Raw genomic sequence first — 288,358 nt, forward strand, 5'->3', positions numbered from 1 at the left:
AGGATTTCATTAGATGTTTATACTGTAAGCAAGCGGGAGCTCCGCCTCTCCATGATTTCATTGGATGTTTACACTAAGCGAGCGGGAGCTCCACCTCTCCCTGATTTCATTGGATGGTTACACTGTAAGCGAGCGGGAGCTCCGCCTCTCCCTGATTTCATTGGATGGTTACACTGTAAGCGAGCGGGAGCTCCGCCTCTCTATGATTTCATTGGATGTTTACACTAAGCAAACGGGAGCTCCGCCTCTTCCTGATTTCATTGGATGGTTACACTGTAAGCGAGCGGGAGCTCCGCCTCTCCATGATTTCATTGGATGTTTACACTAAGCGAGCAGGAGCTCCGCCTCTCTCCGATTTCATTAGATGTTTACACTGTAAGCGAGCAGGAGCTCCGTCTCTCTCCGATTTCATTAGATGTTTACACTGTAAGCGAGCGGGAGCTCCGCCTCTCCATGATTTCATTGGATGGTTACACTGTAGGTGAGCGGGAGCTCCGCCTCTCCATGATTTCATTGGATGTTTACACTAAGCGAACAGGAGCTCCGCCTCTCCCTGATTTCATTGGATGGTTACACTGTAAGCGAGCAGGAGCTCCGCTTCTCCATGATTTCATTGGATGTTTACACTAAGGGAACGGGAGCTCCACCTCTCCCTGATTTCATTGGATAGTTACACTGTAAGCGAGCGGGAGCTCCATCTCTCTCCGATTTCATTGGATGGTTACACTAAACCAGCAGGAGCTCTGCCTCTCTCCGATTTCATTGGATGGTTACACTGTAAGCGAGCGGGAGCTCCGCCTCTCCCTGATTTCATTGGATGTTTACACTAAGCGAGCGGGAGCTCCACCTCTCCGTGATTTCATTGGATGCTTACACTGTAAGCGAGCGGGAGCTCCGCCTCTCCCTGATTTCATTGGATGGTTACACTGTAAGCAAGCGGGAGCTCCGCCTCTCCCTGATTTCATTGGATGTTTACACTAAGCGAGCGGGAGCTCCGCCTCTCCCTGATTTCATTGGATGGTTACACTGTAAGCAAGCGGGAGCTCCACCTCTCCCTGATTTCATTGGATGGTTACACTGTAAGCAAGCGGGAGCTCCACCTCTCCCTGATTTCATTGGATGGTTACACTGTAAGGCGAGCGGGAGCTCCACCTCTCTCTGATTTCATTGGATGGTTACACAGTGCGAATGGGAGGTTCCCTGCCAGATGTTCCACAGAGCTTCAAGGATTTGGTAATGGGACTGGGTCTTGGTCTTGGTCTTGCCATGCCCGGCTCCCCACGTTTACCGTAATGCAGATATTCATTAGCGGTTCTTCCATCCTGTGCTCTGCGCTTGGTTTCTGAGCTGCCATTTTATCTAACTAAGGGGGGTAATTTCCAAAAAGCCCTCCTGCATTAGGTGGCAAAAATGCTCGCAGGTTACCCCAATTTTCAAAACAGGCTTCCGTGCATACATCCTCCCCACCAAAGTTACCTGTCCTCAGGTCCCCCTTGCTGTTACATGCGTGGAAGATTTTCAGGAAAATTTAGGCGCCTACTTTTAGATATCCAACCCCCTCCCCCTCTCCGCTCAGCCCAGGTAAAGTTACGTGCAGTCAGGACATGCGTGCATAACGTTTACAGCACAGCAGGATAGCAATTTCCTAAAAAGCCTTTGAAAATGGCCCTCTAAGTCGGGAAAAGATCTCATCCAGAAGAAAAACGTAGGCCAGCCTCCCAGCTCCCATTTCTGCTGGCCCCTGCTTTTAGGTTCGCTCCTTCCCTTCTCAGACTACCTCGAGCACAAGGGGCTCTCTGTCTTGGCAAGAACTTGCTAGAACTCGTATGGACTTTCCCAGCTTGAAGAACCCGGAGCATCCCTAATGTTTCCCTTCCCAGCCTCTGGTCGTTCCCAGGGCCGCTCCCCAGCTGTGCCTTCCTGCCGCCCTCCTCTGGGACCCGGGGAACACGTCCGTGACCCTTCAGCAGCGCCCGCCTGATTTTGGACCCCTGGCGCTGCACCATGAAATAGGGGGGGACTCGGTTCTGTGCTGGTCCAGTGCTTTCTGTGCTCCATTGCCCAAAGCTGCTAGGAACCCGGCAAGGCTTGTAATTAGATGCGTGGTCTGCAGTGCGATGGGGCTGGTAGATAACGTTGCTCTCAATTGTTTGGTGTTAAACAGACCTTGTGGATTTGGCTTCATTTCTTTGAAAAAGCAAACCCTCCAGCTCTTTGCTTTTCTTCTGAGGGCAATTGCACGTGCATGGGGGGGGGGTTCCCCCCCCCCCCCCCGGGCTGAAAGATTAAATTTCATAACTCTGATATTTATAGAGTGACCGCAGTGTACATAGCGCTATCCAAGACAGCTTGCGTGGTTGCTCTGTCCCTGCTTTGAAGAGCTGACAGCCTTGAGCCTGCTGGAGCGTCCGTGAGAGAAGCCAGCGGGGCTGCTAAGGAATCCAGCTTCCCTGGACGGTTTATTGGGCTTCAGTTGCAAGATGGCTTTATCCCCATCTCCTCAGCTGGGAGCCCCCTGTGTCTGCTCAGCTCCAGGGGGACAGCAAGGCCGGAGCCTAGTCCTGCACACAGATAACGGGAAAAGGCCTAAAAATGCAAGAGGAAAGGTAGGAGAAGGGAGTGCCAGTTTATGGGGCCTTTCTGCAAAATTGGTGACGAGCCATCTGCTTCTGCTAATTGACTCGACCTATAGTTTAATGAGATTTTGAGGGGTTTTTTTTTAATGTTTTGGATGAAATGAATGTAAAGCGGCGACATTGGTTCTCTTTTTTTTAAAAGAAGTGCCGCACAAGGACCGAGCTTGTCCATTTTTCTTGAGCTGCCCCTTTGCAGTCTGCACAACAGACTTTTTGGGGGAAACCCATAGACCGTCAGAGGGAACCAAAAGTCACATTTATTGCGGGAATGCCGTCCAGCCCCCTCCGGGAGCGGATCCCGCGCAGAGATGGGGGACGGGGACTTCCTTGAAACGAGGAGCGAGGAGGCTGGTGGATGAGCAGTAGGGGGGGGAGAGGGTACTGCCGAGTCGCCGGCAAGCTTGGTGGCTTCAGGCAGAGAAATCGTGAGGCTGTCACCCTCCTTGGAAGTAAATCGTTGTGAGGCGAGGAGAGCGTCACCCTCCCTGGTGAGGGCAGGCTAAGAGAGAGAGAGAGAGAGAGCAGGCCGGTTGTTGGCCTGGTAAATAAAACACCTGGACCTCCAGAAATCAGGGGCGAAGGGAGCTTTTTATCAGCGTGACTCCTTCCCTGGCTGCGAGAAGCTGCAGCCCAGCTCACGCTGCAGCCTCCCTTAAAATAATACAAGGAACCAAAAAAATAAATAATCTCGCTGCGAGCGATAGAAGTGTGGAAAAGCACCGAGCTGACCCCGGTGGTGCTATTTGAGCTGCCAAATATCCCGAGGTTGCCTTTGATGGGTCTGCAAGGAAAATATTTTCCATTCTCTGGCACGGGCACTCGGAGCAGCAGAGAGCGCACTAGATCGCTCCAATTATCAATTTTTCTCACTTTCTGGCTCTGAACTTTCTCCCCTGGGTCTTCTTTGCTCTCCTTTTGTATTATTGTGATACTCCCCCATCTTTTTAAAGGTCCTCCTGTCCTGAGCCCGCTCTTGAGCTGCTTTTCCTGTCTCATGGGCTTCCTGTGCGGGCTTCACCGAGCTTGCAAAACTCCAGCAAGGCGCAGGACGGAGGAGCTGAACGTGAGAGACGCGCCAGAGCCGTGCAGAATACCAGGGCCTGGACGTCCTGGAGGCTCTGGGAAATTTTGGGGGGGTGAGGAGAGGTGGGACCTGGAGGGGGGTTTCATTGCAGGCGCTGGGTCATTTCTGAAATACATGGAACGGCTCTGCTCATGCTGGTCAAGCAGAACGGCAGGGTTGTGCTACCTGAGCACAGCAGGCAGGGCCTGCCCAGAGCAGCGGAAACAGGAGCCCTGTTAAACATCCACTTAATCTGTCCTGAAAACCGGGGCCTTTGAGAATGCTACAAGGCTGGCGCACAGCTGGACTGGTGCAGGTTGTAGCAAAGACCGAGCTCCTGGATTTAATGAGCGTGGGATGGCTTTAAGGAGTGTGTGTACAGGAGTGTGTAGAGAGGGGCTGAACTACCTCCAGGTCGCTAGGGACAGTCTGGGGAGAGGCACTGTACTTAGAATAACATAAAGGCCACAGTTAGAAGAAAGGCAATTTCACATTTCTTAAAATAGATTTTATGTACACATCATAAAATACATTAATGGGTCTAAGTGAATGTGCCTAGACAGGACTCCTTGAACAGACTTATAGCATCTCAACCACAGGACTAACAGCAGCCGCAACACGAACTAACCGCACCCCAACCAGAGGGAGTAACAGCACCCTCAACAAAAGAACTAACCACACCCCAACCAGAGGGAGTAACAGCGCCCTCAACAAAAGAACTAACCGCACCCCAACCAGAGGGAGTAACAGCACCCTCAACAAAAGAACTAACCGCACCCCAATCAGAGGGAGTAACAGCACCCTCAACAAAAGAACTAACCGCACCCCAACCAGAAGGAGTAACAGCACCCTCAACAAAAGAACTAACCGCACCCCAACCAGAGGGAGTAACAGCGCCCTCAACAAAAGAACTAACCGCACCCCAACCAGAGGGAGTAACAGCGCCCTCAACAAAAGAACTAACCGCACCCCAATCAGAGGGAGTAACAGCGCCCTCAACAAAAGAACTAACCGCACCCCAACCAGAAGGAGTAACAGCACCCTCAACAAAAGAACTAACCGCACCCCAACCAGAAGGAGTAACAGCACCCTCAACAAAAGAACTAACCGCACCCCAACCAGAGGGAGTAACAGCACCCTCAACAAAAGAACTAACCGCACCCCAACCAGAAGGAGTAACAGCACCCTCAACAAAAGAACTAACCGCACCCCAACCAGAAGGAGTAACAGCACCCTCAACAAAAGAACTAACCGCACCCCAACCAGAAGGAGTAACAGCACCCTCAACAAAAGAACTAACCGCACCCCAACCAGAAGGAGTAACAGCACCCTCAACAAAAGAACTAACCGCACCCCAACCAGAGGGAGTAACAGCACCCTCAACAAAAGAACTAACCGCACCCCAACCAGAGGGAGTAACAGCACCCTCAACAAAAGAACTAACCGCACCCCAACCAGAAGGAGTAACAGCACCCTCAACAAAAGAACTAACCGCACCCCAACCAGAAGGAGTAACAGCACCCTCAACAAAAGAACTAACCACACCCCAACCAGAGGGAGTAACAGCACCCTCAACAATAGAACTAACCACACCCCAACCAAAAGGAGTAACAATGCTCCAACTAAAGGGACTCACTGAACCCCAACAAAAGAACTAACTGCACCCCAACCAGAAGGAGTAACAGCGCCCCAACACAAGAACTAACCACACCCCAACCAGAAGGAGTAACAATGCCCCAACTAAAGGGACTCACTGAACCCCAACAAAAGAACTAACTGCACCCCAAACAGACGGAGTAGCAGCGCCCCAACAAAAGGGACTCATTGAACCCCAACAAAAGAACTAACTGCACCCCAACCAGAAGGAGTAACAGTGACCCAACTAAAGGGACTCATTGAACCCCAACAAAAGAACTAACTGCACCCCAACCACAGGGAGTAACAGCACCCTAACAAAAGAACTAACCACACCCCAACCACAGGGAGTAACAGCACCCTAAAAAAAGAACTAACCACACCCCAACCAGAAGGAGTAACAGTGCCCCAACTAAAGGGACTCATTGAACCCCAACAAAAGAACTAACTGCACCCCAACCAGAAGGAGTAACAGTGCCCCAACTAAAGGGACTCACTGAACCCTAACAAAAGAACTAACTGCACCCCAACCACAGGGAGTAACAGCGCCCTCAACAAAAGAACTAACTTCACCCCAACCAGAGGGAGTAACAGCACCCTCAACACAAGAACTAACCACACCCCAACCAGAAGGAGTAACAGTGCCCCAACTAAAGGGACTCATTGAACCCCAACAAAACAACTAACTGCACCCCAACCAGAAGGAGTAACAGCGCCCCAACTAAAGGGACTCATTGAACCCCAACAAAACAACTAACCGCACCCCAACCAGAAGGAGTAACAGTGCCCCAACTAAAGGGACTTATTGAACCCCAACAAAACAACTAACTGCACCCCAACCAGAAGGAGTAACAGTGCCCCAACTAAAAGGACTCATTGAACCCCAACAAAAGAACTAACTGTACCCCAACCACAGGGAGTAACGGCACCCTAACACAAGAACCAACCACACCCCAAGGAAGAAAAAGAAGCGGGTTCTCTGTTGGAGAATGTGGAGGTGATTGGGAAATGGGGTGGGATTGATGGGGGAAGAGGAGAGGCGCCTGCCCTGATGGGGAAGGGGAAAGGAGTGAGTCCTAATGGTGGAAGGGGGAGAAGAGGGTCCCCTGTCGGGGAAGGGAGATGAGAGGCCTGATGGGATCAGCAGGAGATTATGTTCGTTGGATGGGGAGTGGGTGGAGGGAAAGAAAGAAGAGTAGTTGCAGAGAAATAAAGAAAAGCATCGGACATGGAGGTAACAGGAAAGGTCTGGAGAGGGTGTGAGTGAATGGGCTGAAGATCAGAGGGCAGCATGTGCAGGAAGAGGTTGTGCAAGATGTTAAGATCGGACATTGAACTTAATATTTTACACGTATTGAATCTCCTAGTGTGAATGTCGCTATACGCAAGTAACCCCAACCCAGGAAATATCAGCACCCCAACCTCAGAACTAACCACAGCAACTAACTGCATCCCAACCTAAGAACTAACCACACCCCAATACAGCAACTAACTGCACCCCAATACAGTGACTAAGTGCACCCGAACACAACGAATAACCACCCCAACCCAGAGATTAATATCACCCCATTCTAGGGACTATTAGCCTTCCAACACAAGAACTAGCCACACTAACCACCCACGGACCAGCAAGCTGTATGAGGCTAAAAATTGACACACACACACCCCTTCCCCCCCAATAATCTTTAATTGCAAAGAAGTGAAGGGAAAGCCAGAGATCAACCAGGGTCTGTGGTACTGCAAGAGGAAGCAAGACTGGACAGAGCCGAGATGGGTTTTTATGTTCAATTCAAGCCCTGTCTGCTCAGTGTTAGCTGGGGTATGATCAGGTCGGGGGAGTAAAACACCCTACAGGCACGAGATTTCCAAGAGTATGTGCCCCCAGCGCTACCCCCTCCCATTGCCCACACATATAACAGTGGCACTGGGCTCTAGCGTTTTAACTCGCATTCTGTGGAACTAAGGATTTTCAAAGGTTTCCTTCTGAAGATGAGCAGCAGGTATGCACAATCAAAGTGCCCGTGCACCCACTGTCAGTACCGTGGGCTGTTTGGAATTGCCCCCTCCCACTAGGAAACCTCCTTTAGTCTGTGAGGCTCTAAGAGAATGGCTGCCTGGTGAGCCAACGAGCAATCTGCTTTCGGTTGGTGCTGGTGTCCGAATCTGCCAGTCTAGGAACTGAAGTGCTGTGGCCCTTATTCCCGGGGGGACTTTGTGAGACTGATGCACCGCTGAAGAGAGAGGTGGGAGCATGGAGGGATTCCCCCGGGATCTCCTGCGGGGCATCCCAGCCCTCTCCCGCTCGGTGTGAGAAGCGGGGAGTGACAAGCGGCAATGAACGGAAGAAAGGGAGATTTTCCGTCATTTTAGGGGAAAAAAAAAAAGGCTTTGGTCAGATAAAGCCCCCGCGTCTGCATTCAATTAAATTGGACTTGAATGTTCAAACAGATCAACAAAACCGCAGTCAAGAAAAAAATGTCTTATTTTAGGCAGGCTTACTGCCTTCCAAGCCAGTGATGTGATACGTAATTAGCACCTACGGGAAGGCCTAGTTCAGCTTTAATTTCCTCGTTGTAATTATAATGACCTTTAAACAGCTCTGGACTTGCATGTTTGGGTTTCATGTGAAAAGAAAAATATCCCCCCTGTAGTAACTGAGGACTGAGTGTGAACATGTGGCCTGATGTAAAAATCTATTCTGCACCAGTATATAGAAAGGGAGGTGGAGATTCAAAAGCCATTTAGACGGAGAACTGAAAAGTTAACTTATGCGGCTAACTCTGGGTGCACCATAGGACCAGCCTAAAGTTAGCCTGATATGTTTATCCAGCTAAATGGCCGAGCTGCTTAGCATCTGAATATTGGCTTGTAGGTGTTTCCAAGCATAAAGTCACTCCCCTTCCAGGAATGCCCCTTTTACCTGGAGTTTCCCTCTGAAAACGAATTTGCAGTACCCACGAGGAGACCCTCTATCATCCTATATCTGCGGAATGCCAACTGCGTGTGAGGTTTGACGGGGGCCTTTGGAGTTACCGGCTGCTCTGTCCCTTAACCCATATCTTCCCATCAAAGGCTATTAATGGTGGGGACCAGCTGACCAGTGGTTTGGTGTTAGGGTATTACTCTTTGCACAGCAAAGCTAATTTCAGCCAACCACAGCCAACAGCGAGTGCAATTGTATGAACTGGGGCCAGCTCAATGGCTAATGCTGTGCCACTGCCACGCAGAGGATCTGGGTTTGATTCACAGGCCAGGGCTCTGCTCTGCTCCCCCCGGGTTAGTAGGGACTGGGGATGCAGAGACGGCAGTCTTCACAGCCTCTGGGCAGGATGGGAGTCCGAGTCATTGTGCCACGGGAGACCTCAGTTGGCCAGACTTAACAGCCCATGATCGTGGGGTTAAGAAGACCTGATGCGTGAAGGGACGGTTTGTAGTTGAAAACATTTATTTTCCTCGTCTGGCCTTAGTGTAAGTGCACATTAACATGATTTAATGTGCGCTAAAATAGTTTAGTTTGCTAAAACATTTAACGCACGCTGGAAGATTGACCGTGCACAAAACGAAAACACATGTACTGGGTGGCCCCCGCCCGCGTAGGGCCACTGCGGTGACTGGACTGCGTGAGCTGGGGAGGAGATCTAAAGCAGAGAGAGTCCCATCGTGAGTGCAAACGAAGGCCTGTGGTGCTGCTGCTGCCCAGCAGGGACCAATAACGACAGAGCGGGAGAAATATCCTGGGCCAAGAAAGAGAAGAAATAATGGGAGACGATTGGAGGGCCTCAGCCCAACTCAAAGTGAACAGATGAAAATGTGCAGGAACACGCTCGGAGAAGAAAACCCCTGCTGGACACTCGAGAACCTTATGTCTGGCTCAGCCAGGCCGCTGGCATGTCGTTACTTCATGTTTGTTGTTTGTCCTTAGTGTGCCCTGGTGGCTCTGGACATGTATTGTTTAACATGGCTTTACGACATGGTCGCTTACATGTGAAGATTGTTTTCTTGTTATTGTTCTTCATTTGAACTATTCCCCCTTTTGGGGCAGCACCTCACGCCCAGCTCCCGTCTGTCCGTCTGTCTTTGACCTCCTCCCGTCTGCGCATGCGCAAGGCCCGCTCGCTGCATGCAGCATTCGTGGTAGACGTTGCGCACGCCTGACCGGGCCTGGCAGGTGGTGGACCGTTGCTTTCACGAGAGCGGCAGCTTGCTTGTAGCAGGCAGGGAGTGAGAGGGACAGCAGGCTGCTGGGAGGTGGGGAGGGCTTAGGGGTAAGTTGGCAGGGAGGGATGCAGTGATCATAGGTATGGGGGGGGGGGGGCTGCCACAGTGTCCCGCTCATTTCCTCTCTGTACAGTCCCTCCGGAACTGGAACCCTTCTAACTTGTTTTCTTCGAAAGGACCTGAGAGAACATTTTCCGTGTGTGTGTGTGTGTTTGTGTGTGTGTGTGTGTTTATTTTTCTTTCCTGCATTGAACTATCGACATAGGAGATTATTCACCTTATAAAACACAACATTTGGGTCAACCCCCATAGTTCGGTGTAGATTGGGTCTTTCACACCCACGGTTGGCTGGGTGTGCTGCGGAGCTGGCGTTTACAGCCCCTGGGGGGAGGGAGGAGTCTTGGTGAGATTGAGAGCCCATGATACAGGGTCCCGGAAGGAGCCCTGGTGCATGCTCACAGCCTCAGGACTGTGGCTGCAATGGCCAGATTAGGAAAAGGGGGAGGGCGGATCCATTAAAACAGGAGAAAAACAATCTCTGGAAGCATTGCAGCACCAGAATCCCAACCCTGGAAGGAAAGAGGGAAGCATTAGTGGGCCAAAATAAAGGACAACATTTGAAAGAGTCAATGGTTTGAATGAAAGAAGACAAGTTTGGGTGAAATATCCATTGCCCTTTGCTACTGAGGATATTGAACTCCTCAAAGTCCCCTGAAAGCCCGTGTCGGAACTACCTGGGCCTGTGTTCACTTCAGCACCATCTCCGTGGCACAAGATCGAGCTCTGTAACTTCCTCTGGAGAGAGAAGACGTCGCCCTGTGGAAGATCCCGAGGGAGCCGAGGGAGGGACGCCCCACTGCCCGCTGATATTTTCCATCGCCTTGCTGCCAGTCTGCTGTGGCCCTGACCTCTTCCTGCCCTTTTAGGTATCCCTGCTGTAAGGGCTGGTCGCTCCCGACAAGGTGAACTTAAGGGGGTAGCCATTTGGGACCTGCTTCAGAAGCAACTAGGGGGCTTTTGTATAATCATTTGTGGATGGTAGGTGTGCTAGGTTTATGTGAGTTTTTGTTTAGTTGAATTATGTAAACTTGTCTGAGCAGATGGATATTTTTATCGATGTTTTATTGCACTGCATGTATATGCATTTACTGCTGTTGTGATATGTTTGTTGGAGGAAGGTGGTATAGAAATGCACCATACATAACATTCTTCTCCATGCTCTTTGCCAGGTGGCAGACTAGTCCTGCTGATTTCCTCCTGTTTCTCTGCTGGAGTACAATGGACGCCAGCGTCTCCCATTTCAGCAGTAGAGTCCCTGTTCAGGTTACTTATCTTCCACCTCTCTTTGGGTCTCCGTCTTCCCTAAATACTGTTCGGTGCCTGAGATGAATCCATTCCTTGCTTGATTGATGGTACGGCCATTAGCTCTCTGTTGCTTCAGTATGTGGCGAGGCTGCACCGGAGACTTGACGCAAGAAGCTCACCACTGCTAGGCTCCTTTTGTGGAGATACTTTGCAAATTGGAAAGTAATAGGAAGAGATTCTAGATGGCACCATGATAGACATTGTCCCATGTACTGTAAGGGAGAGAGAGAGTGAGGCCATTGTCCATCACCCACTCAAAGCCATGGTGAGGGATGTTCAACCTGAGCTTAAGCAGATGGAACACCGAATAACATTTACTGAAACTCCCATCACAGCCTATGAACAACCTCCAAACCTTTCCCACCTGCTCAGCGGAAACGAGCTATTGTCTGGTCCAGCAACACGACCAAGAAATGCAGAACCTGCAAACAGAAATGCAAGCTTCCATTCCAACAACATACTGCATGGAACATTCACCTGTCAAGAAGGATGCTGGAGCCCCCAGCAAAAGTCAAGGATGGGACCTCGCAAGCCCCCTTTATTTCCAGCCAGAGCACTCTGAACAGGACTAAAGGGACCATTTTTCACAACGTGCGCCCTTTCAATAATGCAGCGTGGTTTGCTCTATGAGTCGCCAACACAACCCCTCCCACCCCCACAAAATCACCGTCCTCATTAGTACTGGGTGGGGACAGAGAGCCACAAAAACAACAGGCTCATGGCCCCAACAAAACATCCCCAACTACACACCCCCCCAACACACTAATGGTGGTGTTTTCCATGGAGGCCGTAAGCCAACACTTCCAGCAGCACAAAAACTGTCTGTGGCTGTCTCCCAGTATCTCCCTCAGGCAGTGGAGGCTCCAACGCACGTGGTTGGAGAAGTGGCGAGAGCGCTGGTGGTGTGGACGCTCCCAGGCAGGCTGGCCCTGGCTTCAGTGGCACAGTGGGTGGTGGTGGTGGGACAGGTTAGGCAGCAGGCCTAGACTCCAGCAGTCATGGGGGAGGGTCCTAAGCAGGCTGGCCCTGGCTTCAGTGGCACAGTGGGTGGTGGTGGTGGGACAGGTTAGGCAGCAGGCCTAGACTCCAGCAGTCATGGGGGAGGGTCCTAAGCAGGCTGGCCATGGTGGTGGTGGAAGCTCCTGATTCCCAGGTAAGCAGGCTGCGTTGTGGAGTGCTCCCAGCTTCAAGCCTTCCTTCAGCCTTTCTGTCACACCTGAATAAGGGACTAATGTGTTCTCAGTAACTCATGTACTAAATCTTTTTTGTTGACAAATAAAAAGTGTAATAACCTACCAAGATTTCAGTTTTGTCATGTCTACTAAAAGATTGCACTCTAGTATTCACCTCCCAAAGCTCAGATGATTCCAGTCCCTTTCTGTTCCTTAACCAGCTTTCTATAGCTCTGCTTAATTTTTAAGCGGAAGGAGGATCGTAATGGTGAGAGAGTGAAAGGCTGGAAACCAGGGTTCAAATCCCACTTCTGCCACTAACACTCCTGGTATCATTGGGCAAGTCACTTTCGCTCCCATTGCCTCAGGAATCTGTTTGGATTGTAAGCTCTTTGGGGCAGGCATTTCTTGTAACTGAACAATGCTGTAAACCACCTTAAGTTAAAAATGGAAAAGGCAGTCCAGAAAAAAAAATATTATTTTCCTTTCAGGAACTGGACTATCAGAAACGGCGGGTGCGAGAAACCAATGACCGCTTTGTCCCTGTGATGAGTGATTTCATCACTGTGGCCAGCTTCAGTTTCTCCGAGCTGGAAGACCTGTTGAACGAGGCAAGAGATAAGGTAAGAAGAAGTCTTGGTGATGCCTGGGGCCTGTATAAGAATAGATTTTTATTTATTTATTGTTTTATTTATTTTAAGCGTTTTTTTATACCGAGGTATAGCTAGTAGCCTTCACCCCGGTTTACAAGTACAACAACCTATTACATTTCACAGTGAACTGAGAGAAACTGGGGAAAAACCTGGAATTAACTTATTACAAGCAACTTCAAACGTTTATAATAGGGTATATCTGTGCTCAAACCATTTAATTTCTATCTTAAAAAGTTTTGTGTTGATAGTCTTAGTAGTAGGATATATCTGTGCTCAGACCGTTTAATTTTTATCTTAAAAAGTTTTGTGTCAATAGTCTTAGTAGTGCCATTGCATATCCGATCTCGGTTATGCATGGGATGTTGTGTGATATTAACCAATACCGTCTTTGAATGCTTGACGGGATTATGGATGCCAATAGATCTTTGGCATCCATCCAACGTGACTGAAGGGTGCAGGATTAAGATCACGGAAAATGACTGGGAACTTTTTTTCTTGCTTCTTTTGTAATCTTAATAATCCAGTGTAGAAATCTGTTCCCTGTACGTACCAGGATCAGTCCAGGACACCTGGGTTGTGACTCCGCACCAGTAGATGGAGACAGACTAAAACTTGTGGGCGGAGCCATATATAAGCCCCTGTGCCAGTCACAGCCCCTCAGTCTTACTCTGTCTCCAGTAGATGGTGCAGGTCTAGTCACAGCCCTGCCTGACCTGATTCTGGTGTTGGTGTTAGTCAGGTTTGAATTTTTGGGCTAGGTTTTTTGTTAGGCATAGTTGTTTTATATACCAAATTGGGGTTTTCTTTTAATCCCTTAGTCTCGGGTGCCCTGCCTCCCAGGGGGGTTGAGAGGTCCTGAGGGGACTACCCTCCCCCGGTTGAGGCCGCTGCCAGGGTCGAGGACCCGGCTGGTCTAGTGGCAGCGTCAGGGGTGACACCGGGGAGCCCGGTTCACTCACCCCTGCAGGACTAGGGCTCCAGGACCCGGGACAGCGGCGTCAGCGTTTAAAAAAAAAAAAAAAAAGTTTTCTGTTTTTATTTTGTTGCGGCCGGCTCGCCGTTGCTTCGGCGTCGCTGCTCCGTCGTTTTCGCGCAGGGGGGCACCGCAGGCGAGAGGGGAGGTCGCCGAATTAGTTTTTTCTTTAATTTTGACGCGCCTCAGTTTTTTACTTCCCGCGGTCGCCGGCTTGCCGCGCGGTTCTTCAGGCAAGGCCTGTGGGTCGGCGCGCGCACGCGCGTGTTTTTTCCAGGAGGGCCTCTGCTCGGCCTGCATCCAGGACGGTGAACCAACGTCCAGGGCATCGCGGGGGGCTCGGGCCCGGATCGCGCGTTCGCCGCCGCGAGGGGTAGGCTCAATAAATAGGCCTCAGGACATTTTCCCGCTCAGCGCGGGAGCGGCGGCCATTTTGGCCACTGGCAAGGAATTCTCGCGGACCGCGGCAGGCGATTCGGCTCTCCCTCCCGCGTTATCCCCGCAGCGGGGCGCGGCAGGAGGGGGCGCCGAGGAGGGGCTTCAGCCCCGGGGGGATTCCGGCGCCGATTCTTCCAAATCCGGGTCGTTTCTCTGAGGATTTCGCGGGCTTGCTGCGCAAGGTACTTATGTACAAGCGCAGCAAGCGCTCCCGAGGGGGGGGGGCTCTGGGGAGGGCTCCAACCAGGCCCCACCGAGTAAGCGCAAGGCGAAAAAGACCGCGATGCTCGCCCAGGAGCCAGCGCGAGGGAAACGGCTTCCCCGGAGCGTACCTCAGGAGTCAGATCCAGAAGATTCCTCCACGGCGGATACTGGTGGTCTCGAGGAACCCCCGAGGGGGGCTGAGGAGACGGGGGCGGATGGCTCCGCCCAGCCCGTCGCGGTAGCAGGTACCCAGGCAGCGGACGGGGATGACCCCAAGGTAGTCCGTCTGTTCCTCAGAGAGGAACTGTCGCCATTCATCCCGGCCATTCTCCAGGACCTGGGGATAGAGGCTTCCCCAGTGGTGGTCCGCCAGGAGGTCAATATGGATCCAGTGCGACTGGGATACCCCGGAATTAGGGTTGATAGTCAGCAAGGCCATGGATAAGCTCTACCCGCTCCCGGAGGAGGCGCTGGAGCTTCTGCAACTTCCAAAGGTGGATTCAGCGGTCTCCACGGTGACGAAGAGGCCCACTATCCCGGTCACGGGGGCGACGGCCCTTCGGGATATACAAGACAGGAAGCTTGTAGTGCAGCTTAAGAAGATATTTGAGGTATCCGCCCTAGGGGTGCGGGCAGCAATCTGCACTAACTTCACCATGCGCGCTAGTTTACGCTGGGCCCAGGTCCTTCAGGCGAATGCAGGCCTGTTGGCGGAGGTGGCGTCTCAGGCTGATAGATTGGAGGCGGCAATAGCTTATGGAGCTGACGCCCTCCACAACCTGCTGCGCACCTCTGCTAGGTCCATAGTAGCCGCAGTTTCGGCGCGCCGTCTCCTGTGGCTACGCAACTGGGCAGCGGATGGCTCTTCCAAAGCCCACCTGGGTTCGTTACCTTTCAAGGAGTTGGATGATTTGATGGTTTCTCTGGGAGAGAACAGGGCATTCTAGCTGCCCGAGGATAGGGCCAGGGCGCGGCCCTCCTTTCCGGCCAGTGCCCGGTTCCGGGGGCCCAGGAAATCGCGCCCTCAAAGATCCGCCGGCTCTTCGTATAGACCATCTTCTTCCCGGAACACTCAATGGCAGCAGTCCTTTCGTGGGAAAAGTTACGGGGAGCAAGGCGGGGCCCTGTCGGGTGCGGGGTCCAAGCCCTCGCATTGAACTCCGGCCGGTCCACCTCTCGTCGCGCCTGCGGCACGCCGTTCCAAATGTAGGGGCACGGTTAACTTTATATTTCGAGGAGTGGACCAGGGTGACGTCGGGCCAGTGGGTCCTCGACGTGATAAGACACGGCTACGAGTTAGATTTTGCTCGCATCCCAGCGGACGAGTTCCTGGTCTCGCCCTGCAAGGCCCCAGGAAGAGGGCAGCGATGTTGGACACCTTCCGTCGGCTGGAAAGCTTGGGGGCCATATCCCCCGTCCCTGCCGATCGGCGCGGCTCGGGCCGTTACTCCATTTACTTCGTAGTTCCCAAGAAGGACGGCACTTCAAGGCCAATTCTGGACCTCAAAGGGGTAAACAGATGTCTTCGCGTTCCCCACTTCGAAATGGAAACGATTCGGTCAGTTATTGCTTCGGTGCGTCCGGGCGAATTTCTGACTCCTCTGGATCTCACAGGAGGCGTACCTTCACGTGGGCATTCAGCCATCGTGCCAGCAGTTTCTGAGGTTCTGCGTTCTGGGGAGGCACTACCAATTTCGGGTGCTCCTTTTTGGTCTTGCAACGGCGCCTCGGACATTCATGAAAGTGATGGTGGTAGTGGCGGCGCAGCTGCGACGGGAAGGTCTTCTAGTTCTTCCTTACCTAGACGATTGGCTGATTCGGGCGAAGTCAGAGAGTCAGTGTCGATGGGCGGTGGACAGGGTCCTCCAGTTCTTGCAGTCCCTAGGCTGGGTGGTCCATTACAACAAAAGTTATTTGGCTCCCACTCAGTCCTTGGAATATCTGGGGGCCTTATTCGACACGAAACGGGGCAGGGTAATCCTCTCTCAAGATCGGATATGCAAACTGCAATCTCAGGTGCGGTGTCTGTTGTCTCTTCGCCGTCCACGAGTCTGCGATTACCTGACGGTGCTGGGGTCTATGGCTTCAACGCTCGCGTTGGTACCCTGGGCGTTCGCTCACCTGCAGCCATTGCAGTCTTCTTTGCTGTCCCGTTGGACACCAGTTTCAGAGGATTTCTACCTACTGCTCCCGCTTGTGGGTCCGGCGAGATCCAGTCTTCTTTGGTGGCTGGATCCAAGTCATCTGTCCTGTGGCATATCCCTTCTCGTTCCCGACTGGACGGTGGTGGCCACGGATGCCAGTCTCTCCGGCTGGGGAGCAGTTTGCCTAGGGAAGTCGGTGCAAGGTCGTTGGTCAGCGTCGCAAGCTCAATGGTCCATCAACCACCTCGAGACCAGAGCGGTCTGTCTGGCTCTCCAAGCCTTCATACCCTTGGTGCGGGGACAGGCGGTCCGAGTACTGTCAGACAACGCAACCACCGTGGCCTACATCAGTCGTCAAGGAGGGACAAGAAGTCCACTGGTGGCGGAAGAGGTGAGAATTTTGATGGCCTGGTCGGAACAACATCTCAGCAGCATAGCAGCGTCTCACATTGCCGGGGTCGACAACGTGCAGGCGGATTTCTCAGCAGGCATCGTCTAGATCCTGGAGAGTGGGAACTGGCGGACGAGGCGTTTCTTCTCCTCTGCAGGACGTGGGGAGTTCCCCACTTGGATCCGATGGCCACGTGGCACAACGCGAAGGCTCCGCGTTTTTTACAGTCGGCGTCGAGAGCGGGGAGCAGAGGGCGTCGATGCGCTGGTGCTCCCTTGGCCGACGGATGTGCTGCTGTACGTGTTTCCCCCGTGGCCACTGATCGGCAAGATCCTGCGGCGTGTAGAATTGCACCCATCCAACGTGATCATGGTGGCACCGGAGTGGCCACGCCGTCCATGGTTCGCAGACCTCATTCAGTTGTCAGCGGAGGCTCCCCTTCGTCTCCACGGCTTCGCGGGGCTGCTTCATCAGGGCCCCGTCTGTTTGGAGGATGTGGATCACTTTTGTCTCGCGGCATGCTTTTTGAGAGGAATCGGTTAAAGAGCAAAGTTTACTCGGACGCGGTTATTGCTACGCTGCTGAGGTCCCGGAAGCAGTCTCCTTCCCTGGCTTATGTCAGGGTTTGGGTAGTTTTTGAGGATTGGTGTATGAAGCGAGGTTTGGATCCCACCGCCGCTGCGGTCTCTGATATTCTGGCTTTCCTCCAGGTGGGACTGGCCAGAGGCTTGGCGTGCAGTTCCCTACGGGTCCAAGTGGTGGCACTTGGTTGTTTGCGGGGGAAGGTCGGGGGGATCCCCTCTGGCTCTTCACCCGGATATAGCCCGTTTTCCTGAAGGGGGCTAAGCATCTCCGTCCTCCCTTGCGTCCTTCCTGTCCGGCTTGGAATCTTAATTGGGTTCTTTCTGCCTTATGTTCGGCACCGTTTGAGCCTTTTTGCAGCGCTCTACTGTCTAGGATCTCACGTTGAAGACCGTGTTTCTGGTGGCGATTTCTTCGGCACGCTGTATCTCGGAATTGCAGGCGTGGTCATGTAGGGAGCCGTCCTTGCGACTCTCCGCCACAGGCGTTTCCTTGCGCACGGTCCCTTCTTTCTTCCGAAGGTCGTCTCGGCTTTTCATTTGAATCAATCCGTTGAACTTCCCGCTTTCGCGGTCGGGGAGTCATCGGATCCGAAGACGAGAGACTTACGAAAGCTGGATGTGAGGAGGTCCCTCCTTCGCTATCTGGAGGTCACTAATCCTTTTCGGATAACGGATCATCTGTTTGTCCTCCTTTCTGGTCCCAAGAAAGGGGCTGCAGCGTCTCGCACGACGATCGCCTGTTGGCTCTAAGAGGCCATAGGCTCAGCGTACTTTGTACGGGGAAAGACTCCGCCGGTGGGTCTTCGGGCTCATTCGACAAGGTCTCACGCTGCGTCCTGGGCGGAGTCTTCTCAGGTGTCGCCCCAAGAGATTGTAGGGCGGCTACCTGGCAGTCGTTGCATACCTTCGTCAGACATTACCGTCTGGATGTTCAGGCCGCTGAGGTCGGAGGGTTTGGAGAGAGGGTACTCCGAGCAGGACTCTCTGCTTCCCACCCTCGGTAAGTTGGCTCTGGTACATCCCAGGTGTCCTGGACTGATCCTGGTACGTACAGGGAAAGGAAAATTAGTTTCTTACCTGATAATTTTCGTTCCTGTAGTACCAAGGATCAGTCCAGGATCCCGCCCGCTGACGGAGAGTCTGCTCATCGTTGTTTCCTTGCGCTCACCGCTTGTTCGCTCTCCCGGTTGGGGAGTCCGGTTCCCGCAGGGGTTGGAATTGTTTCCGATTAAATGGCAAGTTTTGTTAGTTAGCTATGGTTGCCCTTTGGGTTTCTACTTTGACATTACGTATGACTGAGGGGCTGTGACTGGCACAGGGGCTTATATGGCTCCGCCCACAAGTTTTAGTCTGTCTCCATCTACTGGTGCGGAGTCACAACCCAGGTGTCCTGGACTGATCCTTGGTACTACAGGAACGAAAATTATCAGGTAAGAAACTAATTTTCCTATCCAGCAAATCCCATCTGTCTGGGTGGTACCCAAATTCTAGGTGGCATTTAGATGACGAGCATGAACAGGGATCCCATCTGGATAACTCTGCTGTGTCTTGCAGGGGCTTCTGAGAGTCCATTCTTTCCGAGCTTCTGTTAGAAGTTTGCTTCTCGCAAGTTATTGCTTCGTACCAGGAGATTCCTGGAAAGCTAGTGCTGGAGGAGCAGGGAATATTTCTGTCAGTGATATATCATCCAGGAATGTAGATCCTTCCCTCTACGTACCCAGATCAGTCCAGCCTGCCAGCAGATAGAGACCGAGAAACCTTTACTAATGCTGCTACATAATCACGTGTGCCACCTGCAGTCCCTCAGGATTTCTCTGTCTCCAGCAGATGGTGGATGGTGCAAAACCTGCAGTTCTGCAGTCAGGAGACTTTTGGAGCTATGAGCCTTCCTCCCAGGAGGTTTTTAGGTCCTGGTGGGTCCTTCCCTGTCTGGTTGAGGTGGATGAGCTGGGGGTTGGCGACCCTTTTGTATGCGTGCTCCTTTCTTCCATGGTGTGTAAATCTGGTGGTCCAGATCCCTCCCCTTCACAAGGCTGCTGAGGTGGCTATAGGCTCAGTGCGGCCCTTTTTAATTTGACTGATCTGCCTGTGGTGCTGGACAGCTCTGTGTTCCACTCTAAGGGACGTTTGGTAAGGTTTTTGAGTCCTGGTATATCGCTTTACAATCTTCGGGATCTCAGGTCTTGTCCCTTCTTCTGGAGCGTTTGGTCAAGGGGTTGGCTTTGAACTCTCTTAGGGTCTAGGTGGCTGCTCTTGCTTGCCTACGAGGAAAAGTAGAGGGTTGCTCTCTGTCTTCTCATCCTGAGGTGGTTAGGTTTCTTCGGGGATGGGGGGGGAGTGGGGGCTAAGAAATTGCGCCCGCCGGTTAGGAGAGTTTGCCCATCCTGGAATCTTAATCTCGTCCTCAGAGGTTTGCATGTGGCACCTTTTGAATTTCTTTGTTGAGCGGCGCTTAAAGATTTGACCCTTAAACTGATTTTTCTAGTGGCCATTTGTTCAGCTAGGAGAATCTCTTGAGTTACCGGCTTTGTGTTGCCGTGATCCGTTTCTGTAGATTTCGGACTCAGGGGTATCATTGCGGACAGTACCCTTGTTTTCACCGAAGGTGGAATCATCGTTTCATGTGAGTCAGACGGTGGAGCTTCCGGCTTTTCCTGAGATGGACTCTTTTACTCCTCATGCGCGGGAGCTTAAACTTTTGGACGGTCACAGAGATTTGTTGTGGTATCTCAAGGTAACAAATGATTTCAGGAGGCCGGATCATCTCTTTGTTTTGTGGAGCAGTTCAAAGAGAGGTTCTCAGGTTTCCAATGCTACTATTGTGCAGTGGATCAAGGAGGCCATTGGATTGGCATACGTAATTAAGGGGCGTCTGGTTCCTGAGGGTTTGAGAGCCCACTCTATGTGTCCTCAGGCAGCCTTGTGAGCAAAGGCTCAGATGGTTTCATCGTAGGAAATTTGCAAAGCAGCAATTTGGAAGTCGCTGCATACGTTCGCAAGGCACTGTTGCCTGGATGTGAGGGATCCGGAGCCCTGGTCTTTTGGTGAGAGTGTTTTGCGAGCAGGACTCTCCGGGTCCTACCCTAAGTAGGGAGCTTGGGTACATCCCAGGAGTCTGGACTGATCCTGGTATGTACAGGGAAAGGAAAATTGGTTCTTATCTGCTAATTTTCGTTCCTGTAGTACTATGGATCAGTCTAGATCCCACCCCGATCGGTGGAGGAGGAGACTCGTCTGCTTGTCTGTCTTTTTTGGTATGGTATACAGATTTTCATGGTATGGAATATAGACTTGTTATAAAAAGCTTTTTCTACATTTATTGGTGTTTTTACAGTTTTTATGCTTGAGTACAAGTCAGTACTGAGGAACTGCAGGTGGCACACTTGATTATATAGCAGGGTCAGCAAAATTTTCTCTGTCTCCATCTGCTGGCAGGGAGGCAAAACCCAGGAGTCTGGACTGATCTGTGGTACTACAGGAATGAAAATTAGCAGGTAAGAGCCAATTTTCCTTTAGTGATTTTTCTGTTTTTCTAGCTCCGGGACTATTTTAAGTGCAAGCCTGAAGCCTTTGGTTTTTTTTTTTTAAGGTTTCATTCAGGACTTTGAGGTGTCTATCCCTTCCTTTTGTGACAGAGCATATATGGTGCTACCATGAGGCTTGGCTGTATGTAATGGAGCTTTCTGCATGTGAAGGGTGGACATGGAACCTGGAATATGACATTCGGTTTTCTCTATGCAGAGGGCTATAGATGGCCATTATTGACCGAGACTGTGGAACGCAATAGGCTATTGCTTTTTGTGGAAGAGAGTCCGTTTTGCATTGGGTTGATGGATGGAATGCATTAAAGAGCTGTAAAATCTTTTGTAAGCTTCTTCTCCATCAGATCCAAATCATGAAAGTGTCTTCGTCGTTCCAGCAATATTGGTTTCCTTGTGCTCCTTTTTATCCTCTTGTAGGCAGGGACTTGTGGTCAAGTCCACGCATGCAGTAGGGTAAAAAAAACCAGGCCTGGATTAGTCTGTTCCTTATGGCAAGTAAAGAAACGAAAAACAGGAAGGAGGACCCGCGACCTCGTTAGACCAAGTGCACTCGAAAGAGAAGGAGAGTCACGGCGGAAGGAGGCACCAGCCTCAAACAGAGTGAAACACAGGGGGTGCAAGCGTGTGCTGCTAGCGCTGCTGGGATCCTGTCACTCACGGATAGCATTCAGTCTTTGGCAAGTGCTGTAAACATCAAACGCTTTGACTTTGATTCTCGGCCGCACTCCGAAAGCTGCGGTAAGATAAGCCGTGTACCCACCTGGGGATTTTAGGTGTATAGAATTGCACATGCTGTAAGGAGGATAGACTTGGACCCTATTAGCCAGAAGTCTGAGCTCCTCAGGCCATTTGCCCAGGCCTGATAATCGCCCTTCCTTTTCCCAGGTAAGAAGTGCGTAGCTGGGCTCGGAGGCGGGGTTAGCTCGCATCTCGGGGGAGGGGAGGGGCGATCCCCTAGGTCGTTTGCAAAGGGAAATTGCACATAAGCTTTTCCTTTTGAGAAGAGGTCCACTGGCTTTGCGACTACGCACAGAAATGTCAAAATCGCCCCCTGTACCCTTTAAAAAAAAAGTGTCATTAATTCAGACCCATAACTTCAGTATTCATGAATTCGGCATGTCATCGGTGTGCCATTTACACGTACGTCTTTGCATCCTGTTTTACAAGTAATAAAGTGATATTCCATCTCAATTTATGTAACGTTGTGAATGGCAACAGATAGAGACCAGCGCGGTACGTTCAGTTGGCCTAGTCCTCTCTTTGGGCAGCTGAGCAGATAAATTCTCAGACTTAAATCAAAACCAGCTCCCCTCGCCTTAGAGTCACCAGCTAGCTCCAGATTTTCAGGACAGGTTGATCCAGTCCTGGTTTTACCCCATTGCATGCTGGGACTTATTCTGAATTCCCTACTGCATTCCCTATGAAAAACAAGACTATAAGTACTTGCATGGGGGAAGGGGGGAATAACCAGGACTGGATCAACCTGTCCTGAAAATCTGGAGCCAGTTAGCAACCCTACTGCCCCTCCACGTCTTTACCCAGCCTCTCAGCCTACCACTGCCCTCCATACAGTGCATGTCTCGAGCACGTCCAAATAGTGCTACAGTGCTGGCCTCCATTACCTCTGCAACAACACCAAAATGTCACACAGCACCCAGACCCCCCCTTCCATGTCTCACCACCAAGCTTTGTGATAATCCACACAGCCTCCAACATCAGCGAGGCTCTTCCAAAGGTATCCGGCCTCCCCGTGCTGATTCAGTTTTTAACCATGGCCGCTCCATGCCTTGGAAGCTCGATGCGGTTGTAGCACTGCTGTTTAGGCGGACGACCTGCACAGGGGGGCAGTTATCTCAGAAGAGCTGGCCTATCTATGGTGGGAAATGGGGGTAAAGCAGGGCGGTTGCCCCAGGCTCCGCAACCGCCCTGGTAGCCCCGCCCCCTTTTGAGCCGTTTGATGTCACTTCCCCTTCCTGTGGCCTATACGGTGGCATACAGAACTCCTAAGGGGGTAAATGGAGACAGGCGCCCACTCCTCAACCATCACCCTGGGCCCCCCCCCCCCAGGGTCAGCCTTGGCTGTTAGGGTGGTAAACAGTCACGATGTGCAGATTACTCAAGTCCTCTCAGTAGCCTGGTGCAGTTCTACCACTGCTGTTTGCCCATTGGCTTATATTTTTCTCTCTTTGGCTCTCTAATGTTTCTTTTGGCTGAGCAAATACTGAAACCCCCTCCTTCATTTTATTTTTTAAATTATGTTATAGTTATACGATTTTACATAACCTCCAGTTTATACCTGCTTGCGGCCTTCCTCTAGTTTATTCTAGATTGTAAGAGGCACATTTTCAAAAGCTATTTCCTGTAAAATAACGTTAGACACGGGGAGGTTCCATATTCAGATAACTTGGAAGTTATCCAGCTATCCTGCTATTAATCAAGTTTACTTAGGGAATAGTCACTGCTATTAATTGCATCAGTAGCATGGGATCTTCTAGGTGTTTGGGTAATTGCCAGGTTCTTGTGGCCTGGTTTGGCCTCTGTTGGAAACAGGATGCTGGGCTTGATGGACCCTTGGTCTGACCCAGCATGGCAATTTCTTATGTTCTTATGTTCTTAAATGAATATTTGGGCACATAATCTGGGTAAAATGTAGCCAAATGAGTTGGGATGTTTTGGAGGGTGTTTGAAGAAAGAGTTGCATTAGCCAGATAAGTTATCCAGCTAACTCCCATGTTCAGAGTTGGCCGGATAACGTATCTGACTAACTCTGGTCGCATCAAAGAACTGGCCTCAAGATAGCTGGATAAAGTTATCCGGCTTACTTTTAGGTAGCCAGCTATATTTATTTATATTTATTCCCAAACTCATTAACGTTGTTATGCCGTTAAGCTAATGTTCTTAAGGTTTAATGATTAATGCTCTAAAGTTTTAATGTTCTAATGTTTATTGCCCTAATGTTTAATGCTCTAATGTTCAATGGTTCTCCCAATCGCTTCCATTGAATGTTCTTATGTTCGTATTCTCTCAGACTTAATGTTTTAATGTAACGCTCACCCGCGACTGTTCTGTTGTACTATAAACCGGTGTGATTATACAGGAATGTCGGTATATAAGAATTCAAAATAAATAAATAAATATTTAACAGTGCGGCAAGGACGCTTACAAAAATGTTGAGAAGGACTGGTCCAAGGAGCAATCCCTGAGGCACAGTGCTAGCATCACCCCCTCTTCTCAGCGTGAGCACCATTTACCAGTGCCCTATGTCACCACCCAGTCAGTCACTTTTGGGCCCATATCCAGGGCGCTCAATTTATTTATAAGTCTTCTGTGCGGAACCAGGTCAAAGGCCTCGCTGAGATCCAAGTTACACTACGTCTAGCGCTCTCTCTCAGTCCAACTCTCTGGTCACCCAAGCAAAGAAATCGATCAGATTTGTCTGACAGGATGCTACCTCAATCTTGCAATCCACTGAATTTGAGGAAGTGCACTCTCCTCTGTTTTAGCAGCGATTCCATTAATTTTCTCACCACGGAGGTCAGGCTAATTGCTTTGTAGTTCCCAGCCTCCTCCTTACTTCCAGTTTTATGGATAGGAAACACATCTGCCCTTTTCCAGTCCTCTGGAACTACTCCAGACTGTAAGGAAGCATTGAAAAGGCCACCAGCGGAGCTGCCAGGACATCTCTAAGTTCCCTTACCACCCTCGGACGTATCCCATCCGGCCCCATAGCCTTGTCTCCTTTAAGTTGAGTTAGCTCCTCATGAACCCAATGTTCTGAAAAATCAATCGAGGTTTACCTCTCTGCCAATCTTATTTGTGTTTGTTTCATGTGGTCCTGCTCCAGACTCTTCCACAGTGAACACTGAACCAGAAATATCTGTTAAGCAATTTTGATTTTTCCTCATCAGCCTCTGCATATTCCTCCCTTTCACCTCAGAATCTCACAATGCCACTTTTCCACTTCCTTCTATCACTGACATGTCTAAAAAAAACAGTCTTGTGTCCCCGTTTTCTTGTGTTCGCTATTTTTTCTTCTGTTTGAATTTTTGTATTCCTGACTCCTTTCCCAGCTTTTCCAGATCTTGTCGCTTGTCGCCCTCTTTCTGTCATCTCTTTTAGATTCTGAATGCTCCCTTACTTTTTTCCTCTCTTTCTTTAGAAAACCACAGTGGCTTATTTTGTCCTCTCTCCAGTATTTACTTTCCTAAGAAAAAGGTGAGCTGCCCTTCTGATATCTCCTTTTAGTTCTGCCCTGGTGCTTTCTGACTCAGCCCTCGCCGAAACAGCCCGAGGCATTAAGCAGACTCTCAAGGTTTCCAAAATAAATAGAGACGTACGGTTCTTGTTTTGAGAAGCACTGTACATAAGCGGATTTAACATGGAAACATAGAAATGACGGCAGAAGAAGCCCAATAGGCCCATCCAGTCTGCCCAGCAAGCTTTCACACCTATTTGTTTTCATAATCTGTTACTCCGACCGCTGAGTTCAGGGCTCTTATTGGTAACTTTTTTATTCTAATTTCCTTCCACCCCCGCCATTGATGCAGAGAGCAGTGCTGGAGCTGCATCAAAGTGAAGTATAAGGCTTAATGTTTGAGGGTAGTATCCGTCATATCGAGCAAGTTACCCCCATGTTTGTATACTCATACTGTTCAGATCAATACCTTGTTACATGTTGTCTGGATGTATATCCTATTTCTTCATTCTCCCCTGCCATTGAAGCAGTGAATTGCGCTGGATATGCATTCAAAGTGAAGTATCAGGCTTAATTTGTTAGGAGTAGTAACCGCCGCAATAAGGAAGCTACTCCCACGTTTATTTGTTTACCCAGACTGTGCAAGTCAGTCCTTGTTGGTTGTTATCTGAATGTAAATCCTCTTATCTTCATTCCCCCAGCTGTTGAAGCAGTGAGCTGTGCTAGATATGCATTGAAAGTGAAGTATCAGGCTTAATTGGTTTGGGGTAGTAAGCGCCACAACAAGCAAACTACTCCCTCGCTTATTTGTTTACCCAGACTGTGCAATTCAGTCCTTGTTGGTTGTTGTCTGAATGTAAATCCTCTTATCTTCATTCCCCCAGCTGTTGAAGCAGTGAGCTGTGCTAGATATGCATTGAAAGTGAAGTATCAGACTTAATTGGTTTGGGGTAGTAACTGCCACAACAAGCAAGCTACTCCCACGCTTATTTGTTTACCCAGACTGTGCTACCTTGTTGGTTGTTGCCTGAATGAAATCCTATTTTCAACATTTCCTCTTGCCGTTGAAGCATAGAGCAATGTTGGAGTCACATTAATCGTGTGAACGTTTATTGAATAAGGGTATTAATCACCAGGTAGTAGCCGTCATTCCCACAAGCCACCCCCATACCTCTTCTGTTCATTCACATCCTCTAGACTTTATGGATCCACAGTGTTTATCCCACGCTCCTTTGAAGTCCTTCACAGTTTTGGTCTTCATCACTTCCTCCGGAAGGGCGTTCCAGGCATCCACCACCCTCACCGTGAAGAAATACTTCCTGACATTGGTTCTGAGTCTTCCTCCCTGGAGTTTTAAATCGTGACCCCTGGTTCTGCTGATTTGTTTCTGACGGAAAGGGTTTGTCGTTGTCTTTGGATCATTAAAACCTTTCAAGTATCTGAAGGTCTGCTCCTCCTTTCCTCCAGGATGTACATATTTAGGTTCTTCAATCTCTCCTCATAAGTCATTCGATGAAGACCATCCACCTATTTGAATGTTGCCTGGAGCTGTCTTGATGGTAGGCAAGGTTTGGGTTATGGCCTGTTTATGATGGTGAGCATCAGGCAGCCCTGGTCATTATCTGCTTCTCAGCTCTTTTTCCATGCGCGCTCGGATGTGCAAAATTTGTCCACTCCACGTGCGGCTCCTCTGCACGTTTCCCCGCTTGCTGTTCCAGTGGAGACGTCTTCTCAGCCAAAACCATTTATCAAGGGCACGAGGGGGCTGTGCTGGTGGCTCATTTTGGGTCCCCCTTATTAGAGAAAAAAAACCAAAGCGTAAAAATAACAGTTATCTTTATTTATTAAATTTTCCGCTTCAGCAAAAGAGTCGCTGGGAAGCTGGAACAGGAGTGGGGAGGAAAGATTAGCTCTGATGGGCAGGGAACGATGTACAATGTCAAGCTGAGAGAGGGGCAGGTGGAAGAAGTGAATTTTTTCCATGGGTGAAAAAGGATTTGCTTTCTGTGTGAATCTGAAGGAAAACAGTACTAGCGCGACCACAGTGTCACCATCTAATCTTACACTATAAGCCCCAGCAGGCCTCCCCCCTCCCCGGGAATCACTGCCTGGCATGAAATCGGGGGTCCTTGCTGCGATGCTGCTGCTGTTACAATTCAACTACCCTCACCCTCCTCCCCTAACAAGAAATGTGCCCATGGGCGCCAGGGTGCGGGACCTCCAGTCTGCCCTGACGGGGCGCGATGCCACAGAGATATGCAAACGACTCTTGTCTGGGGAGTCCGGCACTGGGGGAGAGCAGCTGATGGGGGCCGGACTGGAACTGCGCTGGCGCTTTGCGAAACCAGCAGCGGCGTCGGGCTGCAGCTGTGAAGCGGTGGCGGCGGCAGGGGCTCCTCCCAGTGAACTGTGTTTTTGTACGTTTCGGTTTGTGTTTTATGAGATGTTTGCTTCGTGATGCTATGTCCGTAAATCACTTCCGTTGCTTCAGAGAAGCACTCGTACATGCAAATAAATAAATTAGCCGTTTCCTTTCTGCCGCACGCACAGCGGGGTGAACAGGGAGGTGGAGGTCAGAATGTGTATCACGAGTGTCCATTACCTGCGGGCAGCTGAGGGCTCCATACACACAGCATCCCTCCCTCACTTACACACACATTCTCTCTCTCTCTTATACACACACACACACACACACACTTTAATAATCTTGGAACCCCCTCACACAAATGCACACACAGTCTCTGTCTCTTACACACACAAACACACAGCTTTCTTCTTTCACTCACACACACAGACACAACCTCTCTCTCTTACTCACACACACACACTAACAACCCTGAAACCCCCTCACATATATGCACACACAGCCTCTCATACACACAAACACACAACTTTCTTCTTTCACTCACACACACATCCTCTCTCGCTCTTATACATACACACCCAGACACAACCTCTCTCTTACCCACACACACACACTAACAACCCTGAAACCCCCTCACATATATGCACACACACACACACTTTAATAATCTTGGAACCTCTTCACACAAATGCACACACATTCTCTGTCTCTTACACACACAAACACACAGCTTTCTTCTTTCACTCACACACACAGACACAACCTCTCTCTCTTACCCACACACACACACTAACAACCCTGAAACCCCCTCACATATATGCACACACACACACACACACTTTAATAATCTTGGAACCTCTTCACACAAATGCACACACATTCTCTGTCTCTTACACACACAAACACACAGCTTTCTTCTTTCACTCACACACACAGACACAACCTCTCTCTCTTACTCACACACACACACTAACAACCCTGAAACCCCCTCACATATATGCACACACAAACACACAACTTTCTTCTTTCACTCACACACACAGACACACATCCTCTCTCGCTCTTATACACACACACAGACACAACCTCTCTTACTCACACGCACACACGCGCACACACACACACACACTAACAACCCTGAAACCCCTCACAAATATACACACACAGCCTCTTTCTCATACACATACACACACACACACAGCCTCCCTCTCCTACACATACACACACACAGAGAATACATATACATACAAGGATTCCAGGGAAATCAAAAAACTCTGAAGGTTAAAAATCAACCAATTAAAGAACCCCAATTAAAATATTTCTCCTGACCTGAAGTAGGCGCTGCATCAGTCCCTTGCTGGACATCTGTCAAATAAAACATTACCAGGCTGGTGTGATGGCTCAGTTGGTAAGGGCTGTACACTGCTATGTGAAAGGTGTGTGGTTCAATCCCCCGGTTATCTGGCACTGGATATGCTGTGGAGGCAGTGTTCACAGCCCCTGAGGGGAGGGAGTCGTGGTCATTGCTTGAAGGCGACACCTGGAGGCTGGATTCAGGGCCCAGGACTGCAGGGCTCTGAAAGGAGCCTCATGCATGACCTTCAGTCCAGGACTGTCACTGTAGTGGTCAGACGAAGGCTGATTTACTAAACTGTGCTATTTTACGGCAGGGAAAAATACTATGGGATTTACTACCCTGTGATACTGAGTAGTGCAGGTTGGTAACTCCCATGGTAAGCTTCAAAGCATTGCCGTGGCCGGGAACCTTGCACGTTCCTGGGTGTGGCAATGTGCGATGGTGACCACATCATTTTCCAAAATGGGGCCATTTGACCCCTGATGCTCCTTGGACCACCTGAAGCAAAGAAACACCAGGGGTGAACTGGCGCCATTTTGGGAAGCGGCGTCAGCAAGGCAGGAGCAAATCAATGTCACTCCTGCCCCCGCTTAATCCCGGGGTCTGGGAGTAAGCTTTGGGCAGAAGTTCTGGTGGGGGTTGAGCTGGGGTAGGGAGGGGACATCCGCAGGGGAATTCTGAGTAAAGGGGCAGGGCTTCTATTGTAGGGGGCAGGGTGGGCTATACGGGGCCCGGAATCCTTCTGTTTTTTGTGGCCACAAGGGCCGAAGTGAGGGTGACTGAGGTCCCACTAGACTGGGGGTTTCAGGAGCCGTGTTATCTGATACACCTTTAACGAGCTGAGGTACGTGGAAATCAGCTCATTAACATATCCACATTGCGCGAGGCTTGCTGCACGTTATCTGTGTGTTAACCCTTGTAATGCACGGTAAACACCGTTAGTGAACAAGCCCCTAAGTACGTTGGACAAGGATATAAAAAGGGAAGAAAGTCCCTGAGTGGTTGATAAAGAGGTTTCCTGGCACCAGATCCCAGCCCTGTTTCTGACCCAACTGGAAAAAGTGACCTTACCCAGTCCTATCTATCTGTTCATTCAAATAAACTTGTATCCTGCCAGTCCACAGTTGTAGGTGAGTAACAAAACTGCAAAATGCTAAAACAATAAATAGCAAAAAAAAACTGTAAAAACCAAAATAGGCCTAAATCGTTCATGGCTAGGAGCTCATTTGACTTCATTTTATGATGGATTGATCGGCTGCATGTCCTGTAGCTCAGCCGCTCTTGGCACCTCGTCGTCCTCAGTTTAATGAATGTCGAGAGGAATCGGCCTCCGACAGAGGATCTGGTGGCCCCGTTCCCGTCCTCAAGGGCCGCAGACCAGTCTGGTTTCCAGGATAACCCTACCGAGTGTGCAGGAGGCAGCGCTGCATGCGGATGAGAACCTGATTGCTGTGCAGCCTTTGAGGGCAGGCCTTTTTTTTCCGGGTTTCTCATGGGCTTCTTGCATTTGGAATGCATTCTTGCATTCCTGCAATTTTATAGACCTTAAGATTAAACTATTGTCTAAGCTTCCGCCCCTTCCTCCTCCTTCTTTCGTACCTGTAATTTTATATACCTAAAGATTAAGCTATGATCTAAGCTTGCTACATTCGTTCCTATGTTAAACTGTGTTATGTTACACTTAACTATGTTACAATTTATTATGTTAATCGTATGCTTTTGCTCTCTACTCTCCCACCCTGTAAATCCCCTGTTCATTGTAACTTTATCTTCCTAGTTAATTGGTTACCCCTTGTTTCAGTGTAAACCCGTACGATAAGACACTAGTCTTGAGTATCGGTATATCAAAAGTATTTAAATAAATAAATAAAATTTGCTTGCCGACCTTTATGCATTTGGTTAGGTGCTGCGTGGGACACGTAGCTCGCTCTATGCCGATAGCGTAGGCCCCGCTCCCTGAATGCACACAAGCGCGTGTCCGGCCGTAACTGCAATAAGTGTCCCGCAAGCCTTGGAGAATCTGGAGACTCCTGACCTCCCTTTTTCTCTTTCTCTGCAGTTCTTCTTCCTTTTCTTCTCAAGCTCCTCTCTTCCCCCTTCCCATCACTCTCTTCTCTCCTCTCTCTCTGCTGCATTGCATCTCCTCCTCTTCCATTTTCTCTTCCTTAAATTCCCACTCCTCTTTTTGCCCTCTTCCCCCCCCCCCTTTTATTTTGCCCTGGTGCTTCTCCTTTTGCATCCGTCTTCTTGTGATCTCAGTCTTCTTCCTCTCTTTCCTCCACCCTGACCTCCCCCTCCGACTGTCCTCTCCCTACTTCCTCCTTTAACCTCTATGTCTCCTTCCATCCCTCCCTTTCACAGTAGGGGTTGCCAGCTGCCTCCAGATATTCAGGGCAGGCTGGCGCCCGGTCCTGGTTTTACCCCAGCGCCACGCGGGGACTTGTCGTCTTACTGTTCTCGGGGAATGCAATAGGAAAAACCAGAACTACAAGTCCCTGCATGCAAGGGAGTAAAACCCGGACTGGATCCGCCCGTCCTGAAAACCTGGAGCCAGCCGGCCACCCTGTCTCACATCCTTCTCTGTCTGATCAAGCTCCTCTCCCTCTCTGTCCGCTGTTCCTTCATCCTCTCTCAGCCTCAGTACAGTGTCAAGTATTAAACAAATATGAAGAGCAGAAGGATCTGGAGACCTGGGAAACCCCTGTAAAGAGCTCGGCATTCTTGCAGGACGGGGCCTGTGTAGTAAGGGCTTCCTTCTCGTTTTGTCTATATGGGAATAATGCTTAGCATACGGGGCCGTTAGTCACCATAAAAATCATTAAGACAAGCTTCCATTTCTTGCCAAGATAAAGACTCGTTACGTCTCTGAAATTCCCTTGTGCTTTGGTGCTATTTCTTCTACCGTTTCGGTGATTATTTAGAGTTTGGGTTTCATGAATCTCTTTGACTGTCAGTAATGGGCCTTCCTCTCCCCCTCCTCCTCTTGACAGTACGCCAAGGCGCTGAAGCATTTCGGGGAGAACCAGGGGAAGATGCAGCCCGAGGAGTTTTTTGGCATCTTTGACACCTTCCTGCAGTCGTTTGCGGAGGCCAGGCAGGACCTGGAGAACATGAGGAGGAAGAAGGAGGAGGAGGAGCGCAGGGCACGTCTGGAGACCATGGTGAGTGGGGGGTGGGGAAGGGCTCCCGCTGGTGGACGGGGAAGCCTCCAGAGGCACCGGGAGCGGGCAGACCTTTCCCCGTAGGCTGGCACTAAGGAGCACCGCGCGGGGGCCACTTTTACTTATTGCTTAGTTTCTGTTCTGCCTTTCAGGCCCTTCCAAACAGATTACATTCGGGATCCTGCGAGGGGGGTTCCCTGTCCTCAGCAGGTCGGCCGCTAAGCTGCGTTAGGCGTTTGACACGCATTAAATGCCCAGCGCAGTATTAACGCACGCCGGTATGGTAATGGGCTGCTTTGCATGCATGTGCTTTCCAAATGCATGCAAAGCAGCTCATTACTGGTGCATTTAATGCTAATAAAATAATGTGGCATTTAATGCTAATAAAATAATGTGGCCTGCTCATTACTGGTGCATTTAATGCTAATAAAATAATGTGGCCTGCCTCAAAAAAAAATGCAGGCTGTGTTATTTTTCTGAAAGTTAGCTACAACTCAGGAAAATGACAAAAGAAAGAAAGATATTAAAAAAAATATTATTTTCCAAGAAGTAAGCATATTAAAAAAAACAGAAAGAAAGAAAAGGTTTTTCTAAAATAAAAACTTGGAAAAGTCCATAGAAGCCTCCCACAAACGGCACCTGCTGAACTCTCACAGTTTGCCCTGAGAAATCCAAGCCTGGCCACGTTGCAATATTGATGTTGCAGGCTTTAGGCAGCTGCAGGATAGTTCTGCCTGCTGGGCCTGGGGTGATTGCTTTGGGCACCTTTGCCCCGACCTCTGACATCACCTGGGAGCTCTGCTGGACCAGGAACTGTAGTTGCCCACGCGACAGAGTTTTGCAGCAGGTCAGGAGGTACAGTGCTCGTAAGTCTTCTTGGAGAGGGGGAGGGATCATTCCGACGCGCCCCCTACCGCACCGGTGTCGGCCCCGATTTTCCCTTTCAGTCTGAAAATAAATCGGAGTCAGAGCCACAGCTAGGATGGGAGAGGGAAAAAAAAAGGTTTCGCTTGATTCTTGCTTTCTTTTTCTCCAGCTCAGCTGGACTTGTGTTTTTGCTATAAGGGGGCAGGTCACCTCGCTCAGCTCAATAAACACATCGCGGGCCTGATTTATTCTGGGCAAAGTCCGTTTTGCTTGCGCAGTTTGGAAACAGCACATGTTTGTGCTCAAGGTTTCAATTTCCTGCAGCTTCTGAAAGTTGGGGAAATGCCACGGAAGAGCCTTGTGCAAAATATGCTGTGACGCTGAGCCCTTTCTGGCCAAGCTTCGTGCACAAGGTGTTTGCATTGAGACTTTTCTGTTTGGGTCTGTGGAAAGTTTTCCCTTCTGGAGAAAATCAAAAAGTACATCACATAAGCAAACTCATTTGCAGGCTTTTTTGCCCTTATTTTGTTGACCAACATTTGCCTGATTCTTAAGTCTGATCCCAAATACCATGATTTCCCAAACCCCCCCCCCATCTGAAAAGCTCTTCATTTTGCAGATAAATTGGACAGCTGGAGGTCAGTGTTCAGACATAGCCAGCTAAGTAAGTCAGCTGGATAAGGCTGTGCTGCTGAATAGCCCTGCATTTGCCGCTATTTAGCTGGATAAGACTTATCTATGCTATGGAGCAGGTCTAACTTAACAGGATTAGCAGCCAATGTCCAAAAAAAAAGGAATTTCTTTATTGCAAGATAACACGAGTGTGTAGAAAGTGCCCAACTCTGGCCGAGTTTCGCCCTCTCACAGTGGGGCTACATCAGGGGCTCAACTCAATTCGTGTATTGGATAATGGAAAACAAGTCTTAAAAAAGACTATGCATTGGGTAGTTATTGGATTGGCTTGAAAAAACCTATTGGCAGCAATATCACTGTTTTTTTCATGTATTCATCAATACAAGGTAGTGAATGTACCGGTATGCTTTAAGCTTGTGACAGCACACATAGACGGCAGCATAGCTTTACCTTGTTCACTCGAAATAAACAAGGTAAATTCCCTAAGTCAGCTTGATTAATAGCAGGTAATGGACTTCTCCAAGAATTTATCCAAACCTTTTTTGAACCCAGCTACACTAACTGCACTAACCACATCCTCTGGCAACAAATTCCAGAGCTTTATTGTGCGTTGAGTGAAAATGAATTTTCTCCGATTAGTTTTAAATGTGCCCCATGCTAACTTCATGGAGTGTTTCCTAGTCCTTCTATTATCCCAAAGAGTAAATAACTGATTCACATCTACTCGTTCAAGACCTCTCATGATTTTAAACACCTTTATCATATCCCCCCTCAGCCGTCTCTTCTCCAAGCTGAAAAGTCCTAACCTCTTCAGCCTTTCCTCATGGGGGAGCTATTCCATCCCCTTTATCATTTTGGTAGCCTTTCTTGTACCTTCTCCAGTGCAACTCTATCTTTTTTGAGATGCGGTGACCAGAATTGTACACAGTTCTCAAGGTGCAGTCTCATCATGGAGTGATACAGAGGCATTATGACGTTTTATTCCTTCCTCCTTAATTGCTCTCAGACTATTATGATTTATTTTATTTTTATTTTTTTTTAAATTTTTATGATGACCATCATATCTCCACTTTCCCTCCTTTGGAGTAGCACCCACCCTATTCAATATCTTCATGTCCCCCCTAGGTATTAGAGGACGTCAGATTACATTCTATATTTATGCCAATGATATTCAACTCCTGGTCTCTCTTGGCTTGGACGTCACCAGAGCGATAGCAAAGATTTTCAGCTAGCTATGCCACAATAAACAAAAGCTGAACCAAAAAAAGAGAATTATTATGGGTAGAGTAGAGTAGAGTGAGGCTCACAGGTCTTCAATCCCTTCACAGGAGTCCCAAAAGATGATCCAGAAAAAATCTCTCTCATTGCAAAACATTTCCTGATGAGGCAAGGAGGCTTCACCAGGGGCATGGAAAACAGCATCCTCTGAATTTAACTGAAACTGTCCACACTGACTACTAAACTAGCTGCAGTAAATAGGCTGAGGCAACCAATCCCTGTCCTCCAGGTTGGGAGGGCCTGAAGAGCATGGAAGGCTCTCAGGGATGGAGTGTCTAAGCAGGGACCTAGCGCCATCTAGTGGCTGACCCCAGTCGGCGCCACACACACAAATACTTTTTCCCATCCCAGTTCCTCCCCCTGGAACACCTACCATGCATGCAGGGAAAAGCACACGTAGAATCCAGTTAAGTGCCTATTTTTCCCTGTCTAACTCCCACATTTAATTTTCAAAAGCTGACTTAGACGCATAAGCCGGAGATGATGTGCATAAATCCTTTTGATAATTACCCTCTCAAGGACCAGCACCTTGCCTGTCTGAGGTGCAGAACTGGTGGAACTCACTGCCTCTCATCATCAGACTAGCAACTGACTCGCTAGCCTTCAGAAAACCTCTGAAAATGCGGCTTCAGATTGGCCTCTCTGACAGATCTGACCCCGACTGGCTATGCACCTCCAACCTCTGTTAACAACCTTGAGTGTTACCCGCCCCAGCTGCACTACAGTGTCCCCAGGTGTCTATTAAAAGTGCCTCACTTCATGTAAACCCTATTGATGCTATCACCCTATGCTGGGTTCTGTATTTTTTTCATACGTCGTAACTCCCCTTGAGCTCACATGTTGGAAAAGTGTGAAGTAAATGATTGTGATGATTCTGGGGCTCCTAAGAAGCAGCTTCCCTCACTCACTTCCTACTTTCCTTGAGACAGACATGCCAACTACAGCACACAGGTATTAAACATGAATAATAATTTATATATCTCACCCTGGAATCCCACTGTTGCAATTAAGCTTTGGGAAGCAAGAGGCTGTTGCAAAAATACCACAGAAAGCCTGCATCTTGCATGAAAGCGATGGCAGCACTGGCATTTTGTAATTGTTGTTTCTCTTTCCAACAGCTCAAAGAACAGCGTGAGAAAGAGAGGCGACTGAAGAAAGCCAAAGCCGGCAGTGTCTCAGACGAAGGCGGTGAGTTTGATGACCTGGTGTCAGCCCTGCGGTCCGGGGAGGTCTTCGACAAGGACTTATCCAAACTGAAGAGGAACCGCAAGCGATCAGGCAACCAAGTCTTGGACACAAGCAGGGAGAGGGCTGTGACTAAACTAAATTATTGAAAGAAAGAAGGGAAAGTGAAGCCAATGATCAGAGGACTGCTGCTGGTGGAGACTGGTGGAAGGAAAGGATGTGTATAGATGTGCAACTACAAGGCTTGAACCTTTCCGTGAACGAGCTCCACCCTCTGATGTAGAAGGGAGTAGACGGGCCTTGGGTGCTGGGACAAGATTTCTGACCAGTTTGTGCCCTGCCAGTAGATACGCATCTGGTTATCTGCATCAATGAACGCTGAATGTGTGGTGCCAAGAGAGACCAGGTCCTGAAAGTGCTGAACATCGGAGGATAGCTTGCCGAAGTCGTGGCTACCATGTGCCAAAGTACAAAATGAACATTCTTTACTGAGAATAATTCAAACGTTGGGATTCAGCTGGATGTGATCAAATCCTCTGCAGGTCTAGGTTGGCCTCCAGGATCACATAACGTCCTTCTGACACTGAATTGAAAAAGTGTTTAGAAGGGACCGTGGATTTGAAAAACCAGTCATGGGTAGATATCTCTAAATCAACATGGTGGGGTCAAAAATTAAAGATCAAAGCTCTCTATCCACATGAAAGGTTCTGAGTCAATGCAAGATGGTTACAGAACTACCAATTGAACTTTCTAAAAGCCATCAAAATATATATTTTTTGCAAGGGATGCATCAAGGTGTCCTAGAACTTGAATAAGGTCTTGAAGAAAGTGGAATATATGCGCACACACACACACACACATTCTAGAACACAAACACTGCCTCTGAATCTAGAACAACCAAGAACCTCTGTCTGATATGTAAGCACGTTTGTTTCACCTTCACTAGCTGCCATTTTTAAGTTTCAGATTGAGACATGCTCATATTCGGGGCTATCTTTGGAATGCTTTATCCTTTTTTTATTTCTGGAGGGCAAGGGGGTAGGGAGAGGAGGGTGCGACAATGTCTAAATGAGGAACAAGTATCATTGGAATTTGTGTGGTGAGGAATGCAAGAGGAACTGAGTGCTGTCATACCAATCAAACTAGGCTGGTATCAGCTACAGCTTCGTTTTTGGTTTTTTTTTTACTGGAATGAACTGGAGCTCCTTTCTAACCAATTGGCCTCTGCTGGAGCTTCTAGAGAGTTCTATAACATACCTTAATAATATATATAGGAAAAGGGTAATGCACTTGTTCATGTTCGTTTTTTTCCCTCTATGGAGCCACATTTTGAATGTGGACGATAATAAAAAAAAATACTAATATTAAACTGGAGAGGGAGACATTGGACACAGTCCAGTCAAATAATATCTCTAATTTAATGAAGAAATTAGAACAAACGCATAGCCAAAATAAGGTCTAATGTGTTTTATCTTTCTCTGCGCCTTCACGGACACATTCTACAAAGACGTTGGGTGGGTCTCATTCTGTTTCAGGAAGACGTTACAAACTGAAGAGCCCCGGAAAAGCAAATCAGACACCGTGTGTTACAAAACAGAAAAGGTTTTCTTAGCCTTACTTATATTTCTGAAGCTCGCCACTGAGCCTGGGAGAAGAGAAGAATACCTCAACGGGACCACCTAGCAGGCATGAAATTGTGCTACGTCGTGCGATCTCTTGAGCGTATGCGTACATAAAAAGCAGAATCAAATCTCGTGCTGTCACCAGAAAAAGTCCACGTCGCCAATTCAGCGTTTTCTGGCAAGTGAGGGCAAATGAGGGCTCGGTATGCAAGAGTTAAATTGGCTCCTTTAGATCTTCGGTAACAATGTAACGCACGAGTTCCCAAAGAATGATAAAGTACATACGGAGACGGGCAAAACCGCAAGTCAGCTTTTTTCTAATAACGTGTGCTGCACTTTCAGGATCCCCCATTAGGCTTCCGTGTCTGGCCGTGAATAGGATATTCCATGCTGTTTATTTTCTGCAGGCTTCTTGGGGGGGGGTCCTAGTCTCTTCACCCACTTCCTTATCCCCTTGGAGAAACGGGCACAACATCGGGCCTTAGGCGCCGTTTAAGACTGCTTGATCTGCTGACCACTCTGGCCCTGCGGTTCTGCCGAGACAAGTCTCGTCCTGCAGAGAATGGCAGCAGACTGTGCATGGGGGGGTCATCGTATCACCCGGGTCAGCCCAAAGAGGCTGAGCCGGACCTGGTTTTGCCCGACGGCGTGCAGTTGTAGTTTGGATTCTCCTAAAGAAAGGTAGCAGAACGTCTCCAAGCATGGAACGAGGCAAAAGCAGGACTGGCTCTTCCTCTTTTCGGTGGCTCTGGGGGAGGCGACATTCCTGTCTGTGCATTTGCTGTCGGGTGGGGAGAAATATTAAAATAACAAAAAAAACCCCAAAAAAACAACCCACTCTGTGGGGAATCTCACCTGCCCAGCTGTCTTAAAAGAACAAAGTGTTATTTTGTAGCTTAGAATTAAAGACTGTATTTCGACCAAACTAGATACGAAGCATGTTACTATTTTGGAAGAAATTGGTAGAAAGTCCTTACAGTAAAAAAAAATAAATAAATAAAGCCAAGATTAGGTTTAAAATATGGGTAAATTCTTATTCTGTGCCATCGAAGGCTGGCTGACCCAGTTGTGATTCTTTCATTACTGTCCCAGTGTATCCTGGGATTTATCGTCCCAGTTTCTCATAAGAAAAATACAGCTAGATTTCCCTGTATGCAATAGGAGGGTTCGGTCTCTCTCTGATTTTTGTCTTTCAGGTATATGGTCTTTAACTAGTGCTGATTCAGATTGCTTTTGTTCTCGTTTATTGTATGGTGGAAGGGTTGCTGCTTCACCCCAGGTCAACTGAACAGCCGATGCAGGCCTGATTGTGTCCCGTGGCATGCAGGAAGGTGTTCTTTTGATTATCTTAGGGAAATTAGTGCAGAGCTGCCAAGTTACCCTTGTACCAGGAGGGGAAATGTTAGGCCAGTCCTGACAACCCTATCCAGATGCATTATGGGACTGACAGCACTGATTTCAGTGGAGAGAATCGGGGACTACAGCCACCACACTGCTTTGGGATGTAAGATCAGACCCAGGACTGCCCAATTGGTCTCCCTCCTGGACCTGGGTAACTTGGCAGACACATCAAACTGCAATTCCCTGCATGTCATAGGGCAAAACCAGGCCTGAACAGCCTGTTCGCTTCATCTGGCTTGAGGGGGCAGTCATATACAGTTTGAATACCTTATGGTATGTTTTTCTTGCTCGCTCATTGGTCACTGTGTTACGATGTCATGAATAGGAAAAAAACCATCAACAGCCATTGAGAGCACACACATGGAAGTCAATAATGAAAATAGAAAGTTTATATAAGTTAGCCCGATAAGCTAGATAAGTTATATCCGGCTAAGTTAGACTTGCTGTATGGAAGGTTTAACTTATCTGATCAATCTGATAAACATTGTTATGCCCATTGCCCGTCCCTGACTTATCCAGCCATCTACTTAGGAAGATAAGGGGCTTATCTAGCTAAATGGCAACCCCTGAACATAGCCAGATATTAGCAGCTGCCACTTAGCCAGATAAGTCTCTACTTATCCGCGAAGTAGCAATGAATATTGGCCCGATGGTGATTTTGCATATATTAATAAAAGATGTAATTCTACACCATATGTATACACAACCATACAATCTCATTTTTATAGTGTATCTTTCATAAAAAGCAGATCTGCCTCTGTAGAATTTCCCTATAGCTGCCTGGTAATATCGGCTTCATTTCTCATGGAATGCTGGAAAACAAGATTCCAGATGTGGACTTTCCTGAACTGATGACTCCATAGTTTGTGGCTATCATCTGGACATGATCAGATTTTGGATGACAGTTCTGACCTTAGAAAGAGAAAATCTAAAGCCTCCAATCTCCAAGCATCCATTTTCTCTCTTCAGTAAATGAATGTGGTGAAAAAATAAAAGAAGGATTTTGTTGATAGATGTATATGACTTAGATCCTGTGGCTCTTGAGCATGCCCAGTGGCTTCTCCCAAGGGTTGTGCATCTGTGGATGTTTTTCCCAATGTGCATTGGGTAAAATGAGGTTGAAGAGGCCAAGTGAGAGGCAAGTGTTTGTACAGCAGTAGCAATTGAGGCAGAAAGCGTTGGAGAGATGAGGGAGAGCACTCTGGAAGAGAAGTGCTCCAGTTACGGTGTTGAGGTACAGGTGGGTCCAGATCCACATGTATTCTCAGAACGTGTGGCTTGTAAGTGAGGAAAGACCTTATAGTTAGTTACTTACAGTTTGCACTGCATCCATGTAGGTGACAAGCAAGCTTTCAGTGCATCCTACAACCATCACCGTGTGATGGTTGTAGGGTGGTTGACCTGACTGAAGACGACGTTATCCGTGCAGATGGTAGCAGAGACACATGTATGAGCTGTAGAAAGTCTTGGCTAAGGGGTAGATGGAAACGTGGCCCATTCTGATACAGGCTTTGCAGTACAGCACCCGTGGATATGTATTTCACTTCTCATCGCTCCGAAAGGCAATGGTTTCAATGTTTTCAGTGTCTGTCTGCTGTGAAACTGCACAAGGTTACACTGCTTTTTTCTACAGCTGTCAAGAGCTTTTTTTTTTAATCTTAAATAATTATTTTCCCTCTTGTAAGTCGATATAAATTGCAACTCCCCTCCCTGCTCCTGCCTTCCCAAGAATCAGCGACATTAGAACGTTGTTTCTACTCTACAAGTATTTCTTTGGCATTGTTATTCTACAGCAACTAAGCTATTTAAAACGTGTAACACTGGGCAGGTCTTTAATCCATTAGTTTGATGTGCACATTCCCCACTCTCTGTCTTTTATCATCCCTTTTCTAGGGGTCTCTGTAGACGAGAGCCCTTGTCACAGTTCTTGTACCCATCCCACCCCATGAGGAATGACTCTGTATATAAATGTATTATAACAACACACATGTTTTCTTCTTTGCCGTGCCATGTGCTAAGTGCATGCTGGCCATCCAGACTGTAAAAGGCGCTTAGATCCTCTCCAGCCTATGCAAAAACATCCCGGAAAAGTGTTATTGGATGAGTTCAGTTCACTACGTGTTGGGAGGAACAAGAACTGGTGGTGGGAGATTCTGGACCCTCTTCGCTGCCAGGGATTACATTGCCATTTGGATTTAAAAAAAAAAAAATGTATGTTATGGGATCAGAAGTTTCTCTTGTGTGCTGATGAGGATGAAACAAGGAAGGCAAGGTCATTAAAGCTTGTCCGGAGTTCTGTTGCCTTCACCCGCTCCACGGTAGAGTCAAGTTGATTGCGTTTGACTTCAGAGAGGCTCGTGACTTGCTACCAAAGACTGCCTCCTGTCATCTTGCCATCACCTGCCAAACTGAAAGTGGGCACGTTCTCTCTGCCTGTGATCTGTGGAGCACCACCGTTTGTATTGTGAAGGTCCCGATTACAGACCCATGCTCTAGGCTGCTAGAGCCAAAGTCCTAACTTTTGTTGCCTTTTTAACCCTAAAGTGCCTAGTCTCTCACCAGTACTCATTGCTTTTCACTATTGTACCTGTGATGTCCACTTTGTCGAATATATTTAAGGGGTGCAACTGATCGCCATTTTTGTTTTGGATTTGATCTCTGCATAGGCTCCTGTTTCTTGACATGTGACACTATGGTCTCAACTTTCCATCAGAAGAAAGGAATGGGGCAAACCAGAATTGCAGATTTTTGAAGAAAGCGACAGCTTACTAAGATTTTCAGGGATCAAAGCCAAATTCGGGTTCCTCGTCCCATTGCAAAATTTCTTTTTTTGTTTACCAGGTGGAGTCACAAAATATGCAGTACTAACCATCTTCATTGCAAGCAGCACAGGAGCACAGCATGCACGCCACTTGGCCATAGGGCAAGTCATAATGGTCAGCAGGAATGCCGTCTTCAATGACGAAACGAAGGAAGGGGGCTGGATTGCTTCAGGTAGAGATTGGGCAAGGATGAGTCCCCTCTCTAGCATGGAAGTGGCAGTCCAGCAGCTGGCATTCGAATGCTATGAACAGAAAGCAGCCTGGCCTCTGAGTGGCGGGTGTAAGAAGTCTCAGGAAGTAAAACAATTCAGGAATGAAGTAACCTGCCTGTTTGTCCTGCAGAGGCCCAGCAGATAGTGCTGAAGAGTTGTCAGGAAGGTTTTGCCTCATCAGAATTCTGCCTATCCTGTTGCACACAAGAAGGAAGATCGCCATCATGGTGAGGCTCCCTGTTGTGCCTGTGAGCAAACGTCCTTAGACAGCATTCAGAAATAAGATTTCTTGCACTACGCTAAAGTATCCATGACTCTAATTTCAATGTACCGCATGCTCTACCAATCTACCCTAGGGAGATAAGAAACTAAGTGATAACAAGGAAAATACAGTAGGCCATTTGTAGAGTTTGCCAACTCCTTTTTTTTTCAGCTGCACCCCTTAAAGAGACGTTCCACTGTATGGCACCTAAAACATGTTTTCATGCCGAACAGTTTCCCTGACGAAAATGAGCTTTTGTGGACGTTGTATAGTTGTGTACATGTTGTACGCAGTTTTAGTTTTGAAATGTTTTAAAAAGAATAATAATAATAATGAAGTTCTAGGAATGTCTAAGCAATGTGTAAATGCTATTTCTATTTATTTTGCCATACGTTAGTTTTGCTATATTTTGTTATGTATGCACTGCATTACCAAGCCATGACTATTGAGACGCCTACCAGCGCATTGCACCAGTTCTGCCCCGTGTGATAAGGAAGGGAGGACTCTGTGCCCAGCAAACAAAAAAAAATGGGGCATCTCTATAACATTCGATGGTTGCTCTGTATCTGTGAGAAACACAGGAGCTTTATTCTGCACCATTTTGGAGGTGTGCATACAGTTATGCCCAGGATATCTCCCCGAGTTCAGTCCTGCTGCTTAGCTACTCCAAACGTTGTGAATCTGAGCAATTTCGAGGCGATTCTGTGCTGACTCTCGGAAGCCCATGCGGGCATCCCGCTGACATATGTGAAGACAGCAGAAACAACAAAAGTGGCCTCAGGAAAGGAGGGTTTTTAAAACTGGATGTAGGCTATGATAAATGCCTTCGGTTGCGCAGGAGAGTGTGACACCATGGGAGCTAATGTGAGGTGCAAAGCAGAGGTGGCATAGGAGAGGAGGCAAGACAAAGTCATGTCGATATTGTAAGGGGTTTAGCTGCTCTCCTGCACTAAATAAATAAAGCAATGGAATACTAGCTATGTCCAAGTCTGAATGTAAGTGAGGTTGGTTTTCCCATTCGGCAAAATCGGCACCTGCCAAGTGCACCTCGTGCCCTTAAGGAAGAAGGTAAGAGGGGCTCACCTAGAGGGAGGTGGAGGAGGCGGTGCTCATTGTGGAAGGGAGTCCCCTCTCGCAGGTCAGAGGGGATCCTCGGGGTCCTATGCCTAGGGGTGCACCAGAAGTAAATCCAGCTCTGAGTATATGGACATTTTTCCAAGGTTTAAGAAGAAGAATATACGATGGCCTATTGTGTCATTCTGTTTTGTATCACAGTTAGTTTTTGCAGATTAAGTTGTAGGATTCATCCCCTGGGGTTCAGCCTTCTTTGGTCAAGGAAAGGAATTAGAAATGATGTGAGGTTCTGTCTTATTGCTCCAGGGAGTGAAAAGCATCAGGTTGGAAAAGTAAGTGAAGCCAAGCCAATGGGCTACCCATCTGCCGCTGGTTCACCGGCCAACATCGGGGGTTTTCTAACCCAATTACTTCACAGTGAAAATGGCATGCAGTGTTCAGCCTGTGGCCTTTCCTGAGTGCGTGCCAGTGCCTGAGTTTTATATCCCACCGGTTAGGAGCAGTCATCTCACTCTGGTATCCTGGCGTCTGCTGTGTTTCGGCTTAGTCCAGACTTTTGTCTTTTCTCTCATACTTGCGTTGCCTTCCCTCTCTTTTTTTCACATTGTGTTACTGGGATGGGATTTTAACCTACCAAGTCTCCCTCATCTGGAGGGGGCTCTCCTGCACAAGGCATTGGATACTCCAAATGTCATCTTCTTAAGTCCCAGAATCTGTTGGGTCTAACTACATCAGTACTCACTCAAGACATAACAGGGGCAAAGGATGCCTACGGCCGGCCAGTGCCATTTAGAAAATGGCTCGCATGTACTGCAAGACCATCAGGGATTGGAAATAAAGGGGGGGGGGGCATTTTTTGGTAAAAAGTAGGCAGGGCTTGGAACGGGGGGGGGGGGGGGGGGGGAGCTGGGCCAGTGCCAAACAAAATTTATTTTTTAATTTACACATTTATCCCCTGTTCCTTGTAAACCAGCAGGTTGTGATTGTATCATGAATGCCGGTATAGAAAAGCTCCAAATAAATAAATGCTGCTTCTGAGTGTGGGAGTGGGGATCTCACCCCCCCCCTGTGGTTTTTACACTATGGTGTGTGGGGGGGGGGGGGGAGGGAATGATGGAATCTTTGGGCTTCTTGACCCCTTTAAAAGATGGCAGCCTTGGGATGTGGAGCCCCCATCCTGTGTTGCCACCGTATTTATAGCGCAGGGAAAAATGCTGCAGGATTTATAAATCTACAGGTTATTTTTCTGTTCAGGGAAAATGCCGCGACTTAGTAAGTCTTCCTCTTAGTGTGGCTTTCCCACCCTGCTCCCCTTAAAATCTTCAGGGGCATCCTCCCGTTTGACCGACAATCATAAAAGCTTCAATATTTTGCTTCTTGGGCCCCGGTTCTTATTGGTTCTCTTTCATTTGCGTCTGTCGTGTGCCCCAGTGCCTCTGTGAATCAAAGGACATTTTTGCTCTACAGGAGCCAAATGTTACAGAATTTCTTTTGGGGGGGATTGGAATTATAATTTCTGCTGCAAAGTATTTTGTGGCTGAATCAACTTGTTTGTGTGATTTATAGGCAGCTATGCCACTAGAAATAGCTTGATCACTCCATTGGATTTCCTGAAAATACAGTTATAATGTCTGATCATGACCCACACATACAGTGTGAATCAGCCCCTTTGTGATTTGTAGTCGTAGTCTTGGTATTCCTCCATTCCCACCTTCATGTTTTCTTGGAGGAGTGAAATAAATAGCCTTTAGTATTGATGAACTAGAATGGCCATTCCATCATAACCATGGTCAATCAACTTGCCAAGACATAGCCAGAGACCATCAGAGGCCAGAATACCCTCAGTGACCAGAAGAAACATAAGGGCCATTAAGACATAGGGCAAACTGTGACCTTCTATTAACTGTAGTCCTGCAGAGGCCCACAATAACCACCCATTACTGTATCGTCCTTGCTTTTTCTAGACTCACATTTCCCTAGAGTTCCTTGGCGTCAGTTAACCAAAGACACGATGAGTTAGCTTCTTTTATCTTTGCATTCCACTTCACAAAACCAGGAATATCAATCTTACACTGTAGATGGGAAGAAGATGAAAAAAAGTAACAAGAAGTCAGTCACTCAGTCTTTGACCTGGTAACCATCTGGATAGTTTATGCTTAGACAAGAACTTTTCTGGGTCCGATCAACCAGACTCCTCCCTGCACCACCAGTGGACGCCCCTTGATGCAGAACCAGTGTAATGCTTTGGTATTATCCTCATTTGTTGGTCAATGTAAAATTATAAATGAATTCAATGTACAAAACCTATAGTGCCCTTTTTATTCGCACCTTTTTTATAAGAATATACTGTAATAATAAAAAAAGTAAACAAAGCAAACAAAAATATATATATATTGCCCTACTTTGGAGTGTCATGTATTTATTCTTTGGCTGTTACGGTGTTTTTGTCACGAAGGACATGGCACCATTCTAATTCTGAAACGTGGGGTGGTTTGGTGTGTCGCAGGAATGCAGACCAGCACTGAATGGATTAGTCCCACATTTGAGGTTCTGGTTCTCTTCCATGATTTGTGGGTCCCAGTCTAGAAGATTTGGTGGAGGAAAAAGTAGAGGGTTGGCAGACAGTAGAAAGGGAGCAGAAAGCCTCTGCTGCAGAATGTGCAGGCCGAAGGATCCCTGGCATTGGGTGTGCCGAACGGACCAGTTGTTCAACAAGGATCAGGTTAGTTGGTGCTCACGCAGCTCCTGAAGTTAAGAGCATCATTATTTTAAAATAAAGGTCCTGTCTTGGAAATCTGCCAGATGCACAGAAATCCACCTTTCTTGGACAAAACTGATAATCTTACTACCGGTGTTGGAGAATTGAAAAAAAGTCTACAAACCCTTCTAATTTTTCTTTTTTAAAATTTTTATTAAGATATGCACAAAGAAGTACAATGTTAATAATACAATTGAAATGATAAAAGTGTGAAAGCATCAGGCCTTTACAATGAGTACATTAACAAATATGTTTACAATATTCAAAAACAAGTAGCACACAATCGGAGGTCCAACCACTAGACTAACAAACCATATCAGAGAGCAACATAAAGCCACTCATGCCAATTACAGAATTCTTAGGGATACGGATAATAACCCGAAAAAGAAATAGGTCCTTAGGAAAAGTTAGCATGCAGATCAGACATGGAGAGGCGAGGAGGAGGATGCATGCTGTAGGAAAGGGTCCCAACTTTGTGCTGCATTTTGATATTTATCTCTGGCTTAAAAAGTGCAGATCTCTACTGAGAAGACTTTCCAAACAGTCTGAATCCTGAGACTGTAAGTTTGGACTTCTGTAGACTTCTGTTTTTGGGCAATATTTTGCCTTGCAGCCTCCACCAGATTGATCACTCACACGCTGTTTATCTTCCATTCAAAATTGGCTCAACCAAAATAAATTAGCACTAAATTTAAATAAAGCCAAAATTATGATACTATCTTGATTTCTAGTTGCCGATATTCCCAAAGAAATTACACTAAAAAATCAAAATATCACGGGACACACGTAACCTTGGGGGGTCCTCATTGATCCTGCACCTTCTGTGACCAGTCATCTAGCTGCTGTAACACAAACTTCATTTTCCAAACTCAGATTATTACGGCATCTGAAGCCGTACTATCCTGCAATCTATTCTTTTTTCGGTATCGATTATTATAACTCTTTTCTGATAGATCTCCCTGCATATGCCATACGCCCCCTTCAAATTATCCAAAACGCTGCTGGAAGCCTCCTAACGGGAACCCCCCTTTCACGACCATATTACTCCAATTTTGCAAACCCTGCATTGGCTTCCAATCTCTTTCCTCATTCAATATATACATTAATAAGCATTATTCATTCAGTAATTAACAATGAAGTCTCTCCATGGTTTGTAGCAAATATGAAAATTCATACCCTCTCCAGAGCTCTTCAGGCCAATCTTTACTAGACATCACATCTCCTAAAGCAGCACATCTTGACGAAACCAGGGAGCATGCCTTTTATGTTAGCAGGCTCCGCCCCCTGGAGCTCTCTGCCAAAGGAAATTAGAAGTAGGAAATAACCCAAATTCTTCAAGAAATCCTTAAAGACCAATGTGTTCAAAAAAGCCTATGAACACTGAAATAGTTTGTCTTACTTCTAGGGACATGTCCTACCCTAGTGGTCCCCAACCCTGTCTTGGGACCCCCCCCCCCCCCCCAGCCAGTCAGGTTTTCAGGATATCCACCATGAATATGCAGGAGAGAAAATTTGCATGCAGTGCCTCCATAACATGCAGATTTCCTCTCATGCATATTCATGGTGGATATCCTGAAAACCCGACTGGCTGGTGGGCCCCCAGGATAGGGTTGGGGACCACTGTCCTAACCCCTGAGACATGATAAGAATTATTTATTTTTATTGTTTTATATTATTGTTGTGTTTTATTACACTGACTATGAATGTACAATTGTACCCCACCCTGAACATAGGAAGGGTGGATAATAAATGTTTTAAAATAAATAAATAAATCGCTAGAGGGCTAGCCCCTAGAGTGGGAAGAGGTGAGACCCAGAACAGGAAACCCCATTAAAATTATGGTGGGTCAAATTGAAGGGAGACCTTAGTGATATTATATATCCATGATACGACCTCGTTCCAGTAAATTGTTCTCCAAAGACATGTCTAACACATGTGAAATAAGGACCTAGCCTCACCACAACCTCTCCAGCATCTATCCGAAAGTTTCATTTTATGTAATTTTTTTTTTTTTTTGTCAAAATCATTTTTATTAGTGAGTTCAAGCAGTGTAACAACCATAACCATGTGGAGGAGCTCAATACAATTCAACAGATCTACATATTTGCAATGTCAAGAACACACTCCCCGAAGTGCTTTAACCAAGCAGAGCTGGCATCCTGCATGCCCTCCTTTAAAGGTCCAGTGGGTCAGGGCCACCAGACAAAATCACAACAGGCTTTCTCACAAACCAGTCATCACACACAACCGCACGCTTCCTCTTCCTCCCCTCCCCCCATCCCTAGGAGATATCGCCTCTAGTAAACTGGCGTTGCAAATTCCTACAAAAGATCAAATGTTAACGAGCAACAAAGTTTTTCCGTTACCCCCTCTGCACAGGTTGCAGCATACAAATCGTCCTAGTTTCTTGCAGCTGATCAGGCAGCCGGGACCTATTCATTTCCAAGATGGATGGTATCCAGTAGCAGAAGCGTGAAACAAATAGACCAGCAATTTCTGTAATTCTGGTCCTGCGCTCGTAGGCTGCCTAAAGAGACCAAGCGCTCCATTTGCATTGAAGATGCAAGCCAATAATACCAGGCCCGCAGGGTGGGGGACGTGCCCGACACTATCCAGTCAGCTAGGATCGTACAACATGCCAATAACACTATGGTATGGCCAAACTTGTCTAGTGATGACTGATAAACAGGCAGAGCTCCTCGTAGTCCGGACAAAAGAAGTTTGCCAGTCCGGCTAATGGTAGAGCCTGTGCATTGAGCAACAACTTCCAGCACTCCATTCCAAAACCTCGCTAGGCTAGTGCAGGTAAACAGCCAATGAGCCAAGGTACCCCTCTCCTGGTTGCATTTAATACATAGTGGTGATGCCAACCTCCCCATGTGGTAGCGACAAACATCATCACAAAGAATGTGGTGTAGGATCTTAAATTGTAGTTCTTGGAGGGATAAATCCGGTAGACTCTTGGGCATATACTTAAAACAGGAAAGCAGGTAGGTATTAGAGATGTCTGTTGCCCAAGCCTCCGTCCAATACTGTGCCAGGTAAGCGATGTTTAGAGGTGAGCGATATGTCTTACCCAGCTCCCACCATCCCTTGATGGAGTTCTGTTTTAAAGCAACATAAAAAAAACACTGGGCAAAGATGGATTCCAGGCGATAGACCTCCGCAGTCCATCTGAAAGATTGGAGGTAATGACGTGTCTGCAAGTATGCAAAAAACATGTTTAGGCGGTAGATCATAGTCCGTCGCCAAGGATGCAAAGTCTCTCACTGTCTGCGATTCTTGAGAATAAAAGTGAAAGATGAACGGTAGTCCTTTTTGTAGCCAGGCATGAAAGATGGAATAACTTTCACGTCCTGGAAGAAAATCTTGGTTACCCAACAATGGCATGAAAAGGGAGATGATACCATCTAAGCCCCCCTGTGCCCTAATCCAACGCCAAGCCTGCCAGCAGGGCTGAACTAAGCTACAAGAGATTGTTAAATTGCAGAAGGCTGTATTACTGATCTGTAAAAGTTATAATGGAGACCACAGGGAGACCATACTGATGACTAGCCCATCCTCACAGTAAGAGTATTGATCAAGGAGCCACTCCCCAACATAATGAAGTTGGTAAGCCGCATTATAAAGCCGAATATCCGGCAGGCCCAGCCCTTCTCCCCCTCTAGGGGGTGTCAGTACCGTATATCGCAGCCTAGCTTTCTTCCCGGTCCAAAGACATTTTTGAAATGAAGACTTCAGCCATTGTATGTCTCTGCCAGTCAGCCAGCAAAGTAACATGTGCAGCTTGTATAGCAGCTTTGGCATAAGCACCATCTTGAGAAGGGCACTCCTGCCAAAGAGAGAGAGAGGCAGAGACCGCCACGTTTTGAGTTGGGCATCCAATGCCACCAGCGCACTCTTAATGTTCAGATCATAAAGATCTGCTGGATCACGCGGGATCCAGACCCCCAGATATTTCATTTTGTTCTGGGCCCACGTAAAAGGAAATCCTCCCGGCCAATTTAGCTGTACTCTAGGATCTAGCGCCAGCGCCTCTGACTTAGAAAAGTTGATGGCCAAACCAGCTATTGTTTTGAAAAGATTAAAATTACCGATACTTACAGGAATACTATCTTTGGGTTGCCCCACAAACAACAGGATATCGTCAGCAAACACTGCTATTTTCATCTGATGTCGCCCAATGCGGAGGCCTTTAAACTCTTCATCCAACCTCAATTTGATAGCCAGAGGCTCCAGCGCCAGAACAAACAGGAGGGGTGAAAGGGGGCATCCCTGACATACTCCACATTGAATGGGAAAGGGTTCTGATAGGGCACCATTAATAAGTAGCCGCGCACTAGGGTTGTTATACAGCTCCTGCAACCAGGTTAAAAAAGTGCCTGTGACACCGTAAATTTGTAAAGCCCAAAATAAATAATCCCACGAGAGGGAGTCGAAGGCCTTCTCTGCATCCAGGCTCAGGACCAGAGCTTCGGTCCTCGGGGGAAAATTTAGGAGACCAATCAAGCGTCTCACATTTTTTACACCTTGCTGCCCCTTTATAAATCCTGTTTGATCCGCATGAATTATGGAGGGCAATATGGAATTTAATCTGGCTGATAGGCCAGCTGATAGGATCTTTAGATCTCCATTAATATGGGAGATGGGCCTATACGAGCCCACTTCCTGGGGGTCTTTTCTAAGTTTTGGGAGTAGAACCATAGTAGATTGGTTTTCCGTGGGATTAACTGTAGCACCATGAACTAAGCTATTACAATACTGCTTCAACACCGGTAACACAGGAAACTTTAAAATCTTGTAAAATTCAGGGCCCAGCCCATCAGGGCTGGCCGCCTTCCCCATTTTCAGGCCGTGTATGACCGCATGAATTTCTGTGTCTATAATCGGTTTATTTAACAAGACCAGCTGCTCCTCAGTTAGCCTAGGCCATGGAAGAGTTTGAAAGAAGTCCTCCCTTGCAGCTGAACTACTGGATTTCCCCCCATAAAGTCCACTGTAGTACTCATGGAATCGTGCCGCAATAGCTTTAGTAGTTACTTTACAAGTCCCTGTCTTATCTTTTATACTGGTGATGAAAGATTTAGGGTCATGAGCCCTAACTAAGCTGGCGGGTAATTTACTGGGCCGATTGTCATACCGGTACAGCTGATATTTGATATTTGGATTGGCCGTGCACTTTGTCCACTCGCTGGTGGAGGAGCACTTGTAGCGTTTCACGGATACCCTCCACCTCCCGTTTGCTAGTCTCCGACATCGCCTGTATATGCCGTAGTTGGGCATTTTTTAATTCTACCATTAGTTTAAGGATCACGGCATTTCGCTTCTTATTTTGGGTAGCAACATATGTTATAATGTGTCCTCTCATTACTGCTTTTCCCGCTTCCCACAGAACCCCTGGTGCTATGTCAGGACCTAGAGTTTGAAAGCAGATATTCCTCCCAACGCTCTGTGATAAAGTGAGAAAACTCTTTGTCTAGGATTAAGCCCGAGGGCATGCGTCATGAGAAGGGAGGCTTAGGGGTCCGTCCAAGAGTGACATTGACTGACACCGGGGCATGGTCTAACAAAGCAATCGTACCTATGGTGGCTGTGGACGTTTTAGGAAACAGGAGGTCTGAGATCAAGAAGTAGTCTAGTCGGGAATAGGACCTGTGAGGATGGGAGAAAAAAGTGTAGTCTTGTTCCCCAGGATGCAAAGCCCTCCATATATCTAGCAAGCGCAATTCTTGACACAAAAAGTTAAGTCCCATACGGGCATCGCTGGGCTCCACAGGTTTAGGTTTACAATCCTCCCGTTTATTTGCTACTATGTTAAAGTCTCCCCCCACTAACAATGCACAATCAGAGAGCTCACCCAAAAGCCCCAATAAGTGTGTGAAAAACATGTACATAAACATTGGGAACATATACGTTGCACAATGCCACTTTTTGCTGGTTACACAGTCCCTGGACAATGACGTAACGGCACTCTAGGTCATGCCACACTTTTTCCAGTTGGAAAGATAATTGTTTATGAATTAATTTGGCTATCCCACGTGTTCTTGAGGAATATGAAGAGAAGAAGCACTGCCCCACCCACTCTCTCTGCAATTTGGCATGCTCACCTGCCGATAGGTGAGTTTCCTGGAGGAACACCCCCTGTGAGCCCGTACATTTAAAGGCCATTAATAAATTCTTCCATTTGATAGGGGAGTAGATTCCATCTACATTAAGAGATGTGAATTTTACCGTAGCCATGGTATTAAGAACCTAAGAATCTGCCTCAAAGAGGCATTTCATAGTAGGTGGTATTGTCAGAAATCCCTCGTCTCCCCAGCCTGAGCTTCTGGGATCATATGGTAGCAACATCAGTATGAGCCTGTCATTTTCCAGCAGTAACTGCCTCCCATCCAGTGAAATATACGCATCTCCTAATGCTCCCATCTTTCCCAACCCTATCCCCAACATCCACACCCATACTCACCATTTACACCATGCGCACCAAAGGTTCATCCTCTCAAACTTACGCTCTCCATCACGTAGCCCTAGGAGGCCCGAGATATCAGCGCACCCCACCAATCCGGGGTGTGCTGACATCCCCCTCCCACCCCTCTAGTGATAATTGGAACTGTATTTAACATAATAACAATCGGGCGGATTTTAAAAGCCCTGCTCGCGTAAATCTGCCCGGATTTACGTGAGCAGGGCCTTGCGCGCCGGCACGCCTATTTTCCATAGGCCGCCGGCGTGCGCAGAACCCCGGGATGCACGTAGGTCCCGGGGTTTTTGGAAGGGGGCATGTTGGGGGCGGGACCCGATGATGCGGTGTTTCGGGGGCGGGTCGCAGTGTTTTGGGGCGGGACCGGGGGCGTGGTTTTGGCCCAGGGGCGTGGTCCAGGCCTTCGGACCAGCCCCCGAGTTGGAGCACGGCGCGCCAGCAGTCTGCTGGCGCGCGTAGATTTACGTCTGCTTCTCTCAGGCGTAAATCTACGGACAAAGGTAAGGGGGGGGGTTTAGATAGGGCCGGGGGGGTGGGTTAGGTAGAGGAAGGGAGGGGAAGGTGAGGGGAGGGCGAAAGAGAGTTCCCTCCGAGGCCGCTCCGATTTCGGAGCGGCCTCGGAGGGAACGGAGACAGGCTGCGCGGCTCGGCGCGCGCCGGCTGCCCAAAATCGGCAGCCTTGCGCGCGCCGATCCAGGATTTTATAAGATACGCGCGTATCTTATAAAATCCAGCGTACTTTTGTTTGCGCCTGGTGCGCAAACAAAAGAATGCGAACGCGCTTTTTTTAAAAATCTACCCCAATATGCGCAACACAGAAGTTCAAACCAGTAGAATACTGAAAACAGTTAAGGGACTTGACACTCTAATGCCCAGTTTCCAAGGGCCGCCTCGGGAGCGCAACCTGCGTGGGCAGGAAGCGACAATCTCCAGAATGAAAAGGTGGCCTGTTAGCAGGTCTAGTAATATATATCTCCAGGCTCAGTACTACACAGGCACTTAAACATTTGGGAAAACAGAAAGCAGCGACCTTAGCTCAATTGCCATGAGGCAGATAAAGATTCCTTAATTACACAGTACCGGCTGCACGCTGTGGGTAGATGAGTAGACTCAGTTTAATCCCATACTCTGTGAATCCACTTCACTCTAAGGGTCTGCTCCCGGAGCAAGGGCAGCCTGAAAGTTAGAAGCGTCTTCATGCTTATTGAAAAATAAAGTTTTGTTGTCATGGTGAACGCGTAATTTAGCCAGGTAAAGCAGCTCGAACGAAATGCCTCTTTTATGCAATTCAGTGCACGTGGGAGCCATAGCTCGTCGCTGTGAGGCTACCGCCACCGAGAAATCATTGAAAATTAGGCTGCCCTCGTATTCCAGCTCAGGGTGTTTCCTGCACTCCCGCATCAGTTGTACTTTGTGCAGCCAATTTATGATGCGCGCCATGACGGGCCATGGCCTATTGACCCCTTCCCGGACTAGGCCCATCCAATGAGCATGTTTGCAGCGGAGCTGGCCTGCCAGGGATCAGAGGCCCAGATGATTAGGGAGCCATTCTTCTACAAATTTGTACAAATCGCTTTCTTTTACAGTTTCTGGCAGCCCTACCAGTTTTACATTGTTTTGGCAATTTCTGTTCTCCTGATCTTCTATATGATTCATGAGCCCAGCCTGTTGCTCCGTTAAGAACTGCACCTGTTGCTCTGCACTCACAAGTTTGTCGTCCTGTTCGCCCACACACTGCTCGACTCCGTCCAAGCGTTTGGCCTGCCCTTCCAGTGCGCCCGTAATGTCGTCCATCACTGTCTGTAGCTTGATAAGTCACTCGTCTAGTGCACCGGAGACCCGGGATGAAATTTGCAGGAGTACATCTTCTGACACGGAGGTGAGTTGTTTCGCACCCTCTGTGCTGGCCGCCATTTTGGTAGCGGGGGTCCCCTTGCTCAGTGCAGGCTCGGGAGCTCATCCTGCGCTTCCCAGGCGCTAAACAATGTCGGATTATGGCGATTTTGTTGAGCTGGAGTTCCCCTTCACACCCTCAGCAATCTGGTTCGTAATGGAGCGATTCCCCGGCTGATGGTAAGGGATTTTGGGAGAGGGGAGCACGGAGCTCTTGGGTTAAGCTTCCGCGCGGGGTGACGTCATCCCCGGAAGTCCATTTTATGTAATCTTACGGGATATGATACCGATGGTACAATAATTTATCTCCATTTTCTCCAGTGGTCATACACAATGCATTTCCTTTATAGAGTTGCCAAATTATGTGGTCCCATTGCTCTTCAGTAATGTCCTTACCCAAGTCCCCACTGCAGCAGGTTTTGTAAGTACTAATAGGATCCTGTTCTTCCTCGAGTATCACCCAATAGATTTGTGAAATTAACCCCTTATTGTTGACCTTCCTAGGAATTAAATCCTCAAAAGGTTTTAAACTCCTGCTAAGGGCAGGCATGTCCTTATCAGACTGAAGAGTGCTTTGTAACTGCAGATACGTAAAAAACTTCTAATTTTTCTTTTTTACAATCAAAAATCCCTTTGCCTATAATGGTGTTGATATGCCTAGCCTGCTGCAGTACTGTGAATGCCGAGAAACCGACATGCCACAGCCAGAGTCTCGAGCATTACCTGAGTGTATTCAACGTATGAAATAATATGCGAATGCAAGTTACTACCTGAACACCGTGTTAGCACGAGCTACTTAATTCACCTACCAATGCATTGCAATCGAAAAAGTCCACCTCTTACCCCTTTTCAAAAGGAGGTAGTCCTAGAAGGTTGGGGAGGAGGGAGCTGTCGGATATCGTAAGCTGTTTACTTGGGTGGAGGAGCTTTTTGATAATTGCTCCTCCTCCAGGTCGCCGAAAGAGCCTGCACTGTCCCATGACGCGGGTGCTTTTGCCCGCATTGTGTGGAGGCATTCCCAAAGGGTGGGGTTTGGTCACGGGAGCTAACAACTTGCGTTTTCAAAAACTACATGCGGCGAGTTCCACTGAAAAAGCAGGGTGGAAACCTCTGCAGGGTACATTTCCCCAGGAAATTTTTCAAAGGAAAAATATACTTCTGCTTTTGCTTTGAGAATTAGTGTAGATGCACAGGTATATGTGGCTATGCGCTTTCTTCCAAAATGCACAGTTATGAAAATTGCCCCAGCAATGTCTAAGCTGTCAAACTGAACCTTCAGTTTCTGGCGTGGCTCCTCTCTTGCTGCTCATGCTGGGGCCATTTCCTTCGCACGCCATGGCAGCCGAGGTCCAGTGCTAGCCACCCTTTCAACATGCCTGTTTGCTCAGGGCAGGATTGGTGATAGCCACAGTACACTGGCACTGTAAGGTCCATTCCCCATTTTGTCTTTCAGGTTTGATCCTAGCAACTGAGATGCCATGCATAGATGCCGTTTACTTGGGTGAATACTGATTTACTTGGGTAGAGGATCTTACCAAATGTTCTGCTCTTTTGTGTTGAAAATCTCAAAAAAGATAAAGTTGCGATGGAGAAGTTACAGAGAAGGGCAACCAAAATGATAAAGGGGATGGAACAGCTCCCCTATGAGGAAAGGCTGAAGAGGTTAGGACTGTTCAGCTTGGAGAAGAGACGGCTCAGGGGGGATATGATAGAGGTGTTTAAGATCATGAGAGGTCTTGAACAAGTAGACCTGAATTGCTTATTTACACTTTAGAATAATAGAAGGACCAGGGGGTATTCCATGAAGTTAGCAAGTAGCACATTTAAGACTAATCAGAGAAAGCTCTTTTTCAGTCAACGCACAATTAAGCTCTGGAATTTGTTGCCAGAGGATGTGGTTAGTGCAATTAGTGTAGCTGGGTTCAAAAAAGGTTTGGATAAGTTCTTGGAGGAGAAGTTCATTAACTGCTATTAATCAAGTTTACTTAGGGAATAGCCACTGCTATTAATTGCATCAGTAGCATGGGATCTTCTTAGTGTTTGGGTAATTGCCAGGTTCTTGTGGCCTGGCTTGGCCACTGTTGGAAACAGGATGCTGGGCTTGATGGATCTTTGGTCTGACCCAGCATGGCAATTTCTTATGTTCTTATGTTCTTATGATGGTAACTTTTGATCTGAATTTGTACCCTGGATCATCTTGTAGGGGTCTGGCAGTCACTAGACAGGTACTGGAACTTAAAAAGGGAAGCAGGATTAATTAGCTGGCCCAGTGGCCAGTTTCTGGACTACGATGCTGGAGATTTAACTCCAAAGGCAGGTACCTGCTCTGATGTCAGAAGGGACCAGCTTTGCTGTCGAGGTCATGGACACCCAGGAAGGTAGCAGTGAGCATGAAAGCTAGCAATATCCGCTGGCTGGCTGAAAATGGCATGGCCAGCAATAGAGTGACCAACTGTCCTGCAGCTGAAAACAGCTGTTTCTCATTTTGATTAAAAGAAAGTCAATTTTTTTTCTTTGCTTGCCTTTCTGTAGTGGGATTCTGTGATATGCTGTTTCTCAATACATTTCCCAAAATGTGCCTTAAAACTGTATTTGAAAGTTTGCCATCTTGGAGTTGACCTCTCGGGCAGCGAGGGAAGACGGTAGTCAATAGGAAAAATATATCAAAAGAAGCCATGCCAGTAGCCTTTCTCTGTCTCTGCTAGGCTCTCACCTTTTATTCCATACTTTTTCTGCCATTTTAAGGTTTTGCTTTTACTTTATAGTTTCACAGCTGCAAAAAATATTAAAACAATAGTACACATCCTGGGATTCATCACATATATATTAATATTGATCTAAAATTTAAGATTTTTGTAGATTTGCGTCTTAGCCCCAGAAAATGCCCTTACCTTCCCTGTCATTCACTCACCCCATTGCCTTAGATTTCTCTAAGCCACAGGACAAAGTGCACGGCCAGTCCAAGCATGGAGAAAACAATTACTGCCACAAGCATACCTTGGTGATAAAAGTGCTCCAGGGACAGAGAAACCCACCCAAGCTGGGTTGACTCTGACGCAGGAAGTACTAACACAGATCCGAGACAACTTTTAACTCATAATTGCAGCATCAGCCAGTCATTTTTAGGCCATTCTGCAGTGTTTATTTTTAAAGAACTAATAAAACTCTTTCCAACCACTCTCAACACTCCTGCAGGGCTCCATGTTGTCCTAGAGCCTCCTAGGCAGCCATTTTGGAACACCCTTCTGTTGAAAGTCTAAACACAATGGTTCCTAGGACAATGACTTTTGAAGGTCAACATTCCATTGGCTGTTTTAGACTTAAAAGCTCATTTGAGGTCCATCTACCACTGGGAACTGACTCTGGTCTGCTTTCTTTGTAGTGCAGTATTACTTGTTCCACTAGGATGAGAGTGAGATTTCCTGCATTCGGACCTCTATTTCATTAGGAGCGAACCATATGCTAGAGCATGAAAGGGTGTCGTGTCAAGTCAGCATGGCTGTGGCTGATTAAAACCAGGCTAGGGAGGTTGGCCATCTTCTCAGCTCATGCTAAGAAAAGTATCCCAGTACGCTGGGACAATGAGGTCTCTATTGCTTACTCACAAGGATGATAATTGGCCTTGTACAGAATACGTCCCATATCATTCTCAGCCTGGTGTCTCTGTTTCCACAGGGGGAATGATTAACCCTATTCTAGGCCTTTAATTTCTCCCAAAAACAATGACTTGGGAATTTATTTAAAATAATAAAGTAAATGTATTTTATGCATTTACTAAGCAAATTATATTTTGGTCTCCTAAATCAGATTTTCATGAGTAACTAAATACTACTGTAACTATTCCTGTACATCTTAGTCTGTGTAGGAATCTCATTTTATGTACAACACGCTCGTTCAAAATAGTCAATTTCATTTCCAATTTATAATTAAGTATCACAAATTGTTAAATAGCAACTATTTCTAAAGTTCACTGTACCGCCTTGCCATTTTTTATGTTAATAGATTCAGCCTCACTGCACAGCACTCCGACCAAGCCCATATTATACAACACGAGACCATTCTGGCACAAGATATTAACTGATCTTGAAATTACGGGAGCTCCACACATTTGGTTGAATGTCTTCGCTGTTGACGTCATTTAAAGACCCCTGAATAGCCAGCGAGGGTTCTCTCCATGATGTGGAAATCTCTGTGTGCTTTAGAGTTCAGACGGGCGTGTAAAGGCGGCTGGATCCGCATGTGGTTTGTTATGAAGGTAACCGATCCCTCCGAGTGATTGACAGGATCCCTAATTGCAAAGGAAGTGTGTGGGGGGGAGGGAAAACCAGAAATCCGCTGGGGGTCTACGGCATTGCCAAAGAATCAAAACTCCTCCCCGCAACATTACAAAATATCTCAATTAAGTTTCGTAGGGACCGCATCAAAAAGGTTCAGTGTAAAAATAAGCCACTACCCTCAACATAGCTTTTTAATCATTAAGCCATATTTCAACAATTTATTTTTTTTTAATTTCGCAACTGTTGCATTTCAAATTCAGCTCAATTCCAGTGAACAAAACGTGAAAACTATCCCCAATTCACGAAATATGCCAATGGTCAGAAACATCGTAAGAGTCGAAGTCTGACCAGGGCCTCATTTCACCCAAAACTGCATCAGCAAGAATAACCTTTTTTTTTTTTTTTCTGTTTATGCATTTTTTACAATCTTTGATAGCAATACATGCATATCTTTAAATTGAACCGTAAGCAATATTTATCTCCATACTACAATGGTAATAATCCATGAGGAAAGAAAACAGAACATTTATAAGAAATCCACATAAGGTTATTCAAACATTTCGGTTCGTTATAAAGAAATTGGGAGAATCAATTTACTAGGAGCTTGATCAGAAAAAAAGAAAAATTTCCAAATTCAAGGGAGGGACAGCTCTAACATAACTAGCTTAGGTAGAGCCTTGATTAACAAAGTTATGTGCATCAAGAGAAGATCTTAACTGCAGCGGATCAAAGAATACATATCTCAAGTTATTAAATTTCAAACACATTTACTGGGGTAACGTATGGTTATCTGGGCTCCCATATCCCTTGCTTCCTACACATAGAAATCTTTTCCTCCTTTGTTGGGTTATCTTAGTCGGATCTGGGTACATCCGTATCTTATATCCTAGATACAATTTTTCTCTATTCTGGAGAAATAATCTTAGGATTAAATCTTTATCTGCCACAGATGAAAAAGTGACCAACAACATCCCACAATAATCTACTTGCTCTTCAGACGGTTGCTCCAGGAAATATGTAAGGTTTCCAGTATCCAAATTTTGAATTAAATTTTCCTGTCCATCTCTTTTCTCAGTTCTTATGAAATATATCTTGGAAATAGATGGAATGGATTCCCTGGTCATCTGTAGAATTTCCACTAGATATTTTTTAAATTGCTCACTTGGAGCAATTAGGTTTATATGTGGAAAATTCAAAATTCTTAAATTTCTTGATCTTATTTCGTTTTTCAAGTTCTCTATTTTTCTAGAATTTATCAATTCTCCTTGTACCTATGTGGTCTGTATAGTTTGAATCGCCGATACATGATTCTCCAAATCTTGTAGTTTCTCAGTATGTATAGCCAACAAAGGATCTATCTTACGGATATGATGTTGCGTATCTGTCATAATTTTTGACATTGTCACTATGGAGGATTCTAAAGAAAGTAGGGCCTTCCATATGGTTTGTAAAGTAACATCTTGCAAATTTATGGCAGTTAAGGTAGAAATAGCGCTTACTGCACCCTCCAGGCGGCCATTTTTCCCAAAACTGGGAATGCCGTCAGGCCTTCATTCCTCGGTGCTCCCCTCTCCGAAGGAATAGGTTCCAGTTCTCTATCTGCACTCCGCTCCAACAACTGCGAGGTGTGCACCAAGGTTCCAATTTCTCCAGAGCTGCTTGCACCTGTGGTCAACTCCATTGGAATCCTCCCAAAGGTAACCGGTTGTTACGGCTATGGCTGCTGTGCAACCGCCTCACCACCAGGGATCCCTCTAGAGCTGTGTTACAGCTATGGCTGCTGTGCAACCGCCTTACCACCAGGGGTCCCTCTAGAGCTGGCTCTCCTGACAGACCCAGTCCATCTCCCTTGTTCACTCTATCTTCTAGTCTTGCCTTTATAACCCTGCCTGACAGTTCCCTCGGTGCTTCGGCATCGAGCTCGCCTGGGCTCCCTGCTCTAGCCTTCCTTGCTTGCTGTGCGTTTGGTCCTTGGACCTTGCTTTGCCTAGCCTTGCGCGGCCTTCGGGCCTTCTTCCTTGCTTTCCTTACCTGGCCTACGGGCCTTCTGACCTGCCTTGCCCTGCTTGCTATGTGTGGCCTACGGGCCTTCTGACCTGTCGTGCCCTGCTTGCTGTGTGTGGCCTACGGGCCTTCTGACCTGCCTTGCCCTGCTTGCTATGTGTGGCCTACGGGCCTTCTCACCTGTCGTGCCCTGCTTGCTGTGTGTGGCCTACGGGCCTTCTGACCTGCCTTGCCCTGCTTGCTATGTGTGGCCTACGGGCCTTCTGACCTGTCGTGCCCTGCTTGCTGTGTGTGGCCTACGGGCCTTCTGACCTGCCTTGCCCTGCTTGCTATGTGTGGCCTACGGGCCTTCTGACCTGTCGTGCCCTGCTTGCTGTGTGTGGCCTACGGGCCTTCTGACCTGTCTTGTCCTGCTTGCTGTGTGTGGCCTACGGGCCTTCTGTGTGTGTGCGGCCTACGGGCCTTCTGTGTGTGTGTGGCCTACGGGCCTTCTGACCTGCCTTGCCCTGCTTGCTATGTGTGGCCTACGGGCCTTCTGGCCTGTCTTGCCCTGCTTGCTGTGTGTGGCCTACGGGCCTTCTGTGTATGTGTGGCCTACGGGCCTTCTGACCTGTCTTGCCCTGCTTGCTGTGTGTGGCCTACGGGCCTTCTGTGTGTGTGTGGCCTACGGGCCTTCTGACCTGCCTTGCTCTGCCGCCTGCCCTGACTCAGTCTGGACGTTGACACTGCTACTTGCCGTCTGCCCTGACCCAGCCTGGACCCAGACACTGCTACTTGCCACCTGCCCTGACTCAGCCTGGACCCAGACACTGCTACTTGCCACCTGCCCTGACCCAGCCTGGACCCAGACACTGCTACTTGCCGCCTGCCCTGACCCAGCCCGGACCCAGACACTGTTTCTAGCTATCCCTGTCTCTCTCCACCTGGAACCACCCTTCTGGGTGGTGCTCACTACTCCAGAACTCAGCCCAAGCGTAACACCGGTCCTCTCGGCAACTTTGGTCGAGTTATTGGTCCCGAATCCGTAGGCTGTCTCAAGCGCGGAGGTGAAGGAGTTAAGGGAGCCCCGGGGCTCAATGATGTTAATAAGTCCAGTGATGTCGGCGTTTGCTCCTTGCCAGACATCACACTAGATGCTCCACCCAGGGTACAAATCACCGTCGGCAGGAAGAAGGTCTCAATATTCGCTTGTGTAAGGGCAGGTAACGGCATGGTCAGGGTTTCCACCCGTATTTTTCCCTTTCTTTTCGTATGGGGCATATTGGTAAAAGGAATACAGATTAGCGGTATCGGGAGCTCCTTACAGCATGACCTCCCTTGTCGCAGCCATCTTGATTCCACCAAGAATAACCTTCTTAAACTTGTGCTTATCAACCTTAGAGGCAATCCCTCTTCTGAGCAGAGCCTTGGATTCCACTGCTTGTACATGCTCAGCAAATGTCATTCAGCCAGAATCAGTCTGCTGGCTCAAACAGTGCTCAACAGGTCCTCTTTCATAATTAAGCCCTGGAATAATGAATGATGTCACAGGGATTCTCTAAGGTAAGAACTCTCAATGGTAACTCAGATCACACGGTCAGTCCAATCAGTGACTGCGATGTCATCCAGATGAAGCCTATTGCATAAGTCCTTCTCTCATTAATGAGGTCACGTAGACTCCCCATCACGCAAGAACTCTTTCCGTGATCTCAGGTCACATGGTACGCTTAAGCAATCACTACGTTCCACTGCAATACTCCTGGTCAAAGTGGGATCCCCATCCTGCCATAACTTGTTTTAAGTTCAGATCTTAATGAACAAGTCTTCCTATAGATAATGATCTCCCAGAAACTTCCAACCAAATAAGAGCTATCATAAGCAGTTCAAATCACATATACAGCCCAAGCACTTCCTATGCTCCATTGTAATACCATATCCTGGAGAGGGATTCTCCACGTGTTACAACTGATCCTTAAGAAGCAAAAGAGCAAATATTGCCTTAAAGAAACATTCCATTCAGTCTCTTGATTGAAACTCCAGGGTATAACTGAAATGAAGGTATGAATGCACAATCATTCTGCTTGGGCCATTCAGCAAATCAAACATGAGATCACAAACAAGTCAAGTCACTGAAAGAATGTTTTTTGTTGCAAACAGTGGTAAACCAGTGGAGAATCTAATTTTTCTTTCTTCAGATGCCTCCAATGTTCAATTAATCTGCTTCATAGTTGTCTAGAGTAGTGATATTAACTTCCAGTCCTCAAGGGCTTCTAACGGCTCATCTTTTCAGGACACGCCTAATGAACATGCATGAGAGATCTGCATGCACACTGCCTCAATTGTATGCAAATCCAACTCATGCAAGTTCATTAGAGATATCCTGGAAACCAACCTGGTTATGGCCCTTTGAGGACTGGAAGTGAATGCCACTGGTTTAAGGGTTTTCCCCTTGTATATAAGTAAATAATAGAAACAAAACATGTGCAAGCATATGAGGTATGAAATGTTTCAAAGAGTTAGTGAATTCCTTCATTTCTATCATGTTTTCACATACCGAGCAACCCCCACATATCCCCATAGGTCAGGGGTGACCAGCACTGGTCCTCAAAAGCCACAAGCAGGTCTGGTTTTCAGAATATCCACCATGAATATGCATGCAGCACTTCCATTGTATGCAAATCTATCTCATGCATATTCACTATGGATATCCTGAAAACCAAACCTATAGTTTGTGTGACTCTTGAGGACTGGAGTTGGCCGCCCTTGCATAGGTAGCGAGAGCCTGAACTTGGTTCAATGGTAAAGCGTGTCTACACTATTTAGTGGGCACCTGCTAAAGCCTAATTTTACACAGATTTTAGGACATACGTGCTAATGTATGTGTATACATGTGAATGTGTATACTTGCTTCCATGCTTGTATCATTGTAACCCACCCCGAACTTTGGAGGGTGCGGGCTAAAAATAATTTTAAATAAATAAAAGGCAGATAAATAAATAAATAAATAAATGAAGGTCTGCTGGGCCTGGATAGGCACACACACTAGGACCTTAGTGGATAGCACTCTAGTCTATTCCGCATGCATGCTAAATGCCTTAGCACACAGGCTAACTTTTAGTGCATATTTATCGAAATTTGGAATGACTTTAAATCAGTGTAAATCCATCATGTGAGAGAAGTCGAACCATCAGATGCAAATGCCCAGTCTCACTGAGACAAACCACTCGTTTCTTATGCTGTGAGAAACCATAGAAAACCCTCAAACTTCAGATGCAAGAACAGATTCGCTTGAAGAGCAACCTTCCTCCTGTAGGAAACAAGACGTCTCATCAGGTTCCTACAAAAACATTTTTGGGACTTTACATTTGCATAAATATTATACCGAAAACTCCACTCCACCTTTTAAATACATCATGCTTCAACCTGAAAACCTTTTCCCATCTTGTTTGTGTTTGCCTAGAGACGTCTGGATGCATCCTAAACCCCCAAATAATTTTATATAACTTATTTGGGGGGGGGGAGAACAATCCAGTCTTTATCAGGTACTCAAGCTCTTATGCAGAATCAGGGACTCTGTGCCCACCGGATCACGATGGGAGTGAAAAAGAAACAGGTTTGGATCAAATTCCTCCTTCGGCTCGGGGCCATATTTTGGTGCACTGAATCCATCAGAGGCCAACATGGGACCCCCAGGTACGTGGCAGTGCCTTGCACCCACCATCAGACTGCACACCGGGTGGTGACCCATTCCTGGTGGTTAAGCAGCTTGTCAGAGCACAATTAAAGCAGAGCTTGGTCTTCATCTGTTTCTTGGCTTTGCTTTCTCAATTTTGCTTAGAAATGCTTTTAGAGAGTCCTGTAAGAGAAGGCTGCGAGCACAGTCTACGTATAGGACATTCAGCCACTTGAGGTCTATGAGGCTGACTGAGCTGAGCGCCAGGAACATGAAACCCAGCAAGATGGCAAAGCAAAGCACTGCCAGTGCCACCGGATGCATTCACGGAGAAGTGCTGTTCCTTGGGATCTGGGAGACCCCACTGCTGCTTATCAAGCTGACAGGGCCATGGAGCCCCTGGGGCAGGGAAGGAGATTCCAACCTATTGTATGACAGCGACACCTACGGCTGAGACTCAAGGAAAAAGCACACTAATTTGCAAATGGAGCTGCGATCGGAGGCTAGGGGTTTGCACCTGACCAGGTCAACCTTGACAGGCTAAGTCATACTTCTGGTTTTGCCTCACTGCAGCTATGGACATTTAGGCCTACTTTCTCTAAGAAACTGGGAACTACAGGTCCTAGAGATTAAATCAGCCTATCAGAGCTGCCCTGGATAAGGCGGCAACCGTATCTCTCTTATTGCTGCAATGGATGAGTTAAGAGAGGCAGGGTGGGAAATGGCAACTCTCCCCAGTTAGCTGTGAGCAAAGGCTTCTGATTGCTGTAGTCCTAGATGAGCTGCAAGTCCAAAAGGGTCCATGGTTCCAGGTCCCAAAAAATGGATTTAAAAAAAAACGGATGCACGGGCACACGCTCAGGATTTCAAATCATTTCCTGTGTATTGTATGCATGGCTTCAAAATTTACGAGCTGTTAACATTTCCTAGCCCTGCTTGGCCTGCTCACCGCACTATGACATCAGAACATTCTTTCAGCGGGATCCTAGAAAGTCGACCAGCTTTGCTTTGCCAAATTAATCTGCAGACAGGAAATTGTTTGGAGGTTTTTTGTTTTTTTTTTTCACTCTTCAGTACTGGGTGCCAGGATTGAAATCTCATCATTCAGATGTCACAGTACCTTCGTGTTTGGTAATAGGCAACCATTTTGCCCCAGATGGGACCCAGTGGGCCATCTACAAGAATGAGTTTGAAGTGAGCTGAAGCTGGAGAGAAGCCACGGGAGGTGGACCTGGTCTACGGCTTTCCATGAAGCTCAGAAGATCACTGCCTGCATGGACGTGCCACTCATGGGTTCAAACAAACGTTTGTAGCCCAGTTCTCAGGATCTACCCGGCCAGTCTGGTTTGCAGCTATCCACAATGAATATGTATGAGATAAATTAGCATTGCCGGTCTCCTTTGTGTGCAGATTCATATCATGCCCTGTATGATAACACACTGCATAGGCAATGCACTTGAGTCTGGGGGCAGGGGTGGGGCTAAGGACAGAGTCGGAGGAGGAGGGAAGATGAAATATTGCCATTGCTGGGTACGTCTATGAGATGGCTCTTCAGCTCTCTTGGCTGACGAAGGCACATGTGTCATCCAAGCATGCTGTGTGAGTTAGGGTGCCGGCCTGTCACGATACTAATTTTATGTTATATTGCTGTTCTGTATTAGTAGTGTCATGCTGGCTGGGATCTGGAGCTACCTCTCAGGAGCATGGCAGGACCGCAGGGCCTAGTCAGCCCCCTCCCCTGCAGGTTGAACCCTTGTGTTCTGGGGGCCAGCAGGACTTGGCTATGATGGCTGGAAGCTGAGCTGGTCTTCTGCCTAGCCAGTCCCCTCTCCTGCAGGTTGAACCCTTGTGTTCTGGGGGCCAGCAGGACTTGGCTATGATGGCTGAACATCATGGCTGGAAGCTGAGCTGGTCTTCTGCCTAGCCAGCCCCCTCCCTTGCAGGTTGAACCCTTGTGTTCGGGGGGCCAGCAGGACTTGGCTATGATGGCTGGAAGCTGAGCTGGTCTTCTGCCTAGCCAGTCCCCTCTCCTGCAGGTTGAACCCTTGTGTTCTGGGGGCCAGCAGGACTTGGCTATGATGGCTGAACATCATGGCTGGAAGCTGAGCTGGTCTTCTGCCTAGCCAGCCCCCTCCCTTGCAGGTTGAACCCTTGTGTTCGGGGGGCCAGCAGGACTTGACTATGATGGCTGAACATCATGGCTGGAAGCTGAGCTGGTCTTCTGCCTAGCCAGCCCCCTCCCCTGCAGGTTGAGCCCTTGTGTTCGGGGGGCCAGCAAGACTTGGCTATGATGGCTGAACATCATGGCTGGAAGCTGAGCTGGTCTTCTGCCTAGCCAGCCCCCTCCCTTGCAGGTTGAACCCTTGTGTTCGGGGGGCCAGCAGGACTTGGCTATGATGGCAGAACATCATGGCTGGAAGCTGAGCTGGTCTTCTGCCTAGCCAGCCCCCTCCCCTGCAGGTTGAGCCCTTGTGTTTGGGGGGCCAGCAAGACTTGGCTATGATGGCAGAACATCATGGCTGGAAGCTGAGCTGGTCTTCTGCCTAGCCAGCCCCCTTCCCTGCAGGTTGAGTCCCTGGGTTCTGGGGGCCAGCAAGACTTGGCTATGATGGCAGAACATCATGGCTGGAAGCTGAGCTGGTCTTTTGCCTAGCCAGTCCCCTCCCCTGCAGGTTGAGCCCTTGGGTTCCGGAAGCCAGTAGAGCTTAACTGGACAGGATGGGCAGGCTGGATAAGGTAGGACAGAGCTGGGAAAGCGGGGTGGGGGGGTGCAAGGCTGTAAAGTTCACCTAGGGCACCTAATTCCCTTGTATCATCCTGGAGAGAGTGCGCCACACACAGACCCCCACCTTTCACCTATCTCCCACTTCTCCAGGGGGGCAGATGCTGGGGAAGGATGGAAGGCAGGAGAAAGGCTTCCTGGGAGTGTGGCAGGGCTGCCAGCTTCCTAGAAATATTATCACAGAGACTCCTCTGGGACCTCTGACCCCTGCGTTCCCCCTTCTGCAGCATTTCAAATCATTGGAAGGGCCAGGCTCCAAGGGTCCTTCCTGGGCCCTCTTAATGATTTGACCTGTGCTGTTCCTTGTGGGGTGAGGAGGGGGAAGAGCACCATCTCATCCCTCACCTCAGGCAGCAGATTGCCTTGAGCTGACCCTATCCATACCTGGAGACTTTTGTTTTCCAGATGTTCTAAGATTGTTGCAGATTAGCAGGGGTGGGGAGGGAGATTATTGCACACACAATTTCTCCTCTCTCTTTTGCACACTCACACATGCTCTCTCTTACACACAGGCTCATGCACACACACTTCCTCTCTTACACATGCTCACTCATACACATGCTCACTCATACACATGCTCACACGCACACTTCCTCTCTTACACATGCTCCCACTCACACACATGCTCACTCATACACATGCTCTCACACACATGCTCTCACGCTTCTCACACTTACAGTACATATGCTGTTTCACTAATACATGCACAAACCTCTCCCCCTGGAAGCACACGCAAGGGGCAACAGAAGCCTCCTCCTTAAGCTCCTATAGCCCAAGGCCTCCTCTATTTTTTGGACCATGGATTAATGCTGCTCTCTCTCTTGCTTCTCCTTCTCCCTTCAGTATGCAGGCCAATGCTTCTGCTTCCTGCTCCTTCCGGCAGGACAGCCTCGACGACTCCTCCTTCTGGCTGCCGTGGATCCATGTGACATCACTTCCTCTTCGGAGCAGGGCAGGCGGAAAGGAGGAGGAGACGTCATTTGCCACGCTGTGGTGCTGTAGGCAGCCAACTAGCCCGCCTAGTGCTTCCACTGGCCCTGTGTGGCACTGGATCTAAAGAGCAGGTATTTTTGGAAGGCTTTGCCACCAATTCAGTGTAACTATTTTTATGACAGTGACGCCCTGACTTTGGTAATATACTGGAGCGTTGTGAGAAACCGCACATCACATTGCCTGTGAAGATTGGCCTCTGCTAGCTTCGGTGGGTGTGGGAAGGTGGGGTCACTGTCCACATAGGCAGAGCAGAAAGATGAATGTGTAGGTGCCTTCTGTGTACAGGGTTACTGGAAACCGTTGGTCAACTTGCATAAGAACAGCTCGGGTCCTAGATGGAAAACAATTCTCACACACCTGATACTTTACAAGAGGAATTTCTTCAATAGGACGAATCATGTTGGGAGGCTGAAAAACTACTGTGCTACTTTTAAGGATATTACTTTGTCAAAATAGCTGGAGAATAAGAGCAGCCATCAACATCTCTCGGAAATATGATCAAATGGTAATCTCCTTAGGCGTGGTAGCATGGAGATAAAGGCCCAGAATCGCAGATGAGGCCCAGGCTGGTCCCTGACAACCTGACTTACAAGATCAGGTTATTCTCTTTACTGGATCAGTTCCTCATCCAGGGGGAACCTTCCCCGAGGAGTAAGAGAGGGGTTACTGAAGGGGATTTAGGGCAAATGTTAACAATATGTGATTAGGAAGCCAGGAAAGCATAAGCTTGAGGAAATATGGTACAACTATCTTCCAACACTCAGAGAGATGCCAATAAAAATGAGAAGGAAGTAGCCAGAAATTATCCAGAAGGGGGTTTGACCCGGTCATGCCAAATTCTAGACAAATTCACCAAATGATTAATGCATGTAAGGTATCTGTGCAAGGGTGTTTATCTGTTTCCATGGCTACCCAGGACAGTGAGCAAGATGATGTTATTGGAAATGAAAGAGCCCATGTGAGCCGAGATAAGACAGATGGCGAGCACTGGTGCGGCCAGGAACAGCTGGATGCACGGTAAGTCCAAGGAGACCCAGCTGTGCAATAACACGAGGCAGTAAATGCATCACAGAGCCCAAGACGTTAGTGGCAGCAGCAGAAACCACCAAACTGCTCAGCCATGGTCGCCAACATTACCTCATACATCCCATGGAAAACAGATCAAGTCCTCTGTGTGTGTGTGTGTGTGTGTATATATATATATCTCCATAAAATGTTCCCTTCATAAGGAGTCTGCACTGCCGGTGTGAATGTAACCGCAGCAGTGTTTGAATTTTCTGCACAAGAAAGAAACACGGAGCCAGCACCGAGACTCATTACGGGTCTCCTCTCTACTGCAAACACGTTCCCTTGTAATGCAGCCTCGCTTCTCCTCAACGTCACTGGTCTCATATCCTGCAAGGCCCCATTCCCACAGCACCGTCCCGGCTCCTCCTTGCTGAAGGGCCGCCGGGAAGGAACTGCAGTGGCGTGGTGGAGTCCCAGATTGATCTGTGTTGGGCAGGGGCAGCACAAGCCTTGCAGTCCGACCATCGGCGGAAGCCGATCTCCGTCTGCTGCACCGCCCAAGCCCCAGCAGGGAGACAGAGAAAGGTTCCACGTTACCCACCGGGTCCTGTAACCCCCGTTTCCTGGACAGGTGCCATGGGGGCCTGCGGCGGTGACACAGTGGGGGCCAGGCAAAGCTCTGCTGTGAGCAAGTTAATGCATGCCAGCTGGAGGGGGGGAGGGGGCCTGGCACGCCACTTTAAGCACTTTTATGCCAAGGGTTCACCATCTCTGACATCTGCATCTCTCCCCACGTTGCTAATCACAGCTGGCCACCACGTTTGCCATTCCCCACAGGGCACAGAGAGAAAACCGTCAATTATTCAGCTTTTTCACAAAAGGTCTGTAATTTAAGGCCAAATATAAAAAAAATATATGCAAAGAAATAAACATGCAAACCCCTGTCCAAGAACCACAGCTGGATCTGGGCCTAGCTCGAGCAGTCATTCTTTCGTTTCAGATCCCTGCACTGCTTGCTGTCCCCCCCCCCCCCCCGGCACAGGACTGAACCCTTCCTGAGGGACACATTGGAAGGCACCCTCGGCTTTTCCAGGCTTCAAGGCCTTGCACAATGAGAATGGCCACAGAAGATGTCACTGAATTTACCAGGTCTCAGCTTCTTTAAGTAGGGTGCAACTGCGCCTGCCTGGATCCTCTTATTTATTTTCTTTGACAGTTTTTCCTGCTCTTTTGGGCTTCCGGTTAAACTGGGCCTGGCTTGTGTTGGCCGCAGTACTGTGAGTCTTCATGCACGAGTGCCTGGGAAAAGGGAGGGGAGTTTCCCCTGTTTTATATTAGGAACATGCATTTGCGTGAAACAACATGTGAAATGTCAACGACGTATCCTGCTTCATTTCATTTCGTTTTCAAAACGGAACAAAAAAAAAAAAAGTAACGAAATCCTGTTGATTTTCCTCTCATTTTGTTTTGAATACACAGACTGCGAAAATGAAAAAAAAACCCAAACCCTTCGTTGCCAGTCTGGGGGCTCCCAAGGCCTCCCTAGGATCCCTGCCAATAAGCCAGGACCCACGCCTACCCCGGCCCGGCTGAGGCAACACCAAGCAGGGGCTGCCTGGGCCCCCTGCAACCCCCCCTGAAAAAGATGCCGGGGGCCAGGGACTTCCCTGGCCCAAATTACCCCCTCCGCAGGGGTCCTGGATAGTGAAAGGGGAAAGGGATGCCCAGTCACCCTCTGCCCTTTCAAAATGGCGCCGACCCGCCCTGAAAGCGGTGCCATGGTGGAATCAGAATGGCAGCGGGCTCAGGGCCGGTTGGGCGCCATTTTGTGGCAAGGCCGATCGCGAGAGGGAGGCCTCCTGAAGGACAGAATGGGAAGGGCCTGAGGAAACGAATATCTCGAGAAGGAAGGCCAAGGTTTAGGGTTATCGGCGTGCCTGACAGTTAACACGCAGCACGACACGTCAAATGGGTCCCATGGCTAGATCTCATGAGATACCCTGGAATAAAGTAGTGTGTGGCGGACACGTAGAAATAGAAGTTAACAAACTAAATGCTGGTGCAAACATTTTCTTTCACTATTTACCGCATTTGTGATTAGCTTCTGCAGTGATTTATAGGGAACCTCTGTGTTTGGACTGCTGATGTCTGACAAGTAGGCCTGCTAGCTTGTTCCAGGCCACAGTCCTGGTTCTCAGTCTCCAATCCCATTGTAGGCACGGATTTGAAAACTGGGAACTACAACCCCCCCCCCCCCTGCAGTCCTTTGGGTGCTCCCCAATAACTCCGTGTCTGTAAGGTGAGCCTGAGCCAGTCCTGGGTGTTAGACTCATTGTATGCAGACCCGTTTTTCCTTTCCTCAGACCTATTCTGCAGCATTTTTGGATTTGTAATTCTGCACTTTAATGGGGCAAATTCTAAACTGAAGCTCACTGAGACTTTAAGAAAGCCAGGACTGACCTGTCAAGGTTAACCTGGACCATTTCACAATATAACTAGAAAGATCATAGAATAAGGTTGTGCCAATATCTGCCACAGCGCTGCACCCACTGCTGGGTACCTCCGAGCGACAGAACTGGTGGTTTATCCGCATCTTTTCCATCGCCTCTTCCTCTCTAGGAGTGCCAGGGGTGATTTACGTCTCTTGGTGGGATGAAAGCTGGAAGGGAAGCTTCGGAGACTCAGCCTGCTACTGCTTTTCTGCCAACAAAAGTTGAGCCCATAGTCGTCGTAACCCCACCCTGCCTGGCTTTTGGATGGATCTAGGCTGATCAGCTTTCAACTACTGCTTTGAGGAACAGTTTGGAGTGTGTGCAGGGGGTATGAGGGATGTGTCCGGGAGCTCCGTTTATTTGAATAAAGGTTTTGTAAAGCAGAGCAAATTGTTTGGCAAGGCTTAAGATGCAGGACTACCCCCTCCATGTGCAGGAGGTTGCTCACGCCTGAGCCACTGATGTCTCGTGTTACCAGCTGGCTCCGTTTGTTTTCACCTATAGCCTGGTCCAGGCCTGGTTTTACCCCCAGTACAGGACTGGGCTGGTAATTCAGTTTCTCTTAGAGAAAGCAATAATAAGTTTTATCAATCCTGGGTGCACAGAGCACTGTACAATAATAACTATTCAGATGCAAGTCCATGCCCCAAAGAGCTTACAGTTTTAGATGGCTTACCTGACACAAAGAGAGAGAAAGTGACTTGCTCAAGGCCATAGCAACAGTGCTACTTCTGAACCCAAACCTCTGCTGTTTTATTTTAATGAAACCGGGTGGCTAACACAGGTCCTCGCCGTGGGAGTAGTGGACGGTCAGTGCAGTCGTTTGCTGACCCAGTAGTTGCGTGGCGTGGAAAGGCTTTTGCCAGGTTTCTGAAAGCTCAGAGGGCACCTCTCTCGTTTCAGGAGTGCACTAAGCACAGGACCTTTTCTTTCCAGCGGAATGCAAGTCGCCGAGTAAATAAATAACAGCTTGGCAGAGGTGCAGCGGCTGCCTGAAACCACAGAGCAAAACAAGCACGAGCCAGGCTGCTTTCCCTCACATGTGCAACTACTTTATAAAGATGCTGCAGCTACTTTCACCAGAGAAGGAACTTTATTTTTTTTTTTAACTGACAGAACAAAGTAGAAGTGGCATTTTCAAGTGAGCAGGTTTACTAAGCTTGGGTCATAAGATTTTTTTTTTTTAATTTAATTCTTGCTTTTATTTAATTGGATTTCTCAAAGAAAGCATACCCTCAAAGGTCTTGGATTACCCAAGATCAAGATGAACACCAATTTCTAGTTATGTGCATTCATTTGAAATGAAGGGGTAAAATACAACGAATAAAACCATATTCATTCTATTTGTGGACCTCTGAAATGAATGGAAGGTGCTTATGAATTTAATAAAAAAAATGTTCATTTAATTCGTTTATGTTTCCCATTCAAGCCTATAGTCTATTATAAAGTGCTGCAATGACTCTAGTAACTAGAGCAACCAACCAATGCCTGTGTGAGGTAGCAGTCAGGCTGGACTTGAGGCGGGAGAAGAAGATAATTAGACAGGATGGAGAACCAATCAAGGTGATACTTTTTTTTTTTTTAAGTAGTCTACAGCTAGCATCTGGATCAAGTGATGCTTATGTCCTCCCACTGAAAGCTTTAAGTATGGGAAAAGAAACTCAATTTTCTCTGTTGGATTTCAGAGGGAAAGTTTGTCTTTTCAGAAGCTCTCAGAGTCAAAGGAAAGCTTTAAAAAATAAAGAGAAGAATTTTGGAATTGGCATTATCTTCACTGCAGTTACAGTGCTCTCACTATGAGAGAGAAAGACAGAGGCACTGCTTTTTGTCCATTCATTGCGGCAGGGTAATGAACTGGAGCTGCAGATACTGGGGCAGGGTAGTGCAGGGGTGCTCAAACCAGTCCTCAGGGCCCCCCATCAGCCAGTCGTGTTTTCAGCCTATCCCTAATGAATAGGCATGAGAAATATTTGTATACATAGGAGGTAGTGCATTCAAATAAATTTCATGCCTATTCATTAAAGATAGCCTGAAAATCTCACTGGCTAGGGGGAGCCCCCAAGGACCGATTTGAGCACCTCTGACGCAGTGGACTGGAGATACAGAAGTGAACATTGATTTTTTTTTTTTTTTTGTATCTGTTTTACTCTGCACAGTGCACTGCTCCTCTTATCTGAAGACAGATGGCAGTGAAGAAAAGCATAGCCTTGCCATCTTTCTCCGTTTAATCTCTTTTTGTCAGTTTTGGTTTTTTTCTGTGTGTGTGTGCGAAATGAGTGAGACTCTTTTGCACACACTGTAATGGATAGCCCTAGAAAGAAAGAGATTGAGGTTGTGCCATTAGTAAGCTGCTAACTCTGCATGGCGAGTTGGCGACTGTGCTAGCTGAGCACTGACGTGAGCTCAGTCTGTCAACGTGATTGAGTGTGTGTGACAGACAGACAGACAGACAGAATTAGAGTGGTACTGGGCACTGGTACAGCATCAAAACCCCCAGTAACCACTTCCAATTCCATCATCCTACTGCGAGGAAAGAGGAATGGAGGGAATGGCAGAGGTAGAGGATTGGGTGTCCCTACAGAGTCAGCCCAGTCTGTCAGAAGAACAAGCAGTAGTAGAATGAGAAAAAATGGAGTCCTGTCCCTAAACTTAACAGAGATTTTTTTAGCTTCAGTAGAAGTCGAAGCCAGCTCAAACCAGATGAAATGAAAATTGGAAGAGCAATACCACCACCATCTGTTCCTCTCCCTCTTGCTTTTGAGCAGGGCAAAAGGCGGGAGAGTCATCAGAGGCCAGTATTAGCAGGGCAGGGGCAGCAGCAGTGCAATGCCCAAAACCAGCTGCACTCTCCTCTGGGATTACTGCTGTTAAGATAGTGGAGGCAGTTTTCTCAAAAATTGATTGCCTGAATCAGAAGATATTGAAGAGCTAGTAGCAAAAGAGAAGTTGGGAGCTTCAGTTGGTAGCATCTTAGCATCCAGTGTGAGGAGGTAGGAAAGGTAGATGATTCTGATGGTGTTGAGAGCAAGCCCCAGAAAGAGCAAGCAGAGTTGATGGAAAAGTTGGTCTTCTTGAAAATCAATCTGCCTCTGCTGGCTTTCCCAGAATTTCCCTGCAATGGCCAGGATGACTGAAAGCATCTTGGGGGATCTTGCTGCCATACCAGAGACTCTGCTGGCCTTGCTGCTACACTCCTTGTGCTACCCCTTGAGGGTCTTGCCTACACTCTGTCTGGCTGCCATGCACCAGACTCTACACCTTGGGGGGGTCATTGCCACTGTGGGTGCTGCTTTGCACCTCTCATGGTGCTTTGGGGCACTGATGCCACTCTTGGTACTTCATTCCCCCCTCATGATGCCTTAGGATGTTCAATTCCACTCTTGGTGCCACCTTGGCAGCTGCCATACAACCAGTGAGACTTGTAGAAGAGAAGCAGGCTCATTCTCACATAACCCCTGATGAAGACTGGGTTGAAATGCGGCCAGTGTTGGGGTTTGGATTACTTCAGTTCATCAAATGACAAGCTGCACCCCTATAAGATGAGTATTTTATTTGCAACACTGGAAGAAAAAGCTTCAAAAATTGACATTTATTATATTGGGTGAGGGTGGAGAGAGATTATTATAATTGGTCACCATCATTCTACAGTCAGAATGCAACGGTAGCCATATAAGATAATCTCCATTTACACTTTCATTCATTTTGGTTGATGTAGGTAAGGATATTCGTTAACTGGTTGCACTACGTCAATGTGATTTATTGTGTTTCATTTCCAAAATGGCACCAGTTGCCCTGTCATGTGAATAGCCCCTTCAAAAGATGGCAGCCCCGGTATATGAGACTGCTTTCATGCGGTGCACACTTGGGGCAGCTAACCTGCAGTACTCTGGGGAAAATAATGGGGCTAAGTAACTGAACCCCAAAGGATGGGATGACATACCAGCGTCATCGGTCACCTCTGTAGGTACCATGGCCATTTACCATGTCAGAAGACGAGGGGACCCTCTATGACACCAAGAGGGAGCAGATTTAAAACAGATCAGAGAAAGTATTTTTTCATTCACATACAATCAAGCTGTGAAATTTGTTGCCAGAACACATGGGCCAAGGCATCGAGCATAACTGGGTTTAAAAGAGGTTTGGACAAGTTCCTGCAGGAAAAACCCATAAACCAATATTATCCAGCTAGAACTGGGAAAGGCATCACTGATCCCTGGAAGTCAGCACCAAAAATTGGATCTAATCCTTGGAAGGGTCTCCCAAATGTGGCCTGGGGACTGCGCAGGCAGTGGGTTTTCAGGCTGTCCATAATGAATAGGCACAAGATAAATGTGTATATCCTGAGTCTCCACTGTATGCAAATTTACTTCATGCATATTCATTGTAGGGAGCCTGAAAACCCAATTGGGTGTGGGGGCTCCCAGGACAGGTGTGAGAAGCCCTGTGCTTTTTGGGATTTGTGACCCGGACTGGTCTGTGGTGCAGACGGGATGCTGAGCTCAAGGGTCTTTGGTGGGAGGCAGCTTGGCACATCTTATCTTCTTATCGTAGGGCATCCAGTGTGTCTGTGCTCTGCAGGAAAGAGATTTCTGGATAGGGGGCAGGGGGGATGGGGAGATGGAACGGGGGGGTAGAAACTATTTCTCCTCGGGAAGAACAGCAACAGAATGCAAGGAAGCCCGAGCTGAGCCCCAGAGGATCCTACAGTATTGTACCCGAGAGGAAGCTGAGCAGAGCAGCCCAGCCTGAGGGAGCTCTTCTGCTCTCACTCTCAGGAGCACTTTTACCCCTCCCATTAGCCCCCTTCTTTGCAATGGACAGAGTTGCTGGGAGCTGCTGTTTGGGAAGGGAAGACTCTGATAAGCTGCAAAGTGGAGTGTACAACGGGCTTTGGACCCTCTTTCACTCGGTTCTGATTTTTACATATGACATTTAATTCCTGTATTCAACTTTTTTTTTTCTTTTTGCAACAGGAACTATACGTTTCTATTTTGCTTTTACATTTCCTTCCTGCAAATTGCTTTGTATGGTGTAGGGCCACCCCAGTGCTTAGGGAGCACATGTAAGGGAGGCGGCCTGCTGACCGAAGTGTGGGCAAGCAATTCTGGCTCCTCCCCCGCGTGGTCCTCGTGACAGGAGCACGCTCGGAGTATTTTCTCTGCCCGCTGCCAGATGCCGGTGGCGTGCGCGGGCCAGGATTTCAGATTTTGGTTTGACATTCCCCGTCCAATTCTAACCAAACCACAAACCCCTGCGGGGGAGGGCGGCTGAATTATATTTGAGAGCTGCTCATCCCAGCCGAGATAGGACGGGCGTTTTCTTCCTCATCTCCTCATAAATAAAGACAAGAAGATTGGAAGGCAGCTTTATAAAGTGATGCGTGGGAGGGGTGGAAGCGTTGGAGACTTGGGTGCCAGACAGGCAGTACAAGAGCCACCGGCTTTCCCAGCTGGGAGATTCATTTCTGCTCGCTGCAGGCTGTACAGGAAGTAATATAACCTCCTCCCCAGCATGGCCGATGTGCTGATCCAGGATCCTTGACAATCTGTTTATTGTGATATGAATGGGGAAGTGCTTCCAGGAGGAACAAGAGACATTTGGATGTTGACTTCATGATTTAGTTTGTTAATAAAAAAAATTTTGTGTTGCACTCCATCTGGAGCTCTGGGTGCGTAACATTAAAACACACACGGTGCAAGAAAAATAAGACAACAGCTTATACAGTGGGGCAAACTCAATGTCCAGTATATCTGAGTGAAATAGGATGGACGAGATCAGTGTTTCTCCACCTTTTGTATGCCAGGGACTGGCTCGCTCCCTTCCTTCCTTAAATTATGTGGACCGGATGAGGAGTGCAGGAGTGGGTCCTCCAGAAAATTAAAGAGCAGGGGGAAGGTTGGCCCTGCCTCTGGTTTGTGTTACTGAAAGAGGGAGAACTGAGAGGAGAGGAGCACCTCGCTGGTGGCTGAAGAGAAGCGATAAGTACTGCTTGGGGAAATTTTTAAAACTTAAAAGTTTTGGGGAGAAGTAAGCTACATCGTTTAGTATAGTGTGTTTGTGTGTCTGTATTAAATAGCTAGGCAGAAGGCAGGCAAAAAGCAGGAATTTGTGTGTTCACATTTCTCTCCCACCCACCCCTAGCTCATCCTTTAATTGATAGGCAGGTGACACTTTCACACCAAAAAAACAAAAAAATTAATTAGCCTTTTAACTTACATTTAGAAATTTCCCACACCTTATCAAGAATTTAATAATTCCCTTGTGAAAGTGAATATACAAATACATTTAAAGGACCCTAATTGTACACAATCCTACTCCCATAGCAACCTAAAACTTAACTAGGAACTAAACAAATTTAAGATGAAGGCAGCAGTCCAGCAGCAAGAGAGAGGCCTCCCAGTCTTCTGCATCAAGTGTCACATGTATGATTTATTTATTTATTTATTTATTTATTTTATAGATGAGACCTTCAGGGACAGAGTAGCCAAGTCCCAACTCAAGGCTGGCAGCCCTGGTGCTGCCTTGGAGGAGAAAGGTCTCATGATTAGACAGCAGGAAATGATCCTGTAGCAAGGATCTGATCTCGGTGGTGCATTGTCCTCTTGCACTAAGGATGTGTCCTCCAAGCCCTACTGCCCAGGAGGGAAGGCTTAGATCAGCCATCATAGCTGGTGATATGATTATTAGGATGCTGGACTTGATGGACTCAGTATTGCATGTTCTTAGGAATGTAGACAGCTGGATGGCTGGTGAGCATGAGGATCGCCTGGTAACATGACTACCTGGTGCGAAGGTGGCGGACCTCACGCGTCACCTAGATAGGATTTTAGACAGTGTTGGGGAGGAGCCGGCTGTCATGGTCCATGTGGGCACCAACGACATAGGAAAATGTGGGAGGGAGGTTCTGGAAGCCAAATTTAGGCTCTTAGGTAGAAAGATTAAATCCAGAACCTCCAGGGTAGCATTCTCTGAAATGCTCCCTGTTCCACGCGCAGGTCACCAGAGGCAGGCAGAGCTCCGGAGTCTCAATGCGTGGATGAGACGATGGTGCAAGGAAGAGGGATTCAGTTTTGTAAGGAACTGGGGAATCTTTTGGAGAAGAGGGGGGCTTTTCTGAAGGGATGGGCTCCAACTTAACCAGAGTGGAACCAGACTGCTGGCACTAACCTTTAAAAAGGAGATAGAGCAGCTTTTAAACTAGAACAAAGGGGAAAGCTGACAGTCGCTCAGCAGCGCATGGTTCGGAGAGAGGTATCTTTAAAGGATACTAATAATGCATTAGAATTAGGGCACCCCAACAGTGAGGTTCCAATTATAAGAAAAGTAGGCCAAGTGCCTGTAACTAAAAACTCACCTGAGCTAAAAGATTCCAATTTATCCCTATCAATTAAAAAGCAGAATTGAAATACAAACAAATAACACACTTTGAAATGTTTGTATGCTAATGCCAGAAGTCTAAGAAGTAAGATGGGAGAGTTAGAGTGTATAGCAGTGAATGATGACATAGACTTAATTGGCATCTAAAAGACATGGTGGAAAGAGGATAACCAATGGGACAGTGCTATACCACGGTACAAATTATATCTCAATGACAGAAAGCAGCATCTTGGTGGCAGGGTGGTGCTTTATGTCCAGGATGCCATAGAGTCCAACAGCATAAAGATCTTGCATGAGACTAAATGCACAAATGAATCTTTATGGGTAGAAATCCCTTGTGTGTCGGGGAAGACTATAGTGATAGGGGTATACTACCGTCCACCTGGTCAAGATGGCGAGACGGACAGTGAAATGCTAAGAGAAATTAGGGAAGCTAACCAAATTGGTAGTGCAGTAATAATGGGAGACTTCAATTACCGCAAAGTACACACAGTGCAGAGAAATGTTCAATCCTGACGGAATACTCTGAAGGTAATGTAAAACATAAAGTGTTTTATTGTTTCAATATGGCAACTCCACAAGTTTATACAAGCACCGGTTTAATGGCGTCCCCCATTCAATTACCCCAATAAAGACTAGGTAAGTGAAACATCAGGACATGCTAGAGAGATAAAGCTTCTGGATGGAATAAATTAGTTTTATGGAGCAATTGGTTCAGGAACCAATGAGGGAGGGAGCAGTTTAGATCTAATTCTTAGTGGAACACATGATTTGGTGAGAGAATGATCACATTTGAATTAATGACTGGAAGGGCTACAGTAAGTAAAGCAATGGCCAAAAGGGAACTTTGATAAAATGAGAAAAATAGTTAAAACCACAAACAAACAAAAAAAAAAAAATCTGAAAGGTGCAGCTGCAAAGGTAAAGTGTGTGCAACAGGCAAGGACATTGTTAAAAATTCCATTTTAGAAGCACAGTCCAGATGTATTCCACACATTAAGAAAGGTCAAACAATTGCCAGCATGGCTAAAATGTGAGGTGAAAGAGGCTATTGACAAGTTAAATGTAAGACATTGATGACAGGCTAAGAGAGAAGTTGGCTGTAGAAGCAAAAACTCATAATAAAAACTTTTAAAAATATATACGAAGCAGAAAGCCTGTGAGAGAGTCAGTTGAACCGTTAGATGTTCGACAGTTTAAAGGGCACTTAAGGAAGATAAGGCCATTGCGGAAAGATTATAAATTAATTCTTTGCTTCTGTGTTTACTGAAGAGGATGTTGGGGAGATACTCGTTCTGGAGACAGTTTTCAAGGATGATGATTCAGATGAAGTGAACCAAATCAAGGTGAATCTGTAAGATGTGGTAGGCTAGGACTGACAAACTGAAGAGTAGTAAATCACCTGGACCAGATGGTATACACCCCAGGGTTCTGAAAACTAAAAAAATGAAATTTCAGACCTGTTTCAATTAATTTGTAACCTATCATTAAAATTGTCCATTGAACCTGAAGACTTGAAAGTGGCCAATGTAAACCCCAATATTTAAAAAGGGCTTCAGGGGAGATCCAGGAAACTACAGACCGGTGAGCCTGACTTCAGTGCCAGGAAAAATCATAGAAACTGTTATAAAGAATAAAATCACAGAACATTTAGATAGACATGGTTTAATGGGACACACAGCATGAATTTACCCAAGGGAAGTCTTGCCTCACAAATCTCCTACATTTTTTGAAGGGCTTAATAAACATGTGGACAAAGGTGAACTGGTAGATGTAGTGTATTTGGATTTTCAGAAGGCTTTTGACAAAGTCTTGCATGAGAGGCTTCTAAGAAAACTAAAAAGCCATGGGATAGGAAGCGATGTCCTTTTGTGGATTGCAAGTTGGTTAAAAGACAGGAAACAGAGAGTAGGATTAAATGGTCAGTTTTCACAGTGGAAAAAGGTAAACAGTGGAGCGCCTCAGGAATCTGTACTTGGATCAATGCTTTTTAAAATATTTGTAAATGATTTGGAAAGGGGTATGACGAGTGATGTGATCAAATTTGCAGATGACACAAAATTATACAGAGTAGTTAAATTAAGAGCAGACTGTGATAAATTGCAGGAGGCCCTTGCAAAACTGGAAGATTGGGCTTCCAAATGCAGATGAAATTTAACATGGACAAGTGCAAAGTGATGCATATAGGGAAACATAACCCTTGCTGTAGTTACACAATGTTAGGTTCTGCCTTAAGAGTAACCATCCAGGAAAAAGATCTAGGTGTTATAGTGGATAATACATTAAAATCGTCAGCTCAGTGTGCTGCAGCAGTCAAAAAAGCAAACAGAATGCTAGGAATTATTAGGAAGGGAATGGTGAATAAAATGATGGATGTCATAATGCCTCTGTATCGCTCCATGGTGAGACCGCACTTTGAATACTGTGTGCAGTTCTGGCCACCACATCTCAAAAAGATATAGTTGCACTGGAGAAAGTGCAGAGAAGGACAACCAAAAAAAGGGGCATGGAACGGCTGCCCTATGAGGAAAGGCTAAGGAAGTTAGGGCTGTTCAGTTTGGAGAAGAGACAACTGAGGAGGGATACGATACATGAAAGGACTTGAACAAGTTAATGTAAATCAGTTATTTACTCTTGCAGATAATAGAAGGACTAGGTTGCACTCCATGAAGTTAGCAAGCAGCTCATTTAAAACAAATCAGGAAATTCTTTTTCACTCAGCGCATAGTTAAGCTCTAGAATTCATTGCCAGAGGATGTGGTTATGGCAGTTAGTGTAACTGGGTTTAAAAAAGGCTTGGATAATTTCCTAGAGGAAAAATCCTTAAACTGCTATTAATTAATAAGGAATAGTAGCTTGTGATTTATTTAATGTTTGGGCACTTGCCAGGTACTTGTGACTTGGATTGGCCACGGTTGGAAACAGGATGCTGGGCTTGATGGACCTTGGTCTGACCCAGTATGGAATATCTTATGTACTTTTTTCTAGCTAGCCAACTCAATCTGCAAGGCTGGCTCGGTGCGGCAGAGGAAGCAGATGCGCTATTAAATGCCACTCCAGCTAGCCAGAGCTGGCCCAAAGAGGAGCTGGGGAGAGATCACAAGTATCAGGAATAGGGGGCATGGAGCAGGAGACCTACGTTATATGAGGTAATGGGGTGGTGGGGCAGACAGATAGACCTACATGGAATGGTGGAAGGTGACAGGGGAAGGGAAAATGTACCTGGGGTACTGGGGGCAGGAAGAAAGGTCTTGGGATGGGGACATGGAGTGGGAGAGAGGGTCCAGGATCGAGGAATAGGACCCAGCATGGAGAGGAAGAAAAGGGGGGGGGGGATAGGACCACAGATATAGGGAGAGAGGACCATGTTTGGATGAAAGGAAGCCAATGTACAGGAGAGGGGAGGAGGGGGGAGCGAGAACAGGGGGATGGAGGGGATTAGGGATGGGAATAGTACCTGAGCATAATCCACTTTGAAGCACCAAAAGGTAGAAATATGAGGGTCCGGGATGGAGTGTAAGGTTCCCTAGCTGTAGCCTCTTGCAGGCCCACATTCAAAAAAAGGAGAGGAGAGAGGCAGACACGGGTCCAAAAGGCTGCGAGAGCAACAACACTCGCCCAAGAGCGATGCACGGTCTAGGACTCCCTTGATGTCAGTTGCACGAGAGAGCGAGAGAGGATGGGCAAGAAGGGAAGGGGGGGAGAGTCGTTTACTGATGACATCAACTGGGATTTTAATCCCAGCATGGGCAGGCAAGCTCCCTCTTTTCACCGTCCCAGCTTCCCACTCCAAATATTACAAAAAGAAAATAGGGCAGAGGGGAAATGGTAAACAGCATTGCAGTGAACGAGGATTGGGGCGATGGTCAATATCTGAGTTTGCATTGTGTGATGCCTGGGTACACGCAGATCGCTGTGCTGTGTTGGTTATGGATTGCCATATTGTGTTCTACAAGTTATTTAATGTCGCAGCAATGTATGTCAGGGGCAGTAGTTATGAGGATGTGGTGGGGGTTATCGTGGAACAGGATTGGTCCAGCAGCCAACTGGTGGGCCAACAAGTAGGCATTGTTGGGTTTGGTTCCAGAGAGGCGAGTACGTGAGAATGATCAGGCACGGCTGTACATGCTCGCAGGGACCCCGGCCCGATGACGGCTGTATTGCTTGGAAATAAGGCGGACAGCGGGTGTGGGAGGCCCATGGACAATTTGCTTGGCTCGTGTACTGGGGGGGGGGGGGGGGGGGGGGGCGATTTTTACATGCGCCTGATGTTAACAAAAGCTGCAGCCTTATTTCATCCAAATAAGTGTCTGGTGTCTATTTCTGGTGGGAGGCTGGGAGAGCAGACAGGAAGGTGCACAGCTACCGTTATACAAAATAAATAAATAAATAACCCAAGATGGCAGAAGAAAGGAACTGGAGCCAGGGAAGGAACTTGAGCCGGTGAGGGGATGAGACAGGAGGAGATGACGGTTGAGGATGGGGGTGAGAGAGAAGGGGAAAGGGAGAAAAATAGGGAGGAGGTGAAAGGGGAAGAGTTAGGAAGGGGTGAGATTGTGATAGGAAGCTGGTAGGTAGGTGAAAGATGAAAAGAGGGAGATTGTGAGAACTGGGATGGACAGGGAGGGTGAGACATACAGACATAGGATAGGGAGGGTGCAAAAGAAAATGAAGAAATATCAAGGAGAGATAGGTCTAGGAGAGCTTGAAGGGGGGTGATTGGGGATGTGGTGGATGAGGAAGTCAGAAGGGAGGCAGCAGTTGTGGGATAAAGACAAGAGAAGCGGATATCTGCTGATGGGGAGAAGGAGGGCTGAAAGGGGGCAATGAAGGTGAAATCTAATGAGATGAAAGGAAAGATCAATGCTAGAGACAGACACAGGGGAGGAAGTGAAGCAGAAAAAAAGAGTGTGTCAGTGTCAGAGCGAGAGGTTATGGTGGGTATAAGAGCATGAATGTGTATGTATGTGACAGTATATGTGTGAGAGAGAATGGACATGTGAGTATTTGTGTGAGAGAGAGAGGATAACCTCCTAATCCTGGGCAATATTAGGGTGACTGGAAATCAAGAGCTTCCATGTATGGACAGCAGGGACTTTTTAAAATCCTTATTAGTTTTAATTATTGGGTGTTATTTGATATATGTGCTGTTTTTAAATATTTTATTGGTGTTTGGGAAATTGTAAAAAATGTATATGATTCTAATTAATAGAAATTCTATTTATCAGTAGTTTTAAAATATCCTTTTATTAGTATGGTTTTACTATTATAACTGATGCTTTATGTTTCTTGATTTTATTTGTTTTATGAGGAATGGTGGTTCTGTTTTTCCATTGTTAATACACAGAGTCTGGCTTCTTGGGGTTTCCATTTCAGTTTTTTGTCTAATTTGTGCTCCTTTATTTTGTAGTCTGTATTTGGTGAGGGTCTGTCACTGCTCTGTGTGTGTGACCATGATGAGAGATTCTGCTAGCATAGGGATCTATAGCAATCGGGTTTGTTTTGTTTCCTCAGTAGATGGTGTAGTGGTATTCTAGGACCCAGTGTAATATTTACCCTAGCTTATTCACAGGTAGGGTTATTGTTGTTTGAGTCCTTGGTGTTATTACTGTTATGTTATGATGGGACTGCAGTATAGATTTTGAGTGTCTTTTTTGCGGGGTTTTGTGTTAGTTCACAATGTGCCTGGCAGTGGAAGGTGTTTGTGCTGCTGTTACTGTGAGGTGACACAAGCATTTGAAAACATCTTTTAGTATGATGAGTTGTAAGGGAAACATCCAAGCTCCATTGTTTGGGAGAATTTCAGTGGATGCACAGAGTTGCAGAACTGGAGGTCAGGATTTATATTGACATTCTGTCCCTTCCTATAAATTCCAGACTTCATTCTCATAATCATATAGAATTAGTTGAATGAGGCTATCAAATAGTTTTATAGTGTGAAACTGGCCAGCTTTTTAAAATTACGCAGAAGACCCTTTGGACTTCTTTTTTTTTATTAACATCTTTTTTTTTTGTAACCAATTTTAAAGCAGGATCCATGCTATAGAGGTGGGGGTGATGAAGAAATGTCATTTTGGCTCCCCCCCCCCAATTCTTCTGTCTAGAGGTGTCACTGATTTTCTGTGACCTTAAGCATTAGTACAAGAAGGATTAAGGGGGGGATGCTGGAAAGGCCCCTGGGCGCCGGAGACCCTTGGTGCACCACTGGGTGCGAGCCATATGGGGCCGCAAGCGGTGGCAAAGAGGAGGGGAGATTTGGCGGGACCTGCTCGCGACCCAGAAAACCACACAGTCAGCGGGCGTGATCGAGAATGAGGTAGGAATCGGGGACAAGACCGGGGGGTGACGGCGCAACGGGGGGGGGGGGGGGGGAAGGCACAAGGGCGAAGGCTCGCCTAGGGCGCTTAATCCCCTTGCACCGGCCCTGGGTGGAGCCCATCCTTTCAGAAAAGGCCCCCCTTCTTAACAAACCTAAAACCCTCTTCCCTGCACCATCGTCTCATCCACGCACTGAGACTCTGGAGCTCTGCCTGCCTCTGGGGACCTGCACATGGAACCGGGAGCACTTCTGAGAATGGAGAGTCTGGATTTCAACTTTCTACCTAAAATCCTAAACTTGGCTTCCAGAACCTCCCTCCCACATTTTCCTATGTCGTTGGTGCCCACATGTACCACGACAGCCGGCTCCTCCCCAGCACTGCCTAAAATCCTATCTAGGTGACGCGTGAGGCCCACCACCTTCGCACCAGGCAGGCAAGTTACCAGGCGATCCTCACGCCCATCAGCCATCAACCTTTCTAATAATCAAATCACCAGCTATAACAGCCATCCTACCCCTTCCCTCCTGGGCACGTGCCCCTGGAGACCTATCCTTAATGCTAAATCACCTTGAGCACAGGTCCTAGCTACAGGATTGCTTCCTGCCTCATCAAGGTGATGCTCTCCTTCCAGGTGGCCTCTCTCATCCAAGGCAGCATAGGGGTTGCCACATTGAGGTGGGACTTCTCTACTATGTCCCTGAAGGTCTCCTCTATATGCCTCTCTGTCTGCCTCAGCTCCTCCAGGTCTGCCACTCTAGCCTCCAGAGATCGGACTCGTGCACCTCGTGCACACATACAACCTCCCACCAGCTGGGAGAAATTCTTACACGTGGCACTCAGTGCATAAGACTGGAAAGCCCCTCCTCTCGCTACTGGACTATCTCCATCTTAATTTTGTTGATTTGCTACCAAGTTAAAATTTCTAAGGCAGAAGGGGTGTAAAGCTAATTTAAAGTACTTTTAGTCTATTGCTTTTATATTTGTCAGTGACCTAAAAAACCCTACAATCTACTTATAACTGGCATTGACTCTTGTTTTGAATTAAATTCCTTCCATATAAAGTCTGTAGTAAATTTATAGTAAGGAGCTCGGAGGTGTGGCCCGTGCTTCCAGTCCCCTTCTGCTGTAAGGGGTGCGGGGCCTCTGAAAGCTGGGGCTGTGGATCCTGAAGTCTGGATCGCTTGCGGTGACTTCTGGACTCCTTTCTCGGAGGCTGGTGAGCAAAGTATGCGGATGAGCCTTCCGGTCCTCGTCTGCTGCCACTCCTCGTGGCCTTGGGCAAGCTACGTTATCTGCTGTTGCCTCAGGTACCTACTTGGATTGTAAGCTCTTTGGGGCAGGGACTCAGTGTAAGCTGGTGGAGTGTTAAATCATTTTATGAATGCATATAGTCTCTCACCCAGGGGAGTGGTGCTGCTGAGAGCCCCATGATGGGAACTGGGCGACTCAGCACTGATTGCACGTGGGAGAAAACACAGAACTGCTTTAATCTTGTAAGTACATCCTACAGGCACAATTAGTTTGGTTTTTTTTTTTTGGGGGGGGGGGGGAAGAGGGGATGGAGGGAAGGGTCTATTTACTGTACCTTCCCCAGTCCCCACAATTCTTCCTGAAGTCACCTTTGCAAACTTGTGCTGGCAGCTCACCTGGGAACTGGGATAACAAAGCAATTATAAGATTCTCCCCAGCTCTGCTCAGGATGGCAGCCTTCGATTTAAAAAAAAAAAAAAGAAATTAAAAAATTAGTCTTCCAAGACTTCACTTCAGCACATCAGTACTAAAGATTGTGCTCGACACCAATAAATATATGCTGACAAATGGTTGTTCTTAGTATACAGCACAGCATCCATTAGTGAAGATTTGCAGCTATCCCATGCAGAGTTCAAAGGCTGGAAGCTGGTGAAACATGTACGGCCGTGACCTGCGTCCAAGTGCATGGATTTGTTTATTTATATTCTACCTTCCAGCCACTTCAGAGTGGATTACATTCAGCTACTGGATGTATATCCCTGTTGCCAGAAGCAAAATTCTACAATTTTTCAAAATATTTTTCAAATCATCTGCAAAACATTGAGCTTGGAAATCTGCTCTTCAAATTATTTTATTTGCCAAAGGCTGGATTTGGCAATAGAAAAAAAAAATTGAAAGACAAACACAACATCAATTCAACGGTTTAATGTGTTTGAGGCAGTCCCACTAAAATCCAAATGATTTCAGTTAAACAGAAGGGATGAGAGGTGAAGGGTGAGATAGCAAACGCAAAGCTTGCTGTAAAAGCTCACCATTCATCTCTTGAACCCTCACTAGGACTAGGGCTCACTATTTCTGGTCCAACGCAATATGGCTGAAGCTCATACCTCCTCTGGCCCAACCTCAAAATGACTACTACACACAGACTGGCACTCAACCCATCTCTGAATCAACTGTAACAAGACTGGCACTCAACCTATCTCTGAATCAACTGTAACAAGACTGGCACTCAACCCGCCTCTGAATCAACTGAAACAAGACTGGCACTCAACCCATCTCTGAATCAACTGTAACAAGACTGGCACTCAACCCGCCTCTGAATCAACTGAAACAAGACTGGCACTCAACCCGCCTCTGAATCAACTGAAACAAGACTGGCACTCATCCAGTCTCTGAATCAACTGAAACAAGACTGGCACTCAACCCGTCTCTGAATCAACTGAAACAAGACTGGCACTCAACCCGTCTCTGAATCAACTGTAACAAGACTGGCACTCAACCCGTCTCTGAATCAACTGAAACAAGACTGGCACTCAACCCATCTCTGAATCAACTGTAACAAGACTGGCACTCAACCCGTCTTTGAATCAACTGAAACAAGACTGGCACTCAACCCATCTCTGAATCAACTGAAACAAGACTGGCACTCAACCCGTCTCTGAATCAACTGAAACAAGACTGGCACTCATCCAGTCTCTGAATCAACTGAAACAAGACTGGCACTCAACCCGTCTCTGAATCAACTGTAACAAGACTGGCACTCAACCCGTCTCTGAATCAACTGAAACAAGACTGGCACTCAACCCATCTCTGAATCAACTGTAACAAGACTGGCACTCAACCCGTCTTTGAATCAACTGAAACAAGACTGGCACTCAACCCATCTCTGAATCAACTGAAACAAGACTGGCACTCAACCCGTCTCTGAATCAACTGTAACAAGACTGGTGCCCGCACATCATAGCTGATGAAATATTGCTATGGCTGAAGCTCACACTCTGTCTTCACTATCACCAGAGCATGCCCACTATGCTGAAAGCTAAAAACTCATCCCTGGTCTGTTCTCAGAAAGACTAAGCTCATACTTGGTATGAAGGGGCTTCACATGCCCATCTCCAATACTTCACATATCTAGTACCCTTAGAACTCAAAACTCATGTCTGGTCTATTCTCATCAAGATTGGAGCTCACACAATCTCCAACATGTTGGGAACGCAAACTGTATCAGTAATGCATCCTTGGTTTGAGATGAACTCACAATTCATTTATGGTCTACTTCATATTTATTAAAAAATACTTACAAACTGCATTGTACTGAGCAAATTTTAACAAATATACATAATCATCATAAAACACAAAACAAAACAAATTTAAAACAAAATACCATAAACTAAAATACTTTTTTAATGAAGTAACCTATGAGCAAAAAAACCATTTATAAATACTTCACAAAATAGATAGGATTTCAATTGCTGACAAGTTTTAACATCTTATTTCTAGTTGATCCTTACTTTGACTGTAGCTCGTATCTCTAGTCCAGCCGTAAGAAGACTGGAGCTCATACCCCCCAATTTTTTTTTTTTTATTTATAAAGATTTGATATTCTGCCTTTTCCTAAGATAGTCTTAAAACAGATTACATTCAAAGTTAATGAGAAATTACTACTTACCTGATAATTTCATTTTCCTTAATGTAGGCAGATAGATTCAGCACCAGTGGGATGTACCCAAGCTACTCCCGAATAGGGTGGGAGGCTGCCCACGGTCCAGTCCAAACCGCAGGTGGAACGGCTGCATCCTCCCGGGCCTGCACATTTCAGTGGGCACTCCTGAAATGCCCAAATACGACAAGCCATGCAAAGAGAGGGGCGCTGAGGCTTCTTAAACACAGGCACAATTATGGCCAACAATACCGAGTGGTGGCCGGAGGCATGCATCAAGCTGCACAATCGTCATGCTTCTAGGACTTAAGCGTGCACTCAGGCACTCTCCCAGGCGGCCAAAAGGGAAGTGCACAAAAAGCAAGCGCACAGTGCCACTTATGTGCTGATGTAAGTGTGCGGCCAATAGGCGGTGCTGAACATGGGTGCTCGGAATTCAAAGCTTTACTGTCCACCCAATTGGAGCGAGATGCACATGCTGGACCAACCTCAGAAAGCACGCAAAAGCCTTTGGGGGCCTACCACATTGCGCACGGCAAAAAGCCTTGGAGCAGGGCCTAGCCAACTGAGGCTGCCCACGACCCTCGACCTTCTACAGTCAGAATGGCGCACCGAGCTCAGAGACCAGATAGGAGGAAGCCCTGCACAGTAAAACCTCATAAGTCTCATATATATATATATATATATATATATATTTTTTTTTTTTTTTTAATCTTACCAGAGCTCATCCTTACCTGGCTGAGCACAGAGATAGTCTCTGGCTGTGGGGAGAGAGGGCATGTGCCGTCACTGCCCCGCTCGGCTTCCTGCACCCGCTGCCTTTCAGCTACTCAAGCAGCTAAGTCCACACTAGCAAAACCAGCTACCGGACCAAGGCACATGTCTGAGGGACCACAGAAATCACCTCAGGAATTCTCATCTGGGGGAGGGACTATTTTGGTATCACCACAGGAGAGTGGGAGCATTAATTTTCTCTTCAAAATTCTCCTTCTTACAATTGAAGCAATCTCTGGAGGGAAAATGCATGTCCACCATCTGCTGGAGACGGAGAATACTGGCGGGCTGAGGTCACTGCAGGGATATATGTACTGTGACATTAGCTTGCTTTGTCTCCATCTGCTGGTAGGAATGCATAATCCACTTGTTCTGGATTCATCTGACTGGACGCTAAGAAGCTTACATTGCAACTGGAATCTCATCTCCAGTACTATATACATTTACGATGACTGGAGGTTACGTTTAATTTCTGGCCTATCTTTGGTGCACAGAGCTCACACTTTCTTCTTTGACATTTTTGCTACATCTGGAGCGCACATCTCTGGCGCATCCTTACTAAGCCAAGAATTTGTGCTGATTATTTGCGGTTCATGTTTCCTGTGACTGAAGCTCAAACTTTTCCTATTATATCCTAAGCAAAAAGGGGTTGAATTAGCAGAAGTTTGAAGCTTGTGAGCAGTAGTGCCAATAGTATATCCTAGCTATGACTGGACTTCAAACTGCAAATGTGTCCATCTGTGCTGTGACTGGGGGGCTTGTACAGAGCTCCAGCGGGCACCATGATTTCTACTTCCTGGCTGAAGGCTATCATTGCACTATCTGGGAGAAGGGGACAAAACTGTGGAGAAAACACCAGATTGTTACTGATGAAAGCTCATGGTGTCATAGTCCCAGTTTGGGTTGATGCAAATCGAGCAGGATGTCCATAGCACCAGGAAGTAAATTGGGCAGACTTGATGGTCTTCATCTGCCGTCACGTTCTCTATGTATCTCTGGTTCATTCTTGTTATGACTGCAGCTCCCATGCCATCCTTGGCGCATCATCATGAGTGACCCTCAAGCTCCCTCTCTTTGGCGCATTCTTGCAATGACTTCAATTTGCAAATTATTTTTGATGTCTGCACAACCGCTGGTGCTCACGCTCTCTCTGGTCTATTCTTTCTGGAAATCATAAGATGTGAGCTGGCCAAAAGAAAAAATAAAAAAGTACTGGATGTGACCGGAGATGCTATACGATGGCCCTGTGTATAGGCATTTGCAGAGATGATTGGCCTGGTCTAGGCTGCTGGGAGAAGAATAGTAAAATGTTAAGACCATTGTTCTAAGAACCAATCTAATGAGGTATGTAGAAAATCAGCCTTCAAGGGCCGGTATCGTACACCTGTTGTTTTGCAGGCTATGCCCAATTTTAAGTTACCCAAAATGTTGTGCGTAAGCTAGAGATGTCCCTTCCCCAGATAGTAACAAATACCTCTCCTGTGACATCTGGTGATCTTTTAAACTCCCATACATCATCTTTGGATAATTATGTTGCTCCAATAAGGTATCAGAACATCCCAGGAACCTAATGATTAGAACACAACTAAGTATTTACTTAATGTATGGTCTCTACATACACATTTTATCTGCAGTGGGTTGGAGGAGTGCTAAATAATTTTATGAACACAGATCGTATCCCATCAAGTAGGCAGAAGCTAGCGAGAGCCCTGTGCTAAGAAACCTTCGGCATATCGGTGGTTATTTACAGACGACCGCATCACTGGTCTATTCTTACCAGCTCTTCATCACTGCATTACATGCAGCAAAGGCTATTTTGTGTGGTTGGGGGGGGGGGGGGGGGAAGCTATTTGCTGATGCAGCCCCTCCCCCCTTCCTGAAGTCACTTTTCTAACTTATGCACTGTCTGCCAGCAGCCCCATGTAGGAGCTGGAGATCACCCTCCAAGGCTGAGGAAGGTGCAGCTGTGAAGCACACAGACTGGATTGCAGGCAGAGAGGGTCCTCACTGCTCTCTTCAGCTTCCACCTACTGCTGTTGCTAATTTGGTGGCCAGTGGCAGAGCTGGAAAGAATAGTTAATGAAAAGAAATAGCACAAAGTGATACTTTTTTGTTTCATTGGATTAACTTAGTATCTCTCTCCTGATTTCTAGCTTTCAGGGGCTGACCCTGCCTTCCTGGGATCATCGTTAGAAGTAAATCTTAAACCCTTTGCCTGCATGCAATGCTACGTTAAGACTAGCGCCGCAACGGCCAGGGCCTTTAGAAAGTGACGCAGTGCTAACAGAGCTGGTAAATAAGGACATTTATTGCTATGCAACTGTGCATCTGAATTGTAATAAACACTGAGGGTTTGGAAGGGGGTGAAAGAGCTTGTACTCAGCCACGCACCCTCCCACTCTGTAGGACTATCTGCCCCGTGCTAGAGCTGAGAGGTCCTGTCTTCCTGCGACGCGTGTACTAAGCTCTGTCTCACATGCACAAAATGGGACACATCCTGCGGCACATCCGGCCCCCACGTCACCCAGTCCTAGAGGGGGAAGGCTCTGTATCCCACGCAGTGGGAGTGCTGAGCACCGCCGCACGTAGGGGCCTAGTTCAGATCTTCCATCCCCCAGCCAGCCTGGGAGGCACAGGGACCTCGGGGAGGGTGTGCGTCTGCCATCGCCCAACCAGGACAGCGACTGGCTGAACTCAGGGTGCACGCACAGTGGCTTCTGGAGGGAGCTGCCGTCTGCAGCCCCTGGCCTCGGCCTGTCACTATGATGTTTGGGGGCTCGGAGAGAGAGGAGGCGATGGTAATAGAAGGGAAATAAAACAAACAAACTTTCCTGGATCATTGCCCCGTAGCCCACCTGAGGCCAGTTGCAATGGCAAGGAAGTGCAGGAGGAAGTTTCTAGGCCAAAAAAACCCCAAAACTATAAGGTTACAATGGATTTGTCCACTTACACAAAGCACACAAACACAATATTACAATATATCTTTATTAAAACTGCAGAACAAAATAAATCTTAAATGATTCCAGAGTATGCGATACCATCTGACACAGAGAAAAATTAGGCTGTGTGTCCAGTTCCACCTTTAAAAATGCACACACACTTCTGACATTGCTTAATCCCCGATACCTGCCTATCAGGCCGATACAGTAAAGTGTTTGATGTGCATCCACCACCCCTTATTACTGTAAGGGGTTTAGCGTGTTGAAAACGCGTGTCCAACCCCCCCCCCCCCCCGAAACCAACAGTGCTCATCACATGCAAATACATGTTGATGAGGCTATTAGTTATGCACCCGGGATAACAAAAAAAAAAAGCGCAGCCAAGCCACACATTTTACTCTCAGAAATTAGGGCTGGCATTAAATTCTAAGCAACCCGAAAAAGTGTACAGAAAAGCAGAAAATACTGGAGGAGGAGCTAAAAATACTGGAGGAGCAGCTAAAAATGTGTAAAAAAAAAAAAGTGCCAGCCGGTCAGGTTGGGAAAATGACGCTCAATTTCACCGGCGTGCGTTTTCTAACCGATGGCTGTCAGCGGGTTCGGAAAACCGATGCTCGTAAAATTGAGCATCAGTTTCCTGAACCCGCTGACAGAGCCACCTCTCCTGGGTTTCCGCTGAGGAGGAGATGCTAGGGATTCGCTATTGTCCCTAGCGCCTCCTTTTTTAGCGCGACCCCCTCGTTTAAATACAGGATCGCGTGCCCGGGAGAGGTGTCTGGGCACGCGTTGGGAGAGTGGGTGCTCACCGCGGAGCCCCCGTTCTCCCACACGTCTTATTGTATCGGCCTGTATGTTTGTGCAGTGCATCGTTAACAAACCCTCCTCCTACCAATTCTTCCCCAAATACACTTAGTATCTCTCTCACGTACGATCTGTGTACTTATAAACGCACACAGACATGTTTTACATGGAGAGCTCTGTATTAAAACATTCTGAAGGGCCGGCGATTGCATTCATATATAAAAACATATAATCTTTATATGGAGGAAACGATGTAGGGAACAGAAATCAAGGCTAAATTTGAAGGTGGCTCATAATCTTTCAAGATGACCTGTGTAGTGAAATGAGACCTCTCCACGCAGCGCTTCCACCAGCGATGTGCAAAGTGGTGGTGAGGCGGTGGCCTGTAACGTCGCACTACATGCAGGAAGGAAAGGAGGAGAGGTGCTGCTAACGGGGCCGTCGCTCAGGAGAATGGATTAGGATGAGACATGAGACACTGCCTGGGGTCAGTGGATATCATGAGGAACTGCTGCACAAATCTAACCTGCAGAAGCTCCAGTTTGTGTCTGTGCCAGGTCCCACAAGTCCACCATTAATTCTGAGCTCCGGTGGAATAAAGGGACGGGGGAGGGCGCTAAGGATACAGAAGCCACTGCAGGGCTGGCAAAGAATTGCCAAGCGAACCTCCGAACACATTATTGCAGAACAATGTTGATCCCTGTAAGTCGTGATCTCAGCAAGGGAGACTGGGTGTGCAGGCACAGCTACAACACAGATTTAAAAGAAGGTCATTCTCAAATAGCCCGCACAGGCTAAACCCCGGGGGAGGGGATTTCTAGCCGCACACTATAGGCTTAGATCTGCTTTGAGATTTTGCAGGGGTGTGCAGAGCCCTGCATGGCATTTACACCCAGTTACAGCTGACCTTTGTGCATGTGCATTTTTTAAATCTAAAGCAGTGGGGTCCCCAACCCTGTCCTGGGGACCCCCCCCCCAGCCAGTCGGGTTTTCAGGATATCCACCATGAATATGCATGAGACACAATTTGCATGCACTGCCTTCATAAGATGCACATTTCCTCTCATGCATATTCATTGTGGATATCCTGAAAACCCGACTGCCAGGACAGGGTTGGGAACCACTGATCTAAAGTGTGCATGAAATTGTGTCCTGTGCATGCCTCCCGGGGGCTATTTACAGCCATTTTACTGCCTCTGAAACTTACTCCCAAGTCATCATATCAGAAAAGCTAAATTAGTTAGTTCGATCAATCGCCTTTTTGCAGTGAAATCAAGGGGGATGTTCAATAAAAAACATATTATACATAATCAGCAATTAGAAAAAAAAGAAATACTCCGGCAGGGTACTAATTTGTTAACTTGCGCTAGAAAAAAAAATCACAGCTCTCAGCAGCACACAGCAGGGATGGGTGTTCATTTTCATGTGTTTCAGCAGGTTGAGTGTTTAAATCTTTTATGCACATAAAACCAAATTTTATGCTAGCAAAACACATTTGGGCACAAAACTACTGAAACTGAACACAAAAAAAAAAAAGAGGAAATGGACAAACTGAATATAACATTTTGTGTGCGCATATTTAGGCGTTAAGTATGCAGATCTTAACTAGTGGTTAATAGGGTTTTATGCACAGCCACCAACATGGCACAAAATAGCTTAAGTAAAGCATTTGGATGGCCATACGTTAGGCGTTTTGCCTAAAAAGAAAAGCATACACTACCAGTATTGTCAGTATTGTGGAATTTGGTCCACTTTCAAAGAGTTAGGCACATCTGATCACAGCAAGGAAATCCTGTCCAATGACGATGTGTTAATTAGGAGGGGAGGAGCAATCCCTGGTGAAAAAGTAAATATTATGGCTGGAATGAGTGGATCCCGGCACAGTGCCCCTGAATCCTCCCCTCTACCTGATGTCTGCGACCCCTACTGAATGTAACCAAGAAACAGCACTGCAGAAATAATTCTGCAGGGAGGAGACAGGACTCCGAGATCCAGGATTATTTACCAGGAAATGTAGAGATACACAAACAGGGAAGAATGTGCCAGTTTCCCCATGGTACAGATTGCAGCACTGGGATAAACTGGTTGAACCAGGCACTTGGGATACTGATGTGCTCTCCAGATGATGTGATAAAGACAACTCTGACCAGGGAAAAGCTGGAGTGGCTCAAACCCCACAGGTCTTCTCACCACTCAATACTGTGCAGAACCACGTCATCATCTGAAATTTGTGCTACACAAATCATCAGTGCGTTAAAGCTGTCTCAAGAGCTATCTGCGTCGTCAAAGGAGGTAGGGACAAACATTATGCATCCGTAACTGAATGCAGGGGTGTAATGGCAATCATTAGATGTAGCTAATTTGTGAGGCAAGACTTCCCTTGCCATGCTGGGTCAGACTAAAGGTCCAGCAAGCCCAGTATCCTGTTTCCAGCAGCAGCCAAGCACCCAGTGGGGGAGTGCTGCCGCTGGGAACAGGAAGAGACTGTATGAATAACGCTGATGAGCAAAACATGGACACACACTGCCTATGTAATCTTGCCTTTTACCAGGAGAGCGGGCTGACATGGATTGACCCCCCCCGAAGGGCACTAAGAGCGACTGAAGTCCCCCCTTTGCCCTCCTGTCTTGCTCAGCAGCTTCACCTCCTCGATCACAATATCGTGCGTCACAGCTTTGCACATGTCGTACACGGTCAGGGCTGCCACGCCGGCGGCCACCAGCGCTTCCATCTCCACGCCCGTCTTCCCCCGGGCGCGGCACAGCGCCTCCACCACCACGGCGCAGCGGCCGGCGTCGAGCCTCAGGGAGACGTCCACCTTGCTTAAGGGGATGTTGTGGCACAGCGGGATCAGGCGGCTGGTCTCTTTGGCTCCCTGGATTCCTGCCACCTGCGCCACGGCCAGCGCGTCCCCCTTCTTCAGCTGGTTCTGCTGCACCATCCTGAAGGCCTGAGGGCCAAGGCGGACCACCGCCGAGGCGATGGCTGTCCGCAGGGAATCCGGCTTCCCACCAACGTCAACCATAGTGGCTTTGCCTTCTGCATCAATGTGCGTCAGGTGACCTGATGGTCTGCCCAGGGCGGAGGGGCGTTCCAGGCCAGAAGCACCAGTATCACAATCCTGCTCTTCTGACGACGTTTCCTCAGCTTTCCTCTGGTAAATAGTTGTAGCAATCCCTCTGGTATGTTGACAGGAAGCAGTTGTTGTCTTAAGGCACTTGGACTCCAAGCTGGAGCTCAGGTTCCTGTAGTAATTACAGTAATTTCTCAGCGGAGGAGACAGGGTCACAGCTGAGAGTTCCTGCTTGGGAGATGATGCTGGCAGGGTATCCTGCCTTGTAAACACGCTCTTCTTAAATGTTTTTATCATCTGCTTGCAGAATTCTGTGCTCTGCCGGGTTGGCCAGTGTCCCCAACTCACTTGTAGATGATCCTGCAGCGAGGCAAGGGATAGCAACGGCAGCCACAGCTCTGCTCCTGGAGAGGGAGGAGAATGGAAAATTATAAGCGATTAAAAAGGTATGAATTAACGTACAACTAATGGATGAAAATGGTGTATGCTACCTAACCCAATCCTCATGACACACTCAACCAGACGGGCTTTCAGGCTACCCACAATGAATATGCATGAGACAGATTTGCATGTAGCGTCTCCACTGCATGTGAACCTGTCTCATGCATATTCATTCTGGACACACTCATCCGATTGGCTGGGTGTGTCCTGAGGACTGGGTTGAGAACCGCTGGTCTAGATTAGACCAGTGGCTCTCAAACGTGCCCTCAGGGACACGACTAATCATCCCCAGTCAGGCTTTTCAGGAGATCCACAATGAGTGCACGAGACATATTTGCATGCACTTGGCATGCCTGGGATATATTTTCCTATTCAACATGGATCTCCTGAGAATAAGACTTGATGGGTGGCCCTTGAGGAGAGGTTTGAAATCTGCTCTTTCAGAAGCTAGCACTGCTGCGAGGAATGGGAGAAAAGGGACTGTGGCAATTGCTATGCAAGGATCGTCTTCCACTACCTCAGTTCTCCTCCTCTTAGCACATATACTGAAGGGAAGCAACGAGGCAAACAATCAAAATCACATATACACTGTCCAAAACCTCAGGTAACAGCACTCTGTACAGATCCGAGTGAGCGGCAGAGAAGCTCTCCTGCCCACCCTGTCTACATAAACCAACCAATAATTCTTATTTCCTTGTTTCTAGAATTAGCCCCAAAACGCTCCGGTTTAAATGTGACCTGCACCACACTTCTCACAGGCTTCTAGTTGGTAACAGTTTTCCTTCTGCACCTTGGAATTGCTATTTGCCAAACAGCAAGAGTGAGGCGAGAAGGACAGAGCAGATGCCGCGAACCGTCTTGTAACGTGCAGGTTATAAATACAGAGAGACATGGGGGAGGCAGGCACATAGCAATACTATTACTGGAGCAAATACTGCACTCAACAGTATCAGTGTGCACACAACAAGTGCAGCGAACCGCAGATATATTTATTGTATTATTCCAAATTGGCAACTCCACGTGTATATCTACAAGATTTTAGAAGGAAAGTCCCCCGGCACGGACCCCGTGTTTCGCCAGTTTGGAATAATACAATAAATAAACCTGAGGGACCAATAAGAAGTTCGCTGCACTTGTCCGAAGGCCCACAGCAAAGCAGGCCAGGTAAGAATGCGCCCACTTCAAAAGCAAAAGAAATTCAGAACGGTTTTATGGGCGGGGAAGAGAGTTTAATGTCTCAGCGGGACAGGTTTCTAAGAGGGCCCTGTTGCTTTGAAGGCTCTTCCCATTTTCTGATGTTAATTTGTAAAGCAAAATTCACATCTCCCTGAACGGTGAAATCTTTTTAAATAAATAGATCTTTAATAAAAGAATGGCCTCGCTAAACTGGATCCCTTAACCCACTGCTACTCTTTGAACAAGGAATGCCTCGCTCACCTTCTGTATTAACCATTCCCCTGCTGAGACCCATCGATGCATACGCACCATCCAGAGAAACATAACAAGTACTCTATACGGCAAATCCTTGTTCAGCCCGAGACCCTGAGCACAGACATAGTGCTTTACATGAGTTCCTTGATGGCCCCAGAGTGTAAGGCCTAGAGAATGGGACAAAACATGTGGAGCTCTCTATACTACTAGATGTCGATGGAGTTTAAACACTCTACTAAGTAATTTAATAAGAGTTACACGAAGGCTTTTAAATAAAAAGGCATTCCCAAGTGCCTTCTTCCCTCCGTGGAAATGAACTGCAGAAGAGGAAACCTTCTTGGATAAGAGAGCAACAAAATGGCCATCTCACTTCCCACCCAAAATGAGGACCTGTCCTTCCTAAGCACAGCTGGTAGATATGCCACACAATTACACACTGCCCTGTCCAGCAATGGGAACGCACCGTGCTCTTAGTTTAATGTGAACAGGATGGTGCTTATTATCCACAACAACACTACTTCCCTATATTTATTTATTTATTTATTTATTTATTTATTTGAGTTTTTTCTATACCGGCATTCACAGAGTTCGTATCATGTCGGTTTACATAAAACAAGGGGTGATCAATAAATTATAAACGTACATAACTATAACATGAGTATACATTTACAAAATATAACAAATTATAACAAGTGCGCAGAAAAAGCAGTTACAATAAAACAAGGATGGTTCTAACTGGGAGTAGAAGAAGAGGATGATAGAAGTTTAACAAGAAGTTTAACAAGAAGTAGAACGTGCAGTGGTTGGTAAGTCTGTATCAGTTTATTGGGTGATACTATAGTGGGAAGCTCCACGGTTTGGAGTTCAGCAATGACACTAGGATGAACACGAACTTTCACAGCGTGGACAGGACACAACATGAGGCAGCCATGACAGCTCACAGCACTCGTTCCCCTATTCCATGGTATCTTACCCAGATTTCTCAACGTAAGCTACAGAAATCAAACTTCATGCTTATCACTGATGACGTTTGACAGTTATGGGTCACAAGCTCTGTTTAGGACTCTCAAGTTTAACTTTTGTTTTGCATCTATATGCTAACTTGTTGATGGAGCACTACCACTAACCTGGCAATACATGGCAGAAAACTCCTATAGCACATTATTTATTTATTCTTTTAAATAAACATTTGTGCTGGATAAGCCTTCCAACTCATCTAAGACTTGCCACAAGGCCTGGTCACACTCCTTTAGCATTCACATTAACAGGTTCCTCTGCAAATAACTGCTGCTAGGAGTGGGCAGGCGATAAGGAGGAAACGAGGGGGAGATAAGGAGGCACCACCTAGCTTCACAGCAGGCCATGGGGTAGCTGGGTCGGTACCAGCAGGATACAACTGCCCAGAAACCAATCGGGTCAGCGCTGATAGGCTGGTGGAAGTCTGGTGCCCTCCACCCAGGTCATGAGGTGCATGTTTCGACACCAGCCTCACTAGTTTTGGTAGCTGTTTAGCGAGGCTGGGTGTTGGATTAAGGATGGGATCTTGTAAGCGCACCTTCTCAGGACAGTACAGAACCAACAAGGAGGAAACAAAAACCGGCTTGGATAAGGATTGACATCCTACAAGTGGTCAAGCTTCTATGACTGGCAGCTGAGATATATTCTTAGTGACGTGGACAGGAATAACCGGGAAGGATGAAGGGGTCAAGTGGTCTTTTGGTGCCATCGTCCACTATATTACTAGCAGACAAGTTTAACCTCTCATCCAAAAGATGGCATCTTCAGTAGCAGTGTCCACCAACACCGGAGTAAGGCGTTTTGTCAGAGAGACGTGCACTCTCCAGCAGCACCCGGCACTATCTGTGGTCTTCTTAAGAAAAGGCCGGTTCAGCCCGGCCTGGAAGAGCGTCTACAGTACACGAAGAGAGTTCAAGCTGGGCCTGTCGTTTGACCATGGCCTCTGCATTCCTGTGGCAGAAGCAGATTTAGCGGCAAGGGATGGAAAGTCTGGTTTTACGGCTGTGTTTGGTCTATTCGCATTACTTTACATGGAGCTGTGATGAAAACCCAAGGTCTCAATATTTGCTTGAACATAAATGGCTTCACTGTTTGTGCAGATGTATAAATGACTTCCTTTCAATGTTTCCTACTTCATTTCAGAACATTTTCCTTTTTCTCTCTCATTTCATGTCTTCTGTCCCCTCCTCCTCACCCATCTGTCTTTTCCCTTCCCAAAAGGTGCCCCCTTTTGTCCTCCAGTCTCTTCTTCTCCTGCTTCATCTCTGCCCTTCAGTCTACTATCCCTTCCTCCCCCCTCCCCACCAAAAGAGGCTACTGTTATCTTACAGTCTCCAGCCTCTCCCCACCCCCCGCCCAATCCCAGACTACTGCTCCCACCTCTCACCTGCCTCCCTCATCCCTAGGCTGCTGCTGTCTTCTTCTCTTCCTTCATCACGTTGCTACCTCTCCTGCCCCCCCCCCCCCTCTGTGTTTTTGTCTCCTCATTCCTGCCCCTATCAGCCTCGACTGAAAAGCAGCTCCTGCCACCTCCTCTTCCCTGCCGATACTCCGGTGGCTCTACCTGCGTGGAATCAGGTGGTTCTGGTAATGAAACAAGCTGCTGACGGCACCATGCGACTCGCAGAGCGCCAACCAGCGAGACAGGAGCGTTATGAGGGAGGCGAGAGAGGGGCACGCGGGCTACGGAGAAGGGGGCAGCTATGACCTCTGGTGGGGTGAGGAATTTGCAGGAGCAAAGATGAGGAGGGAGGGAGGGGGAGCAGGATAGTGGTGGCCTGTGGCGCACGGTGGTTGGGGAGGGGAGAGGTTGGCAGCAGCCCGAGGATGGGAGTTGAGCAGATATTTCCACATTATCGCCGAAGACTTAGGAGACCCTCAAAGTACAGATGACGACTAACGCTTAAGTCCTCTACCCAACTGGCCGGGTTCGTGGGTCCTGGGTGGAGAGCAGGAGGAGGAGAAGTGGGCTCAGCAGACTTCCTCCCCAGGTCTTGGCCGCCTTTGGTTTCTGCATTAGTGGGACAGCTGTCAGAAAGAGGTGATTGGTAGTGGGATAAGGGGGGTGGGGGGACGGGGACAGAGCAAAGGAAGCGAGGAAGAGGAGGGGAAAACAATCTGAAGCAATTACCTCGCCTTACGTTTCCCCAACTGCCGATCCTGAACAATAATCTTTACATTTCCAAGCAAGCATCAAGATTGCAGGGTCAAACGTTTTCCCAGATGGACGATGACTGTTTCATTCTTCCCTTTCTTGGACTTCCTGACCTTTGGATGACGTGCGTTTCAAACTGGGAGAGCCACAGGAGCCAATTTGGCAGGGAGCACTGCTACTGTAGCACAGATCGACCTTCCTGCAGGATGCCCGTCTCTCTATGGCTCTCCCGAGCCCCCTCCCCCGCACGGCCTGACCCCCAGGGCTAGGACTTGGCTACGAGCAGGAAGAGCAGCACGGAAGCGTGGAACTCATCCATGACCGGCTGAAAAAGGGCCGCACCAACAGCCTCCCATTTGCACTGGCAAACCTTTTGATATTTAGAAAAACACCACACACCGTCTTGTCCTGAAGAACAGAAGAGCGCTACAAAAGCTCGGCTTTCCTAAGGCGCGTTTCACCTGGCACGGCATCAGAGAACACGAAAGCAAGGGCCGTGGTTCCTTCACCTCTGACAAACACATTCTTTGAAAGTAATATAATTTGGTTATTACGAGAAGCTGCACTTCTGAGACCTTGCTCTGGCTGTCACAGCAGTCGCTTGTTTTCAACAGGGCTCTAGGAGCGCTGGGAGATAAAAGCGATTTGTCAAAAGTTAAAAAAAATAATAAATCAGGTGCGAAGCCTTGGGAACACGAATTGAAGAATCTTCTCCGCCACCGACTCTGAGTCCAGGCTCCTGGGTCACTACTGGGCCAGCCCCGCGCCTCAAAGGGCTTAGAAAGACTTCTGCTGGTGAACGAACCGGGCAGTCCTGATTTTGCGCTGCTCTCTGGTCCCGGGGCTCGCTGCACGGCGAGCAGTCAGTCTGACCGCAGCTTCTCTGCGCCTCAGCGTCATGGAAAAGAAACCCCAGCAGCAGCAGCAGCGCCAAAGAAAGCGGGCAAGCTGGTAGAAAAGTAGTGACGGGCTTCGCACCTTCACTTCGCACCATGTTTCGCACTTCGCTTCGCACCATGTTTTCCAAGTTCTATAACCTTGTTATATGTACCGCCTCTTGGCATTATTTTTATGTTTCAATGTAAACCGATGTGATCTGTATTTTAATACAGGAACACCGGTATATAAAAATCTAAAAATAAATAAATAAACCTTCTCTCCCACGGGTAACACGGTGCAAGAGAAGGATTTCAAAATAAAATACCCGCGTGTACCTTCCCTTCTCCGCCTCTCTCGGAGATGGAAAAAACACACACACACTAAAATTATCAGCGATGCGGCTACAGGCCTTCGATCATTGTCCTCGCGACAATATAAAAAGGAAACTGAGGAACCACTGAGCGGGAAGACACAAAATGAGAGCCGGTGCAGAACCAAGAGTAACTCCACAAGGCTAGGAGTCAGGATCCCACCTCCATCAGTATCTATCGCTACCCCCTAGCCCAGGGAGGGCGAACTCCAGTCCTCCAGTGCCACAAACAGGCCAGGCTTTCGGGATACCCACAGTGGAGGCAGAGAGCATGTAAATCTCTCTCATGCATATTCACTGTGGATATCCTGAAAACCTGGCCTGTTTGTGGCCCTCGAGGACCGGAGTTCGCCATCACTGCCCTAGTCTGACCCCAACCAGTCTCTCTCAATCCTCCCACCCTGGCTCCATCAGTCTCTGTCCTCCTCTCAGTCCCCTCACCAAACTCTCTCTCTCTCTCTCTCAATCTCCCCAGCGTCCTTCACCCAGCTCTCCACCAGTCTCTCTCAATCCCCCCCCCCACCTGTACCACTCAATGTCTCTCCCAAGCCTCCCACCACTCTCTCTTGCTCTCAGTTCCCTCACCCTGTGCTCAGCAGTCTCTTTCTGTTCCCCATCTCTCAATCCCTCCCCCCACTTTTTCTCACATCCCTCAACCTGTCTGTGTCTTTCAATCCTTCCACCATCTCCACCAGTTTGTTTTCCAACTCCCAACCCTCTCCCCACAAGTCCCCCTTTACCCAATCTCTTCATCCTCCATCCTGTCCCCAGTCTGCATTGGTCCTCCCCACTCACTTGCCATCAATCTCTCTCAATCCCTCCACCTCCTGCCCTAGCACATCCTCCACCCCCCACACAAGAACAATGACGGAGGCTCAGTGGCCCTAACAGAACCCCTTCCACCCCACCCCTTCTGCTACTTAAACCCCCATCTCCCCACCCGCTGTCCAGCAACCCTATCCCCCTGCTCCACACGCTCCGCCTCTTCCCTGCCCTCCCATACACTTTCCTCCCCCACCCTCTACCCAGCACCTCCCCGCCTGTCCTGGGCAGTGCAGTTGCTATGGGGACAGTAGGGCAAGAGCTACGTTTTGCACATGAAAGAGCCACAGGTTGCCCATCCCTTCTCCAACATGTCCTGACTCGCGTTTCACATCTGTCCCAGGACTGTCAGGAGTTCTTTGCCTTGCATTCGCTGGAGTTATTTTCTGAATCCTCACTGCAACTACCTTGCCAAGCTCCGATAATGCTTTACTATGCGAGTGGATTTAACACAACATGCGTATGCTTTCTGTGACTAAAGAAGAACAATCTGTTTCCTGAACAGCTCTGCCAAATTGATTTTGTAAATATGTTTGCAAGGTATTTCCTGCAAAATGCAGAATTGCAGACACTGTTCCAGAAAGGAATTTGCAGTTAATGCGCACAGCATACACACAACCTACTCTGCAAGTATAAAGAGCAAGTAGGTCATACATTATTGCATTAAAAAAGATACAGTGGAACTAGAAAAGCTACTGGGAAGTGTGACCAACATGCTAAAGGGGATGGAACGGCTCGGGTCCCCATGAGGAAAGGCCAAGCTCTTCAGACCGAGAGAAGATTTAGAGGTGTTATGGATAAAGGACAAGACACACGTCCAGTGCCCTGAAAACAAGAGGTCTATAAAATCATAAGCGGGGTGGAACGAATAAATAAGGAATGTTTATTTACCCTTTCCAATAGGATTATGACTAGGGAATAATCCATGAAGAACATAAGAAACTGACATATTGGGTCAGACCAAAAGGTCCATCAAACCCATCATCCTTTTTCCAACAGTGGCCAATCCAGAATAGAGGTACCCAAACAATAAATACATTTCATGCTACTAATGCCGGAAATAAATAGTGGCTACTCCATAAGCCTACTTGGTTAATAGTTTATTTATTTATTTATTTATTTATTTTTAATTTTTATATACCGAAGTTCTTGTAGGGACTACAAATCAATCCGGTTTACATAAAACGAAGAACTGCTCAACAGAGAGCGGAGCTTTACATGGAACCGAGGAACATATGGAACAGTATAACTGATTGACAATTTAACATAGTGCTAAATAAAGTAATAATAGTTTAACTGGAAATAAATAAAGCAATATAATATTTTATAAAGACAGTTTAACTGTTCCAGAAACGTATCCAAACCTTTTTTTAAACACAGCTACACTAACCACCTTAACCACATCCTCCGGCAATGAATTCCAGAGCCTAACTGTGCCTTGTGTGAAAAATAATTTTCTACGGTTTTAAATGTGCTACTTTAGAAGGACAGGGGGCACTGCATGAAGTTAACAAGTAGCTCATTTAAAACAAATCAAATAAAATTCTTTTTCACTCAGTGCATAATTAAGCTCACGAATTCATTGCCAGAGGATGTGGTTACAGCAGTTAGTGTAAATGAGTTTAAAAAAGATTTGGATAGGTTCCAAGAGGATAAATCCATAAACTGCTATTATGGTAATTAATAAGCAATAGTAGCTTGTGATCTGTCTAATGTTTGGGTACTTGCCAGGTACTTGTGACTTGGATTGGCCACTGTTGGAAACAGGAAGCTGGGCTTGATGGACCCTTGGTCTGACCTAGTATGGCAAATCTTATGATATGTTCTTATACTGAACACATAAAACGATTAACAAAATAAGATTGCCAGACACTCTTCACAGTCCTCCAGAGAATGACAGACACCGTTCATTGCTGGCTCAGAAAATAGCAGCTTTCATCGTCACAGCTCCTAGCACATTCAGGCTCTGTAAATAAATGGAGGTCAAGATAGACTCAAACAACATCTGAGAAATGCCTTTGTATTGCTCCATGGTGAGGGCGCACCTTCAGTACTGATTGCAGTTCTATTTACTGCATCTCAAAAAAGATAGAGTTGCATTGGAAAAGGTTCAGAGAAGGGCAACCAAAATGATAAAGGGGAATGGAACAGCTCCCCTATGAGGAAAGGCTGAAGAGGTTAGGGCTATTCAGCTTGGGGAAGAGATGGCTGAGGGGGGATACGATAGAGGTCTATAAAATCGAGTGGAATAGAATGGGTACATGTAAATTGGTTAATTATCCATATTAAAAAAAATACAAAGACTAGTGGGCATTCCATGAAGTTAGTAAGTGGCACATTGAAAACAAATCAGAGAAAATTATTTTTCATTTAACACACAATTAAGCTCTAGAACTCATTGCCAGTGAATGGGATTAAGGCAGTTAGCACAATTGGGTTTAAAAAAAGGTTTGGACAAGTTCCTGGAGGAGATGTCCATAAACTGTTATTAACCAAGTAGATTTAGAGAAGAGCCACTACTTATCAACTGTCCAACAGTAGCATGGGATCTATCTAATGCTTGGGATCCTGCCAGGCTCTTATGGCCTGGATTGGCCACTGTTGGAAGCAGGATGCTGGGCTTGATGGACCCTCGGTCTGACCCAGTATGGAAACTTCTTATCTTCATATGAGGTTAAAATGACCTCTATGAAGCAAGAGCTTTTTGGAATGGTCTGCCTTTAGATCTGCAACAGGAATCACTTTTTTTTTTTTTTATTACTTTCTTTAAGATGAAGTCACGGCTGTTCGTGCAAACCTTTGGAGCTTAGTTCAGTTGGGTGTATACAATTACACAGCTGGTTAGTCTGGATTTAGTGTAGTTTATTATCATCATCACTGGTTTAGCATTTGGAGTTATGCTGGAGATTAGGGTTGTTTAGTTGGGGAGAGTGGGTAAGGATTGATGGAGATGTTTAATTTGAGATTAAGTTGTATTGTATACGGGGGCGTTTTCTTTTTTTTTTTAAACTATATCATTTATTTTGCTTATTGTAATTCACTCCAGGCTTTTTTTGAAGGAACAGGAAGATATGAAATTGAAATAACCTTTAGCTTGCCACCCTTCACCCACGCTTAAGCTCACTTACTAAAAGTAACAAGCTGCCAGTCTGTTTGGCAAGGCCAGCGTAAACTCTGCCAGCACTTGAAAGGGCACGGAGACAGCTCAAACTACGTCTTGGCTAAGAACACAGTACAGGGTCTGGGCCATGAGCCAAGCACTGTCTCAGAATCTGCACAATATGGAGAAAGTCTCTCTTACCTGATCATTTCCTTTCCTTGATTCCTGCTATACCAGCCCAGATGCAAGGTCCCTCCCCCCCTCCCCCGTGAGCAGATGGAGACAGGAGACCCAGATTTTCCTGTGACACGCCATCATCCTATACATACAGCGATGCAGCCCAGCCAAAGCCAGTAATAACTAGAAAGTATCCATCAGAACCTTTTTTTTTCAATATAAGAATCCTCTCAGCAAAACCTCTTCCCAGCACAGATAGAACAGTATAAAAGATAAGAATAGGAATACTCTAAAAGGAGTGCTTACATAATAATAACTCAGGAACTTTCTGGGATGAAACAAGAAGAATAAAGAAATATATATTACAGACCTCTAACGTCTAGGACTGCTGTAGCAGGAATCAAGGAAAGGAAATCATCAGGTAAGAACAGATTTCTCTTTCCCTGTCATCCTGCTATACCAGTCCAGATGTATGGGAAGTACTCAAGCCTAATTAAGGAAGACATCAGGGCCACTTTGAGAACTGCAGCAGCTTCTTTGGAATATAGATCCAATCTGTAATGCTTCATAAAGGTGTGTAAGGATGACCAAGTGGCCGCCTTACAAATGTCACAAACTCTGCCTATGATGATGCTTGAGTTCTCTTAGAGCGAGAATGAAGACCTTCAGGAACGTTTCGACCCTTCAGGATATCGCCTGATAAAACTGTTTCTTTAATCCACCTAGCCAAAGTCACTTTAGAGGCTGCTTCTTCCTTGCACGGACCCCCATACAGCACAAACAGCTTATCTAATCTCTGAAAAGAATTAGTAACTTCCAAGTATCGCAAGAAGGCTTGATGAATATCTAGAAATAAAGATCTCTCTTTACTTTGACTTTCATTTCTAGAGAAGGCCGGCAGAGATACACAGCTTGATTAAAAAAAAAAGGGACAGGTCAGAGACTGAATGTGGTGAAAAACACAAAAATGGACTCTGCATGACAAACCCTGCAACTCCAAAATATGGCTGGCTGAACAAATAGCTACCAAAAGACCATTTTCAGAGAAATACCGTTCAGCGATGCCTGCTTAAGAGGCTCAAATGGAGAAATCTACCAAGGCCTGAAAAACAAGATTCAAATTCCACTGGGGGGCTGAATGTGCCTTTCCCTTCAAAGAAAAACATGAAATATCTGGGTGGGAGGCAACAGAGAAACCTTGCCCCTAAAACAGGAGACAGCTGCTAGTTGAACCTTGAGAAACTTGAGGGCTAAACCCTTATCCAAACCTCTCTGTAAAGCTAAAAAAATGATGGAAACCTCTGCTTGCCATGGAGAGATTAACCACTCTCTATAAACCTCAAAGGCGCGCCACTCACTAACATAAGCCACTGAAGTACAATTCTTCTGTGCCTTCAGAGGAAGAGTACCCTTTATGTAACCGCAACCTATGAAGAGCAAAGCCATTAAGACAAAAAGGAGCCAGATCTTCCATGATAATCGGTCCCTGTACTAATGGATCCTGTGACTCGCAAAATTTCAAAGGAGAATCGACTGGAAGATTCATGAGATCTGCCTACCAAGGTCATCAATCTTTTTCTTAAAAAACAAAAAAAAAACTTTACTCAGAAGGTGGGGAGGGAGGAGAGAGCCTTTTGGGAGGATCCGTCGAATTAAACATACCCCCAACTCAAGTGAACCCCCAAGAGAGGCCAGGAGTATCTCAAATTGAGTTTTCTAAACCAGTGACCCAGCCGCCTGGCCCCAGGAGTACTGGCACAGCGAGCTGCTCCACAACAAAGAACTCCACCAGGATGAACAAGTCAAACACGTAGGAGCAAGAGTCCTGCTGCATCACACCAGATGTCCTAGCGTCTACTGGAGGCAGAGAATACTGGCTTTTCCCGGGCTGCATCACTGTATATACAGGATGATGTCACTGGAAAAGCTGTGTCCTCTGTCTCTATCTGCTGGGGAACAAACCCTTGAATCTGGACTGGTATAGCAAGGTGACAAGGAAAGGGAGATTAATGCCCTGCCACCCAACCCCTACTGGGAACACGAAGACATGACGACCAGTGCCAAAGAAGGAGAACCAACTTCCTCCTAAAACACCAAACCACAGTGAAATCTATCAGCCAACATTACCTCAGGTAATGTCTAGCTTTTTTTTTTTTTTTTTTAAAGCAAATGTCTAAAAATTGCAAGTAGAAACAATCTCAGCCAACAGATGTCACTGAAATCTTGGGCTATTTTATATAATCATAACACACCTGAAAAACATTGATTTTAAAGTGCTTCTCAAAAAATATGAAAAAATGAGTACATTAACTTGGCTTAAGCTGCTGCAGCATTGCAAATTACAGTGAAACTCGACATTTGAGATCCGCACGTTAGTGAGAGTTTTTGATGCTTAATAAGCTAAGTTCATTTACCCTATCATCATATTTCTTTTTAACATATCACTTTCCGAGAATCACTTTAAAATCAGGGTTTAGGCACGCAAGTGTTTTTTTTCAAGTGTGCTATGATTATATAAAATAGCCCAACATTTCAGTGACATCTGTTGGCCGATATATGAACGAACATTGTTTCTACTTGCAATTTTTGCTAAAAAAAAAAAAAAAAAAGCTAAAACTAGTGAAACATTTTGTTTATAAAATGCTTCTCTGGACTTTGTGGTACTCTGACATTCTTCAATGGAACAAGAGATTCATTTTTTCCCCTACTATATAGTTTCCGTATAGATCTAGAGCACAGGGCTGATTTTACACATAGCCTGGACATGCAACATTTGTTACATGATTGGGGAGCCTCAGCAACCACATTTTCTAATGAATTAACAGGATGGGAATTTCTAGTGGAACGTATATGATACATTCAAGCCGAATTTCACTATCTTTAACATCTTTGGCTGAGGCTCATATGTCAAATGAAGGAACAAGGTGTTGAGGAAGTTGTAAAGGACAGGGCAGAAACACCACAAATACAAATGCTTAGTAAAAATATGTTTTGTCAATCATGTCAATCTTGAAAAAGTTGAAATATACTAATCCTGCAAAACGGAGAATTTTTAAAATATATTTTTTACAAATTATTTGTTAGCAAAAAGCCTGCGAGGGAGTCAGTTGGGCTGCTAGATGACCGAGAAGCAAAAAAGGTGGTCAGGAAGGACAAGGAAATAGCAGAAAAACTGAATGAATTCTTTGCCTTGGTCTTTATGGAGGAGGATGTTGGGAATACACCTGAAATATTATTTAATAGTAGAGACTCTCAGCAACTAAAACAAATATTTGTGACAATGGAGGATGTAATAGATCACATCAACAAACTAAAGAGAAACAAATCACCAGGACCAGATGGCATCTACCCCAGAGCTCTAAAAGAACTAAAAACATGAAATTGCTAACCTGTTGCTAGTAATCTGTAACCTTTCATTTAAAGCAGCCACAATTCCTGAAGAATGGAAGGTAGCCAATGTGATGCCGATTTTTATTAAGGAATGATTTGGGAAACTACAGACGGGTGAGGCCGACATTAGTTACAGGTAAAATGGTAGCAGCCATTCTTCAAAACAAAACCACTGGCCAAAAAGGCAGTTAATAAATTGAAATAAATAAATATAGACAAACATGGCTTGATAGGGAAGAGACAACATGGTTTTAGCAAGGGGAAATCTTGTCTTACCAATCTTTTAGAATTTTTGGAAAGTGTAAAACAGATAACGGCAAACCAGATGATTTGGATTTTCAGAAGGCATTTGACAATGTCCTCCTTGACAGACTCCTCAGGAAATTACAAAGTCATGGGATAAGAAGCAAATTTCTATTGTGGTTTGGTGATTGGTTAAAAGACAAACACAGAGGGCAGGACTAAGTGCTCAGTTTTCCAAATGGCTTGGTTATTAGTGGAGTGGCACAGGGATCGGTACCAGGACCTGTGCTGTTTAACAATATTCATAAATAATCTGGAAAAGGTGATTACAAGTGCGGTGATCAAATGTTCAGGCCACACAAAATCATTCAAATTTGTTAAAACAGAAGCGGATTGTAAGGAACTGCAGAAGGACCTTGTGAGATCAGGAGCCTGGGCACCTGAATGGCAGATAAAATGTAATCTGGATGCACATAGGATAAAATAATCCCAACTGCAGGTACACGATGCTGAGTTTTGTACCAGAAGTCATTACCCCGGAAAGGGATCTTGGAGTCCTTGTGGACAGAACATTGAAATCCCTGGCTCCGTGCGTGGCAGCGGTCAATAAAGCCAAAAAGAATATCCAGAATGATCTGAAAAGGGAGGGAGAATAAAACGGGAAATATCACATTGCCTCTGTGTCGAGCCATGACGCGACCTCACCTTGGAGTATTGCCTGCACTTCTGGTTGCCCCATCTGAAGGAAGACACAGCAGAACTGGAAAAGGTGCAGATGAAGGAGCAGCCAAAATGATAAAGGGAATGGAACAGCTCCCCTGTGATGAGTGGATACTCAGGTTAGGGCTCTTCAGCCTGGAACAGAGACGGCCGAGAGGGGACAGGACAGAGGTTTATATAATCATGAGTGGGGTGGAACGGGTAAATAAAGGAGGGTTATTCACCCTTTCAAATAAAACCAGGGGACGCTCCATGACACTAACAACCAGCAGATTCAAAACCAATGTAGAAATTGTTTTTTCACTCAGCGCACTAAAAACTCACATAGAGGGATTTAAAAAAGGTTTGGACAAGCTCGTGGAGGAAAAGTCCATCACACCTTATTAGCCAGGTAGTCTTGGGAAAGCCATTGCTCTCCCTGGGAGTGAGTAACAGGAATCAGATGTAGCGGCAGGCAAGAGCTTGGGATAAACACAGAGGATCCGTAGAAATGAAGGTAAGGGGATCACCTGCACTGGGATAACCTTCCCGGAGTGGCAGTTTCTGCCCCTGACAGAAAGCACGGGGGTGGGGGTGGGGGGGGCGGGGGGTAACCCGCACAGCGGTAATTATTTATTTCTTTTATTCTGTTAATGTTGTAATTAAAAGAATAAACAAGTGAAGCTTGCTGGGCAGACTGGATGGACCACTTGGGTCATCTACTTTATGGGATCCGTCAGGTACTCGTTACCTGGATTGACCACTGTCGGAGACAGGATGCTGGGACTCAGTGGACCTCGGTCTGACCCAGCATAGCAACTCTTATGTTCTCATCTCTCTCAATTGCAGCCTCATCTACTGACCTGAAATCGGAGGTGAAAGGAGCTACATCCCTGACTGACTGCATCAGACGCTCTCTGAAGAAAGGGGGACTCTGCTGCAGAGCTAAACTGTCTGATTGACTTACAGGGAAGAAGAACTCAGAAGCTAATCACATTCAAGCTTTTTTCTGGCTTTTCCATTCAGAATGATCGGGGGGGGAATGTGCACAAACCATAAACAAATTCGACAGAAAAGATTTGGAAACAACCAGATCTTCTCACACACACATGCATTGGAAACTCCAGCTGAAACGAAATTCAAACTCTGTTTGATGGAAAATTACACGATGCCTGCAAACAAAAAAAGCATTAAAGAGATTTTGGCATAATCACCTGGCAGATGAAATCCAACTCAAACGTTCATGAGCCAATATGTAAAGCCTGCTCTTCTGGTGACACCTAGTGGACAGCCCTGCATCCTGCGCCCATTAGGAACAGGATTGGGTGCAATGGCTTCCCGATGAGAGAAGAATGAAACGATAAGGAGAACAAACTCCTGAGGCAGCTCAGAAGGCAGGGGAAGGAACGAGAGGAACTGCTCGCACTGAGTGAACTGGAAAGGAGCCAGGAGGGCAACGGTTCTTTTAAAAAATAAAGACCGATCAAGAGCAGAGAGCTGTGCACGGCGACGACATCCTGCGAGAACATGACAACATGTGTAGCAGGACAAGAGAGCTCAGCTGCTCCTCCACCACACCAAGCACAGAGGAGAAATGGAAGCAAACGCGACCCCCGGCAGCTGGGACGGCAGGAAGCGATACGTCTACCGCCTCCGCGTTTCTCACTGCAAGATGAGATCAGAGGAGGAAAACGGAGCGGGGTAGCAAACGTACCAGCAGTGCAGGGATGCCAGACTACCCTCTGACTGCTGCTGAAAACCTGGGCACCAGAACTCAAAGAGCGAGAACAGCCCTGCCCGTGCAATTGCTCTAGTAATGAACAGGGCACTGCTAGTTATATGCTCTGCAGTGGGGGCAGGTATCCCATTACCACTGCATCTCCCGCAGCACCACAGACTAGCCTGGCGCTACGCTACCTGGGCATCGCTTCTTGATCTGCACATAAAACTTTTAAGCCTGGTCTCTCTGCTCCCAATACGTGTTGTGGGGCGAGGGCCCCGCTGCTTATGATCGCCAGAGGTGCACAGAAGGAGTTTTAAAAGGGGGCTGAGCAGGCCTTCCTCCGAGGATGGGTGCTCACCGCGCTCTGCAGCTGCTTGTGCGACTTACTGCGGGGCAACCGGCAGCAGGGCCGCCCGGACCGACATCCGAAAGAGGGGCAGAGCTTTCACTTGCTGCATCTTCAGGCTGAAGAGTTTTTTCTTTTTTGCATTCTGACGTGCTTCATCCCCGTCACTCCTGCCAACGTTACAGCGATTCTCAAGGCATTGCTTGGAAGTCCCTTCCCCCCAGCCGGCCTGGTTCCCAGGCTATCCATAGTGACCATGCATGAGATATATTTGCATGCACTGGGCCTGAAAACCAACGGGCACCAACACCAGGGCCTGGGCTGACATTTTCTGCGCGCGCGCCAGCGGCTGGCAGGCTCCTTTCTTCAGTCCCGCTGTCCATTACAACTAGAAAAAAAAGCTGACATGGGCAGTGTGGCCGTATTTCAGCTGGACGCTCAAGAGCTACTGCTCAATGTTATACGAATTTCTGAGCAACACATGAAGGAAGGACCGGCTACATCGCTTACAGGGGCCGATGATAGTTAGGCGCCTTTCTTCACTTAGAAAGAAGCTAGGGGGGGGGGGGGGGGGGGGGGGGAAAAAGGAGGCACTGCAGCTTTAAGCAGAAATTTCGGGAGGCGGGGAAGACAGATTTCATGAACCAGTCTGCAGCTTTTATGGCAAATGCCTCCCTTTTTTTTTTTTTTTTTTTAAGAGGAAATTGAAAGGATCACTACTTGATTGGTAAGAAAATGGCCTTGAGGTAACTAGCGCTCTAGTGGCACTCTCCCGGCGCTCAAGCACTCCGACAGCGCGCAGCAGCGAAGTCCCACAACCTGCGGTCATGCACCAGATTGAGAGGCCTCAGGTGTAAACAGGGAGAACGTATTCCGGAAGGATCTGCTTCTAACAGGGCCACTCCCCTTTCCCAGCTGCCGCTTTCACACGACGGCTGCGTGAAATGCTTCTCCGCAGCCGGTAAGGGCGCTCTGCACCCACAGGAAATCCGCGTGCTCGCGATGCCATCCCTGACCTCACTTCCCGCTGCTGAGAGATGGAACTGCGACTCTTTAACAGGGGAGCCGGGAAGTACGAAAGCGAGAGAATGTAAAACAGAAGGGTACAATTTATAGAAATTAGTATTCACTAAACACAGAATGGGGGATTTCTCCTTTTAGCCCTGCATATGGCCCATGTTTGCTTTTAGAAGACAAGAGAAATCCCAATGAGACAACACAGCATTTCAGCAACATACAATTCACCATCAGACACCGTGGAGCCTTGCGTAAGGTTACGTTGAAGCTGCTATGCAAGCACAGGGGAGCAGCCATGTCTGAAGTGTCAAAAACTATCATCACACACACACACACACAGACACAAACACACAGACACAAACACACACACACAAAGACAGACACACAAAGACAGACACACAAAGACAGACACACAAAGACAGACACTTTGAATGATACCGTGTGTGATGTCAATGTAAACTGATTAGATAGGATGTGCATGAAATCACTGGTGCGTCATGGCTATTCCTAGGGTTCAGAGGAGCTCCTGGACAGAATAGGGTTGCCAACTATATGGATTTTCTCCGGACAGGACAGAAAAACTCAAAGAAGTGTCTGGAAGCCCAATGGAGGGTTAAAATTGTCTGGAAAGTGTCTGGATTTTAACCCTCCAGCCCAGCGCTTCACCCATCTTTCCGTCCATCAGCAGCCTGCTTCTCCAATCCCAGCCAGGAGGCATTGTGTGGTTTAGGCTCCACAGCTAATGGTGGCGCTACTACAACCGGGGGTCCCCTCTGCTGCTCACGCAAAACAACAACAGGTCAAGGGGCGCCAGTCGGCAGCTTCGTTATGCAAAGGAGAAAGCTTAGAGGGGGCCACTGGACCCTCCCCCCTTCCCTCCCCCCCGCGGCACACAAGGGCCCAGCGTGACCTCATGAATCTCCCCCCCAGCTGCGGCACATAAGAAAAGCCATTTGCCCGACAGGGCTGCAGGAATGTTCCTCCCACCCGTGGCACGCTGGCAATAGGTATTAGCCCAGCGGAGCGGCACATAAGAATAATACCAGTGGGGCTGTCTACACTCGGTATGTTGACCTATTTAAGATGGTGGGTGTCGGGGTCCCTTGGCAGGCTGAAACAGAGGCCTGCAGTGTCAGTTTGTGAGAAAGAAAGTGCCTGTATATGTATATAAGGAATAGAGAGCTGGTAATGTGAGAGCCTGTGTATGTATGTGAGGGAGACAAAGCCTGTGAGAGTTAGAGGCAGGGAGGAAGAGAGTGCGTGTGTGTGTGAGGGAGAGAGAGAGAAAGAAGAGAGCGCGTGTGAGGGAGAGAGAGAGAAAGGAAGAGAGCGCGTGTGAGAGAGAGAGAAAGGAAGAGAGCACGTGAGAGAGCGCGTGTGAGAGAGAGCGCGTGTGAGAGAGAGAGCGCGTGTGAGAGAGAGAGAGAAAGGAAGAGAGAGCGTGTGAGAGAGAGAGAGAAAGAGAAGCCTGTGCTTGAAGGAGGGAGAGTGTGCTAGTGAGCGACAGCCTGTTTGCATGTGAGAGGAAGAGTTTCAGAGGGTCAGAGAACCCGTGTGCAAGTGAGAAACAGCATCAGGGAGTAAGAACATAACATAAAAACATAATTCTGTTCACTGTTATGGCTTTTATTGCTATTGCCAATAAAAAACTTAAATAAAAAAAAAAAAGAACATGCCATCCTGGATCAGACCAAGGGTCCATCAAGCCCAGCATCCTGTTTCCAACAGTGGCCAATCCAGGCCATAAGAACCCGGCAATTACCCAAAAACTAAGTCTATTCCATGTAACCATTGCTAATGGCAGTGGCTATTCTCTAAGTGAACTTAATAGCAGGTAATGGACTTCTCCTCCAAGAAATTATCCAATCCTTTTTTAAACACAGCTACACTAACTGCACGAACCACATCCTCTGGCAACAAATTCCAGAGTTTAATTGTGCGTTGAGTAAAAAAGAACTTTCTCCGATTAGTTTTAAATGTGCCCCATGCTAACTTCATGGAGTGCCCCCTAGTCCTTCTATTATCTGAAAAAGTAAAAAACCGATTCACATCTACCCGTTCTAGACCTCTCATGATTTTAAACACCTCTATCATATCCCCCCCTCAGCCGTCTCTTCTCTAAGCTGAAAAGTCCTAACCTCTTTAGTCTTTCCTCATAGGGGAGCTGTTCCATTCCCCTTTATCATTTTGGTCACGCTTCTCTGTACCTTCTCCATCGCAATTATATCTTTTTCTTGAGATGCGGCGACCAGAATTGTACACAGTATTCAAGGTGCAGTCTCACCATGGAGCGATACAGAGGCATTATGACATTTTCCGTTTTATTCACCATTCCCTTTCTAATAATTCCCAACATTCTGTTTGCTTTTTTGACTGCCGCAGCACACTGAACCGACGATTTCAATGTGTTATCCACTATGACACCTAGATCTCTTTCTTGGGTTGTAGCTCCTAACATGGAACCTAACATTGTGTAACTATCAATCAATAAAACTTCAGCTCCAGACATGTTAGGTGATAATTAAGTGTCCGTCCTCTGGAGTCGTGTAGATTTTCAACTGCTAAAATGGGGTCACATTGGCTAAAGGTTTGGGAAGCCCTGGCACCAGGACTGGGATGGCACTGGGGGGGTAAAGGGGTGTGATATAAGGGAAGAGAGACAAGTAGCGGGGGTGGCAGTTATGCAGTAACTGTAATTTTCCCAACTGCTCTATTAGGATGTTGTTGGTATTTTTATATTTGGGATCATTTAGTTGCACTTCGCTTTCTGCACAGTTTTCTAGTAATACGGCAAGTCATACAAGTTGTTTTTTTTTTTTAAATAATCAATCATGTGGAAGGACAAAGGTGAAAATTTTACTCCACACATCCAAGTGTTGGAAACTTTCACAGCTGAAGGTTGGCAACCCTAGGACAGAAGTCTGAAGCGTGAAAATCTGTGCTGCGCGAGTTTATTTTTAAAATTCCACGCAGTGTGCGCTTCTCTTTTAAATTTGCTTTCCTTTTCCCTCTCGGCCTGTGATATTCACTTCCAGACAGCCCTCGAGGACGGCCCTAGACAGAGGATCATGCTGACCAGGATAGAGCGAGACTGTCTCCAACCACTTCCTTACCAATGTGATCATCCGACAAACGAAAAAATGCTTAGATAATCTGGACTATGTTTCAGGCGAGCTTGTGGTGTGCCTCACTCAGAGCCCATAGGCATCTCTGCGTGCAGTGAAACGTAGAAAGAGATTCATTTTCCTGGTTTCTACTCGAGGCGCTCAGCAATGCAGTCAATTTAAAATGTTAAGATACCACATCTACCTCTCTACATCTCTGCAAACTACGGCCTGTGGTGCAGGTCAATAGTGGGCGCTACTGACTGCAAACGGTCTCTGGGGATGAGCATTTGCTTAGGAAGGGGCACTCATGCATCAGTTGACATCTGCTCCAGGATACTGCTCTCAAGTCGTGCAGGGAGAGAGCTTTAATGTAGGCACTGCGCTGTTCTCTACCATGAGCTGCTGACTGCTCTGAGCAGGAATAACTCTGTGCATGGCTGGCCCACAGGATACGGCCCCCACCGTATTTACCACACACGTATATATATATATACAAATACAAATTACACAAACAGTACGTGGACTGGAGAGCCAGAATACAAGGTTATTTCAGTGGGCAGCATTTTCCTGTACCCCCAAACGCAGCAAGCAACGAACATGACTGAACCGGAGCTATACAACTTACAGCAATGGTAAACTAACCATGGCTTCCCAGAACTGGGCGATGACAGGTTCTGCAGCTGAAGACGGGACCCACACAATTTCAAAAGCTCATATACTAAGAACATAAGAACATGCCATACTGAATCAAACTGAAGGTCCATCAAGCCCAGCATCCTGTTTCCAACAGAGGCCAAACCAGGCCACAAGAACCTGGCAATCACCCAAACACTAAGAAGATCCCATGCTACTGATGCAATTAATAGCAGTGGCTATTCCCTAAGTAAACTTGATTAATAGCAGTTAATGGACTTCTCCTCCAAGAACTTATCCAAATCTTTTTTGAACCCAGCTACACTAACTGCACTAACCACATCCTCTGGCAACAAATTCCAGAGCTTTATTGTGCGTTAAGTGAAAAAGAATTTTCTCCGATTAGTCTTAAATGTGCTACTTGCTAACTTCATGGAATGCACCCTAGTCCTCCTATTATCTGAAAGAGTAAATAACCAATTCACATCTACCCGTTCTAGACCTCTCATGATCTTAAAGACCTCTATTATATCCCCCCTCAGCCGTCTCTTCTCCAAGCTGAACAGCCCTAACCTCTTTAGTCTTTCCTCATAGGGGAGTTGTTCCATTCCCCTTATCATTTTGGTTGCCCTTCTCTGTACCTTCTCCATCGCAACTATATCTTTTTTGAGATGCGGCGACCAGAATTGTACACAGTATTCAAGGTGCGGTCTCACCATGGAGCGATACAGAGGCATGGGTTTAGATCCCATGACACAGGATTTCCTGAAGGAGAACCGGCGCAAGGGCTCATGAGCCTCAGGACCCTCACTGCAATGACCTGAGCAGGAACAGTGGGGTAGAGGGTCAGCTAGAACAAGGCAAACATCCTTGCGAATGATGGGCCCAGTATCCCAGGCCTAGTTCCAACTGAGCTGGAAGCAAAAGGAGAAAGGAAGAGCTAACCAGGACAAAAGAAAAAAACCATCCGTGCCTAGAAAATAAAGGAGGAAGGACTTCGGACGACACCGATGGACAGAAGCATATACCGAGAGCAGAGGTCAGTTTATTGATGGCTAATCAGGCAACAATGGGAAATATCTTTTGTATAATAAAAGCTCACTTTGACAGGTTCTGTTTTTTTTTTTTTAATTCAGAAAACGAAAAATATGAAGCCTATCCACGTCTCTTCTTTTTTCTTAAGATATCAAACAAAAATTAGAACCTGGAAACTAAAGGCGGTAAGAGAACTGGAATTATATAGTTTTTTTTCAAATAAGGTGGATTTTAATTTGGAGAAGAAAGAGCAGATCGTAAAAGAAAAAAAAAAAAGCTGCTGAGTTAGATCATTCTTTAATTAGTCCAGAGTTTAATAAATGAGAGAGAACAAATGTCCATTCAATGATCCCTCCCTGTCTAATTAGAGGCATCCCTGGGCGAGGATCCTCCCCGCACCCTGCAGGGGTACAACCCGCGCCACCCAACGGACAAGTTACAATGTCCCGAGCAGGGAAGGGTGTGGAACCCACTCCAGGCTCTCTCAACCAGTGGGGAGGCCAACAAGGGTCAGGGTGCATGGAAAATGCTCTCTTTAGCTGCTTTTTTTTTTTTTTTTTTAGAGGGGGGTGATTTTGCTTTTCAAATATTTAAACTTAAGATTTATATGCACTTATGGCTGGAATGTGAGCTCAGCCACGCTCCATATAAATGAAGCAAAATGCGGAAATAGCTGATAACACTGTGAGTCGCAATTTACTGGGTCCTTGATACGCGAGACTTCGTGCCCTCCTATAAAGTATAAGGGGTCCAGCCTGATATTTAAGAAGAAATCTGCAGAGGTTAGGACGACAGCAGTTTTAGGAAAATGTCATTTTTGCAGTGAGAAGTAATTGAGAGATAAGCAACATCGTTTTGTTGCTTTCTCTGCCTTAATTATCTTCCTTTTGGTGGTGGGGTAGAAAGTTTTAGAAGATGATAGCAGATCAGGATTAATTGGCTCATCCAATCTGCCCAGTATCTCTCTCTATACTGCCTATATCCCAGCCATAGAAGCTTGATCACACTTGTAGGACGTCGCTCCTTATCCAAGTCACTTTTTGTAATCTTCTTAACCCGGGCAGATGAATATAAAAGTTCCTGTTCTTAATACAACACCCAGGTCCCAAATCCAAGCTCTGACACTGTGTAAACAGCTAGCAGAACTAGTGAAACTGTTACCCGTATATCCGGCTGGCCGTGTCCTCATGGCCTTCCTGCAGGTACCTGCTGGTTTCTGGGACGCCGCAGCCTGCTGGCTTCCACCTGGTTTCTCCTCCTCAGCCCTGCAGTGCCATCGGCCTGTGCTTCCCTTTATCCCAGCCTTGTGATGGTCCTGCAAACTCCCTTATTCAGTTACCTCTTGGGCCACAGCGCAGCCGTCAACCCATCAGACGAAGACAACGGCTCCCTGGGCAGCGCTAAGCACCAACAGGTGCTACAGTGCACGCTTCCCTGGGCCTCACTTACCACAGCTCTGCCACTCTCCCAGTGACTCAGTTTAGCAAACTATGGGCCAAGTTTACTAAGCTTTTTCACCATAAAAAAATAGAATGGGAAATAAGCCTCAGTAAAGGCGGCTCTAATTGTTCCCTTTTCCCCTTTAGCAGCACATATGTAATCCACATCTGACAAACGTGCTGCCAGGCCAATCCCCCCTGAGGGGGCTGCATGTTGTAATCTTTTATTCTTTAATAAACAATTAGTGATTAAAAACAAAAACAAACCAAAAACCCCCCCCCCCTACATTAAACTAAAGAAACCAAAAGTTTTTACTACGTACTGCGCGGGTCACCCACCAATCAGGATCATGGGCCGGTTTTTCATTTGGGAGATGTTGAACATGCCTAAGAGTTGAAAAGAAAAAAAAAATTATAAAATATAAAACCATAACTTAAAAAATAAAAATACAAGAGACTCCTGTCGCTTGATAACACTTCTAGCAGCTAACGCACCTTGTACTAGTTAGCTATCAGCGACGATCCTGTGGATGTAAGAAGTGCGGGATACACGGCACATAGAGAAACCGACTTGAGAATTAAAGGGCTAATTCTCCAAACCATTTATGCGCATAAAACCCAGTAAAATGTTTAGAAATAAAACAAAAAAAAACCCCAAAATCAAATCAAGAACTAATTGTGAATATATTCCTACACTGTTTCTTGTCATCATTTATTGTTTATTCAAATACAATTTTCAAATGTTACAGCAGCGGTGAGCACGGGAGAGGAAGATGTCCAAGTTTTGACCGATAGAGGATCAACCAGTAGAAAAGAGAAGCAGCCATGCACAGAGCGGTGGAACAGCTGCAGCAAGCTCCCAAGAAGCGGCAAAGTCAACCATTTTTAATTTACTTATTGTAAGGATGGTTTTTTTTTTATTTTTTTGCATTTATGTTGGATTCTTCTTTTAAACTTATTTTTATGGTTAAATTAGGTTTTATTATGTATGTTTTTATATTGTAAACCATTTTGATTAAATTATATTTGTAAAAGCGGTATATAAACACTTTTAAATAAATAAACAAACCAGCATGAAACAGCAGCAATGCTTTGGTGTATTCTTAGCCAGGGCAAACGGTGCTTCACCACGAGGTCTGTATTCAGCCACTATCTGGCTGCCAAGGTTAGCCGGATAAACTTGGCTGAGATATTCACTGGTACAGTTGTGCCTCCGAATACACTCGGCTACCTTAAAGTTAGCTCGATTAACTTTAGCACAACGAAATAGCCCTAAACTTAACCGGCTAAGACTGAAAATTTACATTTATCTGCATATAAGTTAGCAGGATAAGTGGTGCCTGCTCAGCATGGCCGAATGTTCACACAGCAGCACTCAGCCAGCTAAGTCAGAACTTAACCTGCTAAATGGCACTGAACACAACAACCACCGGGTTACTACGCAGCTCAGCACGGTTAAGTGAACATACGTGGAGGGCGGCTACAAGCAGCTAATGCAAAATTAAATGCGTGATCCCTTCTGAATAACGCAAGGTAGAGGGAGGAGTGATTGCAGGATAACATGTAGAAGGAGCAACGTTTCCTGTTTGGCAGTTTTCCTGCAGCCAAGAGAAATCAAGTGAGTGGGGGCCGATCATCATGATCTTAGGTGCTACTTTACCTGCCCCTAAGGGAAGGAAGAGAGGATCCCTAACAGTATCGCAAGCTCCTCCCCAAATTTTCCATCTTGCAAGCAGGACTGTGAGGTGAGGCAGAGCGTTTTCTCTGGGTTCGGTAAAAACCATCCCGGAGCGCGCAGGTTTCGGAGCTGTCTCACCGGTGGCACTCCTGCCACCAAACCCACTGGGAGAAGATAAAAGATGCTGAATTCCTACCACTGGAAAACAAGCCAAGAGGCAACCTGCTTCATTACAGTTGTTTCACCTCTGCTCCAAGAGCAGACGCTGAGCTGGTGACACTCCTTTCATAGCATGATGTCGCCGTCGCCAGCACACCCATTAACGCATTGCACTGAAAACCTCTTGCATAAGAGCAGCAGGTCCAGCTGGAACCTTCACATTCTCTATGGGGCCAATATATGTGAGTGGAGGAGTAGCCTAGTGGTTAGAGCCGTGGGCTATGAACCAGGACACCAGGGTTCAAGTCCCGCTGTTGCTCCTTGGGCAGGTCTCTTTACTCTCCATTGCCTCAGGTACAAAGTTAGATTGTGAGCCCTCTGGGGATAGGGAAATACCTACAGTACCTGAATGTAATCCACTTTGAAGCGCTGCAAAAAGTGGAATATAAATCTAAATAAATAAATAAATATGTAACAAGCCATGTTGAGCCTACTACAGGTTTTTACTTGTGTTTTAGCACAGGTGTTTTGGCACCAACCTTGCTCAGGTATGTAATAAGGGATTTAGCACATTTGAAGCAAATTGCAGGGTAATGATGTCATTAGATATTTCTCTGCAATGCAAGGAGGAATGCTAATAGGAACATAAGAAATTGCCACACTGGGTCAGACCAAGGGTCCATCAAGCCCAGCATCCTGTTTCCAACAGAGGCCAAACCAGGCCACAAGAACCTGGCAATTACCCAAAAACTAAGAAGATCCCATGCAACTGATGCAATTAATAGCAGTGGCTATTCCTCAAGTCAACCTGATCAATATCAGTCAATGGACCTCTTCTCCAAGAACCTATCCAAACCTTTTTTAAACCCAGCTACACTAACTGCACTAACCACATCCTCTGGCAACAAATTCCAGAGCTTAATTGTGCACTGAGTGAAAAAAAGTTCTCAGATGTGCTACTTGCTAACTTCATGGAGTGCCCCCTAGTCTTTCTATTATCTGAAAAAGTAAATAACCAATTCACATCTACTCGTTCTAGACCTCTCATGATCTTAAAGACCTCTATCATATCCTCCCTCAGCAGTCTCCTTCTCCAAGCTGAACAGCCCTAACCTCTTTAGTCTTTCCTCATAGGGGAGCTGTTCCATCCCCTTTATCATTTTGGTTGCCCTTCTCTGTACCTTCTCCAATGCAACTATATCTTTTTTGAGATGCGGCGACCAGAATTGCACACAGTATTCAAGGTGTGGTCTCACCATGGAGCGATACAGAGGCATTATGACATTTTCCTTTTTATTCACCATTCCCTGCCTAGTGCATCCCTTTTACCATGGGAAATTTAATGCCTGGTAGATCATCCCTCCTCCCCAGAATGCTGAACTGCTTCCTGGCTGGGCTGGCAAGGCAGTCCGGGTTCGTTCTCCCTCCTTCCCATCTCTTAAATGATTTCAGACCAGTAGGTCTGGGACCATCTCCTCCTAAAAAAATTAAATCAGCCATTTAAACGCTGGAGCCCTCCAAATCCCCTCTCCCCACTCAAGAACCCCTGCCAGAGAAGTCCTTACCTCTGCCGCAGGGCTGTGCGCCCTTACCAACTGCTGACCAGTCCTTTTCACTGGCAAATGTCAGTAAAAGGACCAATCCCCTTTCAGGATTCTGATGCTTGACCTGCTTTTCTCCTCACGCATGTGGTCAAACTGGACCTTTCTGTCCAGGCAGGTAAATGCCTGGCCTGATGGCTGCATAAACAAGCTTACTTGCAGAGCAGTCCTGAAACAAAAGCTCTGGTGCCAGGAAGACCAAAGTCTGAATCCCCCCAGTCAGCATTTGTGAACTCACCAGAAGACGTTTGCTTCACAAAGACTGGTCAGTATCATGCTGACCAAGGGATGACCTGCTACATTTGAAAAGAACACAGACCGTGGAGGACCAATCGGATTGCTAATCTGAAGACTAATTGCCCTCCAATAACAAGCTAAGGTAAGACAGAGGGATCCCTATAAAAGAGAGGGGACAAGGAACTGCTTTTGGAAACACATGGAACATTCGTAAGAACCTGCAATGTCTCTTCTGCCTCTGTTAGGCTGAAACAGAATAATGGCAATTCAGTTCTCTGAACTGCAATTGTCTTCTAAATGGAGCTAAGCTGACACTGAATGCAGAGCAGAAAACCCCAACACCTCTCCAGTCGTCAGGCAGCACAACCAATGGTTCGCCAGCAGCCGGGGGCCAAGCCAAACACAGGGGACTGCATAACAAGGTATGGGCACTCGTTTTCCATCACAGGGGTAGTCAGAATGGTAATTTACACATGCAAAAACCACTGATTATATAGCAAGATATTTTTCTATTTGTAATATTTTCTGAATCCCTGATTATGTAACATCTGCCAAGTAATAAGCTTACAGCAGTAAGATCTTTGTGTTACCTCTAAGGAAATCCCTAATAAGTTTCCATTAAGACAAACAGTATGGTTTGTTGTCTGATAAACTTGTATCAGTTATAATGGTATAGTCATGTACAAGATATTATATGCATATTCCAGACCGGACCAGTCCCCTTTCAAAAGGCTGTTCTTTCAGAATTTCACTACATCGGCCAATGAAAGGGAAGCCCTGCCGGAGGTCAGCTCTTCTTCTTAAGGGAGAATTTAGAGGGCTCAAGAGTTCAAATGGCCAATTTAATTTTGGGGTTTTTTTTTTTTTAAGGAGAAGACGGGTTTAATAAAACCTATGCTAAAAATCTAACTCTGATATTAGCGTGGGTTTTATTGCATCGGCCCCCACATGCCTGTCTCTCAGGTCCTATTGCCTCATTCTTGATCTTACCCCAGGGTTTCCTTTCCTTCCACTTTATATCTGTGTTTTAGAATAAGCGGCATGCATCTTTATAGCCACGTGCCTTTCATTAAAAGTATCCTTCCGGAAATCCACTTTTCCGTTCACAAGGCATACATGGTTTGGGTGTGATGCTTGCATGGAGCTCCGAGGAGGATCAGCACAGCAGAACTTCTGACGTTGACTCAATGATGGGATTAGGTACGGTATTAATGATCATTTGCTTCACCGGCTTAGTGATGCTGCTCTCACTTCCTCACCATTGCTTTGTAAAACAAGTTAGCAAAGGGAAGGGAGACAGGTAGCAGAGAAAAGCATCATCGGCTGTTTCATCACAAAGCAGCCTATCATTTCACTAACTGCCTGCTCTGTGGGTTTCTCGTTGTAGCACTCGTTAATCGCCAGGCAGCAACAATGTACTTAGTCATAGAGACTTACCTCGTTAAGGCTCTCCTATGGAGTTGCCATCACAAAAACGAGAATCATCAACCTTAAACAGAACTGGGAGTCAAACTGGCAGACTCGCATAAAATAAATCCCAGTTGAGACTGCCATCTACCCTCGTTAAATGGCCCTTTGACCCCTGTTGTGGGTAAGGTGCAAGCCTCTCGGAGGTAAAAAAAACAAGTTACATACCGGCATGCTGCTTCTTCTTCCGGCCCACTGCAGCTCCAATGATCTGAACTAAGTCTTCCTCAGAGGCTTCTGATCGCAGCCAATCTCTCAAGGAAACTTCAGAATTCCCGAAAAGGCAAACCTGTGATAACCAGAGAGAGAGAGACTGGTGACAGGCCCTTCATATAGCTGCAGCAGGAGAGGGAGAGGTTACGGGCCTCTGGCATACATTCATCAGGGGGTAAGAAGAGAAACATGAAAAGCTGACATGGATAAATGTTATCACTGGCTGCTAATGTTTAGTCAGTTCTGGATCTTGGATAATCCAAGAGAAGCAATCACGCAGCACGCCATCAAATTTGTATACAGTGACTTGCAAAAGTATTCAACCCCTAAAAAGTCAGATTTCTGTGGATTATAAATGACACGTACACAGATTGATCCAGACAGTATATCTTTATTGCCATCTAGTATGCTCTTCAAGTAAATTTTCAAAGTCACAATTCATTATTTCTCTGCATTTTTTGTAAAATAAAATTAAAAAACTGAAAACTGCTGCATAATTATTCAACTTCTGTTCTGTTGAAGCTCCAAGTTTACACAGATGAAAGATATTGCCCTAACAATTGGCCTCTACCCATGAATCATTAAAAAACAAAAAGGATCAGCTTTTCTGAATAAAAGAGCCCCTAATTCCAGTACAATTATTCACAATGTGAATGAAAGATGTGAAACTGAATACCAAAGAGCATTCTAGGGAAACTGAAGATAAAGTTATAGATATGCACAGGATAGGAAAAGGCTACAAAATAATATCCAGGTGCTTGGATATCCCAGTGAGCATTGTTGGCTCAATTGTGAGGAAATGGAAGCTGCTTCGTACCACCCAGACACTGCCTAGACAAGGCCGTCCCTCAAAACCTCAGCATCAGAGCAAGGAGGAGACTTGTGAGGGAAGCCCCAGAGAGGGCAACGATCACTTTGAAGGAGCTACAGAGTTCAGAGGCTGAGATAGGAGTGGAGGTTCACCGGTCAACCATATCAAGAGCTCTACATACAACTGGCCTGCATGGGAGGGTGGCTAGAAAGGAGCCATTACTGAAGGAAAACCACACGAAAGCACGGCTGGAGTTTGCCAGAAAGCATCAGAATGACCCAGCTAAAAAGGGGGGTAAGGTTTTGTGGTCAGATGGGACAAAAATGGAGCTTTTTGGCCAAAATTCAAAACACACTGTGTGGCTCAAAGCTAACGCTGGCCGTTCCCCAGCAAACACCATCCCAGCAGTAGAGTATGGGGTGGCAGCAGCATGTTGTGGACATGTTCTTCCTCAGTTAAAATTGAAGGACGGATGGATGGTGCAACATACAGGGAGATCCTGCAAGACAATCTGCCTCAGTCTGCTCAAAAAACTAAAACGTGGGAGAAAGTTCACCTTTCAGCAGGAAAATGATCCCAAGCACAAGGCCAAAGCAACACAGGAGGGGTTGAACAATAAAAAGCTGAAAGTTCTACCATGGCCAAGCCAAAGTCCAGATCACAATCCAATCGAGAATCCGTGGCTCTCTTTGAAAATTGCAGTCCATAAGCGTCATCCGACCAACCTGAAGAACCTGGAGCAAACGTGCCAGGAAGAATGGGCCCAAATCTCTCCCAAACAGTGCGCCAAGCTGATAGAGACTCACCCCAACAGACTTTACGTGGTTATTGCAGCAAAAGGTGGTTCTGCCAAGCGTTAGTCTGAAGGGGGTTGAAGACTTATGCAAGCAGCATTTTTCAGTTTGTAATATTTAAAAAAAAATAAATCAGAGAAATAATGAACTGTGGCTTTGGAAATTTACTTTGAGTGGTTTGCAATAAACATACAGTCTGGAACAATCTGTGTAAGTGTCACATTTGTAATTGGCACAAATCTGCTGACTTCTTTTTTAGGGGGTCAAATACTTTTGCAAGCCACTGAATGTGCAGCGAGCCTTACAGCCTCAGTCTCCAGCTCACAGGCGCTCAGCTTTGCAAGCTGTGAAGTGAAATGCATGCACATCTGGAAACAGTATGGTCGAATGCAAACACCCGAGGCCAGCTTCCTCCCCTGCAGCAATGAATGCACCTGGGCAGGACCAGGAGACACTACATAGGAAGCAGCAATCCAGCTGAAGCATCGGCACCATTTCTATCATTACCAGGCGCTGCCACACGCGTCACAATTAGCAGGGCAGGCCAAGAACAGCTGGAGATAAAAACCGCCCAACCTGCCACAGGTTCTCTTACATTTCAGTGCAATCTACCTTGAAGGGGCTTTGCCAACCAGCTTTGAAATGAAACACAATTTGCTGCTCTGTTAGAAGTCAGCTAGCAAAGAACAGGCTTAGATGATTGTCAGTGTTGATGCTTTGTTAATTACCATATAATCAAAGACACAGTTACATTTTTAGTTGTCAAGAAACATTTCTAGACCTCAGGTCAAAAATGTGGAAGTGTTGCACAGTCACAAGGGAGCCTGTGCTTGTGAAATTCCTGAAATCCCATTTCAGTCCATGAAATAAGGAATGGAAAAAAAACGCTTCAGCAAACAAGTGCCCTGACACCTAACGCCTCAGCACTACCCCAATACCCTCTCGGGGGTGGGGTTTTGTGGGGGTTTTTTTTAGCTTTATTGAATTTACCAAAACAATTACAAGAATAACTAGATAGGAGATGTATAATATAACTCACATTAATCAAATATTAATCGCTCCCAACCAAGCCAAAGCTAAAGCGGAAGAACTAGCGCTATTTTTCAACAACAAAATCAGCAAACTTCTAACTCAACTGTCCCCTAACACCGCATCTACTTCAACTCCACCTCAGAACGCCTTCAAAAATTCCCGCTTAGAAGAACTGGAACTTACTTCTTCCATTGAAATCCAAGGTATACTACGGAAAATGAAACCATCTTCTCACCCTTCGGACCACATTCCCTCGAAATTGCTTCTATCAATTCCTGACTCCATCTCCAAATCCCTGTCAGACATCATAAATTGCTCAATAACACAAGGATCTTACCCAGATGACCTAAAATTGGCCTCTCTAAAACCACTACTCAAGAAACCTAATCTAGATCCTAATGACCCAAACAACTACCGTCCGATCGCCAACCTCCCCTTCATAGCCAAGATTATGGAGAAATTGGTGAACACCCGACTCTCAAACTACATTGAAGAAAACAACCTCCTATTCCCATCACAATACGGTTTCCGCAAATCACTAAGCATGGAATCTCTCCTCATTTCCTTAACAGATCACCTCATCCTGGGCCTCGATAAAGGTCAAGCCTTTTTACTGAGCCTACTGGACCTGTCCTCAGCCTTTGACACCGTCAATCATTCATTACTCATTAAACAGTTAGCCTCCATAGGTATCTCAGGCACAGCTCTATCTTGGTTCATATCATTTCTCAGCAATAGAGGATACAAGGTCAAGATACAGAACAAAGAATCCTCTCAACACCCGTCGTCAGTAGGAGTCCCACAGGGGTCCTCCCTGTCTCCTACTTTAACATTTACCTCATACCGTTATGCCAACTTCTCACCGACCTCAACCTCAAACACTTCCTTTACGCGGACGATATCCAGGTCCTGATACCCATTAAGGATTCCTTCGCAAAAACTCTGGCTTACTGGGATACATGCCTTCAAAAAATTAAACTCCTCCTCACCAGCCTAAACCTGGTATTAAATTCCGGCAAAACTGAACTCCTGCTCATCGCCTCAGAAAACAGCACCATCACCTCCGCACAACAAGCCACGCCAACAATCACACAAGTGAGAGACCTAGGAGTCCTAATTGATAATCGCCTGAATTTCAAAGCCACTATTAATAAAACCACCAAAGACTGTTTCTACCAACTACAAGTGCTGAAAAGAATTAGACCGCTTTTCCATGCCCAAGATTTCAGAACTATTCTACAAGCAATCATTTTTTCAAAATTAGACTATTGTAACACCATCCTACTTGGCCTTCCTGCTTCATACACCAAACCGCTTCAGATGGTGCAAAATGCAGCGGCACGAGTTCTGACAAATACCACAAGAAGGGACCACATAACCCCTATTCTAAAGAGCCTCCATTGGCTACCTATACCTATATAATATACAAGGCCATTCTTACCACATACAAAAATATACACCAACTGGCCCCCATGGACCTACAGATCCCTCTCCGACTACACAATTCGTCAAGACCGACAAGAGATGCATACAAGGGATCGCTACAGGTACCACCGTCCAAATCCACCAGACTCTGCACACTAAGAGACCGGGCTTTCTCTACAGCCATTCCACCGTTATGGAATTCCATCCCCTCAAACATCAGAACAGAACCATGCATCTCAACCTTCAAAAAAAGACTAAAGACCTGGATATTCACACAAGCTTTCCCGGAGGCCAATTGATCGAACAACCCCAAGCCACCCCTAATATCCAACTACACCATGGTTAATTAATCTCCAACATGGTTAACTATTCTCCAACTACTCCATGGTTAACCTTATATTCTATCGTTTACCTGTGTGAATTATAACCTGTCCTTTCTCTTCCTTCTCAGCCAAGTTCTTATCACCCTGTTATATGTAACTGCCTTTTCTGCACCATTGTTATAGTTATGTTTACTATGCACCCCTGTTTTATGTGAACCAGCACGATGTGACTGCTGTCTCGAATGCCGGTATATAAAAATCTGAAATAAATAAATAAATAAATATTATAAAAAGAAATACTACAAAAGTCCACAACCAGTGGGGGAAGAGTAGACATAGCCAGGAAACACTCAGAAGAGCAAAAGGAAACAAGACATCATAAACGGCTGGTCATCTCTCTCAAGTGGTTAAGCCTCGAATATTGATGGTCTAGATAGCTCTTTCCCTAACCACTCAATTGCCAGCCAGATAGTCTCTAATGAGAAGATTTGCAGTCTCTCCCTGCTCCCTGGTACCCTGCTCCCCCCTGTAAGCAAACATCTACTGGGCCCTATCGATACTCCCATCCAGACCAACTGACTACATTGAGACCCACCAATTCTGGCAAAATTAGTAAAGCCAAGGCTCCTTCTCTGCAGGTCTCCAACTATGATCGAGCCACAACTGCAGTTGTGACATCATCATCCGAAAGGGACCACACAAGCTCCAAGTCTCCAGCCCTTTCTGAACTGGGACCCACCAGTCCTCCTCTTCTCCAGGCCCAGAGATGTATCAAGAGTCTGGGAGCCACTGGGGACCGTCCTCTGAAAGGCCTCCAAGTGGCTTGACTCCAGAGACATCCAGCTGTCACCACAATGCACCAAATGATCAAGGGGTCCAATAGGGCTACTCTTTGTTGGCTTTGATGTAGGAAATGTGATCTCCCTTTCCTTTCACCCATTTTAGCAAGTTAAAGGAAACGAGATAAGGGAAGGCTATGGTCACGAACTAGAGGGTGTCCGCCATCTTGCGCCTCCCCTACCTAACACAGGGTTAACCCTGTGGATTTTTGGAGGGTCCGGTCAAACACTGCACTGACCTGCCTGAACCTGTGCCAATGCCCCTACCCTGGTTGTTTCCCCAGCCAACGGGGTTCCTGATTAATTGCCTCGTGGCACTGTCAGCAGTCACAGGACAGAGCTAACAAATTAAAAAGTTGTTTAATAAATAACAAGAACAGCAAACAGAAAAAAGGTGTAATTTGCAAACAGCAACAGCTAAAAAAAAAAAAAAAAGGATTTATACACAATGCTAATTTACCCAGTGCCTGAGAAGGTTCATGATGGGCTGCCCTCTCAAGGATGTGTAGAGCTGGGACAGGGCCTTGGCACAGATCAGATTCCTCTGCACTCCTAGTCAAGTTCTGGGCTGGGTCAGTCTGTACAACCAATGAAAGCCCAAAGCACCAACTGCCTGACCAATAGTAATGCAGACCGTTACAACATTATAGCACCGTGTGGAGACTGGGGAAGCCTGCACGCTAGGTCTCACTTTGGGGTACAAGGAAGATTAATCTCTTTAGTCCTAGCTGACAGAAACTGCAGAGCACAACAGGAGTTATGCGGCCATCTGCCCATCAGTGCATGGAGTGCAAGGGAAAAGGACGTCTTACAAGTGAAACACAGAGGTCTCAGTATGAAATAAGAAATCTCAACCGGCACAGAGATCTCCAGTGCACTCTGCCACCCACATCTTATTACATCGGCTCCAGTAACAGTCATCCTGAGGACAGGCGAATCCACTGTTAACTTCCATGACAGACTCAGCTTGGATGGTGCCCCTTGGTGAGATGAATTAATTAGCAAATATAAGGTGAGGAGAGGAGAGGAGAGGAGCTTTAGGGATTTTCACTTGAGGGGGAAAAGGGAGAATTCACATACGTGAATGGAATACAGAACACCAAAGGATTTTGTCTTTTCTCTTCGTTCCTATTCAATCAGTTCTCCACACCAGTCCAGGGGTGACACCAAGGAAACTCAGCTATTCCTGCTGCTTACATGGCCTGGCCGAGCTGTTCCCGTTCTCTTCTGCTTAAGAATTCTCCCGAAGTTTTAAAACTCAAAAGGGGGCAATTTTCAGAAGGGACCCAGCCAACCAAACATGGAGATAGCAGGTTAGATCAAATCCTTGGAAAATGGATGGGTTTCACTGGATAGCTAACATTAAGCAGAGAAATCCTGGGCAGGCCCGAGGGCAGTATCAGGTCGGGGGTGGGGGTTAGATAGCTGTAGAAATCACAATAAATACATGAATGAGTAAATAAATATTGCTGATTTTTCAGCGCTAGCTACTAAACCTAAGTTCTGCAATAGAAGGTATGAATCTGGCTGGCCTCTCTACTTCCCTCTTTTTTATTTATTTTAAAGTCCCCACAGCCAATCTGCTTTTCCTCTCCTAATTATCATATATATATATATATAGTTTTTAAGAGGCCCCACTGACAAACTCTTGTCCCTTCCTCATATACACGCATAGTACATACACATCCTGCGGACAAACCTCCCCTCCCTGTCTGCCTCCCTGTCAAAAAATAAAGACAGGAGGGAGGGCTGGATCCCCCCCCCCCACGCTATCCTTTAGTGAAGAGCAGGGAGGGAGGATGGGGACCCTCTGCAGGCATTTTTTTTATTTTGATAGCAGTGAGGGAGGAGATCTGTCAGCGGGGAGGGTTTTTTTATTAAAATAAATCTGTGTCAGATGGGAAGGAGAAGAGCTCTAATAGTGAGGTTTTCTTTTTTGTTTGTTTGGGTGGGAGAGAGATCGGTCTGAGGGTGGTACTAAAAAAAAAAAAATACACACACACACACACACATATATGTAATCCTCTTTCCTTCCGACTGGAAGGAAGGAAAGAGGATTATTGGCCTGGTACGGCAGGTTAGAGGACTTAGCCAGTCAAATTTTGATCTGCTAGATTTTGGTAAATTTTCTGCTGAAACCCTAACCAGTTAGATTCAGCTGAAAGTTCACCTACACAGAACTGTCTAAAATGAGCTGCATATCTTATTTGCTCATAGCTGCCAGAAAATTGTCCCGAAAGCTTCTAGAAAAATATGTTTGCACCAAGAATAGCCAATGCATTTAAAACCCTAAAAATATTAGAAAGAAAGTATCTAAGGAGGGTAGGCCCAGACTGGTGTAGAGAAACAACACACAAACATACCAGGAAGTGAATTCCCAATCTGTAATGGTTTTCCCCTCCAGTCTGGGCCCAAGGGAAATACCAACGCAATAGCTTATCGGGTGGAAAATAGTGCAAGCAGAATTACTCATCTTACAAAGGAAGTATCAAAAGAGAACCAGCCAGTCTGTCATGCTCAGCAGGTGTGTTTAAATTAGTCCAAGCTGCCCTCTTCCAGATCCGATCTCCTGATACTTCGGCCTTTCCAGCAAACCATGTGGATGCTGTTCTGGCAGAATATGCTATTCCAAATTTTAGAATTCTTTTGCACAACCTTGTAAGACTTGGAAATACGACAAGGATATGGATAGATATGACAACTCGACACCAAAAATCTATCTCCATGCTCAGAACTCCCTTCCACCTCAGGCACACATCAATTGAAAAGCCATTTCAGCTTCCATTCTTACCCCATCTGCTTGTCTATTCGTTCCCCTTGGAGATGGCACAACTGAAATTCTCAAACTGCAAAAGTCAACGGAATTAGGTATTTTTTCAATACTTTTTGATTTCTTCTTCCATAGAGTGACCATATAGCTTCAAGTCAAATGTATGTGTTGAGCTAGTCTTGTCTTACTAAGAGGCATGTATGGAAACCTGGTCCTGCTCTCTTATGAAAATGTCTTCGCATGTCCAAGGGACAAAGAAAAGAGTAGGCCTTGTTATTGGTCTGTTTACTAAATGAAGGTAAGGAGACCAACTGAGGGAGATGGAATTCCAAAACAACCTTTAGAAGGAAGGAAGGAACCGTATTGACTGTGGACCTTACCCTTTGTAACCAACAGAAAAGGTGCCCTACAAGAAAGCACCTGTAACTCTAATATCCTCTGAGACAAGCAAATAGCAACCAGGAAAAACCAGTCTTCACAAAAAGCGGTTGTAGAAAGATCGACCTCAGAGGAGCAAACTGAGATCTTGCCAAGAAGGCCAAAAACTAAATTCAAATCCTACAGCGGAACTGGAATTTGAAGTGAAGGCCCAAAATACTTCCACCCCTCAAGAAATGAGAAGACAGTGGTCTACCTTGAATACACCCCTTATAGCAAGAGAGAGCTGCCACCTGCACCCTCAATGTGTTCAGGGCCAAGCCCTTAGAGAGGCTTTCCAGCAAAAAAAAAAAAAAATCAATGGAACTGAAGTGATCCCAGGAGCACCAATCCTCAAACACTCTCCATATGGGGCATAAGACAGGGAGATGGAAAATATCCTAGCTCAAAGGAGAGTGGACACCACATCCTGAAAATTATCACTCTTTACTAAACATGCCCTGTCAAGGGCCAACCATAAGACACATATCGATCCAGAACCTCGTGAAACCTGGGACCTTGGACAGTAACTTCTCACGAGAGGGAAGCCTTAGAGAGCTGCTGCAAAGCATACGATCAAGGTACACATACAACAATCCATGTGGGCAATCTGGACCAACTAGCAACAAGAAACTCTCTGAAGTACCCTGCCTATCATGGGCCAACGTGGAAACACATACAGAAGTGCCTCCATTGGCCAATCCTGTGTTAGGGCTTTGAGCCCGCGTGAAAAAGTGTCCCTCTTTTGGCTGAAAAACTTGTGCGCCTTCGCATTCTTACTGGCTGCTATCTGATTCTGGTCCAGCAGACCCTATCTGGTGAAAATTACAGTGAAGATACTTTGAGGGAGAGACCATTCCCCTAGGTCTACTACATGGCGACTTAGGTAATCTGCCTGCACATGGTCCATGCCTACTACGTGAGGTGTCAACAAGGCCTCCAAATTCATTTTCACCCAAGGAAAAGGCAGGTCTATCTCCAACGATACTTGAGGACTTTGGCTCCTCCTTAATGATTTCTGTTTACTCTTGCTGACTCCGGCAACGTTAGACACCTGGAATAGGCTTGAGACTGGGGATTCCACTTAGAAGGTAAGGACCTTTGAAGAGGATGCATAAGCATCCTCGCCTACAACACTAGGACCAATGGCACCGAGAATCTGCAGGTAGGACTATACCATTGAATTCCTGGCTGAACCAAATGTCTGCATTTGAATACACAACTTCTGAATTCTGTATCCATTCGATCAACATGTCCCATCTTGTTGGTCGAATGGCCAAAACTCCCAGATATCGAGTCTCAGAGCTCCTGACATGAGTGCACTCTTACCAACCCATTGTCCTGATATGAGTGAACCAAGATACCTTTCTTGCACAATGTTGCTGCCGCTGCCACCACCATTACCTTCGAAAAGGTTCTTACAAATTTTTAAAATAAATATGTCGTCTTATCCAAGGTTCTGAGCGGCTTCCAAGTAAACTTACATAATTTCAACAAAAATATTTAAAATCAATAAAAGAAATCATTAAAAGTATGGATCAACAAACAGATAAAAAATTGTAACCAGCACAAATTACTTATCTAATGCTTGCTGTATTTTTCAGAAAACAATTACTGGATAATAAACTCTAAAAATAGGCGAGTTCAAATAAACATGTTTTAAACTGCTTTTTGAAGGTTTTAAGACATACCTGCTTTCGTAACGTCAAAGTTGACTTATTCCACATCAAAGCTTCTGCCACGTATAATAGTTTATCTCGTGAATCTGCCAACTTGAGTGCTCAATGATTTGGGGAATCAAGAAGGCATTGCCTCTCTAACCTTAGTTTCTCACAGCTCGATGAATATTTAATAATGCATTGATGTACAAAGGAGCATCATGACTTAAGGCATTGTGGGATTAACACCAGAGTTTTATACTGAATTCTAAATTCAATTGGTAGCCAACGCAATGATTTTAGGATAGGGGAAATGTGCTCAAATTTAGAAGTTCCACTTAATATCTTTGCCGCAGCATTTTGTATCATCTATAGTCCTCCACACCAAGAAAAAAAGAATTAGATTAGTAAGCACTAAAGCATGAAATACATTTTGAAAATTTGAGTGATTTAAATAAGGTTTAAATCAGTGTAACATATGTAATTTCCAATAAGATTTTTTTTTTTTAACTAAAGATTTAACGTGAGAGTTAAAGGAGAGATCAGATTCAATCATCACTCCAAGGTTCCTTTCTTCTTGAATGATAGGAATTTCACAACTCTGAAAACAAAACTTTGCTGGAAAAGCTAGCCCTGGTTGTCTATTCAAATACAATATTTCCATTTTTCCCACATTTAAAGACAGCTGATTATGAGCCAGCCATGAAGATTCAGCAGTAAAATATACAGCGAGTAACCCAAGAGTAGTATTTACATCACTTTTACATGGAATAAAAAACTGTAGGTCCTTGGCATACAAATAATATTGTACTCCGAGTCCAGCCAGACGTTTGCACAGAGGATTCAAAGGGTGGCTGAGAAAGATGGGGGCACTACTGCAATGAGTGGGACCTGACTTTACTTGAAAAACTGTCAGAAAGATACGAGGTAAACCAATTTCAAACTTTTGTCTCTTAATCCAGTTTGTGCTAACCGAGAGCAGAGGATTGTGTGATTAGGAAAGGGGCAGTAGTTCTCTGCTAGCCCCAAAGAGGTCAGGAATGCTCCCTATATCACAGCAGTGGCATAGCGAGGGGAGTCCAGGACACCTGGAATCCTCTTTTTGGGTTTTTTTTTTCAGCCACACACAGGTAGAAGGTGAGAAAAGGGTGTTATTTGAAAAGGTCTGCTTTTTCTGTGACCTTAAGCATTTCTACAAGGAGGATGGTGGAGGGGGGAAACGGGGCAGGTAATACAGACGTATTTGGCCTCCGGGCGCTGGAGGCTACACCACTGTGTCACAGACATAACCACAGACTGCCGTTCTGAAGAAAAGGAAGGACTCTTCCTTCTCTGTAATCATAAGGCAGACGGAATAACGACCCAATCATCTGTAGTGCCTTGGAACTGGTACCTCCTCATTCAACTTGAGATCGCCCCAAGGATTATTCTTACACATCTCCCTTCCTGACAGAGAGATGTGGGGGATCCGTAATGAGACAGAAAATAATAAAGGGCCAGGAGAATTCCAGGGGATACCCATCTCGTAAAGTCTAAGACCAACTGTTGTGATAAAACTTGGGTTCAGTATCGAGAGACATGTGACAGGAAGCCACCTATTTCTAGAAACTGGAGATAGGGCCTTCAAATACCTCGAGAGGATTCTGACCCCGCAGATCCTCCCTCAGCCCCTTCTTTGATTGATGAAAGGAAGATATAACTACAAAGGTCCTGGATCTCAGAGTACAAATATTTCTGTTTTGCCCAAGCTTCTAGGAGACTCAAAATCTTTTTCGGGGCAGCGGAGAATGAGCTGGATCTTTGGATCTGATCTTTTTATCAAGCTATCTTATCTATGGAGACTGCAGACCCAAATGCAGCTAAGGAAGCCTCCCAGCCACTACCTTGGATGGGAGATGATGCTACAAAAAAACAGATCTACACAGCTGCAACTATCAGCAGCGCCATGCTAATAGTCTCAAAAATTTAAAGATGGATTCTATCTTACTGTAGAATTTGTAAATGCAACAGCTTCCGCTACCAAGATTGTTGCCTTTCTAGTGATTGATTAGACTAAGGGCTCCACCCTTGGGGAATGTTATCCCTTCTCTAAGGAACTAAGGTATACCACTTGTCCAGCAACTGGCTGCTCTTGTAATTCCCATCTGGGTACACCCATACAGTATCCATCAAACCCTTCAGGGACTTATGAAGTGAGGAGGACTCGGAAGGCTGCCAGTGAAGACCGTAATATGATCTACTGTAAAGGAGAAGCCTCTGCTGAATTATCTACCACAATATCCAAAGGATAAAAACTGTGTATGTGACTCTAATCCAGTGAGCTCTGTGGGCACTGATAAATAAGGAGCACAGAGACCAGGAACTAAGGGTGCCAGCTATCGATCTCGTTTTAACTGGCCTGAGCCACACTTTCACCAGAAAATAGGCTGAGAATCCAAAAAGAGACCTGGCAGAGGCTCACCATGGAAGACCATCCTTTTCTGGAGGACGTGCAGCCTTCACTCGCTCCCATGCACCTAAAGATCCTTCAGGGAACTTTCAAAGACATCATCATCATTTAGGTCTCTAAATGTCTCTTCTCCAGAACGGTATACGTGTTGTGTAGTGGATCCTGGCACGAAATCACTTCCCCACAGACTGCTTTACATAATCATCAAGATCTACACTGTGGGGCATAGCGGATTCCCAAGCTGCCCTAAAAACGGCAAAGCAGGAGCGGGAGAATTGCTACCATCTGTCCAAGAGGACCTGCGTCCACGGGAAGGAGAAAGGGAGACCCTGCACCTCGGCATGGCCACCGATCCTGCCGGTGGGGGAACTGAAACGCCGCCGACCCCATCACGGAGTCTGCCTCCTGGCAGAGACAGACTAACTGGACTGCCCCGCCTTTAGAAGGGGGACAGAGAAATGGAAGGGTATCCAAACTGGCTTCCCACACCTCAGGGAGAGGAAAAGGAGGTCATGGCTCCTTGTCTGCTCTCTGTGGGCCTAACATGACCACTGTTTCTGCCACGGTGGTCAATTCCCCAGTGGGAACCTGCAATTCAACACGTCCCGCTGAGAAGGCCCTCCCCCCACAGCAGCGAAAACAAAACTGGCTGGCATCTAAACAGGGCCCGAACAATTTAAAAGCACCCCCAAGAAGCAGCTTGCACATCCCTCGCAAAAGAGAAGAGACGACTGAGGGGGGATATGATAGAGGTGTTTAAAATCATGAGAGGTCTAGAACGGGTAGATGTGAATCAGTTATTAACTCTTTCGGATAGTAGAAAGACTAGGGGGCACTCCATGAAGTTAGCATGTGGCACATTTAAAACTAATTGGAGAAAGTTCTTTTTTACTCAACGCAGAATTAAACTCTGGAATTTGTTGCCAGAGGATGTGGTTAGTGCAGTTAGTATAGCTGTGTTTAAAAAAGGATTGGATAAGTTCGTGGAGGAGAAGTCCATTACCTGCTATTAAGTTCACTTAGAGAATAGCCACTGCCATTAGCAATGGTTACATGGAATAGACTTAGTTTTTGGGTACTTGTCAGGTTCTTGTGGCCTGGATTGGCCTCTGTTGGAAACAGGATGCTGGGCTTGATGGACCCTTGGTCTGACCCAGTATGGCATTTTCTTATGTTCTTATTCCACATTCAACAGCCAGAGAGGCCATTTCACTCTGCCTCGGGAAACTCGGCACCATGGCCGGGGCAGAAGAAGAGAAGCAGAACAAACACCAACTGCACAATTCACCCAGAATACTCAGCTTCGATGGCCTACGTCTCCCATAGATCCCAACCCTCTGATCTTGTGTTTGTCGGGGAGGAAGACAGGGTTTGAACTTTATGGCAGCCTATGCAAAGCTCCTGCAGTTCCCACCCACCCCCCTTTGTTTTTTTTTTAAAGAGTTACTATTCCAGTCAGAGAAGAGGGGGACCAGTACAATTAAACTAGTAGCCTCCCTAGCCTCAGATTTGCTCAACTGAGGGAGGGAGATTCAGATGTCACCTTACCAGGTGCTCTCCTAAGGAACCCTCTCCTAGTCCAGAGTTATTCTCAACTGAGGGAGGGAGAACATGTCTTTCACCTCAGGAGCCGCCCACCAAAATCTCTCTCTTCACCCGGCCTAACCAGGCCATAATTCTCAGCACGGAACGCTTGCCCACCATCTGCCGGAGACAGAGAATACCGGCAGGTTACATAAGGAGTGACATCAACGAGCCCATTGATCTCTGTCTCCATCTGCTGGTCGGCATGCATAACCCATTGGTCTGGACTGGCCCTGCTGAACGAAGAGGAAGCTTTTTCTCCTCCCCCTCTGCCAAATCCCAATCCTGCAAAGGAGTTACACAAGAGTGCACACCACTACCACTGGCTAACAGGCTGCTTCTTTATGAGCACAAGGTCGGACGTGCTATGGCCAGCACACAGTGCTCTCTTCCCAGTATGAGCGACACAGACCCCATCTGACGTGAGATGAGGGCAGTTGGTTGGATAAGTAGTCTACAGGACATGTCCACCTACCTTAAGGTTCCCATCAGCCGTAATCCGCAGCCTGTTGCAGGAACCACAGAAGTGTTCGGACATGGATGTGATAAACCCAATGTGACCTTGGAAGCCTGGCACCTTGTAAGCCTGCAGTATCCAGAAGGGAAAAAAGAAAGAATAAATCACTGCACATGAGGCACCATCCTTGTCACATTTTTTCCAGAACTGAAACGAATGGATTCAGAGCAGTAGTTTACTTTTGAACTTGCCGTCATAACTCATCAGCAGGCCTGGTTTTCTGCTCCAAACCACTCAGCGTAAAAATCCAAAACAAACAGCTAACGGCGGCAGGGATTCAGAAAGACGCTCGGACTGATGATTTAACAAGCTGCTAAACGCTCGCAGCGCTGGGCCCAAGTTATTTCAGAAAGGACGTGAAAAGGCATTAATGAGGCAAGTAGGAAAATAGATGGAAAGGAGAGAGAGAATATACTTCTGCCTATATTTAGATCCCAGTGTGTCATGCAAGAAACCAGAAAGCTATACGGGGTGAACAGAAATAATGAATCAAATCGGAAAACATGAATCTCCAACCGCTTCCCCCCGCCTCCGCTGCCCAGAAACATGTGGTGAGTGAGGTTAAAAGACCGGGAAGCAGACAAACCGAAGAGGCCTTAAGTTACTACCTAAGTGGCCAAATTCATCAAAAAATAATTAGTACAAAGGCAGCAGAGATGAGTTCATTAAAGCTGAAAAGAAATGCAATTAGTCAGAGAGCGTTAACATACAAATTCATCTAATTACGGCAAAAACAATAGCCAAGAGGCGCACCCCGGTGCACACGCATCACGAAACCCCCAATTAAGTTGTGTGAGGAAAGGAGCGTGCGGCGCCAGGGCCACCAGACTGCCCAAGAAATATTCAATTAATGGCGCAGCATGACAAAAAGGAAAAAAGAAAGAGAGCAACCTCACCTCGCGCTGCTGCGTTAATTGAATCTTTCCCGTGCAGTCGGGCGACCTCACGCCACCAACGCGTCCTTCTGGGCCCCGTTTGACTGACTGGATCGACTTTATGCGTGCAACCCCGGCGGAGCAGGGCAAGCGGCGCGGTGTAACCCCGCTGGGCCTGGACCCAGCAGGTGAACGGTGGGCGAGCGCGGCAGAGAAGCCGAGCGTGACCCACCTTGGACGTGCTGGAGCTCTCGGTGGGCAGCCTTTCCAGGTCGGGCCACCTCTGCTTGACGGTGTCCAGCATCTCCTGGAAGCTCACCATCTTCCTGAAGTTCCACTTATTGCCTTGGAAGGAAAGGATTGGACTTTAAAATTCGCCGGAAGCCGCCCCAGCTCTTCTGTGCTGACTCAAAACCAGCAGGGCCTGAATCCGGCCCAGTGCTAGCGGCTCAGGGACAGCGCAGCAACTCTGCAGTGCCACACCAGGGGAGGGGGCAAACAAACCCCCCCGGGCCTGGATTCTACTCCGCGTGTCACGTAAAGCAGCGCCAGGCAATACGACAACACGGACAGGGCATATAATATGAGCTAAGACTCTGAAGTCATTTCAAGTGATAACAGGAAGACGAGGAGGTTGGGGGGGAAAAAAAAAAAAAAAGAGGATAAAAAAGTTAGAGAGGAAGGCTACACAGTGCATCGGGTCCCCCCGGCCTGTGCTGCCTGGCTGCTGTTAAGCTGATATATAGTACGGATGTGCCATACAGATCCTAATACTGAAACAATATCGCGTGGGGCGCCCACAGATTACGCATCGGCTCTGTTGCAAGATCCCACTTCCAGGCCTGTTCTTCCATGGACTGATTTGTACTTTTTTTTAATTTTTGTGTGAGGTGGGGTTGACATTGGGACCCGGTGTGTACCAGACAGGCCTGAAGCCTGGCTCTGCTCCAAGGTGTACGGGTGTGCGTGGGTCACTAAATCTATAACCTCTGCGATCCCCGAGGCCTGTACGGAAGGAAGGGCTGACGTGAGGGAGGCCGCTCTCTCTCGCACGTCTTTTCCCCCACAAGAAAGCTGGATGGAAACCTGCCGGAGTGGCCTGGCCTTGCAGTCTCCCCCACTTGAGATGTTAAGGAGCCGCACTGCTCCTACCTTTCTCTCCCTCTGTCTCTCACACTCTTACCATCGAAAGGCATGTACTCTATGAAGCGGATCTCCAGAGGCTGCTCCCGCGTCAGCCCCACGAAGTCCAGCAGCTCGTCCTCGTTCAGGCCCCTCATTACCACACAGTTCACCTGCAAACAGAGAGAAGGGGGGCTAGAAACCAGAACATTCTGCAACTCCCACGGCAGAGCAACTCATGATGCACACACGCGCACCCCGGTTTCTTGGCTGCAAGGCTGCTGGTAGAGGCAGCGGTTCAGGCAGGCGTAGTTAGGACAATGCAGACTAGAATGGACCAAAAACGCCATGCAACACCCCCCTCTCCCTTCCCCATAAGTGAGTGTCCAGGAGAAAGCGAAAGGAGCAGCGTCACATGCGACAAGGAAGAATCCTGTAAAGGTCTCTGGAGATAAGAGCTGACCAGGACACGAGAAAAGTTTGGGAAGGAAGGAACCCTTACAGATCTGAAAGGGTTAACCTGCAGCTCTAAGTGAAAAATAATGCACACTAATGCTGAGGCGCCAAAATCTTTCAGCATGGTGTACACACCGTATCCTGCGCGGCACCAAGCTGCCTCTGGTCACCGTGACACATCCAGCTCAGCCCCAGAGATCTCAGATAAACGCGTCACGGTGACCGGACACACGCCGGTCTCATCCAGCAGGCAAGGCACACTGTTCACACTCTGCTGAAGGCTTCGGCCCTCCTCGGCTTCCATTCTGACTCCGCATCACAGCCTTAGCTATTCTCCCACATTGTAACTGCAGTGAACCCTTTCAGACCCGTAAGGATTCCTTCCGTGTCGGCAGAAGACCAAATGTTTCCTCAGCATCTAAAAGACCAGGGCAAACCTGCGTTAACAAAAAAGCGTGCGACAGACCACCCTCCAGGGAGCAAGCGGTGCGGACACGGCGACAGCTCAGGCAGAGGAGTTAGGGAAGCACTGAGAGTCCCACCAGCTGCTCCTCCACATATTAAAACAGAAGGTGGGTGGGGGGAGAGGGGTTGGAGAGACCCATGAATCTGTCAGCATGGACCAGTTCCCTCTCTATACAGGTGCGGGATGACTGAGAGGTCGGTGTGGTGCATGGAGCCGGATCAGTTGCCTTGGCTACTGCATGTGACTGCCAAATCTCCTTCATTGCTGCTGTTACTCCCAACACTCAAAGGGGCCCGATGCAAAAAAAAAAAAAATCATCGCGTGAAACGGGCGCTCAGTGTCGAGCGCCCAGGAACCTCTCCTGGGCCCAAGACTGAATATTTAAACGAGGGGGTCCTAGGGACACCCCCAGCGACTCCTCAGCAGCGGGCGCACAGGAGAGGTGGCTGTCGGTGCAGGTTAGGAAAACGGATGCACAATTTTACGAGCGTCCATTGTCCCTAACCGACTGCCAGCAACACTTTTTTTTTTTTTGGTTCCTCCGACTTAATATCACCAGGATATTAAGTCAGGGGATGTACAGAAAAGAAGAATTTTCTGCTTTTCTGTACACTTTTTTGGACTGCTCAGAAATTAACGCTTGCTCTGGGCAGGTATTAATTTCCGAGCGTAAAAATGTGCAGGTCGGGTGCACATTTTTTTTTTGGATCTGGGGAGAATAGCTAATAGCCTCATAAACATGCATTTGCACGTGATGAATGCTATTAGTTTCGCGGGGGGGTTGGACGCGCGTTTTGGACGCACTATTTATTTATTTATTGGTTTTTATATACCGCCGCTCATCAGAGATATCACGTCGTGTACATAGAACGAAAAATACGGAATTGCGTTGTACATATAACAGTATAATAATAGCTGAAATCCAAAAAACATTAAAACAGTAAAATGCGGTAACAAAACAACTTATTTAGATAAGTACAGATAATAATCCCCTTATAGTGTGGACACCCGTCCAACCACGGGTTAAAAACAGGGCACTCGTCCTGTTTTTTAAAGATTCGTTTTTTTCTGTAAATTTTGTTGTGGACCGTTCTTTTGATACTCTGTGAATAAACAGTTAATTACAAAAAAAAAAAAAAGCTGAGCGGACTGTATTGCATCGGCCCCCAAAGTGAGCCATTTCCAGTGCTCGGGGCCTGCTCTCCCCACCTCACTCGGCCTGGGGACAGGACAGGGAAGGTGAGGAGGTGCTTATCCATGCCCTGCACGCTGCCCATTAATCACCACGCCCCGGGGCTCGTGCTGTAGCCAGGAAGATTGCAGACGCTCTCAGAAAGGGGCGCCTGCAAGTTACAGAGCCTGCGCTGGTGTCTCCTGCTGCTGCTGCTGTGCGGTGCTAGGAACAGAGCCCAGGGCTGACGTTCCTGGGACACACCTGATGGGAAACATGGCACTGGCCCACAGGGTGGTGACCATGGGACCTCTGCTCCAGGAAAAAACACATATCCTGTGCTGTGGGATAACTGGGCAGGCAAAGAACTAAGCAGTTTTAAGCAGGAAGAGGCTGAGAAGTCTTAGAGCAGACACACACTAACCACGTGGTCTCATCACAGGGAGGAAAATATGAGAGGGCCTGGAGGAGGAAGACACGAGGGAGTCTGAAATGAACAGGGTGTGCACACAGGTGTACTGGGAGGAAGAGATCTTACAGGGCCAAACCCTGAACCAACATAAGGCATTAAAACAAAGCTTACCTGAGGGCAGACCCCCTACCGACGTATCAGTAAGGAACAATAACTTGCACAAATGTCTGTCTCTCTCTCTATATCTATATATATATATATATATATATAGATATAGAGAGAGAGAGAGAGAGAGAGAGAGAGAGAGAGAGAGAGAGAGAGCTATACAAACAGTGGGGTTTGCAAAAGTATTCAACCCTCCTAAAAGGTCAGCAGACTTGTATGGATTACAAATACCTATACAGACTGTTCCAGACAGTATCTTTATTGCCATCTAGTATGCTCTTAAAGTAAAATTTCAAAAATCACAGTTCATTATTTCTCTGCATTTTTGGTAAAATAAAATTACAAACTGAAAAATGCTGCTTGCATAAGTATTCAACCCCTTCAGACTAACGCTTCGCAGAACCACCTTTTGCTGCAATAACAGTGTAAAGTCTGTTGGGGTGAGTCTCTATCAGCTTGGCGCACTGTTTGGGAGGGGTTTGGGCCCATTCTTCCTGGCACGTTTGCTCCAGGTTCTTCAGGTTGGTCGGATGACGCTTATGGACTGCAATTTTCAAAGAGAGCCACAGATTCTCGATTGGATTGTGATCTGGACTTTGGCTTGGCCATGGGAGAACTTTCAGCTTTTTATTGTTCAACCCCTCCTGTGTTGCTTTGCCCTCGTGCTTGGGATCATTTTCCTGCTGAAAGGTGAACTTTCTCCCAGGTTTTAGTTTTTTGAGCAGACTGAAGCAGATTGTCTTACAGGATCTCCCTGTATGTGCACCATCCATCCGTCCTTCAATTTTAACTGAGGAAGAACATGTCCACAAAGGGATGCTGCCACCCCCATACTCTACTGCTGGGATGGTGTTTGCTGGGGAACGGCCAGCGTTAGCTTTGAGCCACACAGTGCGTTTTGAATTTTGGCCAAAAAGCTCCATTTTTGTCCCATCTGACCAGAAAACCTTACCCCCCTTTTTAGCTGGGTCACTCTAGATGTGCTTTGATGAGGATTTTCTTCAGTAATGGCTCCTTTCTAGCCACTCTCCCATGCAGGCCAGTTGTATGCAGAGCTCTTGATATGGTTGACCGGTGAACCTCCACTCCTATCTCAGCCTCTGAACCCTGCAGCTCCTTCAAAGTGATCGTTGCCCTCTCTGGGGCTTCCCTCACAAGTCTCCTCCTTGCTCTGATGCTGAGTTCTGAGGGACGGCCTTGTCTAGACAGTGTCTGGGTGGTACGAAGCAGCTTCCATTTCCTCACAATTGATCCAGCAGTGCTCACTGGGATATCCAAGCACCTGGATATTATTCTGTAGCCTTTTCCTTCCTGTGCATATCTATAACTTTATCTTCAGTTTCCCTAGAATGCTCTTTGGTCTTCATTTTTTCTTTCACAGTGTGACCAATGGTACTGGAACTAGGGGCTCTTTTATCCAAAAAAGCTGATCCTTTTTACAATGATTCATGGATAGAGGTCAATTACAAACCAATTGTTAGGGCAATATCTTTTTTGAGATGTGGTGACCAGAATTGTACACAGTATTCAAGGTGCGGTCTCACCATGGAGCGATACAGAGGCATTATGACATTTTCTGTTTTATTAACCATTCCCTTCCTAATAATTCCTAACATTCTGTTTGCTTTTTTGACTCCTGCAGCACACTGAGCCGATGATTTTAAAGTATTATCCATTATGCTGCCTAGATCTCTTTCCTGGGTGGTAGCTCCTAATATGGAACCTAACATCGTGTAACTACTGCAAGGGTTATTTTTCCCTATATGCAACACCTTGCACTTATCCACATTAAATTTAATCTGCCTGGAACAATCTGTGTAATTTTAATTTGTAATCCACACAAATCTGCCGATATTTTAAGAGGGTCAAATGCTTTTACAAACTACTGTACATATATAGTATTAAAGTCTTGTGTCAATCACACTGTGGTGTCTGACTGTGGCCACCAGGTGGCACCCTGAATAGTGGAAGGTGCAGTGTGCAAAGAAAACATGCTCTGTCTTCGAAGCCCTGTCTCTCAGGTACCCACACACAGAGGGTCTCTCTCACACACACACACACACACACACACAGGCTCTTCTCTTAATTTATTAATACGTGAAAAGAATATTTATCTTTCCACTTTTGTTTTGTTTTGAAACATCAGTTGTGAACCACACAACCCAAGCAACACTGGGAATGTTTTGCTAACATGCTGTGTCTGCCAAGTCCCATCTCTCAGGCTGTCACACATATGTGTAGGTGGCCGCCCATTCACACCCACTGCCACGTGCACACATAGAGGGGCTGCCACATGCTCTCAGACTGCCTTGGTCATGAACTCAAAGGCTCCCATTCCAATACACACAAACGCAATCAAAGGCTCCCATTCCAATACACACAAACGCAATCAAAGGCTCCCATTCCAATACACACACTTACGCAATCAAAGGCTCCCATTCCCACACACAGGCTCCCAATTCAGACATTACCAGACCCCACTTTTTCATCTGCTGTGGGATGGGGTCTGTGGCAGCTTTCTCCTTTGGCTGCTGCAGGATGGGATCTGTGGTGGCCAGCCTGCAGATCTCTTCTGCCATTGTAAGGCAGCTCGAATTGCATGAGCCTGAGCCCTAAATGGGTGGATGATGACCCACCCATGGCTACACCATTGTTGTGGATTGTGAACTGGTTAAAAGACAGGAAACGGAGAATAAGACTAACTGGTCAGTTCTCTCAAGAGAGGAGAGTAAATAGTGAAGTGCCCCAGGAATCCATACTGGAACCAGTGCTCTTTAATCTTCTTCTGTAACAATCACTATTTAGCTCTTTCTAGAGGTCAGCAACGAGTGACATCTCACATACTGTCAATGTAGTTTATAGATAGGCTCCCCAAGTTCCTATATGCTTTCTTTTCATTACTCAAAAAATAAAATAATATTACTGTTTATCTTTTGTTCAATGTTCAAATTTATAGCTGTTATGGACCAGACAACCAGGCAGTTTTTGTTAGTATAAAATATACATGCTCTTGTAATTTACTGTAAAATACTGAACAGAGACTCATGGAGACTTGGGAAGTCTCGTGTTTATCCCTGGGAGTGAGATACAAGAAACACATCACTTTTGGGGATCTGATGGGCACTTGTGACCTGGACTGGTCACTTTCAGGATGCCAGGCTTGAAGGGCATTTTTGGGATGCGGCATGGAAATTCTTCTGTTCTTTTCTTTCATCAGAAGGTACTCCAAGACTGAATTATACTATTGATCCCTTGCTTCTGGGCAACTACCCACTCTCCTCCACCTCTCCAGGCAAGGCTTGGCCTTCCTAATTCAGTCACTCTTACAAGGGGATCTGGCACAATCCCTGCCGTGCTCTCGCTCAGCACATCACTCCTGCTTGGATGGTGAGGGATGTGGAAGAGGAAGGGACGAAGGAATAACCGTGGCTCCAACAAAACCTCCCAGCAAACAAAGGAATTGAGCAGGTTCCAGGGTGAGGGGTAAACCAACCACACACTGATCAATAAGCGAGCCTGAGCACCTGCACACACACAGCACCACCAGACAAGGCGACCCCAGCACAAAGCTGCAGAGCTCCACGGTCAACGCGGCCCGTTTACCTTTACAGGACTGTACCCAAGGTCAACGGCTTTCTGGATCCCTTCCATCACTTTATGAAATCCTGAAATACAAGAAAACGGCTGGTTAAAGCTTGCCCTTATCTGAAATCTTCCAGCCCCACTTGATGCCAACAAGTTTTACAGGGCAGAAAATCTAGCAAATCTAGGGTTGGACGGAGGGAAGAGCAATGTTACTTTATCCGACACTTAGGGAAAGTGATGCACAGGGAGTTGAAAGAGATTAATCCAGGGTCACAAACACAGTCAAGGACCAAAATTGTCTCTCCTGAATCAGTGAAACAAGAACATTTTGAGTGGGAAATGGAAGAGGACGGATAAAGAGGGGGGGGAAATAACCAGGTAGTCGTGAATGAAGGCCCAATGATGAATTAAGTCTAAAGGAAGTCAGTGCCAACTGAGCTGGAAGCCCAAAACTGCCACGCCACAGGACAAAAGCCAGACTGACAATAAACGGTCCACTTGCATCAATAGTGGCAGACGGTACACAGATAACGAACACTCCTCCCGCAAAGCAAAGTTGCTTACCTGTAGCAGGTGTTCTCCGAGGACAGCTGGATATAAGTTTTCAGCGGCAGGCAGATGTCATGCAACGGAGCCCGGGGTGTGGAATATTTACTCTCAAGCTTCTATAAGCTTTTGGCATGCTTGACTGAGCTATAAAAGGAATTGGAAGATAAGCAGAGAGAAGACCTGTCCCCCAAATTAGGGAGAAGGTGGCAGACTAGTTGGGCTTCCACCCCCTACTTTGGAGCAGGAGATGCGAAAACAAACTTGCCATGGGTGTGCCCCACTTGTAGAATACCTGGTTTGCTATGTCCCTGCCCAGGGACCATTTGTGACGTTCCAGGATCCGACTCAATCTATCTACCAAGACATTCTCCTTGCCTGCCAGTTACATGGCGAGAAACAGCCTAGTCCTTTCCTGACCCAGCAGATATGAACCTGTTCTTCCCTGCTTGTTGATATACAACATTGCTACCAGATTGTTGGAATAATGACAATTTTGTTGGCCAACTGATCTCCGACAGCCTTCAGAGCATCCAGAATCGCTCTTAGCTCTATCTGGTGAAGTATTTCTCAAGCAGACCTTAGGCCCTGGTGCAAAGCTCCTCAGCCCAGGCTGAATGCATCGGTGGTTAGGACAATTTATACTGGAGGAACTGGGGAGGATAGTTCTTTGGCCAGACTCCAGGGCCCAGATTCCCAGAGCTGCTGAGTGATGCGCAATGCAAGTGGCCTGTGATCTTAGGGTCCCGTTAGGCTCGTCTCGGATGACGCTGTGGGCTGTTGATGCCATGAAGCACAACCACCTGGGCATGGCCTGGGCTGCCTGCTGCCTCATCCTTCTCCCTTCCACTGCAGTCACCCATCAGGATCCTCCCTCCTCCTCTTCTCATAGGCTTGCCACCTCCTTCCTGCAGATTTCCTCTACACTCAAGGGACAAGCTCCAGTCCCTTTCTTCTCTGCTGTCGTCCTGTTTTTTTATTTTGGTTTTTAAAGTCTCAGCACTACTGAGACTCAGTCGTGGCTTAAAAAAAATTAATCCAGGTACCTCGGCAGGGAGTCTCTCCCTCCCAAGTACCAGTTGCTCTGAAATCACACCCCCCCCCCCAAGAGGGGCTCCAGAGGAAGGGGGAAGTGAGCAAGCAGCAGCTGGGGTCCTAGTGGATGGGGAGCGGAGAGAGGAGCAGCAAGGTGAAAACTGGGGGCTTGATATGGGGGTAACTAGGTGGGGCTGGGAGGCAGACTCGCTGGAATGGAGTACGAGAGGAGACACCCCCCAAAAAAAGCCAGAAAGAGAAGAAGCTTATTTGAAAGCAACTGTAGTCTTACCTTTTTCTTTGCTTTTGACCAAGCAGAGACCACACTGCTAGACCCTCCCCCCAACCTGCACCCACCTCAGTTTTGCTTGGTATTCATTTCTGAGTAATTCCTAACATTCAGTTTGCCTTTTTGGCCTCTGGTGCACACTGGGAGCTCCCCCCATGCAGTAAAAAGTTTTGAGAGAGGTCCGAATGAGAGAGAGAAGAGACTGGTGAGAAGTCACTTGCCCTGAGAACATTTACCTTGCAAATTACCTTTCGGAGCCTTTGAGTTGCGGGAAACTTTACCATCAGCTGTTCCCAGTTGCCGCTGATGTCACTTGGGGGAGGGTCCGATAAGGTTCAAAATCGGAACCCCCTACGGCACGCAGCCGAGGTCGGCGCGCGGCTTTGTCAGGAAAAGAAGAATTGTTCTTCTCTGTTTGAGTTTCTTCTTAACCCATAGCAATTGAAAGTTAATCGTAAGTAAAATAAAAGCTCCCTCTCCTTACCTCCATGTAAGACATTGATATTTGGTAATAGTGTCACAAAGAACGGGGAAGTGTTTAATACCCAATGCCTCATACAAAGCGCAAGGCCCGCATAAGGGAAACGATGGCTTCGTCTCCCATATTGGGTCAAACCCAACCTCAGATATTCACGTGTTTTGTGCCTGCAACAGGATTGAACCCGGACGACAGGGCCATTGGAGAGACAGACTTGGAGCGAGAGTCACTCTCTCCGGCCAAAGCTATCTCGTTGAGCCCCGGGGCTCCCACTGCTCCCACTCCACCAATATCATCTAAAGGAAAATAATGTACCCTTGGCTTAGAGCCAAGTAATATTACTAACTTAGGCGTAGGGATGAAGAACATTACTGCTAAGGGTGGTGAGGAGGATAAGTCTAAACGGATGTGATTATATCTTCTAGTGTCTCTGAAGTTACCATGGATGTTATTTGGGCTGCTATTAAATCTCTTGAAAAATGCGATAATAAACTTAACAACAATTCACACTGATAGTCAGCAAAAGGTTATAGCGATTAGAAAAGGTAGTACTGTTAATAATGAAAAATTGGATAAAACAAGAGGCAAGACCTATCCAAATTGGAAGAAGTTCAAACAAATTTAGTTAAATCAGAGTGTATTTGAACGAAAAAAGATTTGAATATATGGAGAATAACTTAAGATATTCTAATTTGAGAATATTTAAATTTTCCTTTTCAAAGAGCTATAGCCCCAAAGAATGTTTAAGGAATATTTAAAGCAAATATTGAAGATGCCAGAACAGGCTATCCTGCTTTTGCAAAAATTTATTATATTCCAAGTAAAAAATTAAAAAGATAAGCAGCCAGAACAATCCATCAGAAATTTTAGAAACGTCAATTGAGACAGAGATACTAGAGAGGGAAACCTTATTTGTCTCTTTCATATTTCCACCAGAAAGAGATACTGTATTGTGTTATTCTTACGTAATAGGGACCAGAAATATCATGGCCAACAAATTTGGATGTACCCTGATTTAGCAAGAGAACACAATTGAGGCGAAGAGAATTTCTTAATTAAAAAGTGATTGTTTGTTAAGAGGCGTAAAGTATTATCTTCAATATCCATGTAAATGTGAAATATGATATGAAGACAAGAATATCTTTTCTATGAAGTCGCAGCGTGGCAGACATTCCTAGACACACAGTCAATGTGTGAGAGCAATCAGTATAAACTGTTGCATTCAATTTCTTTACTGAGTGTGATAACTGTTTCTTCTGTAATACTCGCTCAAATAACTAATTCAATGTCTTACAATTTCTTACGGAATGAGTTACTATTATACTGACTGTAAAGCAATTATTGAGTAATAATTGTATTCAATGATACATACTATTATATTTCGGTATGATATATATTTTGTTTTTATGATCAGTTAAAAATTGATAAATAAAGAATTAGAAAAAAAAGAAAAGAGTTTTGATGGTCAAACCTCTCCTCCCCTCCCCAATCTGATGGATAGAAGGACAGACAGACAGACAGATAGGGACCTCCACCAGCACCCACCCAACGGTCCACTTCATTTCCAAAAAGTTGCTAGCCGGTCCCTGGCACGGAAAAAGCCCGAGAAACACTGCTGTAGGGGCCATCGATCCCGAGACGCTGTGGTCCTCCCCCTGGGCAGATAACACATCTATCAGGGGGATCCGTGGCAGAAAGGATTGCGTTTGCACCAGGAGGGGGCTTGTGAAAGCTTCCTGGCCTTCTTTATTTCCTGGACATCGGCTGAAAAAAACATAAGCGAGGCAAAATCAAAGAGCTCTGTTCTAACAAAAGGAAAACCCCAAGCGACGCTGCTCGATACACAGATGCCGGTGGCTCCCAGCGGCCGACGAAAATAAAGAAACCTGGGAAATCAATGAAACCTACCTAGCGAGCCTAATTGGGGGGTGGAATTGAGAGAGCCCTGAAAGAATTAACATTCGCCAGACACGTTTTCACAGAGGACCAATGGGGAAGAACCACGATGACCACGGAGCTCCGTGGGAAACCAAGAGGGACTGGGATGGGCCTTGCAGGACGCGGGCTGTGCTGCGGGTGCTCAGCTGAGAATGGGGAAAGCTTCCAGGAGCTTTAGCAAATCTTCTGATCCAGGAGCCGGCAGGCGACGGCGCCCAGCGGTGAGGATTTGTCGTCCTGCTCGCCCTCCGATAACTGCGTTTTCCTTTAACTGAATCAAAACTGACTAAAGGTTACTTCTGGACCACAAAGCATGAGTGTACCGTGACCGTCCAAGCCTCCCAAGTCGGATTATCCATAGCGAGATCTGGTCAGTTCTGATGCCGATGAGGGCAGTGGCTTTGCCGTTTATTTTGTGATCAACGTATTCTGTAAAGGCAGAATATAAAAGTTTTGAACTTACATCAAAATTAAATTCCAGCTTTGAATTTTCAGGGAACTCGTTGTGGGGCACACAAATGCCAAAAAGATAGTGGCTACTCTCGTATAGAGAGCACCAATCTGTTTCATCCCTGCTAAAGGGAATAAAAGCTGAAGGCTAATTTTGTATAAATTAATGCAAAAGTTTAGAGAGAAAATTTAAAAAGTCATTTAGAGAAATCTGGATAATATGTATTTAATTTTGCCAATCAGTGAAAAGTCTTCTCTCTCTCCTCATGCTTGCTTGATGTGATTCTGTTTCACAATAAACGCCCATCTCTGCATTAATGCTTAGGAAGACAAAGCTTGTTTGCATTAAGAGTCCAGGATTCTGACAGCCTCTCATCATCATACCACCCCCCTCCAGATGCACCCATTCAACTCCTTCTCTGCTCCCTGTCTCCTCTCTTCCTTCCATTCCAGCTCCCCAGCCTCTTCCACTAACCCTCCCCCCTCCAGCATCCCTTCACCCATCCTCTCCTCCTCATTCTTAGTTCAGTATCCAGACGCTGCACGCAGCAAAATCATGGAGGGAGACAGTGCTCCCGAGAGAGAAGCCGGACAGTGCTCCGGGGATGGAGCTTCCACCAGCAGGTCCAGCTCATTGTGGTCTCTGGCATCGGAGGGCTTCATCCTGCAGCTTGGGGATTTCATTTTATCTGGCACTGCAGTACCATCTAGTGGACAGTGGAATGATTACGTTCAATCAACTTTCAGCGCCACTTCGCAGGATCCGTTCGGACTTAACACCCGCTCGGGGCCGGTTAGCCCCCCATGAAGAAATGTGAGGCTTAATGTTCACACAGGTCACCCCATTTCTTCCTTCCATCCTTCAGCCCCAGGGACCTGCCGTGGTTATCCCATGTTCCTTTGAATTCCGTTACCTGTCTTCACCACCTCTTCCGGCAGATGGCTCCATCCATCCAGCTCCTTTCCATGAAGGAATATTTCCTGACGTCGCTTCCATATCCTGAGCCCTGGCTCTACAGCTTCCTTTCCATCAGAAAAGGTTCCATGTTTGTGTCTCCCAACGCCTTTCGAGTATTTGAAAGTCCGTATTCACATCCCCACTGCCCCGCCTCTCCTCCGGGGTCTACATATTTTAGGCCCTTCAATCTATTTAGGCCTTCTGGTGCAGACCCCACACCATTTTGGTTGCCTCTCTTGGACCGCTTCTCATCCATCCCGATCCTGCAGTCAAGACCCCACCTGGTTCTGTATGGCAGCTCGGAGGGCAGTTATTGCAGAAAAGCATTAGAAAATTATTGTGGTGCGCCTTGCCAATGGAATTACGTCTCATCTAGGATATTCAAACTATTTAAGAAGCAAGTGAAAGCCTTTTACTTTAATGCTGCTTTTAAAGTGTAGAATTTGTTTTTACTTGTTTTACTGGTGTAAGGCAGTTTGTTTTAAATGTCTTGCATGAATTATTTAATGCTTTTGTGGATGTTATCTTGTACTCCGCATGGAACATAATGTGCCAAATAAATACAAATTCTTTGGCACATTTGTAGACTTAGACTGTAAGTTCTTTGGGGCAGGGACTTATTGCACCTGAATACTTATCACCATTATGGCCAGTAGTGCTATAGAAGTGATAAATAGCATTACTACCACTATGGAGGGCATTGCCAAGCCTCAGCCGAGGAAAGGCTTGCACCAGGTGAATCATCTGCGTGGCTCAGGTAGGTAGGGATCCAGTACATCCATTACGAAACAAAACATCCAAAAGAGATCAGGACCCACAATAATGTGAACACACTGTTTTTTGGGGTTTTTTTTTTGGTAACTCTGCTGAATACTCCAGATCCTTGGGGACTTGCTGGCATCAGACAACGGTTGGCTAGGCCTAGGAACGTCTGGTAAGTACGTGATCACTCTTGTCTCTTGAACACCTCGGCTGTATGAACAGGGGGGGGGGGTAACAAATCTCACCTTTCCGCCGTACGATGAACTCAAACTTGGCGGGAAATCAGCGTGTCCAAGCTGATGTTGAGAACGTCCAGCCCAGCCTCCTTCAGCCGCGGCAGCTGCCTCGCCAGGTTAATGCCGTTGGTTGGTGATGGCGATAGTTTTGAGCCCTTCCAGCTTCCGCAGTTCAGCTAAGCAAGAGAGGCAAAAAAAAAAAAAAGACAACTCATTTTACAGCAACAAAACTGGGACAGCAACAAAACTGGGAATGCGAAAATATGCCAAGGGACAGTAATAGGGCGTAGGTTTTTCTTTGTAAATAATTTTTATTTGAGATCAGCAGTTCTCAGATCATTCCAGGACTTGTTCATCTGGCGGTGCACAGTGAATGCATTGCATCTCTACGGTTCCCCTCCACAGCAATAATTCGTTTGTGTATTTTGGTGGGCGGTGTGCAGAGGCTTGCAGCAGGTGCACACAGGGAATGCATTTTCCTCCCAGTCCTCTCTCCCCTTCCCCAGCAGCCTTCACACAGTTCTCGCCTCCCTCTCTCTCCCACTCCTAAGCTCGTAAGGCCCTTCTCATTCTCTTCCCTGGCTCTGATTGGGCTGAAGACACCATCATGCCCCTTAGGACGCCTCCTGCTCCCAGGCCTACTAGCTGAGAAAATGCACATCAGGAACAGTAATCACCAAAACTAATTTATCAAGTCTGTGGCCCAGATATCACAATAAAAATATCTTTTCAACATATGTTGACACCTTTAAATATAGTTTCCAAAGTTTAAAGAATTCCAGGTCTTTTCCTGCACCAGATAGATATGAAACTGTTTCACGCCCATAACAAATCCACCCTATGTCTTCACTGTGAATAAAAGCTTTGAGTTGCACTTGGATGCAGAGGTTGTAGGTGAGCTTGAGTGTAATTTAATCCGATTTGCTGTCCAGTTATTTCCAAACACAGTAGTAGTATAGGGATTCTGTATCTAGCGCTACCAAAGGATGGCTTTGTCGGGATGTCGAAGTTGTCTATAATTGTAATGAAAGGAGATGACTCTTCTCATACATGATGGGATCTGCAGAATGCATGGTTTTAGGAAAGCGAGAGGGGTTCTAGTAAAGAGCCATTAGCAGCCTGGTGGATCTGTAAAAAGATTACAGAAAATCTGAACCGAGCGTCTACTTTGCGTCACTGCACTTAGGGATTCAAGAGCATCTCCCTGCGAACTGAACTCTCTTCCCTTGAAACAGAAGCAAGGATGAATCCCCCCCCCCCCCCCAAGAATGTGGTGTGATCAAAGTCTAAGCTGCTATTCATCTCCCCCCCCACCCCCCCCCCCCCCCCCCAGCGATGGAAGTGCCCCACAAGGAATGATTTTCTGTAGCAGATCTGCCATGAAAATCTAGGGGAGGGAGAAGAGCAGAGGGCAGGACTGAAAAGGAGATATCATAAGGGCAACTAATCTTTTTGTTAAGGAAAGTAAAATAAAGGAAAGAGAGGCATCTACGGTTTCCTAAAGAAGTCGCTGAAAACGGTGAGGTTCATAACTATGAGAGATCGGAGAAAGAGGAAGACAGGCAAGGACATCTGGGAAAGCTAAGAGGACACTGGGAAAGGAGTCAGGAGAGCAAAGGTGCAAATGGAGAGAGAAATAGCAAAGCTGGCAAACAAACGGGGGTGGGGGTGCGGGACAAGGCTTGCTTTAGATTTGTTAGTGATAGAAGGAAGTGCAAAAGTGGCAGTGAGAATGAAAGGTGAAGGGGAGGGAATATGTAGAGGCTGAGGAGGAAAAGCAAAATTGATAACAGATATTTCTGGTTCGGTGTTCACTGTGGGAGGGCCTGGAGCAGGACCACATGAAAAACACAAATAAGATATGGCAGCGAGGTAAACCCTCAATTGATTATTAGAACAGCGTATGATGAGGAGCCAACTCAACTTAAGGAGACAAGGCTATCTGGGCCGGGGGGTGGGTGGGATACGTCGAGGGTGCTAAGGGAACTTAGAGGTGTCCTGGCAGCTCCGCTGGTGACCTTTTCAATGCTTCCTTACGTCTGGAGTAGTTCCAGAGGACTGGAAAAGGGCAAATGTGGTTCCTACCCATAAAAATGGATAGTAAGGAGGAGGCTGGGAACTACAAAGCAATTAGCCTGACCTCTGTGGTGAGCAACTAATAGAATCCCTGCTAAAACAGGAGGATAATGCAAATTTTGCAATCCAATGGATTGAAGCTCTGAGGCAACGTGGTTTTACCAGAGGTAAATCTTGTCAGATTAATCTCATCAGTTTCTTTGTCCAGAGAGTTGGATCCAGGGAGAGCGCTATAGACGTAGTGCAACTTGGATCTCAGCGAGGCCTTTGACACAGTTCCGCACAGAAGGACTTATAAATAAATTGAAGCAATGGGTATGGATCCTTAGAGCGACTGACTGGGTCAGAAAACTGGCTGAGTGGGAGGCGCCAAAGGGTAGTCGGAAATGGCGTTTTCTCTGAGGAGGGGGGGTGTTTACCAGTGGTGCAACATCAGGGACCAGTTTTTGGACCCGTTCTTTAACATTTTTGAGAGCAACATTGCAGAAGGATTATCGGGAAAAGGTTTGCCTTTTTGTCCATCATACCAAAATCTGTATCGGGGTGTTTTAATTTATTTATATTACACTTTTGGCACTTCAATGCAGATTACATTCCGGCACTGTAGATATAGCCCTGACCCAAGAGGGGATCACAACATAAGTTTGTGCTTGAGGCAACAGAGGGTTAAAGTGACTTGCCCAAGCAGCAGTGGGATTTCAACCCTGATTTCCCTGGTTCATAGCCCGCTGCTTTGTCAGGGGCAGCAGGATTCGAACCTGTGGTCTCTGGAGTTCACAGCCAGAAGACCTGACAACAGAGCTTCTGGCTGTTGAGGAGAAGAAAAGACAGGGAGACCCGCCCACGCAGACTCCCTATTGGACCAATCATAGGTATGGCCCTAACAGACTGCAGTATATAAGGAAGTCCCGTCTACCACACCCTCTGTTGGACCAACGGCTCACCTGGCGTCTTCCCCATGGAAGCGTTATCAGTTTAGCTATTGATCTCTGGCCAGCTTCGTGTTCCTTGCCAAGCCCCTGTCCTAGTTCCTGGTCTCACGGAAGTCTCTTGGCTCCCGATTCTGCTTGCTTGCTTCCGTCTTCAGTTGCCTGCCAGTTCCTGTTTCCAGTCGTGCACTCAGCCCACAGGAACCTGGCTCAACCCATGGGGAATGGCGGCTGTCGTAAGGTGAAGACCATCCAGGCCTTCAGAGCAGTGCGGACGTGACTTGCCTGCAACCAACAGGCTAACTCTCTACTCCTGGAAGAGGGCCGGGAAATACGAGGAAAATGCGAAGGAGGATCTAGCAAAGCTCAAGCAATAGTCTGGCAGCTAAGATTTAATGATAAATAGAAAAGAGTGGGCAAGCACGTGGACATTTGGCACCTCGAGAGTTTAGGGGATGAGAAACTACTGATAACGCCATTCAAATATCCCACCACAAATATGGTGACCATACAATTCTGGGAATATTTTAATACCTAATGAATAGAAGGAGCAACCCAGAAAACCTCCCCAGCTCAAAGCACTTTTTGGCATTGTTCATGCCCAATCTTCCGACTAAGACAGGACTATCCAGCCTTAGAACGATTCAGGAGCAAAGCTGAGCAGCTGGCTCAACAGTCACACAGAGACGTGGAACCTAGGATGAACCTGGGCAGGGAGCTTGAAATCACTGTGATTCATACGGTATACAGCACTATCTGCACTGGAAGTGCCAGATAAATAGTGCTACAGCGGTTTCTTTTCCCATTGCCAGAACGTATTCAGTTTTCCCTGGCTGTGAGGGGAGCAGATGATGATGTCCTTTTGTAGGTTTCTCATAGGGATGAGGAACTGTTCCAGCCCTCTCTGGCTTGCAGCCTTGGTGCAACTTGCTCGTGTTTTTCAATGCTATACATAGGAAAGCTTCAGAAGGTTTTGCTTCATTTGATATTTAAGATATGCTATAAATCTCTTTTTGATGCAGATGAAAACTCGTAACAAGTTTGCTCAAGCCAGCTCACTGTCATGGCTCTTTAATTACTTTAAAGGTGTTGCTGACATTTCAGGCTTCTGAATGCTACAGATCAGTCCAACTCAGCCTGGGGGGCTCTTTGATGCCCTCCCACTGCAGAACGGAGTTGGAACTACTGTAAATGAAGAGGCGGCACCATGCAAATATGGATTTGGAATTTAATCGTTCGTCTTCCAAACCCAAGCTCACGGCGTTTTGAGGAACAGTGGAGGATTAGGCCTGGCACAGGAGGAATAGTATTGAAGGAAGCAGGCCCATCACAGATATAGGGAAGGTGTCAGGCACTGGCAGATCAAACAGAGTAGCTCAGGGGTAGGCAACGCCAGTTCTGGGGGTGCCACAAAGAGGTCTGGATATGTAGGAGGTATATTTGCATGCACTGCCTCCCCTTTGTAAGCAAATAATTAATGCAGGTTCACTGTGGATATCTGAAGAATATCCCTGACTAGCTTCACCTCTAAACAGGAGGATTTAGATTTGAAACTCACACAATCACCCCCCACTGTGAGGCATTGAGATACAGCTACATGCCAAGGGGTCGTGCAAAGCCAGCAAGCCAGAGCAGATTGCCATACTTGCGGTTTTTTGCGGATGAATCCTTTCACTGCTGCACAGTGCATTTTCCTCTCCTTCCCCACCTTTATCAGGCTGAGAGACCGAGAAGAGAAGCAGTCAGACTTAATGGACCTCTGGGTTTTTTTTCCCCAACCCTAACCATGTAATCTTCCAATGTTACTCTCATGAGACAACTCCAATTTCAAGGGTCAAGAAAGATCCATTGGCGACGAGATTATTGGAGGTGATTGACATACGGAGACGATTTATATCATTAGATGGTACGGCCAGAGGAAGAAGCAGAAAACTGGGAGTCAACTATGCATGAGGCCAAGACTAAACCAGTCTAGAGAAGCGCACCATGGTGTTACAGAGGAAATGAGAAAACTAAAACTGTCAACATGATACACTGGAGAGAACATGGAGGAAATCAGGTGCAGCTCAAAGTAGAGAAGCCTACAAAAAACATCTTAAGACACAAGAAGAAACTGAGGGAAGAAAATGTTTTCTAGCAGCGCACATCAGTAATAAACCTCACGAGCTCTTTCAAACAGTAAGAGGCTGTGAAACATGCAGATGCATTAGATAACTCCAATGAGGGATGGTATGGATGCTTGGTCAGCTAGTGATTTAGATTAACTTCTTTGTGGGGAAAAAAAAAGGTTCATGATAATAGAGCAGCTTTGGATAATATTCCACTGACTATATTTCCACCTGCGAGGATAAAGAGAACGTTAGTGACGAAATCCTGTATCACGACGACATCAGTAGAGCTGGAGAGCTGAATGGGTTGCAACAAGCAGGTGATTTCCTCTATTAGAGATAACGCACAATGCTAACGAGGCAACGAAAAATCACGCTACACACTTCTCCTCTTCTGAAAGTTTAGCACTGAAGGAGCTGGAGCATCTCTTAGCAGAGGCTAACCCAGGAGTCGTCTTCCCCCTCTGGACCCCACTTCTGGCTCAGACCCTCTTATCTGCCTCATTCTTCCCCAGCATAAAGGGACACTGCCTGCAAAATTTTAAAAAACCATCATCTGTCCACTTAAGAAAATAATCCCGAATCCAATATACTAAGGAAATTACAGGACCCTCATCTCATCTGCCTTTTATAGGCACTTTAGTGGCACGAGCATGGCCATGCAATTTAATTCAGAATCTGCAAGGTAATGAGCTCCTGGCCCCCAAGACAGATCAGGATTTCATGCAGGGTTTAAGGGTGAGTGTGAACTCCTGGCTCAAGATCTAGACAGAGGAGAGGGCTGTTTTATAGTTTCACTTGACCCGACTGCAGCTTTTCATACCCGTAGACCACGGCATTTTGTTGGCAAGGTTACAGGTCCACGGGAGCAAAGGAACAGCCCTAAATTGGTTCTCAGGTTTTTTCCAAGATAAGACAACCAAGGCTGCCGTTGAGAGAGGAGATGGCGGCACAGCCTTGCGCATTAGCATGTGTCGTACTCCAAGGCTCCATAATATCTCCAGTATTATTCCATGCGTATGTTGAACTTTGGCAAGGATTATTAGTAAAAACAGGCTGCAGGTATACGATGTAGGCTGATGGTATTCAAATATACCGCAGTCTAGGGAATGAATGCCAAGAGAGATTAAGAGAAACAATCTGAGATGATATTGTGCCTGGCCCACTGTAACCCCTGATATTTTACTTATTTCGCTGCATTTATATTACGCATCCTCCACTGTGTGTCCAGTACAGATTACATAAAACCAGTCATAAGAAGAACATAAGAGCATGCCATACTGGGTCAGACCAAGGGTCCATCAAGCCCAGCATCCTGTTTCCAACAGAGGCCAAAACCAGGTCACAAGAACCTGGCAAGTACCCAAAAACTAAGTCTATTCCATGTTACTGTTGCTAGTAATAGCAGTGGCTATTTTCTAAGTGAACTAAATTAATAGCAGGTAATGGACTTCACCTCCAAGAACTTATCCAATCCTTTTTTAAACCCAGCTACACTAACTGCACTAACCACATCCTCTGGCAACAAATTCCAGAGTTTAAACATCAAGTGTACACAAGATCCATTCCATATGCTAATCACAATAATCAAATAGACTGCTTTGAACCTGTTTTCTCGAATGATTTTAGATCCTGCAGCATGCTGTCGTCCCACAAGCAATGCATTTCATGAAAATGAAGCCAAGGGAAAGAGCCCTTGCTCTCATGGTTTGCAGCTTGCATGGATGGCATGCTTAGCAACTCAGACTCCTGTGACCTCAGAGTCTGCAAAGAGAGATATCTTCTTAATTTATTTGCTAACTCACAAGGGGCATCTCCATGCAACAATTTAAAAACAATGACTAATATTTTAAATTGCACTCTAAAATGAAGAGGCAACCAACGCAAGTCACAAAGTAGAGGTGACACATGGTCAGTCAATCTGGCTCCAGTTAATATCCATGCCATGGCACGCTGCAACTGCAGGGCACAATAAAGATTTCTTAGGCCAACCACCGGACAGGCTATTACAAGAATCTAACCGAAGGGGATCTGCCAAAACATGTTAATAGATTAGAGGCGATACAAAATTCTCAGCAGGCTTGGTTTCAGGGACCAGAGCTTACAATCATAGCTCACCTACTCTTAAGGCACTGCATTGCCTGCCAGTCAGTCAAAGGCCTAAATTTAAAATAAACTTTGATTTTTGAAGTTTTAAATAATCCTGAACCTCAATATCTAGCATTCTGGATACAATGTGCCAGGAAGAACTCTCCTGCTCCTCCTGGTTCTCTCTCTTATACTGACCGAGACGTCTAAAATCGTTTCCCTGTGCAGGTCCCGTTTATCTGTTCTGCAACAATTTAAATGAATCAAGATCTCCCCAACTTTCCGAAGGCTATGCAAAGCATGGGGTTCTGTGGCTGCTTCTGGATAATTTCGGTATGCTGTCCATTTCTTAAATCTGGGGGATTCTGCTTTTGTTTCTGAATGTAATTAATGTTTCAGTACCTTAATCTTATTATGCTTTTTTTCAATGGCTTATATTTGATTTTTTTCATCGCTATTTCATTTGTTTTATGTGCTTTTGTTATTATTATACTTTGATCTGTCTTTTCTTTACATTCACTGCTCGCCATTCCACAGCCTCTTTTCAGAGGAATGGTTTAGAAAGTTGAAGAGAAAAAACAATTTAACCGCTCTACAGAGCCAGTCATGGACTGAGTCCACACCACACAGCAAGGAGATTTGTTTTGATGAACAGAGCAAGTGGCCACAATAAAAACTTGTGCAAATCTGTTATTCTAAAAGCAGATTTTAACCTTCAAGTTTACCCTATTAGGACCTGCAGGAAGAGAGATCTGGGGATAACACCAGAGAAAGAGAAAGCAACAGAGCCAAGAAACAGGCGCGCTGCTGTTGTGAAGCACCCGGCTAGTACAGTTTAAAAAAAAACATTTACATCTCTGTAACTGGCCCCGAAGGGGCTCCCTCCACTCGCAGCGGTTCCGTGACGCGTCTTGCACGCTCTGTGCACGAGGGGGAGGGACGCGGGAGAAACGGCACCGCAAAAAATCTCTTTAGAGCGGACCGAAATGAAGGCCCGTTTTCCCTCCCCCGGGGTTCTCCGTCCAACCCAAACGTTGGTCTTCAGCTCCCACTCTTCTCCATTTGCCCACTGGGCTCCTCTGTTTCCTTCCTTACTTTAAGCAGCCATTTCTGCCAAGAACGGAAAAAACCCTGGACTGGGCTCCCACCTACAACAACGCCACTGTGGAGAGAGAGCCAGCAGCAGCGCCTCCATCGCTCACCACAGCGACCCTTCTGGGCCCGTCCTCTTCCTAGGGCTCTGGCTAGTTTTCTCTTGAAGTCCTCTCTTGGGTCCTTCTTGCTTTACCTGCATCGGGGGCGTCACCTCCCTGGGGCTCCGAGAGGATCAGAATGGCAGTGCCCCAATTTCGATTCAGTGATGGCGAGAGCAGCCGAGTACAGGAAACTTTCAAAATGCATATCCAGCATGGCTCCCTGCTTCTACAGCAGGGGAGAAGAAAAAAAAAAAAAAAAAAACCAACAAGAGCTGTACAACATAGTCTAGGTAAAACAAATAAGCATGGGTGTAGCTTGCTTATCGCGGCGGTTACTGCCCTACTACCCCTAACTAATCAAGCTAGATATTTCACTTGCATGCAGCTCCATCACTGCTCTCTACATTAATGGTGGGGGTGGAAGGGGAATAGAACAAGGAGCTAAGAGTAACAGATAAGAATGAGAGAAAAAATGTTGTGAGGCTTGCTGGGCAGACTGGATGGGCCATTCGGTCTTCTTCTGCCGTCATTTCTATGTTTCTATGTTTCTTTATACAATCGCTCTTTAGGACTGAAATACTATCAGAATACAAAAAAAAGGAGACACTCAAATCGGACTTCTTTAACATTAGCCGCGTGCACATGCAAAACCCGTTTTGTCTGCTGAATGCACCAGACCACCTTTTCCCATGGGATCTCTCTGGCGACGTGACCGGGGAAGTACGTGGTGGATCTGGATTTCAGTAAAGCCCTCGATATTCTTATGGACAGGAGATGAGTGGTAACTGGAGACCTCCCTAGGGGAGGGAAACATGCACAGCGCGATAGCACTAGGAATGAGTGCTCTTCAATGTCTTTACAGGCGGCACCCGAGGAAGGGCTCTCAAAACCTGCAACAGAGTAGAGAACACTCTTCCTGCCACGCCCAATTTCAGCCAAGCGGGCAGCGGGCATTTTTCTTGGCCATGCCCCAAGTTATGGAATTCATCACCTCTACGTGCTCGACAGGAGCAAGATTAGTTAAGCTTCAGGAAGAAAAAGTTAAAGCTTTTCTTTTTCTTCAGGGTGCTTGAACCTCAGCGACCGCAGTGCATTTTTGGAAGATTTTATTCTATCTTTCTGTATACCGTACACTGTGGTGTTTTAGATTTCATCTTGTGTACATATTGCGATGACATATCCTTTCTATTTTATGTACGTAAAAAGGGCAATCTGCACTGAATTTATGGATACAGCAGAATATAAAATGGTTTAAATAAATAAAGGGCGTAGATAAGATGAAAGGGGCTATAAAACTTGTCCCCACCCTGAGAACGAGACCCCCATCTACATCTACCTTGTCAGGGGAGGGGTGCACAGTCTGAAGAAAGAAGGGGAAGGGCGGATATGATGCCAACATTCAACTATCTAGCAGGCTTCAACAAAGCAGCAGAAGGAAGTATTTTCCATAGACTGAAGAGCACAAGGACAAGAGGTCATCATGCGACGCTGAGGGAGAGAAACTCAAAAAGAATCGGAGACTGTATTTTTCCACCTGGAAGAGACTTCCAAGGGAGGTTCTAGGAGTCAAAACAGTGGCAAGGAAGCATGGATGGGACAGAGGGAGGGAGAAGACCACAGATCAAGTAAGACCTGCGAGAGCCACATGTGGGTACCCATGGGTGAACCGAGTGGTCCTTTTCTGCCGACATCTTCAGTCTGGCTTCTTCCATTCCAAATATTTACAGCACGCTCAACAGATAGAGGACCTTAAGCAGACAGAGAACGCAAAGCAGGGTCCGATTTGTTTCTTCTTGCCGTAAGTCGCACGTTCAGTGCCTTATTTATAACCTGCAGCTGACCCAGTATCCCACGGTGTGCACTCCCCATCGTGTTTCTTGTCCTACCTGATTTAAAGCCAGTATGATCAATCTTTTCAAGTGACAACCATCTCAACTGAACAGGCTGCTGGATGCCCGTCAGTAGGGCTTTTCAGCCGGGCCTCTTGCATGCTAATAGACCTGGCCAGAAATGTCACTGGGGGCACTAGCGTTCAGGCTTGTCATCACTGCTTTAAACCAAGGGGCAACGGAACGCTTTTTTGGTGGTGATGGGGGGCAACGAGGCTCCACCCACATTTCCACTGCCATTTTGTTTTTACTTTCCATTTAGAGTTAATCTCATTTTATTGTGCCACATTTCTTGCATAAATCACAGTATAATTATTCATTCCAGAGCAATGAAATAGTGGATGCTAGAAAATCTGACAAAGTGGTAAAGGAGAGAATGATAAAAACACATTACTGCTAGAAATGTCGGTACCAAGTGATTATTCTGTACTGTGTGTGGAGAGAGAGGAGATAAACACCAAGAGATGCAAATCCCAGACCAAGAAAACGTGGCCTGAAGATACAGAGACCATCCTAATTGTTTGAACACTACTCACCTGATAAAAACAAACAAAAAAAACCTTCTGAGCTCACCTCAACATGTTGGGAACCCCTTAACAAGCTTCAGAAGGAAACTGCTCGGCACAGTGCAAGAAATCAGAGGAGCACTAGCAATACACTTCAGAGAGAGAGCCAGGCTTCAGATCCCACTGCTGCAAGTCCCTTCCCCCTCCACTACCTGAGGTACAAAACCCCCTTAGACTGAGTCCTCTGGGGACAGGGCAATACCCACAGTACCTGCACATAATCTGCTCTGAAGTGCCGGAAAAGCAGAACAGAGATGAAAGCACAGCGGACTCGAGATTAAGAGAGGTGCAAGACAAACCCAATACATAAATCCCGGACCTCCAGGTCCGTAAATATACACTTTGTGACCACAGACACCACCCCCCAACCCAATCTAACAGGGGGCAGAGCAGGATATTCCCCCTACATCTGGCCCCATCTAAGAAACAGAAACATACATTTCCTCACTACCAGGCACATTGAAAGAGAGACAATCCTGGAAGGAAAAAAAAAACCACAAATAGGTCTTCCCCCCCCCCCCCCCCCGAGGGCTCTGCAGCCCCAACATTATACGGTACTAAGTTGGGCCTCCTGAGCCTTTGTTCTTTGCCTTGTGAGGGGTAGGAGTAGGGGCAGGGGTGGTAGCAGGAGGGAGGAGGGGTGAGAGCGTGGAAAGGACGAGACTGAAAAGGAAGGCCAAAGGGAGAGAGTGGTAATGGGGCAGGCCAATGGGAGCAAGGGTGGAGAGAGACCCGGGCTGAGGGGAGAAGAGGTGGATGGGGGTGAGGAGAGAGAGAGAGGAGAGGCATGCCTGCCAAGAGAAGCAACAAAGGCTTGGTAGCCTTAACATAAAAGTTACCCCCCCACCACCTCTCTCCCCCATCCCCACCCCATTTGCTCTTTTCCCCTGCCCCCATCCTCTCCCCCGGGGAAGAGACAACTCACTGGTGGCAGGTGGAACGGCGCTGCCGTGATTCCCTCACACTCACCCTCTATGGGCCTTGCTGCGCCCCGGGCCACTTCCTTCTCCTCAGCTGTCGGCACATGATTGGACCCATAGAGGGTGAATGAGGAAATCGCGGCGGCGCCGTTCCACCTGCCACCAGTGAGGCTTCTCTTCTTCCCTCACAGGTGGAAATTTTGGGGGAGGTCTTGGCCCTCCCATTCCAGCCCCAATATTTAAACCACCGATGTCCGGACGTGGCGCATCAAGCCCCGTTATCTGGGCACATGCTTGCTTACAAGGGCAGTCTGAGGCCATGGGAGATCGCCACGCCTCACAGCAGCTGCAGCGTTAAAGACGAACTTAACCCTTTCCTAAGGCAATGTCTTTCAACTCAACTGACTCCAAATACAACCTCTTCACAGCAAAAAAAATACAAATTCTGAAACTGCACATGATGTTTGCTTTTGGGACAAAAAAATGAAATGATGAGAAAGGGACCCCAAGTCTATAGAAACACTGCTTGTGCTCAGAAGTGGTAACTTAACAGGGGGCCAAGGTGATGTCACAGACAAAAATTCTAAAAGCAACTAAAAGATACCTAATACGCTCCGAAACATGGCAACCAGCGTTTCAATCCATCCAAACACTTCCACCAAGTGCGACATTAAGTGTTTGTAGGAAGCGAAACAATGCTATTTGGGAGTGTACTCAAACATGCATTGATTACTTCTTCCTGCAACAAAAGGCTTTTTAGGTGCTCATTTACAAAAGTAAGAGAGTGAACATCCTTGGGTAACTTATTTCTGTCCGTCTGACTGTGACCTCTTTCAGCAGTCAGACCAGAGGACAGACTGACTGATTGGGATGACAGCAGGAGAGAGACAGAGCTAATAGCTGAAAATGTTTTTTGCAGGATGGGAGTTTCCATTCGGTTTAGGGCACACTGATTTTAACATGCGCGTTACAACCCGTTAGCCGACAGCAGAGTGATTTCCTTCATACCTATGTGGAAGAGGTCTGTGTGCCGGCTGCAACACTTCCTGGACAAATGAATGCCACTCCCATGGGGTACATCCCTTACACTTCTTACTATCAGATTTTAATTGGCATTAATGTTCAGCGACTTGTTGATGTTTATTCCTTATGCAATAGCCCATACTAAGGATGAGCCAGGCTGGTGCATCTGCCACAAGGCCATGTGTTTATATAGTGCAGAAAGACAGGATAGAACTACCTGGACTGAACTATTAAAAAACTGGGTCTGTCACAAAACTGCAACCTTTACTTTTGTTTTCTAAGTACTTTTTCTCAGTCTTTCTCCCTGGATTTATTAATAAACAGTAACACACAGGATTTGCTACTGTTATCAGGCAGGCTGGAAGGCCCGGTACAAAGCCTGAATACTAAACACACAGGCGGCCACGGGCAGAGTTCAGCCTCTGCCAGGGGCGGCAGTAACAGTGCCTATGGAGAGGAGGCGGCCGGCACGGTTAGATCTGCCAGACATCAAGGGGCTCACGGGGGAGATGCAGACTATTCCTGGGGCTGGAGAAGGCGGCCAAGCAACCTGGCAGCTGAGCGGCTGGTGGGACAGTGGAAAGGTATTATTTTCATAGGCCCCACGTTATAAAGTCATGGAGATGCTGCTCCAGGCTGCTGGAGGAAACGTAGTAATAACGATCGAGAGCGGGAACGGTCGGATGAGGCCCAGAAGGAAGAGAAGAAAATAAAATTACCTTTTTTTTTTTTTTTTAATAAAACGCACGCACACTCACCTACAATGTTGACAACATCTGGTCGGATGAGGGGCTCTCCGCCGGTCAGTCGGATTTTATCCACCCCTTCTTTCACAAAGAGCCTGGCCAGCGTGAGGATCTCCTGAGTGGTGAGGAGCTCAGACCTGGGGGTCAGCTGAACACCTTCCTCCGGCATACAGTACTGACCTGAAACGAGAGACAAATGAAACCTCCCCCAGGGAAAAAAGGGCAGGCTCGTCAGGGTAGAAGCCAAACACGCCGCCTTCGGCCTTGTCTGCCACTCAGTGGCCCACAAGCCTTTGCCCCATCATTCTGCTTTGCACACGTTGGCAAGCCGTTAGTCCCAAAAACAGGGGCAGCCCACTTCCTCTACGGTTTTGTTGTTAAAACTAGGGTCAGAGAAGAAGGTGACAGTGAAAAAAAAGTTACGGCAGGAAAGAAAGTAGCAGCAGACAGAGGCAGGCCCAGGAATGCAGCGAAGGTCTGGTAAGGACCCCCTGGCTCTCGTCGCAGTCTCTAAAAATCTCACACAGCAGCACGGGAGTGGAAGCCGAGGAGAGGTAAAGAACACACGAGAAAACAAATCAGAAAGTAAAACAAGGCAAATGCAGATAAAAAGAATCGAAAGCAACTGCTTTTGCTATAGCTCAGGTCTACCCTGCAGCCTGCCCAGTCAGAGAATGGCTCTCTCACTGCCAAAGGACACAAGCTCCAGCTGGAACATGTTACAAGCTCTCTCGCCTTCAGGCGCCGAGGGTGTGGAAGTGAATTGGGGGATATGGTTTCCCTCTTTTTGGCCCAAGGACCCAACCCCTCGACATTGCTTTGTGCCGGCAGAGGTCGCCTCTACCTGATCGGAAAACGCTTGTGGCTCCCACCAGTCCCAGTGCAGGTCTTCGGTGCTACGGTGCAGCGAGCGTGAGTGAGTGAGATGCAAACGCAACCGCGCCCAATAAAACGGAGCAGGGGGTAAGCTGAGAGCCATGCCTCCTCGCTTTCATACAGCAGCGCACAAGCAAAGAGCAGGGACTTACATCTAAGGTTGCACTTCTCGGTCAGCGATATGCGGAGATAGCTGTGTTGGCGCCCAAAGCTGTCGGTCAAGAAGGCGGAGAAAGGCAATGGCTGCCTATCGAGGAACGGCTTCCGTTCTGCTGGCGGCAGCTCCTGAAGAAAGAGGAGACTGTGGTGAAATGGGATGACTGCCTCACGGGGGGAAAGCCGCGGGTGCCCATGCTGTCTCCCCAATGCTCATTTGCCACCTCTGGGTGGCTACCCGAAACCCCAGAACAGCACAGCTTACGTCCAAACACTGTACAACTCCATTAACACTTAAATAAAATAGTTCTACAGTCTCATCTAGACAGCCCAGGATGCACACTGGAGAGGAGCATTGCACCTCTCGGGTGGCTGAAGGCACTTGGACTCGTGCACACATAGGAGGCGCATGGATTGTGTTATGATGCCGCCTTACGACGTCGGAATAGTTTTCTTCCTTTACAGGTAAAGAGACAATGCGTCCGCCTAATGACCCAGCAGCAGTGAAGCATAGGAGACCAGCTATCTGCTCGCAATGATGCAGAGGCAGCACTCATCCCCTACCAGGAGGGAAGGAGTCTCCGTCGTCAAACACCATCTAATAAGGGTATCTGGGGTGTGTCCCGTGGAAGGCTGGAGTCCTGCTAGTGAAGCCACAGGATGACAAACTGAGGTCACCTCAGATGGGTGCTAGCCCGGAGCATGACCACACCCCCCGAGGATCCGGACTGGTCCTCGACAGGCAGCAGGGAAAGGCCCAACTTGATGGCTGCCCAGTGGAGTTGGAAGGCGAGACAGTTGCTGCAGGGTGAGCCTAGGTTCTGAATGGGAATACCTGGGAAATAACTTGGTATATGACCACCCCTGACAACACAGCCACCAAGAGCACTAGATTGATGAACCAGGGGTTGTGTGATTTGTAAATAAAACCTTGGTATTGCACACGAAGCAGAACTGTGCTTCTGTCTAGATAGAGCCCTAACCAGACATTAACTCAGGAAGGTCATATTCCCCAGATTGCGCTGCAACCCACGTCACTCGCCTGTTCACCTATAAAAAGGATGCCAGGGCTCATCAACATCCACAGTAATCACAAAAGCCATCATGTCCATCGAGTACATCTCCCATACCAATTAAATCAAACTCTGAAAGAGGATTTTGTGGAGTTTTCCAGCAAAATGCCCACTTTCTTCTGGCTGCAGTTAATGAAGTGTCCAATGAGAGGATCCAGGAAGAACATTCTCAATACTAAGCCCAAGTAAGATCACCAACGGTCTGAGGCCATAACCTGGCCTCAGATCGGTGCTCCTTAATTACTGGGAGGACCACCACGTATGGAAGAGAGCCCGGTTGCCCCCAGTTTCTCCAACAAAATATTGAAACATTTATCCAGGTCCTCCTCAGTAAGTGGCGTTATGTAATAATGACCTAGCATCTTACAAGTCAATTTCTTGCATCTCTGCTCTGACTGAATTGCCTTTAGCCAACTATAAACAAAGTCCACTCTTCCTTCAACGATTTACAGTCTAAAACATTTCTGACTGCTAATACAATCTTTATCTCAAAAACAGATTGTTGCAATGCTTTGTATGGTGGGGTGCCTGCCTGTATGCTACGATGCTTACAAGCCATTCAAAATGCAGCGGCTAATTAACAACTGGTACTAGGACAGTTTGATCATATTACTCCAGCATTATGTGCTAATCAATGGCTCCCTACAGGATGGAGAATCCAATTTAGAACTGTAACGATGATTCCTCAGGCTTTAAGTACTGTTACCCCTGTGTGTGTAAGTTCAGCATTAAAGATCTACAATCCACAGCGCAGCTCAAGATCCTCTGGTCAAAACTTGTTAGAGGTGTCGACCATTCATCAAGCTCACTTAGACAAGACCAGAGCCAACCTTTTGTGCTGCCGGCCCAATGTGGTGGAGCAGCTTACTGAATGAGATCAGGAATATCCAAGGTTATATAACTTTTAGGAAGCAGGTAAAAGCTCTCTTTTTTAAGAAAATATTCAACATGGATATGTAATCACTGGCCAAACAGCTTTCTGTTAGATGATGTTGGTATTTTATTTTATTGAATGGTTTGTTAATTTTTATTGTATTTTTATTATCCATGTTTTGTGGTTTGTTTGTTTTTTAATAGTTTTATATTTTAAAGTTGTTTTTATCTGATGGTTACTGTAATTTGGTTGAATGTTATTTGTGAACAAATTTATGCTTATTATGCGTGTAAGTTGTTACCCACCAAATATTTTGGATTGTGCGGGCTGCAAATTGTGAAAATAAATTAAATAAATACAATTTCCCATGCTTCCATATAACTCTTTGTAACAACCCTAGACTTTCAATAATTATACAATGTGAAGATAAATCCATAAAAATATGACAGCAAAAAAAAAAAAAATGCCCATCCAGTCTGCCCATCCGCCCAACTAATTTAGCTTTACAATGCCCATCACTCCCACAAAGATCCTATGCGGTTATCCCAGGCTTTCTGGAATTCAGATGCTGTTTTTGTCTCCACCACCACCATCAGTGGGAGGCTGTTCCAGGCATCCACCACCCTCTTTGTAAAGAAATATTTCCTAAGATTACTCCTGATTCTACCCCCTTTCACTCATCTTCATTCTAGAGCCTCTTTTTCCATTGAAAGAGGCTCGCCTGCTATAAATGGAAACCTTGGAGGTATTTGAATGTCTCTATCATATCTCCCCTATCTCGCCTTTCCCCTAGGGTGTACATGTTTAGATCTTTAAATCTATCCCCATATTCTTTATAACGAAGACCACTGACCATGTTAGTAGCCTCCCTCTGGACCGACCCCATCCTGTTTATATCCTTTTGAAGGTGCGGTCTCCCCAACCAGGGACCTATACAGTGGCTGACCAGTCCTCTTCGTATGACACTGAACTCAGCCTTAAGCAACACATATCACAAAAAGTTAGAGAAGGATACGCCAAACTTATGGTCCTCAGGAGGCTTAAACCCTTATTAACACAAGCGCACTTCCGAACAGTCTTACAAGCACTTATATTCACTAGCACAGACTACTGTAATACACTATTTCTGGGGCTACCACACAACAATAAGACCTCTATAAATATTACAAAACTGGGCTGCCAGAATACTTACTGGTAAAAGCATAAGGGAACACATCACTCAAACACTTGCCGAATTACACTGGCTGCCGATAGAACAAAGAGTGCAATATAAAACACTTTGCACAATTCACAAACTGATCAACAAAGAAAAAGATGACTGGCTAAACACAGCACTACACTTACACATCCCACAAAGAAATCTTAGATCAGCCAACAGAGCTCTACTAACCATCCCCTCAGTCAGGACAGCAAAACTAACCCAAGTCAGAGAGCGAGCCCTTTCCTTAGCCGGACCAGCATTTTCAAACTGATTGCCACTCGAAACAAGATTACAAAGCGATTTAAAACTATTTTTTAAAAAATGTTTAAATACATGGCTTTTCAATAAAGCATTTTACAACGAGAATGGGGTTAATGAAGTTTAAATGAATAAGCGAATGAACATCTACACACAGCTAAAGTCACCTAGTAATGTAATTGTGTATTTTATTATTTTTATTCATTATTATTATAGAATAATTTAAGAGATATGCAGTACAACGGTCAATTATTGTATGGTTTTCCTATTAACCATATAAAAGGACAAGATCCAGGTCACACATCATATACCTTATATTATGAAACTTGTTACCGATACATGTCTTGGCACTTTGGTAGTTAGAATTTAATCAAATGTAAAGTAACGTGCCTCCCTGTAAACCGTTGTGATGGTGCAGTACTAAACGACTGTATAGAAAAGATTTTAAATAAATACATAAATAAAAGCATCTTTCTGACTTTTGCTGTTGCTTTGGCCATCTGCTTGGTCACCTTAAAATCAGACACAGTCACCCCCCAATACTGTATCTCTCCCTTAAGTATCTGCTCTGCATTGTTTAGCATTAAATCTTAGCTGCCAGACCCCAGACCATTCCTTGAGCTTTGCTAGATCCCTTCCTCATTTTCCACACCTTCCTGGCTGTCTACTCTGTTGCAGGTTTTGGTATCGATAGCCAAAAAGACAAATCTTTCTCAACAGTCCTTTTTACAATGTCACTCACGAAAATGTTGAAAAGAACTGATTCAATGACCGACCCCTGAGCACACCTCTAGTAATACCCTCCCTCCTTTCAGTGAATTCCATTTATTACAATCCTTGTCGCTTCCCACTCAGTCAATCTAGAGCCATTACTAAGGGTGCTTAAGTTATTTATAAGTTGCCTATGTGTATCTGTGTCAAAGGCATTACTGAAATCCAAGTTCACTACATCTAGCATTCTCCCTTATTTATTTAGCATATTTATATACCGTTTTACCAGTATTGATACTGATCAAAGTGGTTTACAATAATATAATTTATAACAAAATGAAATAAAATAAAATAGAATAATAAAACAGAAAATTCAACAAAGAAAGAATAAAAATACAGTATACAATAATTATCAATAACATAAAACTTAAGGTGATATGAGAACAAAATTGGCGGCTTGATCCAGCTCTCTGGTCACCGAGTCAAAGAAATTGATCAGATTCATCTGACAAGTAAAACCCTGCTGCCTCGGATCGTGCAATCCATTTATTTGAGAAACTGCACTATCCTTTGTTTTAGCAGCGATTCTATTAATTTGCTCACTACAGGGGTCAAATTAAGTGGCCTGTAGTTCCCAGCCTTCTTCTTATTTCCATTTTCATGAATAGGAACCACATCTGCCCATCTCCAGTCCTCCGGAACTACTCCCGACTCCAAAAGCAGCATCGATAAGGTCAGGCAGCAGAGCTCTCTTAGTATACACATGTACTTTATGTTTGGTTAGCTCCCCACGAACACACTGTTCTGAAAATCGACTGAGGTTTACTTCACCTCCAGTCTTATTTGTGTTTGTTTCATGTGGTCCTGCTCCAGGCCCTCCCACAGTGAACACTGAACAGAAATACTAGTTAAGCAATTCTGCTTTTTCCTCCTCAGCCTTTGCATATTCCTCCCCTTTATTTCCGAGTCTCACAATGCCACTCTTGCACTACTGTTTGTTTTTTTTAGATGAGGTCTTGTCCTGTTTTACCATATTTGCTTTTTTTCTTCCATTTGAATTTTTTGCATTCCTGACTACTCTCCCAGCTTCTCTTAGCTTTTCCAGATGTTGTCGCCTCTCTCTCTTTCTGGCACCTCTTATAGTTTATGAGCGCTGTCCTTTTCTCTCTTACCTTTTCAGCTGCTTCTTTAGAAAACCATAGCGGCCTCATTATTTACTTTCTAACAAATAGGTTCGCTGCCCTTCTATCTCCTTTTGGTTTTTCCCACTGCTCTTCTGCTTTCCCAATCAGCTAATGACACCTTGAAATGCTGCCCCGTTAGCTTTCCTAAAGTCTAGGACCCTGTTCCTGTGAATGAACCTTCACTGCGAGTGCTCCAGATGATCATTCACTACAGCATAGGAGATACTTATTTAGAAATCCCTTCGTATCAGAAGCAAGCACCTGCTCAGATTCTGTACGCTGTCTGTCTATGGCAGCCCCATCTCGCAGGGCTCTTTTGTGGGAAAAAAAAATCCCATTTCAGTCGTAGCTTTTAAATACGTGCACATTACCGAAGCCGTATCCATCCTTAAGGTTTTGCATGGAGACAAATTGGCCCTTGTGAAACATAAGAACATGCCATACTGGGTCAGACCAAGGGTCCATCAGGCCCAGCATCCTGATCCAAAATTGGCCTATCCAAGCTATAAGTACCTGGCAGTGGCTATTTTCTATGTCAACTTAATTAATACGGTAGCAGGTAATGGACTTCTCCTCCAAGAACTCATCCAATCCTTTTTTTAAACACAGCTATACTAACTGCTCTAACCACATCCTCTGGCAACAAATTCCAGAGCTTTATTGTGCGTTGAGTGAAGAGGAACTTTCTCCGATTAGTTTTAAATGTGCCACATGCTAACTTCATGGAGTGCCCCCTAGTCTTTCTATTATCCGAAAGAGTAAATAACCGACTCACATCTACCCGTTCTAGACCTCTCATGATTTTAAACACCTCTATCATCTCTTCTCCAAGCTGAACAGCCCTAACCTCTTCAGCCTTTCCTCATAGGGGAGCTGTTCCATCCCCTTTATCATTTTGGTTGCCCTTCTCTGTACCTTCTCCATCGCAATTATATCTTTTTTGAGATGCAGCGACCAGAATTGCACACAGTATTCAAGGTGCGGCCTTCTCTACTAATCCCTGCCTGAACATGAAGATTAAAGTTTTGGAAAGTAAAAAAAATAAATAAAATGAAACTCTGGGTTGTTCCAGAGAAGAAAAGGGAAGTTAACCTTTATTCTCCCCTCCCCCTCCTTCTCACTATAATCTCTAATAAAATCAGTGGATTCTCCAAAACACAAATTTCTTTCGAGATTTGTTACTCACCCAAAGATAAATCTATGAAGACTTTTTCTAGCAAGAGCCCCTCCCCCGTTACAACTTAATCCAGTGCTTTCCTTACACAAACTAACTACTCCTCTTCGGGTGAATGGCTTTCCTCTCTATCCAACAAATCTGGATAGCACGTACCTCGATTCTTTGAAAAATTGGTGACATCTCTGAGGGGAAATTAATGCATGGTAATTTATTCCCTTTAACTGCGGCGATTTTGCCTAACCATGATAAACGACAGGGCAGCCAAATTGTGATATCGTGATGAATATTCCCTAACAAAGAAAGTTCCAAGAGTACAATTTCTCTAAATTACCTGAGACAGTCGCTCCTAGATATTGTAATGATCCACCGTGTTCAGATTCAGCTGCAACATCTCATTCTGTTCTAGATTTACTCTACAGTCCCACACCCAATCACACTCTTCATAAGAGAAAATACCAGGAACAACAAAAGGTCCCATAGACAAAGCAGCATATCATCCACAAATACAACTATTTTATGCTTCCCTGACCTTCCTCCTCTTCCAAGCCCCCTAACCCGAGGATCTCTCATTTTAACAGCAACCAGCTTTAATACCATGACAGAAGTTAAAGTGGAAAGGGGATACCTCGTCTACGTCCTCTCCTTAGTGAGGATGATTGAGACAAGATGCAGCTCATCATCTGAACCGAAGCGTTCGGATTCTAGTTATAAACACTTCCAACACATTTTAGATTATGTTCCAAAGGCTCTAACGCAGATGCTGGCATTCCTTTTGGCTCGAGTTGTACTAAGGACCCCCTGAAGCCTCAGTGTCTGAGCAGGAGAGAAAGGAGAGAATTCTTCTAGAGGTCCCCCGGCAGCATAAACTCCAACGAGCAGAGGGGGCGTCTCCCCCGAGGTGCCAGAAGTGACCAGGACTGGACTCACCCCTGCGAGCGAGACGTGGCATACTCTGCTGTAAGGATCGGTTTTAAGAACAGGCATTTGACTCTATCGAAGGCCTTTTGGCAGCAGGTACTAGAGTGGATACAGCTGTTATTACTGAATTTCATGTTCAAGTTTGCGTTGCTGTGGAGCCTTAGTTCCGGACTGGCTGCTGGAAATTTTGTTAATGAAGTCTTCTATTAAGGTGGCTTTTCTGTTCTGTGTGTCATTATTGTAACGAGAATTGTTTTATTGTGAATGTTATGCTGTGTCCCGCCTAGAATAGTAGATAATGTGGGTAACATTTAAAATATTTAAAAAAATAAAAGATATTAAGAGAGTCCTAATTCCCCAATTTAGCTAAATTCTTTTCCATCTATTGCAAATGCATGCAGGAAAAAAAAAAGTTTTGGGGGTTGCTATTTTTTGTTTCTTTTAGCGTGATAAAACCATTTAGCTTATGTTAAACATTTTTAGCATGCACCAACTCTAACAAAAAAAAACCCAAAAAACAAAAAAAAAAACCCACGAAGGCACATCGTATTATCTGGCCTTTGATGCTTTTGACAAATCCTGTTTGATCTCTACGGATTATACCAGGAAGCCAGTACTCCACATGCTTTGCCTTTAGCAAGAATCTTATCATAATTAAGCTACAAACTAAGACTTAAGAGATTAGAGAGAGAGTTTTCCTACCTGCGATACACACTATTCTAAGTTGTGGGTGGTCGTCCGATGCTCCACTGGTGACTCAGCGGAGGAATGGGACACACAATTCTCTACGCATGAACGTATTAGCCAGACAGGAAGAAAAGGGCATTGGAAGTATGGGAGATGTAGATCCAAGCTTTACCTCACAGAGCAAGAAGCCCCAAACATTCTTTACAATATTCGGAGGATACAGGAGTGGGCTTTGTGACGGTTCTCATAGGAAGGGGTTGTGAATTTGGGATAAGTAGTCAGCAAGAAAATGAATGGATAAAAGGAAACAAGTCTCGATGATCTGTCTATATTTGAAGACAGCAAGGTACGTAAAAAGGCACAATTATGTGCTGTATTTTTCCTGCCATCATTATAATAAAAATAAGATTTGACTTAAGCTACAAAAAACAGGCAATATGAACCACATGCCATACTATTTGTCTCGTTTATTATAACGGAAACAGTAGCCTGCAACAGATACTAGAAGGGACAGATCACGCAATGCCTTATTAAATATTACAGTCAATTTGGGGACAGACAGGCCAGAGATAAGTCTATAATAAGTAACTCACGCTCACCTGGACTTTATTTTATAGCATCAAGAACTTCCTGACACGTAACCTCTAAGAACTTTAGAGCATCTTGTGATCTAAGAAAATGATCACTGGGACTGAATTCTGAATAAAGACAGGAAAAAAAATACTGAAACGGCTTCAGAGATCCCTTTAGGGCTTGAAGTAATCACCTCTATGAGACCAATTAATACTTTAAATAAATCTTCTCCCTCTTAATTTTTTTTCAATTTCTCAGCCTTATTATGCTTATCAGAGCAGTGTTCCTTAGTCGATCTAAGAATTTTCTTCACTTTGCTCTCAATTAAGGAGTTCAGCTTTGCCCATTTAGATTTAATAAGCCCTTTGACAGCTAATCCATTTATATTTTGTATTCTGATTTACCAAATTTAAAACTTTCATACCTGCAATAAAGACTTTTTAGCTTTTTTATATAAGCAAAATTTATACAAATACAACCACCCTGACAGCCTTCCCTGCATCCCATACCACCCTCAGTGATATCTCCTGCTTCTCGTTAAAGTTTGAAATAATGAAAGATGCACTGGGAAATACATGCACCAAGTCGAATCTTCAATGGAACCTTGCTAGGCCCATCAACACTCCAGCTCTTTCGATAAGAAGAAAAGCCTTCTCTTGCAGTGAGTATCCAGAATGCTATGAACTGAAGCATTTTCATACAGCGCCAAGCTGGACTTGGAGATCTTGATCAGGAACCTCAGGGATTTGAGAGGAGCCAGATGGCTGCACTGAGGGACTCCTCTTTGAGATGGATCGGTCATCAGTTGATCAGGAATGGGGAATACGCAGACTCTCTTGTCAATGAGGCTGTGCAGCCATGACTGCTAGATATTTTGGGAACACACTCTGTTCCATCAAGAGACCCAAAGGAAGCACCTGGTATTGGTAGTGCACCCCCTTCACCATGAGCATGAAGAAATTCCAATGGGTATGTTGTAAGGAAATAAGCGCAAGTATCTTTCAGATCCAGAGCGCACATCCAATCCCTCTACTACTACTAATCACTTCTATAGGACTACTTGAAGAACGCAGTGCTGTACAAAACACACGAGGCAGTCCGTACTTAGTAGAGCTTTCAATCCAATCAAGACAAATAAACCGGGCAAGAAAGACCTTGGGAATTTCATTTAAGAAAATGGTTAAAAATCAATACAGCTTAAGCCGGATAAATCAGGGGTTAAGATCTAAAAGCAGCCTCAAAAAGGTGGGTTTTTAGACTGGATGTGAATAAGGCCAGACAGCATGATGCACCAGGAGCTGGCGGTAGAGAAGGGTATAATAAGAGTGTGACTTGCCCGATGAGCAGAGTTCATCAGGAGGGGCGCAGGGAAGATGAGAGGAGAGGGAGTGAGGAGCTACAGAACGAAGGTTCTTGTAAGAGAGCGAGCAGCTTAAAATAAATAAAATAAATTTCCACATGCAGTTTAAGTTTTTCTATACCGGCATTCGCGATGAATATCGCATCATGCCGGTTTACAATTAACAAGAGGTGAAGGAAAAAAGTAATAATAAAATAATAATAATAATAAACATTAACCGGTGCTGACAAAAGGTTGCAGTTACAATAAAACAAGGGAATTACACAACTTGGAGCAGTGAAAAGGAGCTAGGAATTAAACAGAGAGAACAAATTTGCCAATTAATGGTGTGAACTAAGTTACAGCATTTGCAACGTTAATGAATTGCCCTGTTGAGGTGGTTATTAATTACCATGTTAAGAAAAGTCTTGTTAAGAAATGGATACAAAGTCTTGTTAAGAAATGGATACAAAGTCTTGTTAAGACTTTTTTTTTTTTAAAAAAAGTCTTAAGACTTTTTTTTTTAAATGGATACAAAAGTCTTGTTAAGAAATGGATACAAAGCCAACTTAGTGACTTGAGAAGAGGGGTCATATGGATGTGGAGACTTTGTCGAAAAATAGAGTGCCCAGCTGAATTTTAGAAAGATTGCAGTGGACAGAAATGTTTACTGGGAGACCTGTAAGGAGCAGGTTGCAGTTGTCTAAGTGGGTGATGACCAGAGAGTGGGTAAGGGTTCTGGTAGTGTATTCAGAAAAGAAGGCATGGATTTTGGTGGTTACAGAGAAAGGAATGACATTTTAGCAGCAGTTTGAATATGTGTAGAGAAGATAAATGAGTTGAAAATGACCAAGGTTACAGGCTGAGGTGACTGGGAGGGTGATTTAGCCACAGAAAAAAAAGAGAAGACGAGAAGTGGGTTTGAAGGGGGAAGATAAGTTGTGTATGAGCCATGTTGAATTTAAGGTGGCAGTAATGTCAGAGAAGCAGGCTAAGATTGGAGACTGAATTCCTGATGAAATTTCTGGTGTAGAGGAAGTACTGAAAGCCAGAGATCAGAGGACCAGGGGAATTAGTATACAGAGAAAAGAGAAGAGGGCCTAGGCAGAGCACCGAGGCTCACCAATTGATAGGGGGATGGTGGTACGGGAGGATCCAGCTGAGCACACGCTAGAATGCTACAGGAGCAGCGGCATAGAGTGCGCAGTAGGCAAATACCCTGAAAACCTGACCGACTTGTGACACTCAAGGACCAGAGTTACCTACCCCTGCAGTTGAATATTTTTAACTTTTATAATTGCCCCATACTAGAAAAGAATTCAATGGTGTGTATTTGCTTCCATGTTTCGAACTCCCTGAAAAAAAATCCTGCTTTAGCGAATCCAACCAGTGCATAAAAGTGAAGCAGTAGAATGCCAACTTTTCAATATGCTAACTTCTAGAAAGCAGATTAAAGGAATACTTTTCTTTGAATAGCACTGCCACCATCTCACCCAGCCTCCTATGGGAAAGCTCCAAAGCTGTTACGAGGGGTATTATAATATCACAAACTTCCCATTGTAAGAAGATCCAGGAGGAAGCTAAAAATTCTCTGCTTAATAGAATATCTGATTTATCACAGCTTCACATGCGCCATTTCTCCCCTAAAATACTTAGACAGCTACAAGCTGCTAGGCAGGACTTGGATAATTTAAACTCGGCCCAAATAGCACATAATTTGGAGCTTACTAAGCAACAATATTTTGAGGGGAATAAAGCGAGCAGATTTTTAGCGGGTAGATTAAAAACCATAACTTCCCAAAATATGATTGCCAAAATTAAAGACTCAAAGGGCCATATGGTAACTTCTTTAGGTGAAATCCGGAAATGCTTCTCTACTTTTTATACAGACCTCTACACTGGCAACTCTAATTAGTTCTTGAGTTGACATTGATAACTATTACACTCTATTATCAGTTAGTATAGCTGTGTTTAAAAAAGGATTGGATAAGTTCTTGGAGGAGAAGTCCATTACCTGCTATTAAGTTCAGTTAGAGAATAGCCACTGCCATTAGCAATGGTAACAAGGAATAGACTTAGTTTTTGGGTACTTGCCAGGTTCTTATGGTCTGGATTGGCCACTGTTGGAAACAGGATTGCTGGGCTTGATGGACCCTTGGTCTGATCCAGTATGGCATTTTCTTATGTTCTTATATTATGCTTCCTGCATTATCTGAGAAGCATCGTCAATTTTTAGACGCTCCAATCACCACATCAGAAATAAGCCAGGCCATACATCTTTTTAAAATGGGAAAGGCTCCGGGGATGGTTTTTCAGGTTCCTATTATAAACGTTTTGCATCAGCATTGACTGATCCACTAGTTGATTATTTTAACAACTTAAAGGAGGGAGTTCTTTTACCTCAGCGCTCAAATATGGCTGGCATCTTGGTTATTGCTAAGCCAGGTAGGGACTCCACTTTATGTAGTTCATATCACCCCTTCTCTCTTATCAATGGGCCAATATTTTAGCTAAATGCTTAAATGGGTTGCTTACTACTTTGGTTCACCTAGATCAAGTAGGGGTTATCCCTCAAAGAATGGCTGCAATGTCAGGAAAGTCACGAATATTCTGTGGTGGGTCGCAAAAGAGAAAATTCCATTTTTGTTACTCTTGATGCCAAGAAGGCATTCGACATGGTCCATTGGCCTTTCCTTTTTCAGACTAAGATTGGTTTTGGTCTCTACTTTATGACCTGAGTTAGGGAATTATATAATAACCCACAAGCTAGTATAAAGGTCAGTGATAGCTATGGCCCAGCCTTTTCAGTAGGGAGAGGGACAAGACAGTTGTGCCCGCTTTCCCCACTCCTCTTCGGTTTATTTTTTGAACCATTCGCCTCCAGGATCAGCTCATCAGATGGGATTGCTGGGGTAAGAATGGGTGATCATTTTAAGCTGTCCCTTTTCAGATGATATCTTATTTACAATAGCTAAACTCTTGTCTTCCCTCTTAGAAGTCTCTGCCGAATTACAACACTTTAGCAGAGTCTCTGGGTTGCGTGTGAATTTTGATAAATCAGAAATTTTGAATATCACAGTAGCAGATGGTGAGGTGAGCCAACTCAGAGCAAGCTTCCCTTTTAAATGGGTTGGAAAATCTATTAAGTATTTAGGGATTCAAATTGGACCACATAATCATGATTTGTTTCACCTAAATTATACACCATTGGTGAAAAAACTTGACGCTGATATAAACCGCTAGGACAGAGAGCACTTTACATGGCTTGGGTGCATCACAACCACTAAGATGAGTATTCTTCTCGATTTTTATATCTATTCATAACGCTACCAGTTTTTATCCCTGCTACCATTCTTAAGCTGTGGCAGAAGAAAGTTTTTTTATTTTATTTGGAATAGACGCCCCTCACAGGTTGCCAGATGGTACATGTACCAACCCAGAATGTGAGGAGGCCTGGACGTACCAAATTTAGTTTGATATTATGCTGCAGCCCAACTGAGAGCAATTCTGGATCTCCACAAATTAATTTTGTTAAGCAATGGGTACATTTGTAACAATATATTGTAGGCCATGAGCCAATCAAAGGTATGTTCTGGCAACCTAGACATACCTGGCGGTCATACTCCAGGATCCCCTTTGCATTCCTCATCACCCTTCGTATTTGGGCTAGATGGAAACAGCAATTGATTGGTACATGGACATACTTTTATTCCTCACACCTCTTTCACAATAAGAGCTTCCAGGCAGGGCTTCAAACTCCTACTTTTCAGGCTTGGATGAAGAAGGGTATATTTTGTTTTGAACATCTGTTGCAGGGGGGATCCCTCGTGTCCATGGAAGCACTGGCGGGAGCTCATGCACTAGAGAAGGTTGATTTCTTAGCCTATGCCCAGCTTCGACATTTCCTGATGTTGAAAGAGATTAGCCCATCCCTGGCCCCGGGGAAAACTTTATTTGAACATGCATGCACAAAAATCAAACAAAACTCGTGGTTTAATTACAGAAATATACTCTCTCTTAATGGGCTTATCCAAGGCTAAACCTGCCTGTAGACAAGCCTGGGAACTTGATTTGGGCTTCAGGCTGGAACCAGGGGTGTGGGACCAAATGATTCACTAGTAGGTGTTCTATATCAGCACAATTGCAAGAACAATGCTATAAAATGCTCTTCCGCTGGTATCTTACTCCATAGAGATTGCGTCGTATGTACCCATCCACCAGCAAATTATGCTGGAGGAATTGTGGATTAGAGGGAATCCTCCTTCCACACATCTGGTGGCTTTCTTCACCAATCTCTCGTTACTGGGACCAGGTGGTACATTGGCTGGAAAAAAAAAAGCTTTCTGTCAAGGACCTAAAAGATGCAGGTTTAATATCACTTAATGTCCCTCTACCTAGTTTGGATGCTTTTCAATTGCGGTTCTGCCAGCAGGTTTTTTTGGCTGCCAGGTGCGAGGGGGCCATGCGCTGGAAGAGCTGTGAGGCTCCTTCCTTACAGGTTGTACTGCAGAGGATACAAATTCTATCACCGAATGGCAACTATCCCAGCGATCTGATGTCTATAGGAAGGGCTGGAGACCACTAATGCAGGAGAGAATAGGTACATGAAGGCTGTGATAGGGATTATTCCCTCTCAATCTAGTGCCCTTCGACTAAGCCAACTCTCTACTTATTCTGTTTATATTTTCAAACTCCTACTTACAATTATGTTTGAAGCGAGCTCCTTCTCATTTCTCACTGTCTGATTGCTCTTTCCTTTTTCATGACTCCGAGTACGGGATAACTGGCTGTTCTTCATTACTGACCGTGTAAATTTCATATATTTGCACAACCTGATGCAGGCAGGGGGGGGGTGGGGAGGGTAGTGAAGGGTCTCGGTCTCTCTCTAAACTAAAACCGGAGGTCTTTTGTTGTACTGAAACACCGTAAGCATGTTAAAGTATTGTTATTGACTCTTCTAGAAAAACTGGCAATTATTAAAAAAAAAAAAAAAAAAAAAGAATGCCATCTTTTCTCTGAAGTGAGGCAAAGCCGGAAAGAAGGTGTTAAAAGTTTATCCAAGCAGGAAAATACAAATTAAATAATAATGCAACTTTGCCACTGAACAAAGTCCATGCAGCTTAAAAGGTGACCATGACTGTGACAACAGTTCAGTACAGAAAGGCTGCTAAGAACTTCAGCACTGATTTTTTTTTTTTTTTTTAAAAGAAAAATGATTGCCCAGCCGGCTGAAGTGCCCACCAGACTGGACAAAACACCTTACAGGCCCAAATGCCCTGCCATTATTCTCACTGGCAAATTAGGCTCATGCCACTGGGTGAAGGCTAAATTCATTTGTTAAACCCGTGCTTCAGCCATCAGGATATGCGTATAGTACACAGTCACTGAGCACAATTCAGAGTCGTCTAACAGTCCAGACAATGCACGTGTAAAGCGGTGATGATCCAGATCTGTGGCAGTGGACAGCAGCTTCAGGAGCAGGACAGCTTGCAGCACTCCGACTTTCATCCAATACAGTGGATGCTGCTTCTATCCTGGCAGCATGGCACAACAGCAGAGCAAGCTTTGCCTCCCCACCCACACTTATAACCTTATCAGGATAGGATAAGGTGAAGACGCTCTCACTAATCTGGAACAATCTAATTAATACCATATGCATTTTCACCTTCCGAGCCACACCCTGAGCTTTGTACATTGCAGAAATTAAGTGACCCCTACAGCAGCAGTACATCACCTTACCTGTTTCTCCACCCTACAGTTCCCAGATCTGGGTCCGTCCCTTGACCTCAGTTAAGTGGCAATAACAATGCTGCCAGGCTCCCTAAACTGCACCCCAAACCACCAAAGCTTGGCTTCAGGACCCCCCCCCCCCCCCCATCCTTGTGCATTATAATTGTGATGCTCAAACTGGTCCTCGTTTCCTAGCCCCTCAAGTCAGGTTTCCAGGATCTCTCTCATGAATATGTATGAAATACATTTGCACGCACTGCCACTCTTTGTAAATCTCTCTCTCTTGCATATTAATTGGCAATATCCTGAAAACCCATCTGGGTAGGGGATCCAAAAGGACCGATTTCAGCAGCACCGCAATAGAATTTCATCCCGGGTCAAGAAATGCTTACAAGTCTTAGGGATTGGACAATGCAAACCTGCTTTCTGCAGACTTAAAAGGGAAGCTTTTCACTAACTCTCGCACATCAATTTCCCCTTCTTCTTATCTCATGATGTCAAGAAAGAGCGAAAGCTAGCTCTTAGCACAGGAAAGGGTAGCATCCCTGTTTGAGCAATGCACAAAGCACAGAGGTCCCTGGAAGACAGGCATTCCTGAAACAGAAGTTGCCTTTATAAAAGAGGCACAGCGTGTGAAAAAAAAAAAGTGAAGTGTGAGTCTGTGGCCTGAATCCCATACCCCACCCAACACGTTAACAACTGTCCCTGCTGGGCTGCTCACCACCAACCCCCCCTCCCCAAAACACCTTCCCCATTTCGCCAGATAAGGTAGCAGGGTTAGGACTTTCTGAACATCGGCCTCTAAACTCCTTGAATGCAGGATGGGTAAGAATGAACTGCAGAGCCCGCAGGTTTTCTGCTTTTGTTAGTTTAGCGCCACGGCTGAGGCTCATTAAATAAGGGGAAACCTACAGTCTGGAAACTGGCTCGTTGCATGCCAGGTGTCCTCGGGCTCCCATACGACGAGAAGCAGTGGCCACGGTTTGCCTTACACCTCTGCTGACTGATTCTGAAGGATAGGCCCCAGGGTACGACCTGGACTAGAAGGTGCACCACCAGGTGGTATAAAAGGGAAGGAGAGGAGAGATTTAGCTTGCAAACCTTTCTGCGGAGCCCATGGAGAGTTGCACCCCCTCACCTGCCCCAAGAAAGGAGCAGTGGGTTTGTGGTTACATCACACAGGGAGTGAGAACTGCTGAGCCTTGCATTTGACACACTTAACCGCACCATTACCTCAGGCAAGGCCAATGCTTCCCAACCTGTTCTTTGAGCCTTACCCAGCACAGTTAGAAACACAAACTGTGATGGAAAATAAGGATCCACAGAGTCTGTCCAACTTGTTCCCTTTTGCAGTGCCACAGACTATAACTGATCTCTGGCTTTTCCTTCCTTTTACTGCAATGAATAGTCCTGTGGGGATTCTGCAAGCCCTGTTGTAAAAGACCATAATACAAGGGATCTCTAGACTTCCCTCTAAACACCAACACTCAAAGACCCTCCACACCCAGACATAAGCCATAGATGTGGATGGTGTCCTGGTCTGAAGAAAAATGGCAATGACCACCTTTGAGTAATCTTTTAATCTTAAAGTTGCCGCTCAAAAGGCAAGCTGTGAAACAAACGCGATCCGCCCGATCCGAGAAGATAGGCCCTTGTTTTAACAGACCCAGAAGATAAGCCAATCTAAGGGGCCTGATTACTGCGAAATGAATGAGAACTGTGAAGCACAGAAGATGTAGCCACTCTGGCGCCATGAATACTACCTGACCCGGATATTTCTCGATACGTCTCAACATATTAACGGCCACAGAGGAAACATGTACAGCAGGTTCCCTGTTGGCCATGGGAGAACTAGAACGACTATGCCCTCCACTCTTACCTCTCTTCTGCGACCAAGAAACGTAGCATCTTGGTATTGCGCCGCGACATCAGATCCAGCTGGGGGCTTCCCCAGCAAACCCGAATCAGATTGAAGTCCTCCATAGGCAACACCCATTCCCCTAGATCTAGTTGAAGCCTGTTGAGATAGTCTGCTTGCACATTGTCCACACCAGTCACATGTGAAGCTGCTATCCCTTCCAAACACCACTTTGCCCAGACAAAAAGCTCCTGGGCCTCCCATGCTATAGCGAGACTCTTTGTGTCATCCTGCCGATTGATATACTCCATCATCTTTGCATTGTCCGAGAAAAATCATCATACGTCCCCAGACCTGAGTGAGGAAAATCATCAATGCTCTGCAAACTGTTCTCATTTCCAAATGATTGATGGACCAGGCTGCTTCCGTAGGCGACCATCAACCTTGAGCCATCTGTCTAAGGCAGACTGTCCCCTAACCACTACCCAGAGCCTCCAGATCCACCCCCTTCTCCAAATTGTGGCGAGACAACTACCATGAGAGAATGGATCTGGATTCTCCTGCCACGGTAAAGGCCACTAACACTCCTCAGACAATGGACTCCAACGGGACAGCAGCGCTCGCTGGAGAGGCTGCAGGTGGGCAAACGCCCATGGCATCAAACCTAGCGTAGATGCCATAGAACCCAGCACCTGTAAATAATCCCAGGCCTTGGGAACTGGCAGCCTCAAGAAATGCCCTGACCCCGAATGTTTGCAAGTCTCTCCAAAGTGAGAAAACTCCTGCCCCCCCCCCCCCCCCCCCCCCCCCCGGGTATCGAACCGCCTCCCCAGATAGTCCAACAACTGGATTGGCACAAGATGTCTCTTGGCCAAATTTATCATCCATCCAAGCAACTGTAACACCTCCATCACTCGGCGCACCACCTGACAACATTCCCCTTCGGACTTTGTTCAACTGAGCAAGTTGTCCAGATAAGGGTGGACCAGAATCCCTTCCCTCCTTAATGCTATCATCACCTTTATGAACATTCGTGGTGCTGTGTCCAACCCGAAGGGAATGGCCCGAAACTGAAAATGCTATCCCAGGACCAAAAACCTCTAGTGCTCTGGCCGAATAGGGATTTAAAGATAGGCTTCTATCAGATCCAGGGCTGCCAGAAATTCTCCTTTCCGAACAACTGCAATGACCATCCGCAGCGTCTCCATCCACAAACATAGCACCCACAGTGCCAGGTTGACCTTCTGGAGAGCCAAGATGGATCAGAACATATGCTCTTTCTTGGGAACCTCAAAAATCAATCAAATATCTTCCTTGTCCCCTTTCCGGAGCAGGAACTTGCACAATAGCATCCAGCCCTTGCAAGCAAAGTAAAGTGTCCCATATCACCTTTCGCTTGAATTGGGATATACAATGGACACCATGAAAGCATCCCATATTGGACAAGAAAATTCTAAGGCTGTAACTAACCATCTCTTATCACCTCTAAAACCCAATGGTCCAACGTGATCCTGGTCCTCGCCTCGTAAAAGCAGGACAATCTCCCTCCTACCGCTTTGACCGAAGAATGGAAAAGCCAACATCCGGACTAAGTCATATAGTGCATCCACCACATAGCCCATCCCAGTTTCCAGCTGAGCCACCTGCTTAGAATGTTCTAGTGAATTATCCTTCTCCTGTGCCTTCTGTACCCAGTGTAAACAGGCCCGCTGCATCAGGCTACCACAAATCGTCTCATGGAAGCTCAAGGCCAACACCTCGAAAAGCCTCTTCAACCAAATCTCCAACCTGTCATCCTGCCCATCCTTTAGGGCAGCCAGCCCCGCCACAGGGATAGTGGCGTTCTTTAAGACGGCCAAAACCACTGCATCCACCTTGGGCAGCCTCAGCCACTCCAAGGTCTCCTCCATCGGAAAATACAATTTTGCTATTGCCCTGCTGACCTTCAAGCTGGCTTCTGGAGTATCCCACTCCTGATCTACTAGCTTCCTGATCTTCTTGGGCAATGGAAAGGTCTTTGGCTGACCCTGTAGGCCATCCAGAACTGGATCCACACACTCAGTGTCTGAATCCTCGAGTGACCTTGATACCCAGCTCATCCAAGACATGGTGAATGAGGGGCCTCAATTCCTCCTGAAATAACTGAACGACCCTCAGTTCATCCCCTTCAGATACTGGAATCTCCTCTGGATTGGCCGCATCATTATTCTACCCTGGATCACCACCTGGCTCGCCCATTCCTAGGACAACACCTGGGTTGTCTCCCGGATCATCCCCTGGGTCTCTACCATCCTCAAACGGATCCTCCAGATCTGAAAAGTCCTTGGCATTCACGTTCCATCGCACCTGAAGACTGAGCCAGTCCCAGATAATGCAGCAAGACTCCAGAGCCCCCCCTCCAGGGCCCATCTTGAACCTTGAGGGGCACTGCAGCATCCCCTTCACTCTTCGCCTGGACCAATAGGCCTTGTGTAGGAGCAGGACAAACATTCTGAGAAAAATCCTCCCCAGCCATGGGATCAAACTCCTCCCAATCCCCCCACCCTCCAAAACCTTCTCCGAAGGCTGCCCCACTGTGGAAAGAGGAAGGGGATGTCCCTGGGCCCTGCGGGAGTGGAGGTCTTTCTGTCAGGTGTCTCAGGAAACACTTTCGCACTCCCAGCTTCCCTGGGAGCAATTGGTGGAAAGCGCGGAGTCGGGAATTGGCAGGAGACAGAATTAAATTGTCCAATGAGCGGAGTGCACGAGGAGGGGTATAGAGAGAGACAAGATAGTGAGGAGCTGCAGAGTGAAAGCACTTGTAGGTGAGAAAGAGGAGCTTGAACCGTATGTGGGAGTGGATCCAGACCAAGCTCCTCTTAAAACAAGGCTCCCTTCTCATGGAAACTGCAAACTGTTCCATAACATTGGTCCTGCTACTGCAAACATCTTTTCACAGGAATCGATGTGCTGAATCTCATCTAGCAAGCACTGACCAACTGAAGGAAGGTTCCTCTGTGGCCTATGCATTTTGAGTGAACACACACACACTGCGGAGCCTTGTTATTCAGTGCTCTGTGGATTGAAGTTAACATTTTAAATATTACTTCCACTGACGAATGCAATGCAGCAAGAATGGGTGCAATATGATCACAACAGAATCGGTAGGACACGGGCTGCTGGATTTTGGATAAGCTGTAGAGCATGCAGAGTCGATGATGGGAAGGCTAGGTAAATAGCACGCCGATTAGGACCAGAGACGGTAGCACCGTTCAAAAGTTGTTCACATCAAGAAATGGTTTCAATTTCTAAAGCATGGTCCATAGCACAGATTTCACCTGGGATTTCAAGCACAGCTTCTGATCAAAAATAACGCCGAGACTGCAAACTGCCCTCACAATATGAACGGCAACTCCCTCAAATAGTACGCTATTAGGAAAAGGTACGGCTGACACTCTGCCAGGTCTGATAATCTCAGTTTTTCCCATATTTAGGGTTAGTCTGTTGCTGGCTAGATGTGCTTAAATAGTCTGAAAACAGAGATCAGCCCCGAGAGTGGTATTATTAAAAACTGGACGTCATCAGCATATATATCCTGCAGGGTAGCCCAAGGCCAGCCAAAAGTCTACAAAAATTGGGATAAAGCAGATACTAAATAGGATGGCAGAGCGCGAGAATCCCTGGGGAACACCAGTGGAAAGAAGGTACCACACGGAAATCTGGGGGGTTAATATACTGCACCTGCTGTGATCAACTGCACCTGCTGTGATCGACTGCCCTGCCCCAGCAATACCAACCTCAGCCAAGCAAGCCCTGCCCCAGCAATACCAACCTCAGCCAAGCAAGCCCTGCCCCAGCAATACCAACCTCAGCCAAGCAAGCCGACAAAACATCATGAGTGAGGGCGTGAAATGCAGCCGGCACGTCCAGAAGAACAAGAACGAAATCAGTGTCGAGACCAGGACAGAAAACACCAAGCTGTACTTTGGATGAAATCCAAACTGGAAGGTATCAAGAATGCCATGAGTATCAAAAAAAACCCTAGAGTTGATTAAAAAACGATGCCTGAATAACCTTAACTAAAAAGGAAATCACAGAAATTGGTTAGTGGTTACCAAGAATACATTTATATAGTTGAAGTTTCTTCAGTAGGGGTCAAACACACATTTAAGCAAAATGATTAACAATACAAGCTAAAGAGACATTGCTATCTGCCAAGGTTTTTACGGTGGCTTAAAGGATTTAAAGAACAATTGGCAGCATTCATAGATCTCACCCGAATTATCTCACTCCTTGACAAATACTCAAATCCCTCCCAGACCAGAGTCGGGAGGGTAAGCTGGCCTACAGCAGGGCTGGGCAAACCACGGCCCATCCCCATCTATTTAAAATGTACATTACATGCCGCCTACACGATGTGAATGGCACGCTGGCGGGGTTCCCACCCCCCACCGCCAGCATGCGATGACCGGCATCACAGCATGGCTCACCGGCGAGGTTCTCTCCCCTCGTCAGCGGGAACAGGCCCCATGGCATGACGTGCTTCCCACTTCCCACCAGCAAGATTGGGCCCAAAGTTGATCTCCTGGCAGGCTTCCAGCCAGCAGGAAGGCGAGTCACGTGTTAGATAGGGAAGGGAAGGGGGCAAGAGTGGTGTGTGTGACAGAGTGGAGAGAAGGGAGTGAATGGGAGATGGAGAGGGTGTGTGAGAGACTGAGAAGAGGAGCTGGGAAGGGAGATTAGTGACCAAGAAGAAAGTGAGGGAGCACGGAGGGAGCCTGACAGAGAGGGAAGGAAGTGAGTGGGAAGGAGGGCGAGAGACAGAGGGAATGGAATGGAGTGGAAGACGCTCTCTCACTACTGATAGCTTTCAATGATATTCCCACAAGGGCCACTTTGCTGGGCTCCTTTTGTTCTGAAAAGGATAAGATCTTGGTGTTTCAATAATTACTGTATGAAGAAATTTTCTTCTGCAGTCAGAAGGGATAAAGTTTTCCTGATGTTCCCCGCTTGCCTCAGCACTTGTACTGGGGGCTTCTTTTTAGGTTTTTTTTTTAAGTTTACAGGTAAATGCATTGTTTGTTATCAAGGGAGCAAGATCGGTTTTGCTGATGTTTCATTTGGAAACCTTTCAGATAAGAGCACAGGTTAATGATTTTTCTTTTCTCTGGATGGTTCGTGTTGTGGGTTGGGACTTCTAGTAATTAAGTTTTAGCTAGGCTGCATACACTTTAACTTTGTTTTGCCTTGTTGCATTTGTTCCCCCATTTTACAATGTGGACTCGTCAAGTAATATGCGGTCTGTATATATATATATATATTTTTTTTTTAAATGTTTGCATGTAAAATTGATTTCTTATGCATTCATTCATATGTATGTATTAGGGTTTAAATGCTAACAGAAATTAAATAAAAATATAAAACAAACCAGAAAAAGAATGGCAACGAAATAAAAAATGCTCAACTGAAGGAGCTTCCTTCCCGGGACGGACCTACGCATAGCTGCGCCACCAGTCCATGACGTCTGCACAGCTGCTGAGGCAGAGACATATAACGAGGCGCTAAGGGCAGCATCAGACAAAGTCAGCTTTGAGCTTTTGTCTCTGCCTCCACCTGCTGGCCTGACGACATAACACACTTGTCTGGACTGGTCTAGCACGGACAATAAGGACATTCCCATTAACTTTTTCCAATAAATTCATAAAATGACTCAAATCAAAAATACATGATGCAAAAAAACAAAAAAACAAAACAACAACCACATCTACTTCCTGTGAGAGTGGTTCTAATAATGACTACCGAAGGCACAATCGGTCGACCTCATTGGTTTGTAAGACATTTATGGATTTTCAGTAAAATATAAAAATTATAATAGGAGGAGCAACTTTGTCAAAACAAATACACATTCTTTAGATGTCAAATATCCTGAGACCAGTGCATCATCTGAAATAAATTTAACCTGGCTTTGCAGCTGAGACATAGGATCCTCAGCGCGCCTGATTGGCCACTATTTTGGCATTCAGGCCTGGATTTAGATATAGGCGACATAGGGAATTGCCCAGGGTGCCCTAAATACCCAGGCCACATAGGACTGCAACTATGCCAAGGAGAAGCCTGCTCCAGCAATCCACTGCTGCGGCACTCTGGGACTTCCAGGATGATGGGGGACAGGGAACCCCCCTCCAGTGTCCCAACCTACCTATAGGTGCAAAACTCTCAAATCCAGCCTTGTGCGCATGCCTGGAGGTGTCAGCTATACACTATTTGCTTAAAGTTGTGACAGACAGTAGTTTGCCTCAAGATTAATTTGGGTGCATAGTTTTCTCTTGCCCTGAAACAGCTTCTATATGAAATGTGGAACTGAGTCACCTTTTCCTCACAAGATATACTACAATCAGCTTGAAATTGTTTACATTATTATTCGTTTGGAGATTTTGATTATTGCATGGAAACATTTCTAGTTGCATAGTTAAGGGATGTTTGTTTTTTTTGTTTTACCAATGATGAACGTTCAGCCCCGTGTGAGTACCAAAGGATATTAAAGCTTCAGAGAACAAGTGCACCGCAGGATGGCAGTCATTTCAGTTTTCAGGGGATACAAGTAGGGCAGAAGAGAGAAGATGAAGGAAGCAGAGTCCAAGAGCAATGGCAGGAAATACGCCGAGAACCGGAAGGATGAAAAGAAATCTGCCATGAACCCAGCAGAAGCAAGTCCTGGACTGCAACACAATCGTGCACTTGTCTTTTCAGACACTTGCAGAAGATCGAAGATTGTTGCTGCTGCAGCGTCTGGGGCAAAGAGCAAGGTGGCAGGACGAGAGCAGAGGAAGAAATACCCATCTGCCATGAAGAAGGGTCAGCAAGTGTCTCCTCCCAATCGACAGTAAGACAACTTTTAGAAGAGTTCAGAAGAGAATGGCCAGTCAAAAAAAAAAAAGTGTGACAACAAGCGTTGTTTAACCACAAGTAAAATACTTAAGAGGAGAGTAGACAAACAAAATTACAGACTTTTTTTTTTTTAAGTTTGAAATGAAAAGGCTGATAAAACTGACTAGGCACCAAAAAGCGATCCAGCAGACCTTATCAAGTTTTTCTTGTGGGCCGTCTCTTTAAATCCTCTCTCACAGAGCTTGGCCTGCTGCCATCTCAACAATCAGGTAAAACCTGAAAAATCTACACCTCTCCCACAATTAGCAGCTTTAGTTCTTAATTTGCGGTTTTCCTGCCAATCCACTGTCACTCCTTGTGCTTATTCCCTGGACTTAAGTGGAACCATGATCCCAACCCCAGTCCCAAGGAAAGAGGGAAGGCGAGAAGCGTGAGACCGAGGCATCCGAGAAAGGCCATTCAGGGTCACCTTACATCCTCCCCCAAACCGCAAAACCCCAGCTCCAGGCTCCTGCAACGCCAGCCAAGTGAGGCGCACGCAGTTATCACGCAATCAATTGTGGGGAAAGCCGGCGGTCAGCTGGGGGGTCCATGGCCTTGTGCACTGGCCGGATCTGGTTTCCAAGCGTCCAGCGGAATATGCAGACATACGGGCGAACCCTTTTTTTTTTTAAGTTGGGCTCACGTCACGCGATAGTCGGGAGCCTAAGTTTAGAGAGCGGGGCTCCCTTCATCGGGGGCCAGCACGGTCCTGGCGCGGGAGTACAAGAACAAGCAACTGCACCCATTTAACATTACGGGCCCATTAAACTGAGGACCAGGGGAAGGAGATGTTACCCCCGACATCAGCACACGGGAGTCCGTTTTCGGCACCCACGGCAGGTTCCTATCCCTAAAGTCAGCTCTGGATCCGCCTAGACCGAAAGAGCTTAGTTTGGGGGTCTCGCACACATGCATGCCTGACCTATGCCTGGATGTAAGCCCCCCTCCCCATATGCACCCCACACCCACCCATGACCTGGAAATCGGGGGGTGCACAGGACACCAAACACAACATCCCGGTGTTTCACAGCAAGAGGCAAGCCCCGCTCGCGGGGGGCTGAGCCACGACCCTTCCTCACCTGGCCGAGCCGCGGCGCCTCGGTGACGCAGCTCCTCCTGCCCCGCGGAAAGCGCCCGGCCCGCAGGGGCCCCCAGAGGGGCGCGCAGCCGCGGATTCCCCGCGCCGCCATGACCCTGCCGGCAGCTCTCGCCGACCTACTCCGCAGCACGGCGCGCGGCTCCCGCGAGCCAGGCAGGAGGGCGGGGCCTGCCCTCCTCCCTGCGACGCCGGAAGCGGCTCGGCCGCCGCGCGGCGCTTCGGGAGGTGTAGTTTCTCCCAGGGGCGACGGCAGCCCGCGAGACGGGGCTGAGACCTCTGCAAATTCTGGGCGTTCTACGGCGACCGCAACTTAACTTCTGTGTGGAGTTTATATGGTGCGGTCTTTTTTTTTTTTTTTACTGCAAAAAGAAGAGGACTGGAATAACATTTAATTCTATGCAAATTAGTGTACTATTAGTTTCACAGAAATTAAAATGTAACCGAGTTCTCGGTTACAAAGTTCAACTGCTAACATTAAAGTTACGAAAGCAGCAGGAACAATTGGCAACCTTTTATTGCAATGCATAGGATGTGCTTAGTTACTAGTTTATTTTCTACGTGTCAGGGATAGGGTTGCAACTGTCAAAATTCCGAACACTTGGACGCGCAGAGTAAACTTCCATCAAATGCAGCAACACTGAGCATCTTCTATTAAACTGAAACAGACAATACCAACCAATCACTACAAGGTTTTACTTCTTGTTAAACTTTTTATCTCTCCTCTAACTCTAATCCCAGTTAGAATAACCCCTGTTTTATTGTAACTTTTTCTTCTATGCACTTGTTATACTTTTGTAATGTATACTCTTACGTTTTAGCTATGTACGTTATAATGTATTGCTCACCCCTTGTTTTATGTAAACCGACATGATACGAACTTCCGTGAATGCCGGTATAGAAAAACACAAATAAATAAATAAAATAAAAAATAAACCTGTCCTTCGTCAGGACTATTTATTAAACCAACAAGAACTTGTATTACTGGTGTAATCCCTTTGTGGGAGGATTGCTGCTCCTTAGGGCACATAACTAATTTGTATGTTACACTTACAGCCCATGCTTGACTCTCAATCTTTGGGAGGGGGGCTCTTTTAATTGGGGTGAAACTCTGGCTTATGGCACAGATAAGAAAAGGTCTCATGTGTGTGTAGTCATTTTGTGCTTCCTATAAGGCAAGAGCTATGATAAACAGGATCAGGTCTGGGTGTTAATAAGAGTTTACTGATTAATACTCATACATCAAAGGCCATCCATCCATAATATTGAAGTTACATCTGAATGTTGGTATATATGTGGTTCTAGGTAGGTAGATGTCTTTTTTTCAGGCATCTGGGTAGCACCCTGGTGATTTTAATGCGCACAGTGTATCCTCCTAGTTCTCAATCTTTTCCCCCGACACACCTGACAGACCACGTTCACATCTGTGACACGCTGCTCATTACAAATTTTATTGTTAAGAATGACACAAGGGAAAGGTAAGTACTCTGAACAGAAATTGCTTAACTAGTAAACATCCCATACCAGAACAGCATGAACTTCCAGCACTCAAACAGTAACCACCTTTCCTAAGAAAAGGCAACACTGAAAATATTACACCCGTTCTTAAGACATCAATACACCTCCTATTAGCAAAACGGAACAAGTCAGGCTGCTATAGAGCCCTACACGGAAACGACACGCCAGCAGAAAACCTCACCTCAGTCACATGTGCTGACCCTCACCTAACAAAGAATAAAGAGACCATGCAGACAAAAACTGAACTGGAAACTGCAACAAGCCAGAGTCTCTGTATGCAGTGTAATAAAGGAAAAAGAGAAACATCACCAGTCCTCATAAAACAAATCAAGAAATGTAAAATCATAATAATAAAAAGAACAGATTTCAAAATAGCCAGTGAATGGACTATCCAATAATTACAAACTCATATCAAAAATTTCTAGATACCAATAAAATATTTCAAAATAGCAGACACAAAGACCCAATAATGAAAAATAAAGATAAAAAATACTTTGCTCTGCATACCAGGGAACGTTTGATATCCAGGTGCCCTGAGATTGTTCTGAATTAGCAGGAGGAGGGGATGGTTTGCTTGGAACTTTCTCCTCTCTCTGTCACACACAAGCTCTCTCTCTCTCTCTCATACTGGCTCTCAATCACACACATATACACATAATCTCTCTCTCACTTACATAGGTTCTCAATCACGCACATATACACATACTTTTTATCTCACTTACATAGGCTCTTAATCATACATTTACACACATGCTGTCTGTCTTTTCACACTTACACACACAGTCTTTCAATCACACATTTGCATACATGCTGTCTCTCTCACACATAGATTCTCATTCACACACTTACACACATGCTCTCTCTCTCACTTATACACAGGCTCTCAATCACATACTCATGTGCTCTCTCACCTACACCAACTCTCAGTCACACACAGACACATGCTTTCTCTCTTACTTATACACACAAGTTCTTAATCATACATACACATGATCTCTCCCACACATACAGGTTCTCAATCATACAATTAAATTCATGCTCTCACACACTCAGGCTCTCAATCACACACACATACTCTCTTTCACACAAACAGGTTTTTAATCACATACTTACATACATGCTGTCACACACACTGGATCTCAAACGCATATACTTGCTCGCTCACTCACTCTCCCCCCACTGAACTAACGGCAGCAGCAGCCTCCTCCACTTCCAGCTCTCACAGCCTCAAGAAAGGACGCCCATCCACCGCGAGGGCTGACACTCCTCTTTTGCTCCGCAGGCTGTGCCTCTCCTCTTCAGGCCGATGCTCTGCACTAGCATGGTCTCTTCTTCCCGCACATGCAGCCGCTGCACACCACTTCCTCTTCCAGGCCACGAGGGGGGCGGGAAGAAGAGACCATGCTGGTGTCGCTGACTCCAGCGCTCCTGCCGTGTTCTGCCCAGGCTATCAGCATTTTAATATTGTCCCAAAGAAATTTCTTCAAAAGCTCCACTGTGATGTTTTGCTATTAATGCAAATATATATATTTTAAAAAATGTACTAATTTTTAGAACCTACACGACTGTGGTACAAAATCTAATTGTGAATGGTGATATAATCATTAAATATATATTTTTTGAAATATTTATAGGACTTTGTTGAAGGTTTCATATAATCGTGTAGGCGTCCCTGCACTGTAAATACATATTATAATCATTAACCTCCAACCTCCTCCTTATGTGAACTTTTTTATAAACAATTTTTGTACTTATTTTTTTAAATTATTGTGTATATATGACATCCAATAAAGTTATTCTTGAAGGACTCCAAAACTTTCAATATGTTTTCCCACGGCCATCCAGACTGGGAGAGACTCAAGATCTGGACATTTGCAGAAATAATGAATCTTTGTGAAATTTAAGGAAAGTGGTGAAGACCTTTAAGTTAAGTGGCAGTGAGTTTGAGAAGGACTGTGTGGTGACGATCATCTGGTTCTGTCTTTTGCTGTATAGTATATTCCCCTGAAGAAAGACGATAGTGTCTGAAACATGTACGTGTCGGGATTTTTAAGCATCGATTGATTTATAGCAGATGGATTAGAGACACACATTACATGATTAGAGTGATTGTGATACATCGCCCTGGGAAAACATATTGAACGTTTTGGAGTCCTTCAAGAATAACCTTATTGGATGTCATATATACATTTTAAAAAATATATATATTTGCATTAATAGCAAAACATCACAGTGGAGCTTTTGAAGAAATTTCTTTGGGACAGTGATTGAACAGTGCGTTCCTTTTGTGATTGAGTATAATTATAGATCGCTGTCAGGTGGCCTTGATATTTCATAGGTTTATCAGCATTTTAAGCCCGGGTGGAAGATGAGTTCCTATTTCGCTGGGGCAGAGGGAGCAGCTGGGTCAGTGGGGGACCGAGAAGTGTGGCGACACAGCTGCGTGTGCTTGGTGACACATAAAGAACATAAGAACATGTCATGCTGGATCAGACCAAGGGTCCATCAAGCCCAGCATCCTGTTTCCAACAGTGGCCTATCCAGGCCATAAGAACCTGGCAATTGCACCGGTGTGTCTCACTGGGTAAGAGCCACTGGGGTACCCAGCAGCTGTCAGGGAAGCTGAGGGGAGGGGTCCCCAACTTTACTGCAAAAATCCTACCTTTGGTCATCTTCCCTTTGGACACCCAGGCCGTCCTGATCCCTTGGGTGGGTGTGGAGATTCGATTGGGGTCTCCTGTTCTTGTTCTTCCTTCCTTAGTGGTTCTTTTATGCTTTATTCACTGATGTTCTGGGGGACTTATCTTGGGGAAAACTCAGTGGCATCAGACAGGTTCTCAGCTCTGAAATCCCAGAGGGGAAGGATCGAAAACTCTCCCCACTCTGCTCAAGTCCAAAAAATGCTTTAAAGGTTAAACTGGATCTCTCGTCTGCCCTCGCTGTCTCTGGCAGCAGGATCCAGGATCCAGGGGTTTAGAGCGGGCTCACAGGGCTTTGTTCTCCTGGTGAGAGCCCTTTACCCCAAAGGGTATCAGGCTTACAAATCTCTCTCTCTGTAAATTAGTAAGGGAAGGACCCTCTGGCAGGGACTGAATGGTGAGGGGTCCCTTCTAAATGAAGCTCCATCTGGGTGAAGCTGGGAGGCCTCACCAGAGCGTAAAACCGAAACTTCCTTACTCTTTGACTGCTTCCTCAAACTGAACCCCCCAAGTGCATTAACATGCCCGGGCTAAATAGTCTTCAGGCAACCAATCCAGGTGGGAGAGACTGAGGGGGATGGAGGGCTCCTTCTAAGGCAGGGACAGTGACATCTGCTGGCCAGACCAGGGTGGGGGTGTCTGCCACACTTGCCTTATTACTAGAAAACTGCACAAAGCAAGCTGCAACTAAATGATCCCAAATATAAACATTCAAACAACATTCCATTACAGCCTTCAGAGAAGGGCGACCAAAACGATAAAGGGGATGGAACAGCTCCCCTATGAGGAAAGGCTAAAGAGGTTAGGACTTTTCAGCTTGGAGAAGAGATGACTGAGGGGGGATATGATAGAGGTGTTTAAAATCATGAGAGGTCTAGAATGGGTAGATGTGAATCAGTTATTTACTCTTTCAGATAATAGAAGGACTAGGGGGCACTCCATGAAGTTAGCATGGGGCACATTTAAAACTAATCGGAGAAAGTTCTTTTTTACTCAACGCACAATTAAACTCTGGAATTTGTTGCCAGAGGATGTGGTTAGTGCAGTTAGTATAGCTGTGTTTAAAAAGGGATTGGATAAGTTCTTAGAGGAGAAGTCCATTACCTGCTATTAAGATGGCTTAGAAAATAGCCACTGCTATTAATTGCATCAGTAGCATGGGATCTTCTTAGTGTTCGGGTAATTGCCAGGTTCTTGTGGCCTGGATTGGCCACTGTTGGAAACAGGATGCTGGGCTTGATGGACCCTTGGTCTGACCCAGTATGGCAATTTCTTATGTTCTTATGTAAAATTACAATTCCTTAATAACTGCCACCCTCATCATTTGTCTTCCCCCCCCCCCCTTATATCACACCCCTTTACCTACCACTGCCATCCTAGACCCTGTACAAGGATATAGGATGCCCTAGGCCAGGATTTCCCAAACCTTTAGCTAATGTGACCCCATTTTAGCACTTGAAAATGTATATGAGCCCAGAGGATGACCAAACAAATCAGCAGGGGTGGAGTCCCCCTCCAACCATCACTTCACTCTCACCCTTTCCACACACCAGCTGATCCCCTCTCTCAACCTCTGTCCCCTCCAGAGGACCTCCACTCTCACCCTCTACCTTTCCAGCTCATCTCCTCACTTAACCTCGATCCCCTCCAGCTAATCCTGCAGCTCCTCCCACCTTCCATCCCCTCTCTCACCCCCTCTAGCCCTTTATCTTCCTAGCTAATCCTCTCTCATCTCCATCCCCAATTGATCCTGTCGCATCCCTTTCTCTCACCCCCTCTCACTCACCTCCCAGCCTTACCTCCAACCCTTTTTTCACACCTCCCTAGTGGATCCCCTCTCACCCTACATCCCCCATTTGATATTCTGTCAAACCTCCCTCACCCTCCACAGCCAATTCCTCTCCAGGTGATCCAACCCTCAAACCCTTCCTGCATCTGATCCCTTCTTTCAAACAGTCCCTTCTCCAAACATTCCCTTCGTCAGGGTCAGCAATATTTTCCTTTTGACCCAGGGCCAAAGATGGATGAAAACTGTTGGGAAGGGAGGGTGGGCTGCTGACAGGGGCAACATTTTTTTCTTGGGTAGGTTCAGTAGTGGGTAAGGAGACAGGAGAAGTGGCAATCTCCACTGGCCTGTGCACATTCAATGCATCCTTTCTTCATGGCTTCCCAAACCCAATTGTGATCTGCAAATGGCAGCAGTATTAGTAGTGAAAGTCAGCACAGGATCTGTGAGCCAATGGAAGCTCACAGGCTCTGTGGCAGCCTGGCTCTCTTCTTGTTTAGAGCATCTTGTTATCACAAAACTCATGCAAGGGCAGGGCTCTGCAAGGCTTGTGAGTATGTGCTGGTTCACAGGCTCTACAGTGACTTCCACTACTAATGCTGCCGCTGGTACCTGATAGGGATGTGCAGGAGAAAAACATACGGAGGGGTGAATGATAAGTGGGAGTTACAGTAGGGGCAGGGGGGTCATTGTGTAAGGCCAAGAAGTGATAGGTTTACACTGCAGCAGTGGGGATCAAGGTTAGACATTGAGGCACATTAACCAGGCAGATGGTATCATCTCCTTCATTGATCGGAGTAAACCTTTGTCTGGGATGATACGGGAGCAGGGGATCCTGCCAGCAGGTGGGATGGGATGGGTTGGATCCGTTTTTGATGCCGGGGACCAGTCAGCTGGCTGGCTATCAATCGAAGCTGACATGGATCGACTGGCTACCTTTTCTTCCTAAATGCGTCTGGTAGAGTTGGGGGATGAACTTTACTAAAATAACAGAAATAAACTTGTTTTCTTAAAACAAAAAACAGTTTGTGTTCCTGGAGTTTTCCTTCTCTTGTTCATCTGCCCATTTTCTTTTCTCTTTATTTTCCTGAAACCCCTCCTTTACTGAGGAACACGGGATTAGTCGACCTCTGAAGGCCCCTTCCAGCCCTATCCTGCTACGAGTCCCTACTACTGCTAGGATGCGTGGCCAGAACGTGGCTGCACAAGGATATTTGCACATAAGATCACAGGTACGGGCTCTCTTTCAGACAGGAGAGGCTCTGCTGCGTTATTCCCGCTCGGGGGGAAGCTTGTGCTCCCAGGTCCTATGGGCGGAGACTCACACCTGACACCGCTGGCTCTCCTCAGGCAAGGCAGGTTTAATTTGTGTGCCAATTGTTTCTTTGATTTGAAGAAACATGGAATAGACTTAGGTTTTGGGTACTTGCCAGGTTCTTATGGTCTGGATTGGCCTCTGTTGGAAACAGGATGCTGGGCTTGATGGACCCTTGGTCTGACCCAGTATGGCATGTTCTTATGTTCTTAAAGGATTTAGAAACCGTACACGTGTCTGGTTAAACTTCTTGTTTCTCAGTTCTTTAGCACTGTTGGTCGGCAGTGCCACTCCTGCCTCTGTTCGGACTCGCTCTAGCACCGAGCACCTTCCACGTCACGCCAGTTCACTCAGATCAAGAGGACTGGTACCGGGCCATCCATTGGTTGCGCTGGGTTTTCCTTCTCTCTCCCAGCTCAGCTTTAACACTGAACACTCTTACATGTCCCCTCCAAGTAAGTAGCATCCTAGAGATCCCTTCAGCCACTCTCAACTTGTCACGCGAGACAGGTAAAAGCTGTAAAATATTTTCTTCTCACGCACTTAGGGGCTTTTGGAGTTCTTGGTCCCCCTTATTCTCGGGTTCTCACTCCTCTCCCTGACACGTCCTGGAATCATCTCCTCCCCCTGTGGATTTCTCTCTCTCTCGCGCACCCCACCCCAGCGATGCCCTGGACTGTACATCCCATCCCTTTGCTAGGGCATGGATTTACTTAACTCTTTCATTAACCTGCTGAAGCTATGAAGCTGATGCTGAGCAAGCCAAGAAGCAGCAACGATACCCAGCTGAGGCCAGCCGAGTCCCTTTAGCTGGATATTCAGCAGAACTCAGCCAGGAGAGTGAATTACCTGACCAGACCCACCCAGGTAAGTTTCCTTTTGAATCTCAACCTTCCTGCGCCTTAGCATCTGAGGTTTCTGAGAATCCAGGAGCGATTCCCGCACGTTGCAGCCGCGCTGTTTTCTGAAGAAATCCCCTTCCGCTTGCGCTGGCTTTGCTTTCCTCACCTGTCACTGTGCCCTTGCAGTGCCTCTCGCCAGTGTCATCCTTGCCAGCAGAGACCAGCTCAGCCCCATTCCATTCACCCATTGCTTCATCTTGGGGGCAGCTCCATTCAGTTTAGTCCTGTTCTTCAGCCAGCAGCTCATGCAGGCAATGCTTGGAGGCTGTGGCACTTTATGTAAATCCCCCCGGCACTCACACAGCTTAATGCATGGCGCCCAGGGAAGCCATGAAATATTAATGCCCATCCTCTGGGGAGCACTGCCCCCCCTCGTTTTCATTTTAGATGGATTCCAGCCTTGCCTGGAATGATAATTCTGTCAGTCTTGCCAATGTGCGACAGAGGGGGGAAAGAAAGATGCAACCTAGTGAGCAGGACCGGTGCAAGGGTCTGTAACCAATGTAACATCGCCCTCCACCCAAACTCACCCTGATTTGACAGTGGTGGATATATAGAGTCATGGTCACCCTCTTACACTGCTTTCTCTCTCTCAGTGCTCCATGACTGCTGTTGCCCCCTTCTTTCACATTTGTGAAAATCGTGCCCTCACGTACCCCGGGTGGCATCCCACCCACTAATGCCATCCTAGGTTGTGCCGGCCCTGCTAGTGAGGGTCACCTCCTGACCCAGGTTAGCCCTGACAGGTTGATCCATTTCTGGTTTTCCCCACTGCATCAACTGGACTTCTAGTTCCAACTTCTCAAAAATAAATAAATAAAATTCAGGACTACAAGTTCATAGATGCAGTTATGGAACCCTGCCCGCGGGTTCCCCCGCGAGCAGGCACTCACCCCATGTTGCTTTTTGCTGTTCTTCGCCCGACGCGGCACGCAAGCCACCGAGGTCGGGCCTTGCCATGCGGCTGGAGCCGCGGACTCGATCTCTCTTTGCGGCCCGGAGGCCGCCCTGACACGCCTTCTTCACCACGGCGGGAACTGCGGAATTTTACCTTCTTCGCGGCTGGGAGCCACCGCCGGCGTCATCGTGGTCTTCGCGGCCTGGAGGTTGCACCCCCGGGCTGAAGTAGCATCTGGAGCCGCCCCCGGGGTCTCCTGCAGCGGCTGGAGTCGCTGCCGTCTTCAGGCCTGCCTCCAGGCTCAGCCCTGCTGCTACGTAGGGACGTTGACGCTGTGCAGGCCGCTGTCCGCGGTCCTGCACAAGTTCCTGCTCCTTCCCTCTAGGCGCGCGGGCGCGCCTCTTCACAGAATTTAAAGGGCCAGCCACAGGAAGTGTAGCTGACCCCACCTATGGATTGATTTCCTGCCTAGCTCTATAAAAGGGCTGTCTTCACAGTACATCTTCGCCTTGCATCGGAGTTACTTCACTCTGGAGGCTCCTGCCTGCCAGAGCTCCGTCAGGTCTTCTATCTTCTCCATGGAGTTCCTCATCTCGTCTGTTCCTCGTCATGCCATATCTTCGTGCCTGAGGTCCTCGTCCAGGTGTCCTGGTGTTTCGTCTCCTGGTGTTTCGCCTCCTGGTGTCCTGCCCTCCTTGGTGTTCACGTCAGCGCTCCTGAGCCTTCTGGTCCTGTTCGGCCTGGCTCCCTCAGACGATGTCTTTCCCAGGTTAGAGTGGCCTACAGGGGGACTGGTGTCCTGTGCTCCTGAGCCGTCTAGTCCTGCCAGCCTTTGTGGAGCTCTGGGCGACTTATGGCTCTGTCGTCGAAGTTCTTCCTTGGCTGGATTCTTCCCTGCGCTCGTCCCGTTCTCAGCGTGGTCCGTGACCAGCCTCCTTGGGCTGTGTAGGGCGCGCAGTGGGACAGGGTGGTCCGCGACCAGCTCATTGGGTCCGCCCATGAAGGTGGGCTGAGTAGGGCGCCCTGAGAGACAGTGCCAATGTCCTCCTGCCCAGCGTCTTGTCTTGTTTGGATTTCAAGTTCCTTGTCATGTCTGTACTTCAGCGTCTTGTCCCTGATACCGTTGCATTGACCACCTGGTCCGTGATGTCTTCGCATCAGCCCTGGTGTTATGTCTTCAAGACCCCTGGTGTCACGTCTTTGCCTTCATCATAGTGTCACGTCTTCGTGTCAAGGCCCATCTGCCTTCATCCTCAGGCCAGGCCTGCTGCTCCTTGCCGTTCCAAGCGGCAGGTCCGAAAGGACTCAGAATGGTCGGAGGACCATTCACATTCCAACATCATCCTGTTGTTGGCCTTGGGAGCTTGCAGGCCTGGTGGAGGGTAAGACCGTCTGCCATAGTGGAACATGCCGTCAACCCTCGGTTTGGTCCTGGATCCGTCTGGGGTCGGGCTGAGGCCCAAGGGCACACGAAAACACCCTCCACGTAACAGATGCAATGGGGAAAAACCAGATGTGGATTTTTTGGATTGGACCTGGGTCAGATGGCAACCCTAGGCCTGAAGGCACAAGCACGGTTTCAAAATAATGTGATGACAGGCTGGAGGCAAACCTGATGCTTGGCAAAATGGCCCAGGAAGAAACAGGAGCCGACCCTGCAACAGGAGCAGGAAATCAGCACTGACCAGAGAGTAATGCACTGCACCCAACCAGGGCTGGTTCATGACGGGTCCGTGAAAAGAGAGCAGAGAGATCAAAGGCAGGTTTATTCATTTATTTAAAATTCTTCTGTTCCACCTGCATCAGCCCAGCTGTGCTAGGCCATAAAAACAAAATACAAAAATAAACCTGACCGATATGAGAGAGAGCTATCCCACAGCAGGCGAGGGGATAGCTCTCTAGGGAAAACCCGTGGGACGGGTGGCTTGAGTTTAAGGGCAGCTGTTTGTGGTACTGTGGCTCTCTGGCCCCTGAGGGCCAATGCTTTCATCTGGGCCCTCGTCCTTCTCATAAGCAATACAGAAAATTACAATAATAGGAACACAAAGGGGAACTTTTAGGCGTGTTCCACTTTTGGCTTTTGTGGAAAATACATTTCAGCTGACCTTTTCCACTTTTTCCCCCCCCAGGCCTTTAGATGTCACTGTAACTTCATTACCTCGCACTGCCCAGTAGAGGGGATATAATCGATGCACGGGGGCCGTGCAGCAACACGGGGTGCCTACCGAGCGGTAGTCGCAAGGCCCATGCTGAAGGTGGGAGCTATTCAGGGGAATAAGGTCCTGTTTTTTTGGCCAGCTGCTGGAGGGGAAGGACAACGCAATGGCTGAAACTTACAAGTGGTGAACTGCAGAATGAAACAGGGGCACAATGGCAGAAGAGAACTCCGGGAAGCACCAATTAAACACAGGTGGCACTGAGGCCTGCATGTGGAAGGGAGAGCAGTGTCAGGCATCCACAGACCCACACATGCATAAACAGACTCCCTCTCTGTAAGTGACACACAATTCACGCTCTCTTTCTCTCTCCCCCTCCGTGGATGACCCCAACACTCTGCCCTGTATCCCCAAGCCTGACCCAAACATGCCTGGAGGTAAGAACATACTGGAGCTGCCTGGAGATAAGGGTGAAACTCAGGAACACAAACAGACTGCAGGTAAGCGCGGAACTGGAACAAAGGCTAGGGCACGGACAGACTAAGACAAGACAAGACGAGACAAGACAGAACAGGACAAGGACACCACAGAACATGGAACATAAAGCCCAAAGGCAACAACGCAGAAAGGGCCCGAGAGGCAAGACAGAAAAAGGCCTAAGGTCAGGAAGAGACCTAGGGAGCTCTCAGAGCTAGGCCAGATTCAGGGAAACAGAGAGGCCTATTTACAGGAAGAGACCTAGGGAGGCCTCAGGGCTAGGCCAGAGTCAGGGAAACAGAGAGGCCTCTTGACAGGAAGAGACCTAGGGAGGCCTCAGGGCTAGACCAGAGTCAGGGAAACAGAGAGGCCTCTTGACAGGAAGAGACCTAGGGAGGCCTCAGGGCTAGTCCAGAGTCAGGGAAACAGAGGCCTATTTACAGGAAGAGACCTAGGGAGGCCTCAGGGCTAGGCCAGAGTCAGGGAAACAGAGAGGCCTCTTGACAGGAAGAGACCTAGGGAGGCCTCAGGGCTAGGCCAGAGTCAGGGAAACAGAGGCCTATTGACAGGAAGAGACCTAGGGAGGCCTCAGGGCTAGGCCAAAGTCAGGGAAACAGAGAGACCTCTTGACAGGAAGAGACCTAGGGAGGCCTCAGGGCTAGGCCAGATTCAGGGAAACAGAGAGGCCTATTGACAGGAAGAGACCTAGGGAGGCCTCAGGGCTAGGCCAGAGTCAGGGAAACAGAGAGACCTATTGACAGGAAGAGACCTAGGGAGGCCTCAGGGCTAGGCAGGCAGAGCTGAAGGCTGGGACCCTCCAGAAACCACCAGCACCACCACTTGACGACCCTCGTCAGGGTCACACTTGTGAGCATCAGTGTCAGTGGTCAAGGCTTCAGCTCTGATTGTGGTCCCTTTGTGCATCTTTCATGTACATTCAGAATTCAGATCATCTCACGAGAAGATCTTGGCTAGAGTACATGTGACAAGGGTACCTGTCCCCATGAGCATGTGTACTGGTGGAAGGTTTCTCCCCACTTGGCCTGGTGGGGGCGCTGCGTATCTCTCACATTTATTTACTTTCTTTGGGTCTGAAATGTCTGAATAGCATTTTGGCAGCAACTCTTAAGGGGGCTGACCTGAGAAATTGAAATATCAATAGGTGAACACATTTGTGGGTGGATGTGATTGTCGAGGGAGGGGGAGAAGGGGGTCTGAGGGGGAAGCACATTTCTTTGGGTTTTTTAAAGCAGCTGGGATGCAAATGTGGGAATTGGAGCTAAAAATCACAAAATATACGGCAAGAATCCTACATTCCCCGATCATTCCTCTTATACAATATCAATGCCTGAGCGCATTTAATACTTTTTAGGCTTTACTGTCCAGTCTAATCAAAAGCACGCCGGGCACGCTCGCGGCTGAGTGACGATGGCAGGATCATTTTATAATAGCCGTGCAGGGCTAGCGTCTGCGGGTACTTTTGATCTGTAGTTGTAGGCCTGAATTTTTCCGGGCGGGATTTCTGATCTTAAGTCCGCTTTGAACATTCGTGGACCTGTTCTGGCTTGAGCAGGTCTTGACTCGGCGCCTGTGGATTTACACGCTGTCCTTTCCGAAAACTGAAAGAACGCCTGTAAATCCTTTCCCCGGCCCCGCCCCGGAATGCTTGTTTCGACTGCAGGAAAAAAAATATGAGCAAAACGCAGGTCCCACCTGTACAGAGCCCAAGATTCGATTTTCGAAGCATGATTTCTAGGTGCGAAAAAACGTTTTGGAAGCCGAGCCCATGGAGGATCATTTTGGAACCGTGCGCATTTGGGTGGAGGCAGCGCCTACCTTTCCTGTGCGGACTTTACCCAGAATTTTTAAAGTGACTGTATGGACATAAATTCGCTTTGAAAACCTGTAGGTACCGTGTTCAGAGCAACTCGTACAAAGTTACCCCTGCTCTTCAGAGGGCATAATGCATGCAGGTTAATTTAGGTCTGTAACTTTGAAATAAAAAAAAACCCTGCATGAAATTTCCAACTCTGCCCTCACCCCCCTCCGCCGGAAGTCTCCCCCCAGTTTGTGCAAAAGTACACACGAAACCGTGTTCCGCAGGCACTGCACTTCTGACCGTACGCTGACCTCCGGGCCACTTCATAGCAGCCATTTACATGCATAAAACCCATCTGGCCCGTATCGAAACACGTGGCCCCAGACACGGTTCTGATTCTGCTCCTGGAGTCTGTGTGACCCAGGCCCTTGTGGTCAGGATAAATGGAGGAAATTTTAAAAGAACCCAGGAGCGCAAGTTACAAGGATCAGACGCCTCCGAACTGACACAGAAAGGACTCAGCAAAGGCCTAGGATTCCCATCACATTACGAGCCATAAAATACAGCCCGTCCCCTTCCGATCGCTCTTCCAGCCTGTCGCTGGGATGCCTTTTATGGTTCATGTGCGACAGTCATGCTGCTTTATAATTCCTGCTGATGTCTTCTTTTGCTCATTCAAATTCTGACCTGAAGGCAAGAGGTCTGCAAAGCTAGTCAAGAAATGTATTAAGTTAGTCCAATAAAAAGATATCACCGGATACATATTTTTTTGATTTTATCGGTTAACCTTTCCATGTGCGTGAGGAAGGGGACAGGGAATTATCCTCCGGGGACAGGGAAATACTTCTAGTACCTGAATGTAATCTGCTTTAAGGCCGATTAGAAACGCATAAATCAAATAAATAAGCAGGGGCAGCAGTTTTACATCTGGCCACTAGATGGCCTGATAGCACTTCTGTTCTATGTTGGAGTCCTCAGCTCCCGCCACCCCCCCCTTTCTAAAAAAAATTCAATATCATCCGCTGAATAATGTCAACAGATCAAGCCTTGATGGAAATCCACATTTTATTAAATCAGGCCTTTTGGATTTCGTAAATATATACTTTGCAGAACTGATCTCCCTTCCCTCTGTCTCTGGCCTCTCCCCCCCCCCCCCCCCCCCCCCGCGGCTCTGCTGTGCCCTAACTTCACCCCTCCACTCTCTCCCCAGATTTCGGCCATGCCCGTCCCGCAGAGCCGAAGCTCTGTCCTGGAAAACAGCTGACGGTATTAGGAGGACCTGGATCTGCAGCTAAAGCAGAGACTGCAAACCAGGAGGAGTTAAAATACAAACCAAGGGAGAGCTTGGGTGGTAGGGAACAGTAACGCTGGCTTCGGCAAGACCAGGGGATGAGGCGTGGGCCAGGAGCAACAGTTCCAGCACGCATGGCCCTCCCTCCCTTTTCCCCGCTGTCCCCAGGAGTGTATGGCAAAACTCCAAAAATGTGTATTTGCTGAGTGGTACAGGACACAGGACTGACAAGAGAAAAAACAGTTTTTACTGCAATCACTGTAACAAAGCACACATAATTATAGGATTGTGCAAGTCCTTGATGGGTCAGTTTCAGTAAGCTATCGGGGATCATTTCTCTTGGGACATCCACTTAAACGTACACGCAGTTTCTGCAGATGGCCTCAGCGCGGAAACTGCGCGCCAATATGTGAAGATTCAGGTTTACACACGGGGATGGCAATTCTCGGAAGGGCAAATCTGTCTGCTAGAGCCGGAGGGAGCATGTAGGGCCACGCTGCTGCCTGTCACCCAAGCTTTAGCAAGTTTACATCCCTCGATGCTTGCTTAGGGTGGCTGCAGCAGAAACTCTCATAGGCCAATGCAGAAAGGTGCGGAGCCGAACGCACACTTTCTGGGCGCAAACCTTACTGCCGATGCTGCAAAGGTTTTTGCATACGGAAAATGGGCATTCCTGAAAGGGATTCCTGCTTAGCGCCCTCGCGTGGAAATCCCTTGCAAATGAGGGCATTAAGCAGTTCCCCCCCCCCCAGTGCAGAGAGACTGCATTGGGCCAGCGCACCTTCCTTAGCGCTGGAAACTGAACCCCCGAGTCAGCGCTGGAGTTAAATTTCCAGCGCTGCTGCACCGGCACAAAAAAAAAAAAAAAAATACAGGGAAAGCAAAGTGAAAACCCTGCAGAACATTATCCGGGTCAGTGGCGGCAGCAGCCTGTCAGGGATGCCTCTCCCCAAACCCCCCCCCCCCAGTGCATTTGCTAGCATTAGCTTGCCAGCGTCGGGAGTTAAAAAACGTGTGCCGACAACCAGCGCACACTTTCTTAACGCCCAGTTTACTGCATCGGCCTGTTAATTCGGTAAAGCAAACCGATCAATCCCCCCCCCATGCCGAGCTCAGGAAGCTGTTTCTTCATTGCCAGAAGCACAGCTGGAACAGGCAAGATGGTGGCGCTGCTCTGTGCGCGGCTCCTGCCTCCCTCCGCTCTGCCGAGGGGAGCACGCTGCGAGGCTGAGGACGGGAGGCGCACCTCCTGCCATCTCTGCTAGGCCATTACCATTTCATCTTCAGCGTTATCTCTTCTCTCTGCCAGCGGAGAGCAGCGCTCCAGCTGTGAAATTACATCTGTGGTCCTCCTGACCCTGACAGAGTGAAGCAGGGAGAGGAGAGGCGCGCTGCGACTCAGGAAGCGGTATCTTGTCTATTAGTCAAAGAGGATGGATTTTTTTTTTTTTAAAACAAATATTTGAAAGGGGTGCTCCAGCTGAGACCTCAATCCTCTCTCCTCTTCCACCCCCCTCTAGAATAACAGGGAGGCTCTGCATCTTTCATCGCTAGGCCTTGCAGCACAGCCCTGGCCGCTGGCTCGTCAAGGCAAAAAGCTCCCAGCGATGCAAATTCACAGCACAACTTTCTCTCTCTTGTGGCAGAAGAGCCCGTGAGGCCCAGCGAACCGTCATGGCGGGGCAGAGCGGCCACCCCCGATGGTGAATTTCTAAATTAAAGGGGTGCTGGGGGGTGGAGGGGTGGGGAGAGGCCTGCCGGCACAGTGAGGGGGAAGGAAGAGTCGATTGATTTGTTTATTGCTCTAATGTGATTCATCGCAGAGTTGGGGTGGGCTCACGGCGACTCTAGCGAGAACAAAAAGGACAAACCAATGCAAACAAGGGGGGGCAACTTTACAACGAGAACAACCACCGTGTGCTTTGGCAAAATGCGTAGGCGGTGCCAGTTTTCGACGCGAGCTGATGGGCCCAAGTTTGCCTTCTAAAAGATCAGAAATAACGTGCACAGACGAATCCGCATTTAGCGGGACCCCCATTTGGCCTGTGGTCAGCATCCGGGGTGAGGGATGGGGTGGGGGGAGCTACATTTCCCAGGGTTTGTCCGGCAGGGGTGGGGGCATGGGGGAAGTTTCACTTCCCGAGCTCTTGGCGTGGTCAGGCAGGTCCAGTCCTCAAAACCCCACTCTTAACTCTGGCTGGGCAAGTGAGTTGCAGGAGGAGGTAGAAAAAAAGCCAGAGAAGTAAAATATCCATCTTATGTAGCCCCTTCAGGCGATTCCCAGAACGCAGGGGCACGCAATCCCTGGGGCCAATCTCATCTGCCCGGACTCTGATTCTTCCTTTCCACAGACAAAGTCTGTTGACCACCAAGGTGCAGGATTCCTTCTGGTGGGGACGAGGACAAGCATCTGAGCCCCAGGCTCGTGTGTGTGTGTGTGTGCGCGTGCCCATGTGTGCGCGCACCCATGTATGGGCGCGCGCGCCCGTGTGTGTGTGTGTGCGTGTTTGTGGGGACCCTTGAACAGTCTCTCCACTTCTCCTCCATCGCTCTGACACACGTCCTGGTGCTTTGATGTCTCGACTGGTACTTCAGTAGACTAAGGAGACGGCTGGGCGCTTGGAGTGGATTTCAAATAATGAATATTTACTGCAACTCAGGAAAATCTGATCAAAGTACAAATCACAGATGCGGTGCAACAAGGTCTTGGTATAGGAAAATCACAAATCCAAGGGCCTCGATCTTTCTCAAAGTCTTTTCTGGTAACAGGAAAGTCAGGAAAACTGCCTCCTCCTTTGGGTGGGTAGGAAATTCGTGGTAAAAAAAAAAAAAGGTTTCCTCGCAACAAAACTGGAAAATAAAAAAATAAAGCAAACACAAAACATTTCTCACTCCCTTCAGACTGGTAGCAGGGCAAACGATTTCCCTCAAGAGCTGGAGCAGGTCAATGAAAACCCAACTATCAAGCTAAAAGATCAAACACTCTCTCTTCTCTTCCCTTTGCGATCCCTCTCCCAGGCCCGGGAGCAGGGCAAGGTCCTACCTATCCCCTCTGGTACAGGCTGCGGAGGCCAAAACTGAGGACCAGCAAAAATCTCCTCCTCCTCCTTACTCTCCAAGCCCAAAGAAACAAGGGAGCTTGGACCTATCCTAGCAGCCTGGGCAAGGGAAACATCTTAGGGCAGGTCTAAAAAGTGCCAAAAGTCCCCCTAGAGTTAAAGAACGGAAAAAGAAGTACTAAGGGAACTGGCATAAGTTACTCCAGTTTTCACAGCAGACTTTTTTGAGTAAAAATCATCCATGTAAGGTGAAGCTTGATTTTATTTCAGATGAAATGAAAATGTCACGAACTGGCAGGCTGGAATCAGGGATCACCCCCACAGAAGCAACACAGGACTGCAAGGTAGAACCGTGAGATGGTCTTCTGCCTAACCAGCCCCCTCCACCACAGGTTGAGCCCTAGCAAACATCATGGTGATGCAGGCACGGACTGGGATACTGGATCCAGGCTAGTAGCTGAAGTCAGGCACAAGCTCGGAGCTGGATCCAGGTACTGATGGTAAGGCTGGTACTGAAGACAGGCAGGGCTTGAACTGAGGACACGGGCAAAGCCTTAGAAACAGATAAGGGACTGAACTGGATGGGCAGGACAAGGACTGGACTAGTCAAGAATTAGACAAGGACAGGACTAAGACATGCATCAGTAAACCAGAAAGCCCAACAGGCATGAGGCTGGGCAAAGTAACCCTAGTAGGCCTGAAGGCCACAAGACAGGACAGGTGGGCCTAGAAGGCCACTGAGCAATGCAGGAGAACCCAGAAGGCCACAAAGAAAGACAAGGAGGCCTGGAAGGTCCCAAAGTAAGGCAGGAAACCAAGTTGGCTTCAGAGCAAGGAAGGATTCCAAGATACGCCACAAAGCAACATGAAGCCAAGGTAGGCTACAGAACAAGGCAGGAGGCCCAGATAGGCCACAATGCAAGACAGAAGGCCTGAGTAGGCCACAAGACAAGGCAGAAGGCATGGGTATAAGAACATAAGATATGCTATACTGGGTCAGACCAAGGGTCCAGTAAGCCCAGTATCCTATTTTCAACAGTGGCCATCCAAGTCACATGTACCTGGCAAGAACCCAAACATTAGATAGATCACAAGCTACTATTGCTTATTAATTACCGTCATAGCAGTTTATGGATTTTTCCTCTAGGAACAAGGCAAGACAGGAGGCCTAGGTAGGCTGCAAGGCAAGGTGGAGTAGTTAGAAAAGTCTGGCCAGGTCAAGGAGCCGAGGTGACTCCAAGAAGAGACAAGGAGGGACTGGACAGACTGGGTTAAGTAGGGCTGGAACTGCTGCATCAGGCTCACTGAGGACCTCTGCTGGTGGGGAAGCTGCATAGCAGGCGAAACACAAGACAGAAAACATGATAATGGTAGTGAATGTGGAGATGCTTTTAAAAAGGGATTTTGTTTGGTTTTAGTTTATCCTCAAAATATGTGTGGTGTCAGCAAAAAAGAAACACCCTTTGCTTCCTAATGTGGTCTGTAATGTGTAGGATATGTAAGCAAATGTTCAAGGGGCAGACTACTGAGCTCCTATGAGCTGGAAATTACAGAACTGGCAAAAGCTGATATTTTGACAGAACCATCAGGTGACCCACTCGCTGACATTTATCAATCTTTCCCTTCCTTACTGCTCCATAATGACTGTGATCTGCCGAAGTTGTTATGCAAGTGAAATCTTCAATTGGAATTGGAATTGGGTTCTGTTATCTCCTGTGCTTTGGGTGAACCCCTCCTTGTCCGTGCTCTGTATCAGACATATCTCAGTAGGGGTCACCTCACCCCAGTCCCCTGTGTCAGATTCCCCTTGCCTATGTTTACCCGGCACAATCTTAAATGACTTCTGCACACCTTCTGCACAGCCACAATCTGGCACACGACCACGACACTTTTGGTCCTCCGATCTCCCAAGGGGTGACCTCCTCTGGCGAGCCATCGCTGGCAGTCGCAGCTACTTTTCAAGAGTCTCGGTGTTTGGACGGAAAGGTCCAAGGGTCAGCGACGACAGGGGGGCGGGGTTGAGAGTCCAGGCGCCCCGGCAGAGAAACCGGCACCCTCTCCGGGTGCAGGAAACCAGTTCAGGGGAAAGCTTTGGAGTGCCAGCTGTTTCTAAGGTGCTTCAGCTGGCTTCCAGGGAATTTCAGAGTAATCCGGCTTTCCTTAAGAAAACCAATAGAGACGCCAAAGTATATCTGTGCAGGCAGCGGGGTAAAACTAGAACTGGATCAACCTGTCTTGAAGATCCGCAGCCAATTAGCAGCCCTGGATACCCTAATCTAAAGAGAAGAGATACTCATAAATAACTGTTTGCAAAAAAGGGTTCGCACTATCACAGAGTTATATTAAGGAGGTCACAAGGACCGTAGTTTGCTAAAAACAACTTTAATTCAGTCATTAACTGTATCCAAGGCACAGCAGATGGTACAGAGGAGGGCCAGGGAACAGCTCCAAGATACGCTTCCCGAATGCACCTGCAGGAAGTTGTGAGGGCTGCAACCTGGTAACAGAGCCCACATCTACATCAAATAAATGGAGGTTTCTATAAATACTTAGCTGATTAGTGTATCACCCTAAGTGTGCCAATGAATTGGTGCAAATATAGAGACTGCATTTCAGAAAAGCACACAGATCGCACTGTCAATATATTTGTTTTAAGTAAATGATGCACGCACTCAAAAGCTGTAATTAGCAAACATCACAGAGATCTTGGCAAGTCACATTGCATTCATTCACCAGCACAGAGCCAGTGTCCACTTCAATAATGCAACTTCCTAATCCAGTCATTTCTTGTTTTAAGTAACAGACACAAAAAGGGGTTGAATTGGTACAAATCTGGTACATGTGAGCAGCTGTACCAGTATTCAGGGCTTCAACCCTGGCTACTGTCCATTCGTGCATCTTTCGTATACATTAATAATTCGATCATATTTATTTATTTATTTATTTATTTCTTTTGTATACCGACATTCGATCGAGATATCACATCGGTTTCCAGAAAACAGGTTGAATAGAGCCGGAACTGCCCTATTTTACATTGTAACAAGAGAACAGTTGATTAAACAATAAATATAAGGAACATTGTAACATATGAATAAAATTAAAATTAAATATTAGATGTGGGTATATAGAAATGGCATATAGTCTATATACAATATGTACAATATGACTTGGTTATGAGTAGGGTGGGGGACAGGGAAGAGGGAGGTTACGAGAAGGGTGGGGGACAGAGAAAAGGGAGGATAGAGAAGGGGGGAGGGGTTATGCGTTCATGCAGAGTAGAAGTTATGCGGTAAGGCTTTCAAGAGCGTTTATTATAGGATGTTGGGGTTCAGGAGGGAATGCTTTCAAGAACAGCCATGTTTTGAGCTGTTTTTTAAAGACTTGCGGTGAGGGTTCGTTTCTGAGCTGTGGGGGGAGGGAGTTCCAGAGGGTAGGGCCAGCTATTGTAATGGCTCGTTTGCGTGTTGTATTGAGGTGAGCATTTTTAAGAGTTGGGATGGAGAGGAGACCTGAGTTGGTGGATCTGAGATTTCTTTGTGTGAAATATGGTTGGATGTTGTTGTTTAGCCAGACCATTCTGTTGTTGTTTATTTTTTTGTGAAGAAGGGTGAGGGTTTTATACTGGATTCTTTGTGTGATGGGCAGCCAGTGGAGGTCTTTGAGAGTGGGTGTGATGTGGGAGGATTTTCTGTGATTGGTGATAATTCTGGCGGCGGCGTTTTGTAGAACTTGGAGGGGCTTGATGTGGATTTCAGGAAGTCCAAGGAGGAGGGAGTTGCAGTAGTCGAGTTTTGAGAAAATAATTGATTGTAGTACTGTTCGGAAATCATGCGGTTGGAGGAGAGGTTTGAGTTTTTTAAGTGTTTGAAGTTTGAAAAATCCATCTTTGATTATATTGGAGATGTGTCGTTTAAAGTTGAGTTGGCTGTCGATGGTTACTCCTAGGTTTTTTGTGGATGGTGTGAGTGAGGTTCTTGATAAGTTTGGCATCCCAGTGTTGTTTGCGCTTCCTGTGTTGTTTGAGGGGGTGCTCTCGAGGGGGGAAGCGGGACGGTCGTCCTGGATGTGAATGATTTCTGTTTTGGCTTGGTTGAGGCAGAGAGATAGTTGTGATAGCAGTTGAGATAAATTTGAACTGAGTTTGTTCCATCTTTCCATGGTGAGTTCAATGGATTTGGTGATGGGGAGGAGAATTTGAATGTCGTCTGCATAAACGAAGTAGGTGAGGTTGGCATCAGAGAGGTATTTGCATAGTGGGAGGAGGTAGATGTTGAAGAGGGTCGAGGATAGTGAAGAACCTTGAGGGACGCCATGGGTGAGGGGCACTTGGGAGGATTCAGAAGAGTTTGTCTTGACAATGAAGGATCTGTTAGAGAGGTATGATTTGAACCAGTTGAGTGTAGTGTCTTGCAGACCGATCTCTTTAAGTCTGGTGAGGAGAGTTCTGTGGTTGATGGTGTCAAATGCGGCTGATATATCGAGGAGGATCAGTAGAAATGTCTTGCCACTGTCTCGGCCTCTGAGGATGGTGTCGGTGAGGGAGAGGAGGAGAGTTTCTGTGCTGTAGAGTTTTCTGAAGCCGTGCTGTGTTGGATGGAGAAGATTGTGGGCGTCGAGGTGGTCTGTGAGTTGATTGTTGACAGTTTTCTCGATGATTTTTGCTAGGAATGGGAGGTTGGAATGGGAATGGGAGGTTTCATATTAATGAAACTGGCTAAAGGGGAGAGCATATCCCACATTTGCTTACCTCCAATGGCTGAACATCATTCAGGCTGCAACTAGGAAGGAGTTGCCTCGGGAAATTTAAATATCAATAAGTGAGCAAGCTGCAGGTGGATGTAGTTGTTGTAGGGTGGGGAAGAGGATGGAAAAAGAGTTGAAAGAGAAGTTTTGTTGTTGTTTTAAAGCAGCTGTGATGCTGTCCTGGGGAATGGAGCTACAATCACAAACTAGATAGCAAGAATCATACATTGCCTCTCTGGCCCACTCCCTGGACAATCCCATCCACCTACTAACTTGTTCACCTACCGAAACTGACATTTCTCAAGGCAACTCCTTCAAAGTGTTTGCTTTTTTTCTTCTCTGCTCACTTAAAGCAGCAGGTCGGGGATAACTGAGCATCATTCAAAGACATTAAACCAATGAACACAAAACAACTACGTTTAATGAAAACAAATCATTAACTAGAGAGGGCAGAAAGCCGTTCTAGCAGAAAAGCAATTTCCTGACTAATCCGAGCCAAAATATGCCCAGGGCAGAGTGTGGGGAAGGAAGGCCTTGCACAGGCATTCCTCTTCCACCTGCCAGACCTGATCTGGTCACGTCTGGAGATGGCCGTTCCCTCTGCTCACATTATTGCACCGTGGCAAATTAAAACCGGGGCTCGAAGCTCTGCATTCATGGAACTGTCCAGCTGTTCGAGATGAGAGTCCTTCCCTAGAAGAGGTTTGGGGTTTCTTTTGGCCTGGTTCTTCCTCCTTTCTCCTCTGCCTTCCGGTTCAGCCGTTGGCAGGACCGGGATCCTGGGTGCCGGGAGGCTCTGGTTCATCAGGCAAAAGCCGCTCTTGCCTGCGCCCTTGTGTCCTCCACCGCCGGCTCCCGGCTCCGCGCTTTCCACCTTGGACTTCTTGAGTCAGGTCTTCAAGCGCCCTCTCTGGCCATGGTCGTCCTATCTAAAAACCAATCTTTCTGAGCCTGCTTTTAAATCTTAATTGCTTTTCCATACATAAATATTAACACATTTCCTGTAGACCGTTGTCTGTGGTTTATCTTGACTAGATTGCAAGCTCCATGGAGCAGGAAGTGTCTCTTATGCGCATCTGTACAGCGCTGGTTGCATTTAGTAGGACTCTGGACGTGACAAGCCGTAGTAGCCTTCATTCACAAATACCTGGGGAGTTTACCCTTATTTTAATAGGCTCTCCCTCCCACTGGTCATTGCAAGCCCTGATGTCGAGAGCCCTGCCCCTTATCTTGGGCTCCAAATCTGGGCCACTTGATGACTCTTTTCAATGACGACCATGACTTCTTCCGCACATAGGGGCCATAAATGCTACCCCCACAGCGTCCCCAGGCCCAGCCGACTCGGGGAGTGGGACACCGGCTCCGGGGATTGAATTGGAGACCTTCCACACGAAAGTTCACAGCACTTGCCGCTGAGCCACTGGACTGGACTGGCCCTCTTCCCTAGAATAGTTTTATCGCTCATCTGCCTGCGTCCCAGAGCCTTTAATACCCTCCCTTTTTAAATCCCCTCATGATACTGCAGTGGGAGACCTGGGCATCCCAGACAGACTCAGCTGGGGCAGTGGTGCGAGGGCCGCTTTGGAGCTGGGCTGACAAAATCTTTCCATGCAGGAGCATGGGAAAATGATGCTGCCGACTGGTGCGGTTTCATGACACCTCGTCCTCACCAGTCCCTCTCAATCCCCCCCACCCTGTCCCACCATTTTCTCTCTCTCTCTCACACACAATCCCTCTCCCATCCACATCAGAGACTTCTGGGGCTGTGAAGGGCCTTTTCCTGAAGCTGTTCTAACCCTCAGCCCTCCTTACCTGTCTGGCTCAGCTCAGGTGCGTTTCTCAGCCATGCTGCTGCTGCTGGTGCCGTGCAGGCTGCCCCATGAGGAGCAGGGGCTGGCAGAGCGTGTGGTTTGCATCTTTCTCTATGGCGCTTCCTCCTTCCTCTGTTTGCCTCATCGGCCAATTATGCTGCTGTCTCTGCCTCCTTATGGCCCAGGCAGGTTAGGAAGAGACGTTGATTTAGCCTGCATGGGCCGATGATGCCACCTTCAGTACAAATTGCGATCGAAAGCTGCGTTTGAGGGTTGGTGGGAGCCGCCACGGCTCGCGGGCCTTGCAATGAAAAACAATGAAAGAAGGGGCCGGAGAGAAAAAGAGTCAATTTTGGTGGATTCAAAGACCTAGCTTGGTGGAAAAATAACTTGGAAAAAGTATCAGAAAGGTGTATTTTCCCGTATAATTCTCTGATTAGTGCAGTGACTCTTAGTGTAACTTGGCTGGCTGTTCAGTACTCCAATACAGGGAGATTGGGTCCCACCATGCCCCGAACCACCAACCAAAATGCATCTGAGGACTTCCTTAGTTATTACACGGTGCACCCAGACTGCTGTCTGCATTGGAAGTCGCCCACAATCATGGAAATCTGTGCTGGCGGACTTAATAAAATCCCAAGCAGCAGCCCCGACTGAAAAGGGGCAAGAAGATTGTAAAATGCTTTCAGCACCCTGGACAGGAGCTCTCTGGTGTGGAGGGCGACTGCAGGCTGCGCCAGCTCCAACCTTTGGAAGCATTACTTTCAACCCCTGAAGTCTCTGCTTTCTCGAAGGCTTGATAAGTGGAAATACAGTATAATTATATCCTTTTCTGTCTTTAGGAAAGCTGTAGACTTACTAAATGTGAATTGCCGGCCATTATCAATAATTGTTCACTCTTATAGGTGTCTACTGGTTATGTTAATCCCAGAGTTAAATATGCAATGACCTTTTTAGTGTTCTGCGCTTTTTGGGGAGATAATCGGATGGCCCAGTACAATGCAGAAATGCATCCCTGGTTAACTGCACAATTTGTCTGGCTGAATTCCTTACACCATTTCATGTGCTTTTATTTTTTATTTTTTGCTTTCTAACATATGACATTGGAAAGAATTATGTAAAAAAAAAAAAAAAAGGTCCATGTTTGTCCATCCAGGGGCAGGGAAGGGTTAGAAAGTCACAAAATTAGGCCGGCAGCACGAAAATGTGAATCTGTTGAATGAATACATTCTGAAAACCAGCAACATGAGGTCAGTATTTTTGGAAAATGGAGCTTCCTGAAGCATCCCCATTGCTTTACTGTGGAAGGCAGGTAACGGTGGCGGAAGTTGGTGAGAGCGCCATTGCAAAAGCCCTACCCTGCCTAAAATCTTGGCCCAGAGCAAGATAGGAAGACGGAGGCAGAGAGGGGAAGCAAAAAAACCCCCCAAAAAATGATGAAGCAGCTGACGAAGGATGGTGCACCCCCTCACTACAAACGCGCACGCACGGACGCGCTATTAAGTATCATTTCTGTGGTGGTACTGCATGTACACAGCGCTGTGCAAATGTACGCTAAGATCCACGTGCCCCCGAACCTCCACATATAGCCCCCGCATGCTCTCCCCCCAAATCCCCACATTTAACATTTCCAATCTACGTTTCCCAATGGGTCCAACTGCTTCCAAGCAGATTACAGCATGGTAGACGAGGTCATAGTTAGTATATCACGAGGGATTATATTACAGTGAGGCAGACTGGGTCAAAAGTTAAATAGTGTTACGGTAAAGGCATTACCTTACAGTGAGGTGGGTTAGGTCAAGGTTGGCGGCTGTTACATTAGAGGTATTATATCAAGGGCTTTACACAGATCTAGTTTCTTGAGTCTCTCTACTTCCTGCTTTTCGAATGCTACAGTTTCTTTGTTACAGAGGGCGTCAGTTTGTTGAGTAAAGAGCCATCATGTTTTTAGTTGGCATCGGAAATTTAAGAAACCATCGATTCCTTGTAGGTAGCATGGAAGTGCATTATTCTATAGATGTGGTGCTGCTCCTCTGAAGGCCCTGAACCGAGGTTTTGCCAGTCGGATTGTTTTAAGGGTAGGGTGGCTAGCGGTTGTAGCCAAGTTGATCAAAGCTTTGTTTGTTTGGGTTTGTTTTGTCTGGTCATATATATATGGGGCCAATGTTCTTCAGTGTTTGAATGTGATGGATAGGATTTTAAATTTGATACGTAGCGAGGTGGGTAGCCAGTGTAGGGTAAGTGACCTCCGACCTGGTCAAGTTGCAATGTTCTAGTCATAAAGCCTAGTTAATAGAATCTACTGGGAAAATTAATTGTGAACTATCGAAGAAAGTCAGAGGCAGAGTGGTGTGTAATGTATGAATTCCACTATCCCCTTCTTCCAATCTCTCTTGGAAGCCTTGCCTTTGCCTGCTCTCCCAACGCATTCGAGTTTCCTTTAAACACTGTAGACCAACGAGCGAATATCCATACACTTTAGAGTTAATTTATTGATTGTGTTATTTTCTCATCTAGCCTACTAACACTTTCTCCCCTCTGTTTATATTTCATCAAAGCATCTTTTGACAGTTTTTTGTAAGCAGAATTACTCATTCAAAAGAATAGGTACCTTGTTTATTTTGCTTCCTGGTATTTTTTTCTTTTACATCCCTTTCATTCAGGTAATCACATCTGATGGCATGAAATCAATTTTTAAAGCTTTTTAATGATCGGGCTCCCCGCTGCGTGCATTTATGATGTTGTGTGAATTTCGCTGACTGATCCTTCGGCTGCGTTCTCAGGCTGCTCCGCGTCTCGAAGCCAGCTCGTTCTGTCCAAAAGACAGTCTTCACCAGGGAAAGAGAGGAAGAGAACAATTGGGTGCATCAGCGGCTTTGAAGGCTATAATTTTGGCATTAGTTGTCATAGTAACGATACATACATAACAAAAAAAGAGTAGATGATAGCGGAAGAAGCCCCTACCGGTCCATGCACCAGATATTCCTATCGGCCCTGCTGAGGCTGTATCCCAGCTGCCAGCCATGGAGTCTGACATCTCGCAGACAATTTCTCATCTTCCTCCTGCTTCTGTGGTTGTCCGGGTTTCCACGAGGACTTTTTTTTTCCTTTTTGACCCGGCGGTTTCCTCTCGTTCTTTTGGACTTCCCGCTCAATCGGAAGCAGGGCTTGGGTTTGGTGGCCGTGAGCCCTCCATTTGCCAGCTCCCTGGGGTTTTCTCCCCTCGCCCTCCCCACACTTGACACCAGTCCAGTCACCGCAGCGACGGTCCTCGGCCAGGGACCACACACCGCGGCTTCTTCTGGAGCCCTGCAACCATGGGTCCCCGAATCCAGCCGCTAGGCGTGGCCATCGTGCGCCCGTTAGGACTTCTGACGTCTTGCCATTCGTTCTGGCAGCGCCAGCCCTCTTTGTTGAGATGCTCGGGCAGGGCTCTTGAAACCGTGTGCTGCTAGGTTTGAGCTCCCACTATCTCTTCAGTTGCACGGCAGTCACAATAACCCTTGATGCAGGCCAGGCTGCCAGGATGAAGACGCAATGTTTTTAGCGGGAATTCAGGAAAGCAACTTCAGACAGCTTTGTGATCTAAAAGACAGGTTTATTTGATAGAAAGACAAAGGCAATATGAAAAGAGGAACAAGGAAAAGAGGAAGTTTGTTGTTCCCTGGAGACGCAGGTCTGTGACAACTGGGTATTCAGCTTGCTTCTCAGATGCGGAGCTCTCTGTCCGAAGCTTTTAAACTTTTTCATTGTCCAATAGTAATGTGTTGATGCGCATCCTGGGTGTGTTATCTACTTCCAATATCCAATTATGATCGTTACTTTTTAGTCCAATCAGGTACTGTCTCTGGGGTGTTGGCTTCTTCCGGTAAAGCACATGGTTGTGAAATATGTTGCCAGCAAAGTCAGGAAATATAGATCAGGCCTATATACATTAGGTCGCAGATCGGTTTGGTGTTGGGTTATGTGGTGCTCGGCTTTAGTTACTCCCAGGGAAAGCGGCCTCACAAAGTCATCGTATTGTTGAATCTTCCCCTACCCCCAAACCCCCATAAACTTTGAACCATTTATCCAATTTCATTCAGCTTCCTACCACAAGATGGCAGAGCATCCGGGCACCCTCCCCGCTCACACTTTTCAGGACCCCCCCCCCCCCCCCGTACACCCTCTCCCCATGCAATCTCACTATCGCACTTAAAGCTGATGTTTGTTTTACTATAAATCAAACAGATAAAGAAAGACCATAGAGCAGGGGTGGCCAACTCATCCTCGAGATCCACAAAGAGGGCAGGGTTTTTAGGGTCTCCACCATGAATATGCATGAGATGGATTTGCATACAAGGCAGGCAGTGCGTGCAAATCTCTCTCATGCATATTCATGGTGGAGACCCTAAAAACCTGGCCTGTTTGTGGCTCTCGAGGACCAGAGTTGGGGGGAAGGGCGAGGTCAGTTCATTTGTAACCTCAGCTAGGTCAGAGCAGCTAGTGAGGCCCTCAAGCCCGCAGGTCCTAGATGACGTAGAAATGTACTTTTAAAGCTCCTAACTGCAGAACCAGCCTCCTAACTGTAGAACCAGCTGGCTGGTTCAACGTTTTTGAGAATTTGCCAGAACTGAGCAGCTAAATTCATCTCAAATTTTGGGAGGTCTTAGGGGTGGGGTTAGGTCAGAGGATGAAAGCTTTCCAGTCAAACCAGGTGCATGGATAGCTGCCCGATGTTTATCTGACATTCTCCTCCCATCCGCACCCCCAACCCTCTGACTGGAGCCGAAGCCCAGGGGCCCCTTTGGGACCCCCACCTTCCATTCCCCGCCTCAGAGGGTCCCTGTCTTCCCTGGCGGCTGGGATTGTAAGAGCCTTGCTGCTGGCATGGCTGATCATGGCTGAAAGGCAGCCCCTTACTGGCACCTCAGCATGGAGCGGGGGAGGGGAGGGGGATTTCCTCTGACATTGGAGGAGGCACAGCGGGGCTTTCTCTGATCAGTCAGGTGCTATGGATGAGAGAGAGGGGAGGGGAGGAGGTTCTTTAAAAGATCGGGTTTAGGGTTAAGTACTTTTTCAGTAGGATACCCATCTGTATTCTAGATGGGAGCCCACCTGAACAGTTATTTCACAATCCCAAGTCAAATCTCTCTCAAAAAAAAAAAAAAAAGTAAGAAAAAGCGAAGCTGACATCTCAGGGAGGTGTGAACACATTGTGGAATTTTTTTTTATTACTCTATTTTTCTATTGAAATCAGAAAGCAAGACTTGCCTCAATACTTGGTTTAACAGCATCCTCGGTATGAAATCCACCCAGTGTTTTCATTTTATCTAATAACACAGTCTACGATATTCTCATGTAAAAAAATAAAAAGTTGTAACTCATTGAACAACACAGAGGTCCGAATCAGCCTCTGGCTGGATTGCAGAGTTACCCGGCTAACTCTGGAGGGATATTCAGTGGTGCAGCCATATTACTGAACATAGACGGCCATCTTGAAGATAAGCTGGAGAGGTTTATCCGGCTAACTCTGGAGGGATATTCAGTGGTGCAGCCATATTACTGAACATAGACGGCCATCTTGAAGATAAGCTGGAGAGGTTTATCCGGCTAACTTTGGAGGGATACTCAGCAGTGCAGCCACGTTACTGAACATAGGCAGCCATCTTGAAGATAAGCTGGAGAGGTTTATCCGGCTAACTCTGGAGGGATATTCAGCAGTGCAGCCACGTTACTGAACATAGGCAGCCATCTTGAAGATAAGCTGGAGAGGTTTATCCGGCTAACTCTGGAGGGATATTCAGCAGTGCAGCCACGTTACTGAACATAGACGGCCATCTTGAGGATAAGCTGGAGAGGTTTATCCAGCTAACTCTAGGACAGCTCTTTGGCGTGCTCGGGCTTAGCCGGATAAGCTATCCAGAGTTAGCTGGCTAACCCAAGTCCTCCCAGAAACATTCCTGGAATGCCCCCAAGTGATCTGGCTACATGTTACCCAGATAAGCGGGGGACATATTCAAAAGTTGGCATTTAGCCGGATGACTTGTGAGTGATCCGGCTAAATGCCTCTGACTATGGACCTCATAAATAACAGACCACCGAGTGCACCCAGGTTCACCCCCCTCCAGTTAAAAAGCGTTACTGACGCAGCATTTTCCTTACTGTTCCTTTCTCTCCATGCAGTACTGAGGCATCAGGAAATGCTGACACCAAGCCTTTTCTGCCTGGTTTTCACACTTTCATGATTGGGTGGTGATTATTTAACTTTCCACCACAAGGACAGGGTCTCATGTGCCCCCCACCTCACGTTTCTCCATTTTGGCGATACGATGATCCTTTCTCTGCCTTTGTAATTATGCTTGGTTACGCTGTGCAGCCTTGAGTAGAAGATCCCCGGTCCGGTTATTCTGACTGTGCTGCTGCTCCTTCCCCTCCCCCCCCCCCCCCGTGCTGTACAGCGGAAGACGCAGACCTGTCCGAAGGAAGGGTAACATTCAAGACGCTTTGAGCAGGTAAACAGGTATTTATAATGCTCTCCGGGGGCCTGTAAGAGAATTCCAGGGTTGGAGGTGTGCATTTTTAGAAAAACCTCCTTGTGAATATCTGTGAAGAGTCTAAGCGGTGAATTTTTAGAAACGATCTAGCTGCGTAACTATGGGTTTAGTCAAAGAATGGGCAGCCCTGGACAGTGTCCCCAGGGTCAGGGGAGAACTCAGCTGCCTTAATGCTGATTTTCGGCGCCAGCTGGCTACATTCAGTCGGCTAACCCTGGGCACCGAAATAACTGACCTAAGTGGCTATCGCTTGGCTGTAGCGAGGCATTGTCTTCATTTCTATGATCCTAAAACACAGGCTTGACTTTCCCTGGCAGTTCCACTCTGCAGGACTCTGTTTTCTTACTTGCTGGGGGGACCTCCATTCAGACTCCCTCCTGAGACACAACCCATCGAAATCAAGTCTCTGGCTTAAACACTTTCGCAGTTTTAGGCTCCCAAACTGAACCCTATCACCTCTTGCCTTCTCTGGAAACTCCTTGGAGACTCAAGGTTTCTGCAAGTAGACTCGAGCCTTTGAGCTTCTGCTGGAGTCCAAAACCTCTTATCCAAAAGTGGGCTCATTTTGTACAAAGCTCCCTACTCTCATCTTTGTTTCTGAGACCATTCAGTAGGGATTCCCAGAAGAAACCCCTTTATCCCCCAGCCAGTCTCTGCTGTCCCTGTAAAGTCAGAGTTCAGCTGAGCGCTCCCCCCGGCTGCAAGCCCCCCTCTGCCATCATCCCTGTTATCAGCTCCCAGTCTGCACTGTTCAGCCCTGGCTGCCGCTTCAGTGTTCAACACCCGAACGGAGTCACCTACTGAGTGCGCAGCTCTTACCCCCCCTTTGCTGCCGCCACGTTTGTAATCCATTCTGTGAATTCTTAGGACACCCCATGCCCTTCCAGTCTCTTTAGGGGCCTGTGCAACCCTCTCGGAGGCTGCCCTTAGCCCCCTTCCTCTTCTCTTGAGACGGGCCCCCCCCCACTCTTCAAATACACCTGTGTGCCGGGAGTCCCCGCCCTCCCTCGCCTGGGACTCCTCCCTCGGAGCCCTCTGTCAATCATTGTAGGTGAGCCCCGCCCACATGCCCCCCCATGCCCCCCCCCCCCGAGGAATAAATGCTCCATTCCATCGGCCCAGTGGCATCGATGGCCCCTCCTCTTTTCTCTAGTAGCCCTGATGTAGAAGAATCCCCACCATTTTGGTGGCAGGGGATGGTCTGCTCACCTCTTCCCTGCTCCAGCACTGACTTTATTTGCTGGTAATTGGTGCTAAAGAGCCGAGCTCCTCAGTGTCGCCTACGAGCGTCGGTTTGCGGTTGGCGCTGGAGCAGGGAGGAGAGGCTTTCCTTGTAGACTGGGGCTGCCAGGGGAAGGGGGCTCTACAGCGGGCTTTGGGGGAAAGCATTCTCACCGATGGAGGTAAAGCTGCTCTGAGGTCAGCTTGCAAGGCTGTATGAAGAGCTGAGTAAGGCAAATTTCAAGCCGTAACTTAACCGGCTACGTTGTGGCTGCAAAAGTGCTAAACTTGTGCACCTAAACCTGGCCCTCTAACTTGGCTGCTCAGTGACCCTTTGTAAATTGCATAGACAGAGGTGAAATAGTGACATGGCACGTGCAGAGAGAGAGGGGGAAACGGTGACAATGCAGCCTGATTTTCTGCCAAGTCATGCTGTAGAGAGAGGTGGGGATAGGGGAAACGGTGACAATGCAGCCTGATTTTCTGCCAAGTCATGCTGTAGAGAGGGATGGGGATAGGGGAAACGGTGACAATGCAGCCTGATTTTCTGCCAAGTCATGCTGCAGAGAGGGGTGGGGATAGGGGAAACGGTGACAATGCAGCCTGATTTTCTGCCAAGTCATGCTGCAGAGAGGGGTGGGGATAGGGGAAACGGTGACAATGCAGCCTGATTTTCTGCCAAGTCATGCTGCAGAGAGGGGTGGGGATAGGGGAAACGGTGACAATGCAGCCTGATTTTCTGCCAAGTCATGCTGCAGAGAGGGGTGGGGATAGGGGAAACGGTGACAATGCAGTGCGATTTTCTGCCAAGTCATGCTGTAGAGAGAGAGGGATGGGGAAACAATGACAGTGCATAATTTTCTGCCAAGTCATGCCAGGCCACTGACCTGGAAGCTTTTGTTGCTGAGGTGGAACCTTTTTGAACTTGCTTCCTTTTCCTTATTGAAGCTGGAGTGGAAGGTGGATGCCACTGCTAACCCTGACCTGCTACCTTTTTTAAAAATATAAAAATTACTGCTGTGACAATATATAACAGCACTGACACCGATTAGTCTGCAGAGAAACAGGGGGGAAACGGTGAGAGAGTGCTGTGGTGAGAGAGTGCTGTGCGGTGAGAGAGAGAGAAGGGGAATGGTGACTCAGCGGAGTGCTTTATTTCACCTCATTCCATTTTTATTGGGCTTCACATTTCATATGGATACTGGGATGCAGAACATCAGCGAGGAACGCCAATGGAGTGCAGAGAGAGAGAGAGAGATCAATAATCATTGATTGCCCCGCCTGTTGCCAAGTTCCATTTCTCAGCCTAATCTCTGGCACCCAGGGAAAGGTCGCCACGGAGTCTGTAAGAGAGCCCTACCTCACCCGAGAGCGTGGCCGATGGCCTCCCGAGCTCTTCCATCGGCGCGCTCAGCTGCCTGAGCAGTTAAGCAGGGGCGCCGCCTCACTTATCCATCCGGCTTCTGGCAGAGACATTTCTGGTCCTGGCAGCTGACGGGATGACGGGTGCAGTGAGGGGATCATGCTCTGGCCATGTTGTTGCACGCAGAGCTGCTCCTGGGCGGCTTCCATGCAGCAGGTTTTTGTGGCTTTGCAACACAAAGTGTAAGAGTGTATTTATTATCCTCTAAAAATTGACATTTATTTCATATGCCCTTTCAGAACATGGCACAAACGGATTGACGATCCATAGAGAGGTCCTGACAGCTCTGGCCTTGAACACCTTTAACGAGCTACCCGCTGATCCTCTTTCCATCAGCCTGGACTACGTAGGGGACGGCACCGGGCTGCTGGCTCGGCAGATCAATGGCCAGGCTTCGGAGGGGGCTTTCCTTCCTCCTCGGATGCCTTCTACGGCTCCCAGCTCCTCAGGCCAAGCATTTCCCCAGCAATACCAAAGGCATAAGAATCCTGAGAGAGAAAAATAGGTGAAGTATGAGCCTAAACCCTTAAAACCTCAACCAGTAAGGCACTATCAAAATCACTTTGAACTGTGTGCTTGTATCCTTTATACCACCTTGCTCGTTATAGCCCAGGGAGAAAAAAAATATACAGCAGAAAGGTGCTTTGCCTCTGAGAGGTGCCTCTGCCTGTATAGCCAGCACCCATGGATCTTTGAATCTGCCGAAGAACCTGGCAACTTTTCTGAGATCTTCCATCTGTCCCCCTTACCCCTTCTGCATATGGACAGAGAGGTCACTTGATTTAATTCTACACATGAATCTTCTTCTTTTCTCTGAATGGCCTCTTAGTCTACCAAACATAGGAACACAGTAATGACAGCAGAAATGGACCAAATGGTCCATCCAGTCTGCCCAGCAAGCTTCTTATGGCAGTGACTGTCGCTCCATGCAGGTTATTCCCATGTTTGTCTTAAAGGTAGTAGCTGCCGCTCTGTGCTGTTATCCCCAAGCTTTATGATAGGGGTAGTAATAGTTACAATCAAAATCAAGCAACTGTCAAACCAATAAAAAATTACTGCTAGCAACATTTTTGCTGTGTGAGGGGCCTTCATGATGAATCAGACAGTGCTGCTTGACGTGCTTTACTTATAGACTTGGCTTTAGAAGCAGACCTGTGCTTTTTCTCTTATGTCTGTGTATCAGTACTCCAGGTTGTTCCCAAAAAGGAGGGCTCCTTTCGTCCAATTTTGGATCTCAAACGTGTCAACCGAGCTCTCAAGGTTCCCCATTTTCGGATGGAAACATTGAGGGCGGTGATAGTGGAGATTCACTCTGGAGAATTCCTGGCGTCGCTCGATCTGACAGAGGCCTACTTACACATTCTGATTCGCTGTGATCATCACCAGTATCTTCTGTTCGAGATACTGGGCCAACATTTTCAGTTTCGAGCGCTCCCCTTCAATCTCGCCACGGTGACGCGCACTTTCACCAAGGTAATGGTGGTAGTGGCAGCCACCCTGCATCGAGACAGAGTGCTAGTCCACCCTTATCTGGATGATTGGCTCATTCGAGCCAAATCGGAGTTTCTTTGCAAGCTGGCGGTCAGCAAGGTCTTGTCTTCTCTGACCTCTCTGGGGTGGGTCATCAACTTTCCCAAGAGCAAACTTCAACCATCCCAGACTTTGGAATTTCTGGGGGCGTGATTTGACACTCAAGTCAGCAAGGTGTTTCTTCTGGAGGACCGATCACTCAAACTCAGGGACCAAGTGTGCAATTTTCTCTCTCTTGCCCTGCCAATGGCCTGGGACTATCTTCAAGTTCTGGGATCCATGGCTTCCACTATCGATCTGGTTCCTTGGGCGTTTGCGCTCATGCGTCCATTACAGAAAGCCTTGCTATCCCGCTGAAAATCGGTATTGGAACAGTTTTGGACGCCCCTCCCGCTCTCCGAGTCTACTGTCGTCGAACTGCAGTGGTGGCAATCGCCTGCCCATCTTCGGTAGGGGGTGTCCCTTCAGACGCCGCAGTGGATCGTGGTAACAATGGACGTCAGCCTCTCCAGCTGGGGAGCTGTGTGTCAGACCCAATCCACTCAGGGGTATTGGTCTCCGGGCCAATCTCGCTGGCACATCAATCAATTGGAAGCTTGAGCGGTTCGCCTGGCTCTCAAGGCTTTCCTTTCCTTACTCCTTCATAAGACGGTGCAGGTCCTATCAGACAACTCCACCACTGTAGCCTACATCAAGCGACAGAGGGGCACCAGGAGTCGCCTAGTTGCTCTGGAAGCCAGCAAGCTCTTCGCCTGGTCGGAGCGTTACCTAGAGTGCTTAGCTGTGTTCCATATTGCGGGGAAGGAGAACGTTCAGGCGGATTTCCTCAGTCGCCAGCAGTTAGACCCCGGCGAGTGGGAGTTGTCAGATGCAGCAATGAACCTGATCATCCGCAGGTGCGTTACCTTCAGGTTACAAATGAGTTCCGGGTCTCTGATCACTTGTTTGTTCTGTGGTTCAAATAAAGGTAATAAGGCTTCCAAGGCCACTATTGCGCGTTGGCTAAAGGAGGCCATTGCATCGGCTTACATCTGTAAGGGTTGACCAGTACCAGAAGGCTTAAAAGCTCACTCCTTACGATCTCAGGCTACATCTTGGGCAGAGAGTCAATCGGTCTCTTTGCAGGAAATATGTAGGGCAGCTATTTGGAAGTCCCTGCATACTTTTGCTTGTCATTACCGTCTTGACGTGCAGGCTCCAGTTCTTGGCTTCTTTGGGTGGCAGGTTCTTCGAGCGGGACTGTCTCGGTCCCCCCCTATTTAGGGAAGCTTTGGTACATCCCCTGGTCTGGACTGATCCGGGTACGAACAGGGAAAGGAAAATTGGTTCTTACCTGCTAATTTTCGTTCCTGTAGTACCACGGATCAGTCCGGACACCCTCCCATACTAGATTTGTTACGTCCGCTTGAAGGTTCTTTTTTCTCTACAGGTTTTCAATTATCTGCCTTCTTCCTATTCTTACTCAAGGCACAGGAAGCATCTTATAGATGAAAATACAATATTTTAAGTAAGAGCGTTTGTTCATTCAGAATTCTTTCAATTGTTCACTTGTTAGATTTACTAGGTTTTTTTCCCTTGTTGCTTGCTTGATCCTTGGGAAGTCATATCTGCTTTGAAAGTACTTTATACTGAAAGGGTATAGGGTAGGCTGTGTCCTGATCTAGGATACCCTTAGTTTTGGTCTGTCTCCATCTGCTGGACAGGAGGCTCAACCCACGGTCTGGACTGATCCGAGTTACCAAAGGAACGAAAATGAGCAGGTAAGAACCAATTTTCCTATCCTGGATATTTAAGGAGGGTCTGCCCTACAATCTTTTATAGGCTCCTATTGTGGACCTTGCACCATTCCGGCAGAACTTTCTCTGGATTGCCTCCACTCTGTCTATATCCTTCCAAAAGGCACAGTCCCCAGAACTGAATACAACACTCCACTGGGTCTGCCCAATGACCTGCACCACAGAGCAGCAAATCACTTCCTTTTTACTCCTTCTTACACCGGCCTGTGGGAATCCAATTACACAAAACATATATTAAAAAAAAAAAAAATATATATATATATATATATATATATATATATATATATATATATATATATTTATATACTTATTTTAAAAAATTTCTCTACCACTTAAATATAATGAGGTCCAATTTCAGACACAATCCAGATAATCTTCTCTGGCTAACTTTAGAGGTATCTTCAGAGGTGCAGCCACAGCACTGAATATAGGCAGCTAACTTTAGGAGCCAGCTAACTCAATTCCTCAGCTTACACCCCAGGAGCAGCCGGCTAGAATTTAGCTGGATAAGGGCCCAAATATTCAGTTACCTGGATAACCTCAGAGTTAGCCGGCAAAATGCATGTGAATACGGATGCCAACAAAATTACAGAATAAAAACAGACATATAAATATAGAAAGCTCCAACATTGCAATAATGTATAGCACAAATTTTAAATACTTAGTATATCATTTATAAAATGTTTCAGTAAACCTGCAAAGAAATTGATAACAGCAGAGTAACCCTGTACCAGAAATATGTAACGATCATCCATCAAACGCCGAGATAGCATTTTTCCCCAATAACTGGCCACATGGGAGATCCCTTGAAAATCTGCATGAAAAAGGATATCACACCTGCTTGCAAAATGCCTTGTACAGGCGGGGTCGCAGTCAGTTACTTCTTGCTCCTCTCTTTAGCCAGGACGCTGCTCAAATGCGCTTAACAGTCAAACGGCATGAAACCCTCTGAGCCCAGAGACTGATTTAGCTATCCCAGTATAAACAGACCAGATAGGTTTGTAGAAAAGAGAAAAAAGAATTGGCTGGTAGCAAAGCAAATGTGGGGAAGGTAAGGAGAGGCTTAGGAAAAAAAAAAAGCCCCATTATGTGATTGATATCACAGACCCTACAGAAGGGTCCCTGCTATCCTTGGACCGAGAGTTAGGCTGAATTTCCCTTTGATGGTATTTGCCTTGGTTGCAGGGAAGGAAGAATAATCTTTGTTGGTGAATGCTTGATGATATTACCCACCTCTAAAATTAATGACCCTTATGTTGGAGCATGCCAATAAAAGTTACGCATTTATAACAGATTTTACATGAAAAAGGACATTCAGACTTCTGAGGCAAAAAACATCACTTAAAGAAACATTTATATTATATTTACATGCACTGCTGTAGTGCCAACTAGAAAACCCTGCAAAAAAAAGCACTTGGAACTCATTAGGCCTATTGTAATATGTGTTTGATATGGGCTTGGCCCTCAGAAAACCATGAATACACTATTTCAATTACAATACAGTAAGCCTCCCTTACCAAAACAGCACTAACTGCCAGCTCTCAAATAGTAACAACTCTCTAAGAAATGGCAACACTGAAAATATTACAGCAGGCTCTAAATCACCAATACACACCTCCTATTGGTGAATGCGGTAATCCAAAAGAGCTGTATGTGATGGAGGGTGAAAGACTGATGGGGCACGGACTGAGAGAGGGATCTTGGGGTGATGGTGTCTGGTGATCCGAAGATGGCAAAGCAATGTGACAAGGCGATAGCTAAAGCCAGAAGAATGCTAGGCTGCATAGAGAGAGGAATTACCAGTAAGAGAAAGGAGGTGATAATCCTCTTGTACAGGTCCTTGGTGAGGCCTCACCTGGAGTACTGAGCGAAGAAATATTTCCTGACGTTGGTTCTGAGTCGTCCTCCCTGAAGTTTCATTCGTGACCCCTAGTTCTACAGTTTCCTTTCCAATGGAAAAGGTGTGAGATTTGTACATCATTAGAATCTTTCAGGTATCTGAAGGTCTGTATCCTATCTCCCCTGCACCTCCTCTCCTCCAGGGTGTACATATTCACATCCTTCAGCCTCTCTTCAAAACTCTTCTGATACAGACTACACACCATTTTGGTCGCCCTTCTCTGGACTGACTCGATCCGGTCTCCAGAACTGAACACAGTACTCCAGGTTAGGCCTCACCAAGGACCTGTACAAGGGCATTATCACCTCCTTTTATATCCTGCTGGTTATTCCTCTCTCTATGCAGCCCAGCATTCTTCATACTGGCCTTCTTTCCGTCCTCAAATACCGGTCATCATCTCCCAACCCCCTCCCCAAAATCAGCACACCTGAACACAACCCGGGAAGGTGCACTATCCTTAGCAGGACCTATCCTATGGAACAATCTACCAGCCGAGCTAAGAATGGAACCCCTGAATCAAACTTTCAGGAATAAACTAAAAACATGGCTTTTCCGAAAAGCCTTCGGATGAACACAACCAGGCCTAATACAACCACCATTCCCTTTCGCTGAAACAACCTTGCCCCTGCTGTCGCCAAAAATGTACATAATATTAGACTTTAATAAGGCGCTTATCAGCACTTTTTCAAACAAAGATATGAATCAGAATTTCAGAACAAATATAATTTTAATATTTCATATCTTTGGAAGAACAGGAGCTATCCTTCAAGATGGGCATAGCAACGCTGTGTCTTGTAATCTCTAGTACATGCTGTTATTTTATAATTTAACCCATACATAGAAAATGCTTGTGAGAAAATCCTTCACCAATTTGTCAGTCATAAACTAAACTTGTCTATCCTGAAAACAACCTCCTCCCACCATAAAAGTTCCTTTATCAACATGGCTTTGATGCACTTTGTTTCTTCTGATCTCTTTTTGATCTTCTGTGTTGTGAATAGATAGTAGGCCTGAATTCTGTTGCTGGTGCCAGAACTTTAATTAAAGCTGTAACCTCAGGTAATCTTCAGTTCACCTGGCTCCTGTCAGTAGAGATAGGCATCTGTGAGACACAAGCTTGTATTTTGGTTTCTGTGAGAACCAAGCTTCCTTGTATTATGATTTAAATATTGCCATTGATGCCCACCTGGCCTTTAATTATAGGCTTTGCAGAGCCTACAAGTTTCCCAGATCTTCCACATTCTTGAGTCTGAGGTGGTCAGAAGTTCACAATATTTCAGCAGTGTCAGTCTGAAGCAGCCTGCTGAGGATTCTGGGAATGGCTAAATGAGCCAAAGTTCTGAGCCAAAGTTCTGAATCATATCACCCCCTAATGCATCCTGTTAAGAAACGTTACACTCGCCTTTTGCCCATCCCTTACCTATTCTGACGAAACAGATGCCACGTGGCCAGTTCTAACTTAAATATCTCCTGTTTATACTCAAATCAAAAAGTTTATCACGCCAAATGATTCCTTCCCCACACACATCACCCACCACCTATGTTATGTCAATGTACTTTCCTAAGATTCCCTGGGATGATGCCTTTGTTATCAATCATGTTTATTTGCTGTAAACAATTTTGATTTATTCTTTGTAAACCGATGTGATATACCAGTTCGAATGTCGGTATATAAAAATAAATAAATAAATATGGACTGTGCTTCTGGGATGGTATTTTTAACAGTTGTCCACGCCTCTTGCACATTCTTAACTTTTGTAGCTGCTCCTTTCATTTTTTTTTTCTAAATATTTTTTTTTTCATTTTATCAAAGATTCCCTTTGGAAAGTTTAGTGCTGGAGCCATGGATTTGCTTACTGTCCCCCTTCCAGTCATTAAGTCAAATTTGATCATATTATGATTACTATTGCCAAGCGGCCCCACCACCGTTACCTCTCTCACCAAATCCTGTGCTCCACTGAGAATTAGATCTAAAATTGCTCCCTCTCTCGTCGGTTCCTTAACCAAGTGCTCCATAAAGCTATCATTTATTCCATCCAGGAACGTTATCTCATGTGTAGAAGTTCCCTTGCTTGCCTTAAGATATTCCTGCACAGACAGGAGGAAAGAGATTTATAAAAAGGACTACATCTGAGTATTCTGTGGTTTTGCAGTTTGAATTAACTGTGCCAAAATATAATAGTGATTGTATAGAGATTTACCTCACTCAGGGAATTCCAAGGAGGAAGTTAAGTCACTGAGACTAGATAGGAACCCATTCCTCCCCAAAGTATAAGAATCCACACCCTGGGGAACAGAGGCAATGAAAGAACCAGTCAGGGTCCCTGCCCAGAAGAGACTATAAATAAGTTTACGGCCTCACCCGTGCCAGACATACTGGGGTGGGGTTACACACACAAACACTTGCCCATGTTCTTACAAACACACCCACGCACCCATGCTCTCACAGATAGACTCACAAACACACGCATACCCATGCTCTCAGACGCACATTTACTCACATATCCTCTCACAAACACACACATACACATGCTCTCAGACGCACATTTACCCACACATCATCTCCCAGACACACACCCACCAATGCTCCCCGACACACCCATCCATGCTCTCACAGACTCACACACACATACCCATGCTCTCCCCCTACACACATACATATACACACATGCTTCTCTATACATGCCTACCTGTACTCTCACACACACACACACACACACACACAAACACCCACCCGCGCTTTCACTGACACATACACACATCTGCCCAACCTCTCACATACTAACACGCATACCTACAGATGTTCTTTCTCATACACACACCCATGCTGACCTACACTCTCTCCCTCGCACACACAAAGACGCACACAAGTTCTCACTTGCACTTACATTCTCAGAGCCCTCTCCTCTCTTTGGGCCACAGCAGGATGGGCTCAGCCACAGCCCCACCAAGCCTTTCTTTTGGGCACAATGGGATAGAATCTATAGTGGTCCCTCTTTTCTTTGGCCGCCATTGGGCAGGGGGATTGCAATATTTTGCCACTCCTGCTCCCAGCAGCCAAATGCTTGAGAGGAAGGGGGGTCACAGTGTGAGAGCGTGAGACCCCTCCCGATGCATGTGTCTCGATTACTCAAGAGGAAGAGACAGCAATCAAGGAAGACAGGAAGGTGATGGGCCTGAATTAGAACTGTGCTACCGTGGGACCTGCAGGTTACCTGCTGTCTCTTTACCGGCAAGCCACTGGATTTTGAATAAGGATTCCTTCTTCCACCTTACAATAAAGATAAAGTATCCTTCGGGAAGTTGTATTATGCAGTGCAGGCCACTATATCCGCATTGTGCTCCTCATCAGAGTGTGGGGACACCCGGCGATTAAGGCGTTGTGAGCAGGAGCGGAGAGGAAAGCTTGTGATCAGAGCGACCAGCACGCTGGGGGATGCTCGATCCCCTGACAGGCCAATTTGCCCCTGCGACTGACCCATCTGTTTTCTGTCCACACTGCTAAGGACACATTCCAGCTGCAAGCCACAGTGACCCTGATATTCAAAAACTTAAGTTAGACTCTAAAGTTAGGCCCCCCCTATATTCAGTGAGCATAAGTACTTTAACTTTAGGTGCCTTAAAATGAGGACCCTAAAGTTAGTCCAGGGATAGAGACGTCCTAAGTTAGGTGCCCAGTGCAGAAAGTCAGTGCTGTGCATGCTGAACTTCATTTCCCCGCCTTTGGCTCTGCACACCTGTGATTTGAGGCTCTGAAATGTAGGCGCTCAGGGCTGGAAAATGTTTTATCTCAAAAGCCTAGATGCCATAACTCTTAAAATTAGACCTTTATAATATTGGGCTCAGTGTGACCACCTGGAAGATCTCACTCCATACCCGGGGCGCTCTTTTTTTTTTTACTTCCTCCTTGGTATCGTACCTTCTTGCACAGAGGAGCATCCAAGACCTCCTCTTAGTTCCCCCTCCCTTTTCCTCCTCCTACTTAACCTTTCTATAGCGCTACATGACATACACAGCACTATACACACAAAAAGACAGTCCCTGCTCAATAGATCTTACAATCTAATGAGACAAATGTATAGGATAAAAGACTTGTATAAAAGAAAAAAAGGTTAGTCAAGACTAAAAGCAGACAATCGTAAGATTTAAAAGCAGCCTAAAAAAGGTGGGTCTTTAGATGGGATTTAAACAGGGTGAGAGAGGGAGCAGGACGCACCAGCTCAGGAAAACTACTCCAAGCACCCGGTGCAGCCAGGTGGAAAGCACGGAGTCGGGAATTATTGGGAGAGGAGAAGGGCAGGGATAGGAGTGACTTATCCAAGGAGCGCGGGCGTGCAGGAGAAGGGGTGTACGGAGAGATAAGAGAGGAGAGGCAGTGAGGAGCTGAAGAGTGAAGGCATTTGTAGGTGAGAAGGAGGAGTTTGAACTGTATGTGGGAGCGCCCCCTCCCTATCCCATTCCTAACCCCAAGTAACAATCCAAATAGCCAGCAGTGTCCCAGGAGTCATAGTTCAAAGCCCTGAGCACAAGAAAGCAGGGCTTTCCTGTGTATGAACGGCAGAACAGCTTTTTTCTAACTGTTGCTTTAGGTTCAGAGCCTTTCACCTACAATCTCGAGGTTCCGGTCACCCTCTGCTGTGATTCCTCCCCTCCCCGCTCAGAATTGCATTATACACGGAACCGGAAACCACCCCTAGGACCTGGGGACTGCTTCTACGTTCTCCATATAAATATTTCCTTTCACGTGGCTACCGTAGGCCATTCTGAGAGCAAAGCAGTGAAAGGCTCGTTCTTGAAAATGCAAGGTAGAACGGGAACGGTCGGTCCAGCTCCTGCCCTTGACCCCCTGTGCGCATCCCACCCGGTCAGCCTAGGACACAATAACACATGACTCGCATTACATACAGCATCCAGAGCAATCGTGTGGCCCGATGCGGAGAGATTAGAAAGGAAATTAGATCCTTCCAGCAGACAGAATTAATACAGTGTTTGGAAAGGTATTAACCTGAAGCCTGAAATAAAAGAGGCAGGAAGGGATGATGGTCTGAATGCTAATGAGCTGCCCTGTCTGCGCCGAGAATGAGGGAGAGCATCCTGTGAAAGGCCTGCTACCTCTTCTCCCTTCTCACTTACACACTCTCTCTCTCTCTCTGGAATGCTGGTCAAGTCGCTCTTCTCCGTGCCCTTTTCCGCACGCTCCACCCCGCTGCACTGTGCAGCTGGAATAGACTTCTTGATTCGGCCTGTTCTGCTCCCTCCTCTCTAGCCGTATTCAAATCCAGCCTAAAAAAACCCCCCCACCTTTTTTGAGGTTGCTCTGGCTCTCCCTAATGTCGGTCTTGTTGATTTTAACATTTCCTGTAAACTCTTTTTTTTTTTGTCCTTTAAGCTCCAGGCAGCAGAATCCGTCTCTTAAGTGAGTCTGCAGAGGCCTGCATGTGTCCGGTTGCACTATGGAAATGCAAATAGTTGTAGTACTGGTTGTGTTTGACTTTGCACGTGGCGGCTTCCAGATGTTCCTGGCTGGGTTGCGAGGACTGGTCCCATGACCCCCCCCCCCCCCCCCCCCCCCCCGGTAACCAAAATGGAAAATCTTGGGGACATTGTAAGGAGCAAGGATCTTCGTTTTACAAACCTTCCAAAACTACCACCGGTGTCTCCTAAGGAAATGTTTAAGCGCTAACTGCTGGAGATGTTAAAGGTGCCTGGCCATGCTATTCCACCGGTTTCTAAGGCCAATAATTTGCCTCCTTTAAAAAAAAAAAAAAGAAGACGGCAACGAGAGGGGAACACGAGTTTTGTCTTGTGTGGAAGAATCTGATGTGGATGTCTCAGCTTCCGACGGTGATAAGGCTAAACCAGAAAGCTTTGATGGTCTCCTCGGTTTTGGAGCCGGAGAGAGATTGGATGTTGAGGCTCTGCTTCAGACACTGCACTGAGACATTTTTGCATTTTAAAGTAAAGGTGTTTCCTGATGGGACTAGACAAACTCAAAAGAGGAGGAAGCTCTTCCGTGTGATGCCACGCAGAGTTTTGCAATTAGGGGCATTATTTTCTTTTTCCTAAATTTCCCTGTAACTGCTATATTAAGTCCAGAGGCTGTGCATATTTTTCTTTTCAGACTTCTCAATTGACCAGATTGCTAAGTGACAGGTCTGCGCAGAGAGAATCCCCTTTAACATCTCCACGCGTGACCTCGTGATTTCCCTGTACTCCAGGACAGGCAGCGGGTGCCTCTGTATCACTGCTCAGAGCCACTGGCATTTGCTGTCGTTTTCCCTTCAGACCTTGGCATTGAATCCCCTGTAAATCCGAGGAATGGGAGCCGAATTTAGATATAGCGATTTCTTTATATACTTTTTTCTTCATTTGCTATCAGGTGCGTTTAATTTCTAATTTTCCTTTTTAAGATGTTTCTTGGAAATTGTATTTTGAAATTTATAAATAAAAAATTTTAAAATATAAAATGAGCGAAAAACAAAGTGACAAGCACAACTGGTAAATAATTATTATCATACCATGGGTGGAGAAGAGGGGAGGGAAGGAAGGAAAGGGAGAGAGAGGCCTTTCTGGATTTTCCTGGGAGATACTTGGGAGGAAAGGAACTTGGTGAAGAAGAAAGTGTAACAGAGCAGGGAGTTTTTTGCTTGAATTAGATAAACTAACATCTCTGCCCCCTTCGTTGCGCTTGGTGGTCTGTGAGTTCGCCCTGCGGGCCGCCGCTCTTACCCCACCCTTCCCGACGCCAGCCTCTCCCTTCCGAAACCACGGCAAGTCACACCCTGGCCCGACAGCACACTGTGCAGCCATCGCAGTGGGACACTGCCAATCCTGGCGCCGCTTCCCTAGGGGTGCGTGCGTGCCGACTGCCGGCCTCTCAAAGGGCTAGCGGCAGGAAACCGGCTTAGGCGCTTCCCGATGATGTCAGAGGCTGCCCAGTATTTAAGGCTCCCCCCCTGCACTCCTCAGACCCCTTGGCAATGGGACGACTCCTCTGGAGTAGTGTATTGCCTGTGTTCCTGCCTTTGTTTCCTGGTTCCTGCCTTCGCTGTGGTTTCCTGAGTCCGTGCCCTCTGTCTGTGGTTCCCGACATCCGGTTGTCCCTGGTTCTCCTCGTCTGTGGTCAGTCTTCCTCTCGTCTGTCTCCAGCGCCTCTTCGTGTTCCTGTGATCCTCTTCCTCCTGCCTTTCGTCATCCTCCATGGATTGATTTTCTGCCTTTCACCACGGCCTGGACACTGACCTTGATTCTTCTCCGCCTGCTTTCAGCCACGGCCTGGACACTGACCTTGATTCTTCTCCGCCTGCCTTTGACCACTGCCTGGACACTGACCTTGGTTCTTCTCCGCCTGCCTTTGACCACTGCCTGGACACTGACCTTGATACTTCTCCGCCTGCTTTCAGCCACGGCCTGGACACTGACCTTAATTCTTCTCCGCCTGCCTTTGACCACTGCCTGGACACCAACGTTACTAGTGCTCCGCCTGCCCTGCTCTCTACTTGCCCCTGGCCTTCCCTCTCGCTGCTCCCTCAGCGTGCTAGCCTGCAGTGCCTCCTGCCTGTCTGGACTTCTGTCATCGCACAGGCCCCCACCTAAGACCAGCCGGCCCCGGCACCCGAGGGCTCAACCTAAGGGGAACATGGGCCGGTATTCCCGAAGCTCTGCTTCTGCCAGCTCCGCCTGCTGACGGTGGGGACCTGCGGGGCTCCTCCCCACAGGTAATGCCACCTCCCCCTCAGTCCACATTCACAACACCCTTCTTTCTAAAATGAGTACGTACACACGTGGAAGTTACAAAAATGAGATAGAGAATTAGGATGACAGCGGGAAACTCTTAGTAATGCGCCCTGCACTGAGTCTCGCGCAATTTAGAGAGAGGAACTCTGTGCCTCTGACTGAGCACCTGCTGCGGTGTGAGTGTTGTTAGCAAGCTCGCCGGGCCAGCACGTTAACATTTAATACCACAGGGAAGCTGCATCCTTTGGGTTTGCCTCCCAACCTAAGAAGATGAGCCCCCTCTGGTGCTACCCCCCCTACCTCTCCCCTCCCATGCCACAAAGAAGAAACCCCTCTTGTGCTGTCTATGATCTGCTTTGAGCCAATTATTCTTAGGGGATTTCGAGCACATGCAAAAAAGATCCAAGCACTATTTGGGATGCACCCTTGGACACGGTGCGTTGCACGCTGCTGGCTTTTCGGCATACATACTAACCTTGGTGGTGAGTGCGCCCCAAAATGTGCACAGGCCCCTAGAATTATCCCAAATTACTGCGAGAAAATCCGTGCTGCAAGCAAACAACGGTGTGGAGAGGAATTGTGGCATGAAATGTGTTGGAGAACCGACAGCAGCAGGCCACCCTGTGGATAACATTCCCCCGGCCCTGGGGGTGGGACTGCTTTTTTTTTTGTGCTGGTCACGCTCAGCACGATCCCTGTGCGCAGCACCATGTGCGCGTTTATTCATCCATTTACTTTACTGCTTTTTCAAAAGACTGACTGCCCAAAACAGTGAAGAGGGTATAAGTCAGCAAACCAACCGTAGGGAGCAGAATAAAGCGTCGGCAGAGAGCCCCAGGGACGCGGCTTCCCACCGCCCCCGCCGTCGTGCAGCTTCAGCATTCGGCGCGAGAGAACAATCTCAGGCCCGCTTTTTCACGCCACCTCAGATTATTCGCCTCCGATTTCTCCCAAAGCAGAGGAGCTGCCACCGAGCGCATGCCGGCCTGCCGCAGAGCTTCTTAAATCACTTTACAAGTAGGCATAACCAGGAAGCGTGCGCAGATAAGGTTTAATCTTTCTCTGTCCCAGTTTTCCCAGTAAAGAATCCTTGCAGGCTGCCACAGAAGAGCACCGAGTCCTTTCTGCTTCACAGTGAGCCTTTCTCCTGTAAGCCAGTCGGGTCCCTTACTGGGCACACTCGGTTCTGACCCTGAGAAACTAGATCGGGCCAGACCGGCTCCAGAAAAGAAGAAAAATCCCACAAAACGAAGGGATCTGTGCAGGAAGGCTTCCTGCTCGGGCCCTGCTCGCTCCCAATGCACTCTCCCAGTCCCTGGAGCTGCGAGCTGCTCTCCAGGTTATTACGGATGTCAGGACGAGGCTGAGCAAAGGGGGAACTCGTGTTTCAGCAGAGCGCTTCAGCGAGCCATCATTTTAAGAGCTGAATGGACATTTTTAGCCCATCCCGTGAGATTCATCTCTCCCCAGCAGTCACTGACAGGCGCTTGTCAAAAAGCCTTCCACGTCAGCCTGTGAGTGATGACTCCGCTGCCACGTGCGGAACGGGGAGCTATTAAACGCAGGAATGAAAGAGAAGTACATGTACAAGGTGCAGACGGGCTTCGTCAGGTTAAGCTATCGCTCATCTCCCCCCCACGCCTCCTCTTGACATCTCCGTTCATCGGGCAAGCTTGCTGGTTGCAGCCCCCGCGCTCTCCCTCTTGCGGCACCGTACGCCTGGAATGGCCCACCTGGAAGGGCGTCCTGCCCCCTCTCCGTCCGAATTCCGGTCCCACCGCAATGTGAATTGCTTTTTAAAAACGATGTGTCTGACCCCCCCTCCCAGACAGGGGCCCACAAAATGTGAGAGGGTCTGGCACCTGAGCGAGCTGAGGGTTCGAAGGAAAGGAGCAGGACACGAGCGGATGGTCAAATCGGACCTGGGTCCAGAGGCGAAGAGGGTGTGCAAGGTGTCCTGAGCTGGACAGGGAGAATTCCCTCGGTGACCCCCTCTGACTGCTCTCCTCCTCCTCCTCCTCCTCAACTCATAATCGAAAACAAAATAGGCGCTCACTCCAAAGCTAGGCTCCAACGACAAACCTTTATTTCCTAGTGATATCAGCCGCCAGAGTTTGTAACATAGCGTGAAAAGTCACCGACTGAATCAGGGACCGTGGGCTCGCACAGCGGGGCTCGCACATCGTCTCCTCAGTTAGGAGAACTCTTTGTGACTGCTTCCCCACGCCGCCTCCAGTGATTAAAAATACACACAAAGAAAGAACACCATTTCCTCCTGCTTCGTACACTGATTTTTTCCTTGTTCTTAGCAGACAGTGGCTCTTACAGCCTTGGCCCGATGCGTGCCACTTAGCATGCATCGGTGCTCGCTCAGTGAACACGCACACGGTGGCTCTCTTCACTAGAATCTCTGCAGCTCTTCGGGCGTTTGCTTTCTTGATGCCCATCCAAGCAATAGCAGAGGACTTTCGCCAGTGTCCCCCCATGTCTCGCCCTTCTGAGGCTCCTTTACTCCAGTTCCTCCCCACCGGCTGTGGGATGTCCTGATTCTCCTCCACCTCCGGGACTCAGTTCGGGGGTTCAGGGTTACTCCCACCCGAGGAAACACACCTCTCTGCCCTGGGCCTTTCCCTTGAGGGGGGAGGACAGGCCACCCCAGGAGAGTCGGTGACCACCAAGCGGGCTGGAAGCCTTTCCGCTGCTGAGTGCGCCATCACTGGGGAGTCAATGAGAGAGAAGACGCCGTGAGTCGTTTCTAACACAGGCTGAGTGCATAACCTGGCCTGTCGAAAATCCCCTGGTAGGAACAGCCGTGTTCCATGTTTCATTGCATGCGTTTAACCCGTTCGTTTTATGTGCGTGCTATACGAATGGAATATCAGTATTAATGTAATTTGTGCTGTGCTTGCTTTCCCTCCAAAGATCCGTACCGTTTAGTAAGGCACGCGAATATATACGTGATCGACGGGACACTTCTCAGGCTCAAGGTAGGGTCATTTTTTTACGATGCAGGGCCTTGGAAAAAACTAGCAGCTCCAGGCAACTGTTTCGTTATCGGCAGAAAGCTTCTTACACCACTTTAAACTAAATGCACGGAGAAGATGGGCACCTGAAAAATGGTGATCATTAGTGGGCAAGGTAAATAGGAGTCCTCTGAACCTCTGCATAAAAATGTTTAATTATGGCACATCATTTGTGCAGTATTATCGTGAGAATACCAATTGGTCACAGCTTACGGTTCGTTCAAAAGAACGAATTAATCATTTCCTCCATCTCACGTGGAATGGTAAACCACGAGGTGAAAACCAGGCTCCTCCACTCCTCAGTCGCACTTGATGTTGCATGGCCGCCTGCTCCAGGGTGCCGAGATCTACTGCTCTGCACTCCCTTGGTCACATCTGAAGAAGGGGCCTTTGTGGTTGTGAAAATGTATTTTGAATTTAGTTTTAAAAATATTTATTACTCTCATTATCTTAAATATCTAAGCGAGTTCCAAACAGCACCCATTAAGCAAAGATGTAATAAAATCCAATGCATATTACTAAATATTAGCAAACCAAACTGCCAAAGAATAAAGCCACCTCAGGTGGGCCTGTGAAGCAGTAAATGCCTCAGTCGGTAGAACTGCCTTAAGGATCTTAAGAAAATGTTTATAATCGGATTCAGCCCTCACTGACTCAGGTAATGCATTCCACATTTTTGGGCAAAAGTGTGATCCCTGGTTTCACACAAGTTAAGCAGCATTCAGGGAGGGAATTTCCATGTAGTGCTACATCCTTGAGTTCCAGTAAACTGTACGACAGCCCACAAAGAAGTCATATTCTCCAGGGCAGATCTGACTACGAGAGCTCCTCCCTACCTCCCCTGCTAATGGTTCTCCTTAATATTTCTCTCGGGCACCTTCGTTCCCTCCTACCATTTTGTTTTCCCTTGAATGCCTGTATGTGGGAGTCTGTGTGATGCGTCCGGCATACGTTCCCTAAACAGGCCCAGTATTTCTTTCTGATCCGGTGGATCCTTCTGATCTTGCTCGATGCAGACAGGAGTCTGAAACTCTGCTCCTTGAGCACCACCAGCTGGACGGGTTTTCAAGATATTAACCCTGAATAGGCATGAGATGTATATGCATGCACCACCAATGTATCTCATGCACTCAAGAACCAGAGTTGCCTACCCTTGAGTGGAGCTGTGAGTGAACCCAAGCAGAGTGTGTTGGTCCTGGCATCCTGGGATACAGCGTCTCTGTGTTGATATTGTAAGCATATTAACTAAGTAAAGAAGTGTATGCCAGTGACAATCCCCCCAGTGCGTGATTTAATACCAGCTTGGGTGCGGTAGTTCTGCTAGGCTTGTCTGCCAGGTTGTCCGTCTCCACAATCGATTATAATCATTCTGAAAAATTGCAGATAATACAATCCAGAGTTCCATCATCATCACTTGGAGGGAATTAAATACAAATAAATTATAGAACCACAAATTAGCTTAGCAGAGGTAAATAAATCGTTTGGTACATGCAAGGTTATTTTAAACACGGAAGGATAAAATGATTATTATTACAGCTTGCTCTTGCCTGAGTGCCAGCGGATTATCACTAATTATTTCAGGTCTTACAAAATAAATAAAAGATCGATGAAACATAGATCACTGGCCTTCACTTTATCCAGGAGACTGGAATTAAATGAAAATCAATTAGTTAGCCATCCTAGCAGATTCTCCCCATTCAGATGCTCAGGAATGGGTTGCACATCTGTAGTTCCTTCATCCCAGCATCCTGATCTTCATTATATGCAAAGGGGCACGCCTGCTCTTAATTGTGCCAGCATAGCACCCTGTATCCACATGTAAGCAAACAGATGTGAATTGCAAACGCATCTGTCCCAGGTCGTGTATCTCACTGAGTCATTGTTGATGCAGGATATCCAGTCACAGGTGCCCAGACCTGTATCTGTCTATAACCCCTGCGTGGGGTACATGCAGTGATGGAAAGGGTTTCCCTATTGGATAAAGGTCCTTTCTTCCAAATGTTTTTGGTGGGTTCCTAAAATAGGTCCTGCAGATGTCAGAGTGTACCTGTATAGAGACAGCAGGAGTTACAAGGAAACAACATGCAGTTCTATTCTGAATAAAGACGTTTATGAGCCATGGCATAGGATAGGTAGCCAATGCAGCTCTTTTAATACAGGTGATACAGGCAGCTGTATAAGTTGCAATGCCTGATTTAAGTTTTATTGGCAGACCTACAAGCAGACTATTACAGTAATCCAGCTGACCATACCCCATTGTCTGCAAAACAGATCTAAACATTTCCGTAGGTAATAAAAACCTCAGGGGGTCACAGCAACTTAAGCTTGTAAAATGAAATATTTGCAATATTTTTATACACGGGCCAGAAATGTCAATTCTGAGTCATAAACATCTGACAAGAGGATCTAGGTGGACTCAAAATAATAGTTTTGCAAATTTCTGACGTGAGCCAATAAAAGCCATTACAATCTGCACAAAACGTAGCTTCCTCCAGCAGCCACCCAGCTGTGGGATCACTCATTACATATTTCAGTCACTAAGCTGAAAGAAAATGCTTTCTTCCATCTTTGTTTTCTGTGTGAACTTTTTCTCTAATTGTCTTCTTTAGGGTCTCTTTTTCTGCCTTTCTCGTCTGTCATCTCTTAACTTCTTTTTCAGGGTCTCCTTTCCAGTTTACCTTACTTCTCTGTCCTTCTTCTTCATTCTTTTTCCCCTACATCCGTCTCTGACATTGATCTTTTCCTTTCATCTCCATTTTTCTACTCTGCTTGTAAATCTCTCTGTAACATCTTTTCACTTTTTCTATCCTCTCACACTCGCATCTCACCCTCCTTCTTCCTCACGCCTCTTCTTTCCTTCACCGTGTCTCATCCTCTAGCTCTCCATGTCTCGATACTTTTTATCTCCCCAACTCTCCCTTCCTTCTCCTCCTCGCTAGGTTGCTCCCTCCAGCATTCTCCTGCACCCAATCGTCCCCACTCTTACTGACACCCTCAGGATCTCTCCTCTCCTATCTCTGATCCAGTTTCTCCCTTGCATGCTCTTTCCTTCCCCCAGAACTCGCTTTGGCTCTGTCTCTCTCTCTCTCACACACATATATACCATCACCCTTCTGTTGCATCTCTTGCTCTCATACCATGTCCAGCGCCCTCTCACAAGCTCCCCTCCATCCTTACCTCTGATCCACTCTTGATGCCGTCTCTCGTTTTCACACGCCTTTCCCCTCCAACCCTCTTGCACTCCTTCCCCTCGTTCTATTGCGTTCCTTTTACTCCTCTGCTCTCTTGCATTCCCTCTACCACCCAACCTCCAGCTCTCTCACATTCCCTCTATTAAACCCCACCTCCCACTCTTTTGAACTCCCTTTATGCCTCTCCACCCCAACTCTCTCTCTACCCCTCCCATGTCACCCTCTTATAATCCCTTTACCCCTCGGCTTTCTTGCAACCCATCTCCTCCCATCTCAGCTGTCTTAAACTTCCTCCGCCCCTTTCAAGGTCTCTCCCATCCCCTGGTTCTCAGGCCCACTCTTCTCACTCTCTCTATTGCACCCCTCACTGGTCCTTTCACACCTGCTGTAGAAAACAAGAGAGTGTAGATCTTGAGGAAGCAAAAGGTACCAGAGAATTCAAATTTGCATTGCTGACTTCAAGGGAGAGGGTATTCTCTCCTCCCTACCTTCCTCCCATCCTGTTTCACCTCCTCCTCACCTCTTCCCAACATTCTCCCCCCCCCACCCTTGCCTCATCCACTAGCGTTCACTCTTTCCTTGGCCCCCTCCCAGCATTCACCTCCTCATCTTCATCTCCACCAGCATTCTCCCTCCGCTTCTCCCTGTAACACTCACCCCCTTCTTGTTTCACCCGCTTTCAGAAAGTAGCTGCCCTCTCACCCGATCGTATTCTGAGCTGAGCCGGTGGCTCCCTGCTCTTATTCCACCAGGAGCCAGCAGAGCAGCAGCTCTTGTCTCTGTCCCAGCCCCTCCCTCTCCTGTCCCCTGCAGCAGCAGGCACCATGAGTAAGGGACATGAGGAGGAGCAAAGAGTACGGCAGCTGCTCAGTGCTCCAGCCCCATCCCCTCCTGTCCCCAAGGCAACAGGGAGCTTGTGCAGGAAACAGGAAGAGGAGGAAGAGCAGAGATCCCAGTACTTTTTCTATGACTGCAGAAGATGAAGACCAGGTGCAAGAGTCGGTAGCTTCCTCTTGTCTCTCACCTGGACGCTGTGCTACTGCTACCTGCTGGCCTCTTGCACCGTACTTCAGCTGTAAAAGCTCTGCCAGCTGTGTGGCAACCAAAATGATAAAGGGGATGGAACAGCTCCCCTATGAGGAAAGGCTGAAGAGGTTAGGGCTATTCAGATTGGAGAAGAGATGGCTGAGAGGGGATAAGATAGAGGTGTTTAAGATCATGAGAGGTCTTGAACGAGTAGATGTGAGTCGGTTATTTACACTTTCAGATAATAGAAGGACTAGGGGGCATTCCATGAAGTTAGCAAGTAGCACATTTAAGATTAATCGGAGAAAATTATTTTTCACTCAATGCACAATTAAGCTCTGGAGTTTTTTGCCAGAGGATGTGGTTAGTGTAGTTTGTGTAGCTGGATTCAAAAAAGGATTAGATAATTCTTGGAGGAGAAATCCATTAACAGCTATTAATCAAGTTTACGTAGGGAATAGCCACTGCTATTAATTGCATCAGTAGCATGGGATCTTCTTAGTGTTTGGGTAATTGCCAGGTTCTTGTGGCCTGGTTTTGGCCTCTGTTGGAAACAGGATGCTGGCCTTGATGGACCCTTGGACTGACCCAGCATGGCAAGTTCTTATGTTCTTATGCCACCCCCCAGAATTCGGTGAGAGCTGTGCATCTACATGGCTTGCACAGCTGGTCATGCTGGCCTTGGCAGTGAATCATACAGTGCAATAAACTTCTGTTTGCAGAAGTCTTCTGTCATGGCAACCTAATAAATCTTTGGATATTTTGGTAATCAAATCTTTCCACCTGGATTTTTATAACCTTTTCTTTTACAAGATGCTGTCTCCTTGTCTAACCTCTTGGCTGGTCTCCAGGCTTCCCAGCCATCCAGCACCAAGATTACATCTGAGTTGTCTTTCTGAGACTATATATAAATATTGTTCTGTCATGCATCTTTTACTATATCTTTGTGTATATTTATTGAAAAATTCAACATTGAGGAAGATTTAGATGATCTGAAAAAAAAATCCCTCTTCCGATGCTAATTATACCACAATAAATACTGCACCACATTAAGAAATGTAATATTTTCTACAGGAGTGACAAGGGACTCAGGAAAATGAAATTCTGGCAGACACCTGCACAGATTATAAACTCTATCCTATCAGATGAGGACAGGAAAAAAAATCCTGATATTTATCACCTTTCTATGGCCCGCTACTCGCTTGATCAGAACAGGGCTCCCTTATCCATGCTCAGTCACTGTGGCAAACGCAGGCAGGACTGATACTCATTTCTGAACAATGGGGAAAAAAGAAAAAAAGAATTAAAAGAATACTGAGAAGAAACAGCGGGGAGGGCGGCTTGGACAAATTAATAATTTTGCTGAACAGCCCCTCGAAGCACGGCTGAAGTCGGAGGCAGTCTCATGTCGGGACTGCTTGATTTGAGAAGAGAACTGCCTCTCAATCAGACCACAACTTACATAGAAACATAGAAATGACGGCAGAAAAAGACCAATCGGCCCATCCAGTCTGCCCAGCAAGCTTCCACACATATTTTCTCATACTTATCTGTTTCATCAATCACCAAGTTCAGGGCCCTTGTTGGTAACTGTTTGATTCAAATTTCCTGCCCTCCCCTGTCACTGATGCAGAGAGCAATGTTGGAGTTGTATCAAAGGTGAATCATAAAGCTTAATGGTTAAGGGTAGTAACTGCTGCATCAAGCAAGTTACCCCGATGCTTGTTTACCCAAACTGCACAGATCAATGCCCTGTTGGATGTTGTCTGAATGTAAATCCTGTTTTCTATATTTCCTCCTGCAATTTAAGCAGAGAGCATTGCTGTATATGCATTCAAAGTGATGTATCAGGCTTAATTGGTTTAGGATAGTAACCGCCGTAATAAGCAAGCTCCCCCCAAGCTTATTTCTTTATCCAGATTGTGAAGTTCAGTCCTTGATGGATGTTGTCTGAATGCAAATCCTCTTTTCCACATTTCCCCCTGCCATAGAAGCAGAGAGCAATGCTGTATATGCATTCAAAGTGATGTATCAGGCTTAATTGGTTTAGGATAGTAACCACCGTAATAAGCAAGCTACCCCCACGCTTATTTGTTTACCCAGATTGTGAAGTTCAGTCCTTGTTAGTTGTTGTCTGAATGCAAATCCTCTTTTCCACATTTCCCCCTGCCGTTGAAGCAGAGAGCAACGCTGACGGTGTAGTGTCAGGGCTTCCCAAAACCTGTGCCTGGGGACCCCACAGCCAGTCGAGTATCCAGTGTATCCACCATGGGTATGCAGATGTACCTCGTGCACATTCATTGTGGGCATCCTGAAAACCCAACTGGCTGCCAGGTCCCCCAGGACAGGTTTGGAAAGCCCTGGGCTACCGAAACCCATTCAGGGCTGGCAACGAGTTCCATGCCATGAGAGTGAGGCTGAGCCAACCCTGGTTACACACTTTTTGGGCACATCTCCGGTGGGGCTTGAGGGCAAGATTCAGCACACGGATAGGGAGGGGCAAGTCCAGAGGTGTTGCGGCTCCGGGTCGGTCCCGGCCGCTCCTCCTACCTCCGCGGACTTCCGGGGCTTCTCGGGCTTCCTCGGGTCTCCGGGGGCTCCCACCACGGCTCTCTCCGCGCCTCCACGCAGCGCTCGGGCCTGCCCCTGCTCCCACCACGCGGCTCCTGCATCGCCGGAGCAGCCGGCGTCTCGCCGCGGCTAGCTCCGCCCCCTAGGGGCACGCGCGCGTCTCGGCCCGATTCTTAAAGGGCCAGGCGCGGGAAATCTGCCTGCATCCTCCCGGTGACGTCAGACGCTGCAGGGCTACTTAAGCCCTGCAGTCCCTCTCCTCAGGGCCTTGCAACGAGGTTCCCAGGGTTGTTCCTGTCTTCAGTTGCTGCGTTCTGCTTGGTGTTCTTCCTTGGCTCCTGACTCGGATCGGCTGACGTCTCTACTTGGCTTCTGACCCCGGACTGGCATTGGTATCTTCTGGCTTCTGACCTCGGACCGGCTTACGTTGACCTCCTGGCTTCTGACCTCGGACCGGCTTTCGTTGACCCTCTGGCTTCTGACCTCGGACTAGCTGACGGCGATCCACTGGTTCCTGACTCTGGTACGGCGAGCAACAACCCTTCGGCTTTCGACCTTGGACTACCGCTGACCAGGCCCCTGCGGGCCCTCCTAAGTCCCAGCGGCCGGGTTCCTACGGGCTCCTCCTGGGGGGACTCCGGCTTCCAGGGTGAATCTCCTAAGTCCCAGCGGCTGAACTCCTACGAGCTCCTCTCGGGGGAGGATCGGCTTCCAGGGCGAAGGTTTCCTCTTCACCGAGCCAGCGCTACCATCACCTCCATCCTCGCCGGGGCCCTTGGTCGCATAGGGCCTCCAGAGTCCCGTCTACGACCTGCCATCAACCTGTCCCTGCCGCCTCCCGGTCGGGGTCGCTGCTTCTACCACCTACAGCAGCTCTTCCTACGGCTCCGATCGGCCCAAGGGTCCACAAATCCTACAAGAGGTGGAGGTGGAAAGTGAGAAGGGGGCTCAGAAGAGAAGCAAGGAAAACATTCACAAGTGGAGGGGGAGTCTGGATGCAAGGTGAGAGTTCAGAAGTGGGGGGGTATGGGGAGGAAGCAAAGGAAGGGTCTGGGGGTAGGGGTGGCCAAAGGATGCAAGGGAGGAATGCAGGTGGGGGGACACGAGTTGGCTGGGAAGGGTCCAGAGTGGTCCAACTGTATAAAGTACGTATAGTCCGTGGCGGCCATGTGTCTGTTTGTCCGTTGGTCCATCGGGCTTTCTTTTTTTAGCACTTCTGGATGGACTAAGGACTGAAATCCGGCACACGCACAGATGATCAGACATTGAGTTTGTGTGCGGTATTAAATTGCAAGACTCAATTTGATGATGCTAAGTCAATTCCTGGAATTAAAACTGTGGCTGATTAATGCAAACGCGATGAAGTGCTTGGTGTTCGCATGCATCTGTTCAATAGAGAAAGAGACACTTTATCTTAGCTAGGAAATGTCTGAAGATAGATTACAAACATTTGAAATGCGGGCTATTATTTGTTTTGAAAAGGGAAGAAAATTACATCCTGAAACCCTTGCTTTCATGATGGCACTTTAGCTGTGTCTCTCGTACATCTGCATCTACAGCAAATGGAAAAAAAAATCACACAAGTCGCCATTAGGGACAACCAATTTTTTTTTTTCATTTGCCTGTGGGCTTATAATACTTTAATACCATGATGAACACTGCCCAAAATAATTCCCTCAGGGTGAATTATTGCTGCATTTTGTCTTCTGTGGAATTGGATTAGTGGTGAACGCTACATATGAAATTTCATTTAATTATTGAAAACCATGAAACGTGTGATTCTCGCTACTGACTGTATAGTTCGTCAGAAGGATGGATGGAGTTGGAGAAAATGAGGTTGGCTTTCTCTTTGGCTTAGCTTCGGTGGTGGGGGGTGGGGGGGAATGGGACTGGATGGCTCAGGGTCACAGTGATACTGTTGCGACCGTCGCTGCCCGACGTCTTCACCCCGCCCTCTTTACCTCTGTGACGACTCCCTCCAGGTCTGAAGGACGGCTTGCTGCCGCGGCGTTTCCCTGCCGTCTCTCTCCGGTGTCCCTGGGCCGGCTCGATACTGCAGATCCGCCATGTTGCCTGAAGCCTAGGACGCACAGTCTGATTGAAGTACCAGCAAGGGCGCGAACCTCAGGGGCGTCCCCCTCAGATGACATCATCCGCTTCCAATATTTAAAGGTCTCTGATATTGCTACTAGTTGAGTTAGCAAGGGCTAAGGTTCAGATTGGGTTCCCTCCCTAAACCACTCTGCCTCCTTGGACTTACCAGAGGTACTCGCTCCTCGAGGGCCCTCGTTCCTGATTATCTGTGGATTCTCTTCTGCCTGGAAGTCATCATTATGAGTTACCATCGCTCTCTCAGAGCTTTCCCTGGAACCAGGTAGTCGCTCCTCGAGGGCCTAATCCTTTCCAGCTCCTGAGCTCCCTGAGACCATTATTGTGAGTGTTGTCATCTAGTTCTGTTCATGAACTCTGCATACCCTACCTCCTCACTGTCTACAGTTTCTCAACAGCTCAGCCTTCCAGGGATCGCTGTTACAGTACCTGAGGGACCTCAGCCCTACCGGGCACTTCAGCTCACTACTCTCACCTCTGGTGGTTTCAAGACCTGTTTAATAAAAGAACTAGTGTGTGTCTGTCTCCATACTCTAAGCCTAGCCAGTGGTCCCTCTCGGGATCTTCCCCCGGGGGCGTGGTCTTCTGCCACCGGCCCAAGGATCCACTTACTACTATCTCCGGCAGTCTATAACAACAGATTGCTAAGTCTGCCTACGGAATACATCAGATTGACATCCCTATCTGATTGCTCCTCCCACCAGCATAGCGGATCATGACAGATACAGAGCCTTTCACCTCTAGGCCACCGGTTCAATTTGCAGCCCTGGCAACCTTGGTGAAGTGAGCTGGTGGTCTCAGGTTGGCTCTCACATTATTGTTCCTGTCAGATTCCTATGGATTTGTGAATTCTGCTGCACACCTCACCATTAGCTTGAAACCCGATGGCAGAGAGGAGACCAATCCTTGAAAAAGGAAAAAATGATCTGGGTTTATCTAGAAAGTCTGTGCAAAGACACTAGACTGCCTACCTGTGCACAGCACTCGCTCAAGTCAAAATAAAATCAGGAAAGCGGTCTATAGATGAGATGTAACGATGGAACTGCACAGGAAGTGCCAGTACATGGCATTGCCCAGGAGGATGGTGTGAAGTGTCCCTGAAAACCCTCCTTGGCCTGGTCCACCTTAAAAGCTAGTGAACAGATAGCTGGGTCAGCAGGTCCCCTGACAGCATGAATAAGGGCACAGCTCCAGAGTGGAAGAGACAGGCCCCAGGGACTCCAGGAGAAGGAGGCTCCACTAACATTTCTGTCCTAACTGTGAGTAAGAAGGGAAAGGCAGCCCCTTTAATATAGCTGGCCTGCGTCTAGTGAGAAGATTGTGAGCATTGAAGTTGTGACAGTGAAATGCTAATTTTATTTGCTACACTATAAATAAAGCACCCGGAAAAGCCTTCACCACTTGTTTCTGCACCACAGATGGTTTATGTAAAGGGTTATCACATTGCATTGGCCCATTTTCCACTGAAATAGCACAGACTCTACTTGACTTCTGTCTCTACGTTCACTTCCCCACAGTTCAGAATCCTCTTGGCTTGTCCTGTGTTTTCCTGAATTCCATTGCTAGACTTACCTGTTAACTTTTATTGGGAGAATGCTATAGGCATCTACCACCCTTCTATGTTGCTATTGTTAATTTTTTGAAATGAAGTTACCGGGTTGGGTCCAGCAACAGCCTCCACATTCTGCTTTTTCCCAATGGGGAGCAGGAAGGAAGCAAATTCAAAAGGGTTCCAGGTTGGTGACCTGACATGACCTGGCATAAAATCGCCACTGAGTGTTAATCCTAGTCCTAGCCACTTCTTCAGCCTGACTACCCATGCTAGCACGACTGAGGTGGTTTTGGCTTCTTGCTACCTTAGATTATGCTGATCTCACAGTCAGAGCATGTTCAGTGTGGTTTCCTCATCTTTATATAGAGGGGCCTAACATCACCCGAGCAAATCTGCATGTCTGAAAAGGGACAGTGAGGGAAATGAGGCACAGGGGTACATTTTCTTGAGATCTACTCTCGTAACTTAAGGAGCCATATGGGTAGACCTGGTTATTTATTTTATTTATTTTTTTATTTTTAATTTTTATATACCGAAGTTCTTGTGGGAATTACAAATCACTCCGGTTTACATAAAACGATGAACTGCCCAACAGCGGAAAGGGGCTTTACATATAACTGTAGAACATAAGGAACAATAAAACCGGATGTCAATTTAACATAGTAATAGTTATGTGAACATTTACCACCACTTACGAGGAAGAAAGTACGCAGCTATGTCATAGTACAATTACTTTGATATGTGTGGTGCCCCCTTGGGTTGGCCACTAGATGGCACTAGGTCCCTGCTTAGAAACCTACATCTATGAGCTTTCCATCTCTTTCAGCACCTCCCAACTTGGAGGGCTGTGGTTGGACGCCTCATTTTATTAAGTGCAGCCATTTTAGTATCCTATGTGGTCAGTTTTAGAAAGCCTCTTATCATTGAGGATGTCTTTTTTCAACTCACTGGTGAGGCCTCCCAACCTCATCAGGCCTCCCAACCTCATCAGGCCTCCCAACCTCATCAGGCACCTTGGGTTTGAAGAGATCCTTCATCGTGCATGCCCTACCAGAGGGTCCATCTTCTATTAGTTACAGAAAGATAGATTTTGGGATGGAATTCTCTTTTTGGGCTCTCAATCCAGAGATCTGAAGACCTGTGAGCTCCACTTTACTCCCTAGGTGCGCAAGACCAATGACAGCAATTTCTGAGAGAGATTCTGAAGACTGAAGCTGTATATAGAAAGTATTTTGGACAATTGCTTTGTGGGGAGGTTTTTTTCTGACTCACCCCTCTCCACTGGAATTCCAGAGCTGAGCTAGCCTAATCTCATTTTTCTAGAGACTTTTCCTACAAGAGAAGTCCCCCACAACAAATCTAAGGAGAATGATCGAGACCGGGAGACCTCAATTGAATCTCTGCTAATGGGACCAGGACAGGTTGGGTGTCCAAGAATGAGATGGATTCAGGTAGGATTGTTTTCTGTGATTGAAGGGACCCCTTCAAAAGGATTCCCGTTTAGCTGCTGGGAGAGCTTTGTGCACTTAACACCACCATGGGAAGCTTTATCCAGATGCCTGAAATAAAAAGAAACTCACATATGTACCATCAGTCAGCTGTAACTTCAATATTATGAACAAACTGGACTTTAATTTAATTGTTGCAAAATCAGTAAACTTTATTTTAACACCTAGAGCCTCATTCTACCTGGTTTATCCCAGCATCTCATCCCTTGGGATGTCACTACTTACAACACACAGGGAATAACACACCACTGTCTGGGCCATAAGCGAGAGCTTCCCCCACAGAAAGAATCCACCATGGGATAGAGAGTTAAGCATGGGAGCAAGCGCCAGCCAGATGCATGCCCCAAAGAGAAGAAATAAGTTTGCGTGCCCTTGTGACCTAAACACCCCCAAGCAAGGGTTACATAAATTGGTGCCCAACGTGGGGCTCAAGGATGGTGGAAAAATGTGGCGGTGTGTTTTGACAAGAAACGTGATGTTTGGTGAATGTACAATGTACAAGGAAGGTGGAGAAAAAACCGTGAAACTTACAACAAAATTTATTTATTTATTTATTTATTTATTTAATATTTTTCTATACCGGCTTTCACGACTAGTAGTCGCATCAACCCGGTTTACATTTAACATTTAGTGTAATGAACATAAAACTAGATGAATTGAACTGGTGCAGGAATAGCAGTTACAATAAAACAAGGAAAAATACAACTGGGAAAAATACAACTGGGAGAGGAGGAAGCAAGAAGAAAAATATAGCAATAGGTACAAAAAACAAAATTACAAGATAATATTTACAATATGTACAAAATTAAAGTCAAGACTAAAGGTGGTCATGGGCTGGAAAAATTGAGGCTAAAATAGGAAGAGTATGATGAATAAGGCAGAGTGATGGTCTTTACACTGGGATTCTGGTAACATGGGATAGCCTGATTGAAGGGTAAGGTTTATATGGATCAATCAGAGATCTGATAGGCTTTTTTAAAAAGCCAAGTTTTTAGCCTTTTTCTGAAAGTTAATAGGCACTGTTCTTGGCGTAGCTCAGATGGGATGGAATTCCATAGACGTGGTCCTGCTGAGGATAATGCTCTGACTTCCAATGATTTATGTTGGAAGGTTTTGGCGTGTGGAACATGTAAAGCTTCTTTGTAAAATTCCCTAGTAGGTCTGACAGAGGTGCGTTTTTCAAACGGAATTTGTAGATTTAATGGTGCCTGAAGTTGCGTGGCTTTGAATATAGTAGTGATGGTCTTGTACATAATTCTGTAATGAATCGGTAGCCAGTGGAGGGCTTTCAGGATGGGGGTGATGTGGTCGAATCTCCTAGAGTTGGTCAACATTCTTGCAGCTGTATTCTGCACCATCTGTAAAGGTTTTGTATGAGAGATGGGGAGGCCTAGTAATATGGAATTACAATGGTGATCGTTGGAATTACAATGGTATGGAATTACAATGGTATGGAATGGTATGGAATGTAATTCCATACCATTCCATACCATTGTATGGTATGGAATGGTATGGAATGTAATTCCATACCATTGTATGTAATTCCATACCATGGAATTACATACCATGGTATGGTATGTAATTCCATACCATACAATGGTATGGAATTACAATGGTATGGAATTACAATGGTGATCGTTCCCACGTTCGAGCATCGGTGGGAGGGTAAGTGCAGCAATGAAGAATGCACGTGCGACGTGTGCATATGACATCACTCCAGCATATGCGGCGTATGACCGGTACCGTGGCATGCTTGTGACATCATCCCCAGCATGTGGGGATGGTATGGCACAGGTGGGCGCTCCAAGGGATTGGGAGCAGTAGGCTGTGACTCCTGATTCCGAAAGGATAGCCAAAGCAAGTGATCAACTTCACTCGCAACTATTCATTTAACAATTCTATGGCCAAGCTGATCAGTGAGCTGCTGCAGCTAAACTTACGCCTCGAGCGAGGCAGTGAAAGAAAAGCAGTGATGCTACTAAAGAAGGGCATGGCCAAAAAAAATCTACTCCCCAAGTTTTAGCTATAGTGAGAGCACCCCGCCAAAGTTATTGACGGAGGAAGCGTATGCAATGGCAGACCGGAGGACAGTGGGTCAGTGAGGTGGTGATCGTGGTATGTGGGCCCGGACAATACGTCGGTCTCACGGAGGCTGCCCGCCGTGTCCAGTTCAGAGGAAGATTACGGATGTCGTTCACCAGAATGGAAGCCATACTTGTGGTTGAGTGCTTTTTGGAATATGCAAAAGTATGTGCACAAGTGCAAAGCTTACTCCTGCACCAGGCGGGCAGTTTCCATGCCTAAAACACTCTTTTACCCACAGAAGTCCTTGTGAAAATGACCCTCTAAGAAGTGGGTTTTCAAAGGAGTTTTGCACACAAACCCATTCTATGTGTATAAATCACGGGAGAGGTTAGTGTGTGTGTAAAAGTGCACACGCAACTCAATTATGCATGTACTTTTAGGAACACTGCTGGCAGGAGATTCTTGGGGGCGGGCGGGGAAACAGATAGGTCTGTATTGAAAATCTTCAGATGCACCAGCACATGTGCGCAGAGTTGGCAATGGTACAGCCCTATGCACCCCTATGGGTATGCAGTGAATGGATTCAGTCAGGGGAAGGAAGGGCAGAGACCCCCTGGGGAGTTTTGGGTCTTTTTCCTTAGAGATGGTAAAGGGGACAGGAAGCAGAGGGATCTTTCCCATGTTAGTAAAAAGGAAGGCCTGGAGGCTGGCCCGGTCTTGGAAGAGTCCAGATCAGTGGTAATAGGTGATTTTAATGTTTGCGCAGAGGAAAGGCTCATGGGAGATGCTTCTGAATTACTCTCAGGTCTATCCGCGATGGGCCTTTTTCAAGTGATCTCGGAACCAACGCCTATAGCCGGGCAGGTGCTGAATTTGGTTTGTTTTTTTTATGCGTAGACTTTGGTGGTATCTTGGATATTGCAAAGGGTGCACTTACCCCAATTCCAATCAATACTTAGCAAATCGGAGGCTTTGTTGGTGATCCAGTGTTAGAAAAGTTGTGCCGCTGCACTTTTGCCTGATCTGCTCCCAAGCTATGGAATTGCACCGCATGGGGAGGGTGCGTCTGGAGGAGGATTAACTGGCGTGCAGGTGTATTTTTAGCAACTGGGTGTTGAGGGACCTGTATTGCTGAAGAATAGAGTAAATAGGACCCAGCTACAAAGTTAGTTTATTGCTGTAATGCCCTGTGTTGATTGGCATTTTGGGACTTAGTATAATACAAAGATCAAGCACTGCTCTTTTGTATATTCGCGCCCACATTCTGTTTCAATTATGTGTATTGTTTGACTTATTAATTTGTTTATTACGTAAGTGAATTTTGCACAATTTATACAGTGCTTTGAGCAGTAGATGGAAAAGCGTTTTTTTTAAAAATAGGAACAAATAATACATTTGTCTCACTCGAATCTCCTGGATCTTTATTCATTCATGAAAAGGTAGATTTTAAAAATCTTGTGCGCACAAAAATGGCCACATATGCGCATAAGTGGCCCAAGAGGGAGCTACGTGAATTTTAAATAGCCAGGAAGGGTGCACGTACCTCAATGTATGAGCACCCAGAAAAAGCAGGTGGAAAAGGGCATTCCAGGATTGACACACATAACTCCAGATTTTCCTCATGCTGCATGCATATGTTATACACAGCTCCCCATTACTCTGGTGAACACTGAGAGAGAGAGACTCTTTATATATGGACCATTGTAAGGGGGTGGGAGAAAGAGAGAGAGACTCTTTATGAGGCTCAGTCTGATACTCTATATATGGACCATTGTAAGCGGGTGGGAGAAAGAGAGAGAGACTCTTTATGAGGTTCAGTCTGATACTCTAGATATGGACCATTGTAAGGGGATGGGAGAGAGAGAGACAGACTCTTTAAGAGGCTCAGTCTGATACTCTATATATGGACCATTGTAAGGGGGTGGGAAAGAGAGAGACAGAGAGACTCTTTATGAGGCTCAGTCTGATACTTTATATATGGACCATAGTAAGGGGGTGGGAAAGAGAGAGAAACTCTTTATGAGGCTCAGTCTGATACTCTATATATGGACCATTGAAAGCGGATAGGAAAGAGAGAGAGACTCTTTATAAGGTTCAGTCTGATACTCTATATATGGACCATTGTAAGGGGGTGGGAAAGAGAGAGACAGAGAGACTCTTTATGAGGCTCAGTCTGATACTCTATATATGGACCATTGAAAGCGGGTGGGAAAGAGAGAGAGACTCTTTATAAGGTTCAGTCTGATACTCTATATATGGCCCATTGAAAGCGGGTAGGAAAGAGAGAGAGACTCTTTATGAGGCTCAGTCTGATACTCTATATATGGACCATTGTAAGGGGGTGGGAGAGAGAGAGAAAGAGAGAGAGAGATTCTTTATAAGGCTCAGTCTGATACTCTATATATGGACCATTGTAAGGGGATGGGAGAGAGAGAGAGACTCTTTATAAGGTTCAGTCTGATACTCTATATATGGACCATTGTAAGGGGGTGGGAGAGAGAGAGAGACAGAGAGACTCTTTATAAGGTTCAGTCTGATACTCTATATATGGACCATTGTAAGGAGGTGGGAGAGAGAATCTTTATAAGGTTCAGTCTGATACTCTATATATGAACCATTGTAAGGGGGTGGGAGAGAGAGAGAGAGAGAGACTCTTTATAAAGTTCAGTCTGATACTCTATATATGGACCATTGTAAGGGAGTGGGAGAGAGAGAGACAGAGAGACTCTTTACAAGGTTCAGTCTGATACTCTATATATGGACCATTGTAACGGGGTGGGAGGGAGGGAGAGAGAGAGAGACTATAAGGTTCAGTCTGATACTCTATATATGGACCATTGTAAGGGAGTGGGAGAGAGAGAGACAGGGAGACTCTTTACAAGGTTCAGTCTGATACTCTATATATGGACCATTGTAATGGGGTGGGAGGGAGGGAGAGAGAGACTATAAGGTTCAGTCTGATACTCTATATATGGCCCATTGTAAGAGGGTGGGAGAGAGACTCTTTATAAGGTTCAGTCTGATACTCTATATATGGACCATTGTAAGGGGGTGGGAGAGAGAGACTCTTTATAAGGCTCAGTCTGATACTCTATATATGGACCATTGTAAGGGGGTGGGGGAGAGAGAGAGACAGGGAGACTCTTTATAAGGTTCAGTCTGATACTCTATATATGGACCATTGTAAGCGGGTGGGAGAGAGAGAGAGACTCTTTATAAAGTTCAGTCTGATACTCTATATATGCACCATTGTAAGGGGGTGAGAGAGAGAGAGACAGAGAGACTCTTTATAAGGTTCAGTCTGATACTCTATATATGGACCATTGTAAGGGGATGGGAGAGAGAGAGAGACTCTTTATAAGGTTCAGTCTGATACTCTATATATGGACCATTGTAAGGGGGTGGGAGAGAGACTGTTTATAAGGTTCAGTCTGATACTCTACATATGGACCATTATAAGGGGGTGGGAGAGAGAGAGACAGAGAGACTCTTTATAAGGTTCAGTCTGATACTCTATATATGGACCATTGTAAGGGGATGGGAGAGAGAGAGAGACTCTTTATAAGGTTCAGTCTGATACTCTATATATGGACCATTGTAAGGGGGTGGGAGAGAGACTGTTTATAAGGTTCAGTCTGATACTCTACATATGGACCATTATAAGGGGGTGGGAGAGAGAGAGAGAGACTCTTTATGAGGCTCAGTTTGATACTCTATATATGGACCATTGTAAGGGGGTGGGAGAGAGAGAGAGAGAGACTCTTTATGAGGCTCAGTCTGATACTCTGTATATGGACCATTGTAAGGGGGTGGGAGAGAGAGAGAGAGACTCTTTATGAGGCTCAGTATGATACTCTATATATGGACCATAGTAAGGGTGTGGGAGAGAGAGAGAGACAGGGAGACTCTTTATAAGGTTCAGTCTGATACTCTATATATGGACCATTGTAAGGGGGTGGGAGAGAGAGAGAGACAGTGAGACTCTTTATAAGGTTCAGTCTGATACTCTATATATGGACCATTGTAAGGGGGTGGGAGAGAGAATCTTTATAAGGTTCAGTCTGATACTCTATATATGGACCATTGTAAGGGGGTGGGAGAGAGAATCTTTATAAGGTTCAGTCTGATACTCTATATATGGACCATTGTAAGGGGGTGGGAGAGAGAGAGAGAGAGAGAGAGAGACTCTTTATAAGGCTCAGTCTGATACTCTATATATGGACCATTGTAAGGGGATGGGAGAGAGAGAGACAGAGAGACTCTTTATAAAGGTTCAGTCTGATACTCTATATATGGACCATTGTAAGGGGGTGGGAGAGAGACTCTTTATAAGGTTCAGTCTGATACTCTATATATGGACCATTGTAAGCAGGTGGGAGAGAGCAAGAGACAGAGAGACTCTTTATAAAGGTCAGTCTGATACTCTATATATGGACCATTGTAAGGGGGCACTTTCATTTGGGGTGAGTTTTCAGAAGGTGGGTTGCATTTAGATCTTATAAGTGATGAAAAAGAGTTGACTTGTACAATGCAGCTAGCAGAGACTGCAGGGTACAAATCAACTCCTCTTTTTAGATTTTTCATCACTTATAAGGTCAAAAATTCTTTAATGATGTGAATTTTACAATGGATACCTCTGAATGTGTCTGTAACACCACTCCCCTAACCCACCTCCTGAAAACTCACCCCGAATCAAAGTGCCCCCTTACAATGGTCCATATATTGAGTGTCAGGCTGAGCCTTGTAAAGGTGCTCTCTCTCTCTCTCCCTCTCTCTCTTTCTCCTGCACCTAACAAGGAACTGTAGCAAATTGCCACATATAAGATAATGTGCATACAGCAGATTGCAAACATAACATGAGAAAGCATTACAGTAATAAAATTATATGCAATAAATACAGGCATGGCTCTTTCACCCTCAATCTGTTTTCTCCCTTTTCTGTCTCTGCTGTTCCTTCCAATCTCTCTGTTGGCTCAGAGCTGATAATTAAGCCTGAGTGTCCTACATGCACCGCTAATAGATCATCAGGCCAGCTGTGGAATAATGTTTGAGCTCTTCGCAGATAAAAAAAAAGGAACCGATCCTTGCTTAATTTAAGCACTGTCTGCAGACGCCAGACTCAATCATGTATGTCAGTTTTACAATACATAGAGATGTATAATGGATATGTAGTCCAGTAATATCCAGGTGTCCTGAGATGGGCTCTAGGAGGATTTGATTTTTTTCTATGAGGGCGGGAGGGGTTGTCTGCCAGAACGTCAGGGGGCCCTACCAGTGGACACATTCTGTTCCAAACCTCTGCTTGCAAATCAAGATACCAACATAGCATCCATTCTTGATCATTAGGTGCATAGTCTTCAAACAAAAGCTCTTGCAGGGGTTGCAGAGGAAAATCACATTTAAACAGTTCTGGCTAGTTCCATAACGGGATAACAGGATCACCGCTTCCAGTCCCAGCCCCGGAGAGCATACTACAAAGGTTTGTGATGTAACAGCTGGTCTTTCCACTTCTTGTCAGCAATGACTTTTCTAGCAAAACAAAATATTTGGATGCAGTCCATGAGGTGCTCTTAGATCACTGCAAACACCAGCAGACTGCTCCCGACATTTGGGACCCGGTGAGAAATAGCCCAGCACGTCTAAGCTGAAGTACTATTGTGTGAACAGGTTCGCAAACGGGACTGTGTACACAATATTGCCAAATAGCGCACGTCATCGTGTGTGCACATTTTAGCTAGCGGTATTTTTTTGTTGTTTGTAGATGATATTTTTTGAGTGATCACATAAATCACCTCAATTGCGATTCAGCATAAGTTCAATTTGATGTAGAAAACTGCGCAAATGCTGATTTCTTGTGAAACTTAGCTACAACCTCAGGCAGGTGCAGTTATGTTTCTTGCAAACATGCTAGTGATTTCTTGCTAACTTATTCACATGGACGTCACTGCAGGAGTCATTTGTATGTTATATGAGTAGCCTGGCACTGTTGAGAAATACATCCTGTGGAGGCTTTCCTCGGTTTGTACATCGGCTTGTACCCTGCCCACTTGCAAGAAAGTTTCAACAGAGCCAGCATGTCCCAACAGGTGAACTAGGTGGTCGCCTAGGGCGCCAGCCATTAGGGGGCAGCAAAGAGCAGCCATATGGAGCTGTGAGCGGAACCCATCCCACTCACGGCCGAGAGGAGTAGAGACTCGGCAGGCCTCCAGTGGAGCCTATCCTGCTCGCGGAAGAGAGGAGTAGAGACTCGGCAGGCCTCCAGTGGAGCCTATCCTGCTCGCGGAAGAGAGGAGTAGAGACTCGGCAGGCCTCCAGTGGAGCCTATCCTGCTCGCGGAAGAGAGGAGTAGAGACTCGGCAGGCCTCCAGTGGAGCCTATCCTGCTCGCGGAAGAGAGGAGTAGAGACTCGGCAGGCCTCCAGTGGAGCCTATCCTGCTCGCGGAAAAGAGGAGTAGAGACTCGGCAGGCCTCCAGTGGAGCCTATCCTGCTCGCAGAAGAGAGGAGTAGAGACTCGGCAGGCATCCAGTGGAGCCTATCCTGCTCATGGAAGAGAGGAGTAGAGACTCGGCGGGCTGTGAGCAGCAGCAGCCATCCTGCTTGCGGCCGATAGAAGCAGAGACTTGGCAGTCCATGAGCAGTGCCTCTGTTTGTGAGTGATAGGGATTGTGTCTGTATGAGAGAGCAACGGTGTTAGTGAGAGTGAAGGAGGGAGCCTGTGTAAGGGTGTGTGTGTGTGTGATAGGGATTGTGTCTGTATGAGAGAGCAACGGTGTTAGTGACAGAGAAGGAGGGAGCCTGTGTAAAGGGGTGTGTGTGTGTGTGAGTGATAGGGATTGTGTCTGTATGAGAGAGCAACGGTGTTAGTGAGAGAGAAGGAGGGAGCCTGTGTAAGGGTGTGTGTGTGTGTGTGAGTGATAGAGATTGTGTCTGTATGAGAGAGCAATGGTGTTAGTGAGAGAGAAGGAGGGAGCCTGTGTAAGGGTGTGTGTGAGTGAGATAAGGAACCTAAGTGTGTGTAAGGGAGGGGCCCTGTCTGAGGGAATGAGGTCGGGGCCAGAGCCGGGGCCTGGACTGGGGGGGGGGAAGGGGGGGAGCAAGGCAGAAGGTTCACCTTTGCACCGGCTCTGAGTTTCAACAAAAGCAACAAAAGCCAGGAGAGAGTTTTGAAATGGCTAACCCCAGAAGTCCTTCTGAGACAAGCTAGCTAAACTCTTCTCTGTCTCCCACCTGCCAGGCAACTCCTGGAGACTCTCCTCTCTCTGACTATAGGCGGAATCCAGCAGGGAGCCCCTCAGTCCTTCCACACCTTGAGGCAAACTCAACCTCCTTCTAGCAGTCCACCTGCCCCCCTGGCAGGCCCACACCATACATTCAGGAGCATAGCAGTCTGGACAGTACCATGCCCGATTTAAAAACTGGATTTAGGTAGAGATCACGGAGGCTTTACAGATCATTTTAACATTAATTCGCTGGAAAAGCAAATCGTAAGGGGTCTTGGGAATCCATAATTAAGGCGCTCTGTGGCAATGCTGATTTATTACAAAACGGGAGAACAATTTTATTTGGAAAGTCCTGCAAAGAAGCATTTGGTCAATGGATTAATCCTTCGCTTTTAACCAGTGGGGACAGTAATGACAGAATAAAAGATACATCACTGTCACTCTTACAAAATGAGTTTGATGTTCTAGTCTTGGTTCATTAGTCACTAGACAAGCATTGCCCGCACGATTACTGACAGCGCACTTACTGGGCTTCAATTCAGGGGGAATGTGGGATCGTTCTCAGACGTAAAGGGGAAGCAATTTGTATTTACCGAGAAAATATCAGATAAAATCCATTTTTCGTACCTTGCTCCCCTGCAAGTCTCCTCTCCTAATCTCCTCCCAAAGCAGCCGTGACGCACAGCCTCCAACATTCATTCTCCAAACTTTCCACCAAGTCATCAATTTTCCTTCCTAATGAGTGCAACTTCCTGAAACTTTGCCTGCCAAGTCACCATTCTCCCCACTTTCTATTTGAAGCGGAGGTGAGAACACCTTCAAAGAAAGATCTGTGCGACCTGGAAAGCCCCTTCTGTTGATCCTTTACAAAGTCCGGGCAGCTAGAAAGGCTCCAGCACCAGGACAATTACTACAATGTGCAAAAGCTTTAGATATCTAACTTTCAGGCCGATACAGTAAAGTTCACGGGAGAGCGGGCGCGGGAGAGCGAGCCAGCGTCCTGAGCACGAGATACAGTAAAACAAAATATTTAAATTAGGGCCCGCGGTAAAAAGAGGCGCTAGGGACACTAGCGCATCCCTAGCGCCTCTTTTTGGACAGGAGCGGTGGCTGCTAACGGGTTTGACAGCCGACGCTCAATTTTGCCGGCATCGGTTCTCGAGCCTGCTGACAGCCACAGGTTCGGAAACCGGACGCTGGCAAAATTGAGCGTCCGGTTTTCAACTCGCAGGCTGATTTAAAATTTTTTTTTTTAATTTTTAACTTTTTTTTTTTTAACTTTTGGACCCTCCGACTTAATAGCGCCATGATATTAAGTCGTTGGATGCACAGCTTTTCTGTGCACTTCCCTGGCGCCGGCAGAAATTAACGCCAGCCTTTGGGTAGGTGATTTATTTTTATTTTATTTATTTAAATTTCTTTTATTTAAATTTCTTATATACCTCTTAAAGTAAAATGTGCGGCTTGGCTGCACATTTTACTTTCTGTATCACACGGGAATGACTAATAGGGCCATCAACATGCGTTTGTATGTTGTGGGTGCTATTAGTCTCGGGGGGGGGGGGGTGTTGCACACGCGTTTTCGACGCGCTATTACTCCTTACTGAATAAGGGATTAAGCTAGCACGTCGAAAACGTGCGTCCAAATGCGGGTAAACAGTGCGCTCCACTGTACTATATCGCCCTGATTCAGAGCCAGGTCCCCTTTTGAACATTTACTAGGGCGGTGATGGCGAACTCCGGTCCTCGAGGGCTGCAAACAGGCCAGGTTTTCAGGATATCCACAGTGAGCAGGCATGAGAGAGATCTGCATGCACTGGAGTTCGCCAGCACTGTGCTGGGGGGAAGTTGTTAAAAAACCCTTGCCCAGGTAGGGTAAGGGGCTGATCCTGGCCGCATATTCACCCGAATCTTTGGCTAAATCTAGCAGCTGGGCTCCCCCGGCTAAACTGGCTAGAGCTGAACATTTGGCACTAACTGCTTAGCTCCTCTTTAAAAACAAGAAACACATTTTAAAAAGCCAAAGAACTATTAGAATTGTTTAAAAATTGCCCAGGTCCCTATCCTCTTTCCCCTACTTTCCTGATGCTTTTTTCTCTAAGTGAGCCCTGCCAGCCCCTGTCCTTACTCGAGAGGTGCTGGGGGCAGTGAGAAATGTATTTGTTTTGACTGGAAAAGAGATAGTGGGGGCCGAAGCACCGTGGCTTCATGGCCGACTGTCACCATTTTGAAGATAGAGCCTGGCGGGGCAGGAACGACTGGGGATTGTTCATGACCCATTTTGCCTTTGGAAACACCATGGATGGGGTAAGAGGGTGGGAGAGGGGGAGAGGGAGGGGGGAAGGCCCCGGGATTCACTTTCTTAAGTCAGTGGCCCTTAGGATTTCGTTTCTGAAACTGTCAGAGCGAAAAGTGAATCGTGGTCCTGCCTGCTCAGATGCCGGTGCCTTGTATGCAGAGGCCCAGAGTGGCTTAAGCAGAGCCAGGCCCAGAATACCTGATGGGTCTGGATTGGCCCTTGGGGGATAAAAAAAGGGATTGCTGGGAACATCCCAGCATTTTCGCAGCTGGAGGCCCCGCAGGCGGAGGTGAGCTGAGGAGTTGGATCTAGGTAGCTCCGTGAGTGCGCCCATATCTGTATCTGCTCCTGTAAGTAAAACAGTATTGTGGGAGTCCTGTGAAAGTATCGCGAAGTCTAGCGGTGTCAGGTAGATGGAAGGTTGATATAACTGGATTAACTGAGCCAGACACGGTACCTGAACGTAAGCCCCTTTTTTTCATATTGTGTAGGCCTAGATATTCCTATGCGGTAGAGTTTTCCCCTGCAGAAATGTAAGTCAGATTGCTCTTTGCGGTCTGCTTAAATACCTTTGAATAAACTCCTGTACCTATTAATTTATTTAGAATCTTTTATATACCGCTTCTATAATGGAAGGTAGATTGAGTTTGAACAGACGCAGTCCTGAAGCCCACAGGTGAACCCACAAGGGCCCTCGTCACGTTCTCCCCGCCTCAGAGACCCTCTTCACACTGCCTTGTGTTTCTCCACTTCTCACTCCTCGCCTTAATTCTTTCGCTCACACTTCCCTCGCCTTAACTTCCCTCCTTCCCCGGTTACCAGTTCAATTTTTTTTTTAACAGCCTCTTATGTAAGTCATCCCTTTTAATCTGAAATTCCTAGGAATTACGCAGACGTGCGACAATTCATAATAACACCACATGCCGAAGTCGTCGTACTGCTAGGTCCGCTAGTGTCAGTCGGCTGTAATTTGCCACTTCTGAGTTTTATATATTATACATGTATCTTAATGGCTCCTAATGAGTCGATTTTATCCTCGTCGCACTAGTTAACGAGTATTCTTAGGGACAGAAAGGCGGGCAGTGTATGTCAGTGGCTCTGTCATTCCAAGGCTGCGAGGCTTGCGTTACTCCTAGAAGGGGCAGAAGTGTTTTTCTAGGAACTGTGAACACATTTTATACCATGGTTCAGAAAAATCAAGCGCTGCCGTGGCACCACGTGACTGTGGCTGGAGGTCGATATTCAAAAGATTTACCCAGCCAAAACTGGGTTTTGTTCCTTTAACCAACTAAATTCGTGCAGTCAAAATCACAAGCGGCTCAAATATAGAGGCCTGTTTACTAATGCGAATTAAAACAGCATATTTACATGCTCTTTTAATGCAATTTATTTCCATGAGAACTGCACTTTAGTAAACCCAGCATTTCTATGGCCAGGAATGCCTGGATGTTGCCTGTGGTGGTAAAATCTGTATCCTTCCGGCCCCCCTCGGGCTGCCATCTTTAAAGGGACTGGTAGCTCCCAGTTCTTCCCCCCCCCTCGGCACCAAATATCCCCCAAAGGGTCCCCCTCCCCACTCCCCATAGCCCAGCGTAATCTCCCCCCAACTTGAGAACATGGTCCGAACCCTTCCTCCCCGCCTAACTTGCAAACAAAGGGGCCTGTCCAGATCCCACTTTACCTGAGTGCTTCCCCAGGTCTATGGGGCAGGAGCAATGTCCAAGCACTCCTGGACCACCAGCGCCAACATTCAAGATGCCATTGCTTCCCTGAGGCTCCCCTTTACCCTTTACAATGTTCCTGCCCCCACAGACCTGAAGATGCACTTGAGTCTGGGGCAGCCTCTATTTTTGGGTGGGGCTAAGGCCATATTCCTGAGTGAGGGGTGAGGGGAAACCTTTGGTTTTTAGAGGTGGGGATTTAATATGGTTGGGGGGGGGTGTGGGGGTGGATAGGAACTAGGGGCTACCTACCCTTTTAAGGATTGAGTTGGGGGCCTTAGAGCATCAGAAGTTGCATTTGCCTGCTGATACTCCCAGGGAAAGGTGACTCTACTTCTTAAGCTGTAGTTAACTTTCCCTGGCTCAATGGGGATTCCAAGGTTTATTATCTGCATTAATCTGTTTTAATATTCGTGAACTGCTGTGTATGCATTTGCATGTAACTAATCTCATGAATATTTACTTGTGTTGCGCCAGGCTATGAGGCAGTATCTGTAAAGCTAGCGCGAAGGCTGTGGATATTACATACTAATGCAGTTTTAACATGTTACGTGCAGAATTCAGCATTTAATGTGCATTGCCTCATTATCTTTGTCTATTAAATAAGCACCTTATACAGGGCCAGGGTGGAAGCATCCCTAGGGCAGGCTTTCTAATTTAGATAGCTGGTGCAATATTCAGGGCTAATTGGCCAAATTTTGCCAGGTAACCTTAGCTGCGGCCACTCAAAGATATTTAGCCACACAACTAGCTGGGTACGTCTGACCAAAAATCCATGTAACGATAACCAAGTGCATTTATCTAGATATGTTAGATTGGAGAAGAGCGGTGGTGGTCCCGCGTCACAAGAGTGGGAGCCGAGAGGAGGCTGGAAACTACAGGCTGGTTAGTGTCACCTCAGTGGTGGGAAACGTAATGGAGACGCTGCTGAAGGAAAGGAGAGTGAGCTATCTGCAATCCAGTGGGTTGCTCGACCCGAGGCAGCATGGATTCGCCAGGGGAAGGTCCTGTCAGACTAATCTGATTTTTTTGATCGGGTGACTAGAGAATTGGATCAAGGAAGAGTGCTTTATGAGATCTACTTGTATTTCAGCGAAGTTTTGATACAGTCCCGCAAAGGAGGCTTGTGAATAAAATGAGAAGCTTGGGAGTGAGCGCCAAGGTGGTGGCCTGGATTACAAACTGATTGACGGATAGAAGACAGCGTGTGATGGTAAATGGGACCTGTTCTGAAGAGAGAGCCGAGTTAAGCGGAGTGCCACAGGGATTGGTATTGGGACCAGTATTCAATATCTTTGTGACATTGCAGAAGGGATATAAGGTAGTTTGTCTATTTGCAGATGATACTGAGATCTGCAACAGAGTGGACACACCTGAAGGAGTAGAGAGAATGAAAAGTGATTTAAGAAAGCTTGAACAGTGGTCGAAGATATGGCAGCTGGGATTCAATGCCAAGAAGTGCAGAGTCCTGCATCTGGAATGAGGTAATCCAGCAGAGCTGTATGTGATGGGGGTAATGGGCCGCTGTGCACAGAACAAGAGAGGGATCTTGGGGTGATAGTGTCTGGTGATCTGAAGATGGTGAAGCAATGTGACAAGGAGATAGCTAAAGCCAGAAGAATGCTGGGCTGCAGTGAGAGGAATAACCAGCAGGATATAAAAGGAGGTGATAATCGCCTTGTACAGGGCCTTGGTGAGGCCTCACCTGGAGTACTGTGTTCAGCACTGGAGACCGTATCTGAAACGAGACAGAGATAGGATGGAGCCGGTCCAGGGAGCCGGTCCAGAGAAGGGCAACCAAAATGGTGTAGGGTCAGTATCAGAAGATTAATGAGGAGAGGCTGAAGGATCTGAATATGTACAGCCTGGAGGAGAGGAGGTGCAGGGGAGATAGGATACAGACCTTCAGATACCTGAAAGGTTTCAGTGATGCACAATAATCAAACCTTTTCCGTTAGAAAGAAATCAGTAGAACTAGGGGTATAAAAACGAAACTCCATGGAGGATGAGTCAGAACCAATGTCAGGAAATATTTCTTCATGGAGAGGGTGGTGAATGCCTGGAAAGCACTTCTAGAGGAGGCGGTGAAGACAAAAACAGTCAAAGAATTCAAAGGGGCATGGGATAAACACTGTGGATCCCTAAAGGCTGAAGGATGGAAATAAAGAAAAGAGTGCATGGAGCGGTTACTTCCCTTAACCAATAAGCCTTGATGCTTTTTATGCATCTTGCTGTCCACTTCAAAGGCAGGGGGGAAAGGGGAATTGGATTTAGAGAACAGCCAACGAGGGTCCCGACTATTATGGTCTGGGGAACTGATAAGTATGGGGGTAACCTGCACAGAGCAGCAGTCACAACCCTTAACAGAAGGCCTGGGATTATTTATTTATTTATTTATTTATTTAAAATTTTTATATACCGACATTCATCCAGGATATCACATCGGTTCACAGTGTAACGCAAACAGACGCCATGCATTACTACCATTAACCAACAAGCCTTGATGCTTTTGATGCAACTGCAACATTGCTCTCTGTTTTGATGGGGGGCGGGGAAGAGGAATTTAATTCAGACAACCACCATACTTTTAGGATTTGGGGTAACTGATACACAGACATAAGGGAAAAAGCACATTAGTGCTTCAATGGCCAAGTCTATAAGCAAAACACGTCAAGCAGCACTGTCTGAATTTTCAGGAAGACTCATCACCCAGTAAAAACGTTGTTAGCAGTACATTTTTTATGGGTTATCATAAGGCTTGGGGATAACTGCACAGAGCGGCAGTTGCTACCCATAAGAGAAATAAGGGGGTAACCTGCATGGTGTGGCAGATATTACCAAATGAAGCTTGTCGGGCAGACTGGATGGACAATTTTCTCCTTTTCTGATCTCAGTACTATGTTACCATGTACATTATAACTTGCTCTGCTAGTTTTTGAATATCAATCCAATACTGAGCGACAAATAAAGAAATCAATCTTTTAACACAGCGTGAAAATATCATGAACCTCCAGCTGATAGAAAAGCAGCTTTGGCAGCAGCAGGCCTGGGTGATTCATCGGTGCAGGGCTAAAGTGTTTTTCACTCCTAGATCTCCAGCTCAGGTCCCTCGTGAAGGCGAGGGATCGGTATAGTCAGCGACGTTATGGGCTGCCCAGAACGGGAGGGTTTGTTCCCGAACCCTCAATAACGGCAAGACCACAGTCATTTCCAAAACGTTGCATCAAGCTGGGTAGCTCCTTGGATACCTGGCCAGTGTGTGGGCAAAACCACTTGGTGCCCGTAAACTATTGGGCGGAGTCCGTCGCGTAGCAGATCGACACAGGTTGTGTAATAGAAATGACTCGGGACTGGGGCAGAATACGACAAAGGCTATAGGCAAAGAGAGGGCAGACTCAGTTGTTGGGAACAGATTACAGACTACAGAGGCATAGGGGGATTGACGCATTGATAAGAACCCTTACCTCTGCCCCTTCAAGATCTTTTTACAACCAGAGGTTGCTAACGCCTTGCTCTCTGGTTGAGGATGATCTTCTGTAACTGCATTTCCAACAGCCAGACAGAGCCCTTCGAAAATTGGCTTCTTAAACTATTTTGGATTTTCACGTGCTCATGGTACCCGGAGCAGGATCTTGATTTCATTGTACTCATCTATTTCATTAAAGTACATTTTTTTCAGATTATATACGCCTAGATGTCCCTGGCTTTATTCGTGGGGTTGTCATGCACTCCTGCCCTAATTTCCTTGCTTCATTTTGGACTGCAAACATCGCTGCCTATTAACCATTGTGAACATTTCACTCTGAAAATCCCTTCACACCCTGTTCATGTCTGTACCTTATTCTCAAACCCTTTTTTCGAGTTTTTAGAACATAAGAAATTGCCATGCTGGGTCAGACCAAGGGGCCATCAAGCCCAGCATCCTGTTTCCAACAGAGGCCAAACCAGGCCACAAGAGCCTGGCAATTACCCAAACACTAAGAAGATCCCATACTATTGATGCAATTAATAGCAGTGGCTATTCCCTAAGTAAACTTGATTAATAGCAGTTAATGGACTTCTCCTCCAAGAACTTATCCAATCCTTTTTTGAACCCAGCTACACTAACTGCACTAACCACATCCTCTGGCAACAAATTCCAGAGCTTTATTGTGCGTTGAGTGAAAAAGAATTTTCTCCGGTTAGTCTTAAATGTGCCACATGCTAACCTTTCTGATTTTGTCACGTGATCCTGTTCACATATAAAACGTGGTGTTGAGCTGACTCCAGGGCTTACTTTTAAACCTCAGTCTGGTTGTTTTCTTATTGTGAAGCCTGATATCTGAGAAATGTTAACTAGCATAATCAAATGGGATTTCTGCAGAGAGCATACTGTTAGTGTTTCATATGTGCTGAAAGGCAGCGGCAGGCATAGGGTCAGAAGTACGTTACGGCTGATCAGAAATCTGTAATGTCTTTCAGTGCATATAATAAGTCTATATTGAATGCTGGCCAAGCAAATGGTGTACTTTTCTGGTTGGTTTTTTGTTTTTGGTTGTTTCTTATACCTGTGTGTAGTGTCTGCTGAATAAAAATGAAAACAAAACCCAAAACGTTTTTGCTTCAGATTTGTGATGCTTTGGTTTGGCCTTCTCCCAAGGTGTTATCATCCTCATTTGGAGGTTGCGCACATCAATGAAAAGGAACGCACCAGATGGTCCCGTAAAGAACGGGGGAGTCTAGCCCAAGTCAGCAGGAGGAAGGCAGCTTCTGCTAAAAGGCTGACAGGGTCCCTGCCGTGGAAGGGCCTGAATGCGACAGGTCCCAGAGCTGGAGAGAGGAGGAGCCCTTGCAGACTGGACGGTGGAAATCCTGTCAGGTCTACTCATTTTGGCAGGACCGGGAGAGATGGGAGAACTCTGCCTTTCTCTGGAGGCATTTTGCTACAAGAGAGAACTGACCGTTGATTTGAGCATGGCAGGAAAGCCTCCTCCAGGGATCTGGGCTACTATTATCTACCTGGCCTGGAGCAAGGGTCTGCAAATCTTTGCCTTGATTGTACCCAGGGAGCACAGTTTCCTCAGCTAGAGTTGCTGGTAGAGAAAATGTCCAGTCTTTCACAGATCTTTTGCTTTCTGCAACCCCGTGGCCAAGCTAGGAAGCCCTGCCCAGGGCGGGACCCACACCTTAAATAAAGAGGCAGATGGTTCTGTCCCGGGAGCTCTTAGTTTGTGGCTCCCTTGTTTCTTTAAGCCTAACCCCACCCGGGTGTGCAGGGCCAGCCTGGCTGGGGACAGAGCATTCTCTATAGACTCTTTGGGGCAGGGACCCTGACCGGCTCTTCCGCCTCCCCCGCTGTGGATCCTGTCAGGTCCCAGTGTGGGCTGACTGAATTCCCTGCGTGCACCGTGTGCTGCCGGCCCAAAGGACCCGCAGGGAGCACGGGATTAGGGCCTTCCTGAAGACAGCGATGGTTTTATGGCACTCGACTGACAATTCCGGGCCCCCTCTCTCTCTCTGTGCAAGCGTTTGTTTTTTTTTTTGGGGAAGGCCAGGAATGGGGCCACCCTCCTAGCTCGGGCTGAGCGGTGCTTCTCTTTCATCGGGCCCCTTCCCAGGGAATGAATTCCTCTCGCTCCCCAGGGACAGTGACGACTCCAGTTGGGTGCCCTCGTCTTACAAACGAGTTCTTACTCACACTCAGATGTCCTGATCTTTACTCCTGGGGGAATTCTGCACAAAAATTCTGCAATACTTTATATTGGTCAAAACAACACAATTTACATGACAGTCTTTAAGTAATTACATTTTAAATTAATACAGAAAAAAAGTTATTACTTAGAGATGCAGAATTTTAAATATTTTGAGCAGAATTTCCCTAGAAATTCACTGTAAGAGGGTCCCTTCTACTCGCTCTCCCTACTCCCCTGGCCACTTTGCCCTCTCAGGCCCCAACCCCTCCACCTGCCAATATCTCTCCCCTCCACCTCTAGGCTCAACCCGTTCTACTCTATCTCCAGTCCCAGAGTTTGACCCCATTCTCAGTACTGCCCCTCTGTCCTTCCCTCTCTCACACACACATGCTCCCCCTCTCTAGTACACATACACTCATCCCCTCATACAGGCTCCCTCTCTCTCGCACACACACCTCTCCTCATACAGGCTCCCTCTCTCTTGTACACTCATTCCCTCATACAGGGTCCCTCTCTCTCGCATACACAGACCCTCATACAGGCTCCCTCTCTCTCACACACACACACCTCTCCTCATACCGGCTCCCTCTCTCTTGCACACACACCCACACAAGCTCCCTTTCTCTCTCACACATACACCCTCACACAGACTACCTATGGCTCTCTCTCACACATCCCTTCAAGCAGGCTCTCTCTCACACATACACAATCCCTTCACACAGGCTAGCACCCTCACATACACACGATCCCTTTTTCATATACACGAGCTCCCAATCTCTCACACACATGCACACTCCTTCACAATCTCCCCATATAGGCTCCCTCTCTCTGGCACCCACACTCAAGCACTCTCTCTGCTCTCTCTCACCCCTGTTCTCTCTCACACCCACACTTACCCCCCCTGGTCTCTCTCATACTCCCCTGGTCTCTCACCTCCCCCCCCGCTCACCCCGTTCTCTCACACCCCCTGCTCTCTCTCTCACCCCCTCCCCCCTTTCACACCCCCCTCCCCCTGCTCTCTCACCCCTCCTGCCCCTCTTCCTCCCCTCTCTGACACCCCTCCCCCTCCTCTCTCGACACCCCCTCCCACCCCCTCCTCTCTGTCACAACCCCTACCCCTTCTCTCTGTCACACCCCTGCCCCCCCTCACACACACACCTCTCTACACACACTCTCATCGGGGTCTACATCTTCGCCACGAGTGGAGCACATCCTGCGGCATGCTGAGGCTTTCATCTTCACCGCGAACTGTGCGCACTCTGCGGCACACCAGGGCCTTCAGCTTCCCTGTGAACGGCACACGCTCTGTTTGCGGCTTACCGGGGGCCTACTCTGCCCTTTTCTGCACAGAATTCCCCCGGGACTAGATCTTGAATGAGGCTCCTGGTAAAAGGGATCCGAGCTGGAACTGCAGGTCTCCCAGGTCCACGGATGGGTAGGAAGAGGGACAGAAACACTACGTCCCAGGCCTTGGAAATCAATGTCTTCCGGTCCCAAAAGTAGATAACACTGGAAATCCCGTGCAGCGGGGGCAGGTCTTCCCTATTCCTGGGCCTCCTGAACACAGGAAAGGCCCAGGTGTTCAGCAGGGCCCCTACCAAGCAAAATGTCCAAGAATCCCCAAATCGTCCCTGGACAACCACTCTGGACCCCAGGTGGGGAGAAGAGCAGTGAAGCCCTGACCCGAGCTGGAGGATCTTGGATGGGCGGATCCTTGGGCTAAAATGAAAATAAAATGCAAGGTGCCAATAACCTTCAACACAAGTCAAGTTGTGATGCATATGTTGATAATACACTTAAGTATAACCATCTACACTGGCCTGGATCCATTTACAAGAAGTTGCTCCTCCTACAAACCTGATTTTTACTTGAAATCAGCTAAGAAACAGCAGCAAATCTATCTTTTTTTAAATTTATTTTCTTTTGGTGCATGAACTAATACCACTGTCATAGTGAATTCAAAAGTGGTTTATCAGATGGTTTTTTTTGTTCTTGTTTTTTTTACCCTTCCTCCCTTCCCATTTTTGATTTATTTGGAGTGTTTTGGGGTTTTAGGCCCAAGGATCCACCCATCTACATTCCTCTACAGCTGAGTGCCCTCTCCGAGGCCTCGGAGTCTGAGAGGAAGGTTGGAAAACTCCAACCTTCCTCTCAGACTCCCCCAGAGCGCTCTGCAGAGCTCTGCTAGAAAACCTCCTGCAGGGGACGGCCATGAACGGATCCTCTCCCTAATTATCTCTCCAACCGCTCTACTCCAGGGCCTACTGGAACCGGGGCCGGTGCAAGGGGATTAGGCGCCCTAGGCACCTTCTGCCTTGTGCCTGCTGCCCCCTCATCATGCCCCCCCCCCCCCCCCCGGTCACGCCGTCGTGTGAGCCATGGAGGGCCGAGAGCGGCGGTGCTGCGGCGGCAAAGAGGAGCGGAGATTCGGCAATCTCCGCTCCTCTTTGGCGCCGCCGCTCACAGCCCCACATGGCTCACGCCCACTGATGGTTGGCGCCCTAAGCCCAGGCCTGATTCGCCTACTGGTTCCACCGGCCCTGACTGTAACCCAGAAAGGTGCCCGGATTACATAAGATTCTTCCTTTCCGGAATAATGCTTATCATTTTTTCTAGTGTTACTGGATATATGCAGCGCTGTACAATGAATGCTGAGAATTAGTAGCAGCCCAACCGATGTACCAGTCTATTGATCCTTTCTCTCTGCAGATCACTAGGCCTAAAGAGAACAAACGTACCCTTCTGAAGTAAAATGCACGAAAAAACGTATCCGGACTGCATTGAAAAGGTTAAATGGTTTGCTATCGTGCCTTCACTTTTCTTTGTACTCAAAGTCTGTCTCTCCCACGGACACAGATCCCCTTTGCATCCCTCCGGAAAAAAAAAAAAGAAGCCTTAGAAACAGAGAAAGTGGTCAGAAGGAAGCTGCCCCTGAGGCAGCACATGCATGGCATGACTGACGTGCGCTGGGTAATCCTTCCATTCACCAGAACACCGAAGGAGCTCAAAACACATTGTGTTTTTATGTGACAAACTGAAACATTTAATTGCATTAGCTCGGACTGGAATCTAATAATCCTTAAGAACTCTTCTTACTTCATGAATTTTCCACCTTTTTAAATCAACTAATGAACTAATCAATCTATTTATCTCTTTCAAATTACTAATGAACTAATTAAAACATGGCCTGTGCATGAACTATTCTTGAACTAATACCTTAGTTAATTACAAATGGTTGGATCAGTGAATTCATTGTTAAATAAGGGTTGCATCTGAGCTATAGTTCCATAAATGTATGTATTACCCCTAGATGAAGTGATGAGATTCCTCTTTACCAGGGACACATAAGTGCTTTGGATTTCAGCATTAAGATTCAGTTCTGTTTTTCTGTATTCCTTTTTGTGTCTTCTTTGCCTATACTGTATATGAAGGCTTAATGCTTAATCTTCTCTGTTTTCTAGTGGTCAAAGTCTGGGTTATGAATATACCTTCTTTTTCCAGTTGTTACTGCTATTAGCTCCTCACTGCCTTTCCTTTTAGTTTCTGAGTTGGGATCCTCTCCTGGATTTTTCCTTTCCTGTACATTATTTGCAGGATGACCAGCAATCATTAAGTCCAATGGGTAGTTTTGGACGGTAGGTTATGGGACATTGCTGCCACAGCTTTGCAATCGATGACAGATATAAAGCTCTGAACAAGGAGAGTAGAGATGAGCATGTTGGCAACCCCAGATCACTGTCAAAGCATCTCTCTTGTGCTGCTGCTGAATGACAAGGCTGTACTTGCATAGGCGATCACATGAACTTTACCCCCGATCTCTCGGCGTCGGTATAGCGAGAACTGCAGCAGCTATGACCAAAATATGCCACAAGCGTCGCTGGCAAGTGAAGCTTTTAACGTCACGTCACTTCATTCCCAAGCTGAGCTTATTTCATCATTGTATGTGATGGCTGCCTTAGGACTGCAAAGTCTGATATAAAATTTACTGAGCCTAGGAAAATTCTTTACCTCTACACTACAAACACTACAAATTACAGTACTAATCAGATGATAGCATAAGATTCTACAGAAATTATAGAAAGTTTGCATTCACTAGGGATCCAGAGACAGGAGATGTAAACAGAAAGCAAGTAATACATTTCAATTTGCTGGAGAAATGGCTTCTTGGTGATCAGGTGGGTGGGGAGGTCAGGTGATCAATCTGCACCCATGCTTGCTTCATGATGGCAAAGATGGTGGCTCCTGGTGATGTCTTCCCTGTCAGCCATGGATCATGTTGCATGCACTCTGGATGGCGTCACTGTAACTTTCGCCCAGGATGCATTTTGGCTTTGCAAAGCAGTACGTCTCCTGTTATTTGGTCAAACCCAGGAGGAAAGCAGGCGTGTGGCCTCGCAAGCTCTGCCACAGGCAGGAACCATAGGTAGTTCCCCGCAGATACGTCGATCATGGCTTTTTACGCTAGCATCAGTGTTTTCTGTGTCATTCCATTTTGCACCCCAGACGTTAGCAGGCATTGTCAGAAAGGTTGTCTCCAGCCTGTAGACCTGGATCTGGAATTGTATTCCTTATATTACACACAATAATAATAATTGTCGCAGAGCCACGCAAACCACAATACCCATGTGTCCACTTATACACGTACAAGCCATACCATGGATGGTTTGGAAAGCTGGGCTCCCTGAGCGTACTATTTTAACAGACCACATCGGGCTAAAATAACGCATGGTAAAAGCACACGCAGACGTTAGGCTGGATCTTCCAAAGCAGACTTAAGACGCAGAACCCTGCACGGTATACACACAAGTGTGTGCCTGCACCGTAGAATGTAGAAATGTATGCATGTAGATTTTGTGTACATGGGTTTGAAAAATAAAAAAATATGCATGTAAATGATTTCTCTGCTCCCAGCTCCAACCCCACACTGGAATGCCTCTTTCCAGTGCATCACAAAAACACACACACACACACACACACACTGGGGACATTTTCAAAAGCCTATTTATGCACAGAAAACTGTGTTTTTTAATGCATGTAAATTCTTTTGAAAATTCAGCCCTAACTCTTCTTTCAGTCACGTTCAGCTTTATCTAAAGTTAAATTGTCTCTCAGACTTTGTAAGGCAGCCTGAAATCTCAGATCCTGGTCCCGTTGTGCACTTCCAAATGTCACCATTGCTGACATTCACTGCGCCAGCAACATCTAAAAATGTTGCTGTGATGACATTTTGAAATATCTCAGCAGAGAATGCGATGCCAGCATTCAGACATCTGCCTGTATCTGTGAAATCCACTAAGTGCTGAATGCGGCGATGGAACAGGAGTCAGGAGGCAGCTCCAGCTGATGGCATCTGAGCCGCAAAGATAAAGCGACCGATTTTAACCACTTACCTTTAGGTGAAGTTTCAGTAAAATCTAACTGGCAAGGTTTCTGGATGGAAATGCACCTAAATCTAGCCAGATAAAATCTGACTTGTTAGGTTTAGACATTGTGTGTGAGGCATTGCTGTCCAGGCAAGAGCTGAATATCAGGGCTAACCAGCTAAGTCACAAATGTGCCCTCAGGAGCACTTCCAGCACTGCCCATTGCTTTCACAGGTGCTTTACGCGTTCAGGGGGAAATTTCAGAAACCCTTTACCCGGGTAAATTGCCTGTCCGAATATTGCCCACCCTTTCCCTCGGCAAAAGGACACATGGGCATCAACGACACGTGTGCTGTAGCCCGCGCCAAAAGTAGATGGGCTTGTTGTCAGGTCAGGGGAGGCAGGGATGTGCATGCTTTTGCGTTTTCAGAACCATGCATGTTATTTTGGAGGCGCCGATCCCTGCAGGTACTTTTCCCTAGGGCAGTTTTGAAAGGGAGAGTTTGCTTGTGCTTTCCCCTTTGAGACGTGGTGCAAAGCTCTCAGGTGAAAGTAGCCGCGGACTTTGCAACTTCCTGCAGACGATTGTGTGTAACCCTCTCTTCGGGGACGTCCCAGTCGTCCCTGGGGCCAGTTATGTACCCGGACGTCTGCTTCTCTCCACGTCCTGCCTCAACAGCTGATGGGGGTGCAGGAGTCCGTTCCGGCGGGGAGGAGGATAAACCTCCGGGGCCCCAGGCTCACAGGGATGGGGATCCACACAGTCCAATGAATGCAGCACTCCTGTCCGATTCCACGCGGGAGCACGGGCCCCGCCGTGTCTCCACTCAAGCTCGCTCTAAGGTGTTCACTAAATGTGGGTCGATTAGGCCGAAGGAGCCACGATTGTCCCAGCGTCTGTCTCCATGGATGCACAGCATCAAAAACACTGAAGCTCCACAGACTGGGGGTCTTTGCAAAGCATCGCACCCCCACTAGAGACAAATAAAACCACCCTCGAGGATAGAAAAGTCTCAAAACGTCTGGTGGTGTAGCAGGGGTACCCAGACCTGCTGGCTGGTAAGGGCTGGTACTGCCGGCTGTCGCCACGACTAGGCTGACGGCGGAGGCACCAAGTGACAAATTCTGTCCCTCTTCAGAGTGTGATGGAGGACTGCCATCTCCTTCCGTGGATAACAAGGGATCGGACATGGTTCTCAGCTCGGTAAGCGTCAATCGATGGTCCACGACTAGGCTGCTCGCACTCCATGTCACTGCACAGGCCTCGGCTGCTACCTCTGGGTGCAGCCCTCTCTCCCAGGCCGCGCCACTGGACGTGCATTTTCCCTTACCCCTTATTTAGTAAGGAACCGAAAACGCGCGTCCAATCCGCCGAACCTAATAGCGCCCGCAACATGCAAATGCATGTTGATGGCGCTATTAGGTATTCCCGCACGATACAGAAAGTAAAATGTGCAGCCAAGCCGCACATTTTACTTTCAGAAATTAACGCCTACCCAAAGGTAGGCGCTAATTTCTTCGGGCACCGGGAAAGTGAACAGAAAAGCAGTAAAAACCGCTTTTCTGTGCACCCTCTGACTTAATATCATGGCGATATTAAGTCGGAGGTCCCGAAACTTTCCAAAAGTAAAAAAAAATAAATAAATAAATAAATTTGAAGTCGGCCGGCGGCTGTTGGGTCCAAAACCGGACGCTCAATTTTGCCGGCGTCTGGTTTCCGAACCCGTGGCTGTCAGCGGGCTCGAGAACCGACGCCGGCAAAATTGAGCATCAGCTGTCAAACCCGCTGACAGCTGCCGCTCCGGTCCAAAAGGAGGCGCTAGGCGCTAGGGACACTAGCGTGTCCCTAGCGACTCCTTTTGCCCGTTTTTACCACGGGGCCTCATTTAAATACAGAATCACGCGCACAGGACAGTGGCCTGTGCGCGCGCCGGGAAAGTGCAGACTTTACTGAATCGGCCCGTTAGTCAGTAAGCATATGCTCCGACTTCTGGTCGCCTCATGCCAGAGTGACTGTGCCCTTTGCTCATGATAATTTTTAGTTCCTGAATGGTTGGACTCCAATGATGGGTTGGTCAAAGCCAAGTGTCTGCGCACTCATAGCTTCTTCTACCTCATTTGGCACAAACCCTCCTTCTAAACTGCTCCTTAGTAGGAACGGTGTCATCTTTACGAATGTATGCAGTTTTTCACCAAAACTTCTCAAACAGCACAAAGGTTCCCTTCTCTTCGTATTCATCCGAATCCACCCCATGGATGCCCGCAGATCCCTGTTTGTGCACCATCATTCTGTAACCCTCTGCTCGGGGGGACACCGTTGTATCCGGGGCCACTTATATACTTGGACCTCTGCTTTTCTCATTTCTCAATACGATTTATTCAGATTTATGTACTGTCAATGTTACCGCCCGACTCGGCTAACAAAATGAACATACATTATTAACACACATAAAAGCAAGGCGAATCTGCAGACAACATACTGCTGCCCCAAGGCGTGAAAAGAGAACTCCAGAAGCCAGCATGCCCAACTCACAGTGAAGACGCTAAACCAAGCAGATGAGTTTTCAGCTTTGCTCTAAATGTCTTCACACAGCTCATCATCGTTTGCCGTTCGTAGGGAAGGAATTCCATAAAACTGGAGCAGCTATTGAAAATGCTCTGACAAACGAGCCTGGCAGATGGATGGGATTTCCAGCAATGCTCTTTGCGTGGAATGCAGTGCCCGTGTGGGGTTGTAGACACTGGCATAAAAGCATTCACATCCATGGACAGGAGTCCACTGCCAGCAGTTTGTGTACCAGCATTGCGATCTCACGCAGGATCCTTGACTGAATTGGGAGCACAGGGGCAACGTGGTCCCGCGTCGAGCCTCCAGAAATACATTGTTCTGCAGCAGCCGCAATGCACGGAGCATGTTATTTGTCAGGCCAATGTATGAAGCACTTCACACTCCAACAGTTCACGTAAAAGCCATCAGGGTGCCGGGGAGCAGCCCTGGGATCATGGGGGTTTGGACCCAAATACAGTCTCTCAACTCCTTCAATCTCTCCGAGGGTCACAGTACTCGCACGTGGGATGTCTTTGCTGGAGGGCACTCTTGACTTTGAGGAAAGACGCTGGACGCTCTGGTCGGGTGTCCAACAAAACTTTTACCGCAACCAAAATTATTTTAAATTCCTATTCCAGCAAAAAGCCTTCGGATAATCTTCATGCAGAAATAAACAGTCCATAATGCCTCTTTCTCAGTGATGTTATCTGAGTCGGGGTCCCTTTGGGTGGCAGCACTAACAACCCCCCTCACTCTTAGATGGTAGAGAGTGTGCTCCTAGCATAGAAACATAGAAACATAGAAATGACGGCAGAAGAAGACCAAATGGCCCATCCAGTCTGCCCAGCAAGCTTCACACACTTTTTTCTCTCATACTTATCATTTTCTCTTAACTCTTGGTTCTATTTCCCTTCCACCCCCACCATTAATGTAGAGAGCAGTGATGGAGCTGCATCCAAGTGAAATACCTAGCTTGATTAGTTAGGGGTAGTAGGGGTAGTAACTGCTGCAATAAGCAAGCTACACCCATGTTTATTCCCTTTACCCAGACTATGTCATACAGCCCCTATTGGTTGTTTTTCTTCTCTCCTGCCGTTGAAGCGGAGAGCCATGCTGGTTATGCATTGAAAGTGGAGTATCAGGTCCTTTTGGTTTAGGGTAGTAACCGCCGTAACAAGCCAGCTACTCCCTGCTTTGTGAGTGCGAATCTTATTTTTTTTTTTCTTCTCCCCTGCAGTTGAAGCTATTCTGGATATGCGTGAAGCCTCAGCTTTTCTTATTCCCCTGCTGTTGAAGCAGAGAGCTATGCTGGAAATGCTTGATGTATCAGCCTTTCTCCCATGCCATGAAGCAGAGAGCCATGCTGGATATGCATCGAAAGCGAAGTATCAGGCACATTTGGTTTGGGGTAGTAACCGCCGTAATAAGCCAGCTACTCCCCGCTTTGTGAGTGCGAACCCTCTTTTCTTCTCCCCTGCCGTTGAAGCAGAGAACTATGCTGTATATGCTTGGAAAGTGAAGTATTAGGCTTATTTGGTTTGGGGTAGTAACCGCCGTAACAAGCCAGCTACTCCCCTCTTTGTGATTGCAAATCCTTTTTTCCACATTTCCTCTTGCCGTTGAAGCTTAGAGCGATGTTGGAGTCACAGTAAGCATCTGTATGTTTATTTAATAAGGGTATTGTCTCCGGGCAGTAGCCATCGTTCTGGTGAGCCACCCACTCTACATTGGCGGTCTCTTGACTTTATGGATCCACAGTGTTTATCCCATGCCCCTTTGAAGTCCCTCACAGTTCTGGTCTTCACCACTTCCTCCGGAAGGGCATTCCAGGCATCCACAACCCTCTCCGTGAAGAAATACTTCCTGACATTGGTTCTGAATCTTCCTCCCTGGAGCTTCAAATCGTGACCCCTGGTTCTGCTGATTTTCTTCCTACGGAAAAGGTTTGTCGTTGTCTTTGGATCATTAAAACCTTTCAAGTATCTGAAAGTCTGTATCATATCACCTCTGCTCCTCCTCTCCTCCAGGGTGTACATATTTAGATTCTTCAATCTCTCCTCGTACGTCATCCAATGAAGATCCTCCACCTTCCTGGTCGCCCTTCTCTGTACCGCTTCCATCATGTCTTTGTCTTTTTGAAGATACGGTCTCCAGAACTGAACACATTACTCCAGGTGAGGCCTCACCAAGGACCTGTACAGGGGAATAATCACTTCCCTTTTCTTACTCGATATTCCTCTCTCTATGCAGCCCAGCATTCTTCTGGCTTTTGCTATCGCCTTGTCGCATTGTTTTGCAGACTTCATATCATTAGATACTATCACCCCAAGGTCCTTTTCCTGCTTTGTGCACATCAGCCTTCCCCCCCCCATCGAATACATTTCATTCGGATTTCCACTCCCCATATGCATGACTTTGCATTGAATCTCAGCTGCCATGTCTTCGACCACTCTTCCAGTTTCCTTAGATCCCGTCTCATTCTCTCCACTCCTTCCGGCGTGTCCACTCTGTTGCAGATCTTAGTGTCATCCGCAAAAAGACAAACCTTACCTTCAATCCCGTCCGCAATGTCGCTCACAAAGATATTGAACAGGACCGGTCCCAACACCGATCCTTGCGGTACACCACTTATAACCGCTCTGTCCTCAGAGAAGTTTCCATTTACCATCACACATTGTCTTCTGTCCGTCAACCAATTTGCAATCCAGGTCACCACATCGGCACTCACTCCCAAGCTTCTCGTTTTATTCACCAGTCTCCTGTGCGGAACCGTATCAAAAGCTTTGCTGAAATCCAAGTATATGATATCGAGTGCTCTTCCTTGATCCAATTCCTTGGTTACCCAGTCAAAAAAGTCAATCAGATTTGTCTGACAGGATCTTCCCCTGGTGAATCCATGTTGCCTCTGGTCCATCGATTTTCCGGACTGTAGATTGTTCACTATTCTCTCTTTCAGCAGTGACTCCATTACTTTTCCCACCACCGAAGTGAGGCTAACTGGTCTGTAGTTTCCAGCCTCCTCCCTGTTGCCACTCTTGTGAAGCGGGACCACCACCGCTCTTCTCCAATCACTCGGCACCACTCCCGTTTCTAGGGATCTATCGAACAGGTCACACAGTGGAGCCGCCAGAACATCTCTGAGCTCCCTCAATATCCTTGGATGAATACCATCAGGCCCCATGGCTTTGTCCACTTTCAGGTTCTTTAGCTCTTCCCACACATTTTCTACTGGGGCTGGAATCTCCTATTCCCTCTCTCTCTCTGATGGTAACAGCTCCGCTGGACTTTTGGTGGAAAAGTCCAAAGAGAAATCCCCAAAAATCTCCTTCTCCTTCTCTCAGTAGGCAGGAATTGTTGGAAAAAAAGAATTCCTCCCAAAACACAGGATGGAAACTCTGTAATAAAAAAACAAACTCCTCTTCTGTCTCAGTACACTGGCAGGTCACTGCTGTTCCCTTCTTTAACTGGACAGAGGGAGCCACAGCATCTTCCTGACCTCCGAAGGCAGGAGCAGGTCTCAAAACAAAACCCCAGCAAAAAGGCAAAAAAAAAAATAATCTTGCAACATCTTCCACTACCCTCTTCACTTCTCTGAGATAACCCCTTCCGCATCCGTGAGGATGTAGGCAAGGGCAGAGTCCCTTCCCTGGTACGGGGCTGGGTGCCCAGAAGTGGGAAAATGCCACATCCCAAAAATCCCCTCCACTCACGAGGCCCAAACCCCCAAATCTGTTTCCCATGGTGCAGGCTGGGAGACCCAAGATGGGAAAATCTCCATTTGCAACTCAGAACACCATAAGAGCCCCTCACACAAATCACACTG

The 288,358-nt window shown here is 46.8% G+C and overlaps 2 protein-coding genes across 2 annotated transcripts in view; one reads left to right on the forward strand and one right to left on the reverse strand.

Moving 5' to 3' along the window:
* The window catches only part of DAAM2 (dishevelled associated activator of morphogenesis 2), a 443,570-nt gene extending 402,234 nt beyond the window's left edge, over positions 1–41,336 (forward strand). The window contains exons 23-25 of the mRNA XM_029592931.1: positions 12,581–12,712; positions 31,926–32,096; positions 35,993–41,336. Coding sequence (XP_029448791.1) covers positions 12,581–12,712; positions 31,926–32,096; positions 35,993–36,208 — 519 coding nt within the window. The 3' untranslated portion in view covers positions 36,209–41,336. The remainder of the gene's footprint in view (positions 1–12,580; positions 12,713–31,925; positions 32,097–35,992) is intronic.
* A 51,806-nt stretch (positions 41,337–93,142) lies between these two features.
* Positions 93,143–196,344, reverse strand: MOCS1 (molybdenum cofactor synthesis 1). The gene is given in 13 exon segments (XM_029592933.1): positions 93,143–97,390; positions 121,350–121,397; positions 126,321–126,441; positions 140,943–141,053; positions 142,092–142,204; positions 143,043–143,154; positions 149,255–149,316; positions 155,938–155,971; positions 155,973–156,059; positions 156,061–156,104; positions 169,482–169,649; positions 170,498–170,630; positions 196,073–196,344. Coding segments are annotated over 13 exon segments (2,031 nt in total). The 5' UTR covers positions 196,184–196,344; the 3' UTR covers positions 93,143–96,503.
* Between the last annotated feature and the right edge of the window lie 92,014 nt (positions 196,345–288,358).

Source organism: Rhinatrema bivittatum, chromosome 3, assembly GCF_901001135.1.
Source record: "Rhinatrema bivittatum chromosome 3, aRhiBiv1.1, whole genome shotgun sequence".
NCBI lineage: Eukaryota > Metazoa > Chordata > Amphibia > Gymnophiona > Rhinatrematidae > Rhinatrema > Rhinatrema bivittatum.